The 288,358-nt window shown below is 48.4% G+C and overlaps 1 protein-coding gene and 1 pseudogene across 1 annotated transcript; one reads left to right on the top strand and one right to left on the bottom strand.

Annotated features, from left to right (window-relative positions):
• Window positions 1-87,318: 87,318 nt before the first annotated feature.
• AJAP1 (adherens junctions associated protein 1) lies at window positions 87,319-225,976 on the top strand. The gene is made up of 6 exons (XM_070768323.1): window positions 87,319-87,467; window positions 148,785-149,602; window positions 205,702-205,789; window positions 207,967-208,209; window positions 209,952-210,083; window positions 217,555-225,976. Exons 1-5 carry the CDS (start codon window positions 87,439-87,441, stop codon window positions 210,022-210,024), a joined length of 1,251 nt encoding a protein of 416 aa, XP_070624424.1. The 5' UTR covers window positions 87,319-87,438; the 3' UTR covers window positions 210,025-210,083; window positions 217,555-225,976.
• Window positions 225,977-270,693: 44,717 nt separating this feature from the next.
• LOC139176278 (large ribosomal subunit protein eL33 pseudogene) lies at window positions 270,694-271,181 on the bottom strand (annotated as a pseudogene).
• Window positions 271,182-288,358: the final 17,177 nt, after the last annotated feature.

The raw sequence follows: 288,358 nt of genomic DNA, 5'->3' as shown, positions 1-288,358 counted from the left end.
TAAGACGCCAGTCCCATGGGATCAGGACCCACCCCTCAATAACCTCATGCAGCTTAATGATCTTTATAAAGACCCTCTCTGCAAATGTAGTCACATCTTGAGCTGCCAGGGTTAGAATTCAGCATGAATTTTGGGAGAGGGTTGTCATGATTCAGCCCATAATGCCACCAAAAGCCAGTATAGCATCCTGCCTTGGGGTCAGCAGGGCTGGGCCTGCAGAAAGCCCCCATCTCTCTGTGACCAGCTGCCTTTTCTGTCCTCTCTGCAGGCTGTCGGCTGCTGCAGACTTGGTTTGGGAAGGTTATGCACCTTATAGTAACGACCTTCACCTCCTGGCCACTGGCTTATTTAATACAGCAGCTTCCTTTTCACCCTCCATGGCCATAAACAAAAACAGATTGCTCCTCTCAAGTTTAAGGCCTTTGAATATAGAACAGAACCAGTTTTATAGATGGGAGAGGTATACCTCCTCTCATGTGAGGTTGCGTGTGATAAGAAAGCCCCTTGCTCAGCGAATTCCTCCTTCTGGGAGATCTCCTATAAACTCGCTTCCATATGCGGGTGAGTGCAGTGCAGACAGAATGCTTAGCTCTTGCCCCGATGGGTCTGAGCAAAAATGTTATCTCCCTGATTGTTCACCAAGGATTTGCTGCCTCTCCAGGAAACACTATTTGGCACGTCACATAAATCAAGCCCATCAGCAGATTCAAGCTCATTTGCCTCACGGCTTTCTGAGGTCATGCACCTCAGCCTTCCTGGGTGAGCACCCTCCTGGTTCTAGAAATGTCAGTGGTCCCCCGTTGCCCCTGCCCCTCCCCAAGCACCCGGCTGCTCTCTCCTACTTGCAGATCAAAGCTTTCTTCTCTGAACAGACTGACTCCTGGCTACCCAGACTCCTACCAGCCACTAACTGCCCTCTAGACCCCTGCATTTCCCAGTTGCTGGTGCTCTGACCTGGAAATTCAGAGGACAAAAAGTGTTACCTGGAGTGTGTTTGTTTCCTGAATATTTACCTCATTTCTCCGAAGTTGCGGAAGGCAGAGGAGAGTGAAGAAGTGGCTCTAATCTTTCTGAGTGATTACAAAGGGCCGGGCTTGGGCAGAGAGAACGTGTTTTCTGGCCATAGTGTTGTTTTCCATCTTGGCAATTGGAGTTTTAGAATAAAAGCATTACTTATTTATTGGAATGCCCCAAATATTTTAATCTTCAGGCTTTACTTCCAGGTGACTCACCACAGCTCCCAGAAATAAAAGCACACAGAGGCAATCACTGTCTCCTCTCTCTGCTATACGCCCCCACCCAGGCAGGGTGTCCAGCACTGGCGTAGAAAGAACAGGGCCCCTGTCACCCCACTTGCTGAATGATGTCCCTGTCATTCCTAATTAAACCTTGGGCTTCCTGGAAAGCTGTCCTTTCTCTACATAGTGCTCTGGCTTTTGTTTCCCCTTTATTTGTCCTTGTTTTTGCAAATGGCAGAATAATGTACAGATCAAGAGCATGCTGGCCAATGTAGGAGGCGTGGGTTCAGTCTGTGGGTCAGGAAGTTCCCCTGGAGAAGTAAATGTCAACCCATTCCAGTATTCTTGCCTGGAGAATCCCATGGACAGTAGAGCCTGGTGGGCTACAGTCTTTGGGGTCACAAAGAATCGAACACAACTGAACGATTAAACAACATTACAAACAAGAGTGTGGGTCTAGAGCCAAGCAGGCTGGGTTCAAATCCCAGCACTGCCACTCACGAGCTGGTGGCTTTGGACAAGTTACTTAACATCTTTGTGCTTTATTTTCTTCAGTGGTGAAGTGGGAGATAATCATAGTACCTACAATTGTTCAGTTGCTCAGTTGTATCCGACTATTTGCAACCCCATGAACTTCAGCACACCAGGCTTTTCTGTCCTTCATCATCTCCTGGAGCTTAATCAAACTCATGTCCATTGAGTTAGTGATGCCATCCAACCATCTCATCCTCTGTCATCCCTTTCTCCTTTTGCTATCAGTCTTTCCCAGCATCAGGGTGTTTTCTAATGAATCAGCTCTTCACATCAGGTGGCCAAAGTATTGGAGCTTCAGCCTCGGTCCTTCCAAGGTATATTTAGGATTGATTTTCTCTGGGATTGACTGGTTTGATCTCCTTGCTGTCCAAAGGACTCTCAAATCTTCTCCAACACCACAGTATCTACAATAGCTCTTACTAAAATGGTGTGAGTCCCTGCAGTCTTTGCCCCCACTTCATGTTCTCTGCCTGCCTTTTATCTGTGGAAAAACTTTAGTTGAAGAATAAGTTTAATCAGAGAAGTGAGAAGATGCAGAAACAAAGGAAAACAGTCTAAGGAGACCAAATAATAATAATGTAGTCTTAAGCATAGTCAAGAACCTTTAGTTCCTTCTCAAGGACTATAGATACTATTCTGAGCCATATCCTGAGAGCTCTCTTATAGATACTGAAACCCCAGGTGGAGAAGTTAACTACATGAGGACCAGACTGTACCAAGGACATGAGCAGCCACAATTATGAGAACTGACCACAAAGAAATGGGAACAAATGGACCTTGGAGCTGAAGATTAACGCTACCTAAAACAATCAAGATGATGCTGGTCAGACCACTATGTGACCAATTTCAAGATGACTGTCAGAGTTGACTGTGCTGCTTCTGCATGTACCTCTGTCTACCAAAGCTGTTGCCCACTGATTGTCGGGAGGGAGGGGGAGTCAGCCTTTGGACAGGTGTCCACCCTTTCCCCCACTTGTTGGCATCTGAAATAAAACAAACTTTCCTTTCCACCAGCCTGGCCTGTTTATTAGCTTTTGAGCAGCGAGCAGCTGGACTCTACCTTTCAGTAACACTACCACAAAAGATTTGTTGTGATAGTTGAGAAGTGAGATGCTTGCAGCTTATTTAGCAGCATCCAAACTCAGGCATTTGCCCTGACACCCCTTTTCTATTTGTTCCATGAAATTCTTGCCCAGGAAGATAAGGCTGCAAATACATAACTCACAGAATCACCAGTCTCAGCAACATCCTGAAAATCTGTTTCGCTGAACAATAGATTGTTCAATTGGGCAAACACACTAATTCATCAAAAATTTGGTCCAAGACCCTGGCCTGGCCATGTCGGCCAGTCCTACACTATTATATCATGGACATTCTGATCAGATCTACGCAGTGAATACCCTCAAACCCAGACCTCAAACCCTGTAAATGCTCACCTTTCCCCTCCTATGAATTTCTGCCGAGATGCGTTCTCCTTCACCATCTTAAATCATCCACTTGACTCTGCTCCATCAACAGGGCTCTGTTTGGGGGAAAATGTGGCTAATAGGATGAACTGAGTATCATTCATTTATAATATCTAACGAGCGCTTAACACTGCTTGGCGCTTTTCAGGCAGGCAGGTGTTAGTTATGCTTATTATGCTCCATTGTGAAAATAACTTTGGTGCATTCAAAGCATTGGTTTTTTACACCCTTTGCGCATGTCCAGTCTATGCTCCAAAGGAACCCTAAGTGGACAAGTGAAAAGGACAAAGAAAATATGTCAGCACAGGAAGGAGGTTACAGGTGAGTTTGGAGGACACCGGCAGGGCCTTTCAGGAAAGGAGAGAATCTGAGGACATTTTCCATCCTCCTTTCTGGCTCCCTCCCGGCTGTCAGCACGAGTTGCTTTGGGCTATAATAATTGCCCTCATCCTCCGGCAATTCTCATGCGAGTGATGGAGAAGGTGGTCTTCCGTGTCTGGCCATTTCAGGATTCAGGGTGGGAGGACTGTGGTAGAGAACATTCTCTCATCCCCATCACCTCATGGAGATTTGAGGACCTCCGGCCCCATCACTACCTGATACCTGACAATGGGAAAATCTATAGGATGGTGGCATTTTCCTTTTTCCCTTCCTTCCCCCTTTTCTGTGGGGACTTGATCTTGTGAAATTCTGTTTTGCCTCCAGGTTGGCAGGAGATGATGAAGATCCATGGTGCCTTCCATAAGAGGAGACTCACTTTCAAAGGTGGGCAGGCAAGAATTCCAGAATATTCTCTTTCCACCTTTTCTAAACTTTCATGTCTGGATGCCAAGTGTCTCCAGTGAAGGGCATCATAAGGATGTTTCCTAAGAAGTGACAAAAAGTACAAGAAGAAAACATCCTGGCACATTGGCCACTTTTCACGTTTGACCAACAACATCGATTTTTGTTTGTGTTGTTGTTTGATGCTTTTAGATCTGACCCGGCGCTGGGAAAAGTTTGAATGGGGGCAGGGAGGTGGTCCCTGCGATAATCACAGTCAGCTCAGGGAGTGACTGTTGACAGGGTTGCCTCAGAGATGCATTCTGTCAAGGGCTGACACCTCCGAACCAGAAACATGGAGAGAAACCTCCTTCTGATGCATGACCCCGTTCCCATTTGGAGGTGGGATTTGACACTGCTTTTCAGATTTATTGGACTTAGTTCTTTCTTTTTCTTTTCCTTTCAGTGTTAACAACTAAATTATCTGCGTTTTCTTCTGAGACAGATTTTATCAGAAAAACAGCTGCCCTCTTTCCCTTACAGGCCCTATCCTAGCAGACAAGTTGTTGAAATCCTTTTGAAATTCATTTTCCAGAGTAGGACATCCCACCTTGAGAAGAGATTGCAGGAAAGGCAGAAACGTCGAAGTCTCTCAACCATTTTATTGTAGACTTTAGGGGACTGGAGGGCTGGGCTGCTTTCTCCTGCCTGTCTGCATCTGCCAGGAGGGGAGAGAACCCTCTGAGGCCACACTGGACGTGAGCTGAGCTCCCATCTCCTCAGAGGCAAGTCTTAGCTTGTTTTGCTAGAAAACAAAAACCAAGTGAAAGACTTCTTCGTATGTATGTCACTACTATGAAATTTGGGCTTCCCCAGTGCCTCAGTTGGAAAAGGCAATGGCACCCCACTCCAGTACTCTTGCCTGGAAAATCCCATGGACGCAGGAGCCTGGTAGGCTGCAGTCCATGGGGTCACTAAGAGTCAGACACGACTGAGCGACTTCACTTTCACTTTTCACTTTCATGCATTGGAGAAGGAAATGGCAACCCACTCCAGTGTTCTTGCCTGGAGAATCCTAGGGACGGGGGAGCCTGGTGGGCTGCCGTCTATGGGTCGCACAGAGTCGGACACGACTGAAGTGACTTAGCAGCAGTAGTGCCTCAGTGGTAAAAAATAAAACCTGCCTGACAACGCAGGAGACTCAGTTTCAATCCCTGGGCTGGGAAGATCCCCTGAAGAAGGAAATGGCAATCCACTCCAGTATTCTTGCCTAGGAAATCCCATGGACAGAGGAGCCTGGTGGGCTACAGTTCATGGGATTGTAAAAGAGTAGAATAAGATTTAGTGAAAAACAACAATTGAAATTTATGATAATTTAGTTAGAAAGGAGCTGTGGTGATGGAAAGTTTAGACAAATTTATAATGCGAACAAGCCTGCAGAAGGGAGGTCTAACTGCCTCTAGTTGGCTGCCTGTTTGCAGGAACTGAGGGGACACACCATTTATTTTATCTATAATTGATTTGCCCATGACACATCTATCTTGTTTTCTACTAGACTGGGAGGCAGGAACCTGAGTAGGCTGGGATCAGCACAATGCTTCAGACTTAAAGTTATTTGCCGATTGAAGAAATGAATATTTTAATCAAAATAAAGACCCAAGGGAAAATACTTAGTTTTGGTGAGTCGATACATTATTTGACTAATTTATCTCCATTTTCTTTAAAGACATTCTATAGTTCAGAATTTTGACTCATTTTAGATCAATGGATCTCAAGCAGGAGCAATTTTGTTTTCCAGAAGATATCTGGCTATACCTGGAGATATTTCTGGCTGTTGTAAATTGGGAGAGGTGGGTTGGTGCTACTGGCCACCGCCGCACCTCTCCCTTCCTGCACAACCCCCCCCCCCAACACACACAGCAAAATGTTATCTGCTCCCCAGTGTCAACAATGCTGGTGACCTTGACCGAGAGGGGCCTTCCTCTCAGTTCTTCTGGGTCAGGGAACTTGAACTCTGAGACTCTGTGTTAGGACATCTGTGATTTTCGTTGTGCCTCTTGAAGGATTTTGACATTTCTGCTTCCTGTCTACCCTCTCAGACTCAAGAGGACCTGTAAGATGGTAAGCTTACTCATTCATCTCTTTTACTTTATACGTGAACAGGCTTGGATAGAGAAGGAAAGGGACAACCTTCACCATTAGTGAATTCGTGTGTCAGGTGAGACATCTCATTTGTGCCCTGGGAGAGTTTCCCCAGGGGAATGGTACTTGGGAATGACAGGCATTTGCCTCCCACTTTTGAGCAAACCCTGGGGTGCAAGAGAGGCTGAGTGAGAGCTGGTGCCATGCAAGGACTGAAGCCCAAGTGAGAGAATGTTCTGGTGGCCCCCTCATGAGTGGCATGAAACAGACTCCTACAGTGACCCTGCCAGTTTAGTAAATTATTCCTTTGGATAGATGGAGAATTTGTCGTCTTGCCATCTCTTCCTGTCTGTTTGGCCAAGAGTTTCATAAAATGCAATTTGAGGCTGTGAAAATTTGATGGGAAATTGTCCCATGGCCATGAATTTGCATGGATTTTTGTCACCTCTAGGAAGCCCTGTCCACCCATCCCCTCCACTCCCAGGCAGGTGGAGCCTGAGGTGGGGATTCAGGCTCTGCACTGGGTGGGCTTTTCCACTGGGTTCACTCAGCTCAGAGACCAAGAGCAGGGCTTGACTGAGGCAGATGTGCAGTTCCTATTACAGCTTCATCACGTGTTATCCATATCAATGGGGAACCACTTCTTCCTGGCCTACCCAGTTTCCTTATATTAAAAACTGGCGTAGTGATGCCCAGCTTCTCAGGTTGTCATGGAGACAGAGATAATGTGTGCACAATGCTTAGCTCAGTGTTTGCCATGAGGTAGCTCTTAGGAAGAATGGCTGCAAACACCCAGAGGTAGCATTTCCTACCGTGGGCGTTAATAGGGTGTAATGCAAAAACGGTGTCTTGTATTCAAAACGGGCTGGGAAGTACGAAGTTAAGTACGTTTCTTTTTTTACACTAGGACTCCTCAGCAATATTAATATGTAATGCAAATTGGGGCTCTCCAAGACAGATAAATAGTGGGCAGCAGTTTCCAAACTTGCTGTATTCATTTCACACCTAATTATTATGTTCATATATATGCAAAACACTATTCGAGGTATTCAGGATCATGCAGGAACAAGACAGTGTCAGCTTCATCTCAGGGAGAAATGTGAAAGGAAGAATGAGAAAAGTAGAATTTGAATGGCTGAGAGGGACGGCTGGTTACTTCAGATGGGGTGGGGTGAGGGGCGCGGTCAAGGCAGGGCTCCGGGAAGATTAAGTTGAAGGTTCAGTGACAGAGACACAAGCCAGGGACAGTCAGGGTATAAAAGACATTCCACATAAAGGGGACAGAAAGTGCCAAAGCCCAAGCCCTGAAACAAGAATGAAGTTGATGAAGGTCAGAGAGATGGGAAATGGGATCAGAAAGGCAGGAAGGACCCCATTCATATGAGATTTATGTTTTGAAGGATCACTCTGGCTTCACTGCTGTGACTGATATAGCAGGAGGCAAGGTGAGAAGTAGAGAGGCTATCACGGAAAGCCTTGGAGATGACAGGGCTGACATAGAGCAATGATAGGGTCGCTGAGAGGTGGATGTACTCTAGACCCATAAATGTTGTGTACTTACATGTTCATTCATACAGAATTCCCACATCACAAGCCACAGTAAGCAGCTCAATGCATGATTACAAACAGAATGTGTCCATGGAACGACCCCCACCTCTGGGTCTGGAGGGTCCCCCTACCACTCCCCTCAAAACCAACCTCACACCCACTTTCCAAGGGGAAGCCATACTCAGGGTCTAAAGCCAAAGAGGAGGTTTTGAATGTGTACAGTGGACTCATACACTATGGAGGCACCTCTGGTTAGCTCCTTTGGTTCAACATCAGGAAAGGTCCACCCAGGTGTTAAGCATCGCAAGTGTTGCCTTTTGACTGCTGTATAGAACTGCACTGTTCCACTACACCAGGACACATGTGCCTTCCACCTGGGATGGTCATTTGGGCGGATTCCCCTTTTTAGCTCATATGAATAATGCTGTTAAAACATTCTGTAGTATGTGTGTTAGTCACTGAGTCATGTCTGACTCTTTGCAGTTCCATGGACTCTAGCCCACCAGACTTCTCTGTCTATTGGATTTTCCAGGCAAGAATACTGGCGTGGGTATCCACTCCTTTCTCCAGGGGATCTTTCTGACACGGGGATTGAACCCAGGTCTTAGGCAGATTCTTTACCCTTTAGGCCACCAGGGAAGCCCATTAAAATACTTCATGTGTGAATTTTTGTGTGTACACTTAATAGTGGAGTTTCTGGGTCATCAGTTCAGTTCAGTTTAGTCACTCAGTCGTGTCCAGCTTTTTGTGACACCATGGACTATGGCACACCAGGCTTCCCTGTCCATCAGCAACTCCCGGAGCTTGCTCAAACTCATGTCCATCGAGTTGGTGATGTCATCCAGCCGTCTCATCCTCTGTTGTCCCCTTCTCCTCCTGCCTTCAACCTTTCCCAGCATCAGGATCTTTTCAAATGAGGCAGTTCTTTGCATCAGGTGGCAGAAGTATTGGAGTTTCAGCTTCAGCATCAGTCCTTCCAATGAATATTCAGGACTGATTTCCTTTAGGATTGACTGGCTGGATCTCATTGCAGTCCAAGGAACTTGAAAGAGTCTTCTCCAACTTCACAGTTCAAAAGCATCAATTCTTCTGCGCTCAGCTTTCTTTATAGTGCAACTCTCACATTCATACATGACTATTGAAAAAAACCATAGCTTTGACTATAGGGACATTTGTTGGCAAAGTAATGTCTCTGCTTTTTAATATGCTGTCTAGATTGGTCATAGATTTTCTTCCAAGGAGCAAGTGTCTTTTAATTTCATGGTTGCAGTCACCATCTGCAGTGATTTTGGAGCCCCCCCCCCACAACCAAATAAAGTCTCTCACTGTGTCCATTGTTTCCCCATCTATTTGCCATGAAATGATGGGACTGGATGCCATGATCTTAGTTTTCTGAATGTTGAGTTTTAAGCCAACCTTTTCATCTCCTCTTTCACTTTCATCAAGAGGCTCTTTAGTTCTTCACTTTCTGACACAAGGGTGGTGTCATCTGCATATTTGAGATAATTAATATTTCTCCCAGCAATCTTGATTCCAGCTTGTGCTTCATCTAGACTAGAATTTCACATGATGTACTCTGCATATAAGTTAAATAAGCAGGGTGACAATATACAGCCTTGATGTACTTCTTTCCCTATTTGGAACCAGTCTATTGTTTCTGTGTCCAGTTCTAACTGTTGCTTCTTGATCTGCATTCAAATCTCTCAGGAGGCAGGTAAGGTGGTCTGGTATTCCCATCTCTTTCAGAACTTTCCACAGTTTATTGTGATCCACATAGTCAAAGGCTTTGTTGTAGTCAATAAAGCAGAAGTAGATGTTTTTCTGGAACTCTCTTGCTTTTTGGATGACCCAATGGATGTTGGCAGTTTAATCTCTGGTTCCTCTGCCTTTTCTAAATCCAGCTTAAACATCTGGAATTTCACGGTTCACGTACTGTTGAAGCCTGGCTTGGAGAATTTTGAGCATTATTTTGCTAGGGTGTGAGATGAGTGCAATTGCGTGGTAGATTGACCATTCTTTGGCATTGCCTTTCTTTGGGATTGGAATGAAAACTGACCTTTTCCAGTCCTGCGGCCACTACTGAGTTTTCCAAACATGTGGGCATATTGAGTGCATCACTTTCACAGCATCATCTTTTAGGCTTTGAAATAGCTCAACTGGAATTTCATCACCTCCACTAGCTTTGCTCATAGTGATGCTTCCTAAGCATCACTGCAAATACAGTGGTGTCACCATTAAAAAAAGAAAAAATAAATCAAAAGACAATTTTAGAACTGAAAAATAAACATTCATAAATTAAGCACTTAGATGTAATGGAAAGTGGGAAAATGTTTAAAGAGGTACTTTACAAACAAGAATATCCAAGTTAGCCTATTATCTGGGTCATATGCACATATTAATAGTAACTTCAGTAGATACTGGGCTTCCCTGCTAGTTCAGATGGTAAAGAATCTACCTGCAGTGTCAGAGACCTGGGTTCGATCCCTGGGTCAGGAAGAGTCCCTGGAGAAGGGAATGGTAACCCACTCCAATACTCTTGCCTAGAGAATCCCATCAACAGAGGAGCCTGGTGGGCTACAATCCATGCAGTCTCAAATTGTCAGACACGACTGGGCAACTAACACTTTTCACTTTCAGTAGATTTTATAGAATACTTTTCCAAAGAGGCTGTACTATTTTTTTCTCCCATCATCAGGGTTAGAGAGTTAATTTCTCCCCAGTTGGTGTTGTCAGGTTTTTTAATTTTCACTGTTCTTGTGGGTCTGTCCTGGTACTTCTTGTAACTATAATGTTCACTCCCTTGATGATTAGTGAGTTTGAACATCTTCTCCCATTTAATAGGCTAACTTGGATATTCTTGTTTGTAAAGTACCGCTTTAAACATTTTACCACTCACCATTACATTTGTCTAAGTGCTTAATTTGAGGATGTTTATTTTTCAGTTCTAGAATTGCCTTTTGATTTATTTTTTCTTCTTTTTTTTTTTTTATAGTGACACCATTGTATATGCATATAACTCTGACTCTGAGGGGGAAGAACATTCTTCCACTTTTTCTTCTTTGTTCTTTTCATGTAGCATTATTATTTTTTAATTTATTTTTTGAGGTATAGTTGATTTACAATGTTGTGTTAATTTCTACTATGCAGAAAAGTGGTTCAGTTATACACATATGTATTATTTTTCATATTCTTGTCCATTATGCTTTGCTGTTATTGTTCAGTTGCTAAGTCACGTCCAACTCTTTATGAGTCCTTGGACTGCAGCACGCCAGGCTTCCTTGCCCTTAACTATCTCCCAGAGAATGCTCAAGTTCATGTCCATTGAGCCAGTGATGCTATTTAACCATCTCATCCTCTCCCTCCCTCTTCTCATCTTACCCTCAATCTTTCCCAGCATCAGAGTCTTTTCCAAGAGTAAGCTCTTCATATCAGGTGGCCAAAGTATTGGAGCTTCAGCACCAGTTCTTCCAATGAATATTCAGGGTTGATTTCCTTTAAGATTGACTGGTTTGATCTCCTCTCTGTCCAATGGACTTTCAAGAGTCTTCTCCAGCACCACAATTTGAAAGCAGCAATTCTTCAGTGCTCAGCCTTCTACTTATGGTCCAACTCTCACATCCACAAATGACTACTGGAAGAGCTATAGCTATGGTTTATCCCAGGATATTGAATATAGTTTTCTGTGCTATCTAGTAGGACCTTGTTGTTTATCCATTCTATTTATAGCTGTTTGTCTGCTAATCCCAAACTCCCAATCCACCTCACCCTCATCTGCCTTGATTTATTTTTATGGTTTCCAGTTCTCTGCCCAAATTCTTTATCTTTTCTTAAATTTCCTGAGCATACTAATCACAGTTATTTCAAGGCCTGTGTGTGAAATCTCAACATCTGGGAATCACTGTGGGTTTGTTCCATTGTCTGTTTTTCTCTTGGTTTTCACCTAATTCTTGCATTTTTTTTAAAAGCAATAGGGTATCAGAAGCCACATGTGTTTAAGAGGGCCTCTCAAGTTTGGAGGGTCCTGAACTTCAGTTTTATCTCCCAAGCACTGTGAAGTTGCCAAAAGCTAGGCATATCTTCTTCAACAACCTTTTCTCCCTAGTTTTTTCAGCCTTGACAGCAAACCCCTTCTCGGGAAGAGCGGCGTCCTCCTCCATTTGCCTCTCTTCTCCCTGGAACACGTGCAGATCGCCCAGTCCAGGCCACATGCAGTTTGTTCGTAGTTCAAGTTTATGGTTCTGTTGTGGCTCTTTCTTCTTTCTCCCTCTTCTTTTTCTTTTTTTCTTTTTCCTTTTTTAGAGGGAGATAAGCTAGTCTACTTCTGGTCTGCTCTCATTCTCGGTCACAGCCCTTCCTGGGTCCTACCTTGATGCCTCATGTCTACTGGAACACATCCTCTATGACAGCTTGAGCATCCCTCACCCGCCCAGCCCTGTGGGACTCAAAGAAGCTCTTCTCAGCTTCTTAGGCACTCAGCCTCCTTTCATTTAATCAGCTGATGCTTCAAGTAGAAAAGTCAGACCAAATCCTTGGCTCTCCTGCCCTTACTGGCCTTCTCTAAGGAACTGTGGTTTCACACATCGCTGCTACCGTGGTGGCACTCAGTTCCCTTCAAACGGATGTTTTTCTTAAAGATATTTTTCCTGAGTTTTCTACTCACAAGAAATTCTCTATACAAAATTTGTGACTATCCAAAACGAACTCATCTGTCATATCCAGATGTGAAACACCTGGAGGTATTTTGAAGGGAGGTCAACAAGGTAACCTGAGAGATTGTGGGTGTGAGAGAAAGAGAGTCTTCCTCAAGCATAACTTTAAGGTCTGTGGTGGAGAAACTGAAGAAGGGAACTTACATCCTCTGGAGGAAGTTGGAGAGAGATGAAGAGTTAAGTTTTGACGTGTTGGATTTGAGATCTTAGATATCCATGTAGAGAAGTTGATTGAGCACTTGGATACCTCAATCTGGAGTTTAAGGGAAAGATTCAGGCTGAACAAGCAAACACAGTTATTGAGTGGGCAGTGGATAATGAACTTTTGGAGATATTCTTCCTGAAGATGTGACTACAGAGTCATTGGCACATACATTGATGCTATATTAAACCACAGAATTGATCAAACACCTAGGGAATGAATGTACCTGTAAAGAGAAGAGAACCAAGATCTGAGCTCTTTGGCACAACTTTAAGAAGCTGCGGAGAAGATGAGATAAGGAGGAACCACTGCTGAGACAGGATAAAAGCCAAATAGTACATGTTGTGTTGGAAACCAAGAAAAGAGAACTACCAGTGAAGAAAGAGTTATCATCAATCTTGACAAAGATGGCCTCAACAGGAAGAATGTGTAGCAATTTCTGGAACCCTCCAAAAGTTTTAGGTCAATCAAAGAATAAGGAGCTGATAAAGAGGCTGAGTAAGAACTTCCCATTAAACAGAACAAAATCTAGCAGTGTCAAAAAATCATGAAGAGACTGATTTCAAGAGCGAGTTAGCATTGGGACTTCCCTGGTGGTTCAATGGTTAAGAATCTGGCTTGCAATTCAGGAGACAGGGATTTGGAGTGGGTTGCAATTTCCTTCTCCAGGAAATTTTCCTGACTCAGGGTTTGAACCCACATCTCACTTGGCAGGTGGATTCTTTACCACTAAGCCATCTGAGAAGCCCAAATAAGTAAATAAATAAAAGACGGAGGTAGCATCAAATGAGCCAAAAACTGCTGAAAGTTCAAATAAGATAAAAGCATAAAAACCTCCTTTGATTTTGCCTATATGGTGGCCACTGGTGAGCCTAACAAGAGCAGGTTCAGTAGAATAGTAGGGATGGATGCCCAAGGCAGAGAGTTAGACAATGTGTTCTAAGTTGTATTAGTCGGGGCTCTCCAGGGACAGAGAACGACTACGATGTGTAAGTGTGTGTTTGTGTCTGTGTGTACGGGAGACAGAGATGGGTTGATTTTAAGGCATTGACTTGTACAATGGTGGGGGCTGACAAGTCTAAAATTTCCAAGGCAGGCCAGCCAACTGGAGACCCAGGAAAAGTTGACATGGCAGCTCAAGGTCAAGACCATTTGGAGACAGGTTCCTCTCCCTTGAGGGAACCTCAGTCTTTTGCTTAAGGCCTTCAACTGAATCAGTGAGGCCCACCTACACCACGGAGGGTAATCTGCTTCACTCAGTGTCTGCCGATTTGAATCTTAATCCAAAAACACCCTCACAGAAACATCTAGAATGATGTTTGATAAAATATCTGTGGGCCATGGCCAAGCTAAGTTGATGCATAAAATTAACCATAAAAGATTAAAAAAAGAAACAGAGCATAGATGATTCTTTGAGCTGATTCTCTGTGAACAAGATAGAACTAGAGAAGCAGGTGGAATCTGAGCATTATTTTGTTTCTCCAGAGAAGATATTTGAACATGTTTGATCACAAAGCCTTTATTCTTGGAGTAATTATTAATATTTCCCTGATACAGTATTCTGTGAATATCAGTCTGGGAAATTCTGGCCTAAAGAACTCAGTGTGTATCTTTTTTCAAATAATCAGGGAATTAATCACACAACAAACAAACCCCACACTGCTTTCCAGCTTTCTCTGTGCTCCATCTGGGGATTCTATCTGATGAATTATCCATTGATTTCTGCTAGTGGGATGTTATTAATCTCTTTAGGTTCTGTATTTACATTGTGATGGGGTTTCCTGGGAAGGAACAATGCCTTTCATACTGAATGTAGTGACCTAGATATCCAATATCACGCTCCCAGACAATTGATGGGTTTGAGTGTGGGGTGATCAGCTGTATCATTGGGGTAAGTGGCAATGGCAGTAGAGATTGAGCAAACACATGCCCCAGTGTTAGTTGCTCAGTCGTGCCCGACTCTTTGCGATCCATAGACTGCAGCCTGCCAGGCTCCTCTGTCCATGGGATTTTCCAGGCAAGGATACTGGAGTGGGTTGCCATTTCCTTCTCCAATTGGGGTAAGAGACCATGCCAATGAGCCTACCCCACCTGGAAAGAGGCAGTCTTAGTAAATTCTCAAACACACATAGTGCTTTAAGGTTCTCACCATTCATTCCACCATCTAATTCTATATACTGGCAAGTATTTATTGTAAAAAAACAAAATGATTGGGGAAAAAATAAAAACAGTTTGAATATCACCTCTGAGTCTGTGCTTGATTCCCAGAAAGAAATATTACATTTTGACCAGAAAAAAAATTCATAGTGACCTCAAGGTCCTCATGCTGATTTTATTATTAATGGTACAGATGTCTTTGACCTACAGTTATGTCATTAAGGAATGGAAATTTCCATTTCCAGAAAGGGATTTCACCTGCTTCTCACTTCTGCAATTAGCCCAGACTTAGGTGCAAGCAACAGAAAACAGCATCATCACTGTTTAAGTAGAAAAGGAGTTTGTTCAGTAGAGGTGGAGCAGCTCGTGGAATTGTTGAGATTGGCAAGATAAACTCAAGGCATGAGAGCCAAGGACAGCACACATGTTCATGCTGCAGAACAACCCGGGAGACATTACTGTGTCGGCATTGGCTCTCAGCTCTCAAAATTTGCACTGCCAAGTGTCCACTAGGGTTAGATCTTGGACACAGGAGCCACAAGCCTGCAGCGCTGGTGCCCTAGGAATATTTTCCTCCCATAGACATCTGTACCCCTGGAACTGAGCAGGACCCTATGGGGCCTTCTGGGAACAGACCACCTCCCCCCAGTGTCTTCTACCTGCCCCTCTATAGAATAACAGCAGCCTCCTAGGCCTTCCCTGAATTCCAAAGAATATTTAATCAGAGAAGTGACGAAATGCAAAAAGGAAAACAGTCAAGCTAGGTAAAATAATAATAGTTCAGCCATTAAAAAAAAGTCAAGGAGGGGGCTTCTCTAGTGATCCGGTGATTAAGAATCTGAATTGCAATGCAAGGGACACTAGTTTGATCCCTGATCTGGGAAGATCCCACATACTCTAGGGCTCAGGAGCTGCAACTACTGAACCCACATGCCTAGAGCCTGTGCCCCAAAACAGGAGAAAGCAATGAAGCAGCAGTGAAGACCCACTACAGCCAAAAATTAAAATAAGTAAATAAATCTGTTTTAAAAAAACGTCAAGGACCTTTATTACTGCTGCAAGGGCTACGGAGATAATATTCTGAGCAATGTTCTTCGAGCTGTTTTGCAGATACTGAAATCCCCAGCAGGTCGAAGAAGTTAACTTTATGCTGCCCATAATCACATAGACCCCAGAAGGTTGATGATGTTGACTCCTGATTACCTCACCACCAACCAATCAGAAGAATGTTTACAAACTGATCATATACCTCACAATTCCCCTCCCTCACCCTGCCTTTAGAAGGGAGGAGAAGGTGAGATGTATGGAAAGAGTAACATGGAAACTTATATTACTATATGTAAAATAGAGAGCCAACGGGAATTTGCTGTATGGCTCAGGAAACTCAAACAGGGGCTCCGTGTCACCCTAGAGGGGTGGGATGTAGAGGGAGATGGGAAGGAGGTTCAAAAGGGAGGGGATATGTGTATACCTATGGCTGATTCATGTTGAGGTTTGACAGAAAACAACAAAATTCTGTAAAGCAATTATCCTTCAATTAAAAAAATAATAATAGTAAATTAAAACATAAAAAATCTTTCCCTGAAAACTTTCAGGAAGTTTAGGACTTTTAGATACTAGCTGCCTAGATTCCTTGCTTGGAGCCTGGAATAAATGCTGCACTTTTTCCGCCACCTCATGTCAACAGATCGACTTTTCTGTGCTTGGGCAAGTGGACCCAAGTTTGGCTCAGTAACACCCCCTTCCCTACATCAGCAGATCCTGACTCAAGTCTGACCAAACGCCTCTGGTTGGTGGACTCAAGGTCACAAAGTGGTGTCCCAGGATGGCCAAAATTGTGAATATTTGCCTTTCTCTGCTTCTATGTAAAAGATGTCTCTATCTCCAAGATCCCTAAGGGAAAATGGCCGCAAGTAGGAAGGAAGATAAAAAGCTTGGTAACAGAAAAACAAATGACAACAACCTGTGAAGCCTGCCCACCTGGCTTCTCAGCATCAACATGTACTCTCATCCCATTCTTAGATTTCTAAAGCAGTGCTCCCATCTAACATTTATTCCTCTGACATCACTACAAATGTACTCCTTGTAATTGAAAACAAAAGCATGACTTCAAGTTCTATTCGTCATGGTGTCTACCTCCATGTACAATCGTGATCTAATCTTGATATTCTGTAACCCATGGTCCAAACCACAGAAACAAACAACAACCATGGCAATTGTTTGTTGCTGTTGTTTAGTCACTGAAGTCATCTATGATTCTTTTGTGATCCCGTGGACTGTAGCCTGCCAGGCTCCTCTGTCCATGGAATTCTCTAGGCAAGAATACTGGGGTGGGTTGCCATTTCCTTCTCTAAGGTTGCCATTTCCTTCTCTAATATTATATATTATATACATGACTCAGGAAGCAAGAAAATACAGAAATAAGCTACAGTTCTCCTGTGTGTAATTGATGAAGAGACAATGACTTCTAATTATGACTCCTCTCCCCTACTGTTCATCCCATTTGCATTCAGCCAACATTTTGGCTGGTCACATTCTTTTTAAATTAATTTTTCTTGGAGTATATTTGCTTTACAATGCTGCTATTTTCTATTGTATAACAAACTGGATCAGCTAGACATATACATATACTCCCCTTTTTTGATCTCCTTCCCATTCAGATCCCCACAGAGCATTAAGCAGAGTTCCCTGTGCCATGCAGTAGATTCTCATTAGTTATCTGTTTCATACAATAGTCTCAATGTTTATACATGTCAATCCCGATTTGCCAATTCATCCCACTCCCCTTCCCCATTGGAGTCCATATGTTTGTTATCTACATCTGTGTCTCTATTTCTGCTTTGCAAATAGGCTCATCTGTACCATTTTTCCAGATTCCGCATATAAGAGTTAATATATGATATTTGTTTTCTCTTTCTGACTTACTTCACTCTATATGACAGTCTCTAGGTCCATCCATGTCTTTACAAAAGACCCAATTTTGGTCTTTTTATGGCTCAGTAATATTCCATTATATATATGTACATCTTCCTTACTTAAATCCTTCATTCCTGAGGCATCTGAGCCCTTGGTGGAGCTGCCTGCAAGCAGTAGCTCTAATGTTTCATTAGATGTCAACACTGGGCTCCCACGGACCCCCAGAATTCCCTACCCTTCCATCTTGCAATGTTTATCAACAACCTACTTCCCCTTCCTCATTTCATGGTCAAGATTCATCTTTGAGCCAATATCATATCATTTTTTTTTTGTTTGTTTCTTACCTATTGGCTTTAAGATCACAGAAAGTCCTCATAAATGGTTATTTGCTACCACTCAGTCCTACAACTATAGCTCTTCCTTCATGGGTCAATACGCAATTTGGGAATTTCTCCTCTTACTGATGTATTTCTTGCAAGTATATGCTCAGAAACTGGACATACAGAATGGGGATTAGAGTCACTCTCTGTGTATCACCTGATTCTCTTAATACTCCACCCACAATTAGGATGAGATTGGCCCATTTCTGGGCTTTCCTGGTGGCTCAGATAGTAAAGAATCTGTCTGTAATGCAGGAAACCTGGATTCAATCCCTGGATCAGGAAGATCTCCTGGAGAAGGGAATGACTACCCACTTCAATATTCTTGCCTGGAGAATCCCATGGACAGAGGAGCCTGGCAGGCTACAATCCATGGGGTTGCAAAGATCTGGACATGACTGAAGCAACTTAGCATGGCCCATTTCTGACAAATCCCTGAAGGTCTGAGCATTTCCTTTTTTCTAGTGAATAGCTAAATAGTCAAAAAGCTGCTGGTCTTTTTTGGAGAGGATTAGGAGAAAAATTCATAATTCTTTTTTGTAAGATTATTCCCAGATCCCACCTCAAGGGTGTGTAGCCAGCTCATCATTCAAGAGGTCCTAGGCTTGTGAACTGACTCCAGTCAGAGCCTTAGGTGAAGGGCTGAGACTCTATATCATTATGGCTCTATTTAGGCTCTGTTCATCTGGCTTATTGAAATCAAATAGGCTCTTAAGTGCTGTGTTTCATTTCTACAGGACTCAACATGCATGAGCTTCTTCTAGTAATTTATGAACAGCAGATCCTTCTAATTACACTATTTTGGGTCTTAGAATGTAACCACATCCACTTTGCCTGGATGGTAAAGTGTCACCGTGTCCTTTGCCTGGCCAGGCTCTTGGAATTCCTATTTAAATCAGGAAGCCCAATTCAACTGCAGCATCTCTGCATTGCCTGCCTAAAGACAACTGCCTCTACAGTTCTTTTTAAGTTTCAGGTCCTTCCATCATCAAAGCATTTATTAATACATTGGTGAAGGGAGTGCTCTGAGCCTTCTGGTAGGCCATAATTAAGGAACTGGAGAGCAGGTAATAAATCTGCTCCAGTATTTTAATCTTCTTCCTCATGGAATCCTTCCTCTATGGTAAACAAAAGAAGGCTGGCATCCCAATTTCATTTAGTGGGAGCCTCTGGTGAAATGCTGAATCCAGGTTTTGTTCAATCAACTCAGGAAATAGAACAATTTTCAGAGGTTTGACTTACCATATTGCAATACAAATTTCTGACATATGTACCCATATTAGGAAAAAAATAGCCTGGTCAGTATTATGTGCTTCCCTGCTAGGACCACCACTATGAAATCTTAGTGTCCCCTTCCCTTCCTTCCAGACATAATTCCTATCATTAATTTTCTGGCTATCAATTTCTTATTGTTCTTTAGATATTTACCATGTTTTAAAATCACCAAACGTAAAAAAAGAAAAAAATTTAAGAAACAAAAGAAAATCACCAAACACTATATTAAAGATCACCAAACAATATATTGAATATCTGCATGCCTTCAACCTGACACAAACTTAGTCTTATGCTTTATGTCTTTTTTGTGAACGTTGGTTTTATTAGTCAAGGTTAGAGTTGCAACATATTTTTTTCCTGATGTAAATGAACCAAATCCTGAAAGTTCTTTGGTGTTTCAGTTTATCATTGGTCCTGCTAGGTCTGGAGGAAAGAAAGGTCTATGTAGGCATGGCTTCCACTCACCATGGTCCTCAGGCAGGGTCGTTAGGGCATCTTCAGGCAAGTGGGGACCACTCTGTCAGAGAGGGAAGTAGAGCTGCTTCAGCTGGCAAGGAGAGTCAGTGTGGTGCAGTGACTCAGGCTCCCGTGGTTCATCAGACTTCTCTCAAACGTCTCTGTTCCAGGTCTTGTCTCCAGGGAGGACACTGCTGCCAAACAGTCATGCTGCTGTTTGTCCCATGAACATTACTAGACCTGCTCCAGGAACTCAGGTTTCCTACAGTCACCCCACCACACCACCTGCATACCATCCTCTCTGGGCATCACTGGCTCCCAGGTTTGGTCATGTGAGTGCATCTGATGATGGAGCCCAGGAGACATGAATACCTGGCATGTTCAGCTTTTCTAATGGGAATTAACTCTTCTTCCCTTCAAGACCCAGAAAGGTGGAGGGTTCTCCACACATGGGAAAGGGTTTAAGTGGCCAGGCAGCCAAAAAATGACAAATGCCAACCACTTCCTGGAAAAATTGAGTTGTTTCCTCCTCTTGTTAATAAAAATCAGCTTTCAGATTTTTATTTATTTGTTTGTTTGTACTGGAGTGGGTAGCCTTTCCCTTCTCCAAAGGATCTTCCCAACCCAGGGATTGAACCCAGGTCTCCCTCATTGCAGGCAAATTCTTTACCAGCTGAGCCACAAGGGAAGCCCAGAAATACTGGAATGGGTAGCCTATCCCTTTTCCAGGGGATCTTCCTGACTCAGGAACTGAACCAGGGTCTCCTGCATTGCAGGTGGATTCTTTACCAACTGAGCTATCAGGGAAGCCCTTTTATCTGTTTACCTATTTATTTATTTTTGGTGGCACTGTGCAGCTTGGAGGATCTTAGTTCCCCAACCAGGGATCAAACCCAGTCTCTGGCAGTGAAAACACTGAGTCCTAACCATCAGAGCACCAGCAAGCTCCCAAAAATTTTAATTTAAAAAGAGTAAAAATGAAAATGTATTGGGAAGATCCTAACTTATTTGATCATGATGATGATGAGGCCCTTAGAGAATTCAAGGTTCATATGGTTAATCCTCTTAAGTACTTATTTATTGAGCATTACCTACAAGGCATGTATTCTGCTGAACCCAGTATAGTTAACCCAGAAATAGTCCCAGACCCACTAGATTGTTCTCTAGTACTGAAGACATGGACTTCCCAAGTGGCCCAAGTAAAGCATCCACCTGCCACGGCAAGAGATGCAGATTCAGTCCCTGGGTCTGGGAGATCCCCTGGAGGAGGGCACATAAGACCATTCCAGTACTCTTGCCTTGAGAATCTTATGAACAGAGGAGCCTGGTGGGCTATAGTCCATGGAGTTGCAGAGCTGGACACAACTGAGTGACTTAGCATAAGATACTCCAGTTTTGTTTTCTGGAACCATCCTCCCCAACACACATTTTTCAGATCCACTTCTTGGGACTTGTATTAGTCGGGATTCTCCAGAGAAGCAGAACCCATTGGAAGTGTATTTGTTGTCATTGTTTAGTTGCTCAGTCATGTTCAGCCTTTTGCCACCTCACGGACTGTTGCCTGCCAGACTGTCCATGGAGTTTCGCAGGTAAGAATACTGGAGTGGGTTGCCATTTCCATCTCCAGGGGAGGTGTATATAAAGAGAAAAAGATGGAAAGGAATTGGGGTGCCTGATTGTGGAGGCTCTTGGGTAGCTTGACCGGCTAGGGACTCAGGAAGGAGTTGGAGTTCAAGTCCAACATTGTCTGCTGGTGAACCTGGAGGAGTTAAAGTCACAGACAAAGTCTGATGACAAGTTTGCTGCAGAATTCCCTCTTGCTTGGAGGAAAGTCAGCCTTTTGTTCTGTTAAGATCTTCTGCGAATTGCATGAGGCCCAGATTACAGAGGGGCTTTACTCAAGTCCATCGATTTAAATGTTACCTTTATCTGGGCTTCCCTTGTCACTCAGTGGTAAAGAATCTGCCTGCAAGTGCAGGAGACACAGGTTCAATCCCTGGTCCGGGAAGATTCCACGTGCCACAGAGTGACTAAGCCCATGAACCACAACTATTGGACCTGTGCTCTAGAGACCCTGCTCTGCGACAAAAGAAGCCACCACAATGAGAAACCTGAGCGTCACAACTATAGAATAAACCCTGTTCTGTGCGACTATAGAAAACCCAGTGCAGCCAATAAATAAATAGAATGATGGATTCTTTATATATTCTGATGCATTGTCTATAGATATTAAGATAAAGGCAAGCATGTATCTGCTGATACTTTGTAAGCCGATCTGTCTTTATGCTTAGAAAAGTCTCTTATTAGTAGGATTCCCTGGTGGCTCAGGTAAGGAATCTGCCTGCAATGTGGGAGACCTGTGTTCGATCCCTGGGTCAGGAAGATCCCCTGGAGAAGGAAATGGCAACACACTCCAGTATTCTTGCCTGGAGAATTCCATGGACAGAGGAGCCTGGCAGGCTACAGACAGTCCACTGGGTCTCAAAGAGTTGGACACAACTGAGGGACTATCACTCACTCATTAATAGAAAAGAAAAATAAGTGTTACCCCATCCCAAAACATTCCCACACACAATAATATTTGACCACGTTCCTGGGCACCATGGCCCAAGCATGTTGGCACATAAAGTGAACCTTACCTTAAATGCAGATGCCTCTGAGAGCTAAGCCCTGCAGGCTCCTTGGTTCACCCTGTGTTAGGGCTTTGCCTTGGCTCATGGCATCATTGACTCAATGGCCAAGAGTTTGAGCAGACTCCAGGAGATACTGAAGGATAGGGAAGCCAGGCATACTGCAATCCATGGGGTCACAAAGAGGAGCATATGACTGAGAGCCTGAACAACAACAACAATGGATCACTTCCAGGAACTCTCTCTCTCCACCCAAATGCTGTGCCCTGAAAGCTCTGACTCTCTACAAAAGAAAGTGTTAGTCGCTTGGTTGTGTCCAACTCTTTGTGACCCCATGGACTGTAGCCCACCAGGCTCCTCTGTCCAGGAGCTCAACTCAAACAAACTAACTGGCCAGGCAGCAGTAGGTGGCCTGGGAAGGTGTGGCATCTGTCCCCATGGACCTTCTTGAGAGGAAGCAAATCACCTGTCCTGCTGTGCTCAGCCGGGGCCCCACAGGCTTGTGCAGGAGACAGGGCCAGATGTTCTCTTGAGACCTTTTCTTGATCAAGGATTTGATGACACCGGCTCTTCAGTTCTTCTGAATCAACAGCTGCTGATTTCATTCAAATAATCTAATTTGAAATTCTGTTTCTGGAACGCAGACAGCATTTTCCGCCCAAGCAGAACAATAGAAGTGGAACAGGGGGCCTTCACAGGGGCTATTTTGGGTGCTTTCAGACATAGAAGTCAACAATCTGTTCATTCACGGGTGCTCTGACCTCTTGTTTTGAAGGAAGAGAAGAAAAACACACTGGTTACAAAGAATGTAAATATTTTGCTTTCACCAATTCTCCAATCTGGACTGAAACAAATGTCACCCTTGAACCTGCCCCCATCCTCTCCCCTCTCCCAAGATATCTTTGAAAAGCCATGATGATGATCATGAAAATGGGTATAAAATGTAATTACCAGTTTTGAAGAAACAGGTGAAGATGCAGCTCTTCATTTCAGGGAGGAGGAGGGCATTCTCTCAAATGCTTACAGGAGGCTTTGGAGGACAGGCATAGACCTCTTCCCAAGTGGACATGAGACAGGCTGGGATCTGGGACCTGCAATGCTTGTACCTAGACTCACTTCTCCTTGGGCAACAAAGAAACTGTAAGGGACAAAAATAACTGCACTTGTATGCACAGTTGGAGCAAATTATGGGCAAGATATAAAAAGACCAAAATGACCAACTGTTACTTCTGAAGAGCCAGGAGCAAAAGCAGGGGTTCAGGCCATTGTACATGCCCCCTGCACTTAGCACCCCTGAAGGGGTGGGCAAACCACCTAAGCCGTCCCTCCAGCCCAACACCTGGACCCACCCCTCCCCTCACCCCATATATAAGGAACCAGCTTACTGTGTCCCCCCAGCCCCGGGGAGCCAGCAAGGGCATCCGTTACTTGTTTTCGCTCTCCCTGCTGCACCACGGCCCCCAATAAAGACTTGCCTGGTTTCCTTGTCTGGCTTCTTATCAATTTCTCTTGTTTAAGGAGTCCTAGAACCCTGGCTGGTACTGGGTGTTTGGAGCTGTCCAGGAGGGAAGGAGAAACAGCTGGAGGCAGGGAGATGGGCGGACAAGCTGTGGTCACTCCGTGTGAGGACCCAAAGTGTGAATGCATGAAGGGAACAGAATCTGAAGACTCACACACAAATAGCTACTCTATGTTTTAAATTTATGTCTTCGTGATGTCCCTGGCCTTCTGCCTTTGGTGATGGTCAAAGGTGGTATGAATTAGGAATGCCTCTGCCTCCTGTCCTGCGTGGCCCAGCTTCTTCATCACAGAAGTCAAAGCTTCATCTCCTTCTTTCTCTGGCATCTGGGATTCCTCTGGGATATTTTCGAATGAAGGCTCTGGCCAGATCAGGGACAGCTATGGAGACTGTCTGGATGAGTGTTTGCTTGGGTGGGGGCACTGGGACAAGGCGAGGATTGGCTGTGTGAGTTACTTACAGATATTGTAAGATTACTAAGATTCTTTTTCTAGGGAAAAAAACAGACCGGTTTTCCTATTATCACAGAAACATATGATCAGATTGTTTTAATGAAAAAATTAAATGTACGGATGATAGAGTATTGTGGATTGCTGCCCTTTGGGAACAAGTAATTTATGGCAAAGTGGTTCTCTGAGAAAAGTCAGCTGCTCTTCACACATTCCCACCCACACCTCCCTACCTCCCCTTTCTGGGGTCCAGAGAAGGAATGCCTTCCACTTCACACAGTCTTTGGGGGTATTATTACCCAGGAAGCCTAACTATCCAATTAAACCAGCAAGAGACTCAAATACCTACTGTGGATCCGACATGATGTAGGTACCAGCCTTGTGCTTGTGCTTAGCGGCTCAGTCGTGTCTTACTCTTTGAGACCCCGTGGACTGTAGCCCGCCAGGATTCTCTGTCCATGAAATTCTCCAGGCAAGAATACTGGAGTGGGTTGCATGCCCTCCTCCAGGATATCTTCCCAACCCAGGGGTCATTCCCAGGTCTCCCGCATTGCAGGCAGATTCTTTACCATCTGAGCCACGAGGGAATCCCATGTGAGGATAATAATGTCCTTCTTTTCAAGGAGAGCAAGGCTTTGCTAAGAAACCAGATGCATGTTGTGTTGTCATTTGTAAAACAGAAAAGGAAAAATATATTGTGTGTGAAGCACGGGGCAAGGGCACATTTGCAAGAGGGCTTCAAGGAAGGCTTTATAGCAAAGTGAAGTTAGGACTGGATGCCAAAAGAATTGTGGGGAAAAACAGGGATCTGGGGGAGGGGATGAGGGCTGGCTGGTAAAGCTTCACGGAGGAGGCGGGAAGGTTGTACACTGACTGATGCTGATTAAGGAGCTTCAAAGGGACCAGTGGGAGATGAAGGGGGAAAGTAATTGAGAGGCAGAAGTGAAACCCTCAAGTGGTCAGCTTTGGGCAATGGTTTGGGCAGCTCCAAATACTAGGCTGAATTTGTGCCCAGTAAGTGACCTGTCCTGGGTACAGGGCCCATTGACACATAAGCAAATCCCTGTCTTCCCAGCAAAAGGCGATGGATGAAGATGCTTCAAGCCAGGAGCCACCTGCCTCAGATGGAGGAGCCTCAGAAGGGAGTACATGACTTCACTTATTCCTTCACCCATTCATTGATTCATTGTCGGTATGATCTATGTTTCTTTACCTTTGAGGAATCCAAATAAATGTGCTCAGAGAGAGTGGGAGAAAGATAGAGAGAGGAATATCTTTATTCCTGCCTGACAGAGGAATGTACTTTTAGTGGTAAAGTGGACCCTGTCCACAACCCCACCAAAGATTATGGGTTCCAGGGCCTGGGAGCTTGGACCTGCTGCCTTCTCCAGCCATGCCACCTACACCAGCATCTCCTATCTCACCGAGTTAGTGAGACTCACTTGTTCTAAGGTTTCTATTTGGCTTCCCAGGTGGCTCAGTGGTGAAGAACCCACCTTCTTCACCCAAGACTCAGGAGACTTGGGTTCGACCCCTGGGTCGAGAAGATCCCCTGGAGGAAGAAACGGCAACCCGCTCTAGTATTCTTGCCTGGAGAATCTCATGGACAGAGGAGCCTGGCAGGCTACACAGTCCATGGGGAAGCAAAAAAGAGTTGGACATGACTGAGCAACTACACAAAACACATCATGGTCCTCAAGTGCATGCCATCCACTTGGTGAAAGTGAAAGTCGTTCAGTCGTGTCCGACTCATTGTGACCCCATGGACTATACAGCCCTTGGAATTCTCCAGGCCAGAATACAGGAGTGGGTAGCCTTTCCCTTCTTCCGGGGATCTTCCCAACCCAAGGATCGAACCCAGATCTCCCTCCCTGCAGGCACATTCTTTACCAGCTGAGCCACAAGGGAAGCCAAAGAATACTGGAGTACGTAGCCTGTCCCTTCTCCAGGGGATCTTCCTGACCCAGGAATCAAACCAAGGCCTCCTGCATTACAGGCAGATTCTTTACCAACTGAGCTATCACAGAAGCCCCTGATAGCTACTTGGTGGGCATGTGCAAAGCCACAGATTTGGGGCTTTAGGGCTATTGTAGTTGTTCCAGGATGATCTTTATTAGTGACTCTTCTTATCCAGGGCAGCTTGGGATGCCTACACTCCAGTAAGAAGTGCCCATGTACTCCCTGGTGTGTGACCAGCCATCTGAGACACCAATCTCCCCACCCACCCCGAGGGCACTGACCACACCCACCAGATAATATCATCCAAGGGGGCTGGTCTTTGATCCTACAGTTTAGAAAGAGGTCATCACTGTCCAGTGACAGTAACTCTGTCCTCTCCCTGACTCTCCCTATTCTCCAACATCCTGCAAATACAACAGGACAGGCTCCATTGGGCCACCTGGTTGGACTGAGCATAACGGTGCAGTTTCAGAGTGAATTCTGAGTCACTTTGTTGAAGCTGCCATATGCCAGGGCCTCAGGGTGGCCCCTGCCCAGAGCAGCACTCACAGAACCGCAAACCTGTACTAGGGGGTCAGATGGAGCTATGGCCCCAAGAGGTGCTTTGAAGGCAAGGACAGACACAGGGTCCTCTAAACTCTGAAGCTCTGCAGGGCAGCGCCCCATCAGAGAAGTCCCATCCTCCTCCAACCTGTGGAGGCAGTGGCAGATTTTATTTTCTTGGGCTCCAAAATCACTGCAGATGGTGACTGCAGCCATGAAATTAAAGGACACTTGCTCCTTGGAAGAAAAGCAATGACAAACTTAGATAGCATATTAAAAAGCAGAAACATCTCTTTGCTGACAAGAGTTCATATAGTCAAAGCTATGGTTTCTGCAGTAGTCTTGTATGGATGTGAGAGTTGGACCATAAAGAGAGTTGGACCGCATGGACTACAGCACGCCAGGCTTATCTGTCCTTCACTATCTCCTAGGAGATATTTTCCATGAAGTGACGGCACCAAAGAATTGATGCTTTCAAATTGTGGTGCTGGAGAAGACTCTTGAGAGTCCTTTGGACAGCAAGAAGATCAAATCAGTCAATTTTAAAGGCAATCAACTCTGAAAGTTCATTGGAAGGATTGAAGCTGAAGCGCCAATACTTTGGCCACCTGTTGTGAAGAGCCAACTCATTGGAAAACACTCTAAGTCTGGGAAAGATTGAGGGCAGAAGGAGAAGGAGATGACAGAGGATGAGATGACTGGAATCTTAGTTTATGGCCCAAGGGGAGCCCTGGTGGCTACCAGCAACACTTGTTCTCAGCACACATCCTTGTATCCACAGCACTGGCAAGGCAGGGCTCCGCCCTCCGAAGCTCACCCACTGCCCGGAGGAGCTGGCAAGGATGCCCCTCGCCAGCAGAAGTGGTTCCATCAGGAGCACAGAGGTGCTTCCTCCCTCCCTCCGTGTGGCTGACTAGAACCTCAGGTCCCAGGAGTGTTGGAGGCTGTGTTATAATCAGGGCCCAGGATCATCCTTACTGGTCTTGAGGACCCTCCTGGATCCCCCTCAATGCTTCATCCATTTCTGAGGCCCCACCACCTATAGCAGGGGTCTGGGGCTTCCTCCCACCTGTGATAAGTGATGCGTAGCCAGCCAATCATTCCTATGACTGTGATCTCAGGGGCCGTCCCAGACAGAGCCAAGCCAGGTCGGCTATGGGGCGTGTGTCTTGGTCAGAGTCCCAGGCTCAGAGTCCAACAGACATGGTCACAGGCAAACCTTGAATCATTCAGATTTGTGTTAAAAAGAACATCACACGCAGAGGCATTAAGAGCGTTATTGTGGTGGTCTTTGCACCCTAGGCTTCCCAGGTGACTCAGGGGTAAAGAACTTGCCTGCAATGCAGGAGATGTCAGGGGTATGGGTTCAATTGCTGTGTTGGGAAGATCCCCTGAAGGAGGGCATGGCAACCCACTCCAGTATTCTTGCCTGGAGAATTCCATGGACAAAGGAGCCTGGTGAGCTACAGTCCATAGATTGCAAAGAGTCAGACGTGACTGAAGCGACTGAGCCCAGCACTTGAACTCATAGCCAAGACACTGCAGTCACTCTGCAGCCCCTCAACTGATCCTGGCCTTTCATCACCCAGTGCATGATGCCAAGTCCCAGGACAGGGAATCAGTGGGCATCCCTTGGGCTCCCTTCTTCTCTTGGGGGTGTCAGACCCTGCCTCGAACAAGCTAGATGGGCCCAGAGCTGGTCCCAAGCATTGGAGGACCGATGGGCCTCTGCAGGCTCCTGGGGGCAGAACCACAGCACGTCCATGTTACCAGGCCTCTTCCCCGAGGTTCATATACGCCTCCCCATCGGTGGTCTCAGAGGAAAGCCCAGCTGGGTGCTGAGAGCCGTGTGACTGCGTGTGAAGGCAGGTCCTACAGTGGGCTCACGTGAACACAGGAGGTATCCAGGCCCCACAAACCTGTTCCTTCTAATGGTTGGGTGGATGTTGAGTGTCCCATGTCTGAACTGGCCATGCTCCTGAGCAATCCAACCCGTGTCTCTGGAGACCCTCGCTTCAGCTAATGACGCCCAGGACTGCTCAGTGCAACCACAGTGTTTATAAATAAAACCACAGTTTAGTTGTCCCAGGAGTCATATTATTTAAAGAAACTTTGCAGGAATCTTTTACTGATTCAATCATGACGTAAAAGTCTCCAGCCCTGGGCCAGGCCACAGCCCACGGAGTTCAACCCCCACCCCACCTTCACAGAGTCCGTGGACCCTTGGGACAGAGGGCTCATGTCCGCACACAGCCACCCAAGGAACTGATGTCAGAAGGCATGGGTTCCCCATCCACTTAGTATCCTGACACCAGCAGCTGGCTCTCATTCCAGAGTCATTTTTCACCAAGAAATAATATTTGATCATGTCATCAGATTTTCTAGGCAACACCTAGTAAATTACTGGGTATTTACTTTCTTATTAAGTACTAAATATTTAAATATCTGCTATTTAAGATCCACAGACATAGAAAACTAACATATGGTTACCGAAGGGAAAAGGGAACAAGGGATAAATTAGGAGTTTGGGATTAAAATATACATATTCTACACAAAACAGATAAACAACAAGGGCCTACTCTACACAACAGGAAACTGTAGTCAATATTTCATGATAACCTATAAGGGAAAAGAATCTGAAAAAGTATTATGTATATGTACGCACTTACACGTGCTAAGTTGCTTCAGTTGTGTCCGACTCTGTGACCCCGTGGACTGTAGCCCACCAGGCTCTTCCGTCTTTGGGATTCTCCAGGCAAGAATACTGGAGTGGGTTGCCATTTCCTTCTCCAGGGGATCTTTCCTACCCAGAGATCAAACCCATGAACCCCTTTTCCTACAATGGCAGGTGGATTTTTTACCACTGAACCACTAGGGAAGACCCAAATACCTGTTATGTAAACACCTGGTGTTTACATGGTGCCTACGGGTGTTTATTGTGATCCACACAGTCAAAGGCTTCGGCATAGTCAATAAAGCAGAAATAGATGTTTTTCTGGAACTCTCTTGCTTTTTCGATGATCCAGCGGATGTTGGCAATTTGACCTCTGGTTCCTCTGCCTTTTCTAAAACCAGCTTGAACATCAGGAAGTTCACGGTTCACATATTGCTGAAGCCTGGCTTGGAGAATTTTGAGCATTACTTTACTAGCGTGTGAGATGAGTGCAATTGTGCGGTAGTTTGAGCATTCTTTGGCATTGCCTTTCTTTGGGATTAGAATGAAAACTGACCTTTTCCAGTCCTGTGGCCACTGCTGAATTTTCCACATTTGCTGGCATATTGAGTGCAGCACTTTCACAGCATCATCTTTCAGGATTTGAAATAGCTCAACCGGAATTCCATCACCTCCACTAGCTTTGTTTGTAGTGATGCTTTCTAAGGCCCACTTGACTTCACATTCCAGGATGTCTGGCTCTAGGTGAGTGATCATACCATTGTGATTATCTTGGTTGTGAAGATTTTTTTGTACAGTTCTTCTGTGTATTCTTGTCACCTCTTCTTAATATCTTCTGCTTCTGTTAGGTCCATACCATTTCTGTCCTTTATCGAGCCCATCTTTGCATGAAATGTTCCCTTGGTATCTCTAATTTTCTTAAAAGATCTCTAGTCTTTCCCATTCTGTTGTTTTCCTCTATTTCTTTGCATTGATTGCTGAGGAAGACTTTGTTATCTCTTCTTGCTATTCTTTGGAACTCTGCATTCAGATGCTTATATCTTTCCTTTTCTCCTTTGCTTATATGCAGATGACACCACCCTTACGGCAGAAAGTGAAGAGGAGCTAAAAAGCCTCTTGATGGAAGTGAAAGAGGAGAGTGCAAAAGTTGGCTTAAAGCTCAACATTCAGAAAACTAAGATCATGGCATCTGGTACCATCACTTCATGGGAAATACATGGGGAAACAGTGGAAACAGTGTCAGACTTTATTTTTGGGGGCTCCAAAATCACTGCAGATGGTGACTGCAGCCATGAAATTAAAAGACGCTTACTCCTTGGAAGAAAAGTATGACCAACCTAGATAGCATATTGAAAAGCAGAGACATTACTTTGCCAACAAAAGTCCGTCTAGTCAAGGCTATGGTTTTTCCAGTGGTCATGTATGGAGGTGAGAGTTGGACTGTGAAGGAAGCTGAGCACTGAAGAATTGATGCTTTTGAACTGTGTTGTTGGAGAAGACTCTTGAGAGTCCCTTGGACTGCAAGAAGATCCAACCAGTCCATCCTAAAGGAAATCAGTCCTGGGTGTTCATTGGAAGGACTGATGCTGAAGCTGAAACTCCAATACTTTGGCCACCTCATGCGAAGAGCTGACTCACTGGAAAAGACTCTGATGCTGGGAGGGATTGGGGGCAGGAGGAGAAGGGGACGACAGAGGATGAGATGCTGGATGGCATCACCAACTCGATGGACGTGAGTTTGAGTGAACTCCGGGAGTTGGTGATGGACAGGGAGGCCTGACGTGTTGTGATTCATGGGGTCGCTAAGAGTCGGACACGACTGAGCGACTGAACTGAACTAGACCAGGTGTTTACTTACCTGTTCCCTAGTAAACTGCACATCACCTAGCACGTGCCACACTGCTAGGTAATCTATGAAGAGCAGGAGCCAGGCGGGTGCTTGGTGTTCTGCTAGACTCACTTCTTAGCTAAGTAACTCACTGTCCCACACCCACCTCACTGTGCATAACTTAAATCCAAATCCTAACAAAATTTCAGTGATCACTGTAGAACCAAGTCAGCTGTGCCTTGTTTTGTTTTGTTGCTGTTTTTCCTGTTATCTGTATCTTGCTGTGCCAATCACAGAGGAGGGGAGGTTACTGAGCTGGGCCAGGGGCTGTCAAGGACAGCTTTGGGACTGGAGATGTGGTCAGGTGTGGTCAGATGGAAGGAGACCAAAGGAGGATGGGAAGGTCCTGGTGGAGGGGGGCGTGGTCAGGCTGCAGTGAAGGAGGAAGTGTGGAGAGGGAGGCAGAGCTGTGTGCTACAAGCAGGGCCTTGGAACCAAGGACGACCCTTGGTCCTCCACTGGAAGCAGCTTCAGAAAGGATGAGATGGCAGAATCACCCCATCCGCGGTCCGAGCTCTGGTGAAGCAGGATGAGTTTGACTCAAGTGTAGCTAGGACAAACAGCATGGAGGCCCTGCAGCTGGATAGACAGGGATTCCCCCCTGAGCATCATTTATAGCCTGCTGTGTGCCCTGGACTAATGGCTTGACTTCTCTGAGCCTCAGTTTCTCCATCTGTAAAATGAGAACCATAAAGGGACAGAGCAAACTTGCAGCCAATGTTCCATCCACTATTATTAAGATGCTTTCTTGATGGTCTGAAAAGAGCTCAGATGGGGTTGGGGGCATCAGGGTAGAGAGCTGTGTCTGCGGTCACTCACACCTGACACTCTTCGTGTACAGAGCTCACCAGCATCTCACTAGATTCTCAAGGTGCCCTTGGAAGGTTGCCAGCAGGTGTGACATTTCCCTGGGCCCAGCTGCCAGAGTTGGGTGTACAGAGTGATGTGTGAATTTAGACCCAGAACCCATTCATGCTCATCCCTGCTGAGAGTAGAGCTGTTCTGAGGGTGGGCAGGAGCGGGTTGAGATGCTTGGTCAGGACTTCAGGTGGATCCGTTTGGATCTGTTCAGTGAGTCTGGGCTTCTGCATCCAGGATTGGCCTGAGACTCCCAAGAGCAGCCTCTGGGTTTGAGTGATGAATTCTGTCAGTGAACTGAAGATGCCTCTTTCTGAGCATCTGCAGTTTTCTTGGAGCTTGCTGATGCGGGCTTTCCAGGTGGTGCTAGTGGTAAAGAACCCAACTGCCAATGCAGGAGACACAGGATTCTCAGGTTCAGTCCCTGGGTTGGCAAGATCCCCTGGAGAAAGAAATAACTACCCACTCCAGTATGCTTGCCTGGAGGATCCCATGGACAGAGGAGACTGGTGAGCTCAGTCCATGGGGCAGCAAAGAGTCAGAGCAACTGAGCACAAGATGCAAGATGAGGGTGACGGGCACTGTCACTGAAAACTTATGGATCTGCCCACAGCAGGCTTCAGGAGCAGCCTGGAGAAGGCGGGAGGCAAACCCCACTCAGACCTGGGAGCTGGGGGACAGGATCTGGGCCCTGCCCCCTCCTCCAGCTCCCATTTCCAGAGCCAGATCCTGGAAGTGTCTTCAGTGGCCGGAACAGGCCCCCCAGACATTGTGACAATGAAACAGGGGTCCCAGGAGGAGCTGTGGTCAGACCTAGGGCACTTGGTCAATGATGATCCCCCTACGCCAGGGTCTGGAACAATCCAGTTCCACCCAGAACCCACACAAAGCCTGGCTCAGAATAGGCACCACTACTTCTGTGCTGGTGAGTGAAGAAAGTCAATGGAAGGAGTGTCTACGGTTAGGTGGATATCACTCACAGATATGCCCAGAGAGCAAAGAAAACATCTCCTCTGCCCCTGTGGGCCTGACCTGGCCCGAGGCAGTGTGACCCATCCTGGGATCTTTCAGCCTGAGGTTCTGCTTGGAAACATTGGCCCAGAGCCCCAGACTCGGCCTGGAAAGCACACAGGGTGTTTATTAAGGATGGGCTTGGTGCCAGAATCACAGGTCCTGTATACACATTAACTAAGGCTCAGAGAGGTTAGGTCTCGCACCGAGGAAAACACAACAAGCACATCAAATCCAGGTCCTCTGATTGCATGGCCTCCAAACCCCTTGTGCCAACTCCGCAGGCTCTACCCAAGAGGATGGATCAACAACTCTGCCCCTCCAAGCCCTCTTCCCCTCCAAGCCCTCTTCCCCAAGAGCCCTGGCCACCTGCTCTCTGCTCCACTGCCTCCCTCCCCAGGCCGCATGCCTGCTGTCTACCCTTCCACCCCCTCCAGCTGGGCTCCAGGAGGTTCTCAGCCTGAGGTTCCAGCCTGTGCACCTGGATACTCACTGTCCTGGGCGGGGAGTCTGTGGCCCCTCAGAGACAGGGACTGTGATCTTCCCTGGCCTCTCTCAGGGCAAACTCAGGGCATGGTGTGAAGTGGGACTGCTCCTCTGTTGATCAAAACACCTTGCAGGAGGGCAAAGAATAAAAAACACTCCTCTTTGGCTGCTGTGTTGCCCAATCCATGTTTTCTGTGTAGCAGAAGACAACTGCCAGGTTCCCAAGTCACTTATTATTATTATTATTGGAGTAAAATTGCTTTACAAAGTTGTGTTAGTTTCTGTTGTACAATGAAATGAATCAGCTATGTAAAGTGTGTTAGTCACTCAGTCATGTCCAATTCTTTGCCACCCCATGGACTCTGGCCCGCCAGACTCCTCTGTCCATGGAATTCTCCAGGCAAGAATACTGGAGTGAGTTGCCATTTCCTACTCCAGGGGATCTTCCGCATTGAGGGATCAAACCTGGGTCTCCTGTATTGCAGGCATACTCTTATCTTTTGAGCCACCAGGAAGCCTGAATCAGCTATCTGCATACATATAGCCCTTCCCTGTAGGGCCTCCCTCCCACCTCATCCCCATCTCACCTGTCCCCAATCTCAACCCTCCAGGGCACCACAGGGCACAGGGCTGAGCTCCCTGTGCTGTGCAGCAGGTTCCCACTAGCTGTCTGTCTTACGTATGGTAGTATATATATTTCAGTCCAACTCTCCCAATCCATCCCACCGTCCCCTTCCTCCCGTGTCCACATGCCTGTTCTCCCTGTCTGTGTCTCTATTCCCGCCCTGCATATGTGTTCATCTGCACCATTTTTTCTGGTATGTGCTGGTGGTTTAGATTCAATGTATATGCATTAACGTATGACCTAGGAACCACCCCCCTCATTCACACGCCTGCCTCCACCTTGTTCTTTACCCCCTTGCCTTTTCATGGTTCAAATGTGACTGTGCAACCCAAGTCACTCCTGAAAGATGAAAAGGGGAGGGGGTGAAGAACAAGGTGGAGGCAGGTGTGTGGGTGGGGGGTGGGGTCCCCAGATGCAACGTCCTCCATCTCCATCCCACTGCTCCCCCCATCCCAGCCAGTGAGTGAAACAAACCAGACCCAGCGCTTGGCTCTGTTGTCTTATTCCAGAAGACTGTTCATCCCTCTTCGTCTCTCCCTTTTCATTCTGAAACAAACAGAGGAAATCACATCCTCCAATTTCTGATGTACCTGATCCCCCAGATTCCTCGTCTGTTCCCCTCCTCCCGCTGCCGTCAGGAGCACTGGCCGCTGATGGAAACACGTCACAGGTGGATGTTACCCTTAATGCTGAGAAACCCAGAGAATCAAGGTCAGCATGTTTTTGTTTGTGACCAGGGGCAAGCAAAGGGGAGTCAGATGTGTTTGTGGAACCCCCTCCCAATTAACCTGGCAATCCAAGGGTCTCAGTATAAGCTGTGCTGCTCAGGATGTGTGTGTAGACTGGGGACCCCTCCCTGATCCTCTGCTGTTGGGATACTGTCCCCATTGGGGGCTGCTTTGCCCTGGCAGGGTGCATGCACCCTCCGCAATGCACCCTGCCTGAATTAGACAGGGGACCCCTGCCACAGCCTGACCTCATGCCACCTCAATTCTCCCCAGACCCCAATGGGGCCACAGTATTTTCCCCCAGAGAGTTCTAGAATTACCGCAATGTCTCATCCACTTTTTGTTTTGTTAAGTATTTATTTACGGTTGCATGGGGTCTTCGTTGCTGCATGCAGGCTTTCTCAAGTTGCAGCGTGTGGGCTTCTCGTTGTGGTGGCTTCTCTTGTTACAGAGCACAGACTCTAGAATGTGTGGGGCTCAGTAGCTGCGGCTCACGGGCCCTAGAACATGTCACCCGCTCTCTGTAAACAAGAGCTCCCAGATAACCATGGTAATAACTTTCACAGGCGTGGATTTCCGCCTTAACCTTAATTCCCCCAGTAGCAGAATTTCTATGGGACAAGAGGCCATAAAGCCTGGCCACAGAGAGGCAGCCTTCCCAGCTCATTCCCTTGCCCTCCCATCCACTCCTTTCCTTCTCAGAGAAAGAGAAGGAAGCTGCAAGCAGACAGTTCCCCACCCCCGCTTGCAGCCTTTGTGCTGTAACTAGGCTTTGTCCTGGATAAGCCCAGGCTCTTGGGAAAAGGGCTGTCCTGAGAATGGTGTTCCTTCACTGGGGTGGATACCTGAGCTGAGGCCCCAGATGAGTCATCAAAGGTCAGGCCAGGTGTGTCAGCTTCCATCTGACACCCCTCTAGACCCTTCTGGTCTCGGGGGACACTTTAAGTTTCTGCCAGTACTGTCTCTGTGTTATTTGTTTTTACACTTGTCAGCCTGGTAGGTTTCCAATTGTTTTTAACAATCTTCTGTTTGAAGAAAAAGGGACTGTACCCAGTGGTGTCATAAAACCCAGCATCTCAGCTGGCAAAACACAATTCCCTTTAAAGCCTGAGGATGAAGGTTGTCTCAATGGCCCAAGGCAGAACCTGCACAGACATGGGAGTGCAGACTCAGGCAGTGAGGGAGAGGTTTGTGTCATGGGAAAAAAAAAAAAAAAAAAAGGCTATGAATGTGGATGTGGGCACAGGAAGGGTGGATGGAGCTGACCTGGTACCTTTTTATGGCCACCCTGCATGGCACGCAGGATCTTAGTTCCCTGACTGGGGATCAAACCCCAGTCCACTGCAGCGGAAGCACAGAGTCTTAACCACTGGACTACCCAGCACTTTTGCAGAGAAACTAAAACTCAGACGAAGGGAAAACCTTCCTTGTTAAAACCTTAGAAAAGGACCGCTTGTTTTGAATGGCAGCTGGGTTCTGGGCAGGTGGGTGGATTGGTTTAGCAAATTTTATTTGAAATAATTGAGCTATCTAATGCTGATGAACAAAGCCTCTCACATGTGAGTTTCTACACAAACCCTGAGGACCAGAGGGGTGCTTGGGAGTCCTGTCTTCGTGGAGCACAGCTGATGGGGACTGGGAACCCACTAGCAGGAGAGGCCCTCTCATCCTCCAACCAGAAAAATGGGAGGAAATAGTCAGACTCAGCGTGTCTCCAAAGGGAGATTTGATAAAGGAGGCTCAGATTCCAACTTCTTCACTCCGTTATTCTTCACGCCCACAGGGCTGTAGGAACCGGATGTCTGCAGAGGCAGAGAATGGGGGATGTCAGGCTATGACAAGGTGAGACCCACTCACTGTCTGGAAAGCTTCACAGAAGAGGTTCAATCCCTGATTTCAGAGCTGTCTGTCCTCTGTTCTTGTGAAAACAGGGGCCCCAGGGACTTTGTGTCCTAACTGGCAGGATCGTAGGCAGTGATTTTCCAGATAGAGGTCAGGAGTGTGGACACCAGTCTTATAGGTACAGTGAGCATTATTGTTTGGGGAGCAAACTTAGTCTGCTTGGCGTCAGATGTATCCTCCAGTGAATGGAATTTGGCTGCAGGCTGTGGACACCTTGGTTCCACCAAGGACAGCTCCCCATAGCCAAGTACCCCCTGGGGTCTATGGACACTGCCCTCTGGAGGGGTTCCCTTTCATGTTTATGAAAGTTCTATCATCTGCCCGAGACAGGAAAGTATCAGAATTTATTGTTCATTCCAGCTGTATTTTGGGGGCATCTGCTCAGAATGAGTTTGATATTTTCAGGTTTCAAGGGGTCGTAGAAGAGAACATGAGAATGAGACCTTTGGTTCTGAAGTTACTGCACATGCCCAGAATTCAGTTCAGTCAGTTCAGTCACTCAGTGGTGTCCGACTCTTTGCGACTCCATGGACTGTAGCATGCCAGGCCTCCCTGTCCATCACTAACTCCTGAAGCTTGCTAAAACTCACGTCCATTGAGTCAGTGATGCCATCCAACTATCTTATCATCTGTCATCCCCTTCTCCTCTTGCCTTCAATCTTTCCCAGCATCAGGGTCTTTTCCAATGAGTCAGTTCTTTGCCTCAGGTGGCCAAAGTATTCGAGTTTTAGCTTCAATGTCAGTCCTTCCAATCAATATTCCGGACTGATTTCCTTTAGGATTGATCTCCTTGCAGTCCAAGGAACTCTCAAGAGTCTTCTCCAACACCACAGTTCAAAAGCATCGATTCTTTGGCGCTCAGTTTTCTTTATAGTCCAACTCTCACATTCATGTATGACTGCTGGAAAAACCATAGCTTTGACTAAATGCAGAATTAGGAATCTGTGAATCTGTATACATATAATTATATTAACATAACTGAAGTATATGTAATATTTAATAATCATAATAAAGCAAGGTGTGAGGAATCCATTGAGCCAGGCGGTCCTTCTAACCTTAATGACCCTCAGGAATGTCTTGAAAAGGAACTTAGAGACACTGAATTCTTGCTTCCAGATGTTTTGCACACCTGATCTCGGTCTCTAATCCAGCAAGTGGGGCAACTCCAGCAATCCTGCACAAGATACAGTTAGGGTATCTTTTTTTATATATAGACTTTATTTTTCAGAGCAATTTTAGGTTCACAGAAAAATTTAGCAAAAGGAAATGGCAACCCACTCCAATATTCTTTCTGGGATAATCCCATGGACAGAGGAACCTGGTGGGCTCTAGTCCTTGGGGTCACAAAGAATTGGACATGACTGAGCGCGTGCGCACGAACACACACACACACACACAAGTTGCCATGTACCCCTGCGCCTACACACACAGCCTCCCCCACCGTCAACCCACCCACCAGAGAGGTGTGCTTATGCATTTGTTATAGTCAGACATACCTGGATACCCTCCTACCTGAATACCTACCTACTGGGATACCTACATACCTGGACCTTGCCTGGGAATTCTGATGGACAGAGGAGCCTGGAAGGCTATAGTCCATGAGGTTGCAAAAGAGTTGGGTGTGATTTAGCGACTAAACGACAATGCCTGTCTTCTTCCTGTTGAGTTGTGCAAGTTCTTTGCATATTTTGGGTCACAGTCCTTGATCAGTTGTGTCATCTAGGGGATATCTACAACAGGACAAGACCCTGTGATTGGAAAACAGTGACCTTGGTTATCAGAGCTCTTAATGGGTCTCTGCCCTGGGTCCAGGTGCTGACCAGGGCACTGGAAAGGAAGAAATATGATGTTAATGATATAGTTCCCGTATGACCCAGTGAATTTACTGAGCAAGCACCAGCAACCGCTGGGTAAAATTGAGGACACATGCACTTGGGGGAAGGTCCTTGTGCTCAGGCAGTACTTACAGAGACCTCAAGACTAGAAGAATCTCAAGCGTGACTTCATAATAACTTACTCTCAGGAAGGTAGCTGATGTGACCGATGCTTTGCCAAGCTTCAGGCTAAGTGGATTCCAGGAACCGTTTCTGCTTCTCATCAGCAGCAACCTGTCTGGCACATGGTCAATTCTATCCTCACCATTAAAAACTAACCTTCCCAAAGTTGCCAAGGACTCCACATTGCTGCATATAAGAGACCTGTCTGTCCTCATCTCATTAGAGCTTTCAGCATCCTTAGCACAGCAGACCCTCCGTCCTCCTTGAAGCCGTCTCTCCTCCCACCCCTACCCTCTCCTGGACTCCTCTGCTTCCCCACCTACTTCTTCCCAATCCACTTCCTTGATCCCATCTTTAAAGGTTAGAGTCCTTACCTCTTCTAGTCTCTATCTACCCCCATCCTAAATTTCCATCAGCACTAAACAGTCCCCATAAGTGATGATTCATGAACAATTTCTGTCTTCTCCCTGAGGCTCTAGACTACACACCCAGCTGCTTTTCTACTTGAAAATATACCCTGTGCCTGAAGCTTGACCTGTCTAGACAGGGGCCCCTTTTCTGCCTATCCTTGTCTCTCTACTGGTCTTCTGCACATCCAGGATCTAGTCTCCATAACCCTCCTTTCAGAGCAGGCTTGGTTGAACTTAATGCTCTTATATGTAAATTAGATCCAACATTCCTCTCCTTAACACTTCGATTATGACCTGAGATTAGTCTTCCCTGGTGGCTCAGTGGTAAAGAATCCACCTGCCAATGCAGGAGACATAGGTTTTATCTCTGGTCTGGGAAGATCCCCTGGAGAAGGAAATGGCAACCTGCTCCAGTATTCTTGCCTGGAGAATTCCATAGACAGAGAGACCTGGAGTGCTACAGTCCATGGGCTCACAGAGTCAGACATAATTTAGCGACTAAACAAGAACAATGTTCTCAGAGCTTAGAATATACCTAATCCCCTTGGCAAATCCAACATGATCCCCTGTGGCCTGGTCTCTGCTCTTCCCCCAGACACTAGCCAGCCTTGGGGCATTTTAGGTTCCTTAAGGGGAGTGAGCTTTGCTCTGCATTTCTCTCCCTGGAAGGTTCTGCCCCATGCTGTCTCCCCTCAGCTGGCTCACAGGACAACCCTCTCCTAAGCCTGAGTCTCAGTCTGCTCCAGTGGCTGTGACAAAGTACCCTAGACTCTAGGACTTAAACAACAGAGGCTTATCCTCCCAGAGTTCTGGAGGCCCAGTGTTGACAAGGCCATGCTCTCTCTGGAGGCTTCTGGGAGGATTTCTGATATATCCAGCTCCTGGGGAATCCAGAGGGTCCGTGGCTTATGGCCACATCCTCTGATCTCTGCTGCATCTTCAGTGGCTTCTCCCCTCTCTATGTCAAACTCCCTCTGTTCTCTCTCATGAAGTCACACACGATTGCCTATAGGGTCCACTGGGCCAATTTAGGACAAGCTCCTCCTCTCAGGGTCCCTCAGCCATAGAAGGTTGGGTTCACATGTTCTGTGAATTAGGATGTGGTCATACCTTGGGGCCACCATTCAACCGGCTACACTCTGTTCTGTGTTTCTTAAACAAACAGGAACCACTTCCTATATGGGTCTATTGGTAAGGGGGAAATTACCTCCTCTAACCTTTGAGATTAAAAGACCCTTACTCCTTGGAAGGAAAGTTATGACCAACTTAGATAGCATATTGAAAAGCAGAGATATTACTTTGCCAACAAAGGTCCATCTAGTCAAGGCTATGGCTTTTCCAGTGGTCATGTATGGATGTGAGAGTTGGACTGTGAAGAAAGCTGAGCGCCGAAGAATTGGTGCTTTTGAACTGTGGTGTTGGAGAAGACTCTTGAGAGTCCCTTGGACTGCAAGGAGATCCAACCAGTCCATCCTAAAGGAGATCAGTCCTGGGTGTTCATGGGAAGGACTGATGCTGAAGCTGAAACTCCAGTACTTTGGCCACCTCATGTGAAGAGTTGACTCATTGGAAAAGACCCCGATGCTGGGAGGGGTTGGGGGCAGGAGGAGAAGGGGACAACAGAGGATGAGATGGCTGGATGGCATCACTGACTCGATGGGCATGAGTTTGAGTGAACCCCAGGAGTTGGTGATGGACAGGGAGGCCTGGCGTGCTGTGATTCATGGGGTCGCAAAGAGTCAGACACGACTTAGTGACTGAACTGAACTGAACTGAACATTTTGAGATAGTGTGGCTGGACTAGTAAATAAAATTGACATGAGACAGATGAATAGGAGAACAAGAAACAAATTTTACTTCTTTCACATGGAGGTTCCACAGAGATGGGATCTAAGAAGGGACCAAAGCAGGCAGCTTTCATGCTTTTTATGTGAAGAAACCATACATTCGTGCAGAATGATAGGACCGAGAAACTCAGGTTTCAGCGCTCGTTTTGAGAAGAATATAAACAGCTTTAGTCCATGAAAGAGGTCACCAGGTTTGTTGACATATGTTTCTCAGCCCCAATTTCCAGATCTTTTGTGGGAAATTTGTCCTTCTACCTCCAGACTCAGGGAGAGCACCTTTCACATGAGAGATGTATATCCTGCTTTCAGAGAGACAGAGAGTCAGGGTGTCCCTCTTGGGTTGGCTGTTTCTTAAGTAACTTTAACTCAAAATAATCATGAGCCATGGGGCACATTTGGGGGTGGGCGGCCTGGGCCCCCATAGGCTTTGGCACATCTTCAGGCAGGTCCAGCCGCCTCTTTCACAGCATGACATTTGCAGTAGCTTTTCTGTGTGTGGCAGGGATATTCTCAATATGAAAAGGTAAGAATTCAGTGTTTGTCTAGAAAATAACACCCTGTCCTTCAGGGCAGGAGGGGAGGTGGTGGGGCCCTGAGGGGCTGTGGCTGCTGAAAAGGGTGAACTTTCCCTGGAAGGAGTGAGCTGGAAACTGGACAGACAGAGTTTGAAGGAGAGGATCTCAAGGAGGCCAGCCAGCAGCCTTTGGATGGAAACGATGAAGCCATGAAGGGTTCCCCCCAGCAGTGGGGCCTCCTCTCCCTTCATCCAGAGTGGGTATATGGACCTAATTGCCAACCCAGCCACACCAATGACAAATGCCTCCAGTTCCCCCTGGAGTGGGCAGCTGGGGACAGAGGCCAGAGACGCTTGTCCCATCACAGTCCTCCTGGATCCACCCCGTGGCATGTGCATCAGCACATGGCTCAGCTGTCTGCTTTCTCTGGACCCAGAGGCCCCTTCTTTCCCTCCGCAGAAACCCCTCCAGATCCAGTTGTGGTGCGCATGGATTGTCCATAGGGAAAAAGCTCAGATCACAGGCACTGAAAGATGAAAGTCCATTTTCCTGCTGGGAGTAGGAAGGACAGACCATCAGCAATGAAAACACATTTCCATCCCTCCCTTCTTGGAGCTTTGCTTTTCTGAAGACAAGACTGAGTGAATGCTCACTTTTCTGTTGCTAGAAAAGCAAAATGCAAATAAGTCTTCTGAAAGTTGCTTCCATGTATAAGATTTTTGTGTGGCTTTCTACAACATACAAGGAAGACAGAGGGACACACAGATGGTGAGTAGGAATTGACCAAGTGAGTCCTTGACTGTTCCTTCAGTTCTACCCCAGACCTTCTGCATAAACTGCAGTCAGGCTATAACCGCACTGGGCCTCTTTGCTTTACGTTAAAGCATGACCTGGTAGGAAAAAACAAAACAAACAAAAGCCAGCATGAGTTTTCAAACCAGGCAGAACTGCATTCCAATGCTCTCCTGCCATGTCATCCGGGGAAAATTATTTAATTATTCTATTCCCTGAGCTGAAATAAACAAGTATTAGAGTCCTCATCAGATTGTTACAAAGATTGAATCTGAAAATGTACTATCCAAACTTGCACAGAAGCCCTCAAAACCAGTAGTTTTTCCTCCTTTCCTAAATGAAACCAAGAATTAAATGACAGAGTGAGTAGCCCTTTGAAAAGTGGTCCTTTGCTCTTAGCGGTAAGGAGCAGAATATTTTCTTCTCCATCAACAGGAACTCATTTTTTACAAGCTTTAGTAATTTAAGTTGAAGGAATATTAAAACACATTAAAAAGCTGCTCAGAAGTGGTATATTTTCCCCATTGCTTAAGAGGAGAGATTGAAATGTTTTACTTTCTAAATGTGGTGTTCAATTATCAAACCAGCCCAGAAGGGTCAAAAAAAAAAAAAAAGTTTGTCACTCAGTCGTGAGCAGTTCTTTGCAACCACCTGGACTATAGTTCTCCAGGCTCCTCTGTCCATGGAATTCTCCAGGCAAGAATACTGGAGTGGGTAGCCATTCTCTTCTCCAGGGGATCTTCCTCATGCAGGGATTGAACCTGCATCTCCTGCATTGCAGGCAAATTCTATACTATCTGAGCCACAGAGAAAGCCCTAGCAGGGTCAAGCCATTCGTGAATTCCTGCAGTGACTTTTCTGACCTGTGTACCTATACTGGCCTGCATTCTAATTACACGGCCTCTTTCTCCTTCCACGACACTGAGCTCATTGAAGGTGGCACCTTGTTTGGTCATCGTCTGGGGCCATGAGGGCTCCAGGGAAAGTTCCTGGGACTCATTTCAGTGAGTTGAAGCACACACATCATTCTAGGAAAACACACGTATTACTTTCTCCTGCCCAGCCAGACATTAGTTAGTTCAGTTATCAGTCATGTCTGACTCTGCAGCCCCATGGACTGCAGCACACCAGGCTTCCCTGCCATCACCCACTCCAGCCAGACCTGGTCTTTAATAACTCTGGAGTTTGTGTCGTTTAAGAATCTTCTGGTCATGAACTGTCAAAACCCCACTTCAAACCAGCTGAACCCAGGAGGGACGTTTATGAGCCGTCCTAACCCTGTGACCAGAGGTGGAAGACCAGCTGAACCCAGGAGGGACGTTTACGAGCCCTCCTAACCCTGTGACCAGAGGTGGAAGGGCGCCAACAGCCAGCAGCGCCCAGGATTTTCTGACTAGTTCCTGAGAGCTGCTGTGACAAAGCACCTCAGACTGGGTGGCTTAAAGTACCACACACTTGTGCTCTCACACTTCTGGCTGCAGAGGCATCAGCAGGTCCACGCTCGTTCTGGAGGCTCCAGGGGAGGGTCCTTTTGTGCATTTCTCGTGGTGGCTCCTGATGACGCTCAGTGTGCAGACCCGTCACCCCAGTCTCTGCCTCCGTCATCACATGGCCATCTCTCCCCTGTGTATGCCTCTGTGTGTCTCTCCTCTTCTTATAAGACCCATTACATTGGATTTGGAACCCCCTTTGCTCCAGTATGGATGCACTTTAATCACACCTGCAAAGATCCTACATTTGGAGGTTCCAGGTAGGCATGCATTTGGGGACCCAGTTCAATCCATAGCTCCTTTCCTCGCTTGATTTCTCTTGGTCTCTCCTTACTGCTTCTGGGTCTCATTCTAAGGCTGATTCTACCCCCATCATTGCAAAATGATGCTAAGCCAATGCCATGAGCCCTGCATCCTCCCTTAACCAACACAAGAGTGGGTCCAGCTGCCAGGAGGAGGCCCCCCTCCCCTGGCTGAAATGCTTCTCCCTGATGATACCCGGAATCAAATGGTGCTTAAACACCTGAATAATTTAAATGGCAATTCAAGGAGCCCTGCCAGCAGAGACAACAAAAGGACACTCCAGACCTCATCCAGCCACTCTGCCTCACCCCTAGGGGCTAATCAGGGACCTGGCTTTGTCTTTCAAAGGGCCGGAGGCACTCTTATTATCAACCCTGCTTTGTTCCCTACCACATCTGAAGTGCTTTCCTTGTTTCCAAATAAATAAAACAGCAGTGATGAACTGTCATTTCACCAGCTTTCAATTAGAAGGGAAAACACACAGGAAGGTGGGAAGGTGGAAATCAACTCAGATGTGGGGGAGCTGGGCTCACATGCTGGGTCCCTCCGGCTAGGATGGGGTGGGTTAGAAAGAGAGCAGCCCCCAGGCCAGCCACACATCCTGTTTGGGTCAAAGGTGAGACACAGACAAGGCGTTCAGAGGCTTTGAAGTTCTTAGGTCCCCACCTGGCTCTCTCCTCTGCCCCTGCCTGTCCTCTGTTCCCCCTGCTCTCTCGGCCTCTGCCTACCCTGCCCCACCCCTCCTCTGCCTCTGCTCTGAATCTGTCTATATTATCAGCCCAGGACAACAGCTGCTTTGACAACCAAGGTCACAGTCTTCTCTGGGCTGTGCACAGCTGGATCCCGGGTGGCCCCATCAGGGGGTGTGCTTTGCAGAGAGACAGTCTGGGGTGGGGAATCAGTCCTGCCCAGAGCTGGGATTACTCACACTAGAAGACCACCCCTGAGAACACTGGGGTGGGGGAGCTCCTGGGCAGAGCAGATAAAGCTGCACTGAGGTCTCTCCATTTCTGTAGAGCAGCCCACCTCCCAGGTGCCAAGTCACCAGCATGGGGGCCTGCATGTCCAAGTGAGGGGGACGTCGGCAGGGGTGATGCTGGGGACACTTGCATGAGGGCCTCTCCTGCTGTCCTCCTACTGCCCCCTGCCCTACCCTACCCTGGGGCCTCAGCCGGTCCTGCCGTGACTCCCAGGTATCCACAAGGTCCCCTGAGGTAATCAGCAACACGATGAAATGTGCACCATTCAGCGCCATCATTCCATGAGGGCGTCAACCTCTAGAAGGGTTCACCTGTCAGTAAACAGAAAGATAATGTTAGAACCACGCAGGGAGCAGGATGCCAAATGGAAACACGTGAATTGTCAGGTGCACGAGGGGGACAGGGAGTTGGCAGTTCTGCTGTAAATCAGGTCTATGCTTTGCACTTGACATGTAATTGTTATCTTGCTCTAGAAGTAACTGATAAAAAACAGTGATCCAGTTTGTCTCACCAGTCCTCCCCGCCCCCCCACCTTCAACTAAGAGCTGACGTAGATGCTGTGCCTTTTACAACCTATTCGGTGGGGGCAGAGAAAGTGCTTTTAACTCCACTCAGTCAGTTTGGGATCCACTCAGTGAAGGAGAGTTAGATTCCAAAGTCTGCAGGGGCTCTAAGTGGCGACTTGTCGCCTTGGCACCAAAGGATGCTGCCCTCCTTCTCCACTGAGTCAGCAGCCTGGACCGCCTCTCTGCACCTGCACAGGCCCCCTCCTCCTGACTCTGGTCCCTCACCAGCCATTCTTTGTACTGAACTTTCTTGCTCACCTACTGGTGGTTCCTCGATTGAACCCAAATGGATACAAGATATCCGGATGCAGAAGAGAAGCCCCAGCCCTCAGACAGTACCATCAGCCTTAGGAACATGCAGTCACCCTGCCTCTGAGAGGTGTAGCCTCTGGTCCACCTTGGCCACATCCCCCTCCTTGGCAGGTCCACACCTGCATCCTCACGGGGCTTCAGGATGCTGCCAAGCCAGTGGGGACCTCGGAGCCTGTGAGAACAGGGGATATGGAAATCCAGCATCTCGAGGTCATGTTCCCCATCTGTAGAAACAGAGGCGAAAACCGGCCTGCAAACCGTCGTCATGGGGATGTGGTTAGACAAAGTGTGCCCAAGGCTGCATTCGTTTAACTGGGCCTGAGTGAGACCTGCCCTGTGGCCGGGACGTGGCTGACAGCTGTTGTACTTTCTGTGTGAGCTCGGAACTAGCCTGTGGAGGCTTGTGTGCGCGTGTGCGTAGTCACTTCAGTCGTGTCTGACTCTTTGTGACCCTATGGACCAGAGCCCACGAGGTTTGTCTGTCCATGGGATTCTCCAGGCAAGAATACTGGAGTGGGTTGCCATGTCCTCCAGGGAATCCTCCCGACCCAGGGTCGAAGCCACGTCTCCTGTACTGGAGGGCAGGTTCTTTACCACTAGCACCGCCAGGAAAGTCTGTGGAGGCTCCCGCCTATAAACGTGGTGTGAAGGCAGGCCTAGCACCAGGGGTTCAAAGGTGAAGCTGAGGGGTCTTCGGCTCACTCTAAGAGCACGCAGTCCACATCCCCGGAAGGAAGGATTCCTGCAGAAGAGTGATTCACACCAGTGCCCTAGGAAACCACGCACAGCCAGAGGGCACCAGCTTCGGAAGCCTGGACTTAGGGGAGGGGCTGGATGTGGGGGCAGGAGGAGAAGAGGGTCCCCAGGAAATGGCTCCAGAGCTGAATCTTCAAGTGTGATGAGAACAGAGACAAAGCGAGAACACGGGGACAGTCAGGAAGGCTGAGCATTTGGACCACAGAGAACAGTGTGTGCCAAAGTCCCATCCCATAAGAAACTACAGGATGTGTGACAATGTGGCGAGAACTCACTGTGGTGAAGTGTTACGTCTGAAGCTGGACCAAGTAACCTGCCGGTGGATGTGACTGTGGGGGGCTCTGCGTGCTGTGGAGGAGCTCAGCCTCTATCATCCGGGCACTGGGGAGCCACAGAAGACCTAGAGAAAGAGCAGCAGTGGGCTCAGAGTGAACCCCAAGGCAGGGAGCTTTGAGGGGCAGGTGGGAGGCAGGGAGAGCGAGTGGTGGGGCAGGCAGAGCTGATAAGCCCTGAACCCAGGTGGAAAGGGTTGAAATAAGACAAGGGAGAAAGGCCAGAGGTACAGGGCAAGATCTGCAGAATCGACACTGATGATCAGGAGTGAGGAAGAGAAACAGAAGCAACATATATCAGGGTATATACGGTAGAACTGTTGCTACATGATCCTAACACAAGGGATGGATGTCGTAGGTTCATTACAGGATTCTGCACACCCAAGTTCCACTGCTCTCATTCATTGTGAATGTCTTTCCTCTACCGCACACAATTCTACTACCTGGGGAGTGAAGACACAGCCCACGGGCCCAGAAGGTCCTGTGCTAGCAAAGGAAACAGACAAATAGACAGGTGTCCACAGACTCAGCTTTGAGTTCGGGCTCAGTCGGAGGGCAAGGAGGAGCCTGCCTGGAGGGGCGATGGTTTAAGCCAAACCTGGGAGGAATCAGGACAGGAGCCAGGAAAAGGAGGTGCGGGGGTGGAGGGGGTCCTGGTGGAGGGAATGAGGGGGGCGGTTCAGTTCAGTTCAGTCACTCAGTCGTGTCTGAATCTGTGACCCCACGAACTGTAGCACACCAGGCTTCCCTGTCCTTCATGATCTCCCAGAGTTTCCTCAGACTCATGTCCATTGAGTCAATGATGCCATCCAACCATCTCACCCTCTGGAACGAGGCGCTAAGAATAGTCAGCTCACGAGGGTAGAGAAGCACATGGGCGGACACTGGGTTAGACTGCGCTGGGAGGGAGGACGGACCCCTCTGGGGAGATGGGGGCATCCTCCCAGTGGGCTGGCCTCAGGCGTAGACACAGACTCCAGGTGACGTGAACCCCCTGCCCCTCTCTCTGGACCCCCTCACGATCCCGCCCTGAAGGGATCCTGCCCAGGGGGCTCGGCTGCCGCAGAGGGGCATCTGCATCAAGAGCCAGGACATCCCTGAACCCATACCCGCAGGGCTCAGAAGGCCGAGTCCAATTCCAGCAGAACCCCCCACCCCCTCCTGCCACACCTGGCTGTACAGGAAGCCATCAGGAGGCTGTTTTGATTGGCTCATTTCAGCGGGCTCATTAGTTTCACAGGGAACAATTTCTAACAATTTTCCTTGTCACTCAGGGCGCTTGCTGCTAGCTGAGTTTCTCGGGCCGTTATAAATACATTATCAGACACGTTCCGTAAGCACTTGCAGGTAAAAATAAACCCCCAGCATTTGCATCGCGGGGCACAGATGTGAGACGGCTTGTGTGAGACGTTTGCTCTCCGGGTCCTCCCTCCCTGAGGGGTGAGGGGTGGTGGTCGGAGCTGCATCACCCCACGAGGCTGGGCCCAGGGCTCAGGGGCTTAGAAAGCTGGGTCGTGTGAGCCTCATCCTTATTCCCCTTCATGGTGGAGGCTCAGGTAGGAATTGAGTGTTTGTGATGTGAACCACTGGACAGGGCCCCAGTGACATCAAGAATACATGGGACCCATAGGCTGGTGGCATCTGCACTCTCTGCTTTAGACTGTCTTGGGAACTTCCTGACAAGCAAACCCTCAAGGCAGTCCCGCTTAACTTGGGGCTCTGGGAGTCCACACCTATGTGTCCTATGGGCCAGACAGAAAGGACAGAGTCAGGTGGCAGAGCCAGAAGAACCAGCCCCAAAGCATAGTCTGGCATCATCTCACTCGGTGTTGTGTGGGTGGCCTAGGCTTCCCAAGTCTCAGTTTTGTCATCCGTGAAATGGGCATCGTCAGGCTTACCATGTAGCACTGCTTGATGTTCAGTTTATGACACAGCCTTTCACAGTTGTCCTTAAATGTTGTAGTGTTATTAACCGCTCACAAGGAAGGAAAGGTGCCCACTCTCATCTCTTGAGCATGTGACCGAGACCAGATTCGGTCGTCTCGCTAAGGCTCATGTCTGTTGCTTGTGGATTTGTGTCAAGAGCTAAGCCCAGTGGTATTGGGCTTATCTCTATAGGGTGTCTAGAGCTGCAAGTGCCTTGGGCCACAGGAAAGAGCAGGGGCCACGTATCTGTGGGGGGACATGGATCCCTGTTGGAGGGTCAGAGAAGAGCTTCAGGGATACGATGGAACTCCAGGCAGCAGGGAGAGGTCACAAATCTTTGCCTGAAGAAAGGAGGTTACAGGGAGTGTAGGCAGATAGAGGCAGGCAGGTTAGACACCTGGCAGACAGGTAGGACCCTGGAGCAGAGTCGGGCCCCTGGCAGACAGGTAGGACCCTGGTAGAAAGAAGGGTGGAGCAGGATATCTTGACAGAATTGAGTCCTCTCAGACTGTCCATGGTGATGGAATTCTGCACTGGTGGGGACCTCTTCTCTTGCATCCTTCCTCCCCTCTGACTGTGCTCTTGTTGACTGAGTACTAACCCCATGGCCACACTGTGCCTTATCAGCTCATGGCATCTTAGCAACCCCAGGCTCTGTTGCATGAATAGATGGCCAACATTCAGGAAGCTTGAGCCACTTCCCAGGTCTGGGACCTAGATCCTTTTGATTTCAGTTAATGAGAAGGGTAGTTATCTTCATGCATGAGTGCTCAGTCATGTCCGACTCTCTGCAACCCCATGGATTGTAGCCCTCCAGGCTCCTCTGTCCATGGGATTTCCCAGGCAGGAATACTGGAGTGGGTTGCCATTTCCTTCTCCAGGGGCTCTTCCCTACTCATAGATCTAACCCACATCTCTCATGTCTCCTGCACTGGGAGGTGGACTCTTTACCACCGACTCCAGAATAGGGAAATAACAGCAAAGGTACAATGAACTTTCTAGAGTGGTAGAGACATTCCATATATTGGTCATGTCGGTGTGTACATATGTCAAAGTTTATTGAACTGTACACTTATGAGCTTTTGATTTCAGCGTACTGTAAATCAGACCTTAATTTAGCAACAACAATAATGTAGCTGTTCAACATCATTCATTATCAGAGAAATGCAAATCAAAACCACTATGAGGTACCATTTCACACCAGTCAGAATGGCTGCGATCCAAAAGTCTACAAATAATAAATGCTGGAGAGGGTGTGGAGAAAAGGGAACCCTCTTACACTGTTGGTGGGAATGCAAACTAGTACAGCCACTATGGAGAACAGTGTGGAGATTCCTTAAAAAACTGGAAATAGAACTGCCTTATGATCCAGCAATCCCACTGCTGGGCATACACACTGAGGAAACCAGAAGGGAAAGAGACACGTGTACCCCAATGTTCATCACAGCACTGTTTATAATAGCCAGGACATGGAAGCAACCTAGATGTCCATCAGCAGATGAATGGATAAGAAAGCTGTGGTACATATACACAATGGAGTATTACTCAGCCATTAAAAAGAATACATTTGAATCAGTTCTAATGAGGTGGATGAAACTGGAGCCTATTATACAGAGTGAAGTAAGCCAGAAGGAAAAACACCAACACAGTATACTAACGCATATATATGGAATTTAGAAAGATGGTAACGATAACCCTGTATACGAGACAGCAAAAGAGACACTGATGTATAGAACAGTCTTATGGACTCTGTGGGAGAGGGTGGGAAGATTTGGGAGAATGGCATTGAAACATGTGAAACGTCATGTATGAAACGAGATGCCAGTCCAGGTTCAATGCACGATGCTGGATGCTTGGGGCTGGTGCACTGGGATGACCCAGGGGGATGGTGTGGGGAGGGAGGAGGGAGGAGGGTTCAGGATGGGGAACACATGTATACTAATTAAATAATTTTCTATTAAAGAAGAAAAAAATAATGTAGCTGTGAGATTGCCTGTATCAGAGCAAAATACGCAGAGTTTGGATGGTGTGTGTGCTGATCATTTCACCTGTCCTTTCTTCATAGTGAAAGGAGGGCATTAAAGACAATTAAAATGACGTATTTTTGAAGTATTTTTTTGATAATGGGTTTTCATATATGTGTGTGTGTGCTCAGTCATGTTCAACTCTTTGCAGCCTCATGAACTATAGTCCTTTAGGTTCCTCTGTTCACGGAATTTTCCAGGCAAGAATACTGGAGCGGGTAGCCATTTCCTCCTGCAGGGCATCTTCCTGATCCAGGGATCAAACCTATGTTTCCTGCACTGCAGGCAGATTCTTTATCACTACACCCTGGGAATTCCCTAGGTAGATCCATTGGAATTTTTCTGAAGAACAAGCATTTTTTTCAATAGACTCTTAACATCTAAAAATTTTCTGTAAAATAGCTTGGTCTTTCATCAAAATTGTGTATTCTTTTGCTAATACATTTGAAATTGTTGACACCTTACACTGACTTCTCTCTCCTAGACCATAACATATTTAATTGAGACAATTATCTCTCCGCGGGTGCAGGGGGATGTGGTAAGCTCAGAATAAGCAAATTTTGCTCTCTACAGAGGGCATGTTCATGGGTTTTGTTTTTCCATGGTTGAAATGTATAAATATTTTACCCAAATGCATGTACAGAGGCTGAGAGTCTTTCTTCGACAAACAGTCTTAACAAGATAAAACTCATCAAATAAGTTGTCTGTTTTGAAGTCATTTCTATATATGATTCTCTTGAATGTTTCTCCAAATTTAGATGCTGCAAACTTGTAGATCTTTTAATTTGGTTCCATTCTGGCGTGGAATATAAATTTGTTTAATTAAAAATAGGATTTCATTAAAAGATGCTTTCTACTAGTTGAGATATTCCAAAGCACAATTATGTAATTTTTAAATTAAATCTGAGGCTGTCGGGGCTCACATGGTTTCATTGGTTCCCTCCCTCCCTTGCTTGCATGGGGATAAATGTAATGTCTTCCTGTTTGCAAGCTTTGTTTTCAATAATGATAATTTTCCAAAAGCCTCAAAAGCTGAAGTTTTTGTTGTTGTTTTTGCTCTCCTCGTTGGATTATTGAATGCAGCCAAAACACAGAGGATTTGTTTACAAAAGGGTTCAGTGCTGTTATAGGACACTCTAGATTGATTTACAAAGAAGCTCTTCAAAGGTTCAAACATTTCCAGACTCTTATTCATGGTGAGCAGCAAGAGAGAACCCGTACTGCCACACTGAAGGGCTTTTTAAAATTCAATATCCGCTTGTCATAAAATGTTGCAATTCAGTTACTCTAAGTATATACAGATACACAGTTGTAAATTTCCAACCACTGTAACTTCTATCACTTGACTGTTAGATTGTCTCAACTTTTCAGACACGTTTGAATTACCTGTGTTCCACAACCTGTTCTTCCACTTCTGTTTGGTATGTTTTGTGAAATGGAGTATTTCCTGCTGTATCAATAAACAAGGATGTCACAGCCATCAGCTATTTTGGCCCTCCAAAAGTGAGTTTCTGAGCCTGGAGGATGCCCAGAAAGAACAATGCCTGCATTCTGGCAATTATGAGGCCGCTGCCACTCTCTATGGTGATTGAGAAACTAAGGATGTGAAAACTCAGATCCAAGGATATTGGCCATGGATAGCTGAGATGTATATGAAAGTAATGATTTCACTGAACCCAGACCCTTATATCTTCTCATGCGCAGAAAAACACTAAATTTCTTAACTTGAGATATCTGGTTTTCCTTAATTTACAATAATCTTTTGACCTTCCGACTACTTGCCTTGTTTCTAACTTCTATATAACCTGACTCTGCAGCTCCACGCCCTCCCCACCCCACCCCACCCGCCACCCCCAACCCCCTCCCCACTCCCGCCTTCCTCTGCCGCCCTCACTTCCCCATCACCTCCTCGGAGCAATTCTTTCAGAGATCCTTGAGATGCTCTCTCCCAGGCTTGAAGTCCTAAAAATTCCCCCCGAATAAGACATAACTCTCAATTTCTAGGTTGTGACTATTTTTAAATCAACAGTTTCTTACTTTAATAAGAATGTGGCTTCCAACTTGAAACTCGTATCAAATATATGTTCATATTATGACCGCATCAACTAAACAAACAAATCGCACAACCTAAAAGTTGAGAATTTTATTTTATTTGTCAGAAAAAAACTGAGTACTCAAGCTCGGGATGCAGTCTCTCAGCTCAGGGGGACTGTTCCTAAGAGGCAAGGGAGGAGCCAGGATATACAGGGGTTTTTGCAACAAAGACCAGGAAGTAAGGACACCAAAAGATGTTAAAACCATCTCAAGTCTAGGAATTTAGCACTTTTCTTTAACTGGGAAGATGCAAGAGTCTGAGCTCATTGAAACCATCTTTTTGATTTGCACCTTAGCTTTCTGGGGCCAGAATGCTCTTCTTCCCCATCCTGAGTTCCCTCAGGACTCACTGTAGTGACGTGGGGGCTGGGAGGGCGGGGCTGTAGTGCCTGGATGGTTGCAATGTCCTTTGTTTTCTGATAAGGCAGGCAGCCTTGTTTTATTCACAACATAATATAATCAATCAGTTTTACCCTCAGTGTGGAATTCTCATCCGATTCTGCAGTAGCACTCAGCGTGGTCTCAGGTGTTTTGCTTCCAACAGAATGAAACCCCTAAAGCTGTAACTGTTTTTAATATACATTTTATTTATTTTTGGTTGTGCTGGGTCTTTGTGGCTTCGCGGGCTTTTCTCTAGTTGCAGAGAGCAGGGGCTGCTCTCTAGTTGTGGTCTCTAGCTTCTCATTGAGGTGGCGTCTGCTGTTGCAGAGCACGGGTTCTAGAGCACGTGGGCTCAGAAGTCGTGGCTTCCAAGCTCTAGAGCACAGGCTCAGCAGTTGTGGTGCACAGGCTCAGCTAGTCTGTGGCATGTGAGATCTTCCCGGATCAGGGATTGAACCCATGTCTCCTGCATTGGCAGGCAGATTCTTTACCACTGAGCTACCAGGGAAGCCCCTAAAACTGTATTTTTAGTTTAGCAAATGAATCACGAAATACTGAGCCCTTCTTGGAATTCACAGATTTTGTACCAGAAATAATCTGATGTCATGATGTCAAAATGGCTTCCTTTCCAGTTCCCAAAGCCTTCTTCCCAATGTATCAGGGGCCCTGATATATTGATGGCTAACTGCTTCATCCTTCCTCCATGCCCAAGGAAACTTAAAATCTGAACTGAGCAGCCTGAGTTTGGGAATGTTGATGGAAAACCTAACGCTCAACCTAAAAGTTAGAGTTATGTTTTATTTGGTGGACTTTCTGAGGACTTCAAGCCTGGGACACAGCATCTCAGATAACACTGAGAAAATTGTGCTGAAGGGGCAAGGGGAGGGGAGCCGGATATACAGGGTTTTTTGCAACAAAAGACTAGGTAATAAGAACATCAAAAGATTACTGTTAATTAAAGCAGATCAGAGATCTCAAGTTAATGCATTTAGAGCTTTTCTATGTATGGGAAGATGCAAGAGTCTGGGCTCACTGAAATCATTCCTTTGATGTGCACCTTAGCTATCTGGGGCCAGGAGCCTGTGCTTTCTCATTTTAGTCCCCTCAGGGTGCACCATCGGGAGGGTGTGGCTGTAGCAGCTGACTGCCAGATGTGGATGGGGAGCGGGGTTGCTGCTGCCTCCATCCTGAGTTCACTCCGGGCTCACAGTCAGGGTGGCTATAACGTGGTGACTTGATGGTTGCTACATCCTTTGCTTACTGATATGGCAGCAATATTTTTCAATCACAGGAAGAACAGCATTTGATCTAAATTTAAAAAAACAATCAAATCAGCATTTGATCTAAATGAAAAATCTGGCCTTATGGGCACACATGCAAGAAGCCTTCTACAGCCACTCATGGTAAGTACCCATCTTTGAGCAAATTCTTCTTAAATGACCATTAAGGTAGGATGTAGGGGCTGCCTTACAGTCAGCATCCTGCCTGTGGCCCACAGGCAGAGGGGCCATGTGGAAGGGCTCTCTGCACCAGCTGCAGCTTCATCGCAACTTTAATGACAGACAGAAGCTCAGTCCTTGCTTTTTCATTAAATGTGTACTTTCATTATTTTAGCTCATTGCTGCCCAAAGAGTTCATTAACAAAATTTTAAAAGCATTAGCAAATAATAAATACTTGGTGATATATTTGCTCTGATGATAAAGAAAGTCTCATTTGTAGCCGAGTCTGTGGCTGCTCCTGTTTATGTGTTCTGAGCAGGACTGTGAGTGAATGCTAAGTCCCTTCAGCCATATCAAACTCTTTGCAACCCCATGGACTGTAGCCTGCCAGGCTCTTCTGTCCATGGGATTCTCCAGACAAGATTGGGGTGGGTTGCCATGCCCTCCTCCAGGGGATTTTCCTGACCCAGGGATCAAAGCCCAGTCTCTTATGTCTCCTGCCCTGGCAGGTAGGTGGGTTCTTTATTTCTAGAGCCACCTGGAAAGTCCCTCTGAGCAGGACCGCTGATCTCCGATCTTCACCGGGCTTCACACACTTCTGCTTGGAGGGTCCCTCTGGCCCCACTGGCCACATCAGCTACCAGCTGGGGGCTTCGAGGTCTTCCAGGTGGTGGTCCTAGCCACGGCACAGCTGGCTGTCCACCATGTCCGCCAAGGGAAAGCAGTAACTCAGGACATTCCCCTCTTCACCTGAGGGAGGCCAGATGGAGGACGTACTTCCTGCCACTCATGCCTGGGAGGTACCCCATGGTGGTCACCACTCAGAGGCAGGAGAAACGTCCTGGGTCTGGAAAGGGTTGAAAGCAAGGCTGGTCCGTCATCATCAGTGGTCTTTCAGCTTGAATCCCATATTAAATTAAAACTGCTCACTGCCTGCTTCTCATGCACGAGGAGACAAGAGCATCGTGGAAGCCTGGGGCCAAAAGCTGGCATCTGCTGGACCACATGGCTTATTTCAACATGAACATTCGTCATAATACTCTGTTTGAAAATGAAAAATCTGGCATAAATGCCAAACTGATGGGGTGTCTTGCAACACATGTAGACTGGGCCAAAGGTCACCCTTATGGGCTCAATGCTTGTCCCCCCCAAATCCATATGTTGAAATCCTAACCCCTAGTATGATGATATTAAGAGGTGAGGCCTTTGGGGTTGATGAGGCCATGAGGGTGGAGCCCCATGAATGGAATTTGTGATCTTATAAAAGGGACTACTTCTTTGCCCTTTCTGCCACATGGAGGGAGAGCATGGAGACGGCCATCTATGAACCAGGAAGCTGGTCTCACCAGATTCCAGGTGCCTCAGTCTCAGACATTCAGCCTCCAAAACTGAGCAATAAATATCTGTTGTTTGTAACCCCCCAACTCTGTTATAGCTGCCAGAATGGCTGAAGAAAGTCTCCCTCCTGAGGGACAGCTGACCACCCCTATCTGGGGGTGTCCATCTTCCTTGAGCAGCAGCAGCTGAAAGCCTCTCCCCTCCAGCCCCTCCAGATGGTTGAGTTGACCCTATACCTACTATCAGCCCCTCCTGCGATGACAGACAGTCTTTAGTACTCTCTGTTTTTCCTTAACACACACCCCAGAACTCTGGCCAGACCTTACACATTAGAATTTCCAACAGCAGGAACACCGGCTCTTCTGGGGCCTTCTCCATCCCAAAGCCCTAAATGGGAAAGTCCATGGTAGGGCTCATTTGGGAGGTTTGATGAGCTGGGCCTGGACTTGAGGTCCATCTCTCTGCTCTGCTGGCTGACACGTGGCTTGACTCCAGAAAGAGAGGTGGGGAAACCTGGCTCGTTGTGCGGGGATGAGGTCCTGTGAATGGAGTGGCGTGCACTCACGGCCTGGAGAGGTTCCACAAACCCTGCTCCAGTTATATCTCCTCCACATGGCTGGGGTGCAGCTGGCTGGATCCTCTTATCAGGACACACAGGGCTGCGGCACATGGCTCCTCCTAGGGAGGGAAGCTGTACAAACATCGCCGCCTTTGGGCAGGTAACATCTCCCATCCTGCTAGTTTTTGCAGACGTGCAAATGAAAACTCAGAGTCTTCCTTTGTCTCAGGCAGAGTCACACAGCTGCTTGGCTCGGGGTGGAGGTCTGAGCTCAGGTGTCTCTGGCTCCTGCATCTGTGTCCAGGTGAGCATCTAATCCTACCTGCTGTACCTCGTTAGCTCACTCAAAGGTCACCCCAAGCCTGCGGCAGCTGCTGCCTCTGCACGTGGTCCACTTCTCCGCTCACTGGTCTCACCCTGTGCCCCCCAACTCACCAGCATGACCAGGGAAGGTGGGGAAGTCGCCTCCAGATGTGGCTCCCTCCAGGCTCCACCTGCCCAAGCAAGAGAGACTGTTCTCAGCGCACAGAAACCCCTGTCTGGAGATGGGCTGTGTTTGGAACTTCTCTGCTGGAGCAACCCTGGGAGGAGGTTGCGGCTGGCATTCCCCAGGGCACCTCCCACGCGGGTTAGTCTCTCCTACGACAGAAAGGAAATCAATCCTCCCGGAGCTGCTTTGCACGCGACGTGTGTTGAGAGAGGATACAGGGCAATTTGTCCAAATTACAAACAGGAAGACTTTCCAGACGGATCCATTGCAATTAATGGTGAAGCTTTAATTCCAGGCACTTGTGTGACAAGAAGAGTGACAGCTGCAGAGGAGCCCGGCCCTCCCTCCCTCCTGGTTCCCAGATCCGGCAGTGAACTGAGACGCTGAGTGCTCCGTGGGAGCCTGCCCCTCCCTCACCACGGGTTTCGCTTTTATGGAGCACCTAATATGTGCCCAACAGAGCTGAACACAGTCAGTGTTTCCAGGGTCTGTCCAAGCAGGTCTGGGGCAGAAACGTAAGGCTGGACCTGACCCAGGGGATGAGGTGAGGACAAGGTGACTGGGCTTTGGAGTCTTCCTCCATGGGCTCCTGCTGCCCCAGAGCCGAGTTTGGAGTCCTTTCATTCCACCAGAGTTTACACTTCCCCCCTTATGTCTGGACACCGAGCTACCTGGTGTGCATGTAGAGACGACAGAGGCGTGAGCTGTGGCCACCCATGTGGAGGAAGCACGAGAGAGAATTATCAAGTGAGCTGCAGAGGATGCCCTGGAGTCTGCACAGGGCTGGAGGCCTTGATCTGGCCAAGATATGACTGGTCAGGGTGGGATGCAAGCCTGGCCAAGCTGGAGCAGGGTCTGGGGAGGGCAGGCCCAACACGGTCACCAAGGAAGTGGGAGAAGCCGGCACTGGCTATGCCAGTGCGGAGGAGGATGAAGGAGACGAGGGTCCCACCCTCCGGAGGAAGAGATGGAGCAAACACAGCGGTTCAGCTCCCACTCAACTCACTGTGCTTGTGCAGAGGGGTCCTGAGAGCTGGTCAGATATTCAGGAGTTTCGTGAGCAGGTTTCTCTGTGGTTTGTAGCTTGAACTGGCTCCCTTGGGAGTATTGACACCGTGGAAATTAGCAAAGACAGTAAAACAAAGCATGTCCTTTTTCTTCCTTTTCCAGCCAATTCGCCAGCAAGGAGAAGGAGGCAGTCCCCCAGGAGGAGGGGAGGACAGGCATGGGGTGCAGCAGTCCAAGGGGGTTTGCAGGGGGTGACTCTGGGGGGTGGACCGCAAGGAGAGGTGACTGGGCCAGCTCGTGGAGGAGCAGCAGCCCCACCCGGGTGCAGGCCGCCATGGCCCATGTGCAGCCACCTGGCTGTCCTCTGCAGGTTTGCAGGGACTGTGGGTCACAGCTGGGAGGGCCCTTCCTTTGTGGGGATAGGAGCAGTCAATTCCACAAAGGAGTCTGCGCCTTCACAGCTGTGCTGGGGGATAGGTTGGCTGGGAAGGCTGGACCGGCTGCACGTGTAAAGGCCACCCCTTTCTCCTGCCACGTGGACAGTGAAAACACTCCCACGATCAGCTCTGTGTCTCCAAGCAGTTAGCATGGATTCTGAGATGTTCCAGAGTGAGGAGCTGAGGGGGTGGGTAGAAAATAGGGACACTGGCCCCAGGCCACACAACAGGGCTTCTCAGCAGAACAGAAACAGGTCCAGGTGGGCTGGCTCTGCACCCCCATGTGGAAGCTGAGGCCTCCCCTCTACCAAGAAGTTCAGGCCCTGGGTCCCCCAGAACCTACTCACTGGGTTTCGAAGCAACAAGGTTTTTATTGTGCCACTTGAAATTAAAATCTCTCCATTTTGCAGAATTGTCAGCTGCTGGAGGAAATAAAACTTCATAGGCTTAATCATTTCAAGACAACATTTCAAGACGGGCAGTGACATGCCGGGGAGTGCAAGTTGCCCCACTTTCAGCAGAGACAGATCACAGAAAACGATTACATCCATAAGTTCCATTTGAGGGTTTAATGGAACAAGCCTGCCCTGCATTGATAAATAGCTCAGGCAGAGAAGCAGGCCACGGGGGCGAGGCTTCAGGGAGGGAGGAGGAAAGGAAGAGGGAGCGGGGAGGAGGGAAGAGAAAGAGAGGAAGGAGGGGCTGGCCTCTGCAGGGAGGAGGGAGGAGGAAGGAAGAGGGGGGAGAGGAGGGAGGAGGCGGATCTGTCTGCTGCGGCTGCCATAGCAAATACAGCAGACTAGTCCATGGGGTCACTAAGAGTCGGACACGACTGAGCGTCTTCACTTTGACTTTTCACTTTCATGCATTGGAGAAGGAAACAGCAACCCACTCCAGTGTTCTTGCCTGGAGAATCCCAGGGACGGGGGAGCCTGGGGGGCTGCTGTCTCTGGGGTCGCACAGAGTCGGACACGACTGAAGAGACTTAGCAGCAGCAGCAGGGGCTTAAGAGGTGGACACATGGTACGCAGGGTTCTGGAGGCTGTACCTCCAAGGTCAAGGCCCCTGCAGACATGCTGTCTGGTGACGATCTGCTTCCTATCTCGCAGACCTGCCTCATCTCACCATCTTCACCTGCATCTCTCCTGTCTTTCTTAAAGGCACCAATCCATCGGGAGGGTTTCACACTCAGGACCTCCCTTGGCCCTGCCTCCTGATAGCAGCCCATTGGGAGATAGGATTAAATTTCTTTTTCTTTTTAAAATGTATTTATTTACTTATTATGCTTCCCAGGCGGCACTAGTGGTAAAGAACCCGCCTGAGACATAAGAGACTTGGCTTTGATCCCTGCGTCAGGAAGATCCCCTGGAGGAGGGCATGGCAACCCACTTCAGTATTCCTGCCTGGAGAATCCTCATGGACAGAGGAGCCTGGCAGGCCACAGTCCATAGGGCCTCAAAGAGTCGGAGATGGCAACAACAACGACGTTCGATCTGCAGCAGGTGGTCCCCAGGACAACACTTGCTGGGAGTCATCCCATAACCCTCAGTGGCAGGGACCTGCTGTTTCATCGACTCTCCATTGGGGCGTGGCTTTGCCTCCAGGCCGCCCAGGGCTGTGGCTGCAGGCCCCCACGTGTAGGGAGAGGAAGGCAGGTGGCATATGCCGACAAGTCCTGTCCTCAGGCCGAGGGGAGCTCAGTCTCTGGGGGCAGGTCCCAACTCTCCTTCTGCTCCCTCATCTGTTACCAGCTGTTACCATGCAGGATGCTAAGCTGAATGTGAATTGCAGATAAACCACACGTATGCACACGCTGGTGTTGACAACCTGTGCCACATTTGTAGTATATTCATAAAAAGTTACTGTTGTTTATCTGAAGTTCATGTTTCACCAGCATCCTGTGTTATCCTGCAGCCATTGACCCAGGCAGGCCTCAGCTTCCCTGAGCCTCCGTTTCCTCCTCCCTAGACAGTGTCTACCTGCGGAGACAGGATGATTCCAGAAGGCAGGGGGCAAAGCCCAGGGCAAGCCTGCTTAGCCTGGTGGTGAGTAGGTCTTGGTTGTCCTTCCAGTGTCCCAAACACCCGGTAGACAACCACATAGCCAAGCAAGGTGACCACATGAGGGCAGGCTCAGGCCAATGGTGGAAGAAGTCCATTAGTTAAAGCCATGGGGCTGGGGGATGGACAGGAACAACACCACAAAGATACAGGCTTGAGAGAAGGCTCTGAGTCAAGGAAGACATGCCCTGGTGCGGGGATGGGGGTGGGGGGTATGGGGACTGGGAATCAGGTGTGGGAGGACTTTGCTTTAGCGTGTGGGGATGGAGGCCCTGGGCTGCTGGGAGAGGCTGTAAAGGCATCTGGGATGGAGGCCTGGGCAGGCTCGCTGGTGCCCTGTGGGTGGTATGGGATATTGAGCTGAACCGTGTCTAGAGAGTGTCCTGGATCCAGGAGAGAAGAGGGCAGAGTAGATGTCAGGCCACAATCTCCAGAGTTGCCAACCATGATGTAAGGTCCTAGCATGGGACGGGAAACTCCAGGTATCCCAGCAGATAATGGAATGGCTGCTGGCCGCCTTATGAGACCTGCAGGCAGAATTCCAAAGTGGCTGAATGATTGTGGTTCATTCACCCTGGAGCCTGGTCAGAATGGTAACTTGCTTCTCGCCCATGGACCGTTGGGCTTCTGTAGATGTCATTAATGTCCCTAGTTGACTGATCTTGAGCTCAAGTCCATGGAATGCTCCAGGCCAGAATACTGTGATGGGTAGCCTTTCCCTTCTACAGGGGATCTTCCCAACCCAGAGATCGAACCCAGGTCTCCCACATTGCAGGTGTATTCCTTACCAGCTGAGCCACCAGGGAAGCCCAACAATGCTGGGGTGGGTAGCCTATCCCTTCTCCAGCAGATCTTCCCAACCCAGGAATCGAACTGTGGTCTCGTGCCTTACAGGCTGATTCTCTACAAGCTGAGCTAGCAGGGAAGCCCTGTCCAGGGTGAGACTGACCCAACTAGGGGAAGGTTCTTACAAGAGGGACTGGGGCCCTTCCCAAGTCACAGGCTCTGTCTCCTGCTGGCTTTGAGGAAGGAAGTGCCATGAATTCTACAGCGGCAAAGAACTGAATTCTGCCAACTATGGGAGCTCAGATGAGACCCCTGCCCCCATCAATACTGTGATGGAAGCCTTGCGAAACCACACCAAGGACCCAGCCTCTGACTCACAGCAATTGTGAAATAACTGACAGGCGTTTTAGACGCTGAGCAGGTGATGATCCTGAAGCACCACAGAGGCTGTGCATTTCCACGCATGAGTTCAAGGAGTGGGCAGGTGGCCACCAGAGGTGTGTTGGGCTGGGACTTTGGCCTGGGTGAAAGGCTGCACCGGACCACTTGCATTTGGGATCTGGAACCCACTATTCCATGTCTCCAGACAGACTAGGAGATGGGCATCATTCATTCATTTCAACACATTTTATGTAAAACAGAGCAAAAACCTGGTGGTGCTGCCCTCAAGGGGCTTAGACGCAGATAGGAAGGACCAACATCAACAGGTGGACGGGTGGCAGCTGCGGGAGTGGTCAAGGGCTTGCAGTGCAGGGAGGGCACTGGGAAGGGGGTGACAGTGCTGGGGCCCTGGGGGCCTCCTGGAGGAAGGAATTTGGTGCGATTGATCAGGAGCTTGGGGAGTTAACCCCCAGAGAGAATGGAGGTGAATCTTCCCTCAGATCCACCAGGGATGCAGGCTGGGTTGGACCCCAAGGCCTTCCCTGAGCTGAGTCAGGTGCTCCCCTCACCTGGGCCAGGTACACCTCAGGGAGTGGCCTCCTAGGGCTTTCATCAGGTCTCTTCCCACACGCGCTTCTACCTGGGAGTCAGAGGTTCTCCAACCACCAATTTCTCCTGAGGAGGAAAAGCAGGGAAAGGATGCAGAAGGGAGTGGATGAAGGGAATGGGCCCTTCCTCTTTCATTTAAAGGGGCCCAGGCTTTGGCCATCAGCCCATTTCTATAACCTGAGGACCCAGGTGGTGCAGCCACAGCCACTAATGCCCCCAGCTCTGCTTCTTCCTCTGTCCCAATTAAGATCCGAGTTTCCACGGGGATCCAGAAAGGTCCTCCTGCCATCCGAGTCTTCTTTCTAAACAAGGCACTGCTCTTCCTTGCTCTCTGCACAGCAGGAAATTTGCATTTTTAATGCTCAGTGCTGCATGTATTGATTGAAATTGCACTGATTTGCATTTTCGAAGTGGTCAACCACTGGAGCTGTTGTTTTCTGATGTACGTTTCTTAGAAAATGAAGCCATGAGCCATAATCATGAGTGACAGAGGACTTGGAATGTGGAAGCAGCTGCTGGAGCCCTCCTTGGAGTAGGGGGTGCTGGGGCTCCGAGGGACACCAGCTCTGGGCCAGGAGCCAAGGCTTGGCGCCTGGGGTAAATGCTGAGCATCCTTCCCCGAGGGGTGTATCTTGCAGTGTTTTATAGGGGGACTGACAATTAGCCAGACTGCCAAGGTCAGAGGACTCTGGGGTCATTCAGCCAAGACCACATTCACTTCTGACACCAACACCAATTGGGGGGTGGGGTGGAATCCTCAAATCACCTTTAGGTTTGATAATTTGCTAGAAAGACTCACAGAACCCACTAAAGCTGTAACTCATGGTTACAGTTTCTTATGGGTCAGAACTAACCAGGGGCAGAGGCATGGGAGGGTAGAGTCTGAGTGGGCTCCAAATACAGAGCTTTCATTGTCCTCTCCACATGGGGTCAGGACACCCCCTCCTCTAGCATGAGGGAGTGACAACACATGCTGGGTATTACCCACCAGGCAAGCGCTCCTGAGCCCTGTGCCCAGCGCTTTCTCAGGGCTCCATGGTAGGCATGATTGATTGATTGATGATGGTTTGATTAGTGACCGACCCATTGAGTGCCCACCAGGTCCATCTCAGTCACCAGGTTGGCTGAGATGGCAGGACCCAGAGCACCTCTACCAAGCCATATGGGTGGTCTTTCCAGCATGGCCAGCCCCATCCTCAATGTTGGCCCTCCTGTCAGGATGACAGGTCACCTTCCAGAAGCCAAAGGCAAATATCAGACCACTCTTTTTTGCCATTCAGTTGCTAAGTCATGTCCAACTCTTTGCAACCCCATAGATGCAGCATGCCAGGCTTGCCTGTCTGTCTCCATCTCCCAGAGGTTGCTCATACTCATATCCATTGAGTCAGTGATACCATCTCATCCTCTGTCACCCCCAGACCACTCTTCAGGCAAGGCCAAATTTTTCACCATGCAGAGGACTTCACTGGACTCACCCCACCCAAGGCCAGGCCACACCCCTACAGCTCCCTCTGAAGGACCCCAAGGCAAGGAGAAATTTAAGACTATCAGATAAAGAGCCTTGAAGTCAAGTGGTACGGCTGTGGGCAGGGGCTGTGGGGCTGTCTGCTGCCAAACAAGAAGGATGAACATACCCTGAACCAAGCCGGGGCATGGAGACTGGCATCCCAGCAATGTTTTCTAGCTGTGCCCCCGTTCACCCACCTGCCCTAGCTCTTGCTGCCTCCATGGTCAGGGGACCCTCTGACCTTAGCCACATTGGGCTGGCCCCTCCTCCCCAACTCAGTCTTCGGTCTGGGGTCACTTGCACAGTGAGGTCTCCCTGACCGCCCTGCCAAGGAAGCCGTGAGCCCACCCCTCCTCTTCCAGTTGCTCTCAGGCCCATCATTACTGTTGTTGTTTGTCCCTAAGTCGTGTTCCACTCTTTGCGACCCCATGGACTGTAGCCTGCCAGGCTCCTCTGTCTGTGGAATTCTCCAGGCAAGAATACTGGAGTGGGTTGCCATTCTCTTCTCCAGGGGATCTTCATGGACCAGGGACAGAACCCGGCTCTGCTGCATTGCAGGTGGATTGTTTACCACTGAGCCACCAGGGAAGCCTTTGGGCCCATTACTTTTATTTCATTCATAGACTTGGGTGTGGAGGGCAGAGGGATATTAGTTTCTACTGATGCTCTAGCAAAAGTTCATAAACTTGGAGACTTAAAACACTTATTATCTTATTAAATAGGTAAAAATCTATTCTCTTGTAGTTCTACATTTCATAGGTCCTATAAGCAAAGTGTCAGCAGGACTTCCTGCCTCCTGGCGGCTCTAAGAGAGAATCCCGTCTTGCCTTTTCTAGTTTCTAGAGGTGCCAGCATTCCTTGGTTTGTGGCCCCTCCCTCCATCATCAAAGCCAGTAGGGCAGCATCTTGCAGTCTCTGACTCTGACCCCCTGCCTTTCTTTTACGAGGACCCTGTGATGATGCTGGGTTCTCCAGATAATACAGGACAATCTCCATCTCAGGATCCTTCATTTACTCCCATCCATGAAGGTCACATAATCACGGGCGCTGGAGATGATCAGCCTCTTATGGGAGAGATTATCGATACATTATTTATATCTACATGGGCTTCCTAGGTGGCACAGCGGTGAAGAACCCACATGCCAATGCAGGAGACACAGGAGATGGGGTGGAGGTGGGAGGGGGTTTGATCCCTGGGTCAGAAAGATCCCCTGAAGGAGGAAGTGACAGTCTACTCCAGTATTCTCACCTGGAAAATTCCATGGACAGAGAAGCCTGGTGGGCTACAGTCCATGGAGTTGCAGAGTCAGATACGACTGAGCACTCATGCATACATGCATATATATACAGCGTCTATTCACTAATTATCTGCCCTCACTAACTGCCTCACACCCCACACCAGCCTGCACATCTCCTGAGGGCAGCAGCTTGCTCATCGCTGCACACCCAGGTCCTGTTATGAGCTGGCACAGGGCGGGGGTCTGCGCAGATGCATGAAGTAAAGGAGAGAATACAGTGTGAGAGGCAATGGGGGCGCTTGCTTCCTGCCTGTCACCCAGCAAGTTCCGAGACACAGTGGGTGTGGGACCCGGAGAGGGTGGGGGTGGTCCCTGTGCTGTGAGCTGCAGAGCTTTGCCTGGGAGGCCTGCCATGGGACTGGTGGGTTGTGTACCGGAGCCTGGACACGACAACCCTGCTTCTGAGAAGTGTGGGCAAGTGGTCCAGGGGAGGGGGGCTACAGGAGGTCACAACCCACCTCAGAGGCTGGTGCTCCCATCCTTGGCTGCACGATATGGAACATAGAGGTACCCCCTCTCTCTGGCTGTGCCCCACCCTGGGATGCTATTCAAGCAGTAGGTCTGTGAGCCACAAATAATACCATGACCAGACTGAGTAACTGAACCCCAGGAAGAGCTCAGGTTTGGGGATGCCCAGTTCCCTCTTACAGCCTTGTACCAGGAAGAGAGCAGAGAGAGACTCCAATTCAACAATGTTTGGTCTGTATGAGAGGGTTTGGGGATGCCAAGCCCTCCCATCCCATCAGCCTCCTCTCAGGTTCCAGAAGGTACAGCCTCACTGCTCTCAGGTCACCGGAGAGGCCGACGAGAAGCGTGGACGGCAGTAGGTGGGCTCGTGTTAATCGGAGATAAACAGCTGTCTCCACCTCCTTCTCCGTGGTCCTCCCACCAGGATCCCCTTCTCTCCTCTCCTAGAAGGTGGGCCTGCTTCCCTTCTGAGTGAGTCAGACGTCCTGAGCTATTGTGTTTTGCTTTTCATTTGTTTTTAAAAGTCTCCAGAGCCCAAAATAGCATAATCTTCCTTGGGCATGTAAAGATAATTTATGAGAACTTGGCCTGTCTCTACAAGCATGGATAGCAGAAAGGAGGAACCACCTGGGGACTGTGTCTGCAAGCAGCCCTCATCCAATGTCTCTTCTTGGCTAAACTAACCTCTTGTTCTCTGCCAGGTAATCCCAGAGTGCAGCAAGAGCCCGGCATCCAGCCAGATTCTTGTGTGTCATTTGCTTCTAGGAGGAATCCATCACTTACGATGTTTAATGGCAATGAAAGGAGTCGTCTCCTCAATGGGGCCTTCCATCCTTTAATTTGCCAGAGTGTTTTATGTGACATAGGGGAGGGAGTGTTCCAGGTGACCCCAGGGACCTTCCTGCAGGCCAGAGCGGGTTTAAGAAAGCCTACTCCAGCCTCGGCTGGGGTGACCTGCACTGCCCACCTTCACACTACCCACCCATTCACCCTGCTCATTCACCACCCATACAACACACAGCTGCTCAGCACCCGATCTGAGCCAGGCAGTGAGGGTGGGGCTTCCCAGGGCAGTATCTGGGCGTTTGCAAGGACCAGTTACTAAGAAGGTCAGTTCCAGTTCTTCCCTGGAGGAAATGATAGTCCAGCAGGAGGAACAGAATATGATGAGGGTGAAGATGAGGATGACAGAAGAAGAAAGGACGAGGATGGGGAGGAGGCGGCTGGTAGTGGATTGTGGTAACAAAGAGGACGCACGGCGGGCTGTGGACCCACAGAGGAGGGGCGCCTAACCCGACAGGGAGGCTGGGAAGACTTCCCGGAGGAGGTGAGACTGTACTGAGTCCTAAACAGCCAGGACAAGCTGGCCAAGAAACAGAGGAGCGAGGAGGAGGCACTTTCCAAGAGGGTCCACTGGCTGATGCACAAGCCAAAGGGCCAGTAAGACGGTGCAGAGAGCAGGATGTGGACAGTGCGGGCCTGGGACAGGTGGTGTGGGGCTGAGTACCAAGGAACGTACCTACAGGGAAAGAACCTACAGGAAAGTCCAGTACCTACAGGAAAGAAATGCCCAAATACTGCCCTGGGAAGCCCCGCCCTCACTGCCTGGCTCAGATCGGGTGCTAAGCAGCTGTGTATTGTGTGGGTAGTGAATGAGAAGGGTGAATGGGTGGGTAGTGTGAAGGTGGGCAGTGCAGGTCACCCCAGCCGAGGCTGGAGTAGGCTTTCTTAAACCTGGATGAGCCGGATGCTGCTGTTCCGCATTGTATGGGAGAAGTTGAAATCCATTGTTGAATTGTAAGCCAGGAAGTGACTTCACCAGGGCCATCATCTGCTTCCCCATAGTTATTGAGTATTTATTGAGTATTTACTCTGTACCAAACACTTTCAAGGGTTGAATCTATGATGACTCATACAATACTTAGAGCCCTCAAGGGTAGAAACTATTACTTAACCTCTTTGTATGGGGCACAGCAGCAGCAGCAGTCTGGCCAGCACCTACATCTTCACTGTGCTTCCTTATAACAATACTGTTCGGGTTTGCCTGTGGTCTTTGAATGATGCTTTGGCTCCTGGGAAGAAGGTGGGCTTGAGAAGGACAGAGTTGGCTGCAAAAGGTCTCAGAAGCTTAGACTCTCAAGGAACTGCTTTCTGTCATGTTGTGTGGGGGGGTACCTTTTGCCCCTGACATCAGTGCCTGCACCCCACTTGACAGACACATCTGCTCTCGGGGAACTCCTCAGCCTGTTAATCATGCCAAGTGGAAATCAGAGATTTTTCTATCAAGAGTCTGAAAGCCCCGTTTTCAAAGGATGCCTCTAATTGTACAAATGAATAGCCATCTCCTTATAAAGCATTCTTCTTTGAAATTCTGGGATGAAAAGATGAGCCCAAGTGATTGGAACGATGGTAATAAGTCACACAAATCACCATCCTTGTATGGTACCAGGATTCGCATTTTGATGTTGGGGGTGGGGAAGTGTGGCTAATTAGTGTCCTCTGACTTCATACTCCAAACCTGAGCTGTGCCTTTCCTACAGCAGGAAGACTCTGTCAGCCAAGGAAAGTGATGCATGCAGAAACAGGGCTCTGGTGAGGTGATGCTCTCACCTTGGGCTTTCTCCTCCCTGCCCTGGGCCTTCTGAAGATCCGGCAAAGATGCTTCCGTGTCACAGCAGGAACCCCTGGGACCCCGAGGACTTAAACATATTGGAATCCAGGACAAACACCTCTCAGCAGCTCAGGCCACGTGTCCAAACTGCACTGCCGGCCTCAGGAGGCGGTGATGTCTGTTCTGCCCCAAATACAGGGAAATCCCTCACCTTGAACCAGGTGGCGCATGCGTGAAGTCGCTGATACCCAGAGCAGGGGTAGGGGAGCTGTAAGCCATCATCCCTGGGTGGAATGGTCAGGCCAGTCACTTAGGATGTCCTTGGCCCTCTGAAGCCCTCCTCCATTGCTCGCTGGGAGCACGGAAAGCTGCCAGCAGGAAAGGGAAGTCACAAGATGCTTGCATCGCTGGACCATCCCTGTCGAGCTGCAGAAAAACAAGGAAACACCAACAAAGAGAGAAGGACGGAATCTTGCGAACTGAGATGTGCTCACTCAGGCATGCTTGCCACAGAGAGTGACCTGCAAAGAACAGGCAGGACAGGACAGTGCTTCCCTTTATGCATTTCAACACTGAGTGCCCTCGATGGTCACCTCCTCCCTGTCCTGTGCAGGGGGAGGTGGGGAGCATCCCACAGGCCTCAAAGCAAAGGACCTTTGGGGTTATCCCACCTGCTCATGAGTCAGAGGTACTGAAACGAGGCAAGAAAAGACAAGATTCTTCAAGACAGATCTTACAATGGGGTGCTGTTGGGGCCAATCTGGGTCACCGACTTTCTTGACCCTGAAAATAGTCTGTTGCTCAGTCGTGTCTGACTTTGTGAGACCCCATGGACTGTAGCCTGCCAGGTTCCTCTGCCCATGGGATTTCCCAGACAAGAATACTGGAGTGGATTGCCATTTCCTTCTCTAGGGAATCTTCCCAAAGCAGGGATTGAACCCAAGTCTCCTGGTTAGCAGGCAGATTCTTTACTGCTGAGCCACCAGGGAAGCAAAAGTAGCAGCGTGCACCTTGCTCTCCAAGCAAAGTGAGCACCAAGTGGTCACTCTGGTCGAGCAGGGTGACCAGAGGCTGCAGGAGGGTTTGGCTTCAGGAATAGGCTGGTTAACAGAGGAAAAGACAAAGATTCCATCTGAGTTCCAAACTTGCAGAAAATCCTCCTGAAATGCCTTGTCGCTTAGCCTCCACTGGAAATCTTTGCATGGACACAAGAACCGGACTCTCAACTGTGGGCAGAGGCTCCTGTGGTCAGTGCTGCCATTGCCTGGGTCAGAAGCAGCCGGAATGCACAGAATTTGATTAGCCCCACACCTCCCTGTACAGCGTGGCATCACCATCCATGCATGGCCCTTTTTAAAAAAAATGCATTTTTTGAAGTATTGTTGATTTATATCATTGTCAAGTCTTATATTTAAGCCTTTAAGTTTTGAGTTTATTTTGAGTAAACTTTAAAAATTTAATTGGAGGATAATTGCTTTTCAATGTTGTGCTGGTTTCTCTTGTACAACAATGTGAATACTATAAGTATATACATATCCCCTCCCTCTTCAGCCTCCACCCCACTCCCCCTTGAGTATATTTTTGTGTATGGAGTGAGGGAGTGTTCTAACTTCATTGATTTACATGAGCTGACCCGCTTTCCCAACACCACTTGCTGAAGAGATTGTCTTGTCCCCCATAGTATATTCTTGCCTCCTTTGTTGAAGATTATGGTGTATGGGTTTATTTCTGGGCCCTCCATTCTGTTCCATTGATTGTTATGTCTGTTTTGGGGACAATACTATGCTGTTTTGATTACTGTAACTTTGTGGTATCATCTGAGCTCTGGGAGGTCCAACTTTGTTCTTTTACCTTAGGACTGCTTTGGCAAGTTTCAGTCTTTTTTGGTAATTATTAGTTCCATATAACTTCCCTCATCTTGAAAAAGGAAGACCCATGACACTGAAGAACGAGAGGTGATGGAATCCTGGACACAAACCCAGTCGGTGGGGGTGGGGAGGGATCAGATCCACTCTGGTTTCATCAGCTTCTTGTAAGGGCACCAACCCCATCATAGGGTCCCCACCCTCATATTTATCTAAACCCAATCCCCTCCCAAAGGACCCACCTCCACATACCATTGCACTGGGAGTTTGTGCTTCCACAGAGGAATCTCCAGGGGACACAAATGTTTGGTTCACAACACTTCCCGACAATCAAGAGGCCAGCCGACCAGGAAGCAGGCAGGTGGGAACCAACAGCTGTCAGGAAGTGACTTTGTAACTCTGCCCCCAGAACTAAATCTCTGCCCTGCAAGTTCCCTCTGGGAGCAGGAGGATGTCCCACACCAACCCCCAACCCATACTGAAGATATGGGTTGGGGGGTGTCCATACAGCCCCCGGACACTGACTCCACACCCCACTAAGAACAACATAACTGCAGTGTGCATACCCACTTTGCCACACTGGCTGAGGGGAGCTGTGTGTCAGCCACAAAGGCTGAAGGGCTATGCGTCTATGCTGCCCACCTGCCAGCAAAAGACTCCAGAACATACTCTGCAGACCTGCCCCTGGGTACCTCCCAGAGCAGCTGTCTGGGCTAATAATGTCCTCACTTTAAGGGGTGCTGTCAGGATAAATGGCCCAAATTTATCAAGCACTTGACTCATCGTTAACTGGTTTATAATGTTAACTGGAATTAATATAATGATCACCATCATCGCCATCACTCACGCACAGAGTGGGCATCCGATGAATTTTTGAATGAAGGGGTGAACGGCTATGCTAACACTGCACAGGTTTTACAGGCTGAGCCAATTATTGAGTCTGCATTTCCTTCTTCACTTAAAAATTACTGTTATTAGTGTAACTAACATTCTTACTAAAAATAACATTTCCAAATTAAAAGGACATTGTGTGAGACATCCAGATCGTCACATCTGAATCTCTGTTCAGTCGGTTGCAACGTGTCGTTTTGGTTGACGTATCTAAGGAAAACTCAGCCTCAGACATTGGTGTAGCTAGGGAAGAGATGAATGTTTTAATAGATTTTTCAAATAATTGTGGGTATCTTGTTTGAAACCATAGGGACATTTGACAAGTTGTGGTTTCTTAACGGTTAGTTGCAAGGTGGAATTCCACGTTTGTACCTTTTGTACTGTATTACATTAAAATCTACTGGTTTATCTGACTTTGAATGGATTTTTACCCATGCATGAGTCTTAAACAGCTTTATTGAGATTTAATTCGCATACTACAAAATTCAGCCATTTAAGGTGTACAATTCAATGGTTTGGGCATACCCACAGATATGTGCAGTCATCACCTAGTCAGTTTCAGAACATTTTCATCACTTTAAACCATCTTAAACAGAGATTGTACCCTTTAGTTATCACTCCCTATCCTCCTCCTACCCAAAGCCCTGAGCAAATAGTAAACTACTTCCTGTCTTGTTGTTGTTGTCTGATTGTTCAGTCGTGTCCAACTCTGCGATCTCAAGGAGCAGCCTGCCAGGCTTTCCTGCCCTTCTCTATCTTCCGGAGTTTGTTCCCCACACATGCCCTTTGTCTAGTTTCTTTCACAATGTCATGTTTGCAAGGATCACACATGTGGTAGCATGTGTCGCTGCCTCATTCCCTTTTAAGGTTTAACTGTCTTCCATTGTATGAGGATCCACATTCCGCTGTCCACCTGTCTGTTCATGAACATTTAGGCTGTGTCCACCTTTTGGTGATTGTAAGCAAAGCTGGTGTGAGCTTGCATGCCCACATTCCTGGATGGACTCTCACTTCTCAGTCTTAAGATCCCTGGTGCCTTCAACCTCCCAGTTGTGTGCTCAGTTGCTCTGTCATGTCCAACTCTTTGCGACCCCATGAACTGTTCTGCCGGGTTCTTCTGTCTATGGGATTTTCTAGGCAAGAATACTGGAGCGGGTTGCCATTTCCTTCTCCAAACTCCTAGGTGGTGTCTCTTTAATGCTCAATAGCTTTTGACAGCGTATTAAAAAGCAGAGACATCACTTTGCTGACAAAGGTCCATGTAGTCAAAGCTATGGTTTTTCCAGTAGTCATGTAACAATGTGAAAGTTGGACCACAAAGAAGACTAAGCCCTGGAGAACCGATGCTTTCAAATTATGGTGCTGGAGAATAGTCTTGAGAGGCCCCTGGAAGGTAAGGAGATCAAATAAGTCCATCCTAAAGGAAATCAACCCTGATTATTCATTGGAAGGAATGATGCTGAAGCTGAAGCTCCAATACTTTGGCCACTGGATTCAAAGATCAGACTCATTTGAAAAGACCCTGATGCTGTGAAATATTAAAGGCAAATGAGAATAGGGTGGCAGAGATAGTTTGTTAGCATCACTGACTCAGTGGACATGAATTTGAGTAAACTCTGGGAGATACAGAAGGACAGGGAAGCCTGGCATGTTGCAGTCTATGGGGTCGCAAAGAGTTGAACATGACTTAGCGACTGAACAACATCAAAGCTTTTGATGTGGAAGCACTTGATTGATTGAGTCAGCATAGAACTTATAGTCCAAACTGGGACACCTTGAGAGTGAGAAAGAGCAGTGTGAAGAGTTATTCCAGAACTATAGTCCCAGCCTGTCTAGGTCACCCTGTTTGCCAAGAGCCTCCCCTTTGGACACCCGTGTGTCCCTGGTCAGCAATCAAGTTCTTTTAATTAATTAACTACTTAATTAATTTGGCTGCATTGACTCTTAGTTGCAGCACATGGGATCTTTTGTTGTGGCTTGCAGGCTTCTCTAGTTGGGATGCACAGGCTCTAGAGCACATAGGCTCAGTAGTTGTAGCATGCAAGCTTAGTTGCCCCGTGGCATGTGGGATCTTAGTTCTCTGACCAAGGATTGAACCTCTGTCCCCTGGCTTGGAATGTGGAGTCTTAACCACTGGACCACCAGGGAAGCCTCAACAATCAACTTAGACATTCAACAGATGAGGCTACCTGCCCCTCTCCCAATTTTCAAGCAAGTTTTAATAAGCCGATGATGCTTCGATCACAGAGAGCTTACTAACCTTCCCACATGGATGTTTGGGGCTTGGAACTTGACCCAAGGAATCTAGGGATGAAGACAATCCAATCTCATCCGTCCCTTAATCCCAAATCTGGGTTCCAAAGTGATGTCTAGCTCACATTTTCTGAAACTCAGTAGGCTGAACTAGAAAACAACCTGAGAGACAGGATCTCATTTGTCTGATGCAGCAGTCATGGAATACAAGTTGGCTCAATGAACATGGGAATCGAGGAATGGCTGACTCTAAGCTGCTGACTGCTCTGCCTGGAGAGAAGTTGACCCAGATCTGTTTGTCCTTGTTTTCCTACCAAGTTGCTCAGAGGCATGGGCAGCTTCAGATCCCTCACAGCACTCTGCAGAACCCTGCTTACATTAGGTCTTACTGTTCTGTTGAGACATGTATGACTTTCATCAATATATATGGATGTCACCCTGGCTTTCCTACCGTGTGAGTCTCTAACTCTCCTCTGAGATCCAGACACCATTATTCCACAGCCACTCACAGGACCATTTGCTACTGCAGGAAGGAGGGCTAGGGATGTAGTTTGCAGGCTTCTAGCCCCTAAAAGCAGGAGAGAGCTTAGAAAGGAGGCGATGGTGCCAAGTACCAGACAACAGCCAGTCAATGACTTTCAGAAAGTTTCCAGTGGACAATTATGCATTTCTATCTTGTGTTCTGTTTATGGTCTGGATTCTTCTCTGAACTGTCTTATGAAGAAGGTGTGTTTAACTGTTCAAAGTTTACCTGGTACCTAGAATCATGCACAATAAATCTTTGAGGCATGAAGGATAAATTAATAAGTAGCTGATATCTGTCCTCAGATGTACACCAGTTGCACTGACAGCAGCTCCTTCCTAATCATGGCAATGATTTATGAGCATCTAATGTGGCAGGAGCATCGCCCAGGTCATATGATTTAAATCCTCCCGAGGTTTGCTCCTTCCTGTCTCATTTGCAAGATGCGAGAACCATGGTAAAGGAAATGACATAACTGGTATGAGATCTGGTAAGTGGTGAAGGCAGCACTTGACATTATTTGTTTGATGTAAAAAAAGAGGAACAAATGGAACCCATATCCTTCTGATTACTCTAAGTGTCCTTTTTTGGATACAAATGTCGCTGATCATTATGAGGGTGGAGATGAGTGGAGAAATAACTCCAGAAAGAATGAAGGGATGGAGCCAAAGTAAAAACAACACCCAGTTGTGGATGTGACTGGTGATAGAAGCAAGAGAAATATTGCATAGGAATCTGGAATGTTAGGCCCATGAATCAAGGCAAACTGGAAGTGGTCAAACAGGAGATGGCAAGAATGAACGTCGACATTCTAGGAATCAGCGAACTAAAATGTACTGGAATGGGTGAATTTAACTCAGATGACCATTATATCTACTACTGTGGGCAGGAATCCCTTAGAAGAAATGGAGTAGCCATCACGGTCAACAAAAGAGTCCGAAACTCAGTACTTGGATGCAATCTCAAAAACAACAGAATGATCTCTGTTCATTTCCAAGGCAAACCATTCAATATCACAGTAATCCAAGTCTCTGCCCCAACCAGTAATGCTGAAGAAGCTGAAGTTGAACGGTTCTATGAAGACCTACAAGACCTTTTAGAACTAACACCCCCCCCAAAAAATGTCCTTTTCATTATAGGGGACTGGAATGCAAAAGTAGGAAGTCAAGAAACATCTGGAATAACAGGCAAATTTGGCCTTGGAATACAGAATGAAGCAGGGCAAAGGCTAATAGAGTTTTGCCAAGAGAACGCACTGGTCATAGCAAACACCCTCTTCCAATAACACAAGAGAAGACTCTACACATGGACATTGCCAGATGGTCAACACCAAAATCAGATTGATTATATTCTTTGCAGCCAAAGATGGAGAAGCTCTATACAGTCAGCAAAAACAAGACTGGGAGCTGACTGTGGCTCAGATCATGAACTCCTTATTGCCAAATTCAGACTTAAATTGACGAAAGTAGGGAAAACCACTAGACCATTCAGGTATGACCTAAATCAAATCCCTTATGATTATACAGTGGAAGTGAGAAATAGATTCAAGGGACTAGGTCTGATAGATAGAGTGCCTGATGAACTTTGGAATGAGGTTTGTGACATTGTACAGGAGACAGGGATCAAGACCATCCCCATGGAAAAGAAATGCAAAAAAGCAAAATGGCTGGAGAGGCCTTACAAATAGCTGTGAAAAGAAGAGAAGTGAAAAGCAAAGGACAAAAGGAAAGATATAAGCATCTGAATGCAGAGTTCCAAAGAATAGCAAGAAGAGATAACAAAGTCTTCCTCAGCAATCAATGCAAAGAAATAGAGGAAAACAACAGAATGTGGAAAACTAGAGATCTCTTCAAGAAAATTAGAGATCCCAAGGGAACATTTCATGCAAAGATGGGCTCGATAAAGGACAGAAATGGTATGAACCTAACAGAAGCAGAAGATATTAAGAAGAGGTGGCAAGAATACACAGAAGAACTGAACAAAAAAGATCTTCACGACCCAGATAATCACGATGGTGTGATCACTGACCTAGAGCCAGACATCCTGGAATGTGAAGTCAAGTGGGACTTAGAAAACATCACTACGAACAAAGCTAGTGGAGGTGATGGAATTCCAGCTGAGCTATTCCAAATCCTGAAAGATGATGCTGTGAAAGTGCTGCACTCAATATGCCAGCAAATTTGGAAAACTCAGCTGTGGCCACAGAACTGGAAAAGGTCAGTTTTCATTCCAGTCCCAAAGAAAGGCAGTGCCAAAGAATGCTCAAACTACCGCACAATTGCACTCATCTCACACGCTAGTAAAGCAATGCTCAAAATTCTCCAAGCCAGGCTTCAACAATACGTGAACCGTGAACTTCCAGATGTTCAAGTTGGTTTTAGAAAAGGCAGAGGAACCAGAGATCAAATTGCCAACATCCGCTGGATCATCAAAAAAGCAAGAGAGTTCCAGAAAAACATCTATTTCTGCTTTATTGACTATGTCAAAGCCTTTGACTGTGTGGATCACAACAAACTGTGGAAAATTCTGAAAGAGATGGGAATACCAGACCACCTGACCTGCCTCTTGAGAAACCTTTATGCAGGTCAGGAAGCAACAGTTAGAACTGGACATGGAACAACAGACTGGTTCCAAATAGGAAAAGGAGTACGTCAAGGCTGTATATTGTCACCCTGCTTATTTAACTTCCGTGCAGAGTACATCATGAGAAACACTGGGCTGGATGAAGCACAAGCTGAAATCAAGATTGCCGGGAGAAATATCAATAACCTCAGATATGCAGATAACATCACCCTTATGGCAGAAAGTGAAGAGGAACTAAAAAGCCTCTTGATGAAAGTGAAAGAGAGAGTGAAAAAGTTGGCTTAAAGCTCAACATTCAGAAAATGAAGATCATGGCATCTGGTCCCATCATTTCATGGGAAATAGATGGGGAAATAGTGGAAACAGTGTCAGAGTTTTTATTTTTTGGGGGGCTCCAAAATCACTGCAGATGGTGACTGCAGCCACGAAATTAAAAGATGCTTACTCCTTGGAAGAAAAGTTATGACCAATCTAGATAGCATATTGAAAAGCAGAGACATTACTTTGCCAAGAAAGGTCCGTCTAGTCAAGGCTATGGTTTTTCTAGTGGTCATGTATGGATGTGAGAGTTGGACTGTGAAGAAAGCTGAGCACTGAAGAATTGGTGCTTTTGAACTGTGGTGTTGGAGAAGACTCCTGAGAGTCCCTTGGACTGCAAGGAGATCCAACCAGTCCATTCTGAAGGAGATCAGTCCTGGGTGTTCTTTGGAAGGAATGATGCTGAAGCTGAAACTCCAGTACTTTGGCCACCTCATGCAAAGTGTTGACTCATTGGAAAAGACTCTGATGCTGGGAGGGATTGGGGGCAGGAGGAAAAGGGGACGACAGAGAGATGAGATGGCTGGATGGCATCACCGACTCAATGGACATGAGTTTGTGTGAACTCCAGGAGATGGTGATGGACAGGGAGGCCTGGGGTGCTGCAATTCATGGGGTCGCAAAGAGTCGGACACGACTGAGCGACTGAACTGAAGCGTCCTTTTTTGGATACAAATGTCACTGCTCATTATGAGGGTAGGGGCAGTTCTAGTGGTATCCAGGCTATTGCTTCAAAAACATACCCTGGATTGCTGATGTGTTTGGGAAGCCTAAGTCCTCAAGCTCCTCTGGGATGCTGTGAGCCTGATTCAGCTTTTAAACACTTGCTTCAGACACAGCAGACCAGGCTACCTTCTCTGGAGCCCTTTGCTGACTCCTGCAACAGAGGAGAACTCTGGGCATCAGACATGCAACCCAGATGAGCCAGGAGTCACTGTATCCTGGGAGACATGTACTTCCTTACTCAGTGAAGTTTCCAGAAACATCAGAACAAAGGAATGATGAATTCCTTAGCTTCAACACTCCCATCCCCAAGGCAGAAAGAACTCAGCGAAAGAGGTGACGCTGGTGAATCAGGTGTATATCAAGATGTTAAGGGGGAAAGGTGAAGCCAGTACAGGAGATGCAGGAGCCCCAGGTTGATCCCTGGGTTGGAAAGATCCCCTGGAGATGGGAATGGCAACCCACCTCAGTATTCTTGCCTGGAAAATCCCATGGACAGAGGAGCCTGGTGGGTTACAGTCCTCGGGGTCGCAAAGGGTCAGACATGACTGAGCAACTGAGCACAGCACACCGTGAAGACTTAAAACCCTGTGTTATGTTTCTATTTAGACTCTTGATTCTGGATTGATCTCAGTCATTCCTTTTTAACTTTCAGTGACAGTTGATAAAATTCTACCCTAGGAAATTTAGAATCTTAAAACACTGAAGGCCTACAATTGATTAACTACCAGCCTTACAGGTAAGCACTGGCATGCTCTCAATGAGGATTACATTTGGCCAAAAGCTACAGAAAATTGGGACCAAGAGAAGCTTGAACTAATGTGAGATTTATTTCCCTTGCCAAACAGGAAGTCGGTAGGTCGGTAATTTGGAATGCATGTGGCTGTGCACCACACCCCAGTGGCCCAGACTCCTTCTGTCCCTTTACTCTGACATTTTGACATGCAGCTTCCACTCTCATACCTGTCACCTCATGGTCACAACATGGCTGCACCATCTCCTGCATCCTATCTGCATTCCAGGCAAAAATAAGGACAAGAAAGAAGGCAAAAACAGGTGCTAAAAAGTCAGCCCCCTTCTAAAAAACTTCACCAGGTATCCCATCAAGCAATTTCTTCTTATATCTCATTGGTCAGAATTGCATCACAAGCCACCCTCAGGAAAAAGGAGGCGGGGAATACATGAACTTTCAGCCAGGCACATTTATCACTCCCCCGACCCCCCCAACAAAGTTCTGTTAGTAAGAGACAGGGGCAGTAGATATGGGGTGGTCATCTGGCAGTGTGTAAATGCAGCCACATTCCCTAGAGGTCCAAACAAAAGTGAACCTTTCATAAAAGCATAGTTCTAAAGGTGGAATTAGGGCCAGAGTTGATTATGCAGGGGACCAGCTCTACTGTGCATCAAAAAATCATGATCCAGGGTAGCCATGGGTAGAATTTGAGTATTGAACTGCTTTGAACACAGGTTGCCTTCCAGGGCTTCGGCTTTTTAACATACTCAAAAAAAGAAAAAGAAAGAGAAAAAAAGAATAAAACCCATAGGACCAATTAAAAAAAAAGAAGAAAGCAGGTGGTGAAATGGATCTCTGTCAAGAGTCCTTCATGTGTTGTACTAGAGAGAGCTTCGGCATTGGACATCCCAGACTGGATCACTGAGTCGTCCCTTCCCTGCAGGGGGATCCTGGACAATCAGCTTTGAAGTTCTGATGCATATGCATGTGATCAGGCCTGGCATTCAGTCAGCATGGCTGCGAGCAGCCACTCCAGATATTACAGAATTGGAATACCTTCCTACGAGCTGCAAACAGCCCCCCTACTCCCCAGCACCCCGACCGCCGCCTCTGGTGCTCTCCCGGAAGCCCTGCATGACCCCATGGCTGTGGACAACCTTCATCCCGGTGCCCAGGCTGCACGGTATGAAATGCTTTCAATATAAGCCCGTGTATGATAGTATCACCAACCTCTCCGGGTTGCGGCGGCACTTAAATGAGGTCAGAAATGTAAAATTCTTCATGGTGAAGAAGAATTTAAAATTCTTCATTCATCTTCCACGCAGGGGTGACTTTCAGGCTACACTGGGACAAACCAGCTAGGCATTTGCTCTGCACCGGCGCATTCAGGAAACGACAAGTCTTCCTCCCTCCTTGGCATGTTCTGGAAACCTCTTCAAGCCGAAGATAACAGCTCCAACAAGGCACTGTTAGAGGAAGTGGCTTTTCTGCTCAATTACTTCCTAGATTGGCTGAGAGCAGCCCAGATGAGCTGCTTCTGGGGGAAGGCAGGGTCCAGTAATTACTGACTGAGAAAGGAGGCCACGGAGGTATCTTAGAAATGACAGTGATGACGATGGTGACCATGGTGATGGTGGTGATGGTGGTGATGATGATAATGATGATGGGGATGGTGATGATGAAAAAGATGGTGATGGAAATGATGGTGATGGTTGCTTTTGACTAATCACAGCTCTCTCTTCTAGATAGAAATACAGGCCCTAAAGATGCATTATCTGACCATTTGTATAGTTAGGGATAAAGCCAATCAGCCCCACTACCCAATCATTAGTGACAACTGTCTGCCTCCGAGTTTCCAGCATTAACCAGGTGCCTGACTCTTGGGTAGGCGATAATGTCTAGATGAATTCTTGCAGCCTCGAGGTTCAAAAATCCATCTAGAGTTCAGAGATAGAAAAAAACATGCAAGCACAACATGCTTGCCAGAAAACATGCTACCTTCCTTTCAACAAATTTTGGCATTGTCAAATTTAGGGGCTCTGTAAAAATGAAATTTTAAACCTTCTGGAATTGTTGGCCCCTATCAACTCTGAATATTCATTGGAAGGACTGTTGCTAAAGTGCCAATCTTTTGACCATTTGATGCAAAGAGCTGACTCATTGGGAAAGACCTTCATGCTGGGAAAGATTGAGGGCAGGAGGAGAAGGGGTTGACAGAGGATAAGATGGTTGGATGGCATCACTGACTCAATGGACATGAGTTTGATCAAACTCTGGGAGATGGTGAAGGACAGGGAGGCCTGTCCATGGTGTTGCAAAGAGTCGGACACAACTTGGCAACTGAACGACAACAATAACTCATAAGTAGAGGTATCACCTGCCTTTCTCTGGGTGAGGTTTCTGTTTCCTCAGCCTGCTGATGCCAGCCTGGCTGTGCCACCTCCTGGGGGTAGCCGTAGGGGCCACAGTGAGGTTCTGCCATGACTCTGCCCTGCATCATGGGGTGTGCAGGTGAGAGCAGCTCCTGCAGGCTGGTCCCGAGTGAAGACAACGTGCAGGAGGACGGATGGGGCAACATGGTGGTCTTGAGCGGGAGCCAGAAATCACCCTGTGTCGGGTTGTCACCAAGCTCTGCAGGTTGTCTGCCGACGCAACAGTTTCTGGTCTGGGTGAACGCGGTTGATGAATTGATTTGGAAGAGACAGCAATAGCTCAGAACCCTGGGGCATCCAACTCGACCCTTCCTGCTTAGAGCCAGGGGTCCCTGGACCTGCCAGGAGCAGCGACCCCTCCAGGGTCAGCCCTCAGTCCCTGTGCACCCACCACCGATGGAGGAGCTTGTTCCCAGGGAGCCTCATCACTGGTATTTTTCCCTGCACATCCTCAGGGCTCAGTCAACACAATGAGGGCATCCTCAGCCTCTCTCCTCTCCTCCTAGAAGGAGTGGGACTTTTGGGGCTAGCAAGTGATGTCCCTGGTCCCTTACTGTATCAGTGAGTGTAACCAAGGGGCCCCTGACCTGCCCCCAACCTCATTGATTTTCCTTAATACCCAGTTCACCTGTCTAAAGCCCCATCCTGAGAACTCTGTGAAGTTGGGCGGCTCTTCTTGCCACCACGGTCCCCATCCACCCAGGGCCCAGAATCTTCTGGAATGTGAGGCAGGAAGGAATTTTCCTCACATCCCTTCTGGAATTAGTCACCGTGTCCCAGTTCTTCCTCCTGGTTTCTCTGGCCACTGTGGTCTCCCCCAGCCCTCACCCCCACAGCAGAGGTCCCCCAACTCCCCTCGACACAAACACAACTGCAGAAACTTTGCAACACAGGACAAAACCCTCAGACTTTGCTTCATTTAAAAATTAAAAAAAAAATCGTGTATGTATTTTTGGCTGGGCCGGGTCTTCACTGCTGTGTGCACAGGCTTTCTCTATTGTGGTGAGCAGGGGCTACCTTCCTAGTGGCACAAGGGCTTCTCTTGTGATGGAGCACAGGCTCTAGGGCGCTCGGGCTTCAGTAGTTGCAACATGCTGGCTCAGGAGTTGCGGCTCATGGACTCAGTGACTATGGTGCATGGGTTTAGTTGCTCCATGGCATGTGGAATCTTCCTGGACCAGGGATAGAACCCATGTCTCCTGCATTGGCAGGCAGATTCTTATCCACTGCACCACCACGGAAGGCCAAAACCTTCAGATTTCGGACTCAGTCACAGGAGAATGTGTAAGGATTCAGCTGGGTAGCCCCATCCCCAGGCACCTCATTGACTGGCTTCCCGCCCATGTCTGTCCACCCTAGACCCTCTACTCTCCAGCTTCATGCCCCAAACCTCCACACCCTGTAATGCCAAAGGACTGCTAATCAAATGGTCACTTTATATTGCAATGGGAATGGATCCTCCTAGTCTTCATCCTTGCCCACTTAAATAGAACAGGAAAGTTGGTCATCACAGAAAATTTTTTAAAGGCTTGAAGTGAGGGTTTTCTTTTTCCCAGATAAAATTCTTAGGCAGCCCTCATGGGAGTCCATTGCTTGATCAGAGGAAGCAGAGGGACCATATTTTTCCCTCTCTGATACACATGAGTATTTGATGGGTAGCAGAGACCCAGCATTCCGAGTCATTTGATGAGAGGGAGTCTCAGTTTCCCTCCCAGGCTCTGACCTGCCCACAGCTGGAGTGGACAGCTGTGTGCAGCATCCCTGGGGAACAGTTCAGAGGCGGGTGGGGTCGGGGCAGGACTCCAAAGTCAGGGGCACTCACCCTCCCCCACTCAGGAGGAAAAGTGACTTGTACTTCTTTCCCAACCCTCTGACCCCTTGAATGTTTTAATGGGTGGAGGAAGCTGGAAAGGCAGGGGGGCGGGGGCAGAGAAGACTGTGAACGCTTTAAAGAAACTTATAATAATTTCAATCAGTATTTCCCTTCCATTTAAAATCACAAATGTAGCCACTTAATCAAATGTCATGCTTAAGACACATTTACCTCCTTGGGAGAAAAATGAACAATGGCAGCTCAATTTGGCTTTGGATGGGTTTTAAAAATAGTCAAGTCTGTGAAGGCCATTAGGTAAATGGTCTAAGAGCTTCAAAGAGGGCCTCCCGCTGGGGGTCGGCCAGCTTCTTTGTTGGGAAAATACTGCAGGGCAGAGAGGGCTTCCAGAGCCTGGGGCCAGCCTGGGATTCCAGGTCCCTGGTTGCAGGCTTCTCCTGGAGGTGGGGACCTGGTGATCTTTCAACAATGGGTACATCTGAAAAGTTCCCTTTTGCATTTGTTCAAGCTTGTAGGCGTGTGTCTCTGCCTCTGTGTGTGTGCACGCTAGTGTGCTGGGTGGGAGATGACTTACACCATCCCCTCCAAACTCCCCAGAGAGGAGAAAAATGGACTGGTCAGAAATATGAGATGCCATCCAAGCACAAGAAACCAGTTACATTAACAGTGAAATATGTCATTGCTCTTAGTTAGTGTGAGTCACTCAATCGTGTTCAACTCTTTGCGACCCCATGGACTGTAGCCCACTAGGCTCCTTCTGTCCATAGAATTCTCCAGGCAAGAATACTGGAATGGGCAACCATTCATTTCTCCAGGGGGTCTTCCTGACCCAGGGATTGAACCAGGGTGTCCTGCAATGCACACAGAGATTCTTTACCATCTGAGCCACCAGGGAAGCCCAATATGTCATGATTTTATTCTTTTTCAGCACATACAAATGACCATGTTGGGACTTCCTTGGTGTTCCAGTGGTTAGGACTTCACTTTCTACTACAGGGGTTGTGGGTTTGATCCCTGGTCAGGGAGCGAAGATCCCAAATGCCTTGCAGCCAGAAAAACACAAAAAACAAAACAGAAGCAATGTTGCAACAGATTCAATAAAGACTTTTTTAAAAAAATGGTCCACATAAAAAAAGCCTTTTAAGAATGACAATATTTGCATCAAGAGAGAAAAAAAAAAAAATAAGAGTTGTTCTCTTTGGAGGATTTGCAGCCGAGTGGTCAGTGCCCCAGGAAACAGAAACCTGCAGGTCTCTGTCCTCAATCTGACTTTACAGCCTGGGTGAGGGCAACCTCCCTCCCCTAGGGGTGGAAGGCGCCCCACCAAGTCTCGGTGGTTCCCTGCTGGGTAACTTCCCCTCCTGACTGTCTCTGCCCCCAGCTCTTTCCAGAAAACAATTCCACTGAGGTCTGGGGAGCCCCTGGGTATGTGGGTAGAATGCAAGGGGTCCTTATACTTGGATGGTGAGAAAAATCACCTAAGTCCAGCCTTTCTTTCTGTTATAAACAGCAGCAGAACAAGGCGGTGTGACATACCTGCGACCATCAAACAGAAACTGCAGACATTTCTCTTGCATCACCACGACTGTGGATGGCTCGAAATATTACTGCTACATGTCCGGACACAGCCAAATCACGGCACACTTTGGATCTGGCGATTCATCCTCAGTGTAATAAAAAGAACATACACTGCTATATAAAAAATGCATTGTAATATTTTGTTGTGTTTCAGTGCACTTGGTTTCCTAACAATCCTCTGCATTTTAGTTTCTATGCACTTAAAAACGTTCTGAGACGAGGGTTTGCATAAGGGTGCTGAAGGGGTCTTTGGAGCAGAGCTGGTCAGGAGACCCCCAGGCTCACCTGGCCGGGCAACCTCATCAAGGATTCTTGGGCTCCTGAAGGGCCTCCCTGGTGCAGCACTCCCACTTTATCCCGCTAGGTGGCAGCAGTGAAGTCACCGCTTCTCTCCAGGCTTCAGGGGCCCAGTCCATTGTTCGAGGACCTCCCTTTGGGATCTGTTCACCCCCTTAAACCCTCAAGCAAAGAGAGGACTCCAGGGGAAGACCCGCCAGGGGTGGTCAGGTAGATGAAAGGCTGAATCAGCCTGCCGCTTCTTCGGACAATAATAGTGAAACAGTGTGAGGCAACCTCATTTAACCCCCACAGAAATCTCTGCTGTGGAAGGGAATATGGAACCCATTTCACAGATGTGAAAACTGAGGACCCAAAGAGGTTGATAATGTGCCCAGGATCCCATAGTGAGTAGACAGTGGCACCTGGGCTACCTGCGTCAAAGACTTGGGGTGATCTGGCCACCACACCACCCTGTCCCCTGCCCTCTCCTCTAGGACCTTCTCCGGGAGGCAGGTCATCCCCCTCTGTCCTCCTGCCTGGGCAGAGGAGAACCTTATGACTTTAAAGGTCCTGGAGGCTCAGGGATGAAGTTGCCTGCCTGGGAGTCCAAGTTTCAGGGGCAAGCACCGGGCCTGGCTCCACCCCATAACCATCTGCCCCCTCCCAGGGAGGCCTCTCTTGATAGAGGGGGTCTCTCTCGCGGGCTGGGGGTTACAGAGCTTCAGTGGGAGAGTCACCTGCATAGACCACTGGTGCCTGCCCCTCCCTGGACCCCCGCATCCACACTTGCCACACAGGAGCTTCACTAGCTGATTTCTAAGGCCTGGTTTGTGCACCTCCTCGGGCCGCTGAGAGTTGGAAGCAGGGCTTTGTCGCGGCTGCTCACGGAGTCGGCCTTCAGCCCGGAGTTTCCCAGGAGTCTCTTCCCGGTGTGAGGGACCCTGCCGCGGGCCCTTTCGCCTCTAGTCAAGGCCTTGCAAGGACAACCTAACCAGGTAGGCACGGGAACTCCAGGGACGGACAGTCCGAGACGCCGGGGTCCTGGAACTCTCCGGGGTCCTCCTTCTTCAGAGCCGGCCGAGCAGCAGCTGCAGTCCTGCGATCGGGCGCAGCTGGATGCCCAGTCCGGGGAGCTGTTGAGGTTTCGGGATTCAGGACTGGACGGGACGGGTGGGGGGACAGAAGATGGTAGAGTTCTGACCAGGGACGCAGAGACTTCTCTCACCGGAGCCGAGACAGGGGTCCAGGCCGCGGGGAGACACGAGTGCCTAGCAGCGGACCCTCTCACCTACCTGACTCCCGCGGCCGCTTCCGCGCACCTCTGCCTGGAGGAAACTTTTCTCCTAGTCCCCGCCCCAGGCGCCCCCCGAGTACTTCCTCGGGAACGTCCCCTCCGCCAAACCAGGTCTTTCGGGGCACTGGGTGCACCGGTAACCGGGTCAGAACCTCGAACCGCTTCGCGTGCTATCCGGTTACCGTGGCAACACCATCCGGCGGCGCCCGGCGGTCCAATCCGAGCCCGCGGCCTCTCTCGAGCTTTTCCCAAGGTGGGGACCGGGACGAGGCCAGAGCTGGGGAAGGGGCGGCTGGGGCCCCGCCTGCAGTGTCGCCGGGGCCGGGCACGGCCCCGCGCGGAGAGGTGGGCCACCGCGAGGCGGGGCGGGCGGCAACCGGCAGCCGGGGCCGGGCAGGGGGCTCGGGCTTCAGTTCGAGGGGCGGGGGAGCGGGTGACGTGAGCCGGGCCGGGCGGGCGGAGTTGGGGCCCGCTCGGGGAGGCGGGGGCGAGCGCGCAGAGAGGCAGACGCGCGGAAGGAGGCGGCCGAGCGGCGCGGGCGGCTCTGCGGCGGGCGCGGTGGGCGCGGGCGGCGGGGCCCCGGGATCCCCGCGCGCCTCCTCAGCGCGGCGCCGCCGCCGCGCGTTCCCACGCCCCGCGCTCCACGGCGCCCTCGCCCCGCGCGCCTCCCCCGCCCGCCTCCTGCCGGCCTCCGGCGCCGCGTCCGTCTGCGGAGCGAGCGCTCAGACGGAGCCCCCGGCCAACTTGAGCGGCGCCGAGCGGCGGCGGAGTCCCCGGCAGAGCCCCCCGAGTCGGTGGCGCGCGCAGGGGAAACGCGTCCGCCAGCGTCGCCGCCGCCCGCACCCCCGGACCTCGCCGCCCCCTCGGCGCGGGGCTCTGGCCGGATCGAGAACCGCGCTGCGAGACACGCACTGTGCGCGGCGGCGCCGCCCGCCTCCCTCTTCGCGGCTCCGGAGGACGAAGCCGCCGCTCCCCGATCCTCGCCTCGCGGCCGCGGCGCCGGAGTGCGCCCCTCCCGGGCCGGCAGCCGGCTCCCTCACCTCACCGCTGCCTTCTCCGGGTCGCTCCCGGAGGGGGTCGCGAGCCCTGCACCCGGGCTCAAGGATGTGCGCCCCAGCGGGCCGCCCCGCCTGAACCATGCGCCCCAACGGCGGCGGCGCGCCGGCCGGCATGGAGCCCCGCGCGGCCGCGCTCTGACTCGCTCTGCGCCCCGCGGCCGGCGGGCGGCGGGCAGCGGGCAGCGGGCGGCGGCGGACCGAGAGCCGGAGACCGGCGCCGCGGGACGGAAGCGAGCGGGCGCGGGCGCCGCGCAGATGGCCGGGGCGAGCGAGATCTGAGGCTCTGCTCCCCGAAACGTGACCATGTGGATTCAACAGCTTTTAGGACTCAGGTGAGCGACCCGGCCAGCGCCGGGGTGCGTGTGGGCGCGCGGGTGCGTGGGTACCGAGCTGGGCTGAAGCGGCGCTTTCCTCTGTGTTGCGAATAAAGCGAACCCCTCTCTGCTCCTGTGAGAGGCCAGCCTGTGCCCCGGGATCCGGGTCGGGGAGCCGCTCCGGAGCTTGGAGCCCCGGAACCGGCTGTCCCGGGTTCCGCGTGTCCGGGTCCGGGTGCCCGCCCCATTTCTCCCGGTTCTGGGGCCGGCCGGGCGCGCCCGCTGCTCCCGGCGCCAGCAGCGCAGTGTCCTGGCCAGCCGCCCCGGCGCGCCGCCTCTTCGGGGCCCAGGGGAGGCGCGGGCCGCTGGGCGCGGCGGGCTGTGAACCCAGGGCGGGGGCCGGGGCTGCCAGGGAAAGCCAGGGGGCTCCGGGTCTGGCGAGAGCTCGGCCGGCGGAGTTAGAAGAAACCGAAGCCTGATAGCCACGGCCGCCCCTCTTTTCCCCTTCCTCGGGGCCCCGGGGCTGAGCAGGGGCCTCCTGGGCTCCCAGCTGCCGATCCAGATGTTTGCCGGTGACCTCCGGGCCCGACGGGCGCGCACAGCTGGCGGGCAGCTGGGGCGGGAGACGTTGAGGCTCTGGGGGAGCGCGGGAGGGCACCCTTTCTCCCCTACGGGCAAACACCCTCCAGGAACGCCCTGGGGTTTGCCTTTGTCCCGGACTCCAGGGCCGGTTGAAACCGGGGGTTCGAGCTCGATGCCCGCAGCAGGGGTACCCAAGAAGACCCTTCGGGGCAAACTTTGCTCGCCTGCCACGGCTCTCGGGTTTTAGCCGTTCTAGGAGCCAGTCGGACACACTTGTCCCCTTGGCGGGACAGACGGCCTGCGATCCGTCACCCTTCCGCCGGGGTCTCAGCGGAGCTGGTGCGTGTGGGTCCCGGGTTGCATCGGAGAACGGGAAGGACGCAGGCGGAGGCTGCGAAAGCCAGCGTGCGGTTCTCGAGTTTGTCCACTGGGATGCACTGCACTCCCGCTTTGGGGAGAAAGGGGCCCGGTCGTCGCCGGAGCCTGTGCCTGAGCCGCCCCCACCACCAGCCGATAAAAGCTGGGGGGAGCGGGCTGAGGGGGAATCGAGTGCGCGTCCTGATTTTGAGAAACTGGGAGAGGACGGAGCCCGCAAGGCGTCTCTTAGCTACCCTTGATTTATGAGACGATTCCCCAGTCCCGGGGCAAAGCCTGTTGGAAATATCTAGTGAGAATTGTCCAGTGTTATCCTTGGCCTTTTTCTTGAAAGCGGCGTTTCTTGTCTGGGTGGCCGGGTCGTGTTCGGCGGCCTGGGCTTTAATAGGTTAATTCTGAAGCGTGTTGCGCTGGATATTGGCTCAGCCTGAATCGATGTCCTGTACTCAGACTAGATAAGGTTTAGGCTCAGCCGCTCTGGGACGCAGACTCCATGGAGCGTCAGGGCAGCTCTGCCCGAGTGACCCCTTCCAGGTGCCCTGCCTCTGCCTGCCGGGTTTCAGCCAGACTCCAGAGCCTTCCAAAAGATCAAAGGGGTCTCCCCTCTTTGGGAGAGGGTGCTCCTTCAGCTCCCAGACACCTCCCCAGCTTCTGTCTGGCACTGCCTTCCTGATTGCCGGCAAGTTATTTGAACCGACATCTTTCTTTATTACTAACTTGCTAGATTGAAAGATTAGTATATTTTGATAAAGAGAAAAGTGAATAAATATTACGGGAAAAAAGAACCTCTCTGGTGGTTCACTAGAACAGTTCATCTAACGCATCCCTGAGTGAGGTCTACCTGGGATTTTGCTTTAGGAAATAGTTCTGTTGCTGATTTTGAAGTTTGACCTTTTGTTTTTTTCCCTTCAGTGTTAGCACAAGAGATTTTCTGTAAATGTGCCTCTGAGGACCGGCTGTCACCTCTTGGGGAGGCTGGCAGGAGAGAGCTCTGTCATGTCTGAGAGCCACCCCCTGGCCGGCTGGCCAGGAGAAGGGGCCGTGCTTGGAGGGTCTGTGTTTCTGCATCTCACCAGGCACAGCATAACAGTCACTAAAAGCCAGGGATGGCTTGCCTGGGACCTGCTAATGCGTTTTTCCTTGAAGGCAGCCCACTACCTCTGCTCCTCCCAAGCCCCTCCATGGCTCCCCCAGGTGAGCACCGGGCATTGTGCTGCCTGGCTTCCAGCCTGGTTAGGTCAAGCAAGCATAAGACACGGGGCCCAGGTGACGAGACGGCTCTGGGCACGACCCGAGTGAAGACTCTCAGCTCTGGCTTGCGAGACAAAGTCTGGGCTAGGATTTCTGCTTCTGCATTGGAAAGGAGCTGTGTGCGGTGCCTTTTCTTCCGAGGAGGAGGAGGAGGAACAGATTGAGTGTTTTGGAGCTGTTTTTATGCCTTTTTGGTGGTGGTTGTAGCAGAGCTCCAAAGATACCTTCCATCCGTGCAGATAAAGGTATCTTTTGAAGGTGGCCTCAGAGCCCTGCCAGCTGCGTCCGAGCTCGATCTGGGAGCAGATTGAAGGGGATGCTTACTCAGCAGGCGGCACAGATTTTAGAGTTCGGCCGCCTGCTTGTGAGTGGCCTCTGAGGCTACAGCCCTTCACGTAGCAGCTTTATGGGGGGCTCGGAGCCTGCGAAGCACTTGCCAGGAGTCCTCAGGGGCTCCTTGGAGGCCTGGTGTCTGTCCTTCTGCTTGTTCTTCCAGGCTAAGGTTCTGTTGCTCCTTCTGTTCCAGAGGCCCTGGGTGTGCCTGCGGTGGGGGAGGGTCTGTAGCAATATAAGATGACTCTTCTTTCATGGAGGTTCACACAGGTCCCCGCCGGCCACACGGTACCATGTTTGGGTCTCTGTGCACAGTCCCAGTGGCTTGGTTGTCCCCATCGCTGCCTGTAAAGTCCTCCAGTAGCTGGGGCCCTGCAGCTGGGCTTTAGAGGACCAGGTCAGAGGCTCTGTCCACAGACGTCACCCTCCTGGTCAGTCTTGGTCCTCACCCACTTCCAGCTGCTGGCACCAAATTGATTACCACTGGAGCCCCTCGAGTGTCAGTAGCCGTTATACTCATCCAGGACAATATTGCTGGAATAAATCATCATTTTAGGAGACAGCTCACATCTTTTCTGCCACGTGGGTGCATCTCCCCCCACCACTCAAAGCTCCCCCACCCCCCAGGGGACACACTGTCTAAGCAGAGGAGGGGGAAGTAGGCTCCTCCCAGCCTGTTAATTGATTTATTCTTTGGTTGATTTATTCTAATCACCTGCTTCTTTTTCTTCTGTGCATCAAAGAGGCCAGTAAGTAGGGAGCAGGGCACAAGCTGAGACAGCTCCTCGCCTCCCTGAGATGTCTGTCTCCCAGTCCCTGGAGAAAGAGCCGCCTTCTTCCTCATGCATCCTGCATCCTCCTAGCCAGGTCGCTCAGAGGGAACAGCGGCATCCCATCCCCCTTGTGGTCCCCAGCCCCAACACGGACACCGTCAAGGTGTTTGGCAGGTGTGGGCTGGGTGTGCTTCTTGAGTTCTTCGTCCCCCAGCCGTTGTGTGGGGAAACCACAGGGTGCACAGAGCACGTGGGTCAAGGCTGCACCCTGGGTCGCAATGAAGTGGGTGGACACCAAGCCCCAATCCGGCCGACCACTGCCCAGCCTCCCAGAGGCCCAGGCTCCTGTCTGGGGTTACGTAAGAGTCATCTGCTTTCCAAACGTAGTTGCCAAGTTTTCTTCAAAGGGCTACAACTCAGTAGAGACCAAATTGATGTAGAGATTAGCTTGGAAAGCCAAATATATCCTTGATCTAGATTTTCACGTTTGAAGTCTGGCTCGAGAGGGTTTCTCCTGCCCGATGCCAGTCAGCCAGGAGGGGGAGGCAGGAGGCGGACTCACTGGGGCTATAGCAAACAGACCCTGTGGCCCCAGACTCCACTCTCTCTCAAGACCCCCTTCCAGGAATTCAGAGGAGCTGGTGCGTCAGGAGGCCATCCAGCTGGGAGTGGTGGTTACGTAACTCAGATTAACTCAGTTCATAGAAAGTCGGAGGCTGCAGTGTTCCCATGTCAGAGCTCCAGGAGCCCTTGGGTCCTGGCTCCCCCGGTGGCTATCCATATAGAGCCTGGATTGTTTCTGGCTGCTTGGAGGAGGCTGCTCTGGCCCCCTGTTGGGAGCAGCACTCTCTACAAGCAATGAGCCAGGCATAGTAGGGTACTTCTTCAGGGCCTCTTCCAAAGCCCCTTCCAGAAGAGCATGCAGGATCCATCCCCTACTGCTGCTGGTGGTGGGTGGAGGTAGTGAGCTGGATTGTCTCCTAGCAACCTCTGGACCAGCGGAGTTAATTGGGATGTCCCAGCAGGCGCAGGGAGGTAGCCAGATGATGAGTGATGTTTCTCTGAGGATGCTAAGAGGCTAGAAGCCCCCTGTTCATCTATGGGCATCTTCATAGTAGATAAATACCTCCAACATGACCCAAAGAGAGCTTGGGTGGAGGACAGTGGGAATGGTGGCATCCATTTTGCCCTTGTTGGCTGTGACCCACTGACCTGGGCACCATCAGAGTGTCATGTGCTGGCAAAGAACAGGGTCCTGCTGCTGTACTATGGGAGACTAGGGGATCAGGGGGCTGGGGGGGAATCGGGGTGGGGGGGATCAGGGGGTTGGAGGAGGGCTGGAGGGGGGCTAGGCTGGAGGGACTAGGGATTGTATTTGCATCTCCATCCCATACGTGCACTCTGAAAGAAGCTATTACTTTCTTTCTTTCTCCCCTCCCGCCCAAGACAAGGTGGGTGGCAGCCGTGCTGGGTCCATCTGTGCATCAGCCTTCCCCACACACCGATCAGGCGCTGATTCTGTCCACTCACTGGGGCTTTTGTCATTTGGTGCACTTTCTCTTGGGTGGTCAGCCAACAGAGCCCACTGCCTCTGCCCTCTTGCCGTTTCCAGCCCAGAATGGGCAGTGGCCTGGACCGTGTGTCTGCTGAGACCTCCTGCCTGACTCTGCAGCAAATCAGTGTTTGAGCCCTGTGTGTGACCTCAGGGGTTTCAGCTGGCGCTGGAGACTCAGGGAGTGTGTCTGCTGGGGATACTGGTGCACCTGTGCTCAGGCTTCCTGGTTGGTGCTGGAGAGGAGCCCTGGTCTCTGGGCTGTGGGTGATGAGGGCAAGGGCCGTCTCACCCTTCAGGACCTCTTGAGTGCTGCCACTGTGTAGATGCTCAGGAGCTCTCTGTAAATGAGTAAACTTATCCACCTGGCACAGTGCCCATGCTTTTTCCAAGTGTTGCCCTTGTAGTTACTTGGCCTTGACTCTAAACTAAGACCCAGGAAAGGAGTGCACAGCCAGAGCCAGGTTTAGGTTGAGACTCTGTTCTGCCCCCCACAGATAGAGACCTTCTTCAACCCTACTTACTGGTGCTCACAATTCCACCATTAGAGATTCATTCCTTTGGCTTGAAACTTCATCACAATTGGAATGCAGGCATGTTCAGGAAAAACTATCTGAGCTACTGATCTGATAAGAACTGAAAGTACTCAGTGCGATAGTTTTCAGTTACTATCAGTTCAGTAGGAGTGAGAGCATCCAATTTTTAACTTTCTGAGAGGAAAGGTGAGTGAAGAAAAGAGAACACGAAGGCAGGTGGCACAGGTCTGGCAGTGGGAGCTACGGTGCCACCAAGGGAGGCCTGAGAGACATGGGGTAGAAGTTGAGGGCAAAAGGCAAATTCACTGGCCTTGCCCTGGGCTGAGGTCTCCCCTCCCCTGGACTGTCTTGAGGAATAGGGAGAGTTAATGTGCCTACTAGGGACTAGTGGAAGACAGGGCCAACGCATCTGCAAGAGAATATTCTGGTCAGTATAGGAGTGCAGGTAGGCAGCTGGAAGATGTTGAGGAATGTCAGTAACACATAGACACCTTAAGCCATGTCTGTTCCTGTCTTAAATGTGAGCTGTGGAATTTGCACTGTATTTGGATAAAATATGCATGCTTTTTTTAAAATTGAGGTATAATTTTATAAACATTATATTAATTTCAGGTGTACAGCATAATGATTCCATACTTGGATACCTGTGAAATGAGCAACGCAGTAAATCTAGTTAACATTTGTCACCGTACATAGTTAATTTTTTTCTTATGATAAGAACTTTGGTGGGGGGGATACATTAAGAGGTTGGGATTAACATATATACACTACTATATAGAAAATAGATAATCAACAAGGCCCTACTGGATAGCACAGGGAACTATACTCAGTATTTTGTATTAACCTATAAGGGAAAAAAATCTGAAGAAGGATATAGATAGATAGGTAAATAGATAGATAGCTGTCGTTTAGATACTCAGTCATGTCCGACTCTTTCGTGACCCTGTGGACTGCAGTCTGCTAGGCTCCTCTGTTCATGGGATTTCCCAAACATACTGGAGTGGGTTGCCGTTTTCCTTCTCCAGGGGATCTTCCTGACCCCGGATCTCACCCACTTAGGCTGCATTAGCAGACAGATTCTTTACCACAGAGCTATTGGGGAAGCATCATAGATGGAGCTTTATATATATATATATATATATATATATATATATATATATCTTTGCTGTATACCTGAAACTAACAAGACAGGGTAAATCAACTATAATTCAACTTAAAAAAGAAATTAAAAAACAAAACAAAAAAGAACTTTTAAGATCTACTCTCTCAACAACTTTCAAATATGTGATTCAGAGAACAGGCTGGTGGTTGCCAGAGATGAGGGGTGAGGGGTGGGGAGTGGGTGAAAGGGTGGTCGGGTCAAAAGGTACAAATTCCAAGAATAAAATAAGTCCCGGGGCTGTCACGTGCAGCTTGACACTGTAGTTCAGGAGACATATCTGCTGTAAATGTCTGTATAGCACAGAAAAATGTCCTGATCTCTATTTTCACTTATATCTCTCATTGAGTTTGCTCCTCAGTTTCTAAGTGCTTGGGCATGCCCCACCCTGAGTGGATGCTGAGCAGACCCAGAAATGAGTGGATTTCTCCTCTTCGAGACTCCTCACTGCAACAATGGGGGCAGGCAAATGAGGGGTAAAACACCCTTATTGGGGTGAAGAGGAGCACCGTCCAATAGAAATATAACACGGGCTACACTGGTATTTTGAAATTTTTCAGTAACCACATTGAAAAAAAAATGTAACAGGTGAAATCAGCTTGAATGATATATTTAATTTTTCAGTATGTGCAAAATAGCATTTCCACTTGTCATCAGTCTAAAATAGGATTAATGAGGATTCCTTTTACATTCTTACCCTGCTCTGAGTCTTGGAGACCAGGAGTGCAGTTTGCTTTCATTTCTCCCTCTGGACTTGCTGCATTTGGGGGCTCATACTGGACACTTCCGTATGGAAACTTAGAAGTGAGAAAAGCACGTGTTTGGGGACCGCCACCTGCCCAACCAGCGTGTCATGTTGGCACCATTGCTCCATTAGTAAGAGCTCCGAGGAGGGCCAGTCTGGCCAGCAGCCCTCCTGATTCAACAGCGGGCATTTGCTGAGGCCAGCTCTATGCCAGGTCGGCGCCAGGGCCAGAGGCAGAAGGATGGGCTGGGGTGGGGGCAGTGGCTGCTGCCATTAGGGGTCCTCGGCTTGGAGAGGGGGGAGGGCTGTGCTAGCACGTCCTGTACTCCATACCTAGCATACCATCAGGGGCCCCCCACCAAGGGCCCCCCCACCAAGCTGTAATAAAACCCTTTCGGGGGCTTGAAGAGCAGACGGCAGAGCTGTTCCTTTGTAACAGAGGAGTCAGAGGCCAGGGTCAACTGATACAGAGGAAAAGACCAATGAAAGAGCCTGCTGCTGCTGCTGCTGCTAAGTCGCTTCAGTCGTGTCCGACTCTGTGCGACCCCATGGACTGCAGCCTACCAGGCTTCTCTGTCCATGGGATTCTCCAGGCAAGAACACTGGAGTGGGTTGCCATTTCCTTCTCCAATGCATGAAAGTGGAAAGTGAAAGTGAAGTCGCTCAGTCGTGTCTGACTGTTAGCGACCCCATGGACTGCAGCCTACCAGGCTCTTCCATCCATGGGATTTTCTGGGCAACAGTACTGGAGTGGGGTGCCATTGCCTTCTCCCATGAAAGAGCCTAGTGAACACAGAAGCTGTGTTGCCCGTCAGAAAGGAGCGCTGACCCCCAGGATTGGGGGGCATTCCCTGCCCCACCCAAGTGTGCCCCAGAGCCAGTGCCTGGAGTGAGCACACCCTGGGGTGACAGACCTCCTGGTGGACCCCTCTCCCTCCACAGTGTACATTCACTGGATCTGTCCTGGTGGGGGCCTCCATCCTCCACCCCGCCCCCCAGCACTTGTCACTAATGCTGAGAGTCCGTGATACCTCAGGCGCTTGGGAGGAGGACAGATGGGGAATCACCAAGGCCTGGTTTCCTTGAAGATTTTAGGAATGTTTTTGTAGAAACAGGTGTGTGTGTGTGTGTGTGTGTGTGTGTGTGTGTGTGTATGGTGTGGGTGGTGTCTGGGTGGAGTGAGCATGTCTGTTGGGAGTTTATGTGGGTGTGTATTTGGGGAGTTTAGGGGCTATTGGGTCTCCAAGCACTTATCAGGAGTTCCAGCTCCAGGTGAAGAGACTAGTTTTTAAACAAAACTCTTCCTGCAGGAGGGAATTTGGTATGTTCACAGGACTGACAATCTGGATAAAGAAGCCTGAACAACCACGTCAGAACCTGGCTTCTGACAAATGCTCAGAGAGACAACAGACCCCAAGGCAGCTGGTGGACAGCTGATCAGAGCTGCACAGGTACAAGGGGGCTCTTGAGCAGATTTGGGGGCAGTGTCCTTGCAGTGACCAGTCTACCCTGTGCCTTCAGGAAACACTGATGGGGAACTCACCAAGTGCAAGACCTTGGCTCTGGGCACACTTCTGGGCAGTGGGGTGTGATCTGTGAAGGGACTGCACTTTGCTGAGGTGCCCTGAGTGGTCATTTGTAGTTACCTGTTCTTGAGTATTAAAGAATTTGTACTGTGGAGCAAGCCCACAGTATGGGAGTCTGTCTGTATTAAATGGTAAACTCTTTGAGCTCTGAGAAAACTCCCTTTTTGATATCATCTAAGTCTTTTTGAATGTACTGACTTAGTTAAGCAGGGCACAGATTCACTGTTGTTCAGTCGCTAAGTTTTGTCCTACGCTTTGTGACCCCGTAGCCTGCAGCACACCAGGCTCCTCTGTCCTCCACTACCACCTGGAGTTTGCTCAAATTCATGTCCATTGAGTCAGTGATGCATCCAACCAGCTCATCCTCTGCCACCCGCTTCTCATTTTGCTTTCAATCTTTCCCAGCATCAGGGTCTTTTCCAGTGAGTTGGCTGTTTCCATCAGGTGGCCAAAGTATTGGAGCTTTAGCTTCAGCATCAGTCCTTCCAGTGAATATTCATGGTTGATTTCCTTTAGGATTGACTGGTTGGATCTTGCTCTCCAAGGGACTCTCGAGAGTCTTCTCCAGCACCACAATTCAAAAGCATCACTTCTTCATCACTCAGCCTTTTCGATGGTCCACCTCTCACATCCGTACATGACTACTGGAAAAAATCATAGCTTTGACTATATGGACCTCTGTTGGCTAAGTAATGTCTCTGCTTTTTAATATCGTGTCTAAGTTTTTCATAGCTTTCCTTCCAAGGAACAAGCATATTTAATTTCATGGCTGCATTCACTGTCCATAGTGGTTTTGGAGCTCAAGAAAGTAAAATCTGTCACTGTTTGCACTTTTTCCTCTTCTATTTGCCATGAAATAATTGTAAAACCTCTAAATTCAAACTTAAGGAACTTTGGGGCAACTTAGATGAAGATTAAGTGGCTTCTTGTGCCCAAATCCAATGATGCAGCCTTTTCAAATTGATCTATAGGCTCTACCAGCTGTTGTGAAGATTCCAGCAAAAGAAGGGTGAGGAAGGAGTAGTCATAAGTGTCTGTAGAAGAGGGATCTCAGGAGTTCAGTATTGATTGATGGACCTCAGTGTGCCAGGGCCCTGTACAGAATTTTCATGCTATTTCATGGACTCCCTGGTCCTGAAAAAAGAACATGTAGGTTGGAGGAAGGGAAGGTCTCATGGAGAAGTTCTGACAGCAGGAAAGTGTTATTAAAAAGCTATCATTCTCAATTCTGTAGATCAATATAATTTATGAAAATAGACCAAGAAAGTCCTTAACAAAGTATTAATAAATAGATAAACTTAGCAACATGGAAAAGAAGCATATGGGGGCTTTCAAGGTGGCTCAGTGGTAAAGAATCCGCTTGCCAGTGCAGGAGATGCAGGTTTGATCCCTGAATCGGGAAATTCCCCAGGAGATGGAAATGGCAACCCACTCCAGTATTCTTGCCTGGAGAATCCCGTGGACAGAGGAACCTGGTGGGCTACAGTCCATGGACTCATAAAGAGTCAGACGTGACTTAGCAGCTGCACATGCATGCAAAAAGAAGTATGCACCGTGACAAAGTGAAGTTTATACCATGGATGCAAAGATGGTTCAATATTTGGAAGTCAGTTAATGTAATGTATCATACTGCTACTGCTGCTAAGTCACTTCAGTCGTGTCCGACTCTGTGTGACCCCATAGACGGCAGCCCACCAGGCTCCCCCGTCCCTGGGATTCTCCAGGCAAGAACACTGAAGTGGGTTGCCATTTCCTTCTCCAAATGTATCATAAGAAAAGGCTAAAGAAGAAAAATCAGAGGATCATATGTGTTTAATAAGTTCAGAACTTATCTGTGATGAGAACCTCTAGAAAAAAGGACTAGGAGTGCATTGCCTCAACTTGATAAAGGACATTTATAAAAACTACCACTGACTTGATAGTTAATGCTGAGAAACTGGATGTTTTTCCCGAGATGAGGACAAAGTCAAGGATATGCACTCTCACCACTGTTACTTAACACAGTGCTAGAAGTTCCAGCCAGTGTGCTACAGGAGAAAAGGAAATAGAAGACATACAGAAAAGGAGAAATAAAACTGTTCTTATTTGTAGATGATACAATTATCTCTATAGATATGATTATCTACATAGAAAACCTCCTGTAATCTATTTTAGAAAACTCCTAAAGTTAATAAGTGAATTTAGCAAGGTTGCAGGATATGAGATAAATTTACAAAAATGAATTATATTTCTATTATCAGGGAACACACAGACACTGAAATTTAAAAATGCAAAACCATAAGTGATTACAGTTGCTAAAAAATGAAATATTTCAGTGCAAATCTAATAAAACCTGTTATCCTGACAGCTTGTATTCTGGGAACTACACAATGGAAGAGTCAAAGAAAGTCTGAATATATGAAAGACATACCAGGTTCATGTACAGGAAGACTCATCATAGTATATGTTGAGAATGTCGCTTTTCAGATTGATACAGAGGTTTAGCACAATTCTAATCAAAATCCCAGCAAAATATTTTAACATATAGATAATTCTAAAATTCATATATAAATGTAAAGGAACTAGAATAACTAAGCCAGTTTTGAAAAAGAATTATAAAATAAGAGGCATCAGTCTATCTGATTATGACATTATATAACTACTGTTATCAAAACTGTGTAGTATCAGTGAAGGATTAGATTCACAGATCAGTGAAACAGGAACAAAGATTTTAGACTCCCGCAAGTACGCACAATTGATTTTTGACAAAGGTACAGATTCAGTGGAGAAAAGACAGCCTTTTCAATAAATGATACAAGAACAAAAGGATATTTATAGGCAAAAATAAAATCCTCACTTTATACAAAATTAACCCTGGATACAAAATTCTGGATCACAGAATTAAATATAAAATGCGAAAACACTAAAACTTTTAGGAAAAAAAAATCTACAAGATGTGGGGCTTCCCAAATAGTTCTTAGACTTGACAGCAAAAGCACAATCCATAAAAGGGAAAAATGATAAATTGTACCTCATCAAAATTTTTACATTTTCTCTGTGAAAACTTCTTAAGAGGATGAAAATATAGGCTGAAGAGTGGGAGAAAATATTTGCAAACCACACATTTGACAAAGGGCTAATATCCAAAATACAAAAAGACTCAAGACTCACAAAGACCTCTCAAAAAAAAAAAAAAAAATGATACAAGCTAATTAGAAACAAGTAAAGCCATGATGGAAGGAATGGAAGGAATGATGCTAAAGCTGAAACTCCAGTACTTTGGCCACCTCATGCGAAGAGTTGACTCATTGGAAAAGACTCTGATGCTGGGAGAGATTGGGGGCAGGAGGAGAAGGGGATGACACAGGATGAGATGGCTGGACGGCATCACTGACTGGATGGACGTGAGTCTGGGTGAACTCCGGGAGTTGGTGACGGACAGGGAGGCCTGGCGTGCTGCGATTCATGGGGTCGCAAAGAGTCGGACACAACTGAGTGACTGAACTGAACTGAAAGCCATGATGGGACATTTCATCAAAGAGGATGTTTAGATGGTAAAGAAAAAAAAAGGCACGTGAAAAGATGGTCAACATCATTGGCTGTTAGAGAAATGCAATTAAAACTACATTGAGACTTCCTTATCCATCTACCAGAATGGCTAAAATAAAAAATACTGACACCAAATTCTGACCAGTATATGGGGACCCTGGATCACTCATACACTGTTGATGGGAAGGTAAAATATTACAGCCAGTCCACAGAGCACTTTGGCAGTTTCTTATTAAATTAACCATGCAACTGCCTTGAAGTTGAGCATTCCACTCTCGGGCATTTATGCCAGAGAAATGAAGATTTCTGTCCACACGAAAAACTGTATATAAATGTTTATAACAACTTTATTTGTGAATAAAGTCTCAAATTGGAAAATAAAGTCTCAAATTGGAAACAATCCAGGTGCCCTTCAGTAGGTGAATGGCTAAACATATCATGGTACCTTTACACCATGGAATAGTGTTGAGCAATAAAAACGAGAAAACGCTTAGTACACGCAGCTGCCTGCATGAACCTCCAGAGAGTTAAGCTGGGTGAAAAGAGGCAGCCTCAAGGGTTACACACTGAATGGTGATTCCACAGTCTTCTTGAAATGAAAACATTATAGGAATTATAGTTCCTGTAACTATAATTATAGAAACACAGTAATAATTGTCAGAGGTTAGAGAAAGAAGAGAATGGCTATAATAGGACAAACTCGGGGGCCCTCATGGTGACGGGAAACTTCCTGTCTTGATTGCATCTGTGTCACTACACAACTTACTTTGTTGTTGTTCAGTCAGTAAGTCGTGTCTGACTCTTTGTGACCCCATAGACTGCCACATGCCAGTCTGTCTGCAACACTATCTCCCAGAGTTCGCTCCAATACATGTGCATCAAGTCCGTGATGCTATCTAACCATCTCATCCTCTGTTAGCCCCTTCTCCTTTTGCCTTCAGTCTTTCCAGCATGGGGGTCTTTTCCAGTTAAGTTGGCTCTTCCCATCAGGTGGCCAAAGTATTAGAGCTTCAGCTTCAGCATCTGTCCTTCCAATGAATATTCAGGACTGATTTCCTATAAGATTGACTGGTTTGATCTTGCGGTTCAAGGGACTCTGAAGCGTCTTACCAGCACCACAGTTTGAAAGTATCAGTTCTTTGGCACTCAGCCTTTTTTATGGTCGAACTCTCACATCCGTGCATGATGATTGGAAAAATCATAGCTTTGACTATATGAACCTTCATCGGCCAAATGATGTCTCTGCTTTTTAGTACACTGTCTAGGTTTGTTGTAGCTTTCCTTCCAGGGAGCAAGCGTCTTTTAATTTCATGGCTGCGTTCACCGTAAGCAGTGATTTTGGAGTCCAAGAAAATAAAATCTGTCACTGCTTCACTTTTTCCCCTTCTATTTGCCCTGAAGTGAAGGGACCAGATGCTGTGATCTTAGTTTATCCAGCTTATACACTTTATTGTAGTTTTGTAAGATGTTACTGCTGGGGAACTGGGTAGGAGTGTGCAGGATTTCTTCCTATCTGTCTTACAACACTTGTGAATCAGCTCAAAAAGTATCGTTAAAAAACCTAGCATTCTCTACCTCATTGTCAAAGGTTAGCATCTGCTTGTGTGCCTGTGTCCCCTCTTTAGGTACCATGTATTTGAATTTAATGATAGTCATGGGTGATGTGAAGATTTGCTATGCTGTGATTCTGCCACAGTTTTTATCATGCTAAATATATTAGCATGTAAACTTGCAGTGTTGCTAATGTGATGAAATCTGTTAGCAGTGACAGTAATGAATGACCTGGTGCATAATTATTGGATAAGAAGAGCTGTCCAGATTCATGCATAAATCAGGTCAGCTCTGAAAATAGCACAGCCTTTCTGGGGACAGTCCTACTTGCCTGCCCTGGCACATAGGATGGTATCAAGACCGTATTCCAAGGAAACACAAACAGTTGGTTTCCTGCTTTTAGATCAGTAAGACAAGAGCCTCAAGTTTGTGAAGGCACAATGTTCCTTTGTGTCTTTGCTGTTTTCACTTTCTTTGGTCTTTATGATAAAAGAACTGGTGTGTGTGTGTGTGTGTGTATGTGTGTGTGTGTGTGTGGTATGCACACATGTGCTCTATTAATACTTGCGGAATGAAGTTGGATAATGCAGTGGGAAACTGTGTCAGATTTGGCTGTGAACTGCTGTGATTCCAAGAACCAGACCCTTTGCTTGTCTTTTTCTCTCCTTTTCTGTCCAGCTAGGAGGCCCTGGAACACAGTGTTCCAGACCTTTCCATAACCTGGACTTCTGCAACTGACCAGCCAATCAGCACCATCTCAGTCTGTCCTCAGGATCCATGTGACAACACTGCAAGGCAGGTGTTGCCGCTCTGATTTTACAAAGGAGGAACCTCAAGTTCAGAGAGATTAAGTGATTTGCTCAGGGTGACTCAGGTGGCTAGTGGGGGAATGTGCTCTTCCCATTTCCTTTATGGCTGTCATGTTTTATATAAAATCTACTTCTCACTCCCTTGATTTAAGTCACACTTTGCCCTTCTAGGAAAAATAAAAATGCAAACAAAACCAAACGTAAAGTGGAGAAGGACCCAGCCACTGTGATGTCATGTTAGCACTCTGTGGATCTAGCTAGCCCTGACTTTGAGGTTGTAAGTCCTTCCTGCACCCAGAATTTTAGGGAAAAGCTTTGTAGTCTAAATCAGAGGTTATTTTGCAGCAAAGAATTCCTAAGATGTCATAAAGAGATGAAAACATACCTGTGACACAGATACAATTATCTATTTAATAATTAAAAATAAGTATGTTGCCAAATTCAAGGAAGCCTCTTTTGAGAGCTCTTGTGAAATTAAACTTGAAATTAATGGATGGAGAAAGTTTGGTTTAACATAACTTGTAAATCTGGTCTAGTACCGAAAGAATTCATAATGGAAGTTGGCACATCCCATAATAAGCTCTCACATATGGGATTATCTGAATGGTTGACTCCGATTATGATGTGTATGTATAAGTAAGTGAAGTCGCTCAGTCGTGTCTGACTCTTTGTGACCCCATGGACTGTAGCCTACCAGGCTTCTCTGTCCATGGGATTTTCCAGGCAATAGTACTGGAGTGGATTGCCGTTTCCTTCTCCAGCGGATCTTCCCGACCCAGGGATCGAACCCGGGTCTCCCTTATTGTAGACAGACGCTTTTACCGTCTGAGCCACCAGGGAATTCCATGTGTATGTATCTGTACATGCAGATGTTTAATATGTAAACCTAAATAGATGGACATAACTAAATATAGTACATTGAAGAAAAAAAAAAACTCTTAGTCTGGATAAAAAGGATTGCCCACCGTGTGTGTTTATTGAGGTGTAGTTTATGTACCATAGCATTCATCCATGTTAAATGTACAGTTCAGCTTCTAGTGAACTTAGTGTGTGCAACCATCTTTGTACTTAGAGCATTGCCACCACCCTCAATAAGATCCCTTGTATTATTTACAGTTAATCCCATTCCCACCCTCAGCCTCAAGCAACCTCTTGCCTGACTTCTGGCTCTAGATTTGCCTATTCTGGGCATTTACTATGAACAGGATCAGACTTTCTTATCTGATTTTCTTCACTTAACATAGGGTTCTTGGGGTCTACTTTGTGGGCTTTTTTATTTCTGAGCAGCATTCCATTTTTTGGACATACCACAGTTGGTTTATCCATTCATCTGTGGACGAGTCTTTTAGCTTTGCTACTTTGTGGCTGATACAAACAATGCTGCTATGAACATACTTTCCATTTCTCTCCTGATTCCCTGTTCTTTGTACCCATCCATATAAATGCTTTGGCAGGGGTGGGGTTCAGAGATGCCCTTATGGTGTTACTCATTTGGTGGAAATGCACAGGCCAGGTATCCAGGCTCCACCTCTGGGTTTGGATTTGCTCCTTCCCTTTGCTCTGAAGAGAAGAGCTGACTGCACGGAAACCTTTGTTTATTCATTCATTTTTCATTCGATACACATTTATTGAGTGTCAGCTGTGTCTCGCCATGGTGCTGAATCTTGGCGAGATAAAGACCCGGACAAAGGTTTCCGTTTTGCCTTGGTACAAAGATAATGTGAAGGGGAACATTTTGTTCATTGGAACAAGGGCTCCTAACTGGCCTGGGGCTGGTTCCCATGGCTGGAGGGAGGCAGCCTGTGGCCTAGGGGTGGAGGGGTCCTGCAGATGGTCCTGCAAAAAGTCCCCCAGCCACAAAGTACCCTCCTGCTGCGTGTGGCTGGTGTGGCCCTCGGGTCTCCCAGAGAGTCTCAGGGAGGCAGCTGTGCTTTTTTTTGGGTCCTGTGCTTCCTTCTAGGGGTCAGTGGCCATTTTAAGGAAATCCACCACCATGGGACATCTTAAAACAAAAGCTATCATTTCAGATGAAAGAGAGAGCGTGGGTCTGAAAGCTCAGGACAGAGTTTTTAGTTTGGTTTTGCTGTGTTGGCTGCAGAACCCTCAGACTGTACTCTCCTGCTGGGGTTGGGTGGGGAGCCTCATTCTCAGCAGTCAAGGTTGGCTCTGAGAGGTGACCGTGATTTGGGAGATGGAGCTGGGCAAGTCCTCACCTGCTTTTCTTTCTGTAAGTGAACCTTTGGGTGAAGCTCCACATGGTCTCATTCGAGCATCCATATAACCCACTTTGACGAGTCTCATCACTCCCCTTTTGGCCCGGCTGTACCCGTGATCAAAAGTGAATGTTCCCCCTGGGGATCCAGTCTCCCAAACTGTTGCAGAAAGCCTACTTAGGCCAGGAATTACCCAGGGATGCCCGATGGGCTTCATTTGTGCACATCCGCTATTTTATAAAACTGACTTTTCTAGATGATCAGTGAGCAGGCAGGGTTCTGCCTTGCAGGCTAGCATGGAATCTCCAGAAACCACGAGGCCAGGCTGTGACAGATGGCTCAGCCTCTGGACCAGCTGAAGACCACATTCTCACGCTTAGCAAGGAGCACATGTGATGAGGAAGGATCCACCCCGGAGTCCGTTTCTCTCACTCCTCCCACCCCCTGTCTTTTGTAAAGAGAAGATTCAGGACTGTACCCAGATGCTGAAGAGAACTGTGCTTCCTGCTGAGGGACATGGTGGCTTTCAGAATGCAAGGATTCTTTAGGGAGCCAGTTATGCAAGACAAGAGTAAGCATGTTTATTTTTATGACACCACATTTCAAAACCCCAGAAAACATTGACGGAATGGCCCCATTAGGTTCTAGCCCCTAGTGCTGTGGCATGGCACTGGGCAGGTTTCTGGGGGGCACTGGCAGGCCCTTAATGAAAGCCCGGCCTGGGGCTAGTTGACTGCCTGTTACTGCTCTGGCCCCAAATTCCACCTTCCCTCAGCATCTGCAGGCTAATTCAAGTGTCTTCACAGAAGCCCGATAGATGCCTTCGAAAACCTGAGGCTAAAGCTCACACAGCTGGCATCTATCTCCCAGGTTCTTGTCTCCAGGATCATGGGAGAGGTCAGGGCTGTGGCTTTGTCACACCAGCCACCAGGTGGCCCCCTGAGGGTGTGATGCCCCAGCACTGCAGCCCAGGCCAGTTCTGGCCTGGTGGGGCCGAGGGAGAGTTCCTCCTGCAGTTTCATTCTGCTGGTGTGGTGACCTGCCCCTAGGTGCAGTGCTGTGCTAGGCATGGAGACAGGGGACTTCCCCCAGCCCTGAAGGAACTTTTCATCAGAGTGGGAGCAGCGGTGCAGCTGGAATTGCAGGAGTTGAGAGGAAGAAGCAGAGGGCTCTACCTGGAACCACTGGGAAGACTTCCTGGAGGAGGTGGCACTTGGCCCTGTCTGGGAAGAGGAGGAGGAAGAGGGTGCAGCTAGGCAAAGGGAAAGGGTGGCTGCTGTTGATCACTTCCAGTGCACGTGCTTCACAGGAGTGACCTGGGGGTACCAAAGGGGCAATGACTTTCTGAGGACACACCCCGGCCCTCCCCCTCCCCCACACCACCAGGAGGAGTGTGGGTGCCAGGAGTAGGTAGAGCCGGGTGATGATCCAACAGCACAGAGTCGAGGTGGAGATTTCCAGTAGGAAAAGGAAGATAGGAGATTGGATCCTCCTCAAATGATGTCACGTGTGGGTCCAAACCTGTGTAGCAGAAAAGATGAAGGCCTTCTTACAGTAGCTTCAGAGAGAGAGCTGGTGTGTGTGTGTAGGTGCGTGCATGGAGGTGTGTATCTATATGGGGTATGTTTGTGTGGGGAATATGGGTATGTAGGTGTGTGTGGGTGTCTGTGTGTTGTGGGAGGTGTGTATGTGTGTGTATGTTTGTCTATGAGTGTGGTGGTGTATGTATCTTTTGTGTTTTTGTGTGTCTGTGTATATGGGGATTGTGTATATGTCTGTGAGTGTTTTTGTATGTGGGTGTGTGTTGTGAATGTGTATGAGGAGGTGTGTGTGTTTCTGTGTTGTGGAGGCATGTGTATGTGTGTGTATGTCTATCTACAGGTATGGAGGTGTATGTAGTTTTTATGTGTCCGTGTGTGTCTGTGTGTATAAGGGTGTGCATACGTAGACGTATAGACTTTTATGTCTGGGTCTGTGGGGGGTGTGTGTGTGTGTTGTGGGGGCATGTGTCTGTGTGTGTCTGTGTGTATAAGGCTGTGCGTATGTAGACGTATAGACTTTTATGTCTGGGTCTGTGGTGTGTGTGTGTGTGTTGTGGGGGCATGTGTCTGTGTGTGTCTGTGTATAAGGCTGTGCATACGTAGACGTATAGACTTTTATGTCTGGGTCTGTGGGGTGTGTGTGTGTGTGTTGTGGCGGCATGTGTATGTGTGTGTATGTCTATCTACAGGTATGGAGTGTATGTAGTTTTTATGTGTCTGTGTGTCTGTGTGTATAAGGGTGTGCGTATGTAGACGTATAGACTTTTATGTCTGGGTCTGTGGGGTGAGTGTGTGTGTTGTGGGGGCATGTGTGTGTGTGTGTATGTCTATCTACAGGTATGGGGTGTATGTAGTTTTCATGTGTCTGTGTGTGTCTGTGTGTATAAGGGTGTGCGTATGTATGTAGACGTATAGACTTTTATGTCTGGGTCTGGGGGGGGTGTGTGTGTTGTGTAGGGGAGTGGGTATGTGGCATCAGCGGACTTGAAAATCACCAATTAACAAATCTTTGCCCTCTTCACCCATCAGCTCTCAAGCCGTGCAAAAACTTCCACAAAATCTCTTAATAGCTCTCCAGGGTCAGGACACATCATTAGCCTTATTTCACAGGTGGGTAAAACGAGGCAGAGAAAGGGTAAGGGGTTTATCTAAGCTCACGCAGAGTCACAAAGGATCTAGACCAGACTCTCGGGCAGCCAGCTGTCCAGCCCTGGTGCTGGGAGGGGACACGGGGACAGCGTGGCATTTCCTGTCTTATCTGTTTGTGCTTGGGAGCCCCAGCCTAGGAGATGGGAGCGTCCAGGGCTGATGTCCACGGCAGCTCTGAGAGATGGTGGGAAGGGTGGCCTTCGAACCAGCTCCTCGCATCACCCTAAGACCCCCCTTCTACCACCTTGTATAGGAATTCAGAGTCTTTTTGAGCTACAAGCAGAAAGAATTCATGTCAGGGGCCACAGGGAATATTAGGATATCACAGGAGGGAGTCAGACTCAGCCAACACTCCTTTTTTTTTCTTTTGTTTTTTTACTGATATGAAATTCAATGGTTAACAAAATTAACCATTTAAAAATGTACTTTTCAGTGGCATTTAGTGCACGCACAGTACTGTGCAACCATCACCACTAGCTGGATGCAGACTATATTCGTCTTCCAAAGGGAAGCTTGGTACCCATTAGCTGTCACTGATTCCCCTCCCTCATCCCCTGGCAACGGCCAGCCTACTTTCAGCCTCTAAAGTGTCTATTCTGGACAGTCTGTGTAAATGAGATCATGCAGCAGCTGACCTTTGGAGCCTGGCCCCTCTCACTCATCCCCACGGCAGCCAGAGTCAGTGCCCCGTTCTTTTTCATGGCTGAATAATACTCCACCGCACGGGTGGACCACACTGTATTTTCCACTCATCCACTGATGGTGATTTGGGTTGCTTCACCTTTGGCTACTGTGAACAGTGCTTCTGTGAATGTGAGCGTACAAGTGTCTGTCTTAGGCCCTGCTTTCGATTCTTCGGGATGTGTGTAGGTGTCAGCACTTCCCACACACGACGTTTATGCACACCTACCTGGGTTGGAAGCAGCTGCACTGTTTGTGTGATCTTGGGCAGCTCCCGTGGTCCCTCTGAGTTTCCTGGTGGGCTTGTCGCCCCACATGGGGCTGGGAGGAGGGTCACTGTGTGAGAAGCACAGCCCAGTATCTGGCTGCCCAGTGACAGAGCCACCCCCATCCCCACTCCATTACAGAGAGCCAGGCTTTCACTTTGCCTGTGGTCCCGGTGCTGGAGTGCCCGGCACGGAGCAGCTGTTTTCATCTTTACTCCTGACACATCCCCAGGGAAGAGGCTCGGGTGAGAAGCAGCACTTTTTATAAGCTCTGCACTAAAGAGGGATTATGAGCCATTTTGGGAGTGGATTAAAGCAACTGCCCCTGGGATGGATCTTACTCTCGGTGACTTCTGCTTTCCCCTCTTCCTGGACCTCAGAGCCGAGTCGTGTGGTCTATTGAAAAACACCTGAACCAACGTTTATCCTTTTAGTTGAAAAGCCAGCCTGGACCGTGCAATCACATGGGACCTCTGTGAGCCAGCCATGGGCCGTGAGCTTGGAGCGTCCCCGTAATGACTTCTTGAGCCTGTTGCCTTTCCTTGAGAGCTGTGTCTTGCCAGCACAGAAATGCAATGCCCACTCTGCTGCTGGCTCCTGGGACACTGCTACCCCTCGAGTCCAGTGCCTGGGTCCCCAAGGAGCAAGCGGGTGGACGTCTCCCTGTCCGACCCCATCCATCTGCAGTTTTTAAAGAACCTGCTGGGCGACTTGTTGGGAAAATGTGAGAGCAGGAGCACAAATGCATCATATTCCAGATTACCTGGAATACGGGTTCCCAGAATGTTCTTTTGTCCTCTCCTTTTGGAGGAGGGGAAAAGGCAAATGACTCACCCAGTGTGTCGACAGGAGGGTTTACGTTTTAGGGAAACGGCTTTTAAGGGATGCCCTGGCATGGAGATGGTTTGAGGGAATATCCTGAGCCTTGTTCATCGTTCCCGTCTTGGAGATGATGTGATAGTAACACTTGCTGGTGCTTCACAGAGTTTGCCTCACACTTCCCATGCATTGTTTCCCTTGTTGTTCACAGTCATGAATAGAGTTGGGTGATGCTGTTCATTTCACAGTGGAAGAAACTGAGGTCCAAAGCATAATAGCGATACTAATAATGACATGAGGATGACAGTCTTCATAAAAATAGCAATAGCAAGCAACTGTTACCAGGAGCTTACAGTGTATCGTAGCACAAACGCATCATCTTTCTTAGTCTTCACACAGACTGATGGGAGCATCAGAACGTGGGTCTTCTTATCTGACAGGTGTGGGACCATGGGCTCAGGACATGCCCGCCTTTCCCAAGCACAGCCTGGGCGGTGGAAGAGATGGGCCTCTCCTAGATCCTTCAGTCCTTCTCTAAATGTCTGCCTGATTCTGCGCTCACAGCATATCTCCATTTATCAAAGGATGCTGGCATGATGACATGGAAACCTCGTTAGGCATGCTTCTAATCTAAAAGATATTGGCCCATTATTTTCCCTGCTTTTGTAGATCCGGAGACTGAACAAAATTGAATCCCTGGGTAACCAGAAAATGTAATTAATGGGAACACAGAGTTTCACAAAGAAGCCGGTTGGAGCCTGCTTTCGTTGTGATGGTCTGAGCGGGGACCCACAGCACAGCCCTCCCACGTGTGCTTGGGTGCCGTGGCAAGAATGAGACTTGTGGAAACGAGCATTCTCCTGAGCACTGTTCTTCCCCATTGAGTGGAGTCTTCCAGAAGGCTCCCCCACCTCCCTGGTTTCTGTGGTTTGAGGCTCTCTGAGCTGCCTGAGCATCATTACAACGTGTACATTTAAGCTAAACACTGCCTGTCTCCTGGGTGTGGACCCTTGGCATTGGGTGGGAGGGCATTCGAGGTCACTCAGACCTTCCGTGGCTGGACCTTTTGGTTGCTGAATGTCACCGAGGTTATTGGACCCCATGTCAGTGCAGTATGAAAAGCCACAGGCACACTGAACAAAAATGAAAGAACTGAACCTCCAGGGGCCTCAGGGCTACAAGGGGTCAGCTGTTCCAGTTTTGGGGGCACTAAGGAATGGAAGACTGTTTCTGCGGGAGCTTTGCCTATGTGGTGTTGGGAAATGGTATGGCTCTGTTTGGGACTCTGCATCATGCTTCTGATGAAGTCTGGGGGTCTGGGAAGCAGGATGTCTGGCAGAAGCTCCTCAGATGGCCCCAAAGCCGCCATTTCTGGGGACCAGAACTGACTGTAGAAGCACTTCCATTGGGAATGCCAGCTCTCTCCAGTGCCATTTCTGGAGACTGGACCATGTCTCTCTGGTGCTCCACGGGGTCTCCAGGGCTGAGTGTCCCAGTGGATGATGGTTGAGATTTGTGGCCCCCTTGCAGGCCCTGGGCTTTGACTGTGATGTGATGCTCTGCCCTGAGTCCATCACCTGACACACAAAGGGGACTTTGCGGAAGTAATTAAGGTCACTAATCAGTTGATCCTAGAATAAGGAGATTTCCCTGGATTATCCAAGTGGCTGTAGTGTGACTGTGCATGCCCTTAGACACTGAGGCAGAAAGATGGAGAGATGCAGAAGCCAGGCAGGGAAATTCCAACCATCACAAGGATGTGACGTGGTGTGGAGATGGAAATGATCACCCATTGAAGAACGGGGACTTCAGTCCTGCATCCATGGGGACTGGATTGTGCTGGCTGTCTGCATGACCTCAGAAGAGGATCTTTCCCCAGGGTCTTCTGGGGAGAAGCAGCCCAACAGTGCCTTGATGTGAGCTTATACAGCCCTGAGCAGATGATCAGCCATGCCCCTCTGGGCTTGGACCAAAGAGGTATGGGCTGATCCCTGGCTGGTGGTTCAAGCTGCTAAGTTTGTGTAATTTGTTACACAGTGCAGCTGACTGATACAAATGACTTAGGTAAAGAGGTGTCCTTGATGTCCAGTTTTCTTATGCCCGCTCCTCCCCTCTTGTCTTCCCCCCATTCTGTTCTCTCTTCCCTTCTCTCCTAAGGCTTTATCAGAATTAGTGGTTCAGGGGAGGTGCCATTCCTGAGATTTGGGATCTCTGTAGACTGTATTGAACTGTGTTGCCACCACATACAGCTGCCAGATAAAATACAGGATGCCTAGTTATATTTGAATTTCAGACAATTGTTTAAATGTACCAAATACATTTTTGGTAAAAAGTTTGTCCCAAGTTCTGCATGAGATAGCCTTACATTAAAAAGAAAAAAAAAAAAGGCTAAAGCTGTTGTTTTTCTGAAATGCAGATTTTATTTTCATTTGCTAAATCTGGCTGCCCTGGACCCCGAGATTGCAACCAAGCTGAGAGATTGGCTTACAGCACAGACTAATGGGTTTGGGGAGGGCACTGGACAGGGGATTCATGGAGAACCTTTGGGACTTTAGGAGCTATTATGTAGGTTAGGGGTTAGCAAACCAAAGTCTGAGGGCAGTATCCCACTGCTGCCTGATTTTGTAAATAAAGTTTTATTGGCACATGGCCACGCCCACTCATCTGCATATTGTGACTGTTTTTGTGCTGCGAAGGACAGGATTGCATGATTGTGCCAGGGAGCCCTGCCCAGCTCAGCAGCCTGAAATACTTGCTCTCTGGACTTTTCCAGGAAGAGTTTGCTGACCCTTGGTGGGTTCAGAGGTCAGAGGGAAGGCAGATGTGCTGGTGGTGAAGTGAAGGACTGAAGTCAGATGCAAGGGGGGACTTTCTGATCCAGAGCACAGCTGGCCAGGCTTTTGTACACAGCAGGCAGGAGCTCTTGGCCCCTGGGGCTCTGGTTTGATGAGAAGCTTGTCAAGCCAGTTTTTGTTTGCACAGAGGACAGGGCAGAGTAAGCAGGCTACACTCTTCTCTGCCTCCCCGTCTCTGTATTTTGGGGTCTCTGGCAGAAAGTTCTGTGCAAACAAAAGCCTCCTTTCATCTGCATGTGCCTATTTCTGTCTCGTTGCCTACTTCTGCTCTTCCTTCTTGACATTCAGCGTTTTCAAACACAGATTCCGCACAGGGCATGAATCATGTTGCCATGTGGCCATGGAGACGTCTGGGGCGCTGGCTCCAGCATCCTCCTGCAGGCTTGGAGAACACCCTCCCTTCCCCGTAGGGTCCAGGTGTCAGAGCCTCAGGACAGGATGAGAGGGCAGGACCTGGGACATAGACTGTCCTACTCTCCAGCCCCTGTACCTCTCCTGAGCACCTTGAGGACCAGTGATGGGAGCTGTCCCCAGGACCACCGTCTCTTCCTGTATGGGCTCCTGTGTTTGGGAATCCCTGGACCACTCCCACGTCTGACACCAGCTGCAGCATTTGAGGGTCCTCAGGACCACCCTCAGGTTTGGTAATTTACTAGAGGGGCTCCCAGAACTTGGAAAGGCTCTTGCACTCAGAGTTAACGCTCATTACAGGGAAAGGAAGCAGATTAAAATTGGCAATGGGAAGAGACGCATGGGCAGAACCCCGGAAGGAGCCAAACCCAGACTCCCAGTGGGCCCCTCCCCGTGCAGTCAGGACATCGTCCTCTCCTGGGGACAGTGTATGACAGTATACCTGCAGCATTGTCCCCAAGGAAAGCTCACCTGAGGCTTGGTGTCCACAAAGTTTTCACTGGGGCTCGATTGACTGCCCACGTGACTGGCCTCCATCTCCACCCCTTGAAGGTCAAGCAGATACCATGTGACACATCCCCTGAGTCATACTCTTGAACTACTTGGTGGCCAAGCCCCCCAGGAAAAAACAGACATTCTGATCAGGCAGGACATTCCCAGGGCCTGGACCCACCCCCCAATGGCCACAGGCAAAACCAGACCACTCAGGTCAAGGTTAAACCCTTTACTACACAGTGTACTTTACACCAGGGTCTGAGGGTCTCGCAGAGTCTCACTATGGACGGAGGTGTAGCCAAAGCTGGTTAAATGCTGGTCCGAAAACCTTCAGGGCAGAGGAACTGGGAGAAGGTAGAGTGGTTTCTCCCTGAGTCAGCAGGACGTCCTGGGTGTGCAGTGGAGTTGCTTCAAGAAACAGCATCAGAGCTGCCTCGTTTCCTGCGGGGACTGACACTTTCTCTGGAGAGGAGGCTCTCGTCCTTGCCCAGGGACAGCAGCCCGTGCCAGCCACTCACTGCCCCTCCTCCTCCTCTGTGGGTCTGGACACCCGGCCTCTCTCAGAAGAGGACTCTGTGTTGCTTGATTCTCAAGCTGCAGATATCGGTGGGCACCATGCGTTGGTCTCCTCGTTTCATTTTCGGTGCCTGTGTGTTAGTCACGCTGCTCTGATTTCCTCATCTCTTAGGCACTCGCTCATGGCTTTTTTTTGTTGTTTTTTTTTTTCTTATTCTTTTTTTTAACCAGTTCCAAAAAAAGATAATTTGTGTGAAGGGAGTGAAAATTGAGTTTATTTACGACAAATTCAAACTTCGGCGAAGAATTCCAGAAGAGGCTACTGGCTCCTGAGATGGGTCCGGTTGCGTCATCATTGTACGTGATGTTTCAGGTCCAGCTGGCCAGTGAGATGCTGACCCTCACTCTTGTCCTCCTGGGTTCCCTGAGGTCGACTTCTGCACCACGCCTTCTCAGAGTCAGTAAAGTTCGCTTTCAAATAATGCACACATCACAGAGAAGAGAAGGTGGTTCCTTGGGGACTCCAGCCCACAGGGTCCCTGGACATTTATGTGTGGGTGGAGGCAGACAGGCTGAGGGAGGGAGATGGGAATTTTGGGTGCCCTTCCTGTCTGTCATCCAGGCTCTGGGGCTGACAGTGCTCAGGTAGGCCTTGTCTTCCAGTGTCTCACCGAGGGTCAGGCACCAAAAAAGGGCACTGTGAGGATTTCTAGGTGCCAACTGGGGTATAGCATTATTGAATTTGCTAAGAGTAGGGACTCTTGAGAGTCCCTTGGACAGCAAAGAGATCAAGCCAGTCAATCCTAAAGGAAATCAACCCTGAATATTCACTGTAAGGACTGATGCTGAAGCTCCAATACTTTGGCCACTTGATGCAAAAATCTGACTCATGGAAAAGATCCTGATTCTGGGAAAGATTGAGGGCAGGAGGAGAAGGGGGTGACAGAAGCTGAGATGGTAGGATGGCATCGCCAACTCACTGGACATGAGTTTGAGCAGGCTCCATCCAGGAGATGGTAAAGGACAGGGAAGCCAGTCATGCTGCAGTCCGTGGGGTCTCAAAGAGTCGGACACAGCTGAGTAACTGAACAGTGAGAGTAGGGAAAAGAGATGCAGTGGTGCTGGATCCAGAAGGTTTTTTCAAAAAGAGCAATGGACAAAACTTCCACTGATGAGTTGCTGTTCACTGGGTGTGAATAGAAGGTCGGGCCTTCACCCAGCTGTGGGTGTTGGAGCTCGATTTGTAGGTGGAGAGGGGAGGAGGTAAGAGTCTCCCCTTGCAGGAGCACCAGCTCACCCCCCTTTCCTTGAGTCATCTGACTCCTTGGGACCAACCATGATGCCCTCCCAGCCCTGCCTGCCTGGCCCAGCCCTTTGTGGAGAGGCCGGCAGCCCTGCTGGTGGTTTTGCCCACCCCCTGGGGGCAGGTCAGAAGGTGACTCAGACACCCTAATCTACATCACCATCCTCCTTCCTGTTCCCTGGCAGAGATGACCTGTCCCATTCAGAGCCATGGAGAGAACATTCCAAAAGGAGGAGTGACCGTCGGTAGGGCCCTGGTGCCCAGCATTTTCCTTTGTCCTCACCCTCAGGCCTCTGTCTTTACGTATGTCCCTGGCCATCCTGTGTTCTAGGGCCCACCCCCCGGGGCCCCCTGAGACAGTTCCTTGTTTGTAGGACTCTGGGGACATGTGACATGGCCTCGTTGACTCTCTGGGTCCTTCCTCAGGGACAGATAGATGTTCCAGGAGAGCAGGGCTGTCCATCTCACTCCTGCTGGATCCCCGAACCCAGCACAGGCCTGGTGCGTCCCCAGCGGTTGTCTACCATGGGGTTAATTCACTCAGGGATGGACGGGTGGGTGATAGATGGACTGAATACTCAGAGATATGGGAGATGTTTGTTTGTCTAGGAGGAGGGAAGGCTTGGGAGAATCAGGAGTGAACCTGGGCCGTGTGAGCTGAGGTCCTCCGTCAGCAGGGCTGTTTGGGATGGGGGGTGGTGTGGACTTTGTGATGGGATGGGAAGAGTGGGCAGGACTCACAGGGTGGCTGAGATTAGTTCAAGGTAAACAATGACATAATCTTTGCAGGAGGTGTCCAGTGATGCAATGAACGGCTCATAGAGAGAGTGAGTTCCCAGACAGAAGAGGCATACAAGCCCAGGCTGAGTTGTCAGGGACAGTGCAGAGGGGCATCCCTGTGGAAAGTTGGGGTGGGCTGTGATCTCTGGTGCTTTCCAGCTTGTCAGGCTCCTAAAGGCTAAGGACTCTGACCTCACGGCCTGCTTCTTCTAATAGAGAGGCAGCCGATGTGGTGTGTGCAGCCCCTGCGCAGCCTGCTGCAGAGATTAATTGCTTTAATTGGTCATAAATGAGCTGTTCAAATAGAGGAGGGTCTCCATGAGAGCTGGCCAGTGGCTTTTCTCTTCTCTTCCAGAGGGTACCCCACTGTCTCCTGGCTCACTCTGCTATGCCAAGTGGATGGCAGAGAGGGGATTAAGAAGGGAAAGAAGGATTAAAAAGAAAAAACACTCTAATATCTGAAACCAAAGCTGGCCGTGCAGTGGGCATGAGGCCCTGGTTTACGGGAGAGACTCTTTTCAAGTTAGTCAGCCGAGATTCATGTGGGGTGGGAGAAACTTGCCTCATACAAAGGAACCAGCAAATATTCCAAATGAAAATGACATTAAAAAAAAAAAAAAGTATGTGAGCCTGTGTTCAGCTCATTAAGAGTCTGTAGTAAATGTGTACCATAAATGATGAAAATGAGCCACTGTATTTGTCTGTCCAAGGTGGTTTTAGAGCTGTTGGTTCAAATCAGAATGTCAATTCACTAATTTTTTTTTTAATGTCTATTTTTATTTAGCCAGCGTTGGGTGTCAGTTGTGGCCTGCAGGCTCAGTAGCTGTGATGTGCAGGCTTGGTTGCTCTGTGGCACCTGGGATCTTAGTTTCTTGGCCAGGAATCAAGCCCACAGCTCCTGCACTGGAATGCAGGTACTTAACCACTGGACCACCAGGGAAGCCCCTCGATTCACTAATTTTAAGAAGAGATATTAGGAAATTCCCTGGCTCTTGAGTGGTTAGGACTCTACCCTTTCACTGCCAGAGCCACGGTTTCAATTCCTGCTTTAAGATCCCACAAGATGGATGTGCTCAGTTGTTTCAGTCGTGTCCAATTCTTTGTGACCCCATGGACTGTAGCCCCCCATGTTCCTCTGTCCATGAGATTCTCCTGGCAAGAATACTGAAGTGGGTTGCCACGCCCTTGTCCAAGGGATCTTCCCGACCCAGGGATCAAATTCATGTCTCTGAAGTCTCCTGCATTGGCAGGCAGTTTCTTTACCACTGAGACACCGGGGAAGCACTACAAGCTGCATAGCACAGCCAAAAAAATAAACATTAACTATATATTATAAATACAAGATAGAACTATGGAGTAGGGTGCTTTTGGTTTTTCTGAATACTGGGTTTTCTTCCTGAGTCTTCAGGAAGAGTCTTCAGCTGAGTCTTCAGCTTTTTGGGTGTGGATCAACCTGGGGCCCAGTAAGTGGTGGGTTTAGTAGCCCCCAATGAGACTTAAATGGAAGAAAGTAGGGAAAACCACTAGACCATTCAGGTATGACCTAAATCAAATCCCTTATGATTACACAGTGCTAGTGACAAATAGATTCAAGGGATTAGATCTGATAGAGTGCCTGAAGAACTGTGGACAGAGGTTTGTGACATTGTACAGGAGGCAGTGATCAAGACCATCCCCAAGAAAAAGGAAATGCAAAAAGTCAAAATGGTTGCCTGAGGAGGACTTACAAATAGCTGTGAAAAGAAGTGAAAGGCAAAGGAGAAAAAGAAAGATATACCCATTGAATGCAGAGTTCCAAAGAATAGCATGGAGAGATAACAACGCCTTCCTCAGTGATCAATGCAAAGAAGTAGAGGAAAACAATAGAATGGAAAAGACTAGAGGACTCTTCAAGAAAATTAGAGATACCAAGGGAACATTTCATAAAAAGAAGGGCACAATAAAGGACAGAAATGGTATACACAGAAGAGCTATATGAAAAAGATCTTCATGACCCAGATAACCATGATGGTGTGATCACTCACCTCAAGCTAGACATCCTGGAATGTGAAGTCAAGTGGGCCTTAGGAAGCATCATGACAAATAAAGCTAGTGGAGGTGAAGGAATTCCAGTTGAGCTATTTCAAATCCTAAAAGATGGTGCTGTGAAAGTGCTGCACTCATTATGCCAGCACATTTGGAAAGCTCAGCAGTGGCCACAGGACTGGAAAAGGTCAGTTTTCATTCCAATCCCAAAGAAAGGCAATGCCAAAGAATATTCAAACTACCGCACAATAACACTCATCTCGCATGCTAGCAAGGTGATACTCAAAAATTTCCAAGTCAGGCTTCAACAGTATGTGAACCATGAACTTCTAGATTTGAACAAAACTAGATTTCAAAAAGGCAGAGGAACCAGAGATCAAATTGCCAACATCTGTTTGATCATCCAAAAAGCAAGAGATTTGCAGAAAAACATCTGCTATTGACTATGCCAAAGCCTTGACTATGTGGATCACAACAAACTGTGGAAAATTCTTAAAGAGTTGGGAATTCCAGACCACCTTACCTGCCTCCTGAGAAATCTGTATGCAGGTCAAGAAGCAACAGAACCGGACATGGAACAGCAGAATGATTCCAAATAGGGAAAGGAGTACATCAAGGTGGTATATTGTCACTCTGCTTATTTAGCTTATATGCAGAGTACATCATGCGAAATGCCGAGCTGGATGAAGCACAAGCTGGAATCAAGATCACCGGAGAAATACCAACAACCTCAGATATGCAGATGACACCACCCTTATGGCAGAAAGAGAAAAACTAAAGAGTCTTTTGATGAAAGTGAAGAGGAGAGTGAAAAAGTTGTCTTAAAACTCAACATTCAGGAAACTAAGATCATTGCTTCCAGTTCCATCACTTCATGGCAAATGGATGGGGAAGCAGTGGAGACAGTGGGTGACTTTATTTTGGGGGGCTCCAAAATCACTGCAGATGGTGACTGCAGCCATGAAATTGAAAGATGCTTACTCCTTGGAAGGAAAGTTGTGATCAACCTAGACAGCATATTAAAAAGCAGAGACATTACTTTGCCAACAAAGGCCCGTCTAGTCGAAGCTGTGGTTTTTCCAGTGGTCATGTATGGATATGAGAATTGGACTATAAAGAAAGCTGAGCACCGAAGAATTGATGCTTTTGAACTGTGGTGTTGGAGAAGACTCTTGAGAGTCCCTTGGACTGCAAGGAGGTCAAACCAGTCCATCCTAAAGGAAATCAGTCCTGAATATTCATTGGAAGGACTGATGCTGAAGCTGAAGCTCCAATACTTTGGCCACGTGACACGTGACTCATTGGAAAAGACCTTGATGTTTGGAAAGACTGAAGACAGGAGGGTAAGTGGATGACAGAGGATGAGATGGTTGGATGGCATCACCGACTTGATGGACATGAGTTTGAGCAAGCTTTGTGAGTTGGTGATGGACAGTGAAGCCTGGCATTCTGCAGTCCATGGGGTCACAAAGAATTGGACACGACTGAGTGACTAAACCAAACTGAACTGAATTGGACTGACTGGAGCGTCTCCTACACATATAAGGTCAGCCCTACCAGCGAGTATAAAGGGATGACCCTTGCTTCAGTGCTAAGGGCCATGTGGAATGACTCCCTTATGAATGTTCCCTGTGGTCGCTAGTTCACAGGGTTCTTATGGTTCCAAATGAGGAAGAGTGTGTGTTTGTGAATCACTTAGAAATGTGTGTGGGACGGAAAGTGTGTGCTTTACTAGCATCAGTGACTCTGGCCCAGCATTGTGCACTGCAGGGCCTGCCCTATTTCTAAAGATGAGCAGCCTTTGTGTTAGTTATCCATGGCTGCCTAACAAAGCACCACAATGTCAGTGGCTTGAAACAGTACACATACATGATTTCCCACTTTCTGTGGGTCTGGAGCCTGGCCTGGCTTAGCCAGGCTCTGAGCAAGAATGTGTCTCCTGTAGGCTGGGACTGGTTCATCTGAGGCTCAGCCAGGGAAGGACACACTGCCATGCCCCTGGCTGTTGCAGCTCCTTGCAGGTTCCCTGACTGAGGGCTCCATTTCTTCCTGGCTGTCGCTCCTTCACCCTGTGGCCCTCTCCACATAGCAGCAGCGTGGCAGCTGGCTTCTTCAAAGCCAATGAGAGGGAGCATCTCCTAGCAAGAGGGATGTTAGAATCTTAAGTGATGTCATCCCAGAAGTGACATCCCCACCTTTCCTGGTTTCTATTGGTTAGAGGGTCATCCCAGGTCCTACCCACACTTGGGAGAGTGCATTATGCAAGGCGTAGACACCAGGAGGTGTGTAAACCACTCTGCTGGGGATTCCAAATAATCACTGACACAGTAGGACCATAGGCCAGGTGCACCTACCTTGAAGCATCCCATCTTTACCGCAATTCAGTGAGATGATCCTATCACCATCTCCTTTCAACAGCTGAGAAAACCAGTCCTCAGGGGCTTCCCTGGGGGTCCAAGGCTAAGACTCCAAGTTCCCCGTGCAGGGGGCCCAAGTTCTCTCCCTGGTTGGGGAACTAGATGAGACATGCTGCAACTAAGACCCAGTGCAGCCAAACAAACAAATAAATAAAAATATAAACAACAAAAACAACAATTCTCAGAGAGGTTCCATAACATGCCTAAAGACACACACCAAGTCTCTGAGGTCAAGTGTGCATGGCTATACCTGTTTGAGCCCTGAAGGTCAAGAACAAGCTGCTGACTAGGGCCCTGGTGGGTAGCTCTGTGCCGTGCACCCCCCAGCTCCTCCGCATCTTAAACATACCATCCAACTTCAGACAGCACCCTCGTGCACGTTCTGTACCCCACTTCCTGATGCAGCCGTTTCTCTCGACGGCCCTCTTTGCCGTCTGGTCTGCTGTACTTTTACTTGATTTGTGTCTTGCCTGTCTCCCCTTCCTGGAATGTAAACTCCAAAAGGCAGAGGGTTGTATCTTGTGTTCCCAGACCCCAAACAGAGATGTTTAAGAGCAGGCCTTCAGTAAATATTTGATGGGTCGATGGACGAATGAATGAAAGATCCTCATGTCTTTGATTCTTAGGTGGGGGCCACCTGAGATAATAAGTGACCCCAGCTGATTTTCTGGGGCTGTCATAACAAAGGACCCCAGTGACCCAGCTATCATGTCTCTGGATATTTACCCAGAAGAATGAAGCTTATGCTTACACAAAACTCTAGACATTATACTTTACCACAATTCTATGTGCAGTAGCCAAAATGTAGAAATAACCTAAATGTTCTTTGATAGGTGAATAGTTAAACAGACTATGCTGTCCAAAAGTCAGCAGCCTTGAGACCCAGAGAAGAGCTAAGATTTTAGTTCAGGTCCAAAGACAGGAAATGCCTGATGTCCCAGCTCAAAGCAATCAGGTAGAAAGAGGTCCTTCCTCCTCAGCCTTTTGTCTTTTTCAAATCGTCAACTGATTGGGTGAGGCCCACCCACAGCAGGGAGGGCAATCTGCTTTACTGAGTTTTCAGATCCAAATAGTGATCTCATCCAGGAACCCCCTCACAGACATGGTCAGGATGACATTTGGCCAGATGTCTGGGCACCTCGTGGGTTAGAAAAGTTGGCACATAAAATTACACATCACACCAGTCATTAGACTTCAGTACGACCTCTTGATTACATCTTCAAAGACCCTATTTCTAAATAAGGTCACATTCTGAGATTCCAGGGGGACATGAATTTGGGAGGATGCTATTCCCTCCTCCTACTGTACACCCAGGGACTTCTCTTGTGACTCAGCTGATAAAGAATCCACCTGCAATGCGGGAGACCTGAGTGTGACCCCTGGGTTGGGAAGATCCCTTGGAGAATGGAAAGGCTACCCGCTCCAGTATTCTGGCCTGGAGAATTCCATGGACTGTATAGTCCATAGGGTCGCAAAGAAGTGGACACAACTGAGCAACTTTCAGTTTCACTATACACCCATGGGAGGCAGAGGCTTGGAAGGAGTTCAGTTGCAGGTCCGCTGGGCCCACAGCCTTCTCCTCAGTAGATGCTTGTGTGTGAATGAATGTCACGGGACTGCACAGAGGCCTGACCCTGCTGGCCCCAGCTCTGGGCACCATGCAGGCCACGGCTGTCCTCTTCACTCCCTTGTAAAGCCTTTCTTGAGGCTGGTACAACTGCTGGGCAGAATTACAGATGTATTTTCAGGTGTGCTGGAGTTTTTATATCTAGACAAATAAAATTTGTTTCTTCCCCAATAAGAATGGCAAAGTCGCTGTAGCATTGCTACTTAGGTGCTTGTGTTCCAGCACAAGCCTCTTTCCAGACTTGTTTTTATGTGGACTTTTGGCTGAAGGGGAGTCTAAATAGGCCATTTCTCTGCAGGATTATAGTCTTGTGTCTTATAACCTATACAATATACGAGCTAAATAACAGGTCTTTGACATTAGAATTTGGGTGGATTTGGAAATATTGTGAAGATAAACTTCTGAGCAAGTTCTCTTTGAAATGGAGTGCTTTCCAGCACCTGTTATTGGCTTAAAATCCTGAGGGGAAGAGTTAAATAAATCAACGAGACAGGTGCAGTTTTTAGATTAAACAGCCAAACTCGTACAAAATCCCTTTGTCTAGACTGGACAAACGTCAAGTGTTATTTCAGACGTTTTGATGAAATGCCCACTGTTAACCCGCAGCCCGCTGAATGCCCACACTGTTTGGAAAAGCCCCTTGGACGTTCGTGTTTTCAGCACCGCGGACAGTGTGCAGAATTACCGCAGACCTCGATGGAGAGGGGTGTGCGCTGGGCCACGCTGGCGTCCCTGTCTGCCAGCCGCAGGCCGAGGAGAGGGGCCCAAGCGCCTGCCAGAGCCAGACTGGGATGCCAGCCATGCCTGCCCCTCTGGCCAGCCTCCAGGAAGACCCACGATGTGCCAGGGCCTCCGGGGGTGGCCTGAGGCAGGGCTGGGTGCTGTCCTTTCTGGGTCTCTCTGCTCACACTCCTAAGACGAGTCATCTGGGGCAGAGGGGACTTGACTGCACAGAGGCGGTCCCAGGGCAGAAGCCGGCTCCTCATTCTGGGAATCTCTGTGCCCCGTCGTGGGTGTGGAGGAGAAGGCCTATCTAGAAACAGTGCATCTTGAATGTGTCACCTCTGGCTGTGTCCCCACACAGGATAGGCAGGCCACAGGCAGGAAGCTGCATGCTTGGGATCTGATGGACCTGAATGGGGATGTTGCTCAGCTCGTGATGCAGGCGGGATTGTCAGGGCCTCTGCCTGGGTCTCCCTCCCTGCAGAATGACGAGGGTGATACTAGCCATGGTGACTGTCTCTCAGCTTGCTGCGTGCTGGACACCATGCGATGGTCAGTCCTCAGCACCCCTGCAGTGATGCTCATGTTACTCTCTTGAGGTACAGAGAGGGTGAGTACGTTCTTAAGGCCACACAGCCCAGAGAGCCCAAAGCTGAGATTAATCTGTGGAGTCTGGCTGAGGGACTGTTATCAGACTATGGTCTGATAACACCATAGTCCCTTGGGGCTCTGATGCTTTGGATTGGGATCTCGTAACTTCAGAGATGCTAAGCGTGCAGGCAGCTCAAGTCTTAGGATCATGGAAGCAGAGGTGCTGATGTCATGGGGCTGTGGGTATGGTTGATGAGGGTCTCTGTGAGTGGTGACCTGTCGTCACTACTGAGGTTGTCATTGCTACAAAAGCATCCCCATGCTGGTCCAGCCTGACCACCTTCTGGCTTCCACCTACCCTGTGTGGCTTCCTCCCCTGACCCTGCCTGGGCCCACCTCCATCTGTGCCTGCACCTGGACCACTTTTCTTCTGCTCTCCTGGCTGGAGACCAACCACATCAGCTCTCAGAGGCCAGCTCGCGTCCCCACTGCCTCAGCCCTGGGGCGTCCCAGCTCCCTGTCCCAGGCAGCTCACTGGTGCCTGCGGAGCATCTACCTGGTTTTGTATGATTTCAAACCCAAGGTGTCTTCTGTGTCTCCTGTAGCCCCACCCTCACAGCACCCAGAGTCATGCCGAGCCTTCGTGGGGCTTTGGATGTGGGTGTGACGGTGACGATGATGGCGATGATGATGACTTTTTAAGGAGTGAGGATGCATCACTTTCATGGCCAGGTCCCTTCTACCCCATGGAGCTCAGTGGGTGGTGTGTGGGCTCCACCTGCCCAATCTGCCAGAGCCCCAGCGCTGCGTTACTGGTAAGAGTCAGATGTCTGCGTCTCAGATCTGGCCTGTTACCTGCTGTGTGGCCTTCCATGCATTACTCACCCTCTCTGGGCCTCGTGCCTATCAACTGTAGAATGAGCTAATAACAGCATCCGTTTGTCAGGGGCTCAGGGGAATTAAATTAAGGCCTTTGAAGAGCTGTGCACAATCCCTGCCCCTGGTGCTCACTCAGTGAAGTTCCCACTCAGCCTCAGAGCCCGGGACCCCCAGCCCTGAAGAACTTGTGAAAATGCAGATTCCTGGGCCCAGGGCCTCTTGATTCCCTGGGTCCGAACTGCAGCCTGAGAATGTGCATTTCTTCAAGTTCCTGGGTGATGCTGGTGCTGCTCGCCCTGGACTCGCCCTGAGAACCTCAGAGCCAGTTTATTCTGCTTCAGCGGCTCTTCTGTGACCTTGGTGTGTGGAAGACAAAGGGACTCTGCAGACCTCGGGGAGCAGAGATGTGGAAGGTGCCTCTTAGTGGTTTGGGGACATGGCTTCCTGTACCGGGTGCCCTCGACCCTGGTCCTCGGGGGACTCTAGCACGTCTTCTGGCCTCAGAGCTGGAAAACTGCCCTGAGACTCAGGACGAGATGAAGTCGTTCTCACCCTTCATGTCATGCAGTTCGCTGCCATCTGAGGTCCTTCCTTGTGCCAGCTCCAGAGTGAGGTTTGGGGCCATGGGGGCAGGGAACGTCACCCCTGCCTGAGAAAGCCTCGTGAGAAGGGTCAGGAGAGCGTGATGCACAGGGCTGGGGGCCTGGGGAAGGCATCCAAGGTAGGCAGAAGGCCGGGGAGCAGCTATAAAGCCAGGGAGGGTGGGCCTCTCAGGTGTGCGAGGGCAGGCAGGCCTGGCTCACTGGGCGGATCCAGTTTCCTGTCTCTGCAAAGCTCCAGTATGTGCAGGGCAGGGAAGAAGGGGTGCGTCCCGGCTGTTTTCAGGGCAGCTGTTATACAGTTGATAATTGTCCTCAGTAGAAATTGTTCTCCATTTCATTTGCTGCTGGCTCAGCATTTCTCGTAGGTTTAAGAGTTCACAGTGAGGGTGGGCAGGAAGGAGTGGGCCAGGAGACCCCCTCGCACCTGGAGCTGCCTGCCACCTCTGTGAGCGCGGCTTTCTGGCTGTCAGCTTCATGAACTGCGGGAGGCAGAGTTCAGGGAAGTGAGATGAGACCCAGGGCAGCTCAGCAGCCTGCCTGCCTGGCTGCCTGGGGGAGGCACAGGGTAGGGTGGAAGGGCATGGAGAAGCTGTGGGGAGGGAGGGGAGGCAGCAACCTGAGCAAATGCCCTGCACATCCTGATTCCAGGGAACTGTTTACCTACTGTTTCTTAGACATCCCAGATCCATGGCTTTTCTGGGTGGAATCCTGGGACGAGTAGTTTTTGCAGGTCACCTGGGGGTCATCACTGGCTTTCAAATAGAGCTGCATCCTAACCATCAGAGACAGCCTGGCATCTCTCCATTTCACAGATGGGAAGGCTGAAGCACCAGATATCGACTTGTTCAAGGGCAGCTTCCCCGTTGGCGCTAGTGGTAAAGAACCTGCCTGCCAACACAGGAGACGTAAGAGATACAGGTTCAGTCTCTGGGCCAGGAAGATCTCCTGGAGAAGGAAATGGCAGCTCACTCCAGTATTCTTGCCTGGAGAATCCCATGGACAGAGGAGCCTGGTGGTCTACAGCCCTTGAGGTCGCACAGAGTCAGACACGACTGAGTGACTGAGCAGCAAGGGCAGCTAGTAAACAGAGAGCAGATACAGCCATTGAACAGAGATGGGCTTGGACCATCTCGTGAGCTCACCCGCCCCTGAAGGGCTGGCCAGTTTCTTCTGGGATAGCAGGACCTCATGGTGGCCTCGGAGGATGGACTCAGACCTGGTCCCAGGCATTGTCCTCAGCTCTCTGAAAAGTCAGAAAGACTATTCTAGCCTCCTGCTGCCGGAGCATCCCTTCTCAGCAGGCCTTCTCTGCCGGACGTGATAGTGGCTGAGAGCCTGTCCACACCGTCCCATGTCTGTGTGACAGCCAGCCTTCCTGGGCTCCAAGAGTCTGTGTTAGTCCGATTATGTCCAGAATGGGGAACTGTGAAATGCTCCCAGCCCATAAATCATGAAAAACAAGGACATAACCTTGCTTCTTTCTGCACCATCAGTACATTACCTAATTCAATCATAAAATGGAAGAGCGGTTCCATTTGTATAATTCCATAGGAAACATCAGCAGATCTTTGCATTTTAAGTGCTGCCTGGATGGCCTCTCCACGGGCCATGTGGGGTCCCCTTTGATGAAATGAGTGTCGAGCAGAATAGGGTATCAAGGAGCTCTACGACACTGCCTTCATGCTTATTTAAGGGATCTTTTAATGCCTCGCTGCTGGGGTTTATTTGCAAATGGTTTGCAAGCTGCTAACAATTTGTGTTTCACAATTTGTGGGGCCTGGTAGCAGCCAGGGTCCTAACTAATAACACTGACAGGTCACAAATGTGGCATCGTTGTCTTCAAACTGCTGTCGGCAGGCACTGCTTCCTGAGAGCAGGAATTTGGGGCTGCAGCCCCCTCCCCAGGCAGGGGATGGGTAGGCTGGATGAAGACCATACCCTGGCTCCTTCTTAATGTGCACTGTGAGGCCGCCCCTCATCCCCCCCCAGCAATGCTCCCAACTGCAGGGCAGGTGCTGTGGGCAGCCTGCCATCAGCCATCTGGTCAACCTGAGGCCACAGGGCTGAAGGTCTGTTTGCTTGGTTATAGCAGCCTCTACCAGGATTGGGATGATGGGAAGGGTTAGGTGACAGACACAGGGACCCAGGCAGCCATTGAAACACTCACCAAATTTGACAGAACCCCTTTCTTTAGGGATTGCCCCTTGTTTTCCCAGGCAACCCAAACGCTAGCCTGGATGTCAGGGCTTTTTCTACTTCTCCGAGGTGTTTCCCTCAAAAGCATATGCCAGGCACAAGAGAGCTGATGGTTGATGGTTACTGAAGTGATGAGACAATTGAGCCTCCTCTTTACTTCCTCCTTAAGTTTACTTCCTCCTTGCTAAAAAAGCGGAGACATCACTTTGTTGCCAAAGTCCACATAGTCAAAGCTATGGTTCTTCCAGTAGTCATGTATGAATGTGAGAGTTGGACCATAATGAAGGCTAAGTGCTGAAGAATTGATGCTTTCTAATTGTGGTGCTGGAGAAGACTCTTGAAAGTTCCTTGGACCATATGGAGATGAAACCAGTCAGTCCTAAAGAAAATCAACCTGGAGCATTCATTGGAAAGGCTGATGCTGAAGCTGAAGCTCCAGTACTTTGGCCATCTGCTTCAAAGAGCCAACTGATTGGAAAAGACTCTGATGGTGGGAAAGATTAAGGACTGGAGGAGAAAGGGGCAACAGAGGATGAGATGGTTAGTTAGCATCACTGACTCAGTGGACATGAATTTGAGCAACTCTGGGAAATAGTGGAAGACAGAGGAGCCTGGTGTGCTACAGTCCATGAAGTCACAAAGAATCAGGCATAACTTAGTGACAGAATGGCAACAACATTACTTCCCCCTGAAAGCCCTTGGTGGGGAGGCTGTCCTCCATTCAGGGCTGTCTTAGCAAATGATCACACCTGTGCAAGTGTCCCGGGGAAGCTATACCATGGATTTTCAGAACAACAGAAATACATCCTCTCCCAGGTCTGGAGGCTGGACATCTGAAATCAAGGTGTGGGCAGGGCCAGCTCCCGCCAGAGGCTCTGGGGGAGGGGCAGGAAGATGCTTCCCACCTCTTCCAGCTCCTGGTGGCCCAGCATCCCTTGGCTGGTGGCTACATCTCTCCACTCCACATGTCCTTCTCCTCCATGTCCAAAATCCCCTTTTGCCTTTCTATTGTAAGGACACTTGTCACTGTATCATATGTCCACCCAACTAGCCCAGGATGACCTCACCTCCAGATCTTTAACTTGATCACATCTGCAAAGACCCCCTTTGCAAATAAGGCTCAAGTTCAGGTGGTTGGAGGTGGCCATCTCTTTTGGGGGGACACCATTCGGCCTGTGTAGCAGCTCTGGAGCACCAAGCTCCTCCTGTGAGCTGGGGACTTTGCATCCATCATCCTTGACCTTTCTGAGATCCCACCAGACACCTGTCTTTTGCAACTTACAGATGAGGACACCAAGGCTCACAGTGGGCCCAATGCCCAAAAGTACGGCCCGGGAGTGAGTGGTTGAACTGGCCCTCAACCCAGGATGGTTGGGCTTCAAGGTCCAGATTTCTACCTTGATAACCATCTCCCTCCCACAAGCTGGAACCTTGAGGGGGCCTGGGGTTAAGTTTTCTGTCTTCTCTGAGAGTGTAAACCCCTGAATTCCTTTGTGCCCCCAGCAAAACCCCTTTTCCAAAAGAGTGCCCCTATTCACAGTTATTCAGTCTCAGTAAGTAAATGAAATGATAAACCCTAATCCTCCTGGATGTCTCACTGGTGGTGAGGGGGCAGGTAAGCCTGGGCCAGGGCCCCACTGAGCCTCTCTGGTCAGGAGGCACCAGTAGGAATTTATCCCCTTGTTGCTATTCTGCCATCTCAAAGCCTGCAGATAACAAAGGAGATTAGCTGAGATGTGGATGTGGACAGACCATCCTTCTGGAATGTTTTGTCCACTCCTCTCAGCTGTGGTCAGGACTACCGCCTGGCTCTGGGCAAGTGAACCCCTGGTCTGTGTGTCCCCCGGCCTTCCAGCAGTCACCAGTCCCTCTGGTCCATTGGCTTGACTCGCTGGCTGTGTCAGTCCTGCTTTTGGGATTTCAGGCTCCAAGCAGAGGCCGTCACTGCTTCTGCAGAGGGCACCGGGTGGTTAGAGTTAATGTTCCCGAGTTGGACCAGCATCCTGGCTGCCCACGCCCTGCCCCGAGCTGACCAGGGCAGCTGTCTGTCACTGTGATCCCCTGTAAGGGAACCTCCCGTCCCCTGACCCCACCCCAGGAGTATCAGGACCAGGAACATGGATGGGGACACAAGCCAGTGTCCTGGTCTCTCCCTCTGGAACTTTTAGCTTGGTGTCTTCTCAAAAGACTGATGAAGGTCTGTCTGTCTCCCTTCTTGCTCTTTGCAGAATCCACTCAACAAACATAGGAAAGTATTTGATTTTTAGAGCCATGACCATAGTGAGGATGTGGGGTAGAGGGCTTGAAAACTTGAGATCTTTGTGGGCAGTCACCATGTAGCACAATCCTGGGGCGTTTAGAGAAGCCGTGGATGGTTTTTGCAATTTCCCAGGATCATCTGTTGTCTCAGTTGAAAATTCAGAAACAGGCTCTCCTTAAACCCCACACAGAAAAGTATAGAAACAGAGGCACTCGCTCCATTGGCCTCAACGTACTGCTCTAGCCATAACATCGTGTCCAGTGTGAGGTCAACCCGCAGGGGCACAGCCTGGTGGGCAGCCTCTGGACGGGCTGGAACCCCTGGGGTTTGCATTCTGGATGTGAGGTCTTGGTTTTCTTTTTGATTGGAAATGAAAGTTCCTGGCAGCTTGTCCGCTTTCGTCATTGGATGGTGGGGATCAAGGGTTACATGGTACCAGCTGGGGCAGGGAATGGACACAGTTCAAAGGGATGGTAGCAGGAGTTTCTGCCCTCCATGACTAAGGCTTTTTAAGAAATGAAGATGTTCACAAGGGAGTTATGACCACTCAGGCCGTGGCCGCGAAACCCTGAGCTGAATTACGTGATGAATGTGGCTGTCGTTTAGAGAAGGCGGAGCACCCAAGACCCGGTGGTCAGTGCAGACAGAGAATGGAAGAAGGCACCCCACAGACAGACCAACACAGGTGTCGTCCGTCCGTCCGTCCGTCCATTGGCCCATCCCATGTTTGCATGTGGGGTGTTACCGGGGAGACTGGGATACAGACCAGGGCAGAGCCCAGAGCCTCGGGGGCCCCCAGCCAAGGAAAGGGGTGCAGCTTTAAGGGGCCGCTGATGCAGACTGTGCCTCCCAGAAACTTTCTCTAGGCCCACCTTTCGGGGGACACAGGAGGTCATTCAAGGCAGGCAGGAGCTGCAGTGAGCACGGGAAGAGGGCCAGGGGAAGGGGCGTGCTGGATGGGGCCGAGACTGGCCTTGCGAGCCCTGTAGGGTCAGATGTGGGATGTGGGGGGACCGTTTGGGGTCGATGGTGCCTGGCCCAGGGGTTGGCCGAGCCGTGGGAGCGTGCACGTGCCCTCGGAGTGACCACAAGGCGCGCAGTCTGAGAGGCGGTGTGACGGCCCATGCCCTGTCTCTCCCAGGCTCTGGGGAGGTGATTCCTCCACTGTCTGGTCAGACCTCAGGCCGGCTCAGTGGGCCCAGGTCTCAGCTGGGGCCTGGGAGGGTCCAGCAGGAAGCTGGCCTGACCGGGGTTTGTCAGCTCTTCTGTGGGCTATGGGTCCAAAAAGAAAGGAGGAGGGAGGAAGGGAAGGAGGGAGATAGACAGACAGACAGACAGAGGGAGAGAGAGGTTGATGTCCTTAGGTGAAATGCAACATGTGAGAAATGTAAATATACATTCAAACATAGACTTATTTAGTGAAAACACTCAAGGTGTAGCTTCTCACTAAAAAACAAACAAGTGATTAACTTGGAAATAGAATTCTGGAAAAAAAAAAAAAGCCCCGATTCGTCGTTTTCTCTCGTCGTTTACCTCGCTGTGGAGATGATCCACGTGCTCGAATTGCATCAACTCACAAAATGCAACAGACTCCCTGAGAGTATCGTCACCCCCATGGATGGGGAAACTGAGTCCCAGAGGCACTACAGGCCCTGAGGACCCCAGCTCAGAGCAGGCATGCAGGCAGCACGCCCATTGAAGGAGAGACCCGTTGGGTCTCAGCCCAGGGGAGCTTAAGAGGCTCTTGGTGAGTGGCGGGGAGGCGAGGTCCCCTCCTCTGTGACCACGTCTGTGGGGTGGGGGGACTCGGGCTCCTGGCTGACCTGGCATGCTGGCCCTTGTCCAGAATACTCTCTGTTCCCCGTGGAGTGTCCTGAGGCCACAAGAGGGAACGGGGTGTCCAGAGCAGTTCCTGGCAGAGCTCAGAGACACACCGACATCCTTCTACCCCAGAGAGGGTTCAGACAAAATTAACGATAAATCAGAACAGCGCTCCCAGTATGAATTCAACTGATTGAGGTGGTTAAATCGTTTGCCCTTGTCAAAGGGTGGCCCGATTAACAGCCAAACGAGCAATCTGATACACCTGAAATGCCCACTTTCCTACTTTCTGAGCTGATAGCAGAGTGAGGGGAGCCTGGCGGAGCCCCCCAGGCAGGCAGAGCCTGGACCAGGGGCCTGGCCCACCCTCCCTGTGGAAGGTAAAGGGAATTCCTGGAGGATTTTATACACATAGCAGGGTGAAGACCAGACTCTCCACTGCCCGAGACCCTCCAGTAGATTTCTGCTGGAAGGGGTGAACACGGGAAGCCGGGACTAGATGAAGGTTGAAGATGGGGCCCTGAGACCTGGGGCTTGGATTTGCTCCTTGAAGGAGGGCTGTGCCTGGAAGGGGCTTCCCTGGTGGCTTGGTCATAAAGAATCAGCCTGCAATGCAGGAGACCCAGGTTCGATCCCTGGGTAGGGAAATCCCTTGGAGGAGGGAATGGCTCCCCACTCCCGTATTCTTGCTTGGAGAATCCCATGGACAGAGGAGCTTGGCTGGCTAATAGTCCATAGAGTCACAAAGAGTCAGACACAACTGAAATGACTTAGACACGTGCACATGCCTAGAAGAGTCTGGATTTCAGCCTTGAGATGCAATAGGGCTATGAGCACCTGGAGTGAGCTTGAAGGACCATGTACTTTCCACTCCATGAAGAGCTGGGCTCCCGTGAAGGGTGTCTGTGAAATGTGGGGGAGGGGTGGAGAAGCAGGCTGGCGGTCAGCATCGCTGCAAGGGATGGGAGCCCCCGGTGGAGACAGGTCAGAGAAGAGCTTTCTTCTTTCTCCCCTTCAAAGGGGAAGGGGGTACCTGCCTCAGGTGGGCTTCCTGGCCCAGGGCAGCATCCTCAGATTATAACACGGAACCTGCTCAGCTCCAGTGCATCCATGCAGACTTGATGGATATATATAATATTTCCTGCCTCCTGACAAGACAGACAAGACCCAGCCCTTCTTTGGAAGAGCATAGTCAAGGGTGGGATCTCTCCACTGACCATGGCCAGACATGTGCCCAACTTCCCCAGGAGGATCGTGGAGGGGCTTTTTCCCAGTGAGACCCTGCAGGAGGTTTTCCAGGCTCTAGCCTCTGTCACTGATCCCTGGGCAGGTCTGGCCACTACCCTGCCCTCTCCTCAGGGTCTGGGATGCTGAGCTGGGTCTGCAAAGGCATCCAGAGCTTTCCTCCCTTCACGACATGTGTGACTTCTTGTATTAAAGACAGGGGCCCAGCAAATGGCCATCGGAGCCTGCACTGCTGCTACTCCTTGTTCTCAGGAGTCTGCAACCTGGAGCTGCCCTGGGTTCCCCGAGGAGGCCCCTGGGAGCAGGAGCATCACTGTTGCTCTGTGTCTGCACCTCCGGGCTGCAGGCCTGGTTGAGAGGGGCAGGGCTCTCCCTGTTTATGGAGCATCTGCCCACCCTGGGTCCTAGATTGACTTTGTTTCATTTACTCCTTGCCCCAAGGCATCCTGTCCATTTCACAGGTGAGAACACTGAGAGCTTAAACCCCTGCCCAAGGCCGCATGGTCCATAAGAAGAGACAGGCCTTTGCAAGTTCTCTGGACATTCGAGGCTCTTGAACTGAGTCTAGTGGAAAGGAAGTCCTCAGTGAGTATGGACCCCAATCCTCTACAGGGGGACACGCCCTAGGGCTGGGGGAGTCCAGCTGCTCTTGGTAGCCATGCCTCCCTCCCCCATCCCTCTCAGGCTGGAGCTGGGCAGGGCCCCCAGCCATCTCCCTTGTCTCTGGGCAGTAGGGCTTAGCCCCCAGAGGCTGTGGGCGGTGCAGGTCGGTCAGCAGGGTCTGGGGCTGTGGGTGGGCAGCCTGGGTTTCCCATCTCAGGAGGCTTGTCCCCCACATTATCAAGGCAACAGGCAGTAGTAGGAACAACTGCACTGGTGCTCCTGGGGGCCAGCTCTGCACACGTCACTGCATCTCCTCGCCGCCACCTCCCCAAGGGTTAGAGGTCGTCCTTGTCAACAGAAGAGGGTGGGGATGTTGTCTCTTTGTTTCCAGATTCCCAGAGCCCATCACTGTGGCTTCTTAATCAACGTTTGTGCAATAATTGGATTAAAACAAGAATTAGGAAGCAAAGTGTTATCAATATTAAATAAGAATCAGGTTCAATAAGCATCCACCTTAGCCTGCAGATTTCCTCATCCCAGCTCTGGGAGTTTGGTGGGGCTGGATTCCTCTTCCGGTTCCCAAGAGAAAGCATCTGAGCAAACCCAAGAAGCCTCTGTGATGCTACCAGGATGTGGAGACGCATGTAATGGGATGGGGGTGGGAGGAGAGGCAGTGGCCACCAATGTCATGGGTAGGCGCTGGGGGAGATGGACTCTGAGCTTCAAAGGAAACCTGGGAGAGAGAAAGGTGGGGATGGGAGTTAGTCATGGGTGGCTTCCTGGAGGTGGTGAGGAGGTGATAGGGGCTAAAGCACACCTTCCTTGGAAGTGCCAGAGCCGCCACCCCCACTGGCTGCACAGGGGCCCTTCCTTCCACAAGTGAGGCTGACCACAAGTGCTCTGGGCACTGAGGAGCTGAGAGAGAGAGTTGCCTACCTGTGTTAGGGTCCTGGGCCCCAGGGCACATGTGATCATGTCAGGAATGTTTGTCACGACTTGGGGGGTGCCATTCGCATCTTCTGGGTGGAGGATGGCAAAGCCCCTAGATGTCCCGCAGTGCCCAGGACAGCCGCCACCCCCGCCCCGCCCCAAAGAATGGTCCAACCCAGATGTCCATGTGTGGAGGCTGAGAACCCCAGTGTGGGAGGGAGGGAGGCATGGATGGAACTGCTGTTCAGATTGGGGATGGTGGGGAAGGGGTGGGGGGCTCCGAGGGCAGAATTCTGGCTGTGCTACCTGGTAAATGGTGGTGCCCAATGGCTGTGCTGATGGCAGGGGTTTTACAAGGCCCAGGTTGAGTTCTGCTGTGAGTTGGCTGTGAGGGTGGTCAGGCCCGGGACTGGAGAGCTGAGTCTGGACCGGTAAGGTGGGGTGGTGCTTGTGAGTGACCCCTGCGGGGACAGTATCTGGAGCCGCGGTGCCAGATCCCAGGAGAGAGTGATGACAGGGACCCGTGGCAGTCACTGAGTCCTGATCCCCCGTGGTGGGAACATCAAGAGAGAGCACCCTGTCCTGGTCAGCTCAGGTGCCATAACAGCCACTGCGGACCTTTGTCCTCTCCCGATCCTGGAGGCCAGAGTCCAAGATCAAGGTGTGGGTAGGGCTGGATTCACTTGAGGCCTCTCTCCTTGGCTTGTAGATGACCATCTTCTTCTTGTGTTTCTACATGGTCATCCCCCTGTGTGTGTCTGTGGTCTGATCTCTTCTCTTATAGCACACGAGTCATAGAGAATTAAGATCCCACATCTATAAGTCATTTTACCTTAATTACCTCTGTAGAGACCTCACCTCCAAACAGTCACTTTCTGAGATACTGGGGGTCATGACTTAACATATGAATTTGGAGGGACACGGCGCAGTCTGTACAGAACCTCAGAGGGAGGGAAGGTTGACCCTAAGAGGAGGCATTGCTTGGGGGGGCGCTGCTCTCAGAACTGCTAAGGGTTCATGACTGATGACCCCCCAGCCTATCCCCCAGGTCTGCTGCTCAGCTCCACTGGGCTGATTTGGGAAGAATTTCCCGTGTTTCGTCCCCAGGCCGGTGGTGACCATCCCATTAGCTATACGCCAAATTGTCTTGTGGCCAAGCTCTGGACACCCCACTTGCAGACTTGGGCAACATGGTGCCCAGGATGGCGGGCTTCATGGCACAGCCACTGGAGGGGACGCAGGGTGAACCAGAAGTGGAATGGCTGCAGATGTGTGGGCACCTGTGTCCATGTGTGACCATGTGTGTGCACACATGTAGTACAGGCTCGTGTGGCCTGCAGGGGGAGCACCTCTTGTGGGTTGGATGAGTCCAGAGTCCCCGCAGGATAGCTGAAGAAGTGAGGTGGAAGTGCCCCAGCGAGGCTGTCTACCTGAGCCCCAACCCCAGACCCGCTCAGTGCTCTTTGTATGTAGTGAGTTCCCCGTCAGTGTTTGTATTCAAGCTGAGGCTGGAAAGCCATGGATGGTGGCAGTTAGAGCACAGATGTCCATCAGGCAGGATGTGCCCTGGCACTGTCTGGCCGGCTGGTGGCTGGGCCCTCCTCACTGTGTACACAGGCCCAAACATGAGATGGGACCAGGCAGCCAAAAAGTGGGATTGAGTCCTGTAGGCGGGTGTCCAGTCCCCCAAGACATCTCTGAAACATCCACCCCCTCATTAGTAATGTGGGAGGAGTGGAGTTGCATCTCTCGGAGTGTGTGGATGGAGTACACAGGTAGGCCAAATGGGAACTGGGGGACTGTTCGGGCAAGCGCTCGGCTCCTCTTTGTCTGGTGTCTTTCCCAGCGCTTGGGGGCACCATTCCCCGGTCCTGTGGGACTCACGCCAGGCCCCTCCCCACCTCGACTGGGGATGAGTGTGTTGGGATGTCAGCAGCAGAGCCTCTGTCCTCCTCATGTCCCCATGACAGGGACACCGGAACTTGCAGTCGTAGAGACAGAACGGTGACCTACATTGTAGGATTTGCACAGATAACTTCACGGACTTCCGGCTATGCCAGCTTGTTTTCCAGTTAGCACTTTCTTTCTCTCCCTCACTCTCCCTCATGGGCACTGTGGTATTAGATGGACCAAGGAGGAGTCCCTGACCACTCCCTGCTCCCCAGATCCCCTCTCCACAGGAGCCCTGTTCCTGTGGAGGCCACGGTGTGATCCCTGAACCACCTGCAAGGCCCCATTTCATCTCAGCCTCATTTACACTCAGGTACAAAAGACTGAGGATGGTCATGTGGTTGCAGCTGGGTGTGGAGATGGCTGCCTATGGACTTCCGTGCTCCCTGGTCCCGTTAGGTGGGCTGAGTCTACTTTTCACTGTGAGAGGAGGACCCTCCTTTTCCCTCCTACCTGAAATCTGCCCATTACAGACTCTGGAGGACCTGCAAGGTCCATCTGCCCTCCCCCACCCCGGTTGGCTACAGGGGCTTCTCCCCCCGTGCCTGGTGAATGGTCCTCCTTCCTTTGTATGACGCTCCTGGTCAACACTGTTGCCACCCACGAGATTCTGAACCTCCCCAGCTTCCTCTGCAATTTCACCTCCTTCATGTTGCTCACTGCAAGCTCTCCAACTAGCGACTTTGTCTTCCTTGTGGTTTATCTTGATATTCAGGGACCACCATGGTCAGCCACACTGAGCCCCTCTGAGCAGAGGCTGCAGCTTTCCCTATGGCATGGTCCCACGGGCCCTAGGGCTCGGGGTTGGCCTGGAGACCAGTGGAGAGAACTAGAGGGTGTCAGCCTAAGCTGGTCCTTGGGCTCCTCCGACCGTCCACTCTTTTTGTCGCTGGACACAGAGATACTCTGCCTTCACTGCCCGTGGCCTGAGTCCACCCTCCTCTTCAGTCCTAAGCAGCAGTCTAGCTGGGCCCTTTCCCAAGAGCTCTGCCAGTGTCTTGTCATTGTCACCCTCTCTTGCACAAAGTGGGTACGTGAACACCTCGGGAGATGGTATGCAGGGGAGGTGGGGTGACCTGCCCCAGGCCATACACCTGGTGAGCTGGTGATGGAGCTGGGCTTTTAGGCCAAGTCTGCCCAACCCCCAAGCTTTCCCTCAGCCTTTTCATTCTTCCTTCCTCGTGCCCCACCCTCGCCACCTCCACACTGTCATCCTTTTCCTGTCTCTGCAAGTCCCACAGCAGCGCGGCTTCTGTGACTCTGAGAGGCAGAGACGCCTCCACTGTGTGCCCCTGTCCTTCCTGGTTGGCTTACAAAGTACCAGGCACCCGTACTGGACTTCGTAAATACGACGTAACAGTGGCAACAAAGCTGAAATAGATATTTCCCATGAGGACAGAGGAACTGCACTGGGTATTGTGGAAGCTGACATCATTTATTCTTCTGAGTCCAGTCTTCGGGAACAAGACCAGCATTAAGGAGCCATCTATCGCCAGGAGCAGCGTCTGCTGCTCGGGATGTTCTCCGCGGGGAACACGTGTGTCCCCCAGTGCCAGAGAGGTGATAGGATGGTTCTCCAAACCTGAAACCCTGGAGGAATGCATCCTGCCCAGAACCAGCTTCCCTCTGGGCTGAATATTTACCTCCTTCAGCGTCAGCTGCTTTCAGTTGTATTTTTAAGAGTCTTCTTTCCAGAGAAAAACACAGCTACTATTTTTGTGCTTTTCTTTCTTCTTCAAGAAGAGAGTAACAGCCGTTCTTCTCGGAGGGTTACCGTGCGAACGGCATGAGACAATTCGTGTTGAGCACTGAGCCCAGAGCCCCACGTGGAGCTGGTGCTCAGTCTGTGTGGGTGATGGTTCTGGCGCCCGCCCCGCCCTTTCTGTCCTCGATCAGCTCTGTTCAGTGCAGTTTTCCATAAATACGCATCTGTGCCATGGTCCTTATCTCTTCACATGATTGCATAAGAGTTTTCTTGTGAGCATCTTCCCAGCCTGACAGACCTGGCACGTGGTGCCCGGGACCCCTGTGCTGAAGAGTCACTGGCCTACAGCATTCCTCCCCGCCCCCCATCTTACGCAGTGTTAGTCACTCAGTCGTGTCCTGCTCTTTGCGACTCCATGGACTGTAGCCTGCCAGGCTTTTCTGTCCATGGGATTCTCCAGGCAAGAATACTGGAGTGGGTTGCCTTCTCCAGAAGATCTCCCCAACCCAGGGGTCAAACCTGAGTCTCCTGCATTGCAGGCAAGATTCTTTACTATTTGAGCCACCTGGGAAGTAGCATCTTATGTCTCTTGTTAAAAATGGATATAAAGTAGAATTAAACTGAGCCCTAAGGAGGAGCAGGGCTTCCCACGTGGCTCAGTGGTAAAGAATCCTTCTGCCAATGCAGGAGATGCAGGAGACACAAGAGTTGCAGGTTCAATCCCCCCATTCGGGCAGAGTTCCCAGAGAAGGAAATTGTACCCTGCTCCATAAATCTTGCCTGTAAAATCCCATGGACAGAGGAGACTGGCGGGCTACATACAGTCCCTGGGGTCGCAAAGAGTCTGACACGACTGAGCGACTGAACACATGGGTGAAAAGCAGGCAGTGTTCCCCAGCTCTCAACCCTGGATGCCTGGGGAGCGTCCCAAAATGTTATGATGCTGGGCTCCCTCCTCAAAGATCCTGATTGGTGAGTCTGCTGTGGTGGGACTGGAGCTCAGAGTTTTGTAACCATCCTTTCTCCCAATCGGGTGGTTCTCATGTGAAACCCAGGCTCAGAACCACTGCCAGGGGTTTGGAGAATCGACTTTGCCTTTCCTGGGTGTTCTAGTCTTTGTTCTGAGTTGCTTTGGTGGTGGTGAAGGTTTGCCAGATACCAGATTCACCTCCAGCTCCTAGTCAGGTTTGCCTTTGCCCTGAGAGAGATGGAGAAGACAGGCTTGACCAGGGCATGGACCAGCTCGTGACAGGGGCCCGTCTCAGACCTTTGCTTCCTTCCTGCAGAGGAAGCACTGGAGCGTGGCCCAGGGTACCCGGCAAGATGGGCTGGCAGATCTGGGGAGGCTGCTCATCTGCTGGTCACATCCTGGGTGCTGCCCAGACAGGACACTGACCCCATGCTGGGGGGACAGTAGCTGAGCTGAGGGGACTGACCAGGCTGGGGGGCACTTGGTGAGGCCACCTTTCTCGGACGGCCTGCCTGCTTTCCGGCTGCATGACGGCTGCAGGAGGGCAGTGGGGGCCTGGCCGCGGCAGCAGGGGCTGTAGCATGAGACACGCAGAAACCCTGTTCCCCACTCCCAGGGAGAGAGCGTCCCGCCCACAGGGCTCCCCACCCACCGCTTGTCACCACTTCACTCCTCCGGAATGCTTGCGGGCACGTTGCCCAGGCAACCAGAATGCCAGCACGTTGCTATCCTTCAGTCTCCTCCGAGCACCTGTGAAGCCTGTTGAGCAACAGCCCCCATGCCTCAGCGTTCTGTACACACCCTGCTCTGGAGCACCCAGGGAAGGAAGATGGGTTCCTGGGTGCCATCCCCAGCTATGGCGGGGAGTGGTGGGACCACGTCTGGGAGCCGAGCCTGAAGTCCTCGCCATGGAGTCCCTGACACACCGTGGTGTGGGTACCCCTGTTCACCCCATTTGACAGGTGGGGAAACTGAGGCTCGGAGAAGTTCCACTCATTGCCCATGCTCACACTGCTAGGAGGCTGGAAGTCAGGTCGCCGGCCCTGAGCCCGTGTCAGTACCACACCAGGCCTCTTCTGGAGCTCCAGGGCTTTATGATGGGGGCCTGTCCTTTGCGTGTGGAATGTCCTGCAGCCTCCCTAGCCTCTGCCCACTAGATGCCAGTAGCAGTGCCTCCTTCCCCAGCTGCTGTTGCCCAGGAACGTCTCCAGACTTTGCAGAACATCCTGTGGGGGCGTGACTCCCCTGGGGAGACGCACTGACGGCATGAATGTACTGAGTTATCTGGATGGCGTCACTGACACACAAGGGCTTGTTATCTTTGGTTAGAGCCTGTGAAATGATTCCCTGGAACCCTCAGGGCCCTGACAGCTGGATAAGGTTGGGGGTAGGGGTGTGGAGTCCCACCTGCCCAGGCTCAGCACCCACCCAAGCACCTCCCTATGGGTGGAGCCTCCGTGCAGATGGTCCAGGGAGTAGGGTTGCCATGGTTACAGCTTATCGTGAGTTTGTTCTTGCTCTACTTCTTCTAGTGTGTCCCTGGTCCCACAGGTCTAGGGCTGTTGGGACCTAGTTTCTGAGCACAGAGATCATGAGTCCCTGAGTCCTAGACTCACTGTGACCCCAGCCAGGCCCCTTATTTTTCAGGTCTCCTGTTGCCCACACCTGGGTAATGATGGTTTGGGATGAGGGCACCTACACACGGATGCTCCAGGACAAAGGGGTCTATCAGGAGACTGATTTTCCTGTGCTTCACTTACTGTGAGGCACCCAGGAGTGGGAGGGTGCCAAGTGGAGGGTGCTGAGAGGCCTGCAGACCCAGGACTGATCCCACTCTCCAGGGAAGGAGAGTAGCCAGAGATGTCCTGTCGCCTGTTGTGTTGGAGGTTTCTTTCCAAGGCTGCTCCCTCTCCGTGTCAGACATTGTTTGTGCACCTGGCATCCACGGGGGCCATGGAGTATGAAAGCTTAGGCACTCTGAGTGCCTTTCCTGAAGGGAGGGAGGCTTTAATCCCCTGAGTCCTGGGGCTGAGCACGGAGCAGCTCCAACAGGCCATCACGGTGACATCGGGCTGGGAGCACAGTTTGAATGAATCAAGGCTGCGTTTGTTTCATTAGGAAAACTAAACCAGTGACACTTTCCAGAAGAAAGCGTGTGTTCCCTTCTGGAGCCGGTATGGAGGGATGGAGGTTGAGGCACCTGTGTTCATGAGCAGGGAGGGTGGGTCTCTGCTCCAGAAAAATAGCCAGAAGCTGCTGCACTGTCCTGTTGCTGTTGGGGATCCAGGGGACACAGGGTGGAAGGGGGCCCCTCGAGTGCATCTGGGCACCAGAGGGTCCCGTGTGGAGGGGGGAGATGGACATACCCTGGTGCTGGAAGTCCTTGTTCCGCTTTCTCCAGGGCAGAGAACTTGGGGCAACACTGAATCTGGGTGACAGAGCTTTTCCTGCCCTGGGTACCAAGCTCTCCCTCCTCACCTAGAACGGATGCTGCTGCTTCCTAATTGGATGTATGTTCCACCAGGAGAAGAGGCTGCTGAGTCCACCTGGAGTTTCACTTTGCCTGATGGTCAGCATTGAGCATGGCTACCCTCTCCCCTCTGTCCCAGCCTTGAGATCTGGGACATGACTTCCGAAGGCTCACTGCCACCTCCATCCACCCTGGACCCCAAGCCTGTGCTCCATGATTTCTGGTCTTTTTTGAAGAACAGAATTATGCCATCAGTTTCTAGGAGAGGGCAGCTCTGAATGTTCTGAGAGAGAATCTCATGACTTGTTCCTCCCAAGCCTTCCTCCAGCTCCCTGAGTGGGAGATCCCATGGCTGGGCACCCTGACGCCTTCCTGCCAGCCCACACCCTCAAAGCATGTGGAATGTAGGTTTGAAAGGAAGAGAGAGTCCTGCCTGTTACCACTGTCCTCTCTGTTTGGGACAGTGACTTCCTCAGATTTGTCCCTTTCCACAGAGTATTAATAAGCAGAGACATCACTTTGCTGACAAAACTCTGTATAGTCAAAGCTATGGTTTTTCCTGTAGTCATGTATGGATGTTAGAGTTGGACTGAGTGCTGAAGAATTGATGCTTTCAAATTGTGATGTTGGAGAAGACTCTTGAGAGTCCCTTGGACTGCAAGGAGATCAAACCAGTCAATCCTCAAGGAAATCAGTCCTGAATATTCATTGGAAGGACCGATGCTGAAGCTGAAGCTCTAAAACTTTGGCCACCTGATGTGAAGAGCTGACTCATTGGAAAAGACCCTGATGCTGGGAAATATTGAAATATTTGGAATAATATGGAAATAATGAAGGCAGGAAGAGAAGGGGGCGACAGGACGAGATGGTTGGACGGCATCACTGACTCAATGGGCGTGAGTTTGAGCAAACTCTAGGAGATCGTGAAGGACAGAGAAGCTTGGCGTGCTGCAGGCCAAGAGGTTGCAAAGAGTTGGACGTGACTTAGCAACTGAACAACAATGTGGCTTGGCTGCTGGATGGGTGAGATTTGAAGAGTTAAAAACAAAGTGGGTTTTCTCTCTCGAGTGTTTGCTGTGCTTGAGGTCCTGCTTCCTGAGATGAGCATGTGGAAAGGGGACAGTCATTACTTTTCAGTGGAGACTCCTGGCCAACAGGACATCAGAGGGGGCTGAGGTCATCAGCAGTGGTGGGTTGTGCTGACAGCAGGTGCCCCCAGTATCATGTGATGAGGAGGCTGCTGCAGTTCTGTGTTTCCTCCCAAGAATCCATTAGCCCAGTCTAACCTTGCGAGAAGCACCAGACAAAGCCCAGTAGAGGACCATCCTACAAACTACCTGACCCATCCCGCTCAAAACTTTCAAGGTCGTCCAGAGAAAGCGAGTCCAAGCGTCCATCACACTCTAGAGGAGCTTGAGGAAACATGATGACTAATGTCACGTGGGGGCCTGAGTGTGATCCTGAAAGAGAAAACTGGTGAAACCCCAATACAGCGTGGAACTTGGTTCTTGGTCACGGGCCCGTGTGTTCTCTTAGTTTTGACGGATTCATGTTGGTGATGTAGGGTGTTCTCATAGAGGACTCCGGAGGACTACACAGGGGTTCTTTGTGCCCTTGTGCAATTTTCTGTGAATCTAAAACTGCTCTAAAAGCTATCATTTGTGACCCCCTGGACAGTAGCCTGCACCAAGCTCCTCCGTCCTTGGGATTTTCAAAGCAAGAGTACTGGAGTGGGTTGCCATTTCCTTCTCCAGGGAATCTTCCCAACCCAGGGATTGAACCCAGGTCTCTCGCGTTGTAGACAGACAATTTACCATCTGAGCCACGAGGGAAGTCCAAAAGCTACCGTATGACCCTGCAATTCCATTCCTGGGTGTATACCAGAGGAAAACATGATCCAAAAGGATACACGCACGCCAGTGTTCATTGCAGCACTGTTTACGATGGCCAAGACATGGAAGCAACCTAACTGTCCATCGACAGAGGAATGGATAAAGACGATGTGGTCCATATACACAATGGAATGTTACTCAGCCGTTCAAAAGCATGAAATAATGCCACTTGCAGCTACATGGATGGACCTGGAGAGTCTCATAGTGAGTGAAGTAAGTCAGACAGAGAAGGAGAAATACATGACTTCCCCTTTATGTGGAATCTGAAATGATACAAATGAACTTGTTTAAAAAATAGAAACAGAGTCAGAGACTTGGAGAAGGAACTTATGGTTCAGGGAGAGGGATGGACAGCGGGGTGGAGGGAAGGGGTAATTAGGGAATTTGGGATGGACATGTGCTGCTGCTGCTGCTAAGTCGCTTCAGTCGTGTCCGACTCTGTGCGACCCCACAGATGGCAGCCCACCAGACTCTGCCATCCCTGGGATTCTCCAGGCAAGAACACTGGAGTGGGTTGCCATTTCCTTCTCCAATGCAGGAAAGTGAAAAGTGAAAGTGAAGTTGCTCAGTCATGTCCGACTCTTTGCGACCCCATGGACTGCTATATTTAAAATGTGTAATCAATAAGGACCTACTGTATAGAACAGGAAACTCTGCTGTGTGTTATGTTGCAGCCTGGATGGAAGGGGAGTTTTGGGGAGAATGGATACATGTATATGTATGGCTAAGTCCATCTGCTGTTCACCTGAAGCTATTACAATGTTGTTAATTGGCTATTCTCCAATACAAAATAAAGGTTTTTTTAAATTTATAAAAGATAAAACTGCTCTAAAAAGCTTATTTAAACAAACAAGCCAATAAGTGGCGTGGGATGGAGAGGCATCTGCACGAAGGGTCAGGCTGAAAGTGGGGCAGGTAGACTGAACAGGGGTCCCAGGTGAAGAGATGCTCGAGTCTGCAGGGGATTGGGAGTGTCCACTTAGGAACACGGACTCCCCCAAAGCCAACTCTGTGCTGGAGGAAGCCCATCTGTGTCTGTCGCACATGCATCTTCGGAGTCATTTCAGGTTGTACCCTGTCAATTATTGATCACAGACACACAGTTCTTCTTAGAAGGTGTGGAGTCCTCCATGCCACTGCTCCAACCGTGTCGAATAAGGATTGAACCCAGGGCCTGTGAAGCAGAAGCAGCAAGCCCACGCTCAGGCCAACCTCAAACAGAATTATTCCTACCATGACTTGTCCCTCAAGCCAGCTGATGACAAGCCCAAGAGCAGACACGGAAGGTGGGGGTCTCCCTCAGTCATCTGGTGCTGAGATTGCACACGGGGTGCTGGTCACTGCCTGTGGCAGGGCTGGGACAGGCTGGCCACCTACCTGACACCTCTCGGGTCCTGTCGCATCCTGGAGATTGTGGTATGGCCTCTGAGCTGTGCAGACTCAGGGCTCCTGCATGACCTTGTGGTCCAGCTCCGGTGTTCAAGCAAGTGGAAGCCAGCTACTTGCAGGAGGCACCCTTGCAGACTCCTCGCTCGAGAAAAGTGCGCCCTTAAATGGGAGAGACGTCTTTGTCACCCTTAATTGACAGTGATTTTCTTCAGTGAAGAAAATACACAGAAGGTATCAAATTGAATCTCAATTTGCTGAATCTTATTAAACCATTCTTCGGGAAAAAAGATTTCAATAAAAATTTAAAAGGGAGAGAAGCAAAAAGCTTGCAAACTAGAAAGTAAAGTGAGATGGAGCCGTAGTTCCCAATTTTGGAGCAGTCAGGTGGGGGTGGCTGGGACGACGTTTGTTCTTCATTTGAAAGTCTAGGCTGGGATGCTGCCATGGGGGAGCTGTCTGTCATGGAGTATAGATGGGCAGCCGACATTCAGGCAAGGATCATGAGGACGAACCTGAAGTCTCAGCCACAAGTTTATTGCCAAGGCCGCCTCTGACCCCAGCATCCTTTCTTTCCTCCTGCCTGCCATGACAGGGAGCAGGGCTAGGCCTCAGTGCAGTGCACCCCAGGCCTGTCTACACTGCCCTGGCACACATCAGCTCTTCAGATCCAGTCTACACACCCTAAAATCCATTCCTTTAAAGTGCAGATGTCAGTAGTTTTAATATATTCACAAGTTTGTACAACTGTTGCCACTATAATTCTGGAACATTCTTATCACCCCCTAAAAGAAATCCTGTAATCATTAGAGTTTAGATAGTAACTCCCAACCTCCCTTCCCCCAGCTCCTGGCAACCACCAGTCTACTTTCTGTCCCTGTGGATTGATTGATTCTGGGCATTTCATGTAAATAGAATCGTGCAACATGCAGCCTTTTGTAACTGACTTCTTTGTGATGTCTTCAAGGTCCATCCATGTGGTAACGTGTATCAGGACTTATTTCCTTTAAAAAAAATTCATTGGAGTGTGGTGACTGTACAATGATCTTCCCAGGTAGCTCAGCTGGTAAATATTGTGTTATTTTCTACTTGCTGCTGCTAAGTCGCTTCAGTCATGTCCAACTCTGTGTGACCCCATGGACTGCAGCCTACCAGGCTTCTCTGTCCATGGGATTCTCCAGGCAGCAAATCAGCAGTGTGTTTACATATGTCCCCTCTTTTTTGGATTCCCTTCCCTTAGGTCACCATGCTGCTGCTGCTGCTAAGTCGCTTCAGTCGTGTCCGACTCTGTGCGAACCCATAGACAGCAGCTCACCAGGCTCCCCCGTCCCTGGGATTCTCCAGGAAAGAACACTGGAGTGGGTTGCCATTTCCTTCTCCAATGCGTGAAAAGTGAAAGTGAAGTCGCTCAGTCGTGTCTGACTCTTCGAGTACTGAATAGAGTTCCTTGTGCTATACAGTCAGTTCTCCTTAGTTATCTGTTTTATTCACAGAATCAATAGTGTATATATGTCAGTCCCAAATCTCCCAATTCATCCCACCCCCATACTTCTTTCCATTTTATGGACAATTAATGTTCCACTGTAGGAGTGGGCCACTTTCTCATCAATTGATGGACACTGAGGCTGTCTGTCTCCCCTTTCCTCTGTTAGAAATAATACTACTGTGAACATTCAGGTACACATTTTTGCTCCCAAGAGTGAAATTTCTGGGTCCACTGGTAACTCAGTCTTTGAGGAACTTCCAAACTGTCTAATGGCTGCACCAATTCACATTCTCACCAATGAGGCATGAGACTTCCTGTCTCCCCACACCCCTGCTGACATTTGGAATTGTGTCTTTTTGCTTGTAGCCATCCATGTGGGGGTGGAGTGGTGGTATTTTGTGAGGGGTCTGTGGAGGCTCCAGAGTTTAGGGGGAGCTGGCCCCACCTTTGCCTGCACCGTGACCTGACCTTGGTGTGTCACCTGGCGGCCCTGATGGTTAGTGGCATCCTCAGCAGTGTTATCAGCAGTCTCAGGCCCTCCCAACCCTCGCAGACGTGTGGGGTCCTCTTGAGAATAGGCTGATGGCACGGTGGATGCCTTCCCGAGTGAGAGGATATGTGAGTGGTGCTCCAAGAACCCCTTCATCATAAAGTGGGTGTGGTGTTGGGGACTGAAAGCTTCCCAGTCCTGTGCTGAGCAGTGTCACAGCAGAGTGTTCCTAGGGTCCTGCCTGGTTTCAGGACCAGATGAGGGATGAGGACAGAGGCCACCTGCTGCCCCTCACATGGTCCTTGCAGACCTGGCAGAATCCCTTCATGCCAAGGTGCGTCTTCAGCCCAGCGTGTCCGCACACCAGTCCAGGAAGGTCCAGGTTGCACATAGAGGCAGAGGCCTGCTGATAGAGCAGGGGGTTGGAGCCTTTGACCTCTGTAAAAAGATGAGTGATGATGGGTCCCCTGTAAAGAGGCCACAGGATCGGCCGCTGACCTCCCTGTTGGAGGGGCTCTCTCCGTCCCCACCCTGAGCCCTGCATTTCCTGGCTACTGGGGGTGGGGGGTAGGGTTGGGGGAGCCTCTGTCCTGACCTGTTAACCTGGCCTCCTGTTTTCCCTGTGAACAAGTCCACCAGTTCAAAAAGAGACTAGACTGGAAGAGGAAAAATACATCCAGCTCTCCCTGCCATTGTGATGGCCTGGCTTTTCTACATAACAGCTGGGTGGCATGGAAAAGAGGGTTTCCATGGTAACCAATTACAGCTCATGATTGGTGGAAAATGGCAGAAATATCCTGCGTGTGAAGTTATGCCGGGCAGGCAGGCACAGGCTCAGGGGCTGCTGTTTTAATTTCCTGGGCCGATACTTCTCCAGGTAGAGGTGGCAAGTGGGTTTGTGTACAGCTGTTGTTCATTCAGCCTGGTGAGGCCAGATGTGACTGTGGTACCTTGGGGTGCCTGGAGAGGCCTGGGCATGCCTAGTGAGGTCTGCAGGTACCTGGGGGAGGCCTGAGGGTTCCTGGTCATACCTGGAGGGGCCTATTGGTGACTGGTGGGGTACGGTGAGATCTAGTGAGGTGGTGGTACTTGGTGGTGCCCGGTGAAGCCTAAGGTTACAAGACAAGGCCTAGTGGTAACCTGGTGGCACCTACTGAGGCCTGGTGGTACCAGCAGGGCCTGATTGTACCTGGTGTAGCCTGGTGAGACCTGCTGAGACCTGGGGGCTCCTGGTAGTACCTGGTGGGGTCTCGGGGTGCCTGATGGGATCTGGTGAGGCCTGGTGACACCTGGTAAGGTGCTGGCACTTGGTGGTGCCCAGTGAAGACTGAGGTTACAAGATGAGGTATGGGAGTTCCTGGTGAAGCCTGGTGAAACCCAGTGATCCTTATAAGGCCTAGGGGTGTCTGTGAGGCTGAGGGTGCTCAGCGCTGCCTTGTGGTGCCTGGGGGTGGCCAGTGGTATCCTCCAAGCCGAGATCACGCTTGCTGGAAGCAGTGTCTCACTTCCCTGGGGGCTGGGCTTGTGTCTAGATGCACAGACAGGTGGGAGAACCTGAGCTTCTAAACCTCAAAGGGAGCTGCCCTTGGTGTGCGCCTGAGGGACCCCTCGCTGACCTGAATCTCTGTGTGCGAGGCTGGCCTGGTCCCTGCACCGCCCTGGGCTGGCCATGCCGAGAAATTGCACACCGGCAGCCTCTTGATGCGGAAACATTAGCATAATGAGCAGTTCCTAATTTCTGCAGCCAAGCACTTTCTCGTTCTGATTAAAAAACCAAGGCCTTATTATTCTGGGATCTGTCTTTTTTGGCAATTAGCACTCATTAATACAAGTTTCTTTCTTTCAACACACGGATGTCGGGGGCACAGCACCTTCCTGGGTGTTGGTGAGCATAGGTCAGCCCCGGGCACGTGGACAGCCTCATACTCACTCAGGGGCTGAATTAGTCCCTTTTAAAGTCATATGACAGCCCGGCTAAGAAACGCTGTCCAACTCCGCTTCCACAGGCCTGGTTCCGAGCAGGGTTGGCAGCTCAGCTCACTGAACACGCTCGCCCACCCCTGCCCACCACCATCCCTAAATTCTAGCTTTGTTTCAATTTTCAGATTTGACATTGGTGATGAGCTCTGATTTTGAAGGGTACCTGTCTCCAGCCCTCAATTATCTAACTAAGCAGGTGGGAGGACCTGGGGGCCGGGTTCCCCTACCTTGCGTGTGGCCACATCCTGACCTGGCTCCATCCTGCCCAGGCCCAGCACATGCTCAGCCCTGCGTGCCCTCCCCAGCCTCCCCACGCTGAGGACGCAGGGGACAGGGTTTGCCAGGGCACCTACATGGGAGGTCAATATCAGCAGAGCAAGCACTTGGTGGAGTTGGTGCCTTGACGAACTTTCTGCTTCCGGGCAGCACATCTTCTTCTGAGCGAGATCCAGAGGCAGCCACAAGTCAGCAGCTCTCCCTGTGCACACATCATGGCATTTGAGGCCACAAGCCTGCTTTCAAATAGACGTATCCGACTGAAATAGGAGGCCGAGGGGGTGGGGGTGGCAGGGAACAGGGCCCGGCCGGAGCAGCAGGTGTGGGACTCTATGCCCCATGGGAAGCCCCACAGGATGAAACCCCCCGTCCTTCCAGACGTCAGGACTGGCAGCTGTGAGCTTAGCGTCACTCACCCGCGAGTGGGGCTTCTGTGACCCAGAGCGACATGCCCCACAGGCTGAAACCCCCCGTCCCTCCAGACGTCAGGACTGGCAGCTGTGAGCTTAGCATCACTCACCCGCGAGTGGGGACTTCTGTGACCCAGAGCGACGTGCCTGGCTTGGACGCAGTGTGTGGACACATTGCTGGCTCTGCTGTCCCCTCCCTGGTTCCCTCTTTGTATCTCTGTTTTATTCTAGGTCAAAGCAAAGTGGGATGGAAGACCCCTGAGGTCATCATCTCTTTGGGGGCTTTGGGGACTCAGTGTCCCTCCTGTAAGTGGATTCTTTGACACCAGCTTGTCATCAGCTGGCCAAGTATGGGAGAGCTCCTGCGAGGAGAAGTGGGTCCTGACGAATGAGGTTGGGCCTGTCCTTCAGCGATGCTAACAGAGCGGACATGAGTTGGCCTTTGAAGGGGACTAACGAAGGGTTCCATTCCTCTTTGGAAGTTGGGATTAGCGCTTGTTACTAGGAGAGTGTTTCCTTGACCTGGAGTGGGGGTGGAGAGAGCCCCCCGGGTGGAGGCCCCCACTGACCCTCTTCTCTCTTTCCCATGCAGTTCCATGTTCATCCGCTGGCCCGGCTGCTCCCTAGGAAGCCATGCTTGGATCCTTATAGCCATGTTTCAGCTTGCCCTGGATCTGCCCACGTGTGAGTCCCTGGGCCCGGGCCCCGAGTTCCGGCTACTGCCTCGGCCACCCCACCGGCCGCCTCGCTTGTGGAGTTTTAAGAGTGGACAGCCCGCCCGGATCCCTGCTCCTGTGTGGAGCCCCCGGCCGCCCCGCGTGGAGCGCGGACACAGTCATGGACAGATGCCGAGTCCCCGGGCCCGACGGGCGCACAGACCCAGGGATCAGGAGGCCACTCTTGGGCCCAAAGGGGGGCTGGCCAAGCCCCCAGCTGCTGCCAAATCCAGCCCTTCCCTGGGCTCCTCCCCCACCTCCTCCTCCTCTGCAGGGGCCAGCGGGGCCCCCACGGACCAGCAGGCCCTCCTGCGGCGGGGGAAGAGGCACCTACAGGGGCCTGCTTTCAACAGCTTTGACTTCCGGGGCAGCAGGCCCACCACGGAGACGGAGTTCATTGCCTGGGGGCCAACGGGGGAGGAGGAGGCCCTGGAATCCAACACATTCCCGGGCTTTTACGGCCCCACCACGGTCTCCATCTTCCAAACGCGGAAGACAACTGTGGCCACCACCACCACCACCGCCACAGCCAGCACGGCCACTTCCGTGACACTGCAGACTCAAGGGGTCACCGAGACCCTGGACCCCAGGAGTAGGATCCCAGTTGGGGTAAGCACAACGGAGCCTTCCACCAGTCCCAGCAGAGACAGTGGCCAAGACAGCCAGCCCCCGCGGGTTCTGGGGGAGACCTCAGGTACGCCCACCTCTTCTCTGGTTGGATTTGGGTTGTGGGGTGCTTTGGGAGGGTGTGGCTTACAATGCTGGGATTGCCTATTTTCCAGCAGGAGCACCTAAAGCCATAGTACCTGAGGGTGAGATGGGGAACTTTGTGTCCATGAACTTGCACATGTCCGTGTCCTGGCAAAGATGGGTTATGCTCTACGAGGAGTGGCCAGGCTCTTCTAGTGGATTAAGCGAGAAGGGAGAGGGTCTCTTCCTAGTAGTGACCTAGGGGTGGGCATGTACCCACCCTGCCTTTGTAGGGGGGTTCTGAGCCCCACCAGACATGGAGCAGCATCTTCTCAAATGCTAGAACTTAATCTCTGGGACCAGCCTTGGAGTCAGGTGTGAGCACATCTGCTGATGGAGGCAGAGTGTATGGCATCTTCAGAAACTTTCCAGGGTGCAGCCCTCCAGAGGGGCAACTACCAGACCAACCCAGAGTTAAGAATTACCTTAAACAGCAGGAGAGACGGAGGCCAGGTTATCAGGAGGAATCCCCTTCAGTGTTAGCTGAGGCTGTGCACACTGACTCGGGTTCTGGGGTATCTTGTCGCTGAGGTCAGGTTAAGAGGTGTTTGGAGGACGGAGATCAGACAGATGGCTGTAATTCTGCCTGTGTCATTCTAGGTGCATGCAGACAATTAGCATTTCTTGATTTTGAAATATCTACTGCATCGTCATTGTTTCTTTCTCAACTCCTCCAGTTGCTTCAAAGGGAGTAGCCCTTGGAAATCTCCCAGACCAAAGCACTTCCCTTCTCTAGTAGCCCCTTGTATATACTGGCTTCAGGCCGGCAAAGGGACAGCCCAGAATCCTGGACCCATTTGTTGCCACCCACTGCTAGCATCCTTGGCTTCTGTGAACAGGCCATGGCCCCAGGCCCCATCACGACTTTCAGGTTTAGTTTGGAACTGTCCATGCACATTCTTGACCAGTAGTAGTATTTGCTAACTTGTAATACAGGACACTAATTCCAGGGCATAAGCAGGAAGGGGATGGGGGCATTGTGCAGCCTCTCTGACCCCCGGCTTGCCTCTCTACTTCCTTGGAGCTGACACGGGTCCTTTTCAGAACCCAGGGGACAGAGAGAATTGCTCCTCAGGATCCCTGTGCAACCCAATTGCCACGCTGTCCCTTGCACTCTGCATGTGCATTAGATTTTGCAAACTGGCCGGCAGGCAGGCTATGGTCATTAGTTGGACAGGTTTCCATAGAGTGGGTGTTCCATGACCTACTTCCTCTCTTCACCTGGACAAGAGAGCTGCAGTTTTTATCCTGAGCAATTCTTCCCTAGAGAGCAACATATCTATGGATGCAAAGCCAAGCTCCATCTCAATGCTGGGGGCCATGGACCAGGATGGAGGGATGGAGGCTGTGAGCTTGGGAGCATCATGGGTGAGGGTCTGTAGGACTGTGCTTCAGCTGTCTCTCCTGTAGCCTCCTTCTGGAATCCACAGACTGTCATTCACTTCTGTGCCAAGCACCCAAGAGGCAGTTTACAAAGCATTAGTTTTTACCTCAATAAACTCCCAAGCCATCATCATAATAGAATTTAGTGGTGCATTCATTTATTGTCATCTCCCTGCCTACGTCACTTACTATATAGACATGGATGAGAAAATGAGTTCCCATTTCTTCCAAATTACATTTGTTATTACTAAAGTTAAACGCCCAGGACACCATTATAAGGCTTAGCAAATTAATTCACAGTACATTGGATATTGCTAATCCAACTTGACAGATGCTTATCTTGGAAAAGATTTATGGTTCTTCATAATATAATCTGGTGCTAGATTAATTTGTTTAGCACAACAAATTTAAATGGGGGAAAATATGTGTGTTTGCTTTTAACGCAGAGAAATGCTCATTCTGGGAAGTGATGCTGGATGCTGAGGAGGGGCACCCCACCGTCCTCAGCTTTGAATTCAAGGCGAGAAAAGAGAGAAAATGCAGAGATGTTTCCCCTAACTGGGCTCCTGCATGCTCAACTGGTCCTACAAAAGTGACCAAGCCCCAGAGCGTCGAGAGCCCAAGCTCTGATGAGAATCCCCCTAGTGGTCAGATGCAGACCTAAGCCCCCCAACTCTTTGGAGTATGACCATGACTCACACTTTTTGGCCAGCAAGAGTGGCCTTGGGGATCCCAGAGCAGTGGTCTGGAGGGCTGTGTGAGCTGTAGTGAGCAGTACCTGCTTCTAAGCTGCAGATCTGCTGAACATAGCTGGGTGATTCTGGGAAAGTTCCCTTCTCTCTTCGCTATATTTTCTTCATCAGCATAATTAGAGCTTCAAAATATCTCTCCTAAAAGGTTGCTGTGAGGCCTCGATAAATCAATCCTGAGTACAAAATGCGATGCCTGGCAACCAAGAATCCTCCATCCACACCAGCTGTTTTCATACCTAGCAGAAATGACTCCAAGGAGAGGGTTACAGATGTCGAGGGCGAACAGGCCCAGACTTGCCCACTCTCTGCACTCCGAGTCTGGAATTAAGGCTTTCAGAAGAAATACAAAAAATTTTCTAAGTCAATTCTATTGTCCAAAGAACTGTCTCTAGAATCAGACTTAGGGAGTTTTTTTTTTTTTTAATAACCTTATTTATTTATTTTTGGCTGTGCTGGGTCTTTGTTACTGAGAGGGCTTTCTCTGGTTGCAGAGAATGGAGCTAGTCTTCACCGCAATGCGTGGGCCTCTCGTAGTGGCTTCTCTTGTAGAGCACAGACTAGAGCAAAGGCTGGGCATGGACTTAGTTGCTCTGAGGTATGTGGGATCTTCTTGGGATTGAACCTGTGTCTCCTTCATTGGCAGGTGGATTTTTTACCACCAAGCCACTGGGGAAGCCCTGGGGAGTTGTTTTATTTTTCTTTCTGTAGAGAAATGTTTAGAAGGGGAATGTTATGTTTTCTTCTCTTTCTGTAGCACAGACATTGGTGGGCATAGAAAGGGCAGGTGGCTGGTGATTTGAAGCCCTGTGAAATCTGTCAGAGGTAACATTTTATAGAAACACCGCTGGAATTGTCCAAGGGCCATACAGTGGTTGGAAGATCTCTCCTAGTTTTAGTGTGATGGTTAAGAGTGATGCAGCCTGATGCCAATCCCTGGCTTCATTTGTATTAGTTGTTTGGACCAGGACGACTTGCCTCTCCTCTTTGTGCATCAGTGGGAATTACACAACAAACCATCTCATAATGTTGTAAAAATTAAGTGAGATAGTATATGCCCGATCCTCAGTGCCTGTCACGGGGCTTCCCTGGTGGCTCAGCAGTTAAGAATCTGCCTGCAATGCAAGAGAAGCAGGAGACTCGGGTTCCATCCCTGGGTTGGGAAGATCCCCTGGAGGAGGGGGTGGCTACCCACTCCAGTGTTCTTGCCTGGAGAATCCCATGGACAGAAGAGCCTAGCGGGCTATAGTCCAAATAGTTGCAAAGAGTCAGACACAACTAAAGGGGCTGAGCGTTCACGCACAATGCCTGTCACAGAACAGCTCCTCAGGATGCATTTGCTGCTGTTAATATGATAATGATGATGGTGGTAGTGACGATGGTGATGATAGAGATAGTAATGATAATGATGGTGCTGGTGATAGACGGTGATGATGGGGATGATGATGGTGGTGGTGGTGATAGTGATGGTGATGGTGATGATGGGGATGATGATGGTGGTAGTGACGATGGTGATGATAGAGATAGTAATGATAATGATGGTGCTGGTTGCCGGGGACCAGCCCCGGCTGATCCAGGGTATTCAAAGGAGAGACGGCATCGGCGAGGGTCAGGATACAATAGCTTCAATTAGATATTAATTAAAGATATAAAGAGTAATAGAATAAGGATAGCTCAGTAGGAAAATTCAGTGGAAAAAAGAGGCTGAGTAGCTTGGTTTACGCGGGAGACCAATAAAACTTCAAGACAAGAAGTTTGCACCACTTACGTAGGCCGCAGGCGTCCTTCCGTTCTCCCGAAGGAGAGGAGACACTGAGGCCTCCCCGGTCGGATCTTAGAAGCCCAGGCATAATTAGTAAGCATGGTGGGTTCCGCGCTCCAGATGGAGACTCAGCCAGAGTGAGAGAGAGAGAGCGACATGGGGAGACCAGTATTTCGAGAAACTGATCCCAATTCTTTATTTTCCATGGTCTACTTTTATACACTGAGATGTTATGCAAAAGTCACGCGGGGTCAGCAGTCCTGACTTTTATCAAAGTCAGGTGCTTCATACAAAGGTATACAGAGGTCTTAGGGGTGTTACATCATCTTCTGGCCAGGGGGGCCTGCTGACAATTTACGACCCTCTCCTTGTGACAGCGGTCAGTCAATCAGGACACTTATTTCTCCAGGGCTGATTATTCTCAAAACAGACGCCACCCAAATAAAGTTACATTCCTACAGGGTGAGGGTGTAGTGGGTTTTAGTTAAGGAAAGAATTTACTTAGCCTAAGGTCTAACGTGATTAATATCAAAGGTTAATACTTATTTCTTCTATATATTCATCAATGTGTGTAAGGGCAGGGGATATGGAGACTTAGCAACAAACATTGGCTCAACAAATGAAAAACCCTTCACCAACACAATTTCTAATTAGCCCATTATACTTATACTAATAGTTTTCTAACTTCTCTAAAGAACCTGTTTTTAGAGGGTTTAAAGCATCTTGTGCCTCTCACGGTTGGGAGGCTGTGAGCGATCACATGTGGCCGGACAAGCCTGTCAGGCAGGCCAGAGAACCTTCAGAGGAGTTTGTAGGTTAAGACACTCTTATCACGCCCAGGAATTATTATAAACTGGAGCTCTAAGTTAACTCCTTCTCCAAAAGAGGTGGTGGGGGACAGCCCCCCGTAAAGTCAGAGGTGTAGGTAAGAGCACAAAGTAGTAAAGTAGGCAGGCTCTGGTTATGGGGGTAGATGCTCGAGGAGTTCCAGGGGGACTCCTGAGGCTCGATCCCGCCTTTGCGTATGTCGAGCCTCCTTCCTCATGACCTTTGTCACGGGCGGAGTACCTCACTCTGGCCCCCAACAGCTGGTGATAGACGGTGATGATGGGGATGATGATGGTGGTGGTGGTGGTGATAGTGATGGTGATGGTGATGATGGGGATGATGATGGTGGTAGTGATGATGGTGATGATAGAGATAGTAATGATAATGATGGTGCTGGTGATAGACGGTGATGATGGGGATGATGATGGTGGTGGTGGTGATAGTGATGATGGTAATAATGGGGATGATGATGATGGTGGTGGTGATGATGGGGTGATGGTGGTGGTGGTGATAGTGATGATGGTAATGATGGGGATGATGATGGTGGTGGTAGTGATGATGGTGGTGATGATAGAGATGGGGATGATGGAGAGGATGGTGATGGTGGTGGTGATAGTGATGATGGTGATGATGGGGATGATGATGATGGTGGTGGTGATGATGGGGTGGTGGTGGTGGTGGTGGTAATAGTGATGATGATGGTGGTGGTGATGATGGGGTGATGATGGTGGTAGTGACAATGGTGATGATAGAGATAGTAATGATAATGATGGTGCTGGTGATAGACGGTGATGATGGGGATGATGATGGTGGTGGTGGTGATAGTGATGATGGTAATGATGGGGATGATGATGGTGGTGGTGATGATAGAGATGGGGATGATGGAGAGGATGGTGATGGTGGTGGTGATAGTGATGATGGTAATAATGGGGATGATGATGATGATGGGGTGATGGTGGTGGTGGTGGTGATGATGGGGTGATGGTGGTGGTGGTGGTGATAGTGATGATGGTAATGATGGGGTGATGATGATGGTGGTGGTGATGATGGGGTGATGGTGGTGGTAGTGATGATGATGGTGATGATAGAGATGGGGATGATGATGCTACTGGGATGTGATGGTGATGCTGATGATAGGGATGATGGAGATGATGGTAATTATGATGATGGAGATGACGGTGCTGGTGGTACTAGTGGTGAGGGTGCTGACAATGATGGTTATTATTCTTGGATGATCACTGGCTTTCTGCTCCACTTGATGTTCTCATGGTGAGTTCACTTGATGAGGTCATTAGATGAGGTCCCCATGCTCTCATCACTGACCTTGGTACTCCGAGCAAAGATGTAGGTGATGCTTAGCCGGGAGCTGCTTGGGATGGAAAATCACCTGGCTCAGGTTCATGGAGGCGTTGAGCTCCAGCCTCACGTGGTGCTGGCAGAGGCTGCATGTCAGACGGTCAGCAGTTCACCCGAGGCTGGAGGGGAGAGCTCCCCACAGCGAAGCGCCTTCCTCCTGTGACAGCCCTCTTGCTGGTCGTGTTCCGAGTGTAGAATCACAGAGTCTCCCGGGGGGAAAATAGAAAGTCATTTCCCAGGCTTTAATCTTAATCCTGGGAAAGGGAGCCGTGGGGAATTTAAGGCAGCTGGTTTCAGTCCCCGCCTTTGCCCGCTATGGTGTCTCCTGGGCACTGGCTACAGTTGTTGTTGTTTTGGTTGCTGAGTTGTGTCCGGCTCTTTGTGACCCTGGCTTGCAGCACGCCAGGCTTCCCTGTCCTTCACCATCTCCCGGAGTTTGCTGAAATTCATGGCTGTAGTTAGTACTCAGTGAAGATTTCCCAGCCCTGCCAGTCCTCGACCCAGCCTGCCGGCCCCTGGCCCCCTGCCTGCACAGATACAGCTGACACTTTCCCTACCGGCCCACACTCACAGCTCTGGGAAGGTGCACTGTTCAGGAGGCCAAGGTCCCCATCATCATTCAAGCTTTGTCCCCATTTGGATCAATCACAGATTCGTGACGCCCGGCAGCTCAAGGATGCCGTGGCTCAGACGTCCTCCCAGCTCTGCCTGGTGATTTTTACATTGGAATCCATTCATGCGTTTCCAAGGGTGATTTCTAGGTTGCTTTGTCCTTGTCACCAGGGGCCTTCAGTGTCCTCTTTGTGGGATGGGCTGTTGTTGTCTTCTCTCACCCTGATGGTCAGCTGACTTGAACCGGGAGTGGGGAGACCTTGGGACCAAGTTGTATAACGATGGAGTAGTTTCTAGATGCCTGAATCGGAGGAGAAGGGAGTGAGAGGCAGATGGAAGGGACAGAAATGTGGTATTCCCCTTCTGTTTGAAGCTGTGATGGTGATTTAGATGCTGAGCCCCTTTTAAATAACTTGTTGGGTGTTTGCTACCAGGGAAATGAATCTGTCCTTAATTTAAAGATATCTGAAGCAAATGACTCATGAACTTCAAAAGTTTTGAGTGGCTTAATTGGTATAAGAGAATCAATGGACAAATGAGCATGTGGAGCTTTGCTAAACATGCTGAACTCTGTAGACGACGAGGCTGGTCTTCAGGGTCTTCATTGGACCCTCCGGGGTAGATGGGGTGTGGCCTGTCCTATTGGCTGTGGTTCTGCAGTGACCCGTCCTGGCCACAGGCAGGGGTCCTGTGTGTCTGCCAACAGCTCTTGGACCTGTCCAGCCTCCCCAGGCACTTCCTTGCTTTTGCTGAGCAAAGCTGTATTCACAGCAAGTGGATAAATGAGCTCTGACTCATTAAAGCCGACCTCGGATTTTCGGGAGATGACTCTGTCACTGGGTTCCTTTTATTCCCTTCACATGCTTCCTGCTCCAACCTATTGCAATGAGTGCTTCTTAAGTTCTTTGTTTCCCTCAGGGTTTCATTCTCCTTCTAAGAGCACCTTGGAATCTGGAAGGTTCTTCAATTCTTGTGGAACCCAGGTGCCTATACTGCACCTTCTGTCTGGAAGCCAGGGCCTTCCACACCCCTGGGCTGTTGTCTTCGCCAGGCCCTGGGGAGCTGCAGGAGGAGGCCTGGATTGATGCCTCCTCACCCTGGAAACCAGTCCTCTAAGGGTGTCCCTGGGGCTGCCGGCCACCCAGGGCCTGGGGGTTGCAAGAGACACGCCCTGTAGGACACATGTCCGCTCACGGGAACTGCACTCACAGATCCGTCTAATATACGGTGGATTGAATTTATGGCTTCATCCACTCACAGGGGAATGATTCTAAGCATTGTGATTAAATACTAGATAGAACATCATTTTCAGCATTTTTATTTGACTATGTTAAGGGAACCTGTCTCAGAGTTTCTAGCTTCTGATCAATTGCTCAGGAAACTGTTCATTCCTTAGTTGACATTAAATGTTGCACCTCGGGGTGGAGAGGGGCCAGGAAATGGAAGACCCATCCCAGTGCCCTCTTTTCAAGGAGTTTAAAAATTTCTCTGGGAAAGCCAGACAGGGAAGGGCACAAGAGAGGCAAATGACAGTTAAGGACACTAGCGGGAATGTGATAAACACCATGTAGGCTACAGCTCAGTTGTTATTCTGCAAACGCGGATCGGGGAGGAAGAGAGGATGAGATGAGTCCTGATGGGTTGGGAGGGTGAACAGGGGCAGAGGCTGGGGAGCCTGGTGCTCCTGGAAGCCTGGAAGCCTGCCTGGTAGAGGGAGTCTTGTGGTTGAGGGGCTGAGGGCCAACGCCAGGACGGTCTTCTTGCCTCTAGAACAGGAGCTGGAAGAGAAAACCTGTGAGGGCCCTGGGCTAGCTCACAGCTGAGACAGGACCATGAGCAGCTCTGTGTCCTTCTGTCAAGAGCTGGAGGTACAGCCTCGATTCTGCTTCCCTCCCGTTTTGTCATCAGTGAAAGGAGGGCCTTGGGGAGCTTTGGCCTGCTGGCTTCTAGCTTCAACAACCTGCCAGCTGAGGGCTGAGCAGTGGGCCCAGCAGTTCTCAGGTGCAGGCGAGCTCTAGGGTCAGCAGGCAGATGCTGGGAAGGGGGTTTCAGAGCCACCGTTTGGGGTGAGATGTCACCCGTCCTGTTCCCACCGCCGCCCCCTCCAGCCCAGGTGTGGCCCTGGGTTACAGTGAGTACCGTGAAATGGCCCAGGTGAATACATCTGGGGAGAAGCTGTGCCCTCACCTGCAGCAGGTAGGTTCCCAGTGAAGCCCAGGGCTCCCTAGAGCCCCCGCCCAGATCCAGAGACCCGGTTCCGACTGCCTCTGGGTGGCGGACACGCCTTGTGGTCACCAGGCCTTCGGTCTTTGCTTTCCATGTGGTCCATTGACTTAAGCCTGCTGTTGTTTTTAGTCACTCAGTCACTCCGACTCTTTGCGACCCATGGACTGTAGCCCTTCAGGCTCCTCTGTCCATGGGATTCTCCAGGCAAGAATACTGGAGTGGGTTGCCATTTCCTACTCCAGGGGATCTTCCTGACCCAGGGATCGAACCCTAGTCTCCTGTATTGGGTGCGGATTATTTACCACTAAGCAACCAGGGAAGCCAAAGTCTGTTGTTAGGAGGTGATGATTGGCAATGGTAGAGGAGGAAGCTTACTTTTCTAGAAGTTTTCTTTAGCAGCAGGGATACTGAGTCTGTCTAGGGAGCTGCATGGGGGATGAAGCCAGAGGTGGGGGGTGTTGGGGGTATGTAGCAGAGAGAGCCCCTGATTTGACCAGACCTGCCCTGTGCCGTGGCTGCCCGCCCGCAGGCCAGTGGTGTGTCCTCAACAGTACACGTGATCTCAACGGGTCCTAGCTCCCCTACCTGCAGAGCTGGGAAATGCCTTCCACCCTGCGAAGCTGTCCTGAGACTTGACGATGTTGACCCTGGTGGAGCGTGGAGCTCTTGGTAGGGCCTGGGTAGCGCTGACATGGTGGAGTCCACCTCCTTTAGGGGATGGAACAGTGCCAGTGCTGGGAGAATGCTGCTTATTTTATGTCCTTCAAATGCTCCCCAAAGATGTTAGCAGGAGGAGGAGGGTGTTCAGGTGCACAGCCAGCTCTATGGCAGCTCTCCAGTGACCTTTCTCTGCCCTGGAAGGGTTTTAGCAGCTGGAATTACCCCCTGCCTCCCAAAAACCCGGCAGAACCCGCCAATGAGGCACATCAGCAGCCCATGTGTGGTTTGGGGGGCATCCTACCTGGGGGAGATCAGGGGCTGGACTGTCCTTTCATGAGGGCAGCTTTCTTCTCTCCAGACACCCCCTGTACATCTCCCCACCACCCCAGTAAGTAGCCAGGAAGCACTTGGCATGCTCCAAGCTCGGCTTCACTCTCCTTTTTCTTAAACTGCCTGGGGGTAGGGATGGTGGTGCTGATGTTGAAGGAGGGTGGTGGGCCTGGGCCCCACCCTCCTCACCCCAGGCCAGGGCTCTTTCCACGACTCTGCGGGGGCCTCCCCCCACATACCCCTGTTGCCTGAAGCTTCAGCACATCCTGATTTGAGGGGTGTGTGTGCTTAGTCGCTCAATCGTGTGTGACACTTTGGGCTGTAGTTTCTCTATGTGGTTTCATAGGCAAGAATACTGGAATGGGCTGCTGTGCCCTCCTCCAGGAGATCTTCCCGACCCAGGGATCGAACCCTGTCTCTTGTGTCTCCTGCATTGGCAGGCAGAGATTTGAGGGAGTCGGGTCCTGAGTCCAAAAGGAAGCTGACTGACTTATTCATTAGGATAATCTGGGCCCGTGTGTGAGGTCCAGTGATGAAAGAACCTTCTGTGGCCTCTTGGGCCTTTAAGAAGCTCCGTTGAGGTGGTGGGGGGGGGGCTTCACCATCAGAGCCCAGCCAGGGTGGATGGAAGGGTCACATGCCCACATGATGTGATATCACATGTTGTCCGGAAAGGCCAGCAGCTCAGGTCCCGGCCAGGACTCTGGGGGCGTGTCCTGAGGCTGAGAGCAGAGCCCCTGCGAGGTGCACGCCGGGGTCCCCTTCTGTCCCCACCTGTACATGCGGGAGGACGCCAGTGTCCTCTGTGGAGACAGAGGGCAGGAGGAATGACTTCGGGGGACAGTAGTGACTGGAGGAAGCTGGGCCGGGTGGAGGGTGCTGGGGGCAGGAGAAAGAAAGACCAGGGCTCTAGGTCAGGACCCCTGCCCCATCCGGATGCAGAGCCTGGGTTCCTGGTGCACATTTGCCAATGTTCCCTTAACTCACTTCCGATGTACCTTTTCATAGAAAGTACAGCCTGCCAAAATCTTTGGTTCTAAAAACTTGTACAGTGCTTGAGTGCCTCTGACTGATTCAGAGGCAACACAATGGAAGGTTCCTTAGAATAAATTCTGGTCTGTGCACAACTGGGAGGTGGAAGGAGGGGCTCGAAGGGCCTCCCACCCTCCTACCCCTGGCCTCACCAGGAACGTGATGCCACATGAGCTGAGATGGGTATGTCTTTCTGGGCCTGGGGGGCAATGACTTTCTGAAATGGGGAGCAGCTCTCTGGGACAGATTACAGATTCCTTCCCATATGCTTGGTGGTCAAGTTCTGGAAACTTTGGTTCTACTTAACATCGTGCAGAGACATGGTTGGTCTGTGCATGGAGCCTAAGGAGGTGCTCCGGGCTCAAGTGTTCACAGCTCAAACGTGCGGCAGGACAGGGCATCTGTAGTCATGCAGGATGGAGGGCCGTCAGGGGATGCATGTTTGTCCTGCATCGTGTAGGGCGGGCAGCATCTCAGCCTCACCCAGCTAATGCCAGTCGTCATGACAACCAAATATGTCCCCACATTCCAAGATGCCCCAGTCCTCTGAGAATCCTGGATATCCCAGAGGTAGCCTTGCACCCCGTGAGTCCCAGGCCCCACCCCCACCCACGTGCTGCAGATAGAAGGGCCAGCTTTCTTCTGAGCTTGAGTGTCCTGGGGTCAGAGCAATGAATCAACCCAAATGGGGGGCTAAAAACCAAGAGAAGTTCTTTCTCTCCCAGTTCTGGAGGGCAGAGGACCAAAATGGAGCTGCAGACAGACTGCTTCCTCCAGAGGTTCTGGAGGACCATCTTTCCTGCCTTGTCCAACTTCTGGGGGCTCCAGCATCCTTGGCTTGTGGCTGCACCCCTCCCATCTCAGCCTCGTCCTCACAAGGCTTCTTCCTTCTGTGTCTGTGTCCCCTTGTAGGTCCAACCTGATAACCAGGATGGTCTCATCTTGAGACTGTTCATGTAATTACATTTGCAGAGGTCCTTTTTCTAAATAAGGCCATATTGACAGGTTCCAGGGGTTAGGACATGGCTGCCTTGGTGGGGCTGCCATTCAGTCCACTGCAGTGGGAGGAACTTTGGTTGGCTCTGGCTGGCAGTTAGCAGTGCCAGGGGATTTTCTCCTGTAGAAGCAAGGAAATTGCAGCTTCTGTCCATGCTGGTCTTGGCAACGACGAGGGCCTCACCTGTGGCCCTTCACCTGGTGAGGTGAGCTTGGCATCGTCTCCTGGTTAAGTAGTGGGTCAACAGACATGGAAGAATCCATTCCAGCTGCATCCCCTCTACCAGGGCCTTGCATCCCCCACTTGCCCAGTTGAGCCCGTTCTTGGCTCTGCAATGCAGAAGATGCAGGAGATGTGGGTTTGATACCTGGGTTGGAAAGATCCTCCTGGAGAAGGAAATGGCAACCCACTCCAGGATTCTTGCCTGGAGAATCCCATGGACAAGGTAGCCTTGTGGGCTGTAGTCCATGGGATCTCAGAGTCAGACATGACTTGAGCAACTTGAGCACACACACACTTGCCAAATTCACAGAGCATCCCAGGCTCTTTGTGCTGCCTTCCATCTGTAAGCTGACACCAATGGCAGCCCCTTCCACATAAGGAAGTCAGTTTCTCCTCTGTGAGAGCCTTTGCCTGAGGCTGGAGGCACTGCTGGGCCAGAGAACAGCCATCTGGAGTGCACCCTTTAACAGTCTTCTCTAAGCTACACCAGAACTGGCCCTGCTCCTGGCAGAGACTCAGACTCAGAAACGAGCCCCTCACTCTTTCTTATGAGATCCAGGCTTTATTGGAAATGATGTGCTGCCCCCATGGGGACTGGGTGGACATGCAGGAGGCGTGGACCCCAGCCCCAGGGCTGGCACCACATCCAAAAATGTGGTCAGTGGTCAGCTGCCTATTTGGCAAGACTGAGGCGCCCCTCTGGCCAGCGGAGGACTGACCAATTAGTGGACATCAGACTGGGCTCTGTTCCCAGAGGCTCAGGAGAGATGATGAGCCGCCATAGGTGACGATGCACGACCAGCGGCATGCCAGCTCTTCTGGTGTCTCGGCAGTAGCTGAGGACAGGCTGGTGCCTCCAGCCCATTATTAGGAAGACTGAAGCATCTGGGCAATGAACACACTCTAGTCTGCCCTGCCGCTGCCATGAGCTTCCGTGGGATGGGCACCATGCAGGGCAGGTGAGGGGGCAGGGCGGCTTACATCCTCAGGGTATCCTGAAGCCTCATGCCCCCTGTCCTTCTGGCCAGGTCCTCAGATACAGGCTACAGTCTATAGGGTTGCAAAGAGTAGGACACGCCGAAAGCGACTGAGCACACATGCTGGCCACAGAAGCAGCTTTCCTGCGAACGTCAATCTTGGCCACGTCTCCTCATGGAGTTTTCCACTCCACCCGGGTCTGGGACCCCCACTTCCCCTAGCCCACCTTCCTGCAGGCTCTCTGTCATCAGAACCAGCCTTGCTGGACATGTCACCTCTGTCCTGGCTGCAGACCCCCGCCAGTCTCCCCATCAACCCCTGATGGTCATGGGGCCTGTGGACCCCCAGGGCTGCTGCTCCCACTCTCTTCTCATCCTGCCCAGCTCAGGGACCATTTTTCTCCCATGTCCCAGGAAAAATAATCATTGAAATAAATTACACATCAACAGCTAGAGATGGATCATTAATTAATACACTCAGCCGTCTCGGCTTCCTACCCGTAAACAGCACCTCCAGTGAATGAATAAGTGGCCTGGTTCCTGACCTCAGTGCTGACAAGATCTCCCTTTTGTTGGTCAGAGTGGGAGGAACGCTGGACAGGGTCTGTGTCCCCTTGGGTATCATACATTCACTGGGGCACTCAGGTCGTCCAGCTGGAGCATGTGGACTGGGCTTCTCTGTAACTCAGCGACCTCTGCAAAGACTGTATTTCCAAACAAGGGAGCAGCCTGAGGTCCTAGGGGTTACGTCTCCAACAGAGCTTTTGTGGGGGACACAAGTCAACTCGAAAAGCTTATCGTTGGATTTAGGGCCACTTAGATAATCCAGGATGATCTCATCTTGAGACGTTTAACTTAATCGTATCTGCAAGGACCCTTTTTTCCAAGGAAATTCACATTCCCAGGCACTGGGGGCTAGGACTTTAGTGTCTTTTCAAAAATGTTTTGCTTATTTTTAATTGGAGGATAATTGCTTTACAATACTGTGCTCTTTCTGCCATACATCAACATAAATCAGGTATAGGTATACATTATGTCCCCTCCCTCTTGAACCTCCGTCCACCTCCCACCCCATCCCACCCTTCCAGGTTGTCGTAGAGAACTGGTTTGAGCTCCCTGCATCTTTACAGAGGGGCAAAGTTCAACCCATAAAAATTTCCCCTTCTTCTGGCTCCTCCATTGCCAACCAAAAACAGCTCCTCTCTCCTGAATGTATGAGCTTTCACGTGGCACTAGCGGTAAAGAACCCTCCTGCCGATACAGGAAACATGAGACGTGGGGTCGGTCCCTGGGTCAGGAAGATCCCCTGGAGGAGGAAATGGCAGTCCACTCGAGTGTTCTGGCCTGGAGGATCCCATGGACAGAGGAGGCTGGGGGGCTATAATCCATGGGGTTGCCAAGAGTCAGATGCGACTAAAGCGACTTAGCATGCACAGGCACTCTTGTCTGTGTGGCCCCACTAGAGCAAATCCTTGAGGAGGTGGGTGTTTAGTAAGACTGTTGCAGAGGGAAGGGCCGGCCTCCTTATCACCAAGAACAGAAGTTTCTAGAAGTTTCCCTTGACCACACATGGATTGTTTAACAGCCTGTTGGAGGAGGAGATGGGAAAGAAGAGAGGCATGTCTGCTGCTTGTTTGCGGCAGAGGTTCTTGTAAAGTTTGCTGTTGTTGTTGACTTTGGCTTTGGGGAAAAAAATGACTCTGCAAGACACTGAAAGAGGATTCTAGGCAGTGAGCTTGGCACAGCCAGTCCAGAAGCCAGGATTAATCTTTCAGCTCACCTAGCCTAGTGCCTGGAGAAGAAGTGGCGGATGGGAAGCACTTACCTTCCTCTTGATCTCTTCTTATTTTTACACATTTTAAAGACAAGCAAAAGCATGAGCCACAGCTTCTCCTACTGGATATGTCAATCCCTGGCAGGTGTGCTGTGCTACCTGCTGGTCCAGACACAGGAACGATGTGGGGCCTCCTCACTCTGCAGCTGGAGATGGTACCATGGAACCCGAGCCCTGCCTTTTGGGCCAGAGCCAGAGCCCAAGGGGAGGACACCTCCTCCAAGGAGGAAAACACCTTCTCTTGCTGAGCCCACACCTGCTAGATGGAGGCAGCCCTGTGCTCCTGTAGAAACAGGCATTTCTGGAGCATCTGTCAAGTGCAGGTGGAGTCGGGCATCCAAAGGTGTGCAGAGAAGAACAAGCACTCCAGCCTCCTTCCCACACTCTGCCCTTGAGCAGTTCTTGCCCCTTGATTGGCTGGATCAAACTTTGCTTGCACTCCTCCTTTTCCTCCAAGGAGAAATAATGTCCTCTTCCTTGGGTACCTCTCTTTAGTTTCACTCACAGATTCAGCTCCTGAAATTAAAAGACAATTGCAGATGCTTCCGCCACAAGAACATTTTATTGTTGTTGTTTTGGGAAACAACTGAAGAGCTGACATTTGCTCAGACTCTTTCCAGATGTCATCTCTGGGGAAGAGCTGCAGCCTCTTCTTGGCATTTTAAGTGCCCCACCAAGAGCTAAGGAAATTAAAAAAGGATATCAAAGCATCCTTTTGTAGGCCTTATATTTGACTTTCTTTGTCAGTGATACCTGAATAAAACTGAAGGGAAAGAAAAGACAAGTTCACGACAAGGCAGGCAGGCAGGCGGAGGGACCGTGGGCACAGTCAGCCTACCATCATCTCAAGTCAGAGTTGCAGGGACAGCTTGAGAAGGAGGAAGAAGCAAGTGGTTTAAGGGACCACGGTCCCAGAGCATAGCCGGTGGTGTATGGAAGTTCACGGGGCAAGCTTGCTCCAACATGGTGTGCTGTTTATATGGATTTCCAGAAGGACCAGCTCCTGCAGCGTCCCGGCCTCCCTGGGCAGCAACAAATGAGCTCAGACAGTGGCCTCCTAGCCTGGAGCTTCTAGAAAAAAAGACAAAGCCACATCGGCTCTGGAATGATGCCCTCTCCCCATTCTTTGTCTCAGGTCTGAGCCTTCCTGGGGTACTGGGGTCTCAACATCTGCCAAGGGGCTTTTGGGGGGCATCTCCAGCAGTGTCCTCTCCAAGCTGTCCATCCTCCAAGATCCCTCCCTGGAGGCCAGGGCTTCCCTGTCTAACCTCAGATGTGATAGCAACAGAGGGGGAGCCCCCCGAGCCTTGGGGTGGCCAGGAATGGACATGCCCTCCAGGGAGAAAGGCTTCAGGGAGAGAGTGATGTGAGTGTGTTCCCCCACCCCAGGGGTTGATGGAATGCATTTCCACAGCCCCCCAGGGTGCATTTCAGCCATACCTCTGCTCAGAGGGCCCCTGACATACAGGTCTGGGGACAACTGTGCCCCCTCTTCCCAGAAAGCCTGAGAAGGGGGTTGCATGGTAAGGTAGGACCCTGGGAGTGAGAGTGTACAGAAGAGGCCATGCAGGTCCAGATAACTCTAATGTCATCTCATCTTATGTATTTACTTATTTATTTTTGGCTGGTCAGGCTCTTCACTGCTGCGTGGGACTTTTCTCTAGCTGGAGTGAGTGGGGGCCGCTCTCTGGTTGCAGCGCACGGGTTTCCCATTGCAGTGGATTCTCTTGTTGTGGAGCACAGGCTCTAGAGCACTTGGGCTTTAGTACTTGTGGCACGTGGGCTCAGTAACTGTGACTCCCGGGTTCCAGAGCATAGGCTAAACTGTTGTGATGCACGGGCTCAGTTCCTCCATGGCATGGGGACTCTTCCGAGACCAGGGATCGAACCAGTGTCCCTTGCACTGCAAGGTGGATTCTTAACCACTGGACCATCAGGGAAGCCCCTGCCTCATCTTAGGACTGGGCCAGGATGCCATGTGGCTGACCTGGGCAAGTCAAGCCTCCCGGGAGGGGATGGGGAAAGAGTGGCATGTGGATGCTGAAGAGAAGCGTCTTGTCCCAAAGTTCTGCTCCCACCCCTGCTCCAGTCTGCCAGCTTCCACGAGTCCTGGGAAGTTTTGTCACGTATGGCTGGGGCTCATAAGGGAGGCCCCTCAGAATTACTCTTTGCCCACAGATAGCCTCACGAGTGCCAGCACTTTCCATAAACAAGAGCGTCACCCTCACTCTGGGTGCCCCATGGTGCATAGTGCCATTTGGTACAGAGCAGTTTAGTAGAAGCAACTCAGGAGTGAGGCAGCTCACTGCTCCCCCTGAAGGACCTGGGGTGGGACAGGAGCCCTGGGCCTTAGTGTGCACTCCTGTAAAATGGGGTGACCTCCCTGCCAGGCCTCCCTTGGCATAAGAGTAATGGACACTGGAGCTCCTGGTGAGATACGCTGCACTGCCATCCTTTGCAGAGCATCCTCAGGAGATCCTCAGAGAACTTCCTTCCCAAGCATCCATCTCAGCCTGGACGTCTACCTGTGGCTTCTCCTGCTCCAGTGTCCTCACGGATGAACTGAATAGTATCCGGGACTCTTCTCTGCCCAGTGGGGCATTTCAGAGCATGTTAGCATGGAGAACAATTGAAAAGCTGTTGAAATACTTACTTTTACCTTGGGAATCTTCATGGGATTTTCTGGCCCCCTTGCTGTGGGCTGCTCTCCACCGTCTTTCCCCTTCAGCTCTTGCTGAGTTGAGCTCACAGGGCTTGACTCAGTTTCACTTAATTTAGTTATTTTTGACTGTTTACTGATCTGGCCAAGGCAATGGCACTCCACTCTAGTACTCTTGCCTAGAAAATCCCATGGATGGAAGGGCCTGGTGGGCTGCAGTCCATGGGGTCGCTACAGTTGGACACGACTGAGCGACTTCACTTTCACTTTTCACTTTCATGCATCGGAGAAGGAAATGGGAACCCACTCCAGTGTTCTTGCCTGGAGAACCCCAGGGACGGCGGAGCCTGGTGGGCTGCTGTCTATGGGGTCGCACAGAGTCGGACACAACTGAATCGACTTAGCAGCAGCAGCAGCAGCAAGCTGGGTTTCAGTTGCAGCTCTTACAGCTGCAGGATCTTTAGTTGCAGCATGTGTGATCTCTTTGGGAACTTGAAGTTGCGGTGTGTGGGATCTAGTTTCCTCACCAGGGATCAAACCCAGGCCCCATCGCACTGGGAATGAGGAATTTTAGCCACTGGACCACCATGGAAGCCACTGACATTGTTTTATAGATATGAAATGCTCCCTTCGGACTGTATGCATGCGGGAGACTGTAGCACTGTATTTGCCCAAGGCTCCGGTGGCCCTGAGAAGCATCATCTCCAGATCCCTGATGTAGAAGCAGGGAGGGAGACAATGCCCAGGGGAATCCCTATTGCTTGTTCATTCATTCACTCATTCATTCAAACCAAGGGGAATATATGGAGTGCCCGGGTCTGTGATCAGAGCTGGGGCTTTAACAGTCATCAGAATGGACTCTGCCAGGCCCTCAGGTCTTCAGGGAGACCGTGTCTAGCCCAGTGGGAACCAAATACAACTGAGCAGCTGCCTGCCCTGTTCCAAGAGGCCGTTCTAGTTGTTCCGGAAGTGCAGCGAGGAGGGCTGACCCTGCTCCCAAGCACAGGAAATCCACTGGGTGTGACCTGCGGGGAAGGTCCAGGGTGTCCTGACCCGCTCCTGGGTGTCCCCTCCGTGGCCCAGCAGGGGCAGGACGAGGCCACTGTGACTTGTGCCACTTCCCAGATTCCAGAGAAGATTCTAGTGTTGTGATCTGCCCACAGCCATCGTCTGTGTCAGAGCCAGAAATAGAACGCGGAAGAGTCTTGCTCTGATTTCTGCGCTCATAATTCTAGGGCAAGCTGCCCTTACGAAATGTGGATCAAAGGAGATGGGGTGGGAGTGGGGAGGGCAGAGCGGAGTGGTTCTCCTCTAGGGCTGTGCCGCGATCGCCCGGCCTTGCCGAAGCGCCAATTAGCTGCATTTATAACCCATCACGTCCAAGTATCGACTGGGTTCAGCCCAGGGAAAAAAACGGGAGCAATTTGCAAAAGGCCCTTTTAACCATGACAATGAAAATCCACATACGGGCTCGAAGATCTCCGGAACCCCGGGTGCTGGTTCGTGGGGGAAGACCGGAAGGTGCCAGCTGGGATGCTGCACCTTCTTGGAAGAAAGCCACACATTATGTGAGTCCCAGAAAATGGCAGGGGTATCCAGTGTACAAGTCCTGCCTTCAATATTAATGATTTAGATGTACCTTGTACCTACCAAGAGCTAAGTGCTTGGCTTGAATTAAATCTTGTTGAACTCACAGCAGTTTTAGGAGACAGACACTCCTCTGATCCTTATTCAGCAGTGGCAAAACCAGAAGCACAGAGACGTTAAGTGACTTGCCCAAGGTCACACAGCCTACATGGATTGGAGTCGGGATTCTGGGCTTCAGGGATTGCATTGTAATGCAATGCACCTTGTTGTCGATAAGTCCTGTCTGACTCTTTGCAACCCCATGGACGGTAGCCCACCAGATTCCTCTAAAATCACATGGGATTTTCCAGGCAAGAATACTGGAATGAATTGCCGTTTCTTTCTCCAAGGGATCTTCCCAACCTAGGGATTGAACCTGGGTCTCCTGCTTTGCAGGAGGATTCGTTACCACTGAGCCACCAGGGAATCCTAATGCACTGCACTAGCTTGGGGCTTTTCTACTTCAATCTTCTCAGCAACTCTTTGGAGTCTATAGTACAGACTAGGAAATGGAGACTAGAAGAGATTAAGGAGTCTGTGACCGTCATCGAGTTTGACCCCAGTGCTGGCCTGGCCCCAAAGGCCTGCTGTTCCCAGTGCCCTGGGCCTCTGAGCGCACACACGTGGAGTCCGCCATCCCTTGGCTAACCTTGCCTAAGCCTCCTTCCCCTGAATCCTCCCACCCTGGGGCCCTGGCCTGCCCCCTCCTCTTGGCCCACTCAGACCCATTCTCAGGGAGCCTCTATTCTCAGCGGCTAGAGCCCAGCTTCTAGAAGGCTAGAGCCCTTGCTTCTCCCAGAGGTGTGGCCCCAGGAAGTCCCAGCGAAGATGCTTAAAGCATCTGAAGAATGGGAGGGGGCAACGGTGCAGGAGAGGAGCAGGAAAGCCCCCACACCGCAACACTGCAGCACCCCGTAGCAGCTTTGGGAAATGCAGACCCTTTCCCTAGCTGCCCAGGGACCAGCTGCACATCCTCAGGCAGACAGAACCAAAGACAGCCCCAGTGCATGTGGTCTCAGTCCCTGTCCCTCCTGGCAGACGGACCCACAGGACTGATGCCCCCCGTATGATGAGTGAGCTTTCTGTGAACATTCTTGGAAGGAAGAAGAGAGGCACCCCCAGGGAAGGGCCAGCATGGGGCAGCTTTCTCACCTCCTTCTGCAGAGGTTCCAAGGTCCAGGGGCTTCCTCTGCTCCCAGAGCCCACGAGGGTGCCTCCTCTACCTTCCTGTGTCCCCATCACAGGTCGACTGGTCCATGTCTGCTATCTGAACCTCCACCCGTGTTTGCTGGGTACCTGGACGGGGGCTCAGCTAGTCAGTAGAGGTGGGGGCCTCCCCAAAGGCTTTCAGCAGGATCCAGGGGTCCTCACTGCTAGACGGAGAAGCTGAGAAGAGCCATTTGGGTTCAGATCACTTCAAACTGGATGGCAACCTGTCTCTCATCCTGACTCTCTCTTCTGGGAGTGGGAGGGATGGTGTGAGGCACACAGGGTCCCAGGGTTGGGGCTCTGTCTTAGAGGAGTCTGTCACCCCGCCCCCCGCCCCCCACCACCTGTAGATAAGCTGGGAAGTACTCAAGGGCAGGCATGATGTGTTGGGGGCCACCCATCCTTGCGTGTCTGGGTCAGCAGCCGGCTCTGCCCCGGCTGTCTCCTGAAGGTCCTAATTCTCTATCCTCTATCCCGGCCACCCCTGGCCAATCCAGGGGACCAGGCTTAGGAGAAGACGGCCAAGTCTCCTCAAGTCCAAAAACCAGCTCTGCCAGGTCCTTACTGTCATTGCCTGACTGCTCTGCACCTCACGTTTCTCACCTGTGGAATGGGGATATGAAAAATGCCTGCTTCGTAGTGCTGTGAGGGCAAAAGGAATCAATACTTGTAAAGGGCTCAGAACATGCCTGGCACATGGGAAGAACTATAAAGGGCTTATTCCATACAGTTCATAAAATAGCTTGCACACAGTGGCCAGATCTGACATTACCACTCCCCTGCTCAAAAATCGTCAATGGCTCCCTACTGCCTATGAAGAAAGAGCATGCTCCCTAACTGGGCTGAAGGTTGCAGTCACCTACGCACATGGCCTCCAGGGACCCTCCTCCTTCCCAGGCCTGGCCTCTGCCTGCAGGAGGCATCTTACTCTAGAGGCTCTGGCCACAAATGTTCCCCAAGCACAAATCTCTCTCTAATCCCCTGCAGCAGGAAGTGATCTCTTCCTTCCCTTCCCTGCTGTGCTTGTCTACAGAAAGTACTGCAGAATAAGACTGGAATGAGACCCTCCCTCCCTAGCTAGCCCCAAACCCCATCTGAGCTGAGCCCTGATAAGCTTTCTTTTTCCATCCTCCATGTAGAACATGGAGAGTAATTGTACCTGTGGTGCTCTGTGCATGCGTGGGTGCTAAGTTGCTTCAGTCGTGTCTGACTCTTTGCGACCCTATTGACCGTAGCCTGCCAGGCTCCTCTCTCCATGGGATTCGACACGACAGCTGGGTGACACCCCCTGGAAGCCAGGTGACCACCCCCCCGCCCCGTGTTCTTGTGTTTCCCAGGCGAGAGTGTTCACCTGAGGTCTTATTGCTGCCTGCCGAGCTTTCTGGGGAAATAAGTCAAAAAGTTAATTTGATTTTGAACAGATTCTTAAATCAGTTCCCGAGAGGCAGAGATCAATTTGCATTTTATTTTTTCCTACTGAGTCATCTTGGCTGGTATTTCACACGAGTTGTTGGTATTTTCCGTGTTCTCTCACTGCACAGAAATGACCCTCCGAGCATATTTTTAAAAGAAGAAGCCATCTGAAGATGGGAAGGAGGCAGCAGATTCTTCTGTATGTGTGGCTTCTGTTCCTGATGGCACAGAGGGTCGCAGTGGCCCTCGTCTCTGACTGAGTTGTATATTTGGTCAACGGAACATTTGCTTCTGCTTTTCCACCAGAGTTCAGCATCTCTTCCTGAGTCCTTGGCCACTGAGTATCTCCTAGGGGTTGTTGTTGTTTCCAACTCTTTGTGACCCGATGGGCTGAGGCACTCTGGGCTCCTCTGTCCTTCACCATTCCCCTGGCGTTTGCTCAAATTCATGTACACTGAGTCAGTGATGCTATCTATCCATTTCATCCTCTGCTGCACTCTTCTCCCTTTGCCTTCAATCTTTCCCACTATCAGGGTCTTTTCCAGTGAGTCGTCTCCTCACAAATACTGGAGTGGAGAGTCATTCCTTTCTCCAGGGCATCTCCCTGACCCAGGGATCAAACCCAGGTCTCCTGCATTTGCTGTCTGAGCCACCAGGGAATCCCTACCTACTAGGATCAGGGATCTGCTAATACAGACCCTCCCCCAGCTTGGGCCTCCCCATGCAGAGCTCAGATGCCCTCATCTTGGAAGGTGGACAGGATATGATGGGCCATAGACCCCAAAGAATGGAAAGCAGGGACTCAAGAGATATTTGTCCACATATGTTCACAGTAGCATGATTCAGAACAGTTGAAAGGTGGAAGCCACTTAAGTGACCCTGGATGGATGAACAGATATACAAACTAGTCCATCCATTCAATGGAATATAATTTAGCCTTATAAAAAGAAGAATGCCTGCTGCAATACTGATGAACCCCAAGGACACTATGCTTAATGAAGTAAGCCAATCACAAAAAGACAAATCCTATGTGATTCCACTTACATGATGCCCCTAGAGTCATCGAACTCAGAGAGACAGAAATTAAGGGTGGGAGTTAGGGGCTTGGGGGAGACAGAAGGGGAGTTAGTGTTTAATGGGGACACAATTTTAGTTTGAGAAGATGAGAAAGTTCTGATGATGGATGGTGGGCATGGTTTCTGGACAGTGTGAATGTGCTTAATGCCACTGAGCCGCATGCTTGAGGAAGATAAAGACAGATTTTATGTGTATTTTTATCATTTTTAAATTATTTATTTTAATTTGAGGGTAATTACTTTACAGTATTATGATGGTTTTGCCATACATCAACATGAATTGGCCATAGATGTACATGTGTCCCCTCCATCCTGTACCCCGCTCCCACCTCCCTCACCCACTGCATCCCTCCAGGTCGTCACAGAGCACCTGGATATCTATTTTACACTGGATATCTATTTTACATATGGCAAATAATGTATATGTTTGGACGTGGATGCAACCTAGTTGTCCATTAGCAGATGAATGGATAAGAAAGTAGTGGTATCTATACACAATGGAATACTACTCAGCTATAAGAAGGAACACATTTGAGTCAGTTCTGATGAGGTGGATGAACCTAGAACCTGTTATACAGAGTGAAGTGTCAGAAAGAGAAAAACAAATAGGGTATATTAAAACATATGTATGGAATCTGGAAAGATGGTACCAATGATCCCTCATGCAGGGCAACGAAGAAGACAAGACATAAGGAACAGAAGTTTGGACTCAGTGGGAAAGGGAGAGGGTGGGGTGATTTGAGACAATAGCATTGTAACATGTAATTTTTTTTTAAGTGAAAAAAAAAAAAAAGACTTACAGGGTAAGGACTAGGGCGTCCTGCTTCTGGCCCCAGATCTTCATCAGAAGCGTTGGGAGCAGGAAGACATTCTGGGAGTTCTAACTGCAGAATCACCATCAGACTCCACAACTTCAGAGAAGGTGTGGTCTCTCTGCCAATGCATGTGGCTGGGGCCATTCCAGGGGGTGTCAGAGCAGGGCAGTGGCCGGTAGGATTGAGAGATCGGTCTCCTGCAGGGGACGGAGCTGGGCAGACAGGCAAGGTTTCTCCCAGGAATATGAGAATGGTAAACTGAGGATTAGCTGCAGGGGTGGGTTGCGTTTTCAGGTTGTGTTGGTTTTCTGGGCCTTCTGCAACAAAGTGCCACAAACGGGGTGGGAGGGGGACTTACAGCAGCAGATGTTCATTCTTTCCCAGTCGTGGAGGCTAGAAGTCTGAAATCAAGGTGTGGGCGTGGCCAAGCTCCCCCTGGAGGTTCTAGGGGACGGTCCTTCTTTGCCTCTTCCAAGGCTCTGGGGTCAGGCTGTTCCTTGGCTTGTGGCCACTTTCCTATAATCTCTGCCTCTGTCTGCATTTGGCAGCATCTCCTCGAGTGTGTTGTGTGTCTCTCTTCTCAGAAGGGTATTGTTGCAGGAAGGGGACCCCTTCAGGGACCCAAGAGTGGATTCTTATCTAGCACTTGGAAATGAATTGTCCGAGGAGACACCTGATGACAAAGCAAGAGACTTTATTCATGGCTCTCAGTCTCGGGTTTTATGGTAATTGGGTTCATTTCTGGGTTGTCTCTGGCCAGTCACTCCGACTCGGGATCCTTCCTGATGGCATGTGCATCACTTGCTGGTGGATTCTGGCGAGGAGGCTTCTGGAAAGTTGGTAGGACATACGGACTGGCATCTCTAGTCGTTAAATCATGTGCAACTCTTTTGCGACCCCATGGACTGTAGCCCACCAGGCTCCTCTGTCCAGACAAGAATACTGGAGTGGGTTGCCGTTTCCTTCTCCAAGTGATCTTCCCTACCCAGGGATCAAACCTGAGTCTCCTTGGCAGGTGGAATCTTTACCACCGCATCACCTGGGATGCCCCTTCACTCTTCTGGACCTTGCTCTAATTGTTCCAGTTGGTGGTTAGTTCTGCTTTTCTGACCAGGACCTCCTGTTATGACTCAAGCAAGTGGTTACTATGGTACCTGGCCAGGGTAGGTGGTTTTGGTCAGTGGTTCCCCTAACAATACCAGTCACTGGATGTAGGGCACCCCCCTAGGCCCAGTGTGACCTCCACTTAATCACATCTTCAAAGACTCTGTTTCAAATAAGGTCACATTCTGAGGTTCTGGGTAGATAGGAATGGTGGGGGCTGTTTAACCTCCTGCAGAGAGATTGGTGCGGATGCAACGGTTTCCCTTGTGATCATCAAGACGTCTCCCCAGCTATGGGGCCCAGGAGCAGCCAGACCCTAGCCTGCATTCTCCACTGAGGGGCGAGTCCTCCTGGAAGAGATGCCTGATTCCAGGGCTGAGGCAGGGAAGGAAGAAGCCGGACCTGGAACCCCTTGTACCTAGGGGTAAGAACGTACTCCTAGAACTGAGGGGATGTGTCCCAGAGATGGAGAAGCCAGCCTGAAGGGACTTCCGCTGACCAAACCTGAGATAATTCCAAGTACAAAACAAGAGAGGGGGGCATAACCAGATGAATAAAGTAGGGCTGCCTGAGTGGATAAAGAAATGAAGAGGTCCCGTCTTTTGTTTTTTAATTTTTTTAAAATTATTTATTTGTTTGTTTATTTATTGGCCATGTTGCATGTGGGATCTTAGTTCCCCAACCAGGGACTGAGCTCATGGTCTCTCCATTGGAAATGAGGAGTCCTAATCACTGTACCACTAGGAAAACCCCAAAGCCCCTCTTCTTGATGGCAGGATGCCAGCTAATAAAGGCAGAAGGAACAATGGCATTAGATGATTGCTACCTTTACAGGTGGCTCAGTGGTAAAGAATCCGCCTGCCAAAGCAGGAGATGCAGGAGACGCGGGTTCGATCCCTGGGTTGGGAAGATCCCCTGGAGGAGGAAATGGCAACCCACTCCAGTATTTGTGCCGGGCGAATCCCATGGACAGAGGAGCCTGGTGGGCTATAGTCCAAGGTGTCCCAAAGAATTAGACACGACTGAGCACTAGGCATGCACTCAACTCGCACGTGCATAGTGATGATTAACTCAGACAGGAAACATTGATGGGCCATAAAAAGAGTGGGTGAATGTTGGGAGAGCCACAGGACTTTATATCTTAGGTTGTCTCCCAGAAAATGCTGATTTTCACAAAGGTAGGGGAGTAACTGCAGCAGAGATGCTTGGTGGACACCATCTGGGCCCAGTGATCCTTGCTGCCCTACCAGGGAGGAGACACAGTGACCTTCTGCTCATGCCAGTAGGAGTCACAGAGCACACAGCCTCACTTTGTGATTTCCTCTTGAACCCACAAATTGGGGGAGATGTTGGTCAAATGAAAACTTCATGCTACAAAATGCCTAGTTATTCTGTTTTCTTAAAAAATGCTAAGCTTGTGAAAGTCGAGGAAAGACTGGAAGAATTTTCCCAATGGAAGAAAACTAGAGATGAGTCAAAGCCAAATGAGACAAGTGGTCCAGGACTGCATCGTGGCGGGACCACTGGCAAACCCCACGGGGCCTCTGGTTACAGGCATGTGGACATCTGTCCTGTCCTTGCCCCTTTCCTCTTAAGTCTGAAATTGTTTCAAGATGAGAAGTGACATAGCTAAAGATAAAAGCCTCTCACCTTTTGCAGCCCCTCCCTAAGCCTCCCCCTGCATGTGTGCACACAGACACAGACAAGAGAATGTTCCTGTTGTTGGAATCAACATAAGGCATCAGGGGAACATTGTGACCCGCTGTCAGTTAAAGCACAGCTCAGGGACAATACTTGCATTTTTTTTTCCCCCTAAAGGTCCTGGAATTCAGAGGCCATTCCTACATGAGTTGTTTCCTTGTAGGAAAAAAAGAAAACTTGAGGCAGTGATGGGAATGATGACTGTCCCTCTGAACGGTATTCTAGTTTCCAGTTGCCTGAACAGGTAGATCGGGTGTGCTGAGGCCACTGGGGGTCCCAAGGCCATCCACACACCTGGAGACAACCCCACTGAGATCCAGAGCTGCTGCCAGAAGCCCTACTACGAGGCCACATTCTGGGAGATGCCCCTCAGGTCCCATGTGCCTGGAGACCCCGTACCGGTTCCATAACTGCCTCCAGAATGTGACTGCGGGGGAGCGGGTCCTGAAATGTGGTTCCAGGGGGGCTGCAGTGCAGTCTCCATCCACAGGGACAGCTGCCCCGGGCCAGGTGTGAGAGGCTTTTGTTAAAAAGGAAATGTGTTCTCGGTTGTGGGACCCATGGGGTCCTCTGGGCTCCTTGTGGTTAGGTTATAAGAATGTCATCAGAGGCCCTGGGGCAATAGGATGTGGGACCGAGGTCTTAAACAAGCAAAGGTTATCAACCCAGCACTGCTAGCCAGGAACTTGTGTGCAGTGGGGAGGCCGGGACTGGGGGAGGAGGGCATGATGGGGTCAGGAGACAGCATCTGAGTTTGTAGAGGATAAAGGGAAGAGGGCTCAGCACGGCTGGAGAAACGGGGAAAACAGACTGGAAACTGCAGGTATCTGTCTGCTCTCCGCAATTATTCACACTCCCAGGTGTCTGTATATTCGCTCATTCATTCATTCATTAGCAGTAGGTCATCAGACAAATACTGAGGCTTTGCAGGGAGCTCCGGATGTGTGGATAATATGTGAACAATTCCCTCCAACTCTTCCCCCCAGCCTTCCCCAAAGAGTTTGTCTTTTAGTTTTTGACCTGAACCCTTAAGTGCTCTGGGCAGTTGGAGCAGATTTGCATATTGAAGGTCAGGTTGGCTCAACCTCATCCACAGGAGGTCTCACCAAGAACAATTCCTGACTTACCTACTCAAAATGGATTGGGGGATAATTGGCCTCCTGACTTCGGTAATGCTCGTGTGCTGATTCAGTCTTGATGATATAATTATGGGAGAAGGCGGGGCTGCAGCATGCTGGATGGTCCCCCAGGTGCTCTGGAGGCTGGACTGAAGCTCTGGATGGTCAGTGAAGTGATCGCTGTCTTTCCTTGGGATCTGTATGAACAGTGTGGGAGAGAGAATAGCAGAGACTCACGGCTTCCTGTCAATGCCCACTGTGACTCTCTGCAGGACAGTGGAGTGCATGGACCAAATGGGCCCTTTGAGTGCCTGAGTCACCGTGTCCAGGGCAGTCATGTGCGTGCGAGTTTAAACCCAGAAGGGGCCTTGTCTCCCAAGCACTGAACCTAGCCATTGCTCCTGTTCCCAGCTCCAGAGATAATCCTTACGTCTGTACAATGCTTCATGAGTTTTAAAGGACCTCTCACATGTTTTCTCCTCTGGCAGATGAGTCCGCTGAGGATTTAAGTAGTTTGCCCAAGGTCAATGAATCAATCAACAGAGCAATTATTGAACTCTATCAGAGAGGGTGATGCTGAGGGCCTGACGAGAAGGATGAGGGCCTGCTCGAACTGCTCAGGGAAGGGGTGGATCTTAAGGCAGATGCAGGCACACGTGTGCCCAGGCATGCAGTGCACACAGGCACACACGTGTGCACACACAAAGATTCCAGCCTCAGACCAAGTGCATCTGTGTGCCAGAGGGTGAGGATGCCACCTCGAAGGGGCGGGAAAGCAAAGGAGATAGAGCAGGTGGGTCATGGGGACTTCAAGGGAAGGGGGGCCTGGGCCCCAGGTGTGGGGCCTGGAGACCCAGACCCCATCCCCCCACCTCGAGCTGATGCCACCACACCAGGAAAGAGCCCTTCAAAGTCTCCTTGGAAGGAAGGAAGGAACGAAGGAGCCGATCCCGGTGGAACTTGCAGCTGCCTGCCCCCTCTGCCGATGGAATTGAAATAATCAGAATAATCACAGGCAATCAGACTAAATAACAATGTGTAATGATAACAAATGGTCGTCGGAGCCCCGCCAAGGTCTGGAGTCAACTGGAGAGCCTAGGATGACAATTTCCTAAATTAATTGCTCCGGGGCCTCGGCTCAGTGCTCGGGTGCGGAAGGGGCTCGGGGATGACTGCTGCTCCTTCTTCCCAGCCTGGAGTAGATGTTCCCACTTCTCTGTTTTCTCTCCGCTTTCTGAGGCTTTGGGGGCATTGCCGCCCCCGCTTTCCAACCTTGACAGCAGGTACGGATCCGGATGCTTTGATTAGAAAATAATAAAGTACAGCCCTCAGCGAGGGTTCATCCCTCTGAGGGTCCCCCTCCTTCTGTTAGGACTCTCCCGCTGCCAGTCAGCCGTGTACCTCGCAGTTGATTGGTGTCCAGGAATGAATTATGCATGTCTCGGAGCCTGGGGTGGAGCGCAGAGCGGGAGATGAAAGGCCGCCTCAGAAAAGTGCAAAGTATGAGCGTTCCTTCCGCTTTTGGCTCCAGCAAAAGGCGGGTCATTGGGGCATCTCAGGTGGAGTCTGGGAAACTCATTCTCTTAAGAAAGTCCTGGTCCCAGGTGCCTCTATTTGCTGGTCGAGTGACCTGATGGGTGTTCGGCTGGAATTGAAGGACGAGTGGAAAGAGCATGGGTTTTGGAATCGGGCTGAGCTGAATCTGAACATGGGCTCTGCCACTTAACAGGCATCTGGCAGCCGGGATCAGCTCTCTTCCCTCCTTATAGAGTGAGGACAGCAAAGTCTGTTGTGGTAAGTCATCACCAAGGACAGCAGATCTGCTGTGACAAGTCACCACCAGCCCAGTGAGGGTCTTAAGATGACAGCAGTGTACCATCCCACAGCTGGTAAAGAATCAGCCCGCAATTCGGGAGACCTGGGTTCAATCCCTAGGTTGGAAAGGTCCCCTGGAGAAGGGAACGGCTACCCACTCCAGTATTCTGGTCTGGAGAATTCCATGGACTGTATAGTCCATGGGGTCACAAAGAGTTGGTCATGAGTGAGTGACTTTCACTTTCACTTTTCCCTATAGCTCTGGAGGTCAGAAGTCCTACATCAGGGTGTGGGTGGGGATGTGCTCACTCCGGAGGTTCCAGGGAGGGTCCTTCCTGCCTCTCTCAGCTGTAGGGAGCTCCAGGCATTCCCTGGCTTGTGGCTGCCTCTCTCCACTCTCAGAATGCTTCTGTTTTCCCATGGCATTCCCCCTGTGCCTGTTTGTCCAATATCTCCCTCTATTTTCTTTAAGGATACCTGTCATTGGATTTAGGGCTGCCCCTAAGTCCAGGATAATGGAGATTCTTAACTAGCTACATCTGCAAAGACTGTTTCCAAGCAAGGTGACGTCTTTGAGCAGTGCTGTTCAACCCTCTGCACCTGTTCTGTAAGATCATTGATATAAGAATAAGCACTACTGTGTGTAATGGCCTGCCAGCTCCTGGCTGTGGCCGCTATCCCACGCATGGCAGGTAGCTTGTCACCGTCCCCTGCAGAAGGACCCAAACTGTCCCATGGTGACTACTCCAAGTCTTCTGTAAGCTGACTTCACACCATGATTGAAAATAGGTTTATGCCTTAGGATGACAGTCATCGTGTTTAGTATCAACTATTTTCATCAAATCCCCCTCTTTATTTTTTGTGGGTTTTTAATTTTCTGTTTGTTTCTAAATGAATTTTTATTGGCTTATAGTTGCTTTACAATGTTGTTAGTTTCTGCAGTACCACAAAATGAATCAGCTATACATATACATGTGCGTGTGTGTGTGTGTGTGTGTGCGCGTTCCAAGTTGCTTCGGTCACGTCCGACTCTTTGAGACCCCGTGGACTGTAGCCTGCCAGGCTCCTCTGTCCATGGGATTCTCCAGGCAAGAATACTGGAGGGGGTTGCCATGCCCTCCTCCAGGGTACCTTCCCAACCCAGGGATCAAACCCCTATCTCCTGGTTTGCAGGCAGATTCTTTACCTATGAGCCACCAGGGAAGCCTATACATATACGTATAGCTCCTCTTTTTTTGGATTTCCTTCCCATTTAGGTCACCACAGAGCACTGAGTAGAGTTCCCTGTGCTATGCAGTAGGTTCTCATTAGTTACTATTTTATACATAGTAGTGTATGGCGTCAGTCCCAATCTCCCAATTCATCCCACCCTCTCCTTCCCCCGCTTGGTGTCCATACATTGGTTCTCTACGAATTCCCTTCTTTTTCTGCCTAGTGGTCACCAGCTGGGCTGGAGGTGGTTGAGTGGAATGAACCCCAGGCTCTTTGTTTTGCCTGTTCATTTGGTTGTTCACAGCTTGGTTTCTCAAGATGCTCCCCAGATCGAGAAATTGCCTCCCCATATTGGGAGTGTAGTCGACAAGGCAGCTGGAGGCCTTGGGTGTCCCAGGTGAGACAGCAGTACACCAGCGGTTGCCCCACGCTGCGCTGGGAGGGGCTGTGTCCCTGTGGTCACTGTGATGCTGGGATGGATGGTCTGCCCACGAGGTCAAGGATCACAGCACCAGAGCAGCCTGCCAAGAAGAGGCTTATTCCCTGCCACTGGCAGATGCGACTGTCTGCGTCACATCCATCCGGGCCTCTTTACAGAAGTCCCTTCTGTGGAGGTTGGGCTGCCTGAGCCCAGAAGTCTGCCTTTTGCATTTGTGTTAGTTTCTCATGGCTGTCGTGACAAAGCACCGCAGACTAAGAGGCCTCAGAGAGCAGAGATGGACTCTCACAGCTTGGAGGCCAAGATCAAGGTCGAGGAGGCACCAGGGGTGTGCTCCCGGATGACTCTGGCTCAGGACCGAATCACTCTAATTGCCGCCTCTGGGATCACGTGGCTGTTTTCTCTCCATTTTGTGTGCCCTTTGTGTGTCCTTGCCTGTGGACACCGGTCACACTGGATCAGAGGTCACCCTGCTTAGTGTGCACGTATAGCTGGTTATATCTGCCCTGACCCTGTTCCCCAGTAAGGTCACATTCTGAGACGCTGGGGGCTCAGACCTCACCTTGTCATTCGAGGTCACAGTTCAACCTGTAGCATAGTTTTTCAACCCGAAATCGCATTCCCGGCGCACCCAACCCGCCATGCAAGTCAGCCTGGAGGGCTCTGTGGTTTCAACCCTGTTGATTGTCAAGTACCCTTCAAAAGTTTAAACAGGTGATGGCACACCCCCACCCCACCCTGCCACGTTGGACCAAAGTTCACATGGCAGGGGGGCTCTCGGGATGAAGGCCCCATGCAGGGCATGGCATTGGGCACCACTTTCAAGCTGCGCTGAGCCTCCTGAGAAATTGCCTTGAAGAGGCCGACTTGTCCCCAGACAGTAGGGCTTCTTATCCACAAAAGTGAGACCACATTGCCACCTGCAAAGAGCCAAGGCAAGAAACACTGCAATCCCAGGTTCTGAGCATTTCTGTCTGCCCAACTCTAATGCAGGGTTTCAGAGGTTAGGTGGATGCTTCCACATGCATGAGAGGGGTTGTGAACTGATACGAGGTGGACCAGAAGGAACCAAAGTTGGGGAGTCTGTCTGATCACCAGGAGTGTGTGCACAAAGAGGCACTGTGACCCTGATGCTGGAGAGTTGAGGCCACGGGTAAGTGGCTCTGTATCAGAGAGGTGTTTCAGAAAGGCATGTGCACACATGTGTCTGTCTGCCCATGTGTGAGTGTTCACGTGGACCCACGTGCACCAGAGGGAAGCAGTTGGAGGTGTGGACCCACTTCAAGTCATCAGGGCAGGACCTTCTGGTGGCCTCACAGTCCTTCAGGCTTTTGTGCTAAAGATGGAGACAGAAGGTGACCAAAGGGTCCCAACAGCCAACCTTGTCATCTTTGTAACTTGTAAAATAGTTTGCATCTATTAAAGTTAAAGACACTTGTTCCTTGAAAGGAAAGCTATGACAACTCTAGACAGTGTATTAAAAAGCAGAGATAGCACTTTGCTAACAAAGGTCTGCATAATCAAAGCTGTGGTTTTTCCAATAGTCATGTACAGATGTGAGAACTGGACCATAAAGAAGACTGAGTGCCAAAGAATTTGTGCTTTTGAACTGTGGTGCTGGAGAAGACTCTTCAGAGTCCCTTGGACAACAGGGAGATCAACCCAGTCAATCCTAAAGGAAATCAACCCTGTATATTTACTGAAAGGACTGATGCTGAAGCTGAAGTTCCAAGACTTTGGCCACCTGATATGAAGAGCCGACTCATTGGAAAAGACACTGACGTTGGAAAGATTGAGGGCAGGAGGAGAAGGGAGTGACAGAGGATGAGATGGTTGAGTATCATCACTGACTCGATAGATCTGAGCACATTCTGGGAGATAGTGAAGGACAGGGGAGCCTGGTGTGCTGCAGTCCATGGAGGCTGCAAAGAATCAAACGTGACTGAGTGACTCAACAACAGCAACAAACCTGGAATGGACGGCACATGTGGTAGACTTCACCTGAATGGATGGAAGTTTTCTCCCTACCTTTGTTATCAGGTTCCACAGAGTGCGGGGCTTGGGACAGAGGGAACTCCATCAAACACACAAGAGCCAGAGTGTGTCATTCACCAAAGGAGGGCAGGGAGGAGGAGGGGAGCAGAAGACCCTGGGGGTATCCACCAAGATGGATGCGTGAAAAAGGGGCAGGCTTGTTTTGTGCTTGAGGGATGCAGAACTTCCCCAGGGAGATCCCAACAGAGGCAAGAATGTAGAAGGTGAGGGGTCTCATGAGAGAGGATGCCACGGACATGATCAGTGTAGAGACAGTAATCATAGGTTGAGAGCCACTAGGACTGTCCAGGGAGGGCTCCTGTGCAATTTCTGTGCATCCCTTATTTGCTGTCTTACTGGGCAGTGAAGACTGAGTGCTCCACCTGGCATGCAGCAGGTGCTGAACAAGTAGGACCGTCATGCGGTGGAGTCTACACTGGCTAAGTAGGAAGGAGTTGGTGTAGCTCCTAGTGGAGAGCTCTCCATGATATTCTGCCCCAACCTCCCCCAGCTTCTCAACATCACATGTGATCCACACCCAGGACTCTCTCACTTCTCTGCATCCCTTGTGTCATTAAGAAATGACCCTCACCTCCCACACTCTCCACACCCCACCCAACCACAGTTACCTGAATGGTTCAGTCTTCCAAGGAGGGTTTGCCCCTCAAAGACAAGGATAAAACCAGGAGCTGAAGGGTGGAATTCAAGTTGTGAGACAAAAGCTGGGTCCTTAGGGCTGGAGAAGGGGAGGGAGGCCTTGTAGAGCTGGGGAAGACACATCCTGATCCAGGGGAACTGGTGGGTCCTGCTCTGCCCAGGGCTCCTTGTGCCTGTGCACAGACTTCCTCCCGACTGTGACCTGGGGGCCCCTTGGCCCATGGACTTCGTCCTGGCCACCCTATAGGTCCCCATCCATGGCCTTTCCTGCTCATCACATCCCCATCTCTGAATACCATGAATCTCCTTCTTTCACAGAATCTTACATCTTTGCTACTGGAAAAGCCCTCACGCACTAATAGATCCAACATTTTCAAAGTGCTTTCCAGTGGACTTTTGTATCTCCAGTATGGAGAACAGGTTGAAAGGGGGCAGTACAGTGAACAGAAGTGAGGACCCCAGAGCCACCTCCTTCATCCTTCCTGACCCCCAAGAAGGCACAATGTCAGGCTCAGAAGATTTCTCTGGGGACCACAATGGGGGCCTAGTTCCCCACAACACAGATGGGGAAACCAGAACCTCAGAAAGAAGTAAGAACTGCCCAAGGCTGGTCACGTAGGAATTGGCAGGAATAGATTCTGTTTTCTTTTAAAAAATGCATACATATTATTCATACATAAATATAAAAGGTATTCATATGCATTACATGGGGCATCCCTGGTGGCTCAGACTGTAAAGAATCCGCCTGCAATGCAGGAGACCCAGGTTCGATTCCTGGGTTAGGAAGATTCCCTGGAGAAGGGAATGACTACCTGCTCCATTTTTCTTGCCTGGAGAATTCCATGGACAGGGGATACAGTCCATGTATTATTCATACATAAACATATAAGCTATTCATATGCACTGTTTATATACAGTAAGTCTCCTCCGTAAGAATGAGTTCTGTTCTGAGAGCCTGTTTGTAAGTCCTATTTGTTCATATGTCCAACAGGGTTAGCCTAGGTATCCAAATAACATGATCGACTCCATACTGCTCCTTTTATGCTAGTTTCTGGACATCGTAAGCTTGAAATAAAGATGCTGTGTTCTATACAACACTGTACAGTAAAAAGTACACAAATGCACAACCACTTGTAGAGGAGGCATGTACTTGACAATCTACATCAGACATGTGCGCTCACTTACATGATTGGACATGGGAAGGCATGTTCACATCTTTGAAAGTTTGCAACTTGAAAGTTCGTGTGTAGGGGATACACTTATAAGGTATCAGGATTTAACCAACTGTCTCTTTATTGTCTGAGACACCAGGGAAGCCCAATAAGAGATGGGTCGCCGTTATTTGAAACTTGGTGCTTGGTAACTATGAAACCTGGTATTCTTGGAGACTACTCTTTTCTGTCTAAGGATTTAACCAACTGTCTCTTTATTGTCTGAGACACCAGGGAAGCCCCATAAGAGATAGGTCGCCGTTATTTGAAACTTGGTGCTTGGTAACTATGAAACCTGGTATTCTTGGAGACTACTCTTTTCTGTCTACGTCTATTTTGCTCCCTTGGTCTTTGTTCACTGGGTCTTGTCCCTTGCTGTGTCTGGTAATGTTGTGCTAGATGCTAGACATTGTATCTGAAAACCTATGGAGACCATCTGAGGTTGTTGACCAGAGGTTGCCAAACTATGGCCTGCGGTGCAAACCTTGCCTCTTTTCTGCTTATGTACATCATGGGACCTAAGAAAAAATAAATTTGCACATTTAAATGGTTGAAAAAATAAAAAGGATATTATTTCATAATATGTGAGAATTATTTGAGATTTGAATGTCAGTGTCCACTCTTTCTTTGGACACAGCCCCACCTGCTTGCTTGTATCAGTCTCTGGCAGCTTCTGAGCCACAATTTGTTTGTTGTTCAGTCACTAAGTTGTGTCCAATTCATCGTGACTCCATGGACTGTAGCACACCAGGCTCCCCTGTCCTTCACTGTCTCCTGGAGTCTGCTCAGATTCATGTCCATTGAGTCAGCGATGCTTTCTAAACATCTCATCATCTGTTGCCCCCTTCTCCTCCTGCCCTCAATCTTTGCCAGCATCAGGGTGTTTTCCAGTGAGTCGGCTCTTCACATCAGATGGTCAAAGTATTGGAGCTTCAACTTCAGCATCAGTTCTTCCAGTGAATATTCAGGGTTGATTTCTTTTAGAATTGACTGGTCCAAGAGACTCTAAAGAGAGTCCACAGTAGCAGAGGAGAATGGACTATATTGGTCAAAAAGCCTAAATGTTAATATCTGGCCCTTTGCAGAAAGAATCTGCAGACTCCTGCTTAGAGGGTGTTCCTCAGGCAAAGAGGTTGGAACCATGAGTTTGGAAGCCAGGTTTCCATCTTTCTGGAAGGCCATCCTCCTTAGAAAGGTTCAGCCCCCATTTCTGAGTCTGCAGCTCATGGATGCCTCCTTGACTCCAAATAGCTGTGGGAAGATAATACCTTTTCTGGTCTCTGAACCTGCAGGAAATTCCTGGCTTCTGACTTCCCAGACTGAACTTGAACATTTTTCTGTTTCCTGCTTATTCTCTCTGACTGGGTCTCAAGCATGTGCTTGAAAATCCTGTCTGGAGAACATGGGTTTGAATATTGCAAGGACCCCAAACCAAAGCCATGAGTTGCTGTTTCCCCATCGTCTCCCTTCTTCCTCTCCTCCCCCATGCCTCCCACCATCAGGTCTTTCTCCTGGCTCCCTTAGAGTCATGGGGACAGGTCCCAAAACTATCACTGCCTGGTCTCTTTATGTGCTGACTTTGCAGCAAGCTCAGGGGGCCAAGATGCAGGGGGAGGTCCAGTCTGACCTGGGCCAGGTGCTTCTCAGCAGGACAGACAGGGGGCTCTGCCTTGGGGGTATGGTTCTCTCCTGGTGCCCCTGCTGGACACTGCCTTGCACTGCCTGCTCCCATCCTGGTGGGAAGAGAAGGATGGACCATCACCTGAGGTCAATGGGAGGGCCAAGAAGGGCTGCTGGGTGGAGATAGTGGTACTGGAATCTTTTAAATGCAGCTCTTTGTCTGTTTATTGTTTTTTTTTATAATTTATTTATTTTAATTGGAGGATAATTACTTTACAATATTGTTATGGTTTTTGCCCTAGATGAATATGAATTGGCCGTAAGTATACATGTGCCCCCCTCCATCCTGAACCCCTCTCTCCCGACTCCATCCCTCCTGGTTGTTTTATTGTTTTAACAAAATGGTAGTTTGCAGCCTAAAGACCTCAGCAGTGGCTATTGGATTTAAGGATATTCCCCACCAGGAAGCCTTTCAAAAGTGGGCAACTGGTGCTGGGAGCGCTTGCCTTTCTCCTGCTCTCTAACACCCCCCTCTCACTGCCCCCATCAAAATTGCATTGCAATTTCCCCAAACTTTCTGGCTACAGAGAGGTTTTAATGGGACATGGGGATAACCATCTCCCTCCTGCTGGCTCCACTGACAGTGTCAGTGGATTCTGAAGACAGAGCTGACAGCCAGCTGTGCCTCCTGCTCTGTTTGCAAACTGAGCATCTGTGCTCCATGGAGGCTGGGCCGGAGCCTCCCACCCCACCCCTCGCTCTCATTTTAACCCTGAAGGTTTGGCTTAGACCCTCCAGAAGGTTGCTACAGATGGGGTTTTGTTCCCTCCATCAGTGAGCCAGTGATCCTCAGTGTAGAAATAGAGCAGCAGCCAGGGGACAAGGCAGAGCTGAAGGTGTGGCTGCCCCAGCATGGTGAGGTTGCCTGGCTTGGAGGCTGGGACCAAACCCCTGCTCTGGATGCCCTGGGCGGGGTCTGTCATGGACAGGAATTCCAGACAGCTCGTCTCTGGCTGTTTTTTAATCTCTAAAGCAGAAGCTCATCCCAGCCAAGACTAGGCAACAAGGATGGTCCCTCGTGATGAGCAGTTCCGATGCTGAGCTTCTTGTCTCCATCCACAGATGTTTGTTGAGGGCCGAGGATGCAGCAGGAAGTGAGTGGGACTTGGAGAAGCCCCAGAACCTCGAGCCTGGGTGGAGGGGGTGGGGGAGGCGGGGGTCACGCTCCTCTCCCGAGCCCACATGCTGTTGAGTTCCATCCATGGACGCTCAGTTTTCCCCGAGGTTCAGGCGTGTCTGTTCTGGGGGAGGAGAGAGCAGATGCCAGAGCTTCTGGGGAATGCTGGGTTAAACTAACTTCTTGAAACGGGCTTTTTTCTGGAGGATTCTCAGACCCGTGCTTCATGAAATCTCTAGAAGTCTAGGCTGCATGCGCAGAGCTCTTGTTTTATTGGAATGCTGAGAAGGGTCTTTGGAGAAGGCAGTGTGGTCCCTCCAGGTGAGCTGCCCACAGGCCCCTCCCCAGCCCTTCTCTCTCCACCAAGCAAATCAAACCCTGTCTGTCCCATGTCCCCACCCTTTATTCCATTGTCAGAGCCTGGCATTCCTGAAGGGAGAGTCTGAAGGTCATGTGTGAGTGGTTATTGGGGATGTGATCACAGTGAGTGAGTTGGGGAGCACTAGATGTGCGTCTTGGATGACTGGTACCCTGAGCTCTGGACCAGAAACCACCATGCCTCTCAGGAGCCCTAACCTCCCTGCATCACTGTGTCTGTGCAGCCCTCCTGCCACAAGGCCTTCCAGGGAGTCCCACACTGACCTTCACCCATGCGGTTCCCCCTCTTTCCCTGGAAGAACCATCATCCCCTGCTCTCTTCACCAAGTGTACTGGTTAGCTATGTTCCTTTCGGTGCCACATAATAAAAAGCACCAAACCTCAGGGAATTCAACCATATGAGTGAATTCCTGGGGTTTGCTCACATGGCTGGGGCCACTTTGCCTGCTGATCTGGGTTGGCTTCCATCCCATTGATTGAGGCCATCAGTTCTGTTCCACCTGCCTCCCATCCCCCAGTAGTAGCCTGGGTATGTTTCCACAGCAACAGCAACATGCAAAAGAGCCAACCTCACACACAAGCCCATGTCCAGCCTCTGCTGCATCACTGGCCCAGCCCAGAGATGAGAGCCAGGGCAGGTCACCGTACTGGGGGTGGGGATGGCAGGAGCACTCCAAGTGCCAAGGATGGAGGGAGGGAGAGAGGGGGAACACTTGGGGTCACCATGGTGACATTACACCAGGGGGCTAGTCTGAGGGTCTCAGGGATCCTTTCCCTGCCTTCCTAGATTGGCTCATGACAGGCCTTCTCAGTACCTCTTGTCATTGGAGCCTTTGTCACAGAGACAATGAACAGTTATTTTTGAGCGTTTTTGATGGCACCTGCCCCCTAGGTCCCCAACTGCAGCTTTAGTGTCCAGCCTGGTGCCTGCATACAGTAGGTCCTCAATAAACAGCTGCTGACAGGACATGTGAGACTTTCCTATTCATCAGGGCACTTCTGTAAAGGAGGTATCCATTTTCGTCTGGTCTTGCTGGGGGCTCTCAAGTCTGCACGGGTACCAGGGAAATGGTATTGTAGCCATTTGAGGTCCTGCCGGGAAAGCACAGTCATGGCCCACCCGACCTCATCAAAGAGCACTTCACATGCTTCTGTGGAATGAGAGCATGCCCCCCACCCCGCACCCCCTCAAGACATCCTGAGTCCAGAAGGCATTCTCATGAGTGACTCCCAAAGATGCAGCAGTCAGCGGGCAGCTCCTATCTGAAATCATGTTCTCAGAACTGCATCTCAGACAAGCTTTCTTCCTCCTGAGACCCCAAGGAGGAGCAGTGGCTGCACCTACTTTGTATGGGGTGCTAGGTGGAGGTAAAAACAATTTTCTGCTGGAGTTTGTTCAAACTCATGTCCACTGAGTTGGTGATGCAATCCAACCATCTCATCCTCTGTCATCCACTTCTCCTCCTATATTCAATCTTTCCTGGCCTCGGGGTCTTGCTGGGTTATTAACATTATTACATCTGTCACCGTCCCATGATTGTCTTTATCTGTGACACACTGACCAGCAAGGGGTATTCTGGCTAGGATGCTGAAGCCCCTCTACTGCTTGACCGGCATCTGAGACCCACTCAGTCTGCCCTCCACCTGGTCTCTGCTTGTTGACTGTGGAGTCACCATCAGGTCTGCTCCTCTCTGATGAGCCACTGGACAGCCATGTCTGTCCCGGGTCATGGTCACCATGCTGAAATGTCACTAACAGTAGGAAGAGGACGAGGGTACATGCAACAGGGAGGTAAATGCCCCACAGTCTGGGCTCCTGTCTGTCTGATTTGGAGAGGTGTCAAAGGCGTGGGGAATTTTAAAAGAGTCTCAAAAGATCAGTGGAACTGAGGCCTCTGGGACTGGACTTGCATAGGAACATGAGCTTGCTTTCTTTCTTCTGTTGGAGTGTAGTTAATTGGCAATGTGTTAGTTTCAGGTGTACAGCAGAGTGATTCAGTTATACATATATGCATATATGTTCTTTTTCAGATTCTTTTCCCTTATAGCTTATTATAAGATATTGAGTACAATTCTCCATGCTGTACCGTAGGTCCTTGCTGTTTATCTATTTTATACATAGTTCTGTGTATATGTTAATCCTAAGCTCCTAATTTATCCATCCTCCACCTTTTCCCACTCCCTGGGGCTTTCTGAAATGGATGCAGCACTGGTCCTTCTGTCTATTGTTGTTGTTCAATTGCTAAGTTGTGTCCGACCTTTAGCAACACGCCAGGCTTCCCTCTTCTTCACCATCTCCTTGAGTTTGGTCAAACTCATGTCCATGTCATGCTTATATGCAGAGTACATCATGAGAAACGCTGGGCTGGAAGAAGAACAAGCTGGAGTCAAGATTGCTGGGAGAAATATCAATAACCTTAGATATGCAGATGTCACCACCCTTATGGCAGAATGTGAAGAAGAACTAAAGAGCCTCTTGATGAAAGTGAAAGAGGAGAGTGAAAAAGTTGGCTTAAAGCTCAACATTCAGAAAACTAAGATCATGGCATCCGGTCCAATCACTTCTTGGGAAATAGATGGGGAAACAGTGGAAACAGTGGCTGACTTTAATTTTCTGGGCTCCAAAATCACTGCAGATGGTGATTGCAGCCATGAAATTAAAAGATGCTTGCTCCTTGGAAGGAAAGTTATGACAAACCTAGACAGCACATTAAAAAGCAGAGACATTACTTTGCCAACCAAGGTCTGTCTAGTCAAGGCTATGGTTTTTCCTGTGGTCATGTATGGATGTGACAGTTGGACTATAAAGAAAGCTGAGCGCCGAAAAATTGATGCTTTTGAACTGTGGTGTTGGAGAAGACTCTTGAGAGTCCCTTGGACTACAAGGAGATCCAACCAGTCCATCCCAAAGGAGATCAGTCCTGGATGTTCATTGGAGGGACTGGTGTTGAAGCTGAAACTCCAATACTTTGGCCACCTGATGTGGAGAGCTGACTCATTTGAAAAGACCCTGATGCTGGGAAAGATTGAAGGCAGGAGGAGAAGGGGACGACAGAGGATGAGATGGTTGGATGGCATCACTGACACAACGGACATAGGTTTGGTTGGACTCCGAGAGTTGGTGATGGACAGGGAGGCCTGGGGTGCTGTGGTTCATGGGGTCTCAAAGAGTCTCAGTCACTCACAACTGAGTGACTTAACTGACTAACTGACTGACGTGTCCATTGGGTCAGTGATGCCATCCAACCATACCATCCTCTGTCATCCCCTTCTCCTCCTGCCCTCAATCTTTCCCAGTATCGGGGTCTTTTCCAATGAGTTGGCTGTTTGATTTAGGTGGCCGAAGTATTGAAACTTCAGCATCAGTCCATCCAATGAATATTTAGGTTTGACTTCCTTTAGGATTGACTGTTTTGATTTCTTTGCTGTCCAAGGGACTCTCAGGAGTCTTCTCTAGCACCACAATTGGAAAACATCAGTTCTTTGGCACTGAGCCTTCTTTACAGACCAACTCTCACATCCTTCTGTTCACTGGGAATGTGCTACACTGTGAGTCTGCTCTGGGCCACTCCCAGCCCTGTCCTGTGCCAGGAAGGTGGCCTGAGCCTCTGCCTGGTCATGATCACCTACTGGGATGGGAACTACTGTTCTCTGCACACCTACTGTGTGCCACCACCTATTCTGGACCCCTGGGAGTTCCAGGCACATGGTCTACAGAACAGGAATGTGCAGGTGACCCTGTGAGGATGGTTCTGAGAGGAGAGGCAGGCAGGCCTCACTGTTTGCCTGGAGGTTTGAGCCATTCACTGTTTTATGGGCTAAATATAGACCCCATCCTGATGGTGGGTGCTGGTTCCGCTGGTGAGTAATCCGGTCACAGACTTTGCAGCTGACACGTGGGACCCAGAGCTCCTGCTGCGCAGTGTGCTCTCAGCAGTGCTGGCTGATGGGCGCCTAGTGTGTGTCCCTCCCCAGCCCCTCACCCCTCCTTAGCATTAGGCAATACTGGCTGCCCACCTACACCCCATCCCAGCCTACCATCCTTTGTTGGAATATTCTAACGCGGTTGGGAGTTCAGTGAAGGAAATGGGTCATTTCCATGTTGGCTACTGAGCTCAAAGCTGAATGTCAGCTGCTTCTGTTCATCAATGAGACGAGCAGTAAATTCAGCATGCGTGAGTGTGTGCGTGTGTGTGTGTGTGTGTGTGTATCCACAGAATGCCTTGTGTGCTTGTGCATGTGTATATGTTGTGAGTCCACAGGTTCTGGAGGGGATTAGGGAACAGCATGGGAGAGGAGTGGACAGTGACACTCTTGAGAATCCCCAGTGTGCACACTGCCTGGAAGTCTCCGACTCCATCCCAGCTGTGTGTTTTGCCTCTCCCTTTGTTGTTGTTCAGTTGCTAAGTCATGTCCGACTCTTTGCAACTCCATGGACTGCAAAACACCTGGCTTCCTGTCCTCCATTATCTCTGAGAGTTTGCTCAAACTAATGTCCATTGGATCAGTGACGCCATCCAACCATCCAACCTCTGTTGCCCACTTCTCCTGCTCTCAATCTTTCTCAGCACTAGGGGCCTTTCCAGTGAGCTGGCTCTTCACATCAGATGGCCATTGGAGCGTCAGCTTTAGCACCACCCCTCCAATGAATTATTCAGGGTTGATTTCCTTTAGGATTGATTGGTTTGATCTCCTTTGCAATCTAAAGGTCTCTCAAGAGTCTTCTCCAACATAACAGTTCAAAAACATCAGTTCTTCATCACTCAGTCTTCTATATGGTCCAACTCTCAAATCCATATGTGACTGCTGGAAAAACCATAACTTTGACTATACCTACCTTTGTCAGCAAAATGATGTCTCTGCTTTTTAATATGCTATCTAGGTTTGTCATAGCTTTTCTTCCAAGGAGCAAGCATCTTTTAATTTCTTGGCTGCAGTCACTGTCTGCAGTGATTTGGGAGCCCAAGAAAATAAAATCTGTCACTATTTCCACATTTTCCCTATTTGCCATGAAGTAATGGGACCGGATGCCATGATCTTAGTTTTTTGAATGTTGAGTTTTAAGCAGGCTTTTCACTCCTCTTTCACCCTGATCAAGAGGTTTTTTAGTTTCTCTTCTCTTTCTGCCATTAAAGTGGCATCATCTACATATCTGAGGTTATTGATATTTCGCCCAGCAATCTTTATTCCAGCTTTTGCTTCATCCAGCCTGGCATTTCCCTTGATGTACTCTGCATAGAAGTTAAATAAGCAGGGTGACAATGTACAGCCTTGATGTACACTTTTCCCAATTTTGAACCAGTCCGTTTCTCCATGTCTTGTTTTATCTGTTGCTTCTTGACCTGCATACAGATTTCTCAGGAGGCAAGTAAGATGATATGGTATTCCCATCTCTTTAAGAATTCCCACAGTTTGTATCTCCCTAGGGACTGGCTTTTCTGTGGGAAATGATCCTGCCCGTGAATGAGTGAATCTGACCCCTGTGTCTGGCTGTCCAGGGCCCCAGGCTGGGGGCATATTCCCTGGACCAGCAATGACAACATTCTGGTCACTGCTGCTCACTGAATCGAAATTTGGTCGAGTGGCCAGGTGGATAGGCCCTGGCTTCCGTGGGCAACCCATGTGCATATCCGTTGAATCCAGTTCAAAACCCTCTGAAAGTAGAGACCCTATGGCTCAACCCTCCAACCCGTGTTGTCATGCAGCAGGAGAGACACGTGAGAAAAGGGTGTACAGGGTCACCCCTTGCTTTCCCCAGCTGTTCACTGCTTCCCACCCCAGTCATGCCACATGCACCGTGGTGCCCACTCTGGGATTTCAGCTGTCCCCTGGGGGCACATAGAAAGTATTTTAGGATTTCAGCCACACTGCTCAACTCCACCATTGTAGCATAAAGGCAGCCCTAGACAATATTTAAATGAATGGACATGGCCTTGTGCCAATAAAAGTTTATTTACGATGTCAGGCAGTGGGCCAGATGTGTCCCAGATGTGTCCCAGTTTTCTGACCTCTGCCCTAAGGCTTTGTTGTGCTAGTGTGGTATCAGGGACCCCAGGAGCAGGGGCACAGGATCTCAGCCCCTCAGCAGGCCAGCTGAGTCCCTCTCTGGAAGGAATTCGTTTCCAGGGTGGAAGGAAGACCAGCCTCACTGTTGCCAGGAAAGACAGCTGCCCTTAAGGAGACAGCAACTAAAGACTGCCTGTGTACTGTGTGCTGTGCTTAGTCTCTTAGTTGTGTCCAACTCTTTGCAAACCCACGGACTGTAGCCCACCAGGCTCTTCTGTCCATGGGGATTCTCCAGGCAAGAATACTGGTGTGGGTTGCCGTGTCCTCCTCCAGGGGATCTTCCAACCCAGGGATCGAACCCTGGTCACCCGCATTACAGGCAAATTCTTTACTGTCTGAGCCAGCAGAGAAGTGTAAAGACTGCCTACATCCCCTGAATGAACCTTCCTCCTGTGATCACTTACTCAGTTATGTCCAACTCTTTTGCAACTCCATGGACTGTAGCCCACCAGGCTCCTCTGTTCATGGGATTCTCCAGACAAGAATACCGGAGTGGGTTGCCATGCCCTCCTCCAGGGGATCTTTCTGACCCAGGGATCGAACCTGCGTCTCCTGCAGTTCCTGCTTTGCAGGTGGCTTCTTTACTGCTGAGCCACTGGGGAAACACCATTTCCTCCTGCCTCTTTTTGTAAATGAGGAAACTGTGGCAAAACCAGGGTATCTGTGTCCTGCGGCACAGGCTGGGGCATAAAGTAACAGAAAGGTGTTCTCAATAGCCTGGAGGTTAGGAACCAGTGTCTGAAGGGCCCTGCTCCTTCCACAGCTCTGGGAGGATGCTGCTCATCTGCTCCAGCTCCTGGTGGTTGCAGCTCCTTGGCCACATCCCTCCTTCCCTTGCCCCTGTCTTCACATGTGTTCCTCCCTTGTTCTGTGTCCTCTTCTCTTGTGTGTCTTGTAAGGACACCAGCCACTGCGTTGAGGGCCCGCCCTGAATCTAGGGTAACGTCATCTCCAGATCCTTATGTAATTCATTAAATCTGTAAAGACCCGATTTCCAAATAAGGTCATATTCTGAGGTTCTGGGGGACATGAGTTCTAGGGGGACACTATTCAACCCAATACAGAGAGACCACATCACCGGTCCCCTGTTGGCTGTCATGGGACTGGTGAAGTGTGTGGTTAAGATGTGGGCTTGGGAACCTCCCCGGTGGTCCAGTGGTTAAGACCTTGCACTCTCGATGTGTGTGTGGGGTGGGGGGGGGGGGGCATGGGTTCAAGTCCTTGTCAGGAAACTTAAGATCCAAAGTGTCATGTGGCATGAAAAGTAAACAAAATAAATAAAAATAGATCTTTAAAAATAAATAAAGTAGAAAACATTAAAAAAAAAAATGATCACAGCTTTGGGCACATGGTCCCCTCCCTTTGTGATGACCCTGTCAGGGGACTGACTGAAAGGCATGGAGCAGGGGAGGCAAAAAAGAGATTGAGACCATGGCTTTGAAGTCATCTGTGAAATGGATCATAGGGTGAGGGCTCTGGATTTCTTGAGCCTACTGACACCTCCCTCCCCAGTTTGCCTGAGTGTCACAAAGGTCAGAAGGTGCGGTCGATTCCTGGGGTCTCCATGACAGAGACCCACAGATTTGGGGGAGGGGGAGGCTCACACAGCAGATTCTATCCTCTCAGTACTCTGCAGGCCAGAAGTCGAGGCCAGTGTCTGCGTGGCTCTGCTGCCTCTGAAGGCGCCACAGAAGCATCCATCACCAGCTCTCCCAGAACCACGGTAGCATCCATTATGGGCTCCCTTCCAGGCTCCCTCCTGGCTCCGAGCAGATCCCTGGCTCTTGGTAGCATCACTGCAGTCTGCCCCCTGTGTGTGTGTCCACATGCCCCCTGTTTCTAAGGACACTAGTCACAGGGGAGTAGGGGCCACCTGACTCCAGTGTGAAGAAATCACTAACTAACTGCATCTCCAAGGACCCTGTTTGCAAACAAGGCCATATTCTAGGGAGGTGGGGGAGTCAGGACTTCAACATCTGCACTTGAGGGAGACAAGCCAACCCCATAACCTGGAGCAAACCCTGCTGCCCGTGAGTGGGGTCTTCTGAAGCTCGTTGTGCCCCACACCCAACTCTTGCATGGATCCCAGGTCAGGATGGGCAGAGCTGGCCCTCGGACTGAGAAGGGACTGAACTGAGACCTGGCTGAGAAGACAGTGCTGAGAAGAGTGAAAGTGGCCAGATGTGTTCTCTGGGGTCTGGATCTGACATCCGTGTGACCGTGTTAGGGTCCAGGCTCCCTCTGTTTCCCCATCTGAGGCACTGGGTTCTCTATCAAGTCCAAAAGTGAAGGAAGTTCTCAAGTGAGAAACTTGCTCCCAGATATGGACAGTGTGGATGGAATGGCTTTAGTTGAACCCAGTGTCAGGGGATATCATTCAAGGTCAAGTCCCTTTTGAAGACTCTGGACTGCAGAGTGGGTGTCATCCCAGGACTATGTATCCACAGCCACTGACCATCCCGTGTAGAGAGAGGACTGCCATTCTCCAGCGGGCTGTACAGGGCACCAGCTAACAGTGCAGGCCGAGAACAAGCCTGCTTGGGTCTGAGTCCTGTGTTTGCTGAGTCTCTGCTATATGTGCAAAAAGAGTTAAGCTTGCTGAAAGGAAAGCTCTTGGTCCCACCTCCTGGGAGGTCACCCCTGAGCTCCAGGAGTGTGCTGCCTGATATGAAGGTCTTTGTTTACCTGGGGTCTTGAACTGGGCATATAACCTATGCTAACAAGGTGATTTAGGCTGGGACTGTAGGTTACTATGTCAGCTTGACCTCTGCATGGGCTGGAGACCACATCCAGCCACATGGGAGGTCAGCTTTGTAGACATGACCAAGCCCCAACCAGGACTGGACACTCAGGCTTGGAGGAGCTTCAGTGGCTGAGCATACCCTGTGCATGGTGTCACCGTGGTCACTGGGAGGCATCATGCTGTCCACACCTCCATTGGCAGAATGGTTGGAGCCCACTGGTCTCTCCCACACTCTTCCTATTGCTGATTTTAACCTGTAGCATTGAGCTGTCATAAACTGTAACTGGAGTTTAATAGCTTTGCTCAATGCTGTGGGTCCTTATAGGGAGTTATTGAATCTGAGAGTGGCCTTGGGGACCTCCAAGGCTGCTCTGTGCTATGTCCCCATGGAAAGGGGAGCATCTTTGTGCCCACTTCTGCGGGGGAGGGGGTGCTGAGCTGCACAGGAACTCATTCACTGAGAAGCACGGGTGGTAGCACCACCAGCATGATCACCGGGTGGATTGGCTCTGCAGCCCCCACATCAGTCCTGTACCCTCGATGCCAGTCCTATCTCTGCTCTGCATGGGGACAAGACTAGGGGATGAAGAGACTTGATGGGGAAGGACCACATTTCTCATGTTGCAGCCCCAGAGGGTGTCATCTTGGGACATTTGTTACCCACTAGCTGTGTGATGCCTCAGTGATGATGTTCCCAGGAGTCGGTTCAGATAGTCTGCTGGGGGTTTGAGAGGTGGACGCCTGTGTCTTGTTCACCCATTTCTCCTTGCAGACAGCCTCAGCACAGTTGACATTTGGGTCCAGGTCTTTCTTTCTCATGAGGCTATCCTGTGCATTATTGGATGTCTGCTGGCTTCTGGGTTTGTTGTTATTGTTGTTTTTATTGGAGGATAATTGTTATTACAATGTTGTGTTGCCTTCTTCTGTACAATGAAGTGAATCAGCTATATGTATACATATATCTTCTCCCTCCTGAGCCTCCACCCCACCCCCCACACCCCACCTCTCTAGGTCATCAAAGAGCACTGAGCTGAGCTTCCTGTGCTGCACAGCAACTTCCTACTAGCTACCTATTTTACACATGTTAGTGTATATATGGGCTCCTCCAAGGGCTCAGTGGTAAAGAATCTACCACATTGCAGGAGCTGCAGGAGATGCCGATTTGATCCCTGAATCAGGAAGATCCCCTGGAGGAAGAAATGGCAGCTTACTCCAATATTCTTGCCTGGGAAATCCCGTGGACAGAGGAGCCTGGCGGGCTACAGTCCATAGGGTTGCAAAGAGTCGGACATGATTGAAGCAACTGAGTATGCATGCACAGTGTATATACATCAGTGCTACTCTCCCAATTTGTCCCACCCCTTCCCCCTGTGGTGTCCATATGTCCATTCTCTACATCTGCATCTCTTCCTGCATCTTTGGTGTCTACCCTCTAGATGTTAGTGGGACCACACATGTCCCCTGCGTCTCCTGATCCAGCCTGATGTTCCCGGCCCAGGACCACTGCTGCAGTCAGGCTCTGAGGTCCTTTGGGGTGATTCCTCGAGGTGTCGGCACGGCCGTTTCCTGGGTGAGACTCTGTGCTCTCCGCTGACATCCTGCCCCAGGCTGGAGGGACTTTGGATGGGTGGACACGTCATCTCAACAGTCTTGTCTCTAAACCTCTCTTATCACTCACTCCTTCCGGGTCAGTTAGGAAATGACGTGCCTTTGTGTCTCCACAACAAAGCAGGTAGCTTTTTCTGTGAACACCCCAGTTTTAGAAAGTGCACTTACTCTCAACAGCCTGCTCCCCTCCAGGTGGCCAATTGCCTCAGAAAAAGCCTCAACCTCCTTGTGGTTACAGTTCCTCAAGAAAGTGAGGCTGGCCTCTCACCTGTCATCCCGTGGATGCTGTAATTTCTGTGGTATTGCCGGAAACCATTTGTCAAAGATGTCCTGTGTGTTCAGTGCTTTGTGGTGTTTGTGGAAAAGGAATGGTCTCTTTGTGGTGGAATTGGGTACCACAGTCACCTGTCCAACCCCTGGAGGCAGACATCCTTGGATCCATTTGTCACTGAGTCTTTGTTCCCATAATGTGGGTGCATGAGAGCCCTGCTTTGGAAATGAGCTAGTGTAAACCCAGAAATGCTGTCCTTTTCCTCAATTATGGGGCCCTTGTTCCTGCTTCAGATACCCACAGGTGAGCCCCACTGCCCCTTCATGTCTGGAAGGGAGGTCCTGGAAGGGCTGGTTCCTGCCATGGACAGTTGATTCAGCTGCATTTAATAAGAAACTCACCCAGACCCAGAGATGGATTACCAATTTCCCCATCAATCTTCAGGATCTGATCTTATTACAAACCACCACAAATATATCCATAAAAGCCCTATTGATTGATGCAGCGCTTGGTAATCCATCTGTCGCCATCCATTATTCCGGGTATAATTTTTCATTATCCGGATGGCAGCTGATTCCTAGCACATTAGTATACAGTGGCAATTACCAGGAGCAGAAAGAGCCCCTAAATTAGCAGGAACAATCACACCTGTCAGGAAGAGGAAGCAAGATTCCCCACACAGCTTGCTGTGCGTACTGGGACCATGTCTGAATGGCAGAGTTTGAAGATAGATTCAAGATTGACCTTGGAAGGTGGAGAGGAGAAAGTAAGTTGTCTTTTCCCCCCTTTCTTGAGGGTATAGAGTGTATGTTCTCTTAAGGTGACATCCTTGTCAACCCAATCACAGCCCACCCAACAGCTGGCCTTGCTCAGGGTCAGTAAGGTTTATGGCATAGATGTTGCTGCTTTTGCATTATGTAATGAGTACCAGAGACCTGACCAGAGGGAACATCATTGAAGATGGGAGTGTTGAGAGAAATTATTCAGAGAGGAGAAAAGTTGGGTGAATGCTTCCCTAAGAACAGTCCCATTTGTGGCAGTGAAAACCCTGTCCACAGACCCAGGGGTCAGATCTCTCCCAATGCAAGGATTCTATGCTCTGAACATTCTTTTATTTTTTAAAATTAATTTTTATTGGCTCTTGCTGTAGTCTCTAAGTCATGTCTGACTCTTTGGATCCCCATGGTCTGCAGCTCTCTGGGCTCTTTTGTCCATGTGATTTCCCAGGCAAGAATATTGGAGTGGGTTGCCATTTCCACCTCTAGGGGATCTTCACCACCCAGGGATCAAACCTTCATCTCCTGCATTTCAGGCAGATTCTTTTACTGCTGAGCCACTAGGGAAGCACCCCGCCCCCAAGCTTTTTTTTTTATTGGAGTATAGTTGATTTAGAGTGTTGTATTAGTTTTTGTTGTACAGCCAAGTGAATCAGTTATGTTGTTTGTTTTTAGTTGCTCAGTCATGTCTCTTTGTGACCCCATGGACTGTAGCCCTCCAGGTTCTCCTGTCCATGGAATTTCCCAGGCAAGAATACTGGAGTGGGTAGCCATTTCCTTCTCCAAGGATCTTCCCGACCCAGGGATCGAACCTACATCTCCTGCTTGGCAGGTGGATTCTTTACCACTGAACCACTTGGGAATGAGTTACTGATATACATATATCCACCCCTTTCTAGATTCTTTTCCCATATAGGCCATTACAGAGCACTGAGCAGAGTTCTCTGTTCTATATAACATAGGTCCTTATTATCATTCACACAATGAAGCTTCTTATCAACCCTAAAGGAAAAATTGAGATAGACACATGCCTGAAATATTCTTGAGGGATATTGATTCAACTGGTAAGATTCTCCTTGATCTTCAGTCTCCAAAAATCGAGAATCCTGTTTAACTGAGTGTCACAGAGTGATCTGTTCTCAAGCCAGCTTTGCATGAACGTATCCAGTAGGGTGAAGCTGTCCACTGCTGGTAGTTTTTGCCCCACTTGCTAAGACAGATGCTTGACTGTCTTTAAAATCACCTTGACACAGTGAAGGTCTCAGAAGACTCCAGATCTTTGATGATAGAGCAGGCAGGTTATATAATACCAGAAGTTTGCAGTTTGAGTCCCAGCTTTAAGCAACCATTCAAAACCGATTGTATATTTCTTAACTGATAAGCCACATCACCTTCAGCTATTCACCTAAATCAGTTGTATGTTTTTATAAATAAAGTTTTATTGGCACACAGCCATGCCCACTGGTTGCATATCATCCACAGCTGGGTTGAGAAGTTGCAACAGAGATCATGCTACCTGCCAAACCTAAAGTATTTATCATCTGGCTCCTCATGTCAAACTTTGCCTATCCAGGATCTGTGCAGACTTAAGTGACTTACATGGATGAGGAAACAACTCATGCCATTTGGGGAACCTGAATGATAAGACAGATGCTTGAAACACTACCCAGCTTCTCATGAGAAGTTCTATCATCCTTTTAGGAGTGACCTCTCAAAGAGAAGAAAAGATGAGACATCCTTACTGGGTTTACATCTTCTAATCTGCTTCCTACAAATATTCTCACTACGTGTCAAAAGGCCTGGTCCTTGTCAACCATCCCGACTGTAGGGTCGTCTTGTAGTCATCAGTCCCTTATGCCTGAACCTAGTGACCCATCACAACCCACCGGCCAGGCATGGAAGCACAAGGCTGTTTGCTTTGCAAATGAAATATATGAGGAGCAGTAAGGAGTTTGCCTCTAATTACTTTTATTCCCAAGAATGTGGTTACAGATTTGTTCATTTGGAGCTTGACGTTTGATTTTTCCAGAGTAGCAAACTGCCTACACCCGGGCTCTGCAGGATCGGCAGTGGATTAAATTGATCATGGGTGTGAAGACAGGCATAGAGAAGTCTTTCCAAAGAGCATGGCTGTGATATTATTGTTGTACTTCCACCCAGATGATCCTGGCTGGTTATTAACCCACATATCATATTTTCCAAATTTTAACTTGGCAAGTCCTGTGGAGAAATTTCACACAGAAGGCAGGAAAGGGTCCTCTAGAACAAGGCAAACATTAGAATTATGTCATTAACTTTCTCCCAGTTCCCCTGGCTTTTTGTTCTCTACTCTTCAGTTATCAATGTCATAATATGTCCCACAGTGCTGTTGCAAAGTTCTGTGCCAGGCAATTTGTGCATGGTTGGGAGTGGGGTGGATATAAAGTTGATGAAGATTGGGGTTTTTCTTCAGTGGCTCAAAGACTCATGAGATCCTTAGGCAAAGGGCTGGGCTTCTGGTCTTCCTGTCATCAGTGAGGGTATTCCGTGAGCCAGCTGTTTCCCCCTCTCATCATCAGTTTCTTCCATTCACCAGATGAAGAGAATGAATGCTTTTTTCCCCATCCTTAGTCACAGAGGGAGTGGGAGGGAATTAAACATCTAAGATGCAGCTGGTCATTGAGCTGTTCCCTTCCAAGGACTTTGGTCACTGCAGATGTTCAACCCAACAGAAGAATTCCCTTGGTATATGGGGTCCAAGTCCAGTGGTAGCCTGGGCCTCTTTGGCTCTGCAGACACTGGGGCATGGGCCACAAAGTGTTCTGCTCTTGTAAGGGAGCTCTCAGTGCCTTTAGCTGGGCTTGGCCTGAAGTTGAGCCAATCCCTACTACTTTTGGCTCACTCCCATTCAGTGTGCTCTTTTATACTCCATAGATGTTGAATGCTCCTACCCAAGAAGATGGCAGGTTTAGCTCAAGAAACAATGTTCAGTTATTGCTGTGGACTTGGGAGTATGACCTGCCAAGATGGCTGAGAGGCTCTTGAGATGGTTCCAGAGCACCCCTTAAGAGATCTATCCATGGAAGAGATGATGAGGCTTTTAAACACCAGCATCCATAATTTAGCAGATTATTCTCCCCAGGAATATAGAGGGTAGTGGTGCCAGCCTCTGTCTTGGAAGATGCAAGGACCCCAGATCAAAGCCCAAACAGAAATAAATAAAGTTTGAGATCAAATCCTATAATACTACAATCTTAGTATGGGTTTAGGAGCCATCAGATTCTATGTGATCCAAGGAATTTAAGCAAACTTGTCCAGATGATTTTCACTTCCATTTTTATTATGACAGTATGCACCTTTGAGTGTTGTTGCAAAGAATAAGTGAGATAATATACACCTGACAATTTCTAATACTTGAGGATGCCTGTGATCACCGTCATTGTGATCAACATCATTATAATCACCATCACCGTCATTATCACCATCAGTATCACCATATCATCACTACCACCATCATCACCAGCATCATATCACCATCATCACCAGTATACCATCATCATCAATTACATCATCACCATCATTATCACCATCATCATTTCCACCATCAAATCACCATCAGCAATAGCAGGAACATCATCATTACCACTATCACCATCACATCACCATCATCACGACTTGCATCATCACCACCATCACCATCACTGCAATCATCATCACCAGCATCATATTACCATCATCACCACTATACTGTCATCATCACCACCACCATCACCATTTCTGTCATCAAATCACCATCACCAACAGCAACACCACAATGACCATCACCATTATCATCACCACCATTACCATTTCCATCAGTGTCACTGTCAGCAACAGCACAATCACCATCATTATCATCACTATCATCAACATCAGTACCATCATAGTAACCATCGACATCAGTACCGTCATAGTCACCATCATCAACATCAGTACCGTCAGTCACCATCACCATCTTCAACATCAGTACCATCATAGTCACCATCACCATCTTCAACATCAGTATCATCATAGTCACCATCGCCATCATCAACATCAGTACCATCATGGTCACCATCACCATCTTCAACATCAGTACTGTCATAGTCACCATCACCATCATCAACATCAGTACCATCATTGTCACCATCAACATCAGTACCGTCATAGTCACCATCGTCAACATCAATACCGTCATAGTCGCCATCATCAACATCAGTACCGTCAGTCATCATCGCCATCATCAGCCTCCTTCTCACAAGAAGCACAGACGCAGGATGAGCTCATACTCTTCATGACAGCATCCTCGTCTCTTGACTGAATCAGAAGGATTGTGTAGATGGAGGGTGAGGGAAGACTGGACAGCCATCTTCCCTGATCATCCATTAAAATAGACATTCATGTCAACCTCCCTCTTCCAACAAAGTCTGAGTTGGGTCTCAGGGAAGAAGCTGGTGAACATATAGAGATTACTGAGACTGGTGGTGAGATTAAGAGTGGTCCCTTACTGGCATATGTAGCTTTCAACCCCATTGTCAGGCTGATCTGGCAGACCCAGAGGAAGGCAAACTGGCTCAGAGCTTTACAGTACATGTCACATGTTGGGCACAGGTGTATGGGAAGCCACTGGTCAGAACCAGCAGTGAACGCTGCCACTTTTAAAAATGGGCACCACAGCAGCTGTTCCTGAGGGCAGGAACCATGACTGAGTAAGTCAAAACTGGCCCTGCTTGGCATGCAGTAGGTACTCAATAGGTGATTCTTGAATCAGTGGCTAAAAGAAAGAGGAAGGGAGGCCCATGACATCTTCGGTTTTCCAAGTGTTGCTTATTCTCTGGGCTCAGGAAGGGAATTCCTAGGGACAAACAGAAATAGCCCGAAAGAGAGGCAGCCAGGAAGAGCTTGTTTTCTGGTCATGCCAGCTTTGAATCATTTATTAGCAATTCCCCCCACGAAGATCATATTCAGTGGAGAGGTAACATCTGTTTGTGAGACTATGTCCTTCAGAGGCCGCCAAAAAAAAGTGTTACATCTGTGAGATGCTCCATGCTGGACCACACACATGCTGTGTCCTCACCCCAGGATTGGCAGGGTCCTCAGGTGTGATGGGTGGGCCTCTGCATCTGAACATCAGAAGAGGAGAGAGACAGATACTCAAGTGGCAGAGATGAAAGAATGGCAGAGTCAGCACTCCCAGGGGCAGGGTGCTGCCACCTGCAGGGGTCTCTGCAGAGCCCCTTATGGCTGTTAGCCCCCAGCTCCTCAGGTGTGGTTCTTGCTGATGGGAAAAGAGCAGGACCAGAGTCCTGGACCTTCCAGGTGGACCTCACTGACCAGAGGATTCAACCCTAGTGTCCCCGGAAGGATGTAAAGATGAGTTATATGGGAAGGGATCAGAGGTGTTGCCAGCCTGTCTTTTTTCCCTCCCCCTGCATCTATGTTTGATGGAAGGTGATGCAGGGGATGGGGGTGGATGGACAGAGGGACAGTACAGACAGAATTCTTGTCCTCTGCCATCCTGGCCCTCGTGTGGGGTTCAGACCACTCTCATTTGTGGCTGTGGCTACCCTGCTCCTGGAGTGGCCAGTCCTTCTTTCCCTGTCTGCTGTTTCCCCTGCCTCCTCCCACCATGGTGTATAACACACACAAGAGGAGACAGGACCTGGAGACCAGACTGCAGATCCTTCTCTGGGACTTCAGGAAGCATCACCTGCTTGGTCTGGATCTCTTATTTCCTGGAAGCTCATCTGGCAGTGAACTTCTTGGAGAGGAATCTGGGAAGATGAAGATGCTTTCCAGTGACCCAAGTGCCTGAATCTACAACAGTGTCACCTGCCTCTTCCTTCCCTTCCCAATAAATCCTGGGCTGTCCCGGCTTCTCCTGGGTCCAGGCAAACCCTGCTCCCACCAGCAGGCCAGCTTCCCTGGTGCCCAGACACAAGGAACAGAATTTACCCAAGTTGGGAGGAGAAAAAGGAGGGGTGACAGAGCTTACCCGTGCCAGGTGAAGGGGTCAGCAGATGCAACAATGGCCACAGCTGCCCAAGGGCTGAGTCATTTCTCAGGGCCTGAGAGAGGACAGGCTGGGGCCTCCCTTCCCTGGCTCCAGGTGAAAACAGTCCTGGTACCCACTGCATCTGGCAGCACCTGCATGTGGGCAGGAAACTGACCTGACCTGGTCCCACGAGGCCCCATCAACATGGAACCCCCTGCAGGGCTTCTCAACACATGATGGGACCTTGTGTTCAGGGCTGAGTGGATGGGACAGGTCCCTACTCCCTGTCTCTTCCTGGGCCCCTTCATCTCATGCCTCTGGTTTCACGGCTCCCCTCCTCCTTCTCTGTTTCCAGGTTTGGCCGTCCATCAGATCATCACCATCACCGTCTCCCTCATCATGGTCATAGCTGCTCTGATTACAACTCTTGTCTTAAAAAACTGGTAAGGACCCTTGGCCCTTCTGGCTGGGTAATGGGGGTCAGTGGGGGTCCCTGGGGAAGCACACACAGAGAGTTTCTTGCTTCTCAACACCATCTCAGATCACAGCCCAGGGAATCATTTCTCTGGAATGGAGAGTGCCACACAGCTCCTGCCCTGCTCAACCCACTCGCCTTTGCCCGGACAGCTCGGCCACCCAGTGGGAGGGGTTGTTCCCTGACAGTGCCCTCCCAGTGGGTTTCCCTGCTTGGCTTAATTCCTTAGGCAGCAGGTAGCCTGTTCCCAAAGCCTATCTCTCGGATCCTAGCGCCCCTCTGAATGTCCCCTTCACAGCTCGGTTTGGTTTTCCTTATTTCATACCAGCAGCCTGGCTGGGGTCCCTGCCCGCCCCTTGCCGTCCCCCACCTTCCTCTCGCAGTCACTCTGTGTCTGCTGAACTAGGTTACTTCTTTGCTCCAGGCAGCCCGTCTTCACCTATTTCCTCCTGGAAATTGGCCTACTTTGAGCTTGGCCTTGCTGGGTGTACACACCTGCTACACCCCTGGGAGAATCAGGGGGCTGCCAGCTGACCCCACTGCCCGCACGCCTCCTGGGCCCCTGTCCACCTGTAGTCTCTCCTCCAGCTAGTGAGGCGCCTCTTAACATCAAAGCCAAAGCACCTTGGATGCAAATCATCCCCCTGCCAGCCTTGGTAGAAAGTCACAGATTGGTGGGAGGGAAGTGCCCTGAGCCTCTGGGTAACAGAGACTTGAGGAAATGAGAGAGAAAGCTGGCCTTTAGGATTACAGAGGACAACGTGTGGAGAGGTACCACCCTGGAACAGCCCAGGGAGGTCTTAGAGCTCCTGATGGCCAGCAAACCCTGGACCTGGGGTGTTTTCTGGGGGAGATAGTGAAGATAATAGTCAGCTCTCAGCAGCATGTCTTGGGCAGGGCTGGCTGGTTGGAGAAGGGGCTCCAGGTCCCTGGACTGCATGGATGCTCGGCAGGTCCGATCCCACTGGCTGTCTTGATGGTGAAATCCCATCCCCACCAAGGAGGTGGCAGACTGTGATGCTGTAATAAGCAACAAGCTTCCTCTTGGTTTTCCCACACTTCGGGGTTTTCAGCAGACCTTCAAAGAGTCTTTTGGGGAAGACAGTCCAGCAGGGTGAATAAGTGGTTCCATGACGTTGGTGGGCGGGGTTGGGGGGCGTCCCTTGGCTTTCACATCCATCTTCTCACCTTCATTTATGGGCAGTCTTCCTTGCCAGCTATCGAGATTCTCTCATTGGGAAGAGGCAGGGAATTAACACAATTTATATGGGGACAGGCTCATGAACCCCTGCCCCTTGCAGCCCACTCACTCTGCAAAGGCTCTGAGCTGTGAAGCGGGTAGAAAAGGAGAACTGATGAGCTAATGAGAACCACGACCCCTCAAATCTCCTCCTCCCTGCCCTCCTTCATGGGCATGACACTTCTTTCCATCCTTGTGAACTTGCCCTAGAGGTGACTCCTGGAGCCGGGAAGTGTCCCTGTGCACCTTCTCTATCAAATTCCTTGGTCAACAGGGGTGGGACCCATGTGTGCAGTCCACATAGTGTCTGAAAGCCTCTGTGGTCCAAAAGGACAGGGAACGAAGGCAGGTACCCACGAGCACGAACACAGTCTTCTTCATAGATCCAAACGGTCTGCTTTCATTTCCAGCTTGTGAGCCTGGGCAGAGGAGAGGCTGAGGATGAGAATTCCCAGTCTTATCTATCCCCAAAGATAATTACGTGGTCCACTCCACGTGAACTACGGCCGCCCCAACCTGTGGACAGAACCTTCCCCACGATCATCATTTCCATACCATCTAGGTGTTCCTGGGGAAACTGAGTCAGTACTACCACCCGGCTGACATTTCTTGGCCAAACCAGACCTCCGCTCCCCGATAACACAACTCCACCCCTCACTTCTTAATCCTTCCTGCAATAACGGCCGCATCTAACATTCAAATTTTATTTTATTTTTAAAAAAAGAGCCCATTGCTTGTGGTTGATCTTTCTGAAGAGGTTGGGAATTACTATTAAATGATGTCTAATTAATGCCTGGAGGTGAAGATTCCTTAGCGTCAGTGCGGCGGGAGATGCTGGTGGGTCTCTGCACCTGCAAGTCCCCCACCCCGACTCCGACCCCCACCCCGACCTTTCTCTCCCCCAGCTGCGCGCAGAGTGGGAACCCACGAAGGAACAGCCACCAGCGGAAGACGAACCATCAGGAGGAGAGTTGCCAGAACCTGACAGACTTCACGCCTGCCCGGGTGCCCAGCAGTCTGGACATCTTCACGGCCTACAACGAGACCCTCCAGTGTTCCCACGAGTGTGTCCGGGCATCCGTGCCCGTCTACACTGACGAGACGCTGCACCCGGCCGGGGAGTACAAGTCCACATTTAATGGGAACCGGTAAGTGCAGGCGAGAGCCAGAGTTGGCCGCTGCCCCCTTCTGGGGATGCCGGGTCTGTGGATTGGTGTCAGGCAGCTTTCTCATCTCTTTATGTGGTCGGGGCACATGCAGGCAGCTCATTTGCTGAGATGAGACAAGACGCACAGTACTAAGGTGCCAGGGTTCACATCTGGACCCCTGCACTTGGCCAGTGGATGGACCTGCCTTGCTTGGTCCTGGATCCCACATTCTGGAAGCTGAGCAGACAGCTCAGAGCCCAGAACCAGCCTCTTAGTCTCAATCAAGCCTCCAAAATATCAGCAAATCGTGATGGGTCCCTCCCTCCCCAGTCAATATCTGTGAACCCCCATCACTAAAATGTCAGCAGCAGATCTGGCAGAAATATCAAACACCAAGCAGACTCCTGGTTATTAAATGCTCTTTTTAATGAGTCATATGTAATCCCTCAAAGAAGACATGTCTCTAAAACCATCCCTGGGAATATTTAAGAAACCCTTGAGTCAGCTTCTGAAGGTTTATCCGGAATTAGATTAAAATATCAATAAGCTATTTTTTTTTCCTAAGTGAGTACACATTCATGCATCATTTTGTAAATTAAAAGAGAAACAATTCTCCAACGACTTAAAGATCTTAGGAAGAAATGAGCAGGACAGCAGGCTGACTTGAGGGGCATGGGGTCAGTGACAGGAGTGGTGACCGGGGACACTGCCCAAGGTGCCCTACCGGGCTCCTCCCAGAATCCAGGTGGAGGAGACTCAGGGGAGCCTTCAACTGTTGTGTCTGTGGCTCATGTTGGCCTTGTCCTGTCCTGGAGAGCGAGGAGGTGTTCCTTAGACACCTCCCTGCTGCTCCTCTCCTGGTATCTCCATGTCGGACTCTACTGTATGTTCTGTCTGAGATACTCCCTCCCTAGGGGAGAAGAGTGGAGAGCAGAAACCCCAGGACCCTCCCTCTGAACGACTTGGCTTTTACTCGACCACATTGGGGAGCCCGTGGGTTGCATCCCAGCCTTCCAGAAGGCCGAGTTCACAAAGAATTGGAGAAAAAGCTTTAAAATCATTTCATTGAATGCCTGTGTGCCTGTTTGGATATAAATCTTGGCCACCCAGAACCTCAGGCTTGGGGGGAGAAGGAAAAGGGAGTAGGTGGGTCCTGGTGTTTCACTGTGTCTCCCTCTCTGCCCCCATGTCCTGGGAGAGCCCTGTCCATGTGTAGGGTGGGCACAGCTAGCTGGTGTGGATGCCCTGGAGAGAACAACTTCTTGCGTTGGGGCCAAAGGTGATGCTCTGTTGGTTCTCACTGGCTCTGGGAAACATTGGCTTAGTCTCGAAGGGGACAAAATAACTTGGGGCAAAGGGCATTTTAGGCATCAGGCCCTGCCCTCTCCATAATGTGCAGTAAAGTGGGTGGAATCTCTGATCTCAGAGGCAGAGACCCTGAGCTTTGCACTTGTATTACAAATGAAAATCTGAAATCCAGACATAGCATCTCTGTGCATCTTCACCAGATTCGTCCTATGCACAGAACCCTTGGACTGCGTGTCCTCTTAGGCCTCCCAAAGTGGAAGGGAGGACTGGCCAACACAGGGAGAGGTGGCCAGTGGGTCCAGGCCAGGTGAAGCATCACCTTCTGGGAGTTCTTTTTGCCTGGAGAAGCCAGTTTTCTGCAACAGGTCCCATCCAGCCTGCCTGTCAGGTTTTACATATGAGCCCTCGCAAGCCCATTTTTCTGCTTGCTGCAGGCCCTCTTCTTCTGATCGGCATCTTATTCCTGTGGCCTTTGTGTCTGAGAAATGGTTTGAAATCTCCTGCTGACTGGCCGAAGTCTTTTTTACCTCCTGGGGGCAGGGCAGACGCCATGTGTCTGTTTTATGGTATGTACCTCTCTTATTGGACCTTGCTTGATTTTCCCCACCCCCCCATCTTTCCTCTGGAATACTGGGAGCCTGTCTGGACATGGCAGGTGGGCCTCAGCAAGGGCATCATTGCCCTGAATGCAAACCAGAGGGCTGGGTGTGTGGTCTCTCTGCTGCACTCGTTAGAAATGCCCCCACATCCCAGTGGGAGGGAACGACAGACTCAGGAACCCCTGCTCTGCAATCTTGTCCAGTTCTGCACATGCTGCTCCATCTCCCAGGAAGCCCTGTAGGGCAGGGGACCCCGTTCTGGAAACAAGCTATAGGTACACCCCTCACTTCCCCAAACAAAAGGAGATCAGAGCCCCAGCCCAGTGGGCAGACACCATGCCGCCACCCCGTCTCTACGTGGGGGTGGGGAGAGAGAACACTGAGTGGAATTAAAATACAATTTTGAAATATAAAAATAAGAGATAAGAAAGAAAATGATAAAGAGAGAAAGTGAAGAGTTGAGACGTCTACTAATTTGAAGCCAGGGACCGGTACCAAAACAGGGATGAATTTGCCACGCTCTGCTGGATAGGAACATTTGGTTTGCTTTCAATGATATTGACTTTAATGCTGACATTAAATTGCTTTCTTCTGTGCTGAACCTCCTGAACACGCAGGCTGCTGTGGGGGGAAAAGGATCTTGTCACCCCCCCAGTGACTGCACATTCTGGATGAACAGTCAATTGAGGTGACTGGGTTTTTTTTTGTTTTTTTTTCATTTTTCTTGTTTGATGCTAGGGTTTTCAAAGGATGACATCTTGCTCATCCACAGAGAACATCTTTTTTCCTCCAGATCTTCTCTCTAAGCATGACGTCACATCCCTTCCAGAAGCAGGGAATCCAGTTTTTAGGGTTATCTATATTTGAAAAAAAATTTTTTTCTTTACTTTTTCTCACCTTCTGATGTGGGGACTGAGTGGGAAATGTCAATGTCAGAATTGGAGAAGGTCCTGGGGCTTCTTGGGGTGTACCCCATCTTCTTCGGGAGCACACAGGACCCTCAGAGGCCTCTGCTTACAGCACTTCTGAGGGGCCAGGGGCCCCAGCTGCTTGGAGAAGCAGGTATCAATCAAATGGTTCATAATTCCAGCCCTAGCGAACTGTATATTTATTCCACATCAAATGTCCATCCCTCACTTTTGTCCTGAAGCCAGAACAACCTGATTAGCACTATGTTTAGCCGATGGGTGAAGGAATATAATGAGGTTAAAATGGAAATTGACCCCCTACTCACACAGAGGCCTTTGCTGAGATGTATAGGTCAGGCAGGTGAGATGAGGGCTGTGCCCGACATTCAAGAGCCACATGCCCTGGACACAGCTTCTCTGTCAGATGCTTGCACCTTTGTCTGCCCGGATGTGACTCATCTCATTAAGGCTTCGGACAAGCTCCCTTTGGCGTTTCAACCCAGCAAGCGATGGGGAAGCTCCCAGTTAGCAGTGGAACTCCCGCCTGCCTGGCAAGGCCTCTGCAGGGCGGCCAGGTGAGCGCCTGCATCTCCTTTGGGATTTCACAAATGCATAAATGCTTAAGGCATTGACCTGGGAGACCCTAGCCCTGCACATCAAAGACATCTGCTCTCTTCCTCCAAGAGCTGTGGACCTGCAGGCCTGAGGTGGACACGCCTTCCATTCCAAGTAGCCCCCATCTGGAGAGGGTGGGGGAGACACTGCCCTAATGGCACATTCACATGGCAGCTCATTGGCACACTTTGGACATATAGAGACCCATTCAGTCTTCTCAGCAATCCCACTTACAGATGGGAAACTGAGGTCAGATGGGGAGGTCATGTGACTTGCCTGAGGCCAGTCATGTTGTAAGTGGTGGGGCCACGTGATCCTAGGCCACCTGATTCTTGGGCCACACTCTGCCCACCAGTCAGACTTCCTCAACTGCTATTCCCAGTGGAATGCCTCTGTGCCCCTTTCCATCCCTGATGGCACCCTAAGTGAGAAGGGAGTCAGGTAGTGGGAGAGGAAGGAGGGGTTTCCAGCTGATTTGGCATCCCTGCAGGGGACACACAGCCTGACTCTGCAGAGCAGGGGGGCATTGCAGTTCAGAGACCAGCCCCGGATCCTCCAAAAGTCTGGGCCAAGGATTGAACCAAGGAGCTGCAGACCTGACTTTAAAAGAAAACCAGGTTGGGAGGAAAAAGTGCTTTTTATCCACACCTCTGGTCCAGAAGACATTCCCGTCCCCTTTGCCCAGTTCTCTCTAGTAGCCCAGGACGTAGAAGGACCCCACGAGCTAAAAGGTGGGTTCTGCCAGTGTGCCACCCAAGACGGGCCCCAGGGACCATGTTCTCCACCAGTTGTCCAGACCCCACTTCCCAACTCTGCGTGAGGATCAATTTCAAGACCATCCCCATCTACAGGAAGACACCTCTGTGTCTGGAGAGCTCGACCCTCCCACCATGGATCTCAGGTGGGCATTCTGGGGAGGAGAGAAGAGGCAACAGGACTCAGCGGAGCCTGGCCACGCTAAGCCACAGCACCTATGGACTCGGGGCAGTGGCTCCCTCCAGCCGACTCCTCCCGGAGACACAGACCAGGAGGTCCATGTGAGCAGCCTTGTTAGTCCTTGATAAACGCTTACACATCCCTTCGCTGTGGGTCACACGGGCTGTTTATCACTCACTGGGAGGAAAACATTCGCCTTCGAAGTGTCCCTGATGTCTACAGTTAATGCCTGGATGTGAGGATGGAGCGGTGGAGAGCCAGGAAGACGGCTCAGATTTATTGGGATTCTTATTGTCCCTTAAATAAATAGCAATTAATACTGGAACATTTAATTAAGGTTTAAGAGCCAGCAGAGATATTTATCTCTTGCATAACTGTTAGGCCTCTCCAAATGCATTTTTAATGATGCTACCACAGTTTGTTACAGCACCGTCTTGTGTGCTCACCCTAACCCACACGCACGTCTGGGACCCAAGCCCCGCCCACCCCATTTCCCTGCGGGCAGCTTGATGGTGATTCTAGGGCTCGTGGACACAGGTGACCCAACCTGGGCAGAAATTTGTCCCGTTTCCCTAGATTCAGCCTCTGTGAGAGATTCAAGCAGACTCTTTACCTGGACCTTCCTCAGTGGAGCCTGATGGAACGCTGGGCAAGACAAAACGAGGCGGCCTTTCCTGCTCCGAGGAAAGAGACCTTGAACACAGGCCTGTCATTGGCTCTTGGGCTGATTTCCTGTCATTTTTCAAGCAGCAAGTAAACTTCAGAAAAACCTCATCAGTGTTCAGATCTTCCCGTTTGCCGAGGCCACTTCATTCCAGCCTGAGAACTCATAAAAGCTCTTGCATCCGAAGCAAGTGAGAAATAAATCATGCGTTATTATTATTTTCAAAAAAAAAAAAAAAACCACACTGAAGAGATAACTAATAAAAAAAACAAGAAGTGCACCTGAGCCTTCCTGCTTTGTTCTGAAAAATGCATTAACAGAATATCCAGCTTCTGTAATTCAAAGAAATGTTTTCTTCAAAGCAACATCCAGACCCTTCTGGAAGCCGTTTTTCTCCCCAAGCTGAGAACCAGCACCAAGGAAACCAGTGTGCAAGAAGCTTTTTCGGCATGTGGAGAAACTAACTAGAGGCTCACTCTCCAGGAGGCCTTGCTGCCAACTGCCTGTTCTCTTTGTTCCTCAGAAGCTGATACAGATCTTGAAACCCAGGACCCTCATGTGGTTTGCAGCTCTGGGGGCCACAGAGCCGGAGCATCCCCTTCCAGGCAGCAGAGGGCACTGGTTTCTCCCAAGTCAGGATTCATCCTGGATCCCTGATCGCTCAGATCTCTCTCCAGCCACAGCTTTTCCTTCTGGCTCAGAGTCTCCCCTGCCTGCCCTCACCAGCTATACGACCTCGCCAGTGTCCTTCTCCAGGCAGGATGCACTTCCTCTCTGCCCCTCCCTGGGTGAATGCCAGGCTGAGAGGCTCTTTCTCTGAGCCTTTGGATCAGAAAAAACCCAGCGCTTCCCCTCAAGTGGAGTGCAAGCAGCAGTGTTTCAGCAGGAACTGGGGCAGGCCTGGAAGGTGGCCTGGCAACCGAGCCCTCTCCTTCTTGCAGCGGACCATCACCTCTGCAGGAAGCCAGCACTGCTGTTCGAACAGCTACTCAAGGTGCAGAGTTGGAGCCATCGCTCCTTCTCTATACCACCTCTTTTTCATTCTGAAAAAGTGAAAGTGAAAGTGTTAGTCATTTGTGTCTGACTCTTTCCTACCCCATGGACTTTAGCCTGCCAGGTTCCTCTGTTCCTAGGATTTTCAGGCAAGAATACTGGAGGGGGTCACCATTCCCTTCTCCAGGGGATCTTCCCTACCCAGGGATTGAGCCTGGGTCTCCTGCATTGCAGGCAGATTCTTTAATGACTCAGCCACCAGGAAAATGCCTGAGATGCTGATAGAAGCAGATATTGTTAAGTTTGGAAGATACTTGGCCCCCTCAGTGGCCCAAGAGCCCCTCCAGCCATCCTCCCAGGCAGGCAGTATATGACGGTCATTCCAGACAGATAAGGGGCTGAGGACAATGCTTCTTTCACACAGATGCCTCTGCTCTGAATTTCATTCAGTGTTGATCTCCCTCCAGAGGGCCAGGCTCAGAGCTGGTACCCAGGCAAACTTTGGCGGACCTGGCAGGCACCCATGAGACCTGGGTGACATGTGATGTACACACACTCAGGTACAAAGCAGTGCCTGAGGAGTCACAGAAACAGATGCTCTAACAGAGATTAAACAGAACATGCTTAGGAAAGGAAGGGGTATCCATGAAGGTCTCCCCAGGGAGGTAACAGTCAGCAGAAACTTGGGGTTTTTCAGGTCAGAGATTGGCTATTGAAGCCAGGCAACCGCCCGGAAAGGAGAGAGGGAGAGATGGGGCAAGAGGGGCCGGGCCCTTGTCCTCGAGGATCCGAGGAGCCACTGTCAGAAGCACTGAAGACTTTTAAGCCTTTTAGCAGATAATGTCTGTTTGAAAAACCCTCAGGAGACGGCTGGCCCCAGGGAAGAAGCAGTAGCAGTGCCTCCCTCATCTGTTTGGTTAAGGTTGCCAAGAAGGATTGGAGAGCAGCCCCAGGCTGCAGTTCTCCCTTCTTAGGAAAGGAGGCCCTGTGACTCCAGGTCCCACCCTGGATGCATCTGAGAGTGGGCAGGGGCCTGGTGGTCAACCTGCTGGGGCAGTGGGCAGCAACTCAATCCAGAGACTGCCCCAGATCTGGGCAGACGGTCACTAGGTCACTAGGTCTGGCTTTTACTGTCCCCATATTTTTTCATAGGTGACAGGATGAGATGGTTAGATAGCATCACCAACCCAATGGTCAGTGGACATGAGTTTGAGCAAACTCTGGGAGATAGTGAAGGACAGGGAAGACTGGCATGCTGCAGTCCATGGGGTTGCAGAGAGTCAGGCACAACTTAGTGACTAAATCATAGCAACAATATTTTTTCAATATGTATATATATTTTAAGATTTTTTGATATGGACCATTGTTTAAAAGTCTTTTGTTGAATTTGTTACCATATTGCTTCTGTTTTATGTTTTGCTTTCTTGGCTATGAGGCATGTATGATCTTAGTTCCCTGATCAGGGATCAAACCCACAGCCCCTACACTGGAAGGCAAAATCTTAACCGTTGGACCACCAGGGAAGTCCCCCAATATATTTCTTAAGTTCTTAAAATTGTAGTAAAATATATATAACATAAAACTGACCATTTTACTTTTAACTGTTTTTAATGGAACAGTTCTGTGGCATTAAGTACATTCACAGTTGTGCAGCCGCCACCACTGTCCACCTTCACAACTCTTGTTGTTTTTCCTGAACTGGTATTATGCCCCCCTTAGACACTAACTCCCCCCACCCGCCCCTGGCACCCAGCTTTCTACTCTCTGTCCCCAGGAACTTGACAACTCTGAGGACTTCTTATAAGTGGCATCATCACAGATTTGTCTCCACATTTTTTAACTTTCTAAAGATTAAAAAGAAGGTAGACATACAGGAGGGATATTCTGCTTTAATGATTTCACTTTTTAAACCACACTCCCTCTCTCCCTGCAAATCCTACAGAGCCTAGGCATTGGCAGGCGGGGGGCTGGCGGGGGTGGTGGATAGCTGGAGTGACTTTGCCGAGGGTGGTCCAGCACACAGTTGACCAGATGTCCATTTCATCACACTCCTGCTCACAGCCAGGCAGGCCATCCCACAGGGGATGAGTAGACGCCCCATTTGGGCCTCCTGGGATTGCCCAAACAGGTGTCATTTGTTTGGGCAAGGCGACGCCCTGCCTTTCTTATCCAAACCACGAGGGGTCCTGGAGAGGGAACAGGCACTGCCACCTCACCTCATGGAGTAGACTTTCATGTGCTGAGGCCCTCGGAGAAGACAACGTGTGCAGTGCTGACCAGATGCTTTCCTGAGGGCTGAAGGTGTGTCCCTGCACCCGGATGCCCTTCAGCCCTCCGTCCTGTGGAGGTTCACCTGGGGGGATTATTGATGCAGGAGAAAGAACCTTACCCCAGAGTCCATTTGGAAGAAGGGTGCCATGGTATCCTCTTTGTACCATTTGAGGGTCCGATTTCCTGTCATTGTGGGAGTGCAGATGAGGACTCTGAGTGACAGCAGAGAGACACACCACCCCACCCTTGTAACAGAACAGCAGCTTTGAGCCAACCCCACTCCCGGAACCTGGGGCTGAGCTATGGGGCATTCTGACTTACCTGGCCATCCCCAGGACGGCTGTAGCTCTGTCTCCCTAGGGGATGCTGACCTCAGGGTTTGTCACTGAGGCAGGATGACTTTGGGGTCCCAATTTTCTGAGGCAGCACCCCCCAAACTGGGCAAAAGCCATCTGCTTCTTTGTAGCCATCTGACCTGGCCGGCACGCAGGGCAGTTCAGGTTCTTCCTCTGTCCAGTGAGGTCACTTCTTAGGGAGACCCAAGGGGTAGTTATTCTGATGCAGTCCATCAGCCTCCCCAAGTCCCAGCCCGGTCCAGCTGAGCAAGATTGAAATGGATTCCATTGCTTCCTGCAGCCCAGGACTGTAGCTGGCAGCCCCCCCTGCCCTTGGCATCGGGAGCTGGAAGGGGAGCAAGCAGGACGCTGGATGCATTCAGTCACCTGAGGGCCTGGAGTGCCATGCCTGCTCATGAGTTAGTGTCCCAGCCACCTCTTGGGAAGCCCAGGCCCCTCCCTCAAAGGCAGGAGGACCACTCTGTTAATTACTGTAATTAACACGAGGGCACCTCAGGATTCCTAGCATTTGTAGCAGTCCTTGGTGACCAGGTCCAGCGAGATAGCTTTGGTGCCCCCAGGATGACACTTGCGTGTCATTTAGCCAGGCAGCTGTGCACCCAGGTCTTGGTGACAGAGGCTCAGAGGGGCCTCATAGACACCTACTACTTTTGGCCCGCTGCCATTTAATCTCTTCTTGTTTTCTTTCCACACAGGATTCCGTTGGTGAACCTGTAAAAAAAAAAAAAATTAAAAATTACAAAAAACACACAAAACCTAAAACTAAACTATCTAAGGGGAGGGTCCCCACCCCTACCACTTCTGTTTGCCGGTGGGGAACTCTCAGAGCAGGACGCTATAGGCCAAATATATTTTTATAAAAATGCTGACGCCTATGGGGGACTGCCTTCTCCCAGAGCTCCTTTGGGAAACAGAAAGAAGACCCAACAGAAGGAACCGGAGACAGAAAAAGGGCAGGAGGATGCACCAGAAGCTGGAGTTTGTACTTCGATTCTGAACCTGTGCCAATAATACCATTATGTGCCATGTACTGACCTGAGGACTTGGTGACAAAGCCGAAGCCAAGCGAACCATGAGGAGTAAACTTACAGAAAACAGGAGTGGGTATCTCTTCTGTAGAGTCGCTATTTCTGGTTAATATACATATATAAATATATAAAGACACACAGATACACACACACACACACACACACACACACACCCCTTTTTTGTACCGTAGCAATTTTTGAAGACCTTCAATGTTCCTTTTTAAAAAAAAAATGTGTTCTCGGTTACAAAATCTGATTTCTTTAACACGCTTAGTATGAACAGGATGAACTGGTGTTTTCTACTTGCAGGATCACACACAGGCACACGCGCGCATATACACACGTCCGCACATATATATGCATACACTGGAAATGCAGTTCCACGCGTGAGCATATTCTTCTGGTGACCTGGTGTCCCGTCGCTGTCCAGTCTGGGGCGGCCACGATGAGCAGACAAGACCCTCGAATGGCATGTCCTGCATTTGCTGGGTATTTGGTGAGTGGCACCGGGTGTGTGGTTTCTTATGTTGGGCTGGAATGAAGATTGCCATGGTTTTATCTACATACATACATACATATATATATATAATCTCTATACATATAAATACAACCTTTTTTCATTGAGTTGTTTGGAAAAGCTACCTAATAGCCATGTGCACACGTGTGTGGCCGGCCACTTACAAACGGGCCTGAGCGTCAGATTTTGGGGGGGGGGTTGGCTGGTGGATTCTTGGCCATCTTTGTGTTATACAAACATAGACCGAATTAAAGGAATTTTCCAGTTCCCAAAATTAAAGGAATATATCCTCGTAGTATGTGTGCGCGTATGTCAGAGCATTACTCAGAAATCCGTGAGCGCCCCGTTCATCTGGGCAGGAGCACTGGGTCCTGGACCAGCATGCGGTGTCTCTTTCCCGCACAGTGGCACTCAAAGGTCACCCGCTCTTTCTTGAGCCTGAGAGTGACTTCGAACCTTGGTGGAGATGGTGGCAAAGATGCTGTCTCTTGTCGGCTCCTGTTGGCCAGCTTGTGAGCTTTGGCCTCTCTGAACCCCGACCACACACTTCAGTGAAGGTCCCCCTCTTTACGGCCCCCACTTTATGAAGGCGCCCTTTTGCCCCTCCTACTGTCAGTGGGAGTGCTGTAAAAGATGGGGATCCATCTGGGCCTCAGAGGGCATGTCCTCCTCCAGGGACCCCAGATTCTATGCACAGGGCCTGTCTCCTGTGAGTGATGTCACCAGTATAGCATGAAATGCGACAGGTTAAGTCGAAGGGTTAAAGGTCATCAGGCAGGAAGCTCACCCCTCCTACTCACTCACTGACCAGGCAGGTGACCCAATCCTTTCAGCAGGCTCCCTCCACAACACCTTGAAATGTACTTGGGAACTTGGCTTTGGTACCTTTTAATATATGGGAGAGTCAGACAATGCCAGCAGAGGGAAAAATGTCATTTTGTCACAATGCCCGTTAAGATCTGTTTTGGGGATACCCCCCTCCAAGAGTGGGAAAACTGTGTTTTTTGGTTTTTATTTTGTCATCCCCCTACCCTCCAAAGTTCTGGCACATTAACAAGATGCCACTAATGTCCACATCATCTCCAGGCTCCCGACTCGCCCGCATGGTGCTCCCTGCCACACTGCTGTCGGCCCGGCACCCAGCACAGTCAGCTCTCATCCTCCAGTCACTCTCCTCCACTGGAGGGTGGCCCTGGGGCCTCTGTGACTCAGGAGAGCACTGTGCAGTGTGAACCACAGGTGAGGGTTATGGGAGCCACCACTGTGTGTCGGATGAGATGAAGGTGATGGCAAGGGTGTCTGTTGTACCACTGGTAGCAGAGCCTAGGGTTCCTGACGGGGATGTGGCTCAGTGACCAGTGCATCACCTCTAACTGTAGCTCAATCCTCTCCCCTGGACCTCAGGCTGCCTGACTACTGGGTGACACAGAACTTTCGAAGGAAGCTTCAAATAGCAGCCACTTCCTCCGCCTCCAACACACACACAAACCCCTTTGGCACATGTTCAGGGCAGGGCTGGGGGATGCGTGTACCACCACCAGACAAGCCATGCCTGCATGTTCCCCACTGGGAATTCTAGAAGTGTACTGACAATCTGTCCAAATAAATCCACTTTGAGGAAGGCTACCATATCACGGTGATGGACGGAATGTGTGTAGAGATGCTTTATTTTTTAAATGGTTACCTGGAAACATCATCTCTATACAAGGAGATGAAAGTGAGTAGGCTTACAAAATTAAGCTCCTTCAACAGTCAAGTCTATGAAATGATACAGCACAGGTTTTTTCTGACTCAGGCCCCGTGTTGTCGTTCAGTTGCTAAGTTGTGTTTTACTCTTTGAGACCCCATGGACTGCAGCATGCCAGTCTTCCCTGTCCTCCAGTATCTCCCTGAGTCTGCTCAAATTCATGTACATTGAGTCTGTGATGCCATCCATCACATCCTCCAACCATCTCACCCTCTGCGACACCCTTCTCCTCCTGCCCTCAATCTTTACCAGCATCAGAGTCTTTTCTTTAAAAAAAGTCAGTTCTCCACTTCAGGTGGCCAAAGTATTGTAGCTTCAGCTTTAGCGTCAGTCCTTCTAATGCACATGTGTACATTTGTCTGAACATTGTATGTATCTGTGTGTGATGAGTTTGGCCTGGCCATGCTTGCACAGACCTAGGTTGATGCTCTGGGTCAGTCAGTGATCCCTCTTCTCAGCTCTTTGGATTTCAGAGTCCACCAGTGACCCAGTTGTATCTTCTTAGATCCCGGGGCCCCAGTTCTTACATTTCCTTTAGCTTTTTTCTCTTCTTCAAAAAAGGTACTCAAAGGAAGCCTTCATCTTGTTGTTTGGTGAGGTACTGCCCTCATGGGTTTTACTTTCTGTGAGGCAGAGGCAAACAATTAACACAGATGCAAACAAAATAATTTTCAGGGAGAAGGATGAAGGAAAAAATTTTAAAATAAATAAATTTATAAATAAAAAATAAATTTCATAGAGGGATGGTAGGAAAGCAACAGAGTAGGATGACAGGAAAGAGAGAAAAGGGGAGCTGTCTGGGTTTATTCATCTGGCCATCATCTCCAACTGAGAAGTCATCTCCACTTGCCATCATCTCCAGCTGGGAAGTCATCTCCACTTGCTTTCTGAAGGTTGGCCTGGGAATGAAGGATAAAAGTGAAGTACCAAGAAATAATTGCAACCATTATTGCAATAATTATTGCAATAATAATTGCAGTCATTGCAACCCTTCTACCCCCACCCCCCAATCATTCTAGCCAGAAGAAACACCTGAGGAAGCAGAGAGATAGGACCAAGAAGAGGCATATCACCTTGATGATGGACTTGATCTCTGCGTGGCATGCTGTCTCCCCCCAACCCGGGTCCCCTCCCTACTCACATCCCTAGGTTGTCAAGTCATCATTAGGTCAAGCAGATCTCAAGGAGGACAAAGAAACTCAAGGAGGGATAGGAAGCCCACAGGACAATGGGGGCCCCAGGGAGAGCCATCCCCCCTCGTAAGAGAAGTCAGCTGCCTTTCCCAATGCTCAACCTCAACACAGATCATACTCAGTAATGTACTTCTTAAACAACATCTGCTTTTATTCCAAAACATGCTGTGATTCATGTAATTCTGGAGTGGTTACTTTGGTACAGTTTGTCAATTTGCTATGCCATACTGTTTTTTGATCGTTTGTTTGTTTTCCGATGTAAATAGCACAGCCCACATAAACGAGCCAGACTCTCGCCATCTGAGAATCTTTGATTATTCTTCCCAACTTGTTCTTCTTCGCCTGCTCTGAGCCAAGATGTGTGTGTTAGCTGCACTCAGCACTATTCCTGGGGCTCCCATCCAGGTCTCAAATGATCGGTTGATGTTTTGAAATACGCTCCCAGCCCTTCATTTCAAAAAGTGTGAGGCCTGGGTGGGCAGTTTTGCATTTCTAAGTTTTGAGTTTGCACTTAAATGTAAAGAATGGGATAAACAGAGGCGTAGGCAGAGGATCAGTCTTTTTAATATCACCCCACCCATTGAACAAGGGGTTCCCAGGTGGCGCTAGTGGTAAAGAATCTGCCTGCCAATGCAGAAGACATAAGAGACAGGTGATCTCTGGATGGGGAAGGTCCCCTGGAGTAGGAAAAGGCAACCCATTCCAGTATTCTTGCCAGAAGAATCCTTTGGACAGAGGAGCCTGGTGGACTACAGTCCATGGGATTGCAAAAAGCTGGACACAACTAAAGCAACTTAGCACAACGTTAAACAAACAAGAAAACTGAATTTCTTTGGACTTCAAATGATTTTAGGAAGAGCTCAGCCAGCAAGCCCACAATAGCCAAACTCCAGAGTTCAAAACGGTCACCACATGAGCAAGTAGGAAATTTAACTCTGGGCACAGTCTCTCTGTATGCCAAAGGGCCAGCTGTAGCATTTGCCCTTTGTCAGGAGAGCAGTGTTACCAGAGCAACCAGCCTCTGGTGGGTGGGGCTTTCATGTACCCCCTCCATTCTACTTCACTTTGGTTAGGGAGGTTCAGTGCCTAGGCTGTACTGATGAGAAAACTGTGAACACACAGGGCCAAGAACAGAAAAGGACAAGGAGAAGGAAGAGGCAAGCAAGATGCTATGTGGGCTCTTGAAGGCAGTAGTGCTTGGATGGGGGAGAGGGTAGCAATGCGGGTAAGGGGCTTCTCTCCATGGATTCCCAGACACCACAGCAACAACAGGTCCACAGCCCACACTTAACAGACACACGGCCCACACCTGAGTGTAAAGGCAGCTGAAGAGAGTGGTCAGCTAAGCTACAACGTGTGTCTGTGTTGGAACTGGAAGGCTAAAACCCATCCTTCCAGAAGCCCCATTCCATTTCCCACTTGATAGATTCCCTGCTAAATGCTCCAAGAGTTGCGCAGCATAGAATCAAGAGAGAATCAGAGCAGTTTTGAATGAATCCATAAGTCTAAATCATATATGGAACCTGAGCTTAAGAGGCTGGTATAAACTGGGCCAGCCCTGCCCTCTGGGACAACAGAGGTTTATAAACACAGATGGGATAGGGTAAACAGAGAGTGAGCAGTAGGGGAAGGAGCCAGTGAACCTATCAATGGCCCTGCTGTCTTTTCTGTGTGGGTTGAAATCAGAACACACATGTACCATGGAGAGTATAAATGAAAGAGGTTCATAGAATAAGCCAGGAGAGTTGCTAAGACATCCCCTGGGGCTGAATTAACTTGCTCAAATCTTGAATTTCAAAGTAACACAACTGCTGATCATATATACAGAAATGGATGCAGAGAGGATCAGATTGTAGGAAATCCTTCTTTATAAAGTTAATTAGTTTTGCCTCGTGTAGTCTCTCTTAAAAATAGAATCCCCTGGAGACCTAGGTTCTTGTCAACATCCAAATACTTGCAACCAAATAACTCCCCAGAAACTTCTTTCATGTGTGAACACAAACTCAGCTGTCCACACTGGTTAAGTTTTCTTGGATTTATGAAATTCTGCAATAAATTCTTTAGTGTTGATATTTATAGATTTTGGATTGGTGAACTGGCAGTTCGTGCCAGTCTTCCTGAATGTAACAAGTTATTGCTTCCAGAGAAGTGGGGAGAACTTTTTGCACAGGAGAAACAAGCCCTAAGTTCTACTTTTTGACATCATCTTGTACCACGAAGACTTGTTGCTAAAATGGTGGGAGACCCTTTGAAGACCCCCAGTACATTTGTGTGTAATAATTACGCAGGAAACTATAAGAGCAAAGACTGTTGTATTAACCTTCTAGACCAATGATTCATCTCCCAAGAGAACCATGTCATCCTTCTCCACTCTGCAATCATGCCAGGCCAGAAGGGACACTTTCAAAGACATTGTGACACCCTAAATTCAATTTGCAACCTTTGGGGGACTAAATGGAGTAGGAGAGAAGGGCTTCACTGAAGTCTCAGGTTGTAGGAATCCACATGGCAGTAGAATAGTGAACCAATAGTGTTGTTCTTGACAAGGTTTTTGTGACAGCAGTTACCACCAGAAAGAACCCTCTCCCTCTGCCTCCAATGTCTATTTTGGGCTGGACACTCCACTCTGTGTCATCTCTCCCTTATGTGTATGGATTTCTAACATCAAGTGTTGTGACTGCCGACAACTCAAGGTCTACAAGGCAACATGAGTATTTTTTTCATGGACTTACAGCAAGCAGACATGAACTGACATGAAAGTTCTGGAAAGGAGAGATTTCTAAGGTGCTGATAAGTATTGTGCTACTTCTGCACATAAGCACAACTGGATGGACAGTCAAGGGCCTTAAAGATGAAGATGGGCAACTGGTTTTGAAAAGTCAGCAGGAGTTACAGAACCCACCTATAGCCACACACTCCTTGAGTTGAACTGCCGTGACCTACAGAAGACATTTGGTTTTATCGTTTTTGTTTGTTTGTTTTTCACATGTATTTGGATTGCTTCCTCTGAAGCCAGACGTGTGAAAGGACTTGAACAAAATCGGTTCTCAATCGACTCACCATGAATTTGATCTTTAAAGATGAATCCTCAGCATAAGATGACACGGAATGACTTGAGGTTCAGCAGAGCTTTCAAAGATACATGTCTTCCTTGGCTGGAAGATGAGCACCATCTGAAGCATTTGCTGCTCCCTGAAACATTCTCCTATTGTGGGGAGAGAGGATGTGGGGACTTAGCAAAGTCTGGGAATAAAACATTGAGACTGAGGGAAAGACTGTAGTCAGTTTTGGGTTCCAGATCATTGTTTTCTTAAAAACTAGAGAGTTTGTGGGGTTTTCTAATAGAAAAAACCCTTTTTTTCTGGCAGCCCCATTGGAATCCTTCCTCTTGCCTCACTTGGAGAAACAAGATGGCAGGCGATGGAGCCCAGAACACAGTTATTCTTCAGTAAAAATTATTTAAAGGAAAAGCAGAACAACAACCAAGCCTCACCTGACCATGAATGACTTTGCTGATTAAGTTTTACTTAACTCATGATTCATATTTGGGTCAACAAGAGATTCATTGATTTTCTGTCTCTTTATATGTATGCTACTGAACATGAGTTAAACCCTTGAACATGAGTTAGATCCAGAAAGTATTAAACTTGACATTGGAGGAAACATAAGACCACACATGGACTGTATTTTCAAAGTCTTTTACATTTTTTTCAAAAGGAGTAAATGTTTACCACAAAACATTTAGAACATAAATAGAGCCAGAAAGAAGGGCAAAATTGGAAACCCTTCAGTTCTTATTTAATTCAGTGGTAACTGTTCATTAAGGTCTGGGGAGTGAGGACAAGTCAGAGATCTCTCCATGGTAAGCATGGTTGCTTACCCATGTTGGAAACACCCATCTGTTTCCAACATATGTTTTCTAAAAAGTTAGTCTAACTAATGTTTGAAGGCATCCTTGTTGTGGACTACAGTCTTCACTAAGCACGAGAGTGTCTCCATGACTAAGTGGAAAAAGCAGTCAATCATTTGGATGTTTTGCTTTCACATCCATCATCACATGTGGGCACATCTGGGTGTTGTGGGGAGCGGCAGGGATACACAAGATACTCAGAGAAACATCCAAACTCTTGGCTGAGTTTTTCATGTGGGGCGTCTATCTGAGGGTCACAGATCTGATAACCAGAAGTCTCCATGCCCTTGTGAGACCCTCATGTACTTGAATCACACCCAAATTTACCAGGTTTAATCATATACATTTAAACACAGACCCATTCCCCCCTCCTCTCCCCAGCTCACCCGTGGAACTAGGAAACTCACAAACCATGAGCCTGAACCACAGGACAAGAAGGTCAAAGGTGATGGCCACACAGGCCCATTTCAGAACTTTATTTTTCTCCCCTCCCCAACTCATGTATAGCAACAATGGGTTTATTTTGATTTTCCTAAATTATTTTCTGATACAATAAACTGTTAACTGTTTATTTATACTTTTACATGGAGCAGTGGTTATTTTTCCATAGAAAAACAGAAGCTTCTCTGTTTATGTGTTACGCATATATATCTATGCCACAGCTGTCCTTACAGACATACGGATATATCATCTTCCTGAAAGAGCTCAATTATTGTAGTTTATTGTTGTGTTTTTCTTTGAATGCATCTCATAATCATGTTAATAAACAGACATGACACGAGCTACGGGGGTATGGGTGGGGGGCTGGGTGTGATTTCCATACAGGTGAAATTTTATTCCAGATTTTTTAAAGTTGTTTCTGTATTTCAAAGCAATGTAATTTGAAAAATTATTGTTAATGCAGCAGCTATATCAACTTTGCTGTATATTTAGTACTCTGATGTTGCTATTAAAAAAAAAAAACATAATATGAAAAAAAGAGACAAAAGAATCACCGTTAGTTCAGGTCATGACTGCAACATGACTTTTTCAAAATGTTATTTGTATATTTATTTCCTTTACCAGTATTATCTGAAACCTCCTCGAAGACTATGTTCATGTCTGTGTCATGGTTCACAGATTCTAAGATTTCCTCCTGGGTCTTGATTGTTTCCAAACCAATTCTTTCCCAGTTCAACCATGAAGAAAATATTTCCAGGTCTCTGGTGTGGGTCCCAGGGTTATTTGAAGCCAAGTCTATGCTAACTGGGTCGGTCCCATAATACTTTAGCTGAGACCACGAGGGCCCCCAAGAGTAGGCTGGGGGCTTCCTGGGAGGTTTTTTGTGGACCATCTGAGTCCAGGTCACATCTATGGAGATTTCCCTGCAGAGGAAACTGTCCCTGGGAGGAACAGAGATCCAAAGCTTCTTTGTCTGTGCCGAAGTGGGATATTCCAAAGGGCCCCCTTCCTTGGAGTTGATGGACTCATGGAATAGGCAGGGTTTACAGAGGCAGAAGATGGGCTCAGGTCAGGCCGATGGTGTGTGAGTGGCCCTGCCCCCAGCCCAGCGGTTCTTAACCAGGGACAGTTTTACTCCCCAGAGGGGGGTCACACTGGGAGGGGTTGCTCCTGGCCACTGGTGAGTAGAAGCTGGGATGCTGTAAGCATCATAAAATGCACACAATGGCCCCCAAAGCAATGGTCAGACCCAGATGTTGACAACGCCCAGAGAGCAAAGACTGCCCTTATCTTCAGGGACATAAGCTGAACTCTGCCCTGGTGGCAGGCAGGGGTCTTGCTCCCCTGATGTGGATTTAACGCGAATGCCTTTGCCTCAGAGGAAGTTTCCTGCCCCCCAGACCGTGGTCTCTCTGGTCAAGTCTGAGACAGCAAGGACCCTAAGGCTGTCTTCTTTTTCAGCAAAGTCACTCCCTTGGCTCTCAGCCCTCAGCCCAGTGAATTGCTCTTCTGATAGTGCCTATCCACATATCTGCTGCGGTCTCCTGTGTTGGGGATCCCTTGACTGCAAAAGTCCTGCACATCATCAGCTGCCCAAGATACCATGAGCACCCCCTGGCTTCTGAAGGGCCCCTAGCCCACGGAGTGGACCCAGAACCTCACCCCATCCTCCCCCTTCCAGCCACAGACTCACAGGCCTCCAGAAAGTCTCTGCAACACAATTCACCTGCTGCCAAGTTTCCTGGCCCCTCTTTGTGGCTCAGTAGCTAAGATCAGTCTGTCTGACTCTTTGTGATCCCATGGATGGCAGCATGCCAGGCTTCCCTGTCCTTTGCTATCTCCCAGAGTATGCTCAAACTCATGTCCATTGAGTCAGTGATACCGTCCAACCATCTCATCCTCTGTTGTCTGCTTCTCGTCCTGCCCTCAATCTTTCCCTGCATCAGGTTCTTTTCCAATGAGTCGGCTCTTCAAATCAGGTGGCCAAAGTATTGGAGCTTCAGCTTCAGCATCAGTCCTCCAATGATATTCAGGATTGATTTCCTTTAGGATTGACTGGTTTATCTCCTTGCTGTGCAAGGGGTGCATCCATTGCCAAGGCCATTGACTAGCATCAGAAAGACAGGAGGGAGGGGGGCAGGGAACTGTGGTCTCAGGGATCAGGCAACACACAAGAGCCGACTTGCACCCCGGGATCCCAACGAAGGTCTGCAGAGTTAGAGACACGAGGTGTTCACCATCTTTTCCTAAAGGGAGAACAGGTTTAAGAATGCAGAGAAGTGAAAAGTGAAAGTGAAGTCGCTCAGTCGTGTCCAACTCTGCTACCCCATGGACTGTAGCCTACCAGGCACCTCCGTCCATGGGGTTTTCCAGGCAAGAGTATTGGAGTGGGTTGCCATTTCCTTCTTCAGGGGATCTTCCTGACCCAGGGATCGAACCTGGGTCTCCCGAGTTGTAGGCAGACACTTTACCATCTGCACCACCAGGGAAGTCCAGAGATGCCAACAACTGGAAGCAAGGGGTAGAAGATTCTTTTTAAGTCTGAATGAGTATTCCTCACCCTTAATTAGCTCAGGAGAGCAGGTGGCACCCTGCCCAGCCCCCACCCCGTACCCCTGCAGGACCCACAGGGTATGTAAGTATCACCTAGTTCAGCACAGGACCCATGCAGAGAGATACTCTTCTGTTCCCTCTTAGCCTGGAGCGCTGCCTTGGTCTCAGCTCCTCAGTGCCCAGGGGCCCCCACTGGTGTCTGAGACTGTGAGCCGGCAGATGGCTACAGTGACCACTGGCTCCCCAGGGAGAGCCTCTCCTCAATCAGTGAGCGGTTTAATGCCCTGAGACACATTGATGAATGGGATACATAACCGTCTTTAACAAGCAGAAAAAAAAAACAATACCACTTAGGTCATTTAACTGATTTAAACAAATCAACAGCCTGGATGCCGTTAAAATAAACTCAATTTGCTCACCAGTGAGAGATTCTAGGATCCATTTGCTACCGCATAGAGCCCGTGCCTCTGAACTGAAGCCAAGAACATAAATATGGGGGCCTAGGATGGCTGGATACATTTGGCAGAGCTGACCGTGATGGGTGTCCAAATGGGCAAGCCCAGCAGAAACCTTTTGGGTCTGGAGGGTGGCTGGAGGAGTGTCCCCATCCCTGAGCTTATTGTAGGGGTGTGGCCTGTGACACGGGGTTTCTTCAGTCCCACCAGTGGTAAGAGGGGAGAGGACGCAGGGGAAGAGTTTGAAAGGAACTCAAGAGGAAGTCAGGTCAGCAGTCTAGCCACCAAAGATGCACACTGATCCATCACAAAAGCGACAACAGACCACCCAGGCTGGGAAAGACCGCAGGATTCCAGATCCTATGGGTCTCCCCATCTACAGGATGTCATGATTAAGGAAGGGTGCCACTGGTGCCTGGAGGTCAGGGATGCTGACATACTTCTGGTTTGCACAAGACAGCCCCCCACAGCAAAGAATTATCTGACCCAAATGACAACAGGTAAAGAGTCCACCTACAATGCAGGAGATGCAGAAGACATGAGTTCAGTGCCTGGGTCGGGAAGATCCTCTGGAGGAAGGCATGCCAACCCACTCCAATATTCTTACCTGGAGAATTCCACGGACAAAGCCTGGCGGGCTACAGTCCATGGTGTAGCAAAGAGTCAGACACGAATAAGGGACTGAGCACACAAATGTTGACAGTGTCAACATGGCAAAACCCTGCTTTAGGGAAGTTAAAAGTTGACCTTCTTTCCATGGAGAGTAATATCTAATAGACCAGGTGTTGGCCCCCCAACCCATCCTGGCTGCCACTGGTTGGTTCCCAGGACTGACTGTAGAATCTTCCCTAAAACATCAACTAAGTAGAAACACAGAAGGTGTGCGCCGGCAGCATTCCAGATAGCAAGGTGTGGGCTCCCTTTCCCTGTTGTGTTATTTTTCATATATATATATATATTTTTTTCATATATATATATATATATATATATATATATATATATATATATATCGGAGAAGGCAATGGCAACCCACTCCAGTACTCTTGCCTGGAAAATCCCATGGACGGAGGAGCCTGGTGGGCTGTGGTCCATGGGGTCGCTAAGAGTTGGACACAACTGAGCGACTTCACTTTTACTTTTCACTTTCATGCATTGGAGAAGGAAATGGCAACCCACTCCAGTGTTCTTGCCTGGAGAATCCCACGGACGGTGGTGCCTGGTGGGCTGCCGTCTATGGGGTTGCACAGAGTTGGACACAACTGAAGCGACTTAGCAGTATATGTATATATATGTGTGTGTGTGTATGTATGTGTGTGTATATATATATATATATTTGGCTTTTGCTCCTTAACCTGGATTATTGGCTGCTGGAACAAAGTACCACAAACAAAGTGGCCTGGAAGAAAAGAAATGCTTTGTCTTACTTTGCCGGCAAAGGTCCGTATAGTCAAAGCTATGATTTTTCCAGTAGTCATGTAGGAATGTGAGAGTTGGACTATAAAGAAGGCTGAACACTGAAGAATTGATGCTTCTGAATTGTGGTGCTGAAAAAGACGCTTGAGAGTCCCTTGGACTGCAAGGAGATCAAACCAGTCAATCCTAAAGGAAATCAACTCTGAATATTCACTGGAAGGACTGATGCTGAAGTTGAAGCTCCAATACTTTGACCACCTGACTCAAAGAACTGACTCATTGGAAAAGACTGATGCTAGGAAAGATTGAGGGCAAGAGGAGAAGAGAGCAACAGAGGAGGAGATGGTTGGATGACATCACCTACTCAATGGACAAGAGTTGAGCAAGCTCTGCTGCTGCTGCTAAGTCACTTCAGTCCTGTCTGACTCTGTGTGACCCCATAGACGGCAGCCCACCAGGCTCCCCCATCCCTGGAATTCTCCAGGCAAGAACACTGTAGTGGGTTGCCATTTCCTTCTCCAATGCAGGAAAGTGAAAAGTGAAAGTGAAGTTGCTCAGTCGTGTCCAACTCTTTGAGACCCCAGGGACTACAACCTACCAGGCTCCTCAGTACATGGGATTTTCCAGGCAAGAGTACTGGAGTGGGTTGCCAAAAGGACAGGGAAGCCTGGCGTGCTACAGCTAATGGGGTGGCAAAGAGTTGGATATGTTTTAGGGAATGAACAACAACTGTTTGCTGCTGGAACAAAGTATCATAAAAGGAGTGGCCTGGAACAAAAGAAAGTGATGTTGTCTCACCACTCTGGAGGTTGAAAGTCTAAAATTAAGCTGTGGTCAGGGCCATGGTCCTTCTAAAGGCTCTGGGGAAGGACATCCCAGGTGCTGCAGTGTGTAGACATACTGGTAATGCTTTAGAGACAATCCTCCAGGTCCTGACTTATGATAGCTCCTTGGTTTGGGCAGCATCACCCCAATCCTTGTGTATGATTCTGTGTCCAAATTGCCCCTTTTTATAAGGACAAAAGTCCTATTGCATTAGGGCCATGCGCATTTCCAGGATGACATCATTTTAACTTATCATGGTTTCAGTGACCATATTTTCCAACAAGGTATTGTCCGGGGCTGTGGTCTTAGAGGTTACTTAGGACTACAGCATGCTAATTTGGGAGACACAATTCAGCCCAGAGTGAAACCAATTGGTGTCGTGTTGGGCTTCTCTCCTGCAATGCAGGAGACCTGGGTTTGATCCCTGGGTCAGGAAGATCCCCTGGAGAAGGAAATGGCAACCCACCCCAGTACTCTTGCCTGGAAAATTCCATGGACAGAGGAGCCTGGTAGGCTACAGTCCATGGGATCACAAAGAGTCGGACACAGCTGAGCAACTTCACTTCACTTCACTGGGGGCTCTGAAGAGCTCTGGTACCACTGTCCTTTATGTCTCAGTGCAGAAGAGAATTCAACCAGAGCAGAGTGATAGATAAGAAATGATTATTCGGCTGAGATGTTTGTGAGGCTTACAAGCGGATGGAAAAGGGGGTGCCTCAGCATGAGAACTTACTGGGCTACAGTTTTATAATCAAAGGAAAAGTGGGCAGGGAGAGAAGAAATTCTGTGTCTTAAGTAGATGTCATACTTCTATCATCAGTTCTTCCTCCAGGTTGAGCAGGTGAGTTTCCTTGCCTCTACATGGTCAAGCTAGGTCCACAAATTATTGTTTTTTTGTGTGTGTAGAGAGTATGTCTTAGGGGTCATTAACTTACTGGGCAGGCTTTGGGTCTTACACCACCACTGTTTTATTATTTTGGGGCATATCTCGTGCTTCTGCTGCATGAGTTCTGTTGCTAAGTAAATCTGCTTGGTTTTGTGGTTAAGCAAACCTGCTTTTGGTCTTCTCCAATGGCTTAGCAGATAAAGAATCTGCCTGAAATTCAGGAGACACCAGTTCAATCCCTGGGTTGGGAAGATCCCCTGGAGAACAAAATTTTGAAATCCACTTCCGTATTCTTGCCTGGAAAATCCCATGGACAGAGGAGCCTGGCAGGCTACGGTCTAAAGGGTCGCAAAGAGTCGGACACAACTAAGTATGCATACTTTGAAACCTACTTTCATGAGTTACCATTAACTTACAGGAGTCTCCCATATTTTTTCTACTTACAATTCACTAGTGGGATTAACGCTTAATCACATACTTTATCCCTTCACTCTGTCTGTGTTAAGAGCACTGGGGAATCAGAGAGAGACACCCTTACTAGGACAGAAGCCAACCTCATTTTTCCCAGTCCTATATCTGCCAAAAGAAAAATGAGGATCTAGGGGCAGGAAAGGGTGAGTCCAGAAGGAAAGTTCAGGTTTTTCCTCCACTCATGGAAGCTGAAAGATCTGGTCAGGAAATAATAGAAGTGGTAGGAGCATCACCTTTTAATTCTGAGACATCTGAATTCTAGTTAGAGGCCCAGCTGGGCTTAGGAAGGAGAAATGACTTCCTTTTAAAGCGACTGTCCTCAGAATAGTGTTTTGTTTTGGTTTTGGGTTGCCAGATAAAGGTGAAGCAGCTGTCAGGATTACGTGGTAATAAAACTTAGAAGAAAGGGGAACTTGGAATACATTACTCCCTACACAGAGAGCAGCTGCAAAGGCAGAGATTTGCCTTTTTTTCCTCTGTTTTTTTTTTGCATCTTTTGCCCTTTTTTCATCTTTTGTGATTCCTTATTTCTGTTTCATATCTTCCCTGAAGCCCCATGCCTCCAGCCTACAGCATCTGTGGTGTCTCCATTAGGGTCTGCTGCATGGATAAAGGAAATGGGGCAGCTGTTGTTGGTGAGAAAGTCATTGTGTGACTTTGCTTTGCGATCCAGTCAGCTCTTCCCAACGTGTTTCTCCGAACTTACTCTTGGCGGGATGGTCTGGACTGGAAAGGACACTTCTCCCCTCTGATCTCCTTGCAGCCAGCACTTTACGATCTCCCTTCCCCACAGCACTCTCCATGTTTCCTAAATATTCAGCTTTGAACTTGGCAGAAATGAGGCAGCAAAGCCTCCAATCCTTGAGGCTGTGGTTTCCAGTCAGACTATCTGGGAGTGAAATCAAAGGTGCCAAAGCAGGAGGCAAGGTGAGAAAGTGCAGAGATGCAGAGATGCAGGGCAAGTCTGTAGTGGTCCTAGGCTGGTGCTCACAACTTTGCTGAAACCCTAGCCCAGAAGGTCCCTGGAGCTCTACTTGGTGCTGGAGATGCTGGGTCAGTTTACTTGTTCTCAACGTCTTAAAGACACATCTTGAGAAGAATCAGTGTGTAGACATACCGGTAATGGTTTTAGAGACAATCCCCCAGAACACTGTGGCTGAGAACATTCAACACAAACTAACACTGGAAAACTGCGAGATGTTGCACTTTTTGAGGGGATTGTTGTTCAGTTGCTAAGTTTGTCCAACTTTTTGCAACTTTTGTGAACTGTAGCATGCCAGGCCTCCCTATCCTTCACTGTCTTCCGGAGTTTGCTCAAGCTCATGTCCATTGAGTCGATGATGCCATCCAACCATCTCATCCTCTGTTGCCCCCTTCTCTCTGTCCTCAATCTTTCCCAGCATCAGGATCTTTTCCAATGAGTTGACTCTTCACATCAGGTGGCCAAAGTATTGGAGCTTCAGCATCAGCCCTTCCAGTGACTATCCAGGGTTAATTTCCTTTAGGATTGACTGGTGTGATCTCCTTGCTGTCCAAGGGACTCTCAAGAGTCTTCTCTAGCACCATAGTTTGAAAGTATGTTCTTCGGCTCTCAGCCTTCTTTATGGTCCAACTCTCACATCCATACATGACTACTGGAAAAAAGGACAGCTTTGACAATACAGACCTTTGCTAGCAAAGTGACGTCTCTGCTTTTTAATATGCTGTCTAGGTTTGTCATAGCTTTCTTTTTTTCCTTTTTTGGGAGATAATGGCACCATATGAGCTATGACATAGGCTAGACCTTCTTAGGATCTCAAACCACTTCCCGTGTGTCTTGTTAATACCAGCAGACTCCCTGAGGCTGTCATCACCAAAGGCAGCTGAGTCAGGAGAGGACATAAGAGTTCTGAGAACACTTCACCTTTTTCCTCTTGAAGGTATGCATCAAGGTGGACCAGTCTATGACCTGGATTTTTTCACATCCTCCCCATGTCGGCAAGTCCCTCCACCCCCACCATTATGCTAGATCACTTTGATTCATGGAGAAATAATAATGAAGCATTATCATGGGCATCTTGCTTAGCTTTATTTTTCCTAGGATCAAAGAAATCACACCACAATCGCTCCAAGGATGCAGCAGACACCTGATTTTGTAGCCCAGACCCTGACTGGGCTTCAAGACCTTGCACTGTGGTGAGTAATGGCTGGGGTGTGAGCATCCCTCAGCCAGGTCCTTATATATGATAGCATTATGCAGAAAAATAATGAGAACCGTTGAAAGATGCTGCTCACTTTGGGATTGAATTACTGTTTAAATCAAGCTGGCAGTGGGCAGGGGGCTTGTGAAATGAAATTAAGGAGGAAGCTGTATTTCAATTGGGAAGCCCTGGGTACTTTCTGAGAGAGTGGGCCTCCTGTAAATGAAATACGGCCCTGAGCTCGAATTCTGTCCTCTGTGATTTATCTGAGCCGAAGGGGCTTGTTCGAACCATTCTGAATGTTGTTTTCAAAGTGCAAATGAACATCTCATTCTGCAATCAATGACACAGGAAACAAGCTCTGGAGGAGGTGGCCTGGGAGAGAAGACAGGGAACATGGAGTTCTGCCCAACCAGCAGCCAGTTCTAGGTGGGTTTCAGGGCTTGTAAAGTGAGGAGACCCAAGGGTTTTAGTGGGGCAGAAATGTCAAGACTGGGGCTTTTTCTCTGAACATCAACAGGCAAAAGGACTTGTCTCCTGCAGTCCATGTGGGGATGCATATAGCCAGAGAAATATGAAAGAGACCTGCCCAAGCCAGACTCCGGCCTTCCCCATTGGGTCCTGTTGGCTCCAGAGCATCTCAGTGCTGGACAAGAGGCTCACATTCAGAGTGAAATGGGTTTGGTTTTGAAAGTGTCCCAGGTGAACCTTATGTACTCCACTGGAGCAGATACATTTTCTCAGGTGATGAAGAGCCATGGATACTTCTGAGCAGAGGCGTGATGTGAAACGATCAGAGTTTGAAGAAAGAGAGCACAGGCTGTGGGCTGGAGGGAAATGGGACCAGAGTCAGTGGTCAGAGAGGAGACATGAATAGAGTCAGCCAGGGCATGAGGCCACTGAAGCTGACCAAGGTGACCCAAGGGGTGAATCCATGGGAGGAAGAGAACACAGAGCTGCCTCCACGACCATCTGGGGTGGCCCACCAGGAAGATGTCTTTGCTGGAATATGTCCACACACAAGGCTGCTCTAGGCACAAGTCCCAAAGGTGCCTGGGCAGGGGTGGATGGTCTTACGCCGTGGTCCAGGAGAAAGCAGACACCAGGACCCAAGCCAAGACCAGAGGGCACCACTCTCCTAAGCTCTCTCCAGCTCTAGCCCCTGCCCACTCTGATGCTGGTCTCTGCCCATGGGAGGGTGGCCAGAGAGACACACACCATGAATGACGAAGGGACTTTGGATGGGTTCTGGTGGAGGAAGATAGCAGGCCTGAGCAGAGTCTGGGAGCTGTCCAGTGCTGAGGAAGACAACTGGCACACAGGAATCATGCCCCCATCACTAGGGAAGCCAGTCTCCCCACAGTTCTTCTGTGTTTCTTCAGCAATGGCTCAGAGCCCTCCCTCTGACCATCCTTCCCATGTCATTCTGGTCAAGACTGGCTGCCTTTTCCTTCATCCACTTGCATCACCTTCTGTCCACCCTCTCACCTCTTCTTACTGTCCATCACAAATCTGACCTCAGGTGTCTTCTGCACAAAATCTCCACTGGCTCCAAGTGCCTTCACAGAGCTCCCAAACTCATATGTTGTCTGTGTTTGTGATTGTCCCAGAGGGAGGGCTGTCTTTTCATTTTATCTGCCCACCCAGAGGATAGACACCCTTGAATTTATTCTTGGTCTAGAAAAAAGCAGACCTTTGGAAACTGACACCCAGGGGAAGGTTTATTTAATTCAATGGAAAATAAATCCTCATTCTCTTAAGTGGACATTTTACCTTCTCTTGAAGGTGGGCTCTTAGTCTCAGTTGCATCCAGTCAACTTTACTTTATAGGTAGACTAGTGATTAACAGGTGTTTATGGTTATCTGTGCCCCATTTGAAAGTTGATCAAGGTGAACACTTCCCCACAAAGGAGATTTCTTTCTTCTCCTTGGATTAAGGTTTGAACTCTGACCAGTGGTAAGTGTAAGAAGATCAAACATCACAGAAAGCATGCAGATCGAACTGCTGGGTACTTGCGGGCCTTTGCTGGGCACCTGGGAGAGACAGTCTACCTCCTTTTTATTCTTTTCTGGCTGTGTTCCAGAAGCACAGGCATGCACCCCACAGTACCCCACCTGCAGTTTGGAATGCTGAGCTGAGCACAGAAGGAGCCAAAAGGAGCATCTGTCCAAGTAAGATGTTACAATGTCAACTTCAGGAAATATGGTGGCACAATGATCAAAGCAAGGCTTTATCTTTTACTGCTGTAGCCCTTCTGCTAGCATCTCATAAATGATGCTAGTTCATTCTTGAGATAAGATGGTAGGGCCATTCCTCTTGTTTCTGACACTTGGGTAAGATAAACCAGAGGAGAATGAAATGAAGAAAGGTCCAAACATGGATATATCCTGCCAGTGGGAAGCTGTACTTGTCCTTCAAAAGGCATCAGATTGAAAGGACTCCTCCTCCCCTTCCCAGTCTTTTTGGCCTGCTCCCAATTTGTCCTATGCTTCAACCCCAGGGACCAAAGCATTGGTACCCTGGTATGGCTAATTCTTTGAAGTCCATGCTTAAGTAGTCTGCTTAGCCTAAATTGACCTTCTCCCAGGAAAAATGCTTTAAATTTCTCCATTCAAAATACTTTCATTTCTCCTCATTCAGTGTTCTTATCTCCAACTCCTCACATTGTCACACACACACTGACTTGGGATTGGTCCACCCTGCTCTGCGTTCCTACCATGTTTGGTCTGAAGTGTAGGGCCTATCACCCTAAGAGATGAACTGGAAGCCATGGTAGAGCAACAGGCAACATCTACTGAGCATACAGCTTGTGCACACTTAGATCAGGATCTTCCCTAACTCTGGCTAGTGTGGGGTGAGGTCGGTCATTTGACTGTCTTTGGCTGTATAACAAGCCACCTCATGGTGGCTTAAAATTAGCATTGTCATTTTGTTTCTTGTCTTGGTGGTACAGTGGTAAGGAATCCATCTGCCAATGCAGGAGATGCAAGAGATGCAGATTTGATCCCTGCGTTGGAAAGATCCCCTTGATGGGCTATCCTCTTTGGGCATATCCATAGATTTGCAAAGAATCAGACATGATTGAGCATAAACTCTTCTGTGGTTGACTGGACTCAACTGGGCAGCTCTCCCTCCAGGTCTCTCACCCGGTTGCAATCAGAGGGCATTTGGGGCTGGAACCCTCTGAAGGCTCCATCACTCATGAGTCTGGAGCCTGAACTGGGGGAACTCAAACATCTGGGACTTCTGCCTCTCTCTATAGGGAATCTCCCTGTGTGCACCAGTTTCCTTGTCTCTAAAATGGTACTGATGATATAAACTATCTCAGCGAATTGTTGTCAAACTCAAATAAGCTGGTAAATCCTTGAGAAACATCAGCTAATATAGTGGCAATCATTATTATCAAGAAGACTTGGGACCTGCAGGAACTCTTTGAATGGTTAACAGCTATCATTGGAACGTAGGACTCTTCTCTACACAGATTCTGAGGGAAGAACAAGGCCAATGGATGGAAGCTATGCAGAAGATTCAGGTGCAGTTTCTAACAGTAAAATAGTTCAGAAATAGAACAGGCTGCCATGGCAAAGAGTAAGTTCCCACTATCAAATTGGATCAACACAGCCTAGATGACCATTTACTAGGGAATGGCAAGGGGATGGTTTCACCAAATGGAAAATTAGACAAAGTTTGTTCAGGACTATTCTAACTCGGACTTCCTGTAAGTCTCTGATTCTGTTGTTTCCATTGATAGAACCAAGAGCATACAATGTAAGTATCACCATTATTTCTTCATCTGGACATTCATGTATGCAACCAATATTTATTGCTACTGTTTATCACTAAGTCATGTCTGACTCTCTGTGACCCCATGGACTGCATGCAGCACACTAGGCTTCCCCGTCCTTCACTGTCTCCTGAAGTTTGCACAAATTCATGTCCATTGAGTCAGTGATGCCATATAACCATCTGATCTTCTGTCGTCCTCTTCTCCTCTTGCCTTCAATCTTTCCCAGCATCAGGGTCTTTTCCAATGAGTCTGCTCTTTCCATCTGGTGGCCAAAGTATTAGTGCTTCAGTTTCAGCATCAGTCCTTCCAATGAATATTCAGGGTTGATTTCCTTTAGGATTGACTGGTTTGAACTTCTTGCCATCCAAGGGAGTGAACATCCCACAAATGCCACATCCTATGCTAAATACAGGAACATAGGATGGTGATTATAGCAGCACCATGAATACATGGGTTTCATGAGCCTCATCCCAGAATCTAGTGGAGGATACAGTTTATGAAATATAACCATGTAATAGGAGAAATGTTCTATTGAGAAAGAAACCCAGGCCACCAAATTTCATCTGTGGAAAAGTAGGGAAGGGAAACTTTTGTGAAAGGAGAAATGTTTACTTTGAGAACTGATGGATAGGTAGAAGAATGGAGACAAAATATGGTTAGAAGTAAGAGATGAATATATATATTTTTTTAATTAGACAAAAAAAAAAAAAAAGAAGAGGTGAGAAAGAAGACTGGACCAAGAAAAGGAAGAGTTGTATGGGGAGATTCAGAGATGAGAGAGAGCATGATGGAGGGCATTAATAAAGCTCTTCAGGTAACCAGGGCACAGGAAATGGAGTAGACAGGATGTGACTGAAAAGCCCTGTTGATCATTGAGAGGTATTCTTGTTCTTCCAGGCTTTATGGCATCATCCAGCTTCCTCCCTCAGTCTGTCATTTAGAAAGCTGTTATTTAGTTGATGAGGATCTGTCCCAATAAGGTTGCAGTCGAAAGAGAGACAAGGGAGTCTATTTAAAAGATCCTTGAGGAAAAACTGGCATGCCTTGAAATTGGCACTGATTTTCAAGAGGATATGGATAATTGAGCTAATGTTTAAAGATGACCAAGATTTTGAGCTCAGCAAACACAAGGGCACTGGAAGGAAGAGTTGATGGAAGTGAAGATAAAGAGTTCACTTTGGAACATAGTGACTCAGAGATAATGGCAGGGCAGGATGTATTTTAGGTAGTTAGAGATGAGAGGCCAAACACCGAGTGAAAGACTGGGTTGGATTTATTGACTTGAAAGTGACAGGAGGATACATTTCTTCTTCCATCAACTTGGATAAAATGGTACCAGATCTGTGTTCCTGTCTAAGCAACTAGAAAACTGGATGAAGCATTGGAGACTTGGCAGTATAGGACTGTGACCTGTGACAGAGATTAATGAAGTGATTGCCTTGTCTCTGGAGGTACTTTTCATGCTATGGTATAAGGTGAGGGAACATAGGTAGACAAGGGTAGTGTCATTGATTTGAAGAGAAGAGATTGGAATTTGGGGATTCTGAGGTTGGAATTGGGCTTCCTGTTGGCTTAGATAGTAAAAAATCTTCCCACAAAGTGGGAGACCTGGGTTTGATCCCTGGGTTGGAAAGATCCTCTGGAGAAGGGAATGGCTACCCACTACAATATTCTTGGATAGCAGTCAACACTGGAGAGGAGAGAATCATGGTGAAAAAAAAAGAGCTCCAGAAACCTACCTAGAGTTTCTCAGGAATCTTGCTAAATGCTGAGTAGCATAGAATGAAACTTCATAAGGCTTAGTTAGGAACTACCAACGAGTTTTAAAGTAAGCAACTCTTGAAATCCACACAGGGTTTCTGGAATTGTGAGGTCCGAACAGCTACAGTGTTTAACATTTGTGACACTCAGAGAGACCTTAGAGAGTTATGCCTTATTAGTAGGGCTAAACTACCATAGATTAAAGTCTACTCTACACTTGTCCTTAAAAAAATGAAAAAAAAAAAGTCTCAAAAGGATCAAATTGATTGATGAGCAACTAAGTTGCACCCAAAACAAAATTCACAGTATTCTAAAGGTTAACAAAATGCATGCCCTCAACATTGTAATATTCAAACTGTTTAGCATCAAATAAAAATTACTAGACATGAGAAAGTAGACTGAGTGACTAATTACAGGGAGAAAGCATTTAATAGAAACAGACCCAGAAATTAGAGAGATGGGTGGCATTAAATCCGAAGTCCTTAAAACAGTAATTATAAATATACTTAAGGGCTTACTGGGAGATATAAAAATTAGGAGAAAAAGATATTAAAAAACATATAAATCTGAAAAATAAAATATCTGAAATGAAAAATTCCCTGGATCAGTTTAACAGATTAAATGCTTAAGAAAAGACCAATGAACCTGAAATACAGAAATATAAATTATCCAATTGAAATATAGAAAGAAAAAAGATAAATAAACAAAGCTTTAACAATCTGAAGGACAAAATCAAGCAGTGTAACATATTTATAATTGGAGTCCCAGAAAGAGAGAATGAAATGGGGTCAGAAAAACATTTGAAGAAATAATGGTTGAAATTTCTCCAATCTTGTAGAACTATAGCTCACAGATCCAAGAAGCCTCAGAGACTAAGAGAATAAACATAAAGAAAACCACAAAAAGCCACATTACCACCCAATTCTTGAAAACTAATGATAGAGAAAATCTTAAAAAATATTCAAAGAAAAAACACTGTCTATTCAGGGGAACAAAGATAGGACTTATCTTTGTTATTCTCAAAAAACTATGCAAGATAGAAAATGGTGGAAAAACACCTTTAAGGGTGGGGGGCGGGGAATAAAGACTTTTATTTTTTTTTTAAACTTTACAATATTGTACTGGTTTTGCCATACATCAACATGAATCTGCCACAGGTGTACACGTGTTCCCCATCCTGAATCCCCCTCCCACCTCCCTCCCCATACCATCCCTCTGGGTCATTCCAGTGCACCAGCCCCGAGCATCCTGTATCATGCATAGAACCTGAACTGGTGATTCGTTTCACATATGATATTATACATGTTTCAATGCCATTCTCCCAAATCATCCCACCCTCGCCCTCTCCCACAGAGTCCAAAAGATTGTTCTATATATCTGTGTCTCTTTTGCTGTCTCACATACAGGGTTATCGTTACCATCTTTCTAAATTCCATATATATGTGTTAGTATACTGTATTGGTGTTTTTTCTTTCTGGCTCACTTCACTCTGTATAATAGGCTCCAGTTTCATCCACCTCATTAGAACTGATTCAAATGTATTCTTTTTAATGGCTGAGTAACACTCCATTGTGTATATGTACCACAGCTTTCTTATCCATTCATCTGCTGATGGACATCTAGGTTGCTTCCATGTCCTGGCTATTATAAACAGTGCTGTGGTGAACATTGGGGTACACGTGTATCTTTCAATTCTGGTTTCCTCGGTGTGTATGCCCAGCAGTGGGATTGCTGGGTCATATGGCAGTTCTATTTCCAGTTTTTTAAGAAATCTCCACACTGTTCTCCATAGTGGCTGTACTAGTTTGCATTCCCACCAACAGTGTAAGAGGGTTCCCTTTTCTCCACACCCTCTCTAGAATTTATTGCTTGTAGACTTTTGTATCGCAGCCATTCTGACTGCCGTGAGATGGTACCTCATTGTGGTTTTGGTTTGCATTTCTCTGATAATGAGTGATGTTGAGCATCTTTTCATTTGTTTATTATCCATCTGTATGCCTTCTTTGGAGAAATTTCTGTTTAGTTCTTTGGCCCATTTTTTGATTGAGTTGTTTATTTTTCTGGAATTGAGCTGCAGGAGTTGCTTGTATATTTTTGAGATTAATTCTTTGTCAGTTGCTTCATTTGCTATTATTTTCTCCCATTCTGAAGGCTGTCTTTTCACCTTGCTTATAGTTTGCTTTGTTGTACAGAAGCTTTTAATTTTAATTAGGTCCCATTTGTTTATTTTTGCTTTTATTTCCAATATTCTGGGAGGTGGGTCATAGAGGATCCTGCTGTGATTTATGTCGGAGAGTGTTTTGCCTATGTTCTCTTCTAGGAGTTTTATAGTTTCTGGTCTCATGTTTAGATCTTTAATCCATTTTGAGTTTATTTTTGTGTATGGTGTTAGAAAGTGTTCTAGTTTCATTCTTTTACAAGTGGTTGACCAGTTTTCCCAGCACCACTTGTTAAAGAGATTGTCTTTTATCCATTGTATATTCTTGCCTCCTTTGTCAAAGATAAGTTGTCCATAGGTGTGTAGATTTATCTCTGGGCTTTCTATTTTGTTCCATTGATCTATCTTTCTGTCTTTGTGTCAGTACCATACTGTCTTGATGACTGTGGCTTTGTAGTAGAGCCTGAAGTCAGGCAGGTTGATTCCTCCAGTTTCATTCTTCTTTCTCAAGATTGCTTTGGCTATTTGAGGTTTTTTGTATTTCCATACAAATTGTGAAATTATTTGTTCTGGCTCTGTGAAAAATATCGTTGGTAGCTTAATAGGGATTGCATTGAATCTATAGATTTCTTTGGGTAGTATACTCATTTTCACTATATTGATTCTTCCAATCCATGAACATGGTATATTTCTCCATCTATTAGTGTCCTCTTTGATTTCTTTCACCAGGGTTTTATAGTTTTCTATATATAGGTCTTTCATTTCTTTTTAGGTAGTTATATTCCTAAGTATTTTATTCTTTTCATTGCAATTGTGAATGGAATTGTTTCCTTAATTTGTCTTTCAATTTTCTCATTATTAGTGTATAGGAATGCAAGGGATTTCTGTGTGTTGATTTTATATCCTGCAGCTTTACTATATTCATTGATTAGCTCTAGTAATTTTCTGGTGGAGTCTTTAGGGTTTTCTATGTAGAGGATCATGTCATCTGCAAACAGTGAGTTTTACTTCTTCTTTTCCAATTTGGATTCCTTTTATTTCTTTTTCTGCTCTTATTGCTGTGGCCAAAACTTCCAAAACTATGTTGAATAGTAGTGGTAAAACTGGGCACCCTTGTCTTTTTCCTGGCTTTAGGGGAAATGCTTTCAATTTTTCACCATTGAGGATAATGTTTGCCGTGGGTTTGTAATATATAGCTTTTGAGGTATGTTGAGGTATGTTCCTTCTATTCCTGCTTTCTGGAGAGTTTTTAATCATAAATGGATGTTGAAATTTGTCAAAGGCTTTCTCTGCATCTATTAAGATAATCATATGGCTTTTATTTTTCAATTTGTTAATGTGGTGTATTACATTGATTGATTTGTGGATATTGAAGAATCCTTGCATCCCTGGGATAAAGCCCACTTGGTCATGGTGTTGTTGGATTCTGATTGCACTGAGCTCACTTGGTCTTGGTGTTGTTGGATTCTGATTGCTAGAATTTTGTTAAGGATTTTTGCACCTATGTTCATCAGTGATACTGGCCTTTAGTTTTCTTTTTTTGGTGGCATCTTTGTCAGGTTTTGGTATTAGGGTGATGGTGGCTTCATAGAATGAGTTTGGAAGTTTACTTTCCTCTGCAATTTTCTGGAAGAGTTTGAGTAGGATAGGTGTTAGCTCTTCTCTAAATTTTTGGTAGAATTCAGCTGTGAAGCTGTCTGGACCTGGGCTTTTGTTTGCTGGAAGATTTCTGATTAGTTTCAATTTCCGTGCTTGTGATGGGTCTGTTAAGATTTTCTATTTCTTCCTGGTTCAGTTTTGGAAAGTTGTACTTTTCTAAGAATTTGTCCATTTCTTCCAAGTTGTCCATTTTATTGGCATATAATTGCTGATAGTAGTCTCTTATGATCCTTTGCATTTTTGTGTTGTCTGTTATGATCTCTCCATTTTCATTTCTAATTTTATTAATTTGATTTTTCTCCCTTTGTTTCTTGATGAGTCTGGCTAGTGGTTTGTCAATTTTATTTATCCTCTCAAAGAACCAGCTTTTGGCTTTGTTGACTTTTGCTATGGTCTCTTTTGTTTCTTTTGCATTTATTTCTGCCCTAATTTTAAAGATTTCTTTCCTTCTACTAACCCTGGGGTTCTTCATTTCTTCCTTTTCTAGTTGCTTTAGGTGTAGAGTTAGGTTATTTATTTGACTTTTTTCTTGTTTCTTGAGGTATGCCTGTATTGCTATGAACCTTCCCCTTAGTACTGCTTTTACAGTGTCCCACAGGTTTTGGGTTGTTGTGTTTCATTTTCATTCGTTTCTATGCATACTTTGATTTCTTTTTTTATTTCTTCTGTGATTTGTTGGTTATTCAGCAGCGTGTTGTTCATCTCCATATGTTGGAATTTTTAATAGTTTTTCTCCTGTAATTGAGATCTAATCTTACTGCATTGTGGTCAGAAAAGATGCTTGGAATGATTTCTATTTTTTTGAATTTACCAAGGCTAGATTTATGGCCTAGGATGTGATCTACCCTGGAGAAGGTTCCATGTGCACTTGAGGGAAAGGTGAAATTCATTGTTTTGGGGTGAAATGTCCTATAGATATCAATTAGGTCTAGCTGGTCTAGTGTATCATTTAAAGTTTGTGTTTCCTTGTTAATTTTCTGTTTAGTTGATCTATCCATAGGTGTGAGTGGGGTATTAAAGTCTCCCACTATTATTGTGTTATTGTTAATTTACCCTTTCATACTTGTTAGCATTTGTCTTACATATTGTGGTGCTCCTATGTTGGGTGCATATATATTTATACTTGTTATATTTTCTTCTTGGATTGATCCTTTGATCAGAATGTAGTGTCCTTCTTTGTCTCTTTTCACAGCCTTTGTTTTAAAGTCTATTTTATCTGATATGAGTATTGCTACTCCTGCTTTCTTTTGGTCTCTATTTGCGTGGAAAATCTTTTTCCAGCCCTTCACTTTCAGTCTGTATATGTCCCTTGTTTTGAGGTGGGTCTCTTGTAGACAACATGTATAGATAGGGGTCTTGTTTTTTTTATCCATTCAGCCAGTCTTTGTCTTTTGGTTGGGGCATTCAACCCATTTGTGTTTAAGGTAATTGTTGATAAGTACGATCCCGTTGCCATTTACTTTATTGCGTTTCCTGTCTAGAGAAGATCCTTTAGTATTTGTTGGAGAGCTGGTTTGGTGGTGCAGAATTCTCTCAGCTTTTGCTTGTCTGTAAAGCTTTTGATTTCTCCTTCATACTTGAATGAGATCCTTCCTGGGCACAGTAATCTGGGCTGTAGATTGTTTTCTTTCATCACTTTAAGTATGTCTTGCCATTCCCTCCTGGCCTGAAGAGTTTGAAAGATCAGCTGTTATCCTTATGCGAATCCCCTTGGGTGTTATTTGTTGTTTTTCCCTTCTGCTTTTAATATTTGTTCTTTGTGTTTGATCTTTGTTAATTTGATTAATATGTGTCTTGGGGTGTTTCGCCTTGGGTTTATCCTGTTTGGGACTCTCTGGGTTTCTTGGACTTGGGTGATTATTTCCTTCCCCATTTTAGGGAAGTTTTCAACTATTATCTCCTCAAGTATTTTCTCATGGTCTTTCTTTTTGTCTTCTTCTTCTGGGACTCCTATGATTTGAATGTTGGGGCGTTTAACATTGTCCCAGAAGTCTCTGTGATTGTCCTCATTTCTTTTAATTTGTTTTTCTTTTTTCCTCTCTGATTCATTTATTTCTACCATTCTATCTTCTACCTCACTAATCCTATCTTCTGCCTCTGTTATTCTGCTATTTGTTCCCTCCAGAGTGTTTGATATCATTTATTGCATTATTCATTATATATTGACTCTTTTTATTTCTTCTAGGTCTTTGTTAAACCTTTCTTGCATTTTCTCAATCCTTGTCTCCAGGCTATTTAGCTGTGATTCCATTTTGTTTTCAGGATTTGGGGCCATTTTCACTATCATTATTCGGAATTCTTTATCAGGTAGATTCCCTATCTCTTCCTCTTTTGTTTGGTTTGGTGGGCATTTATCCTGTTCCTCTACCTGCTGGATATTCCTCTGTCTCTTCATCTTGTTTATATTGCTGTGTTTGGGGTGGCCTTTCTGTATTCTGGCAGTTTGTGGAATTCTCTTTATTGTGGAGTTTCCTCACCGTGGGTGGGGTTGTATGGGTGGCTTGTCAAGGTTTCCTGGTTAGGGAAGCTTGTGTTGGTGTTCTGGTGGGTAGAGCTGGATTTCTTCTCTCTGAAGTGCAATGAAGTGTCCAATAATGAGTTATGAGATGTCAGTGGGTTTGGAGTGACTTTGGGCAGCCTGAATATTGAATCTCAGGGCTGTGTTCCTGTGGTGCTGGATAATTTGCATGGTATGTCTTGCTCTGGAACTTGTTAGCCCTTGGGTGGTGCTTGGTTTCAGTGTAGGTATGGAGGCGTTTGATGAGCTCCTGTCGATTAATGTTCCCTGGAGTCAGGAGTTCTCTGGTGTTCTCAAGATTTGGACTTAAGCCTCCTGCTTCTGGTTTTCAGTCTTATTTTTACAGTAGCCTCAAGACTTCTCCATCTATACAGCACCATTGATAAAACATCTAGGTTAAAGATGAAGAGTTTCTCCACAGTAAGGGACACCCAGAGAGGTTCACAGAGTTACATGCAGAAGAGAAGAGGGAAGAGGGAGATAGAGGTGACCAGGTTGAGATGAGGTGGAATCAAAAGAGGAAACAGCAGGCTAGCCAGTAATCACTTCCTTATGTGCGCTCCACAGTCTGGACTGCTCAGAGATGTTCACGGAGTTATACAGAGAAGAGAATGAGGAGGAAGGAAACAGAGGTGGCCAGGAGGATAAAGTGGGGAATCAAAAGGAGAGAAAGATCCAGCCAGTAATCAGTTCCCTAAGTGTTCTCCACTGTCCAGAACCCACAAAGAGATTCACAGAGTTGGGTAGAGAAGAGAAGGGGGAGGGAGGAGATATAGGCAACCTGGTGGAGAAAAAGGAGAGTCCAAAGAGGGAGAGAGCAGCCAAGCCAGTAATCTCACTCCCAATTAAAAATGGATACTGAAGATTGGGTTCTTAAAGGTACAAAATTAATAACAAATACCGAAAAGCAAAGATTAAAAATCTAGAGTAGAGGTTGGATTTCCAAAAATAAATAAAATAAGATAAATAAATAAATAAAAAGTCACAAAAATTATATTATATATATATATATATATACATGAAGTTTGCTTTAAAAAATAGGGTCTCTCTTTTTTTTTTTGTAAAGTAATAGTAGGTTATAAAAATGAAAATTAAAGGAGTAATAGAGGACTTAAAATATAAAAAAAATTTTTTTAATTACAGAATGATAGTAAAAATATATCTAGGACTTTCTCTGATGTTGTTGTGGGCAGTGTGGGGTCAGTTCATTTTTGGATAGTTCCTTGATCTGGCTTATATTTCTCAAGATCTATAGGCCCCTTCCTATGTAGCTGGTATTAACTACAGGGTTTTAATCTATTGTACCTGTCACTTCCAAGGAGGTTCCCTCTGTTTTAGCTTCTTCTGTTTGCTGGTCTCTTCAGTGTCTGATTTCTGCCCTGATACAAGGGGGGCGGTGGTGGACACTTTTTAGGCTCACTTGTTCAGTTGCGCTGTGGGGAGGGAGGGAGGCTGCAACAAATACACTGGCGTGTGTGGGGAGTGCTTGCAGTGTCTCAGCCACACTGGGTTTGCCCCCGCTCTTAGTGTGTGTGTTTTCCCTGTCTACACTGCTCAGGCTCTAGGTTGCTCCACCGGGAACCGTCTGAGGCCGGCCCTGGGCTGCATGCACCTCCCAGGTCTAAGCTGCTCAGGTTCAGGCACTTGGGTAGTCCTCAGAGGCGCAGACTCATTTGGGCCTGCGTTTTGTGCCTTTCCCAGGTCCAAGCAGCTCAGGTGATCAGGTGTTTAGAGAGTGCGGTCAATGCGACTTATTGCCTCCCCCATCCCTGCTGCTTGGTCTTCTGGGTGTACAACCGGTGCACCTTCTCAGGCAGATGTTGACTGTCCAGAATCCCAAGAAGTCTTGGTTAGCAATGAAACCTGCTTGCAGTTTGGTAGATAATATTTCTCTGGGGCTGCAATTGCCCCCTTCCGGCTCTGGCTACCCTTGCCTGCCTGTCACTGGAGGGGGATGGGCCGGGCTGCAGCCGGCTAGCTCTGCTCAGTCCTTTGTTCTATGAGTAGGCCTGGTGGTGTCTTAGGTTAGGGCTTTTCGCGTGGTAGCTATCCCACAGTCTGGTTTGCTATCCCAAGTTAGTTCCCTCAGACTGCCCTCGGGGCATTCAGGCCCAGTCCTTATTCTAAGCAATGCAGCCCACGCCTCCCTGCCCAGCCTTGCTGATGGATGCAGGCATCTGCGCTGCTTCTCTGCTGGGGGAGTTACCGTTGGGCACGTAATCTGTGGGGTTTAATTATTTATTAATTTTGTCTCCCGGTTATGTTGCCCTCTGTGGTTCCAAGGCTCGCCACAGACTCAGCAGTGAAAGTGTTTCCTGGTGTTTGGAAACTTCTCTCTATTTTAAGACTCCCTTCCTGGGACGGAGCTCCGTCCCTACCTCTTTTGTCTCTCTTTTTATCTTTTATATTTTTTTCCTACCTCCTTTTGAAGACAATGGGCTGCTTTTCTGGGTGCCTGATGCCCTCTGCCAGCATTCAGAAGTTGTTTTGTGGAATTTACTCAGCATTCAAATGTTCTTTTGATGAATTTGTGGGGAAGAAAGTGGTCTCCCTGTCCTATTCCTCCCAAAATAAAGACTTTTAAAGGCAACAAAAGCTGAGAGAATCTGGTCAGCAGACCTGTACTGAGAAATGTTCAAGTTTTTCATTCTGAAGGACAATGATATCAAAGAAAACTCAGATCTACTCAAAGCAATGAAGGCCTTCAATAATGGTAAATATGTGGGTCAATTTAAAATAGGTTCTTTTCATCTTAACTTTTAAAAAGATAAATTACTATTTAAAGCAAAAATTACAGTGTTCTGTGTAATTTAAAGCAGTGATATATCTGACAATATTAACACAAAGGGTGAAAAGGAGAGATGGAAAATTATTACTATAAAGTGGCTATAGGGGATGTGGGCTTCCCTGGTGGCTCAGATGGTAAGGAATCTATCTTCAATGCAAGAGACTCAGGTTTGATACTTGGGTCAGGAAGATCCCTGGGGAATGGAATGGCTACCCACTCCCAGTATTCTTGCCTAGAGAATTCCATGGATGGAGGAACCTGGTGGGCTACAGTCCATGTGGTCACAAAAAGTCTACATAGTAGACATAAGGGCATAATCTTAGTTGAAGTTAGACTGTCCTCAGTTAAAATGAGTATGATGTTGTTGTTTTTCTGTCACCAAGTAATGTCTGACTTTTCACAACCCCATGGACTGAAGCATACCAGGCTTCTCTGTCCCTCACTATCTCCCAAAGTTTGTCCAAGTTCATATCTATTAAATTGGTGACACCATCCAACCATCTCATCCTCTGTTGCCCTCTTCTCCTTCTGTCTTCAATCTTTCCCAGCATCAGAGTCTTTTCCCATGAGTCAGCTGTTCACATCAGATGGCCAAATTATTGTAGCTTCAGCTTTATCATCAGTCCTCCAATGAGTATTTAGGGTTGATTTCCTTTAAAGGTTGACCAGTTTGATCTTCTTGTTATCCAATGGACTCTCAAGAGTCTTCTTCAGCACCACAGTTTGAAAGCATCAGTTCTTTGGTGCTCAGCCTTCTTTATGGTCCACCTCTCACATCCATACATGACTACTGGAAAGATCATAACCTTAACTATACCAACATTTGTCAGCAAAGTGATGTCTTTGCTTTTCAATACACTGTCTAGTTTTGTCATGGCTTTCCTGCCAAGAAAGTGAAAAGTGAAATTCGCTCAATTGTGTCTGACTCTTTGTGACCCACGAACTATACAGTCCAGTGGAATTCTCCAGGCCAGAATACTGGAGTGGGTAGCTGTTCCCTTCTCCAGCGTGTCTTCCCAAACCAGGGATGGAGCACAGGTCTCCTGCCAAGAAGCAAGTATCTAATTTCGAGGCTGCAGTCACCATCCACAGTAATTTTAGAGTCCAAGAAGAGGAAATCTGTCACGACTTCCACCTTTTTCCCTTCTATTTGCAATGAAGTGGTGGGACTGGATGCCATGATCTTAGTTTTTTGTTTTTTTTTTTTTTTCATATTGACTTTTAAGCCGGCTTTTTCACTCTCCTCTCACTTTCATCAAGAGACTCTTTAGACCCTCTTTGCTTTCTGCCATTAAACTGGAGTCAGCCACATATCTAAAGTTGTTGATATTTCTCCTGGCAATCTTGATTCCAGCTTGTAACTCATCCAGCCCAACATTTCACATGATGTGCTCTGCATATAAGTTAAATAAACAGGGTAATAATAAACAACCCTGTTGTACTTCTTTCTCAATTTTGAACCAGTCTGTTGTTCCAAACAAGATTCTAATTGTTGTTTCTTGACCTGCATACAGGTATCTCAGGAGACAGGTAAGATGGTCTGGTACTCCCATCTCTTTAAGAGTTTTCCACAGTTTATTATGATCAACACAGTCAAAGACTTTAACATAGTCAATGAAATGACGTAGATGTTTTTCTGGAATTCCCTTGTTTTCTCTATGATCCAGTGAATGCTGGTAATTTGATCTCTGGTTCCTCTGCCTTTTCTAAACCCAGATTGGACATCTAGAAATTCTCAGTTCATATAACGCTGAAGCCTAGCTTGAAGGATTTTGAGCATAACCTTACTATAGTGTGTATGATGAGATCTATAAAAATCACAAAAGTTAAAATGAAAAGGTGTAACCCAGGATGGAGATATCATGAAATACTGAAAGATAATCCAAAGTTAAGGCAAGAAGAAAGGGGAAAGGAGATCAGAGAGAATATGACACAAATTGAAACATGAGAGACTTGGACTTAATTGTGTCAATAATTACAATAAATGTAAGTAGTCAAAGTAGTCAAATTAAGGGCAGATGTAATCAGGATAGAAATAAGCAAAATCAGTGGTCTACTGGAAAATGTTTAACCACTAACTCTCTGGAAGAATACAAGTCCTAATTTGTATCAATTGCTGATTTATGTGGTGTAAGTACTCCCACTATAGCCAAGTTCAAGCTATGACATGACATCCACTGGCTTGCAAAATTCTTATAAAGTTAACAGTCAACTCTTATGAACTTGTATGAGCTCATTCCAGCACTGGTTAAAAAAACTGATTAAAAAACTAGGTGTTTTTTATGTACTGTTTATAAGAGACACACTACACAATATAAAGACTGATTAAAAAAAGTAACTGATATGTTAAAAGTGAAAAATAAAATGGGGATGGCATATACCATGATAAAAATAATCATAAGAAAACTCAAATGGCTACATTATTTTCAGACGTAGTAGATTTCAGGACAAGAAATATTACCAGGGAAAAATAATATTTAATAATGATAAAAATATCTCTTTATCCAGAAGAAATGACAATTCTATGTATGCAATGGATAAGAGAACTTCAAAACATACTGAGCAAAACCTACAGAATTGAAAGAAGACAGATATATTCAAGATTACAGTTTCCATAGTCCCATTTTTGTATCAACAGGACAACAATTGGATTGAAAACCAGGGCGCTACAGAAGACTTGAACAACACTGTCAATCACTTTGACCTACTTGGCATTTATAGGAAGTTATTCCAATCAACAGAAGAATATATTTTCTTTTCAAGTGCATGTGTAACCTTCATCAATTTAAGCCATATGCTGGCCCATAAAACAAGTCAATAAATTTAAAATATTAAAGTCAGACACAGCATGTGTCTGGCCATAGTAACATTTTATTAGAAATAAAAGAACCAAAAAGGTATCTGGATTATATCCAAATCTTTAGAAAGCAAACAACAAACACTCTTAAGAAAAGTTTGCAAGAGCAATAGAATATATTTTAAGCTGAATATAATGAGAACGTAAGGAAGAAATCACAAAAGAAATTAGAACATGTTTGAAACTGAATGGTAATGAAAACACAGCATGTGAAATTTTGTGTGATATAGCTAAAAGCACTTAGAGTGAAATTTATAGCTGTGAGTGTTTATATGACAAAGAATAAAGTTGTAAGATCAAGATCACTGATTTATTTTTTCCACTTTAAGAATTTATAAAGAAAAAAAGCAGATTTTTTAAAAAGCAAGTAAACTAAGGAAATACTAAAGGCAGGATTGAAAATCCCAGTGAATAAAATATCAAGAGAGAATAAATTGCTTAAAAAACTAGTTCTTTGAAATAACCATTAAAAGCATAAACTCCAGCTAGACTAATAAAAAGGAGACAAAACAAAATCAGACAACATATCAAAATAAAGGTGGTATATAGATCATTCAGACAATAAAAGGGAAATATTAGGTTGTTGGGGCTTCCCAGGTAGCACTAGTGGTAAAGAACCTGCCTGACAATGCAGGAGATATAAGAGACCCTGGTTCAATTCCTGGGTCAAGAACACCCCCCTGAGGAGGGCTTGACAACCCACTCCAGTATTCTTGCCTGGAAAATCCCATGGACAGAGGAGCCTGGCAGACCACCATTGATAGGGTTGCAAAGAGTCAGACACAACTGAAGTGACTTAGCATGCATGCTCTAGGTTGTTAGGGACAACTTTATGAGAAGTTCAACAATTCAAATGAAATACACATATTGCTTAAAAGATGCAAGTTACTAAAACCGATACAAGAATAAACAATTTGATATAGCTGCATATGTATTAAAGCAATTGAATTCACAACTAAAGACCTTCCACAATGAAAATTCTGATCCATGTGTCTTCATACTGATGAAGAAATTATACTAGTCTTACACAACTTCTTTCACAAAATAAAAGAATAAATGCTTCTCAGCTCATTTGTGAGTTGAAACCAAGACAGAATAAAAAAAAAAAAAAATACAGACCAGCATTCCTAATTAAATTAGACGCAAAAATCCTCAATACAATTTCACCAAATTAAATTCAGATATATTGCTATATAAAAAGATAATTAATGCTTATCCCAGGAATATGAATTACGTTCAGTATTCAAAAAATCAACTATCTATTTTATTACATTAAGATAATAAAAGGGAAAAAATCATATGGTTATTTCAATGGATGAAGAAAAAGCATCTGACAAAATTAAAGGCCCACAACATTAAAAACTCTTAGCAAAGTAGAAATAGAGGAAACATCCTCAATAAATAAAGGACAGGTAAAAAATGAAATAAAACAGTCCAAACAAAACAAAAGCAAAAGCAATTTGTATTGATAAAATTGCACTTAATGCTGAAAGCCTGAATACTTACAGGAACATGGCAAGGATGTCTATTCTCACTATTTTTATTCACTATTTTACAGAACTTCCTAGCCAGTGCAATAACAAAGGAAAAGAAATAAAGGGCTTACAAATTAGACAGGAAGCAATAAAACTGTTTTTATTTGTAGATGATAGGATCATGTAAATATGTAGAAAAATCCTCAGGAAACTCCAAAAATATTGCCACAACAAATAGCTAAATCTAGCAAGTTGTCTGAAGTCAACATACAAAAATAAAGTTCATCTCTGTATGACAGAAACAAATGGAAAATGAAATTTTAAAAATAGTCGCTTATAATAGCATCAAAAAAGTGAAATATTTAAGAATCTGTGTATGGTCAATATAGTTATATACATCTAACATATGTACTATACTCACAGGTGTTGTTGTTTAGTCACTAAGTCGTGTCTGACTCTTTGTGACCCCACTAGGGTCACAGTAGACTGTAGCCCACTAGGTTCCTGTGCCCATGGGGTTCTCCAGACAAGAATACTGGGGTAGGTTGTTATTTCTTTCTCCAGGGGATCTTCCTGACCCAGGAAGCGAACCCATGTCTCTTACATCTCCCGCGTTGGTAGGCAGATTCTTTACTGAGCCACCTGGGAAGCCCCCATATACTGTTATATATCCCCCATATTTTTATTTACATATAAAAATATGTAAATATATGGGGATATATGTATACACAGAAAAACTATACACTGAAAAACTACAATTTTTCTGAAAGAAATGAAAAATCTACATAAATGAAGAGGAATATCTTGCTTAAAGACTAAAAACTCTACTTTAAAATGTTAATTCTTCCCAAATACATATACAAATTCATATAATTCCTATCAAAATCCAAGAAGATTTTTTTTTTTTTTTTTTTTTGTAATTGACAAACTGATTCTAAACTTTAGCTAGAGATGCAAAATAACCTAGAACAGGCAAAATTATTTTGAAACAAAAAAGTGGCTAAGTGTTCTGGGTGCTATAATAAAATGCCATAAATGGGGTGGTTTAAACAGCAGAAATGTACTTTTCATAGTTATGGTTGGTGGTGGGAAAATCCAAGACCACATGGTGAAACAGGGGAGGACAGAGGGAGGATGAAAGCTAGGTTTCAAGGAGGGCCATGAACCGCAACTCTTCTGAGGGGTCCCACTCTAACAATCTCATCTGAACACAAACACCTCGCAGATATCACACTTCCAAATGCCATACTCGCACAGTTCAGGGTCCTGACATGAATTTGGTGCCAATACAAACATAGATCCAAAACAAATAGCGAAGTGGGAGACTTGCCACGTCTTGATTTCAGTCCTTACCATAAAACCACTATAACTGAGACAGTGACACCCATAGGGATATACTTTTAAGTCAGTGCAACGGAAAAGAGATTCAAGAGATATGTTCATAGTTATACAATCAATTAACTTTCAATAAAGGTATCAAGATAATTTAATGGGAAAATCACTGTCTTTTCAAAAATCGTGCTGATTTTATACATAGTAGGTGGCACTAGAGCACCATAGTAGGTGACATGGAACAACAGACTGGTTCCAAATTGGGAAAGGAGTACATCAAGGCTGCAGTCACCTTGCTCATTTAACTTATATTCAGAGTACGTCATGCAAAATGCTGGACTGGATGAAGCACAAGCTAGAATCAAGATAGCTGGGAGAAATATCAATAACCTCAAATATGCAGATGACACCACCCTCATGGCAGAAAGGGAAGAGGAACTGAAGAACCTCCTGATGAAAGTGAAAGAGGAGCGTGAAGAAGCTGGCTTAAAACTCAACATTCAAAAAACTAAGACCATGGCAACTGGTCCCATCACTTCATGGCAAATAGATGGGGAAACAATGGGAACAGTGAGAGACTTTATTTGGGGGGGGCTCCAAAATCACTGCAGATGGTGACTGCAGCCATGAAATTAAAAGACACTTGCTCCTTGGAAGAAAGCTATGACAAACCTAGACAGTATATTAAAAAGCAGAGACATTACTTTGCTGACAAAGGCCCATCTAGTCAAAGTTATGGTTTTTCCAGTAGTCATGTACGGATGTGAGAGTTGGACTATAAAGAAAGCTGAGTGCCGAAGAATTGATGCTTTTGAACTGATGTTGCAGAAGACTCTTGAGAGTCCCTAGGACAGCAAGAAGATCAAACCAGTCAATCCTAAAGGAAATCAGTCCTGGATACTCATTGGAAGGACTGATGCTAAAGCTGAAACTCCAATACTTTGGCCACCTGATGCGAAGAACTGACCCATTGGAAAAGACCCTGATGCTGGGAAAGATTGAAGGCTGGAGGAGAAGGGGATGACAGAAGATAAGATGGTTGGATGGCATCACCGACTCCATAGACATGAGTGTGAGCAAGCTTTGCAAATTGGTGATGGACAGGGAAGCCTGGTGTGTTGCAGTCCATGGGGTTGCAAAGAGTTGGACACAACGGAGCGACTGAACTGAACTGAAGTGGCACTAGTGGTAAAGAACCTGCCTGCCAATGCAGGAGATGTAAGAAACATGGGTTCAATCCCTGGGTCAGGAAGATCCCCTGGAGGAGGGCATGGCAACCCACTCTAGTATTCTTGCCTGGAAAATTTCATGGACAGAGGAGCCTAGCAAGCTACAGTCCATAGAGTCACAAAGAGTCGGACATGGCCGATGTGACTTAGCACAGCACCTTATAGTTCTGGACTAGCTAAATGGCAAAGTGAAAATACATGTGTGACAAGAATGAGGAGCAACAGGTGTGCTCAGATGTTGCTGGGTGTAACTGGACATTTTGGAAAACCATTTGATGGACAGATTCTTTACTTCTCATGAAATCTAGCAATTGACTCTTAGACATTAGCATGTGTGCTCAGTGGCTAAGTCATGTCAGACACTTTGCAACCCCATGTACTGTAACCCACCAGACTCCTCTGTCCATGGACTTTTCCAGGCAAGAATACCGGAGTAGGTTGCCATTTCCGCCTCTAAGGGATCTTTCTGATGCAGGAATAGAACCCATGTCTCCTGTGTCTGCATTGGCAGGCAGTTTCTTTACCTCTGAGCCAGCTGAGAAGACCCCTGGGCATTTACCATATAGAAATGAAACCAGAGCTTTAATCGTCACAGCCCAGCCTGGAGAAGACCCAGCTTTCATCTACAGGTGATTGGCTGCAGACACTGTGGTACCACCACACAAAGGAACATCTCCAGCAACACACAAGATTAGAGTTCCAACACACAATAAAGCCAAAGAGCAAAATGAAGCAAAGGGACAGAAAGGACATGCTGTGTGGTTCTGGAACAGACACAGAGCAGGTCAGAGTTTGCATGGGGCCAGGGGCCGGGGTCGGGGACAGGGGGTCTCGCTTCCAGGTGGCTTATGTCTATATGTGTATCAGAGCTTATCCAAGTCTGTATTTCAAAGGGGGTGCTTTTGAATGCTTGTAAATTACACCTCAATAAGTTTTTTGTTTCTTCTTTATTTTTTTATTTTCTGTGATTAAAAAAATTTTTATTGAAATATAGTTGATATGTTGATATGATATGAACACAATATATGTTGTGTTCATTTCAGGTGTACATCAAAGTGATTCAGCTCAGTTATATATATATATATATATATGTAATATGTATATACACTCTTTTTAATATTCTTTTCTGCTTTAGGTTATTAAAATATACTGAGTATAGTTCCCTGTGCTATATAGTAGGTCCTTGTTGGTTATCTATCTTATAGACTGTGGTATGTGTACGTTAATCCCAAACTCCTAATTAACGTGCCCCTCCTCCAGTGTAGCAGTTACATGTATGTGTGGTTTAGAACTTGCCACTTTGGCAAGCATACATTTGGTTCCTACGTCTGTGAGTCTGCTTCTGTTTTGTAAATAAGTTCACCTACATCATTCTTTTTACATTACACATATAAGTGATACATGATATTTGTCTTTCTCTGTCTGCCTTACTGTACTCAGTACAATCATCTCTATGTCCATCCACGTTGCTGCAAATGACATTATTTCGATCTTTCTTATGGCTGAGTAATAGTTCATTATATACATGGACCACATATTCTCTATCTATTCCTCTGTCACTGGACATTTAGGTTGCCTCTGTGCCTTGGCAATTATGAATTGTGTGGCTGTGGACATTGGGTACATGAACATAGATGCAAAAATCCTCAGCCAAATACTAGCAAGTTGAAGCTAACTTTTAAAAGTGTGAAGGATCTAGGGAGGAAGTGGGTGAGCTGAGGTGGAAAAGCTCATGAGCCACCAGCTAACAGTCAATATGTGTCCTGTGCAGACAGGCTGAGGAGGGCTTGAGTTGGAGAGGACCATATGGAGATTTGGCTTTCATGTTCACATATGGCACTCCTGTGGATCTTGAGCCATACGGGAGACCTCGGGCTGAAGTTTCAAATATGGAAAAGCATGGAAAGTGAGAACAGCCAAGAAAAACCATTGAACGATAGAGCTGAGAGGCGTTGGAAATTGACTTGCTGATGGGAGGAGGGAGAGGCAAGGCTCTAAGACATCCCAAGTAAAATGTTTCTAAACGATAAAGGTAGTCGCATAGGGGCTTTCCTGGTGGTCCAATGGTTAAGGATCCACCTTGCAATGCAGGGGACACAGGTTCAATTCCAGGTTGGGAAACTAAGATTCCACATGCTGCAGATATACTGATTTCGTGCACCACAAGTAAGACCCAGCGCAGACAAACAGATAAATTGTTGTTAGTATTCAGTGGCTCAGTAGTGTCCAATTCTTCGTGATTCCATGGACTGCTCCCCTGTCCTTCACTATCTCCTGGAGTTTGCTCAAACTCACATCCATTGAGTCAGTGATGCCATCAGATCATCTCATCCTCTGTCGCCCCCTTCTTTTCCTGCCTTCAGTCTTTCCCAGCATCAGGGTCTTTTCCAATGAGTCAGTTCTTCGCATCAGGTGGCCAAAGTATTAGAGCTTCAGCTTCAACATCAGTCCTTCCAATAAATATTCAGGACTGATTTCCTTTAGGATTGACTGGTTTGACCTGCTTGCAGTCCAGGGTATTTTCAAGAGTCTTCTCCAACACCACAGTTCAAAAGCATCAACTTTTTGGCTCTCAGCTTTCTTTCTGGTCCAACTCTCACATTCATACATGACTATTGGAAAGACCATGACTTTGATCATATGAACCTTTGTTGACATCTGTCCTTCCAATGAATATTCATGGTTGATTTCCTTTAGGATTGACTGATTTGATCTCCTTGCTGTCCAAGGGACTCTCAAAAGTCTTCAGCACAATTGGAAAGCATCAATTCTGTGGTGCTCAGCCTTCTTTCTGATCCAGCTATAACATCTGTATATGATCACTGGAAAAACTATAGCTTTGGCTATATGGACCTTTGTTGGCAAACAGATAAATAAATAAATATTTATTTATTTATTTACTTTGAACAGACTTGAACAACTTCACTTGGCCAGGAATGGCCAAGAAATGCAAGAAAAAGTGCTCAATATTATTAATCCTCAGAGAAATGCAAAAGGAAATCACTAGACTATACTCTTTTGCACCTGTGAGCTTGACAAAATTTGACATTGGATGGCTCAGACGGTAAAGCGTCTGCCTGCAATGAGGGAGACCCGGGTTCAATCCCTGGGTTGGGAAGATCTCCTGGTGAAGGAAATGGCAATCCACTCCAGCACTCTTGCCTGGAAAATCCCAGGGATGGAGGAGCCTGATAGGCTACAGCCCATGGGGTCGCAAAGAGTTGGACATGACTGAGCGACTTCACTTTCACTTTCATTGTTTGTTGAGAGTGTAGAACAGAAACATAGTAAACATAGTAAACATAGTAATTGTTACAAGCACTTGGTGACCCAGTTGCAGGTAATCTATTAAAATTGAACACATATGTTCCCTGTGACCTACTGGTTTCCCTCCCAGGCATATACCTGGTCCAGAAGCTCACCTGGACAAGTGCAGCCCCAAACTGGAAACAAGCCAGACCTCCATCAGTGGTGGACTAGATACAGGAACTTACAATGAGCTACTTAAGCAGCAATAAAGAGACGGACATGCATGGGTGAATCTCACACATGTAGCATCAACAGAAAGATGCTAGACTTGGAATACACACAGAATGATTCCTGTGTGTTGCATTCCACAACAAGCAAGCCTGACTTACGGGGGGTAGGGATGCACAACAGGGCAGCATTGCCATAGCAACAGCAGCACTGAGAGCAAGAACTGGTCATGATAAAAGTCAAGAGAAGACCCTCTGTGTGGAAGGGACATTTGAGGTCTTCCTGCACTGGCAATGTTACATGTCTTGATGTAGGTGACACTTATATGATTGTGTGCTTTAGAACTCTCCTTTAATTTGAGCAGGTATGTTTTATGCACCTTTCTGTATGTATATTACATTTCACAACCTGGTAAATTCAAAAAAGTCAGCAGAATACAGGGTGGTCATTGAAAGCTTCAGACACACAGGGCTAACGAACACAGCTGCCCAGACTGTGCTCTGTGCAATACCTAAGGAAGCTACCGACATAGACACCATGACCCCAAAAGGGAGTCAGAAGAGTAGAACTGAGTGCTTGATCTGAAGCCTGGAGAGGGAGGCACCTCATGGAGAAGCAGGAGGTGGGCAGAGACCAAGAAGGAAGGACGGGAAGGCAGAGGCCAGCCAGGACAGTGCGGAGATGGGAAGAGGACCCCTCAGAGCACCTCTCCAGGGACCCCCCCTCCTCCCAGGGCCCCACAGCACTCCTGAGCTCTGCCACCTCATTTCCCACTCCCAGAAGCAACTGGAATCAGATCTGCCAGTGGTCAAAGCCCCAGGGCCCTCCCAGGGAGAAAGCAGATGATACACTTTGAGAGTGAAGAGGGCTAGAAGGATAACAAAGATATCTGCAGCCTCTCCCACAAATGGGGACTTAGATCACCTTGCCAATCAGGGTCTTTCTATTTTGTAGAGCAAACCCAGAGCATAGGGATGTGACCTCCTCAAGGTCACAGGAAGCCTCCAAATCAGGCAGTTTCCCTCTATGGCCTTCTCGCTTCTTATTCTAATTTGCTAGATTAACTCCCGTTAATGACTCCTGATAGGTAAAAATGTTATTCTGTTAACATATTTGCATGATAATAGGAATTCAGTATCTCAATGGAAGGAACATCAGTGCCAGTCCAGGGAAGGCTAGTGAAGCAAGACCATGCCACCGGGGGTTCTGGACTTCTTGGGAATTTGAGAAGAACCCTGGACCCCCTCCTCAGGGAAGGTGACACTAGCCCTTTGTTTACAGGCCTTGAGGAATTTGTGTACAGGCTTTCAGGAGGTTTGCAGACATCCTCTGCCCCCACCAGTCCATCAGAGACTCAGGCTGATCCCTATGAGGGAAGCTAGCTTTAGTCCTAATGACTGCTTGATGGTGGGCAGGAGAGAGAAGGCCCCCATCATTGAGAAAGAGAGCAGGTGGTGGGGAGAGAGACAGGGAAACAGGGAGATAGAAAGAGACGGAGAGACAGAGGCAGAGAGAAAGAGCAACAGAGACATTCTCTTCTGTTAAGGCCAAGTAACAGCCCATGTCCACCCAGTGCCCATGCTGGATCAGGCACTATATTAGGCACCTCACGGGGGACGTCTTGACCCCTGAGCAGAGACAGTGGTGTGAGTTGCTGAGTCCTTGGGTCAGGAAGGGGCCTAGGCCACAGCACTTCAGGTCCAGGTGGGCTAGGAGCCCCTTTGTCATTCAGTCCCTAAGTCGTGTCTGACTCTTTTTGACCTCATGGACTGCAGCACACCAGGCTTCCCTTCCTTCACCATCTCTTAGAGTTTGCTCAAACTCATGTTCATTGAGTCAGTGATGCCATCCAAACATCTCATCTTCTGTCACCCCCTTCTCCTCTTGTCCTCCTGGCTTATAATAAAAGCTGAGCACAAAACAAAAAAATCTCAAACAACAACAGAACCCACCCATCATTAGCCTCTGTCCAAGCTCAATGATTGTGATTAAGGCAAAGAAGAATGGAGTCTTGGGTATTTTAAGCTACAGTCAGTGTATCATTTTGAAAAATGGCAAGTTGGACTCCGAAACCACAGGTTAGCAGCCCCAGGTTAGGAAGAGCATTACTCTTCCTAAATAACTGTTTGTATCCCTGCTTCTCAGCCCCCACTTCCTTTTATTCAGGCCAGAGGCCAGCTGCAAGCCCTTTCTGTGTGGCAACTGCAGTGCTGGTTCAGGATGCCAAGTTGAGGGTCCCCAGGTGATGCCTGGGAGGACCAGGGGGCTGAGAGGAGCCCACCCTCCTCAGCCCCCTGTCAGCTAGCCTTCACCTTGAGCTGACCTGGGGCCACAAGCAGAGACCTCAGGGCAGATTCCACTCTCCCCACTATGCATTTGGTTTAGACTGATGGCTCCACCCCATGCAGACACAGACACACTCAACAGTATGTGTGCAAATGGACAAGGACACCTTCATCCCCATGGTCCATTCGCCAAGTGCATGTACACAGATGGTACCCCCAAATGTGGTTAAACAGCGCCCACCCCATCCAGCACCCCCGGGTGCGGTCCCTCATGAATTCAGAGCCCAGAAGAGCCCTGGGCTCTCCCCGCATGGGAGCAGAAGTCCTGTTGCTTCTGCCTTCTCTCTGCTCTTTCATGTGTTAATTCATCTTTTTCTCCCCTTTGGGGATGCAAGGAAGGGGCTGCTGCTGGTCCGGAGCAGATAATATCTGTCTGACACCTACTGGGCATAAATGTCAATGCAGCCATGTATCGATGAGTTGGGATTTTTTCCCATTCTCACTGATAAAGTTGCTGCTTGAGATACAGTTCCTGGGGGAAGTAAAGGGGTTTGCAGGAGTAGGTGTGTCATGAGCCCAAGAGGGTGTACAGAGAGCCTGTGGGTATGTGAAGGTGGGGGTGTGTGCACAAGCAGTGCAGGGGTCCATGTCACTTGTATGGTGGGAACACGGGTGTGTAGGAATGTGTACATGAGAGCTTGCATGGGGAGTATAGCAGTGACTTCTGCTGATAATGACATTCCTGGGAGCATGTGTCTGGGGCCATGGGAATGTCACCAAGACAGTGGACCTGTGGACCTGTAGGGTGGCCCTGCAGGGGGGCTGTGTGTGCCTGGGATTATGGCTGTGTGTTTGCATGTGATGTGTGGGAGGTTGCTACTGTTCAGGTTGGGGGTGGGGAGGGGTCTTTACATTTCCACGGGAGGTCCTTTCTCAGACATGGGCTCTCCCCTTTCACTTCTTCAGCCAGAAGATGGATGCATGGTTTTACTTCAGGGATGAGAAGCATGGTTTCTTGGGTGTTCTCATGTTCTCACCTAGAGAAGTAGCCAGGTGTCTCACCTAAACACACACACACACACACACACGTCTGGCATAACCTCAGACATCAGGAGGCAAAGTTCTCTCATCTCACAAGAGGCGAGTCCACAGAAGCAGGACACTGCGAAGAGAGCTCTGTCTGGCTCATGGTCAGCTCAGGCACCTGCATTGTGCCCAGGGCCTCTGTGATGGCCAGCAGTCCATCAGCTCTTCTGTACTTGGTTTTAGGTGCAAAGAGACTTAATTAGGATCTTCCCCAAACTCACAGTTCTGGAAAACATTGATGGTGAAGATGAGGACAGAGACCCATGAGTACTCAGAATGTGGCAGGTGCCCCACCGAGTGCTTTCTGTGCATCATCTAGTTTAATCTCCACAAGGACACCAGTGGGCTGTCTCTCTCTTCCCTGAGACTCTGAGAGAGCTCGCCTTGGTTACCTGCGGATGATGGCCAGCTGCCCCTCCCCTTTCTTTGATCCCCTAACCCTCTGTGAATAACTGCATGTAAAGAGTCTACTCTTTCTATCCATCTGTACTGGCACATATGGAGGTCCTGTGATCAAGTTTAGGGCAGAGGAGGGTGCATAAAAGCCAGGCCAACAGCTTTGCAGGGGGTCATTCCCCAGACTGGATCAGCTCTGCCCTCCCCTCATTCACCCCTGTTTCCAGCAAGAGCTGGTGCCTCCATGACCCACAGACAGATGCTCTAAGCTAAGGGTGCAGAGCTGCCCTGCTGGCCATGGAGCTCACTTCTGAACTGGAACACAAATGGGAAAGTTTCTTTCATGTTAACTTTGTCCTCTGGTTAGAGCAGATATGGAAACTACCATAGTCACACCAGCAGAGGACGAGATGGTTGGATGGTGTCACTGACTCGATGGACAAACTCCAAGAAATGGTGAAGGACAGGGAAGCCTGGTGTGCTGCAGTCCAGTGGGTTGCAAAGAGTCGGACACGACTTACTGACTGAACAACTACGTGGTCACACCGAAAATGTGGAGGTTGACTCAGCCAGGCCCCAGATCTTGCCAGCTGGAAGCTGAGCCCTTGAGTGTATCCTTCTGTGCAGTTTCAAAACACCAGGAACATCAGTGAGGGTGGCCCACATCTTAAGAAGGATGAACTGGGGAGTCAGAATGTTAGAGCTGTCAGCAACTTCCTGTCAATTTTAGGAAAGCCCATCAGGAGAGGAGCCCAGATTGCAGCCAGTTGCTCTGCAGACAGGCAGTGGGGAAAAGGCTGGAAGCCCCGCTCAGGGAATGCTCTCCATCAGCGCCCAAGCACTAAGTGGACAGAAACCTGGGACCTTGTCGCCTTGAGAGTTAACCGCTTTTGAACCCCAGACAACGGGATATAAGTGTGGGAACTCTGCCTTTCACAAGAGCCCCCCATTACTACTTTTTGGCCAGACAGCAGAGCCCATCCAGCTGACAGTAGAAGGTGGAGGGTGGGGCCTCCCGCCCTCATCTACCATGCCCAATGGTCTCAGAGAAGCCATCACTGAGGGGAACAGAAAGAGGTGATGGTGGCACAGAGGCCTGAAAACAGATGAGAAACTGTGGGCTTCAGCCTCATGTATAAGAAGGACTCAGCCTGTGATTACTCAGGCCGGATGCCTATATGACTTGGAGAACTAGTTTGGCAAATAGGGTAAAACCTTTACCTGCAAATGCTGTGAGCATTCAACCTGAAAGTAAGCACCATCTCTCCCAAACTCTATCCCTTAAATGGGCACTCTGCCTTTCTCAAATGCACCAGGGTACCCCAGAGTGAGAGCTGGATCATGGATAATGGATGATGATCTTCTTGGAGAAGCAGAACCAAGAGCTAAATTGGAAGGACTGATGCTGAAGCTGAAACTCCAATACTTTGGCCACCTGATGTGAAGAACTGACTCATCTGAAAAGACCCTGATTCTGGGAAAGATTGAAGGTGGGAGGAGAAGGGGACGACAGAGGATGAGATGGCTGGATGGCATCACTGACACAATGGACATGTGTTTGAGTAAACTCTGGGAGTCAGTGATGGACTGGGAGGCCTGGAGTACTGCAGTCCATGGGGTCACAAAGAGTTGGACATGACTGAATGACTGAACTGAACTGAACTTCCCTTGTGTTTGAATTTTGCGTGTGATCCATAACTGTGTAAGAATTTTAAAATAATCCATCCAAAATGCACTTTACTACTGCTGCTATGTTGTATTGAGTTACACCACTGTATAATCCAACTATCCTGTATGCTATAGGTCAGCTCATCAATGGAGGTATATAGGATTGTCATGGGAGCATTTATTTCATCAGCTGTTTCACTGGGTCTGTGGTATTGCATGTCGTTTCTGCTAAACTTTTTAGACTTGGTTGAGTTGAGAGCCATTGGATGCATCAAGACTGGATCCAGTTCCTGGCTCGTAACACCTGCGATCTCACACTGGCCATTCTACTAGAGTTCTACACCTTACAGACACAGTTCCAGTAAAGTCTATTTTGCTGTTTTCACAATGGAAGAATAAAGGTGGTGAGTTCGTAAACATACACACAGCACTTTTAAGTGTGGTCCTGAGAGTATGTTCACAAGTGGATGAAGAGAACAAACCATTTTCATGTCCCACATTTTGTTCTGTATTCTCCAAATCATGTTTCTCCTCCACTAAATACATAATCCAGCCCTGGGCCATGAGAAGGCATTCTTATTTCAAGGTGTAACAGTTCTTGCATCTTCAGGTCACAACTCTAGATGAGCTGGAATGTGGGCAGCAGGAGAATTTCTAGAAGCTATCCATACCCAAATAGCAGAGCCCTATATGTGGAAACACATCCACTAATCCCAGTGAACCCCTAACTACATTGTCCCATCCCAAGGGCCAGCCAATCCAATGCCCCCAGACAGTAAAAGGTGATGTGGTGGGGACATGCTGGAGAGGAAAGGAACAGTTGCTTAACCACTGCAATGACAGTATCTTCTGAGAACTGTATAAAAATACTACAATGCAATCCCTAAGAAATCCATGAATTATTTAAGTAGGAAAAAATTGAAGAGTTGGAAAATATTGGAAGAACCATCAAGACGGTTTAGGGTTTGAGCTTATGTTGCACTCTCAGAGGTGATATGGGAGATGGCGAGAGAATGCAATTTTGCATCAGGAGGCAGAGTCTGGACCCAAACTCATCATTGACTTCCCATGAGATCTGGGCAAATCGGTTCCCTCTCTGCACCTCCATTTCCTGGTGAGTAAAACCAGGTGGTGAGAATGTCATCTCCATGTACCTGCTCCAGTTGTCATGAGGACCACACCACTGAGCACAGCAGGAAGTGATTTGTAAACCAGCAGGAAGTGCTGTGTTCTAGGGAACTGAGTAATTATCGATGCTCTGATGTTTGGGGAAAGCTGAAAATCAGCTTCCATAGAGCACATTCCATAACTACATGCTAACTAGCAAGACAACCTTGATTCCAAGAGGGCACTTGTCTAAATACTTCCATTTGCAAAATCTCTCATTTTTCCATTGTTCATTAATTCATAAAAATGTCTGAGCACCTGCTCCATGCTGGATGCTGGCATTCCAGATGTGAAGAAGCCAGTGAAGTCCCTGATCTCATTTGAATCATGGAAGTAAACCTGGAGACAGATGAGACAAAATTGGGCCTACCCTTCCTCACCACTAGGTAGGAATGGGCTGGAGTCTACTCTGCCAGGAGCCATGTTCAAAAATAGATCAAACCACAACCCTGCTGGATCTGGACAGATCCAGATCCATCCTGATCGTCAAGCTAGGCTCCTTGTGGTGGTGGTGATGGGGAAGGGGGCTGTAGGTGTTGCTAATGTTGCTGCTGTGCCTGTTGGCTACAGTGATGCTGTTACTGAATTTAAGCTCGTACTACTTGTAGTGAAACAGGCCAGTAAATCAAGAGATGAATTGTGAGGGCAAGGAATAGTGACCTTGTTCAGCAAGTCAGCAGACTGAGAAGATGGTGGACTAGTGTCCAAAACAACCATCTTATTTGAGTTAGAATTCAGACTTATTTTATGCTAACAGAGATGGGAGTGTGCTTGGTTGTTTCAAACTTCTTTGTGCTGGAATACTTTGTTCTTGCAGCTGTCCATAGGTCAAGCCAACATGTTCCTGTAAGTCTCCAAGAAGACAAATGTGATTCTCCATTCTGTGACTTTTTATCTGTATATAAATGGAAAAATACCACACCCTTAAATGTCAAAGCCTTGAGAAGGGAATATCCTGTCTCTTTTAGGCTGTAGGCAACATTCTTCACTTGTAGCAAAATCAACAGAATACAAAGTTTCAGCTCAGTTCAGTTCAGTGGCTTAGTCGAGTCTGACTCTTTGCGACTCCATGAATCACAGCACGTGAGGCCTCCTTGTCCATCACCAACTCCCAGAGTTCATTCAAACTCATGTCCATCGAGTTGGTGATGCCATCCAGCCATCTCATCCTCTGTCTTCCCTTTTTTCTCCTGCCCCCAATTCCTCCCAGCATCAGAGTCTTTTCCAATGAGTCAACTATTCGCATGAGGTGGCCAAAGTACTGGAGTTTCAGCTTTAGCATAATTCCTTCCAAAGAAATCCCAGGGCTGATCTCCTTCAGAATGGACAGGTTGGATCTCCTTGCAGTCCAAGGGACTCTCAAGAGTCTTCTCCAACACCACAGTGCAAAAGCATCAATTCTTCAGTGCTCAGCTTTCTTCACAGTCCAACTCTTACATCCATACATGACCACTGGAAAAATCATAGCCTTGACTAGACGGACCTTTGTTGGCAAAGTGATCACTCTGCTTTTGAATATGCTATCTAGGTTGGTCATAATTTTTCTTCCAAGGAGTAAGCGTCTTTTAATTTCATGGCTGTAGTCACCATCTGCAGTGATTTTGGAGCCCAAAAAAGTAAAGTGTGACACTATTTCCACTGTTTCCCCATCTATTTAGAGTAAAATAAATAGATCCACTTATGGAGTCAGATTTATTCTTCTCTGTTACCGAGATTGTTGTGGTGGTAGTGGTATTTGTAGTGGTTGTTTTTGATGTGTAGTGGTTGCAACTATTAATTTTTTGTGGTTGTTGTAACTGTTATTATGGTGGTGTGGTGGTTGATGCTGTGGTGATTATTGTACAAGGCTGTTATGGCCTTGGTAGTGGTTGTGATGGTTGCTGATTTTGTGATTGTTGCAATGGTATTGGTTATGGTTGTTGATATCACTATTGCTGGGATGGTGGAGGAGGTCGATATTGCTTAATGGTGGTGACGGTTATAGTCCTGATGGTGGTGGTAATCATGGTTGATGCTGTTGTGTAAGTGTTGGTGATGCAGTGATATTGCTGGTGCTTACAACTGATGATGTTACTATGGTTGCTGCAGTGGTGGTAACTATTGCGGTGGTATCCGTTGCCATTGATGTTGTAGCACTGTTGGTTTTGGCAGTTGTGGTGGTTGTTGCAATGGCCGTAGTGGGTGTTGTGATGCCACTACTGTTGGGGTGATGGAGGTAGTGGTTGCAGTTTTTGATGATGGTGGTGGTGGAGCTTGTTGCTCTGGTAGTGGTTGTGTTGGTACTTGGTGTGGTGTCATGGTGGCGATGGTGGGTATTGTGATGCTACTGTTGTTGGGGTAGTAGTTGTTGTGGTTCTTGTGGTGGTGTTGGTGATTGGGGTGATGGTGGGTGGTACTGATGAGTGTTGTGGATGATGTGGTGTTGTTGGCAGTTGGTGTTGTTGCAATGGTAGTGGTGGTGGTGATTTGGTGGTGGTGAGGTTGTGATGAAACTGTTGTTGGGGTAGAGGAGGTAGTGAATATCTGGGTTGTATCTGTTTCCAAGTACATCCACCATGGCCTCTTTTCCCAGATAACCACATCGACTTACTTTAATTATTGATGGAGAAGTTAATTAAAACATGGAGCTTCCACAAATCCCAAAGTGCTGGTCTTCAAACTGCTCTCCTTGCCATTTATTATGACCCTCTGTTAACAGACAGTGATCCAGCCTTCAATCTTTGTGACAACATTCCAATCCCAGCCAATTTAAATAATTCTCCCAGTAAAAATTCCACAAGATGCTGTCAAACATTTTATGAGTCTGAATATATAACACCAACTGTATCTAATCATTTTTTGTTTAAATCCTATTGGGAGGAAACAAATGATAAAGGATATCTAGCAAAATTTGCTTCTGTGAATCCTTCCTATTATTGTTCAGGAACAGGAAATCTTCCATTTCCTCTCCTAATTTTTCCATTATTTTATTTACTTGAAGGGAATCTGCTGTGCGATATCTGAGAGGAGCTTTGATCAGTGAGAGTGGGCCTTCTGCATACTGCCTCTAGTTCACCAGCTCTTTGTGGTCTCACACCATTGGCATCTCCAGGAGTGTTGGCATTCTTGGACTTGTGCCCCAATCCAGCCAGCAGCTGCTTCATCTCGGTTGGGTCTCAAGTCCTTCATCTCTAAGTCAGGGATCATCACACCAACCTGCAGAACTGTCCTCCAGACAATCTATGATTAGGGCACTGAACTCAAAACTGAGCCTGGCTTGGAGGAGCAGCCCCTTTGACAACAAGGCAGTGTCCCCTAGAAAACAGGGCTGAGAATTCTCTTCTCCACTAGCCAGCACCTCCCTCCTAGGTACCACTGGCCAGATGGGCTTGGATACATGGGCACAGACCTTCCTCCTCAATCTCCGGGCCTTTCTCACGCAGGCCTGACACACAAATTGGAAAACAGCAAGAAGGCAGCAGCCAGTCCTTGAGAAGCCCATGCCCTGGAGAAGTATGTGTTCTGATGGAGAAGTGAGGAGAAGCAGATCTGGCTTCACAAGATGTGGGGCTCAGGGAAGAAGGAAAATACGGGGTTCTTAACAAATTATTAAAACTTTCAAAATAGCAGGGGATTAAACCAAACGTGGGGTCCTCCTCAGTGTGGAACCTTGTGTTTCTGAGCAGTTCACACACACATGAAGCTGTTTCCTGGGAGAAGGAAACGCTTGTCATGACAGGCCACGCCAGATCACATACATGCTTTGTTTTATTTCACTGACTTAAGAGCTAGCTGCAAAGGGTAGGCATTGTAATCCCTCATTTATAGAAAAGGGAGACAGAGGACTTAACCTGTTGAAAGATTTCTCAAGCACACATCAAAGTCCATGCTCTACCGGTTAGGCTGGACATTGAGTCCTCTGTAGCACCTTCAGGCTTTCCTATGAGGAGCCCCAGGCAACCTGAGGAGGCAGACAGAGCATCCTCTTCATTACAGCCTTGCTCCAGACCCAGATCTTCCCTGACTGTTCAAAGCAGTGTCTCTGGGTCCAGAGTTCAAATCCCATTTTTGCCTTGTATTACTTGGATGACACTGGACCAGCCATTAAAACCCTCTGGGCTTCAGTATCCCCATCTGTGACATGGACAAAATTGTATCTGATGATGTTGAGAGGACTGGATGAGTGAAGAGGAAAAAGCATTTAGAATTTGCTTGAAAAGTGAAAAGTAAAAGTGTTAGCCACTCAGTCATGTCTGATTCTTTGCAACCCCATGGACTGTAACCCACCAGGCTCCTCTGTCCATGGAATTCTCCAGGCAAGAATACTGGAGTGGGTTGCCATTCCTTTTTCCAGGGGATCTTCTCAACCCAGGGATTGAACCCAGGTTTCCTGCATTGCAGGTGGGTTCTTTACCATTTGAGCCACCAGAATTTGCCTGATGTATTAGCAATTCTATCTGCCATGTTATATAAAAATAACCCACGTAGATTTGGGATAGAAAGTAGGCTTCATTTCATCAAATGGAAGGAGGTGGCTGCTTAAATCATGCTAGTGGGAAGATCAGGAGGTTGGGAAGGGTGCAATGGTCATTTGTTAATGTCTGCTGGATCTGCATGTGGATGGTGGGGTTGCATTGTAGGCTACTGGCCTTTTAGACAAAGTCAGTACAGAGTTCAAGGGTGGTAAACATTGGCTGGTGTTTTTTTTTTTTTTTTTCACTTTTATTTATTTAATAAGTCCTTGAAGGGTACAGCATCCCACGGATTCTGTGTCCAGTGGCCTCAGCAGGAAGATTGCTTTGGAATTTGACATGAGCCATGCCAAATGTTTCCATGAGCTTGAGTTATCTCTCCACAGATTGCTCTGGTTCTGTTAGGTTTTCTGCCAGGAGTTACTGTGTTGTTGTTTGCTCTGTACACATATGCACATCTCTTGCCTGGATAGAACTCAGTTTCATCGAGGGCACATACATCTTCAGTTTGCAGGAGAGCTGTGTGCTCCTTCCCTCTGATTTCATAGACTCCACTCACAGCCAACAAAAATGGCTGTGGACCACAGCCTTCCAGACTTATTTGTCATTTCAGAAGTCCTGTTCCCAGCAGGTCTCCACAGAGTCCAAAACGGCCGGGCTGGTGTTTTCTTATTCCCAGGACCCACCAGGCCAATCCAGGCCAGGCACTGCACTGAACCCTCTCCGGCAGGAACTCATTTCATCCTCAGATGATCTGGTGTTGAATCTCTGTTTAGCCCAAGGCCATTTCTACAAAATGCTCAAGCATCTGAAGGAAGATATAAAAAGAACAGCTACCACCAGACTGGTTTCCAATGATACCGACTCCAGATTGTGTACTTGAAATGGGGTAGCCCGCGTGGAGACGGGCCTGATTTGGAAGACTGCATATGCAAAAACTATGTCAGCGATCACATAACTTTTATACAATTATATGTTCAAGTGATAATATTTGGTGTTTGTTGGACTAAATAAATTATGTTATAATTTCATTTTTTTAAACTGTTTTTCAATGTGACTTCCAGGAAGCATGAAATTCCATACCCAGCTCACATTGCAATTCTATTGGAAGGCTCTGCTGCAGAGTGGACATTTGCTGGATATACCAGGCCCACTGTGGGAAGCCCCCAGGAGGTTTTGAAGGCCATAGTTACCTAGACAGGGGACAGTCTTGCAGAATAAAGGCTGACCCATGTGGGCTGGACATGAGGAAAGCAACAGGATGCCCCTCTGAGGGAGTGGGTGTGTATCTCTGCCCTGCGGCTTCCACGGTATAGATGGGCAGACCCACCTCTCTGATCCTCTCTCTGGGTGGACTCCAACCCCACACTTGTCCTCTTTCTGGTCTTTACTCAGATGTCCCCTCCTCAGGGAAGCCTCTCTAGAGCTCTTATATAAGACTCCCTCCCTGATACCTCACAAGGCCACCCCTGCTTTAGTTTCTCCAAAGCACGTACGCTGTGGGACATACCCAGTGGTGAATAATTTTATATGTCAGCTCAACTGTGCTAAGGAATGTCCAGAGAGCTAGTCATATATTATACTTGGGTCTGGGTGTGTTTCTTTTTCTTCTTTTTATTTATTTATTTATTGGCTGTGCCACAAGGCATATGGGATCTTAGTTCCCCAAACAGGGATTGGACCTGCACCCCCTGAATGGGAGTGCAGAGTCTTAACCACTGGAACACCAAGAAAATCCTCCATGGGAGTGTTTCTGGAAGAGGTTAGCATTCAGTTCAGTCCATGAATGAAGATCCCTGCTCTCACCAGTGTGGGCAGCATCCTCCAACACTTTGGGGGCCTTAACGGAGCCAAAAGGCAAAGGAAGAGCAAATTCTCTCTCATCTTGAGCTGGGACTTCCATCTTTTCCTTCCCTTGGTCATCAGAGCTCCTGCTTCTTGGGCCTTTGGACTCTGGGACTTTTATCAGAGGCCCTGTGGTTCTCAGGCCTTTGGACTTGAACTGAGTTATATCACTTGGTTTTCCTGGGTGTCCAGCTTGTGGATGGCGGATGGTGGGATGTGATCTCTGTAACCACGTTAGCCAACTCCTATAATAAATTTCCTTTTATATAAAAGGAAATTTATTAAATTTATTATAATATTTATTATATATTATATGCATATATCTATAACATATATAATGTATATGTTCACATGTAGATGATATATCTCCTATTGGTTTTCTCTGGAGAACTTTGACCAATCTGAGTACCTATTTCCTTGTTCAGCACTGGGGAAAAGAAACTGTGTCTGCTGTGTTTGCTGTTATTTCCCAGCACAGAGAACAGTGCCTGGTGGGCTGTCAGGAAACCTTTATGGGATGAGTAGGTGAATAGGTCTCAGAGACAGGAGACCACCCTGCATGATGCCTGGGGTCTGGATAAGGGGGTTTTTAGCTCTTCAGCAGACCTGCTTCATATCTAGCCTGAAGAACACGGCCCCAGGATGACCCTGTATCTAAAGGGACCAAGCTTATATCCCATGAGACAGGCCTCCACCCCCCCCCCCCCACCACTGCTCCATCTTGCCAAACACACATACTGTGTGCCTTCTGGGTGTGTTTCTTCCCTGGAATCTTAAAGAACAAGGGGAACTCCTATGATCCATCTCTAGTACCAAGGTTATGAAGGCCCAGGTCTCTGGTTCACACACACCTAAGACATGGGCAGCATCTCTGACCTGAGGGATGCATCCTTAGCTCAAAATCTGCCACCCTGCCCTGTGGACCAGGGATTAAAATCCAAGACTAGATCACAGACCACAAATGAGCATTCATTTACATTCTCACCATGCATCACTATATGCATGTATTTTCATAGACTCTGCTCTAAGTAAGGTAAATAAGTGGAAGCCACTCCATCGTGTCCAACTCTTTGCAACCCTATGGACTATACAGTCCGTGGAATTCTCCAGGCCAGAATACTGGAGTGGGTAGCTGTTGCCTTCTCTAGGGGATCAACCCAGGGATGGAACCCAGGTCTCCTGAATTGAAGGTAGATTCTTTACCAGCTGAGCTACTAGGGAAGCCCAGACTCTGCTTTATGGGGATAAACTGACTGTGTGTTTGTATCTCTCTATTCTCAAGGTCTAGAATGATACTGCTCCAGGTATGGTCACACAGATGAGGGTCACACAGAGAGGTGCTATGGAATGAATGGTATCCTCCCCAAAAGATGCTGAGGTCCTGACACTGTGTCCATGAATGTGGCCTTTTCTAGAAATGGGATCTTTGCAGATGACCAAGTTAAGATGAGGTCATTAGGGTGAGGCTTAATCCCATAAACGCTCAATCAGTTGTGTCCTACTCTTCACGACTCCATGAACTGCAGCCCACCAGACTCCTCTGTCCATGGAAATTTCCAGGCAAGAATACTGGAATGGGTTGCATTTCTTCCTCCCAGCACTCTTCCTGACCCAGGGATCGAACCTGTGTCTCCTGCATTGGCAGGTGGATTCTTTACCCCTGAGTCACCAGGGAACCCAATCCTATAAAACTGATGTCCTGATAAAAAGGGCACAGAGACACTTGTAGAGGGAAAAGGTCAGGTGACAATGAAGGCAGAAGATGGAGGTCCTGCATCCTGATCCTCTGCATCTCCAGAGCTAAGCAAGGACTGTGTTGCTCAAGCCCTCCATCCTTGGGGTGGTTCGTTGCAGCAGTCCTAGCAGACCAGCACATGAGGGGTGGCACTTATGCCTACTATTTATCATATATTTCTGGTTCTTCTCCTGGGCACACAGGAGGGCCACTGTTTGCTAATCCCTTCGAGACCAGGGTGACAATTTGACTTGCCTGGTCAATGCGTGTGGGCTAAGAAGTGTGTATAAACCCTGGGGAGATGCCCCAAACGATATATGATTCACCCCATTCCCTCTGTGTGCTTCTGAATCCCTGGGAGCTATGCTGGGATGAAGACTCCAGTTTACCTCCCTGGGAGCAAGGGGTGACAGTTATCACAGACCCTCTACAGATGTTTATCCCGCAACAGATGTTTAGTGAATGAGAAAGAACTTTGGTTATGTTTAGTCACTGAAGTTTGGGGGGGTGGCTGCGCTGTTATGCTTGTTATGGCAGCATAATCTAGCCTATCCTGACTGATACACATTGAATGGCAAGAAAGAAGTGAGGGAAGGAGGGAGGGATGGAATAAAAAAGGAACAACTTTTGTTGGATAATGATGTATTTTGTTTCTAGAAAAGCTGAACTCTGGGGTTTCCATGTGGCTGCCAGACATACCCATTAATTTCAGCCATGATCCTATTGGTTTAGACGAAGAGTGTGTGCATGCATGCCACAACTGCATGCATGTTTGCATAGCTATGTGTGTGCACACACGTGCACATTACTAGTCATGTGTTTCCCTTTGCAGCCCCTGCTTTGAAGGCTGACAATGCACTTGTGCTCAAGGGACAGAATTCCCAAGAGTCCAACCAGTTCTGAAACCGCTGAATCGGAGACACTCTGTGAGCATCCGAAACCAGTTACCTTCCTCCCACTCTGCTCTTCTGGGGCTAAGCTGAGCTCCCAGTAAGGAGCTAATGTTATGGAAGAGCTAGTGGCAAGGTAATTTGTCGTAATAAGCCTTTCCACCTGCAATCTCCCTCTGCAGAGGTTTGAAATATGGCAGAAACTCATTTAAGGCAGAAGAATGATAACAGACCCAGAGCTCAAGAAAAACCAGCCACTTTGGAGCAAAATCAGTCTTCATCAGAACCAACCCATTAAGAAAAAAACAGTGTGCCTAGTTCTCTGCAGGGCATTTGCATATTTTTCAAGTTCTTAACAGAGAAAAATCACAAGGTGTCAGGATAGGAACCTCAAGACAGCTCCCATTCTCTTCAAAATGAACGAGAGATGTCATCTTTAATGAAAGGAGAAGAAAGAAGACTTTAATCCTCCTACCACTCCCCCTCCTACTCCCACAAATTGGGAGCACTCTCCTTGCATGCTGCTGCAGAGAAAGGAACAGGGAAGCGGCCCATGTTGGTGCAAGTGGGGCTTATAAGTCGCTTCAAGCTCAGCAGCCAACTGCCTTGTTGTGGCGGGTGGGGAACTGGATGTTGATTCCACAGAATGACATCTCCTGACCTCAGCACGTTTCCGAGGGTGCTGAGGCTCCAACGAACCAGTCCAGCACCAGACTCTGCTTTTCTAAATCAGCAGCAAGACGGAAGGGCAGGTGGCTGCCCACTAATGTGGCTTCCAGAGGGTTGCTCCTTTCTAAAGAAATTCTCAGTTGATTTTAAGCCTTCATTTGCTCTGGAAACTTTTCTGAGCCAGAGAGACTTTATAGGATGGATTTTGTGGCAGGCAGAATTTGAAGACGGCTTTCAGGATCCTTGGCCCTTGCTTTGTATACTGCTTATAATTCCCTCTGCTTGAGTGTGGGTGGGCCTGACCTAATCAGGTGAGCCCTTTGAAAAGATGGTCTAGGGATCAGAGAGAAAAGGAGCCAGAGAGACTAAGAGCCACAGAGATGCTCTCTTACTGGCCTCTAACAGAGGACCCTGACATGTTCTGAGTCGCATAGCAAGAAACTATATACAGATGGCTTTTAGGAGCTGAGAGTTGTCCCTGGCCATGAGCCTCAGCCCTGCAACAACAAGGAACTGAATTATGTCAGCAGGACATGAGCTTAGAAGAGGATCCTGGGTTCCAGAAAGGGACACAGTCCCCCTGACACCTTGATGACAGCCTTGTGAAACTCCGGGGCAAGAGCCCAGCTAAGCCAGGGCCCAGATTCTTGACCTTTGAAAATTGTGAGGTAGTCAATGTGTGGTGATTTAAACCACCGAGTGTGGAGTTGTTTGTTGTTCAGCTTAGATAGCTGATACAGACTTTTGATAGGAAGTGGGGACCAAGTGCTGCTGCTACTGCTACTGCTGCTAAGTCGCTTCAGTCGTGTCTGACTCTGTGGACCCCATAGACGGCAGCTCAACCGGCTACCCTGCCCCTGGGATTCTCTAGGCAAGAACACTGGAGTGGGTTGCCACTGCCTTCTCCAACGCATGAAAGTGAAAAGTGAAAGTGACGTCGCTCAGTCATGTCCGACTCTTCGCGACCCCATGGACTGTAGCCTACCAGGCTCCTCCGTCCATGGGATTTTCCAGGCAAGAGTACTGGAGTGGGGTGCCATTGCCTTCTCCGAAAGCCTGGGTGGTAGACTGGGGAGGGTCTGAACCACTCTCCTCATTTTCTCGGTTGTGCCACACACCCACTCCCCACAGTAACTGAGTGTATCCCAGTAGGGAGGGGCAATTGTACTTGTCTGCAAGGGAGCTCATACTTTCCTAGTAGAATTGTCCATCTGTGGCTTGTCTCCCCAGGAAGCTAGAACTCCTGGAGGGCGGTGCCTGTGTCTCTCATTTCTACCTTAGCATCTGGCCCAGCACTGAGCAGCTTGACAACTGCTGTGGGACTTGAGGAGTCTCTTAACTCAGCAACATCCTCATGGCATATGGGGTTATGGTGGTTTCCTTGCAAGCGACCACCACTCTCTCCATTTTGTAGCAGTGTTGGTTTGGGGGTGCTGATTCATTTTATCCTTGGCTTAGGGCTCATGAGTGGGCCCTAATTAGTCTGTGTCAAGCTGGATGATCTTACCCACCTTCCCATACAGATGAGCTCAGAAATGGGCAGAAGCCCAGGCTGCAGTCAGTCAGTGCATGGAGTTCTCCTGGCCCCAGGGACTGGTTAGCTGGGTGATGAAGCATTTTATTGCTTGCTGGTTGGAGGAAGAGAAGTATCAGTTTGTACTGTGGACAATCAGATATGCACACAGAGTCCCTGCAGTAATTTGCCCACTATGAGGGAAGTCGGTCTTCACATGGAGATGAGAAGAGTCAAGATTATCACAGACAAGTGGAACTGGATCCTTGATCAAAGCATGCCTGAAAACCATCCTGCTCTGGATTTTCTTTATTATTATACAACCTGAGTTGGGTTTTAGTTGTTCTTCATAACCTAACACACTGTCAAATAGAAAGAATCGATATTTATTCTCTTTTCACAGTTAACCGTGGAGGCCTCGTGTGTTTCAACAGCTGATTTTGGAAACCATTAGAACTAGAAATTATCAAAGCAGAAAAGATGAACTCAAATCTTTCTAGTAGGTGTTAGGCAGAGTTCTAGTATGGTCCCCACAATTCCCACATCCTGGTGTACACAATCTGTATATCCCCTTCTCTTGCATGTGGGCAAAGTTTATTAATATGGTGAGACAACTCTCCCATTGATGATCAGGTTATACGACAAAGTTGAATAGATTTTGAAGATATAATTAAAGTCTAAACCAGTAGGCTTTGAGTTAATCCAAAAGGATGTTGTCCTTGATGAGCCTGGCCTAATCAGGTGATCTCATAAACTGATGAGAGGCAGGAGATGCTCTCTGGCTGGCCTGGAAGAAAGTAAGCTGCCATGCTGTGGAGGGGACCACATGGCAGGGAATGTTGTGTGGCCTCTAGGGACTGAGGACTTCAGTCCTAGAATTGCAAGAAGCAGAATTCCACCAGCCATTGAGCATGGAAGAGATCCATGAGCCCAAGGCAATGCTGCAGTCCCATCAACAGCTTGATTTCAGCCTGTGAAACCCTGAACAGAGGGCCCAGCAAACTCACACACAGACTCCCAACCTACAGAAACTGCAAGATAGTAGATGTGTGCTGTTTCAGATTGCTAAATTTGTGGTAGTGTTGCCAAAACTTGGCCTCTGTTCACTGGTGCCAAATAGAAATGCAGAGACAGAGTTTGGGGTGAAGGAAAATAGACAGCCAATGGGAATTTGCTGTATGGCTCAGGAAACTCAAACAGGGGCTCTGTACAACCTAATGGGGTGGGATGGGGAGTGAAATGGAAGGGAGGTTCAAGGGGGAGGGGATATATATATATACCTATGGCTGATTCATGTTGAGGTTTGACAGAAAATAATAAAATTACATAAAGCAATTATCCTTCAACAAAAAAATAAATTTAAAAAAGAGTAGCTTTTATTGCTTTGCCAGGCAAAGAGGGGCACAGTGGGCTAATGTCCTGAAGACCGTGTAACCCACCCTGGAGTGGGTAGTGAGGAGATTTATAGAGTTTAGGGAGCAGGATGTGATCAGCTTGTGGATAGTTCTTAGATTGGTTGGCATTAAAGAGAAGTTTCAGTCATCATCAATCTTTTGGCTTCAACCAGCCTAGGGTCTATGTTCTTGTGGTCTGCAGTTTTCATCTGGAGGGGTGGTCTGCTTCCTGTAAAAACAACTTCAATCAGTTTAGTCACTCAGTTGTGTCTAACTCTTTGCGACACCATGGACTGCAGAATACCAGGCTTCCCTGTCCACCGCCAACTCCCAGAGTTTCCTCGAACTCATGTCCATTGAGTCGGTGATGCCATCCAACATCAACTAAAAATAATTTAGGAATGTGTGTTAGGTCTTTATTTGTATCTTTCAGGGAGTTGGGATTTTGGTGGTTCCATTATGTGGCAGAATTATAGTCTAAATTGTTACCAGTTCCCTAGCCCAACAGCTATTCTTTGTACATCTTCACGTTTCCAAATAAGTAACTCTTGTGTCAGCATTTTACTTCCAAAGACAAAGACTCAGGGGCTTGTACATAGTTTCAGTTAATTGTTACACAGCAGCCTAAAGCTAATAAACAATAGAAGTCACCACTCAACAAACTAGTTAAGAGGTAAATATTAAAGTATCTGTGTCTACATCATCAATCCCTATCTATCTATCTATCATCATCACCAGCAGCATCTATCCATCGTCTAAACAGCTATTTATTCATCATATACCCATCTATTTATCCATTATCTATCACTCAAGTCCACTCAGGATAATTTCCTTTTGGTTAACTCAAAACCAACTGATTAGAAACCTTAATTGAACCTTCACCTTTATGACCCTGGGAGCAATCTTCCATGTCATTCAAATGTACATTCACAAATCTTGGATGCTTTCCCCGTGTCAGACCCTTCTAAATACATGAGCTCCCTGGTGTTCACAATAGCCCATGAACTAGACACTGTTGTCCTTGCTTGTAGACTAGATGGACATTCAGTGTCAAATGACCTTCCCAGGTGTGTCAGCACCAGATTCTGCACCTGTGGCTGACTTTCGATGTCACCCCCTTATCCCAATAGCAGAGAAGCCAACAGCACAGTATGAAGACGCACGTGCAGGTTTGAATCCTGGCTTTGTTTCTTACTGGCTGTGAGATTTGGACCGAGTGACAGCATCTCCCTGTACTTCTGTTTCCTCCATGTCAAGAAGCAAAGATTTGCTGCAAGGGTTACATGTGATGTTGTGGTTAAAGAGCCCGAAATACTGCCTGACTTACAGAGTAAGCATTACTTGTACTGTTACCACTGCTAATACCACCTCCTAGTTAGGATGTAAGGACTTCATTGGTGGAAACAGAGAAGGAATAAGACACATCATGAAATGATGAAACTAGAAGAGAAGGAGGTTCTGTTAAGTCCCAGATCCCTTACCCTTTGCTCCTTCTTGTTTCTCTAAACTATTCCAAAATTACAAAGATCACCATGGGACTCAAGTGATTTGAGTTCTGAAAGTCCAAACCACTAAAGTTATGTCTAATTAGCCAGTCTTAATTGACATTAAGATAAATAACTTTGCAAATTATTTTTCCCTGTGAAATTGAGACGTGTTGGAGGGCTACCATCTCTAATTTAAATCAATGAGTTAAAACAAATGTGATTTAGTGGATGCTGAAAGGAGAGGAAAAACTTTAATGTGCTAATCAACTCATCTGTGTTGATAGTAGGGGGCGGAATTCTAAAACACATTAATCAGCTGTGGATGAAATGGTTTGGAGACAGTCATGTGTTGTCAGGAGCATAAGTATGCAGTGATGCCTAATATGCTTAATAACAAGCAGCACTGAACTTTCGACACCCTGTAGGTAGGGTTTGCTCACTGCCCAGTATCTCATTTTCTCTCATAGATGAAAAGGCCAATCTTCAAGCACTGTAGTCCATAAAGAATATAACTTTTACATTTTTTTTTCGCTACTTATGTCCCTCGTCCTGCCTCTTGTTTCTTTATCTTTTTTTCACCTCCTTTCTTGTTCCAGACTTCTGCTAGCATACGAATCTAAAGTTCTAAAATGTGCCAAAACTTTCTCTGAAATCTGATCATGTGATGATAAAGGGAAGAGTTTATTGCAATGAGGGCAGAGAGCATGTACAGGGGCAGCCCGCTTCCTGAATATGTGATGGTGGTGGCTGCCCAAAGCTGAAACCAGAGGCAAAGGCATAGCACGAGTCCAGGGCTGCAGGCAGAGCAGCGTCATCTGCAGTCAGAGAGGCAGCTCCAAAATGCTGAACATCTTGTTCAGTTTTTGTTTTCAGCTTTCATTTTGATAAAAAAGCCAACTTTAGATTTCACAGTCTATTTAAGTTGTAAAAAATGAGAAAATATTGAATCAGTTAAGATTCTTTCTATTGAAAGTGACAAAACTTGATAGAAACTGTCTTAAGCAAAATGGGAATTTATTGGCTCATGCAACTGAAAATCTTGGCAGGTATTCAGCTTAAAGCAGAATTATAACCAAGACACAAACAAAACGCTTGGAGCATTCATCTCTTTGCCCTGCTTTCCCTCTGTGGCTTCAGCTAAGGGAGTTCTAGCTCTCCCATCGTAGTGGTAGGGTGAATGAGCCGGCTCCAGCCTCACAGCCTCTCACGTTGAGATGAACAAGAAGAATGAGAGTCTTTTCTGTAGGTAGACCCTGGAGTTGGCCATTCACTAATTCAATGGTAGTGGTTAAGAACTCAAGCTATGAGTAACTTCTAGGAGTCACATCTCTGCTCTGTATCTTCGGGCAAATTATTAAACCTCTCTGGGCTTCATCTATAAAAAGGGATGGTACTTACTGCATAGGGTAGATATGAGGCTTAGAAAGCTTTGTGAAGACTGGGTGCTCAGGGCAGTATATGCACGTAGTAAGAGCCCAGTGATTGTTAACTGTGTGTGTGTGTGTGTGTGTGTGTGCACTCAGTCACTTCAGTCATATCTGATTCTTTGTGACCCTATGGACTGTAGCCCACCAGGCTCCTCTGTCCATGGGATTCTCCAGGCAAGAATACCAGAGTGGGTTGCCATGCCTCCTCCAGGGGATTTTCCCAACCCAGGGACTGAATCTGCATCTCCTGCCTCTCCTGCCTTGGCAGGTGGATTCTTTACCACTGAGCCACTAGGGAAGCCCTGAACATTAGCTACTGTTGTCATATTCTCACCCTGAATCTGTCAGAGGGCAAGGAGAGGAATGAACTGGACTGATTGCTTGGGCTGGAGTTCTGTGCACCTGCAGACCACCTAGACAGAAAGAGGAGAAAAGGCAGACCCCCACACTGTATATATGTTATCCTTGGGGGAGACATAACCATGTTATAACATTGAGACGTGGGGGCTGGGAAGATCTGGGTTGGTGCCAACTTGACTGAGTTATTTTCACTGACTTCATGTTACTCCTTTGGGGGTTTCCCAGGTGGAGCTAGTGGTAAAGAACCCACCTACCAATGCAGGAGACACTGGGGATGCAGGTTCGATCCCTAAGTTGGGAAGATCCCCTGGAGGAGGAAATGGAAACCCATTCCAGTATCCTTGCCTGGAGAGCCCCATAGACAGAGGAGCCTGGTGGGGTACAAAGAATCAGACACAACTGAAGTGACTTAGCACACACACACATACCCATGCTATAATGTTGTGACAGGGGTGATGGGATCTAGGTTGGTACCAGCTCAACTCAGTAATTCTACTGACTGCGTGTCACTTCCTTTCCCTCTGGTCCTGGAGGAAGCAGCAGAGTAAGAAGCATTCATCTTGTGTAAGAACTGTCCAGAGGATGCTGGGAGGTCCAACTCCCTGCCTTGTTACCCAGTGACAAACACAGCATAATGCCCAAAGCTCTCCAATCTCAAGAGCATCACCTGAGCTTGGCTTCCATGGAGACTGCTTCTACCCATGGAGAGTCTATTCAGAATAAGGGCTTCTGATTGGGAAGCTAAGGATGTGAAGCAGTTTCCAACCAAAGGATGGAGGGATGGAAGTAAGGCTGGGGTGGGGATGTGGGTTTTATCCTTGTAGCTAGCAACTCCTGGAGGAGAGTTATATAACATCCTGAGCCTCAGTTTTCTTATCTATCAGATCAGATCAGTCGCTCACCCTGTATACGAGACAGCAAAAGAGACACTGATGTATAGAACAGTCTTATGGACTCTGTGGGAGAGGGAGAGGGTGGGAAGATTTGGGAGAATGGCATTGAAACATGTGAAATGTCATGTATGAAACGAGATGCCAGTCCAGGTTCAGTGCACGATGCTGGATGCTTGGGGCTGGTGCGCTGGGACGGCCCAGGGGGATGGTATGGGGACGGGGGAGGGAGGAGGGTTCAGGATGGGGAGCACGTGTATACCTGTGGTGGATTCATTTTGATGTTTGGCAAAACTAATACAATTATGTAAGGTTTAAAAATAAAATAAAATTAAAAAAAAAAAAAAAAAAGATCAGTCGCTCAGTCGTGTCCGACTCTTCGCGACCCCATGAATCGCAGCACGCCAGGCCTCCCTGTCCATCACCAACACCCGGAGTTCACTGAAACTCACGTCCATCGAGTCAGTGGTGCCATCCAACCATCTCATCCTCTGTTGTCCCCTTCTCCTCCTGCCCCCAATCCCTCCCAGCATCAGAGTCTTTTCCAATGAGTTAACTATTCGCATGAGGTGGCCAAAGTACTGGAGTTTCAGCTTTAGCATCATTCCTTCCAAAGAAATCCCAGGGCTGATCACCTTCAGAATGGACTGGTTGGATCTCCTTGCAGTCCAAGGGATTCTCAAGAGTCTTCTCCAACACCACAGTTCAAAAGCATCAATTCTTCGGCACTCAGCCTTCTTCACAGTCCAACTCTCACATCCATACATGACCACTGGAAAAACCATAGCCTTGACTAGATGAACCTTTGTTGGCAAAGTAATGTCTATGCTTTTGAATATGCTATCTAGGTTGGTCATAACTTTCCTTCCAAGGAGTAAGCGTCTTTTAATTTCATGGCTGTAGTCACCATCTGTAGTGATTTTGGAGCCCAGAAAAAGAAAAGGTGACAATTACCCTTACCCCCTGAGTTGTTGTAAACCTGACGAGGTGGCGTGTCACTGGGGCTTGGTAGCTGCAGTCTCTGGGGCAGTGTAAACGCGCAGAGTTGCAGCACATCCTAAGCCTGTGTTGCCTGGTGTGCTGCAGTCCACTGAGGTCGCAGAGAGTCAGACATGGCTGAGCAACTGAACTGAACTGACTGAAGCTTGCGTTAGGAATAATCTTTTTAGTTTTTAAACTTTTTATTTTATATTGGGGTATGTCCAGTTAACAATGTTGTTATAGTTTCAGGTGAATAGTGAAGGAACTCAGCCATACAAATACGTGTATCCATACTCCCCCAAAGTCCCCTCCCATCCAGGCTGCCCGTAACATCGAGCAGAGTTCCCTGTACTATATAGTAGGTTCTTGTTGGTTATCCATTTTAAATATAGCAGTGTATACATGTCCATTCCAAACTCCCTAAATATCCCTTCCCCCTGGCAACCATAATTTCAGTTTCGAAGTCTGTGAGTCTGTTTCTGTTTTATAAATCAATTCATTTGTATCATTTCTTTTTAGATTCCACACATAAGGGATGTCATATGATATTTCTCCTTCTCTGACCTACTTCCCTCAGTATGACACTCTCTAGGTCCGTCCATATTGCTGCAAATGGCATTATTTCATTCTTTTTAATGGCTGAATAATATTCCATTGTGTATATATACCACATCTTCTTTATGTGGTAGGAATAATCTTGATCTGTACATACATTCATTTATGAAAAACAGCATCACATGTGCGTCTCCAGGGACTGGGGCCTCCAGGTAATGCCTCCCCCATTCAAGCCTTCCAACCATAGTAAACTAGGGAATCCGGCTCTGGTCTGAACTCTATTTTCTTGTTAACTAAAATCTATCCTCACTGAGGACTTTATGTATGAGGATAGAAGTGTTAAGGAAGCCCTCTCAATTAGAACAGATTGTGGAAGAAGCCATACAAATAATGCTGCCCTCCCCCCGGTACACCTGATACAGCTGTGACATCATGGTCCCAAGTGTGCCCAGAGGCCCAGCTCCACAAACAGGTCATGGACACCAGGGCCTCTGGACAAACTTGCTCCTAAAGGCTCCCCTGTGGTCCTCAGTCCTGTGAATCCATCTCCACTCTGCAGGATAATCTCCTCACAAACCCACTCTCTGAGTAACTTGGAGGGTCCCCTCTTGGGCTGCTCATAAGGCTGGTATTATTTGTCTGGGGGAGAGCTTTGGGCAGGCTGCTTAAACTTTCTGGGCCTCAGTTTCTCCAACTACAGGCCAGGGAAGAAGCCAAGGTCACCTCTCAGGGCTGTTAGTGTGACTGAGGCCAGCAAAGAACCCATCCCATCAGACTGCCCTGTCTGCAGAGCCAGCGGTGACACCAGCTTCCTCCTCATCCTCTGTGTCCTCTCCTCAGCCTATGGGATAGATTTGAGGGTAAATTGGATAACAAGATATCTATCAACAAAAGATATCCACGGTGTTCCACCTCTGGCATCCATATTAAATTTAAGAACTGCTTGACGGCCAATGAAAAACACCCTTTCCCCAGCTTCGATCCAGCATGGAGAAAACTGGGGAGGTCTCAGTCCCACTCCCCTCAGTCAGCTTTCCTTGATAGTTGAGCTATTTTCCAATCTTTATTTTTCCATCAAAAGAAAAATGGTCCCACCACGGAGCCTTGCTCTGACACGTTGAAAATACACTCAGCATGGCCATGCCTTCACAGCAGGACCTGAGTGTGTTTGCTTCCCAGAGAAATGGCTTTTGTGAACCAACTGGTGGAGTGATTCAATGGAGGCACAAATTCGCAGCTCGTTAAACCAGCCACAGAGAACACGGTGTGCACCAAACACCTCCCTGAGAAGTCCAGTGGGAAGGAATAAGGAAGCCACGGTTGCATTAGGCCATACACAGAATTGGGCATCTTTGAGCACACTGCACAGAGGTGCTGATTGAGAGCTGCAATGCATTGCCCTATTGGAGTAAATTCTGTAATTGTTAACCAGGCAGGCATTATCACCCCTGATGACACCCCATTCACTGCCAAGGATCCAGAGATGCTCACCTGTGTTCTCGTCATTACATCATGAGATTATAATTCATGGTGATGTCCCTACATTTTTATTTCCTTCTGCCTGTATGCATCACTGAGAAACACACAAGCCTTTTCAGATGTAAAACAACATAGAAGAAAGCTGTGCTTACTGTGGGGTTTCAGATCGATGGTAATTAGGATGCCCTTTGCCCTCAGATGAATGCGTGTTTATAAACATGACAAGTGCTTGCCTGCTGCAGTGCCAGTGGGAAACAGGGACTCAGTCCTGATGAAACTACCTTGGCGCAGGGGCTCGCTCTTTGGAACCAAAGCCAGTCATATGGGGGAAGGCTGGCCTCTCCTCTCTGGCTCAGGAGGGTCTGTTGTAGGTCAGCCAGATCTGAGAGGGAAGATCGAAGCAAACCCGGACCTACACTCTCAGGGCTGTGAGGGTGTGCAGTGGTCACTGGTGACTCAGAGACATTAAGCATTTCATCCAAGGTAAAATTTCACCCTCGGTGAGAAAAAAAGGATATCTGGAGGGCTCGATACTGAAGATTGACGAGGATCTGAAGGATGGTTCTCCTCAATACTGCACTTGAAGCAGCTCACTGACACCCGTTTGGTCATTTAGGAAAGGCATCAGTCAGGGTTTGACCAGAGAAATGGAACCCGTAGGAGGTAGAGCTTCATCTCCATCCACACCTGTACCTGCATCTGTCACTCTATGCAGCCCTGCATCCGTATCTGTGCAGATGTCAGTGTGCGCATCCTTATCTATACACAGATAATAGAAGTATATACAGGTATGGATATGGGCATGAAGATGTATTTTATAGCTCTAGAAATGATAGATAAGGGACTTTCCTGGAAGTCCAGTGGCTAAGACTTCACCTTGCATTGCAGGGGGTATAGGTTGGATCCCTGGTCAAGGAGTGAAGATCCCACATATCTCATGGACAAAAAGCCAGAACATAAACAACAGAAAGAAGCAATATTGTAAGGAATTTAAAAAGAGTTTAAAAAGGTCCACATTAAAAAATACATAGGAAAGTAGGTAGATGGATAGGTATTTATATTTTTGTGTTAGTTTAGATAATTATAACAAAATACCACAGACTGGGTGGTCTATATGCAACAGAAATTGATGTCTCACATCCCTGGAGACTGGGCCACCAGGATTGGGCCCCAGCATGGCTGGGTTCTGGTGAAGCCCTCTTCCAGGCTGCAGACAGCTGTCCTCTCCTGCATCCTCACATGGTGGAAGGTGGGAGAAGGCTCTTTGGGGTCCTTTTCATAATAGCACTGACACCATTCATGAAGGCTGCACCTTCATGATCTAATCACCTCCCTAGTCCCCACTCCTATCCATACAATCACACCGGAGGATAAAGAGGTATTGTATCTCTACAGCTATATCATACCATCTATCTATATATCTATAAGATATATCTTGTGTATCTATAAGATATAGATATAGAGATCTAGATAGATACAGACATATTACATCTCTATGTCCACATCTATATATCATATTTCTATACATATATCCATGTCAATATCAGTATATCATATCTTTAGACCTATGTCCATATTTATACAGATGAGGCAGAGGAACCAGAGATCAAATTGCCAACATCCGCTGGATCATTGAAAAAGCAAGAGAGTTCCAGAAAAACATCTATTTCTGCTTTATTGACTATGCCAAAGCCTTTGACTGTGTGGATGACAATAAACTGTGGAAAATTCTAAAAGAGATGGGAATACCAGACCACCTGACCTGCCTCTTGAGAAACCTGTATGCAGGTCAGGAAGCAACAGTTAGAACTGGACATGGAACAACAGACTGGTTCCAAATAGGAAAAGGAGTACGTCAAGGCTGTATATTGTCACCCTGCTTATTTAACTTATATGCAGAGTATATCATGAGAAACTCTGGGCTGGAAGAAGTACAAGTTTGAATCAAGATTGTTGGGAGAAATCTCAATAACCTCAGATATGCAGATGACACCACCCATATGGCAGAAAGTGAAGAGGAACTACAAAGCCTCTTGATGAAAGTGAAAGAGGAGAGTGAAAAAGTTGGCTTAAAGCTCAACATTCAGAAAACGAAGATCATGGCATCTGGTCCCATCACTTCATGGGAAATAGTTGGGGAAACAGTGGAGAAACAGTGTCAGACTTTATTTTTTGGGCTCCAAAATCACTGCAGATGGTGATTGCAGCAATGAAATTAAAAGATGCTTACTCCTTGGAAGGAAAGTTGTGACCAACCTAGATAGCATATTCAAAAGCAGAGACATTACTTTGCCAACAAAGGCCCGTCTAGTCAAGGCTATAGTTTTTCCAGTGGTCATATATGGATGTGAGAGTTGGACTGTGAAGAAGGCTGAGTGCCGAAGAATTGATGCTTTTGCACTGTGGTGTTGGAGAAGACTCTTGAGAGTCCTTGGACTGCAAGGAGATCTAACCAGTCCATTCTAAAGGAGATCAGTCCTGGGTGTTCATTGGAAGGAATGATGTTGAAGCTGAAACTCCAATGCTTTGGCCACCTCATGCGAAGAGTTGACTCATTGGA

This window comes from Bos indicus, chromosome 16 (assembly GCF_029378745.1).
Source record: "Bos indicus isolate NIAB-ARS_2022 breed Sahiwal x Tharparkar chromosome 16, NIAB-ARS_B.indTharparkar_mat_pri_1.0, whole genome shotgun sequence".
NCBI lineage: Eukaryota > Metazoa > Chordata > Mammalia > Artiodactyla > Bovidae > Bos > Bos indicus.
This window is presented reverse-complemented; position numbering and strand designations above follow the sequence as displayed.

Coding starts and splice junctions, on each gene's coding strand:
- AJAP1 (XM_070768323.1), top strand. CDS start 87,439: ATGTGGATTCAACAGCTTTTAGGACTCAG. Junction 87,468..148,784: donor CAACAGCTTTTAGGACTCAG/GTGAGCGACCCG, acceptor TTTCCCATGCAG/TTCCATGTTCATCCGCTGGC. Junction 149,603..205,701: donor GGTTCTGGGGGAGACCTCAG/GTACGCCCACCT, acceptor CTCTGTTTCCAG/GTTTGGCCGTCCATCAGATC.